Source organism: Oncorhynchus mykiss, chromosome 1 (assembly GCF_013265735.2).
Source record: "Oncorhynchus mykiss isolate Arlee chromosome 1, USDA_OmykA_1.1, whole genome shotgun sequence".
Classification (NCBI taxonomy): Eukaryota; Metazoa; Chordata; class Actinopteri; order Salmoniformes; family Salmonidae; genus Oncorhynchus; species Oncorhynchus mykiss.
Genome location: NC_048565.1, coordinates 44,576,524 through 44,845,503, shown reverse-complemented (window position 1 = coordinate 44,845,503; position 268,980 = coordinate 44,576,524). Strand labels below are relative to the sequence as shown.

Genomic DNA, 268,980 nt, shown 5'->3' with positions numbered 1-268,980 from the left:
AGTACTACCTAAGTAGTTTTTTTGGGTACCACTACTTTATATTTTTTACAACTTTTACTTCACTACTTACTATACTATTTATATTTTTACAACTTTTACTTCACTACATTTCTAAAGAAAATAATGTACTTTTCACTCCAAACATTTTCCCTGACACCCAAAAGTACTTGTTACATTTTGAATGCTTAGCAGCACATGAAAATTGTCTTATTCACACACTTATCTAAAGAACATCCCTGGTCATCCCTACCGCATCTGATCTGGCGGACTCACTAAACACATGCTTCGTTTGTAAATGATGTCTGAGTGATGGAGTGTCCCCCTTGCTATCCGTAAATAAATAAAAAACAAGAAAATGGTGCTGTATGTTTAGCCTGATATAAGGAATGTTAAATGAGTCATACTTTTACTTTTAGCAACTCCATTTACTTTCGATACTTAGTATATTTCAAAACCAAATAACTTTAAAACTTTTACTCAAGTAGTATTTTACTGGGTGACTTTCACTTTTACTCGAGTCATTTTCTATTAAGGTATCTTTACTTTTACTCAAGTATGATAATTTAGTACTTTTTCCACCACTGGGAGTTTATCGAGCACAAGTGAATATCTCGAAAGCAATCAACCCAACTGTCATCAGTAATCTCCATACCAAGGTCTTCCTCCCAGGTTTCCTTCAAATGTTGTGTGGATACCGAGTAATATGCTGTGAAGTAATCTACAAATCTGGAAATCAAACTCTTGGATTCAGGGGCGAGGTTCATGAAAATATATAGTTCGCGAGCTGGTGTAATCCGCTCAAAATGTGGTATATTTAAGCGAACGTAACTACTTATCAGAAGATATCGGAAGAAATTAGATGCGGGGAGTTTGTACGCTTCCCTTAACCGTGCGACCGTGGCAAAATTATTATTGATGTAAATGTCTGCAATGGTAGTAACGCCCTTTCTATTCCAGAATAGAAAAGTATTGTCAGTTAGTGGGAGGGCATGGTTATGGTAAAAAGGCGTACAGGCCGAAGGTTTTCCTTATTTGATACCAAATTTGTAATACATTTTTTGTCATAAAGTTATTGCCAGTAATACATGTAGGGGATTTAGTTGATGAAAAGAGGAGTGCTGGAAGAGAGGTGTTGTGTACATCGTGTTCAATAGCAAGCCATAAAGGGGTGGAGAGAGCTACATTACCACGCCAGGGAATGCATCCTGCCAATAAACCAGTGCTCCAACATTTGCTGCCCAATAATAATGCTGTAAATTTGGCAGGGTCACGCCCCTTAATTATTTGGGCCTGATTATGTTTTTTTAGAGATAAGGTGTACTTTGTATCCACACACAAAAGGCAAGATGATATAATCCAATGATGTGACAAAAGTTTTTGTGAAAAATATAGGCATATTCTGAAAGAGATTAACTCGGCCTATCATAGATAGAGGCAACACTCTCCAAATCTCAATGTTGCTCTTCAATTTCTCTATCATGTCTAGATAGTTGATTTATAAATTTAAATTAGGTTCCTTGGGGATGACAACACCAACATATTCAGTTTAGTCTCCTGAGATTTTAAAATGTATATTTTTAAGAAACTCTGGGTTTAAGTCGCCTTTAAGAGGCATGAATTCACTAAATACACACTGCTCAAAAAAATAAACGGAACACTAAAATAACACATCCTAGATCTGAATGAATAAAATATTCTTATTAAATACTTTTTTCTTTACATAGTTGAATGTGCTGACAACAAAATCACACAAAAATTATCAATGGAAATCAAATTTATCAACCCATGGAGGTCTGGATTTGGAGTCACACTCAAAATTAAAGTGGAAAACCACACTACAGGCTGATCCAACTACAGGCTGATCCTTAAAACAAGTCAAAATGAGGCTCAGTAGTGTGTGTGGCCTCCACGTGCCTGTATCACCTCCCTACAACGCCTGGGCATGCTCCTGATGAGGTGGCGGATGGTCTCCTGAGGGTTCTCCTCCCAGACCTGGACTAAAGCATCCACCAACTCCTGGACAGTCTGTGGTGCAACGCCACGTTGGTGGATGGAACGAGACATGATGTCCCAGATGTGCTCAATTGGATTCAGGTCTGGGGAACAGGCGGACCAGTCCATAGCATCAATGCCTTCCTCTTGCAGGAACTGCTGACACACTCCAGCCACATGAGGTCTAGCATTGTCTTGCATTAGGATGAACCCAGGGCCAACCGCACCAGCATATGGTCTCACAAGGGGTCTGAGGATCTCATCTGGGTACCTAATGGCAGTTAGGCTACCTCTGGCGAGCACATGGAGGGCTGTGCGGCCCCCCAAAGAAATGCCACCCCACACCATGACTGACCCACCGCCAAACCGGTCATGCTGGAGGATGTTGCAGGCAGCAGAACGTTCTCCACGGCGTCTCCAGACTCTGTCACGTCTGTCACATGTGCTCAGTGTGAACCTGCTTCCATCTGTGAAGAGCACAGGGCGCCAGTGGCGAATTTGCCAATCTTGGTGTTCTCTGGCAAATGCCAAACGTCCTGCACGGTGTTGGGCTGTAAGCACAACCCCCACCTGTGGACGTCGGGCTCTCATACCACCTTCATGGAGTCTGTTTCTGACCGTTTGAGCAGACACATGCACATTTGTGGCCTGCTGGAGGTCATTTTGCAGGGCTCTGGCAGTGCTCCTCCTGCTCCTCCTTGCACAAAGGCGAAGATAGGGGTCCTGCTGCTGGGTTGTTGCCCTCCTACAGCCTCCTCCACGTCTCCTGATGTACTGGCCTGTCTCCTGGTAGCGCCTCCATGCTCTGGACACTACGCTGACAGCCACAGCAAACCTTCTTGCCACAGCTCGCATTGATGTTCCATCCTGGATGAGCTGCACTACCTGAGCCACTTGTGTGGGTTGTAGACTCCGTCTCATGCTACCACTAGAGTGAAAGCACCGCCAGCATTCAAAAGTGACCAAAACATCAGCCAGGAAGCATAGGAACTGAGAAGTGGTCTGTGGTCATCACCTGCAGAACCACTCCTTTATTGGGGGTGTCTTGCTAATTGCCTATAATTTCCACCTGTTGTCTATTCCATTTGCACAACAGCATGTGAAATTTATTGTCAATCAGTGTTGCTTCCTAAGTGGACGGTTTGATTTCACAGAAGTGTGATTGACTTGGAGTTACATTGTGTTGTTTAAGTGTTCCCTTTATTTTTTTGAGCAGTGTATATAAATAACATAAGTGCGGTGCAATGACAGGATGGCTCCTGATACTAATAGCTTGGGGTTCCATAGAAATGGCGAATAGCAACGGACTCAAGGGGAACCCATGGCGGCAGGAACGCTAAAATGAAAACGGAGGGGATTTATTGTAATTAGTGAGAACTGATGCAGTCGGCCACACATATAGTATTTCAACCCAAGAGACAAAACTCTCAGCCTAACCAAACTCATTTACTGCTGTCAGAATGTAGTTCCATTCCACTTGGTCAAATGCTTTTTGAGCGGCAAGTGCAATAATGGCAACTTTAGAATGTCTGTCATGTTTGGAATACATGACATTCATCAGTCGCCTAATGTTGAAAAATTTGAATCTGTCTGGGATAAAAAAAAAACATTTTGGTCAGGATGAATTCTAATCTAAATGCATTTATTTAGTCTGTTTGCAAGTATTTTAGTAAACACCTTAAGGAGGGAAATAGGACGATATGAAAATGGATCGTCTTTATCTTTATTTAATATTAGGGAGATATTGGCTGAGTATAAACACTCTGGGAGTATAAACACCCTGGGAGTAATAGCTGTCTCTCAATTTCATGTCACTGGTGTTAAAATGTATGTACACCACTTTGAAAAAATGCAACATCCTTGACAAATTCTTCCTCTGTAAAATGTTTATTGGAGATGGGACTGATTTGAAAAGCACATGGTGAGTGTGTACTCTCTCTTCATATGTTAACAATTTGATGATTAACTTGGTAATTTCATACGAGGACTTAAGATGTGTCACTGGTGTTACACAGTTTATAGTAAGGGGAAAGGAAATTGGATTCAAATGATTGATTAAATTGCATGATAAGTGATTTATTTACAATTTAAAAAGTAGGGTTTGAGCTGCAGTGGCCGCCATCTTAGATATGCCATCTTGTCTGCAGAGTTGTCACTGGTGTTATCGTCACTGGTGTTATTGTTCTTGCTGGTAACACCAGTGACATGACGATAACGGCAGTGACAATCAATAACACCAGAAAACATTTTCTCAACGTAATGTTTTATAAAACCCTCAACAATTACAGTGACAAGAAAAAGCATTTGAACCCTTTGGAAATACCTGGATTTCTGCATAAATTGGTCTTAAAATGTTATCTGATCTTCATCTAGGTCACAACAATAGACAAACACAGTCTGCTTAAACTAATAACACACAAACAATTTTACGTTTTCTTGAACACACTGTGTAAACACTCACAGTGCAGGGTGGGGAAAGGATGTGAACCCTTGGATTTAATAACTGGTTGGCCCTCCTTTGGCAGCAATAACCTCAACCAAACATTTTCTGTAGTTGCGGATCAGACCTGCACAACGGTCAGGAGGAATTTTGGACCATTCCTCTTTACAAAACTGTTTCAGTTCAGCAATTTTCTTGGGATGTCTGGTGTGAACTACTCTCTTGAGGTCATGCCACAGCATCTCAGTCGGGTTGAGGTCAGGACTCTGACTGGGCCACTCCATGTGTAACAGTATACCTTTAGTCCGTCTCCTCACCCCTACCTGGGCTCAAACCAGGGACCCTCTGCACACATCAATAACAGTCACCCACGAAGCATTGTTACCCAGCGCTCCACAAAAGCCGCGGCCCTTGCAGAGCAAGGGGAACCACTACTTCAAGGTCTCAGAGCAAATGACGTCACCGATTGAAACACTATTAGCGCGCACCACCACTAACTAGCAATTTCACATCAGTTACACATGGACTGATGCACATCAAGGCTTTTAGAGATACTTTTGTAACCCTTTCCAGCTTTATGCAAGTCAACAATTCTTAATCTTAGTTCTTCTGAGATCTCTTTAGTTCGAGGCATGGTTCACATCAGGCAATGCTTCTTGTGAATAGCAAACTCAAATTTTGTGAGTGTTTTTTATAGGGCAGGGCAGCTCTAACCAACATCTCTAATCTTGTCTCATTGATTGGACTCCAGGTTAGCTGACTCCTGACTCCAATTAGCTTTTGGAGAAGTCATTAGCCTAGGGGTTCACATACTTGTTCCAACCTACACTGTGAATCTTTAAATGATGTATTCAATATAGACAAGAAAAATACAATAATTTGTGTGTTATTAGTTTAAGCACACTATGTTTGTCTATTGTTCTGACTTAGATGAAGATCAGATCAAATTTGATATCCAATTTATGCAGAAATCCAGGTAATTCCAAAGCGTTCATATATTCTTTCTTGCCACTATACTAAAAAAGACTTATTAGCATTTGATTAGTTTCAGTATTGTAATCACATAATATGACTTTCCTTTTGATAGCACCTGACTGTGTGAAAGTGGCAGATGTGAACTGGCTACTAGTGAAGAAGCCGTCAGTAGCTAGAAAGCAATGGAGATTGGCTCAAAGATGATAAGAGATGGACGCGACACAATAACATGGCAAAGAGAAGCATATCTGAAGTAAAAGTGAAGAACGCAGGAAAAATTCCATGAACATGTTTTATTGCATACAAAATGTCCGCATCAGTGTGGTTAGGAAAACAGTTTTAGTTTATGTTCTAGTGTTTCTAATGTTCTAGTGGACATCTTTTATATGTTTGTATGACAATGCTGTGTTATGAAAGACACATTTAAGTCAATAGGCTTCATCATTTGGCCTTAACCTTTGACCAATAACCCTCATTTTATTGTTCATATTAAATCAAGCCATCTTATGAAATTTGAAATGATTTCTAATTAAAAATATGACTAAGAAATGTATCAAATGTGTTTGAAATAATGTTACATTGTGTCACTGGTGTTACATTGTGTCACTGGTGTTACATTGCGTCACTGGTATTACTGTATGGCATATTGGTGTTCTGGCATCAGAGTTGCCCAATTTAATTGAATAGGGTTTTTGTATCTACCCAACTGTTGCTACATTCATTAGTAAACATTTTAAGGATATGATCATTCAATTTTGATGACTCAACCTGAATTATTTCTAATGTTACAACAACAAAAAATTTATAAATGGAAAAATGTCAGACAATAGAACTTTACACATGCATGTTTAAAGTCAATTATTACTAATCCAAACAATTTATTAGTATTATCATTAACCTTTTCTGTCTTTGATTATACAGTGCCTTGCGAAAGTATTCGGCCCCCTTGAACTTTGCGACCTTTTGCCATATTTCAGGCTTCCAACATAAAGATATAAAACTGTATTTTTTTGTGAAGAATCAACAACAAGTGGGACACAATCATGAAGTGGAACGACATTTATTGGATATTTCAAACTTTTTTAACAAATCAAAAACTTAAAAATTGGGCGTGCAAAATTATTCAGCCCCCTTAAGTTAATACTTTGTAGCGCCACCTTTTGCTGCTTGGGGTATGTCTCTATCAGTTTTGCACATCGAGAGACTGACATTTTTTCCCATTCCTCCTTGCAAAACAGCTCGAGCTCAGTGAGGTTGGATGGAGAGCATTTGTGAACAGCAGTTTTCAGTTCTTTCCACAGATTCTCGATTGGATTCAGGTCTGGACTTTGACTTGGCCATTCTAACACCTGGACATGTTTATTTTTGAACCATTCCATTGTAGATTTTGCTTTATGTTTTGGATCATTGTCTTGTTGGAAGACAAATCTCCGTCCCAGTCTCAGGTCTTTTGCAGACTCCATCAGCTTTTCTTCCAGAATGGTCCTGTATTTGGCTCCATCCATCTTCCCATCAATTTTAACCATCTTCCCTGTCCCTGCTGAAGAAAATCAGGCCCAAACCATGATGCTGCCACCACCATGTTTGACAGTGGGGATGGTGTGTTCAGGGTGATGAGCTGTGTTGCTTTTACACCAAACATAACGTTTTGCATTGTTGCCAAAAAGTTCAATTTTGGTTTCATCTGACCAGAGCACCTTCTTCCACATGTTTGGTGTGTCTCCCAGGTGGCTTGTGGCAAACTTTAAATGACACTTTTTATGGATATCTTTAAGAAATGTCTTTCTTCTTGCCACTCTTCCATAAAGGCCAGATTTGTGCAATATACGACTGATTGTTGTCCTATGGACAGAGTCTCCCACCTCAGCTGTAGATCTCTGCAGTTCATCCAGAGTGATCATGGGCCTCTTGGCTGCATCTCTGATCAGTCTTCTCCTTGTATGAGCTGAAAGTTTAGAGGGACGGCCAGGTCTTGGTAGATTTGCAGTGGTCTGATACTCCTTCCATTTCAATATTATCGCTTGCACAGTGCTCCTTGGGATGTTTAAAGCTTGGGAAATATTTTTGTATCCAAATCCGGCTTTAAACTTCTTCACAACAGTATCTTGGACCTGCCTGGTGTGTTCCTTGTTCTTCATGATGCTCTCTGCGCTTTTAACGGACCTCTGAGACTATCACAGTGCAGGTGCATTGATACGGAGACTTGATTACACACAGGTGGATTGTATTTATCATCATTAGTCATTTAGGTCAACATTGGATCATTAAGAGATCCTCAGTGAACTTCTGGAGAGAGTTTGCTGCACTGAAAGTAAAGGGGCTGAATAATTTTGCACGCCCAATTTTTCAGTTTTTGATTTGTTAAAAAAGTTTGAAATATCCAATAAATGTCGTTCCACTTCATGATTGTGTCCCACTTGTTGTTGATTCTTCACAAAAAAATACAGTTTTATATCTTTGTTTGAATTCTGAAATGTGGCAAAAGGTCGCAAAGTTCAAGGGGGCCGAATACTTTCGCAAGGCACTGTATATGCAAATTAAAGACTGAAATTGCATTCCAGAAAGCCTGAATTGTCATCTAAAATATAGGTAACACCAGTGACAAAAAGGCAGCACAAGCATTTAAAATAAATATAATGTAGTAAAAATATTAAAATATTTTAAGCTGTCATTTATGTTGATTTATAATGTTAAGGAGTTAACTATTATCTGACTAAGTTTTGTAAAAAATAGTTGAAGTTGGCTGTTCAAAAAGTCATTTTCATAGAATTACCCAACTCTCGTTTTATGGTGAAACTATTCCTTTTTAAATATTTTTTTCAAAAGAGACATTGAACATCTAATAGTCAAATCATAGTGTAAAAGCAGGTGAGCTGATTCTACTTTTTTTTGTACATTTTCTTGTGTTTTGTGGTGGAAAACTGAGTGGGTCGAGCAAAACACGTCAACCCTGTTACCCATAAATAGGCAAAAAATGTTTTAACTTTAAACAAATATCTGAAGCTTGCATTCAATTGCCCCTCCCTGAGGCACACAACACGCAGGATGAAGTCCTCAACCCTGTTACGGTCATCCCTGTTGCAGTCAACCCTGTTACTCCCCCCCCCCCCCCCCCCCCCCCCAAAAAAAACACAACAAATTCTATTACACATGGATACTAGCCTCCCACATTCTTCCTGTAGCTAAAACTAAAACTGAAACGAAATAATCACCCAAAACTAAATAAAAACAAGCAAATCAGGTCTGAAAACTAACAAACTAAACAGAATTTCAAATACAAATAGAAGACCTAATAGAAATGAAACTATAATAACCTTGATGTGCCGTTATTAAATAAAATCCATATTTTGCTCCATGAAGTAATCTAACAGTGTTTTGCATGGCATACCAAGATGTATACTATTATAGATACAATACTGGTAATCTACACCCCTCCATCCTTCCCACTGCTACAGGAGTGCAAATCTATAACCAAGAGGGTGGCAGTGCGTGGAGACCCAACTCGAGGCCTACTGTCATACGGACTAATCAGGATTGATATACCAGACAGACCCCAACCTAGTAAGGATTTCTGGTTTCTGAAGATTGCAGAAAATACACTTAATTTTGTTTTGGCTAGGGCTCATCAAATATTTCCCTCGCTCACTCCACTTACATGTGATAATATGATTGTGACATAGTCCGGGGATCATGTTGAGGCTAGGGGCGGCTGGGGCAGGGTGGTGGTATTTCGAGAGGAGTCAACTGTCGTCTTGACTTTGTTCCAGATCTGCTGATTATGATGGCTCCTGTGGCTGGCATCTGTGTCCTGGGCCTTTTCCTCCTTGTCCTCATCACCATAGCCAAGACAGGAAACCGACAAGTGTCATGGCTGGCCAACCGCTGACATCCAACAATGTGGATTTAAAAAAGTGAATCAAAGTAATAACTCTTTTTGGTTTCTATGACAATGAAATGAGTCTCTGCAGAAATTGTGTGGTTTTGACATTTGATAAACATGTCTTTACCACAGAAGTCTCCGATAATTCAGACCTGCAGTTATTCAAGAATGTGGCTGTGGGTTACTAACAAGTTTAAACAAGGAACATGAGTTGCTGGTTGAAATCTGTCTGTTATCAAGCACAGCAACTCTTTCAATGTCTCTAAAGTATATGATGGAATAGGAATTGATCATATTGGACAGTTGACTGTAACTGTACTTTATGAAATTCTATTGATTCTTAGTAATCAGCAGATGGCAATAGGAGCCTTTCTGTTGAGGTGTCAGATGGTCTATCATTCATCTCCAGAGGCAGGGGAGTTCTACCCTGACGACTCGCACTAGATTCTTCTTGGTCTGTGCTACCCGGAGTACTTGAGACATCCCTATCCCATTGAAGTTGAAATGTAACATGGTTATGGTTAGGGAAGGGTTATGGTTAGGCTACGGTTCGGATTTAGGGGGTGGACGTCCCAAGGATCCCGAGTAGCGCTTGTCCTTAAAATCTTGCCGTTCGCTCGTCCGTGGGCGTAGCGTTTTTGGCTGGATCAAGGAGTTTGGGTTGCCAGACAAGGGGAGTTACTTTCCAGAGGAAAATTGCTTTGTCCAATAGACACACCACAGTATGTACACCGCTATCCTCCCCTTCTTTCTAGCAGAACGTCACTACTCCCTTTTTGTTTTCTAGCAGATCTCAGAAGGCAGTGAGTTTATTGGACTATCAATGTCCAACACAGCCTGCAAGAGGCATGCTGTGGTTGAGGGGAAATAAGGAAATCTAACGGATGCCTTCTGGCTACTTGGGGGGAAATCATTTAAGACAATTGCATTTTTGTTCATTTTTATTAGCCTACAGGTTATCCTCCACATTGAAGTTTTTCAGCAAAGTGCATTGTGCATTGGATGGATACATAATCGTACCACAAAGAAGACAAAGCTTGTTGCAACTAAAATACTTTTTTTTCGTTCCTGTTCTTCTCCCTCCCTGAATGTGTAGAGTGGAAGGAGCACGCAGTCTGATATCTGTAATATGCCAGAGGAAATTACCGTTTAAACATTAGACCGTGTGGGACATTAGGACATGGGATTTAACAGAAAAACTGACTCCGGGCTTTGAATAACCCGTGATCACATCTTTGGGGGAAATTGCAAATGAAGTATTTCTTCCTGTGAGATTAAGCCGAACTGTTTCGGAAACTTGGATAGTTTGCAAGCGATCTGATTTGAGCGCACCGCGACCTAAATAATGGCCAGGGGTTGAAGTGCGGAGAGAACTTCTAAAACACACAGGAAAAACTGTATTTTGAATTTAACAAAAAAAAAGTGTATGTAGTCACATAGCGGTTCACTCATCACTTGACAGAACTTTGCATTGACAACCGACTCTGAAAATCCCTCGCACGGGCTAACGAGTGCGCACAAAGATGGCAATCCTTTGGAGGCGCGCTTCTCTGGGGCTGTGGAAACAAATAATGGCTCCGCTCGTCTTGCTCTTGTGCAACAGGCTTGTGACCAATGCGGACGATGACACTTTCAACGCAGAGGTGCAGTATTTTATATGAATGTGTGGATGTTTTTTTTATGGAATTGTGGCAGTCCGGCATTGCATGACCATGACCATATTATCCTGGTGGTCAGATAGTGATGATCTACATGGTCTTCACTGATCTGTTAATCTTCTAATGACTTCTCATGGTCTTGTCATCGCTGGTCAACAGGTCATGCGCAAATTAATGGAACTATTTGGTGCGCAGATTTATGACCCTTGACCTTTTCCTAACTCTCTCACTTCATATGGCAGGCATATTAGGAGTAATTATGTGTTGGGGAAAAGTTTGATCTGTAGGTTAAAACTCAATTTACATGCCTATAAATCACAGAATGTGTTCCTTACCTACTGTGCTGTTTTTCCTACAGGCATGTTGTGCAAGACATCCAGATTTATCACTTTTGATCAGTTGTCTTTATGGTGGCTGATTTCTCTCACTCTCCCGCTCGCTCACTCGCTTGTGTGTGCAATGCATGCCTGTTTACAGAGAACGCATTAACTTTCCAGCTGTGCTCAGTGGGCCCATTACGTTTTTAAATTCCCCTTTCAAGGAGTTAGCAAGGCAAGCTCTCTGTGCTATGTCTTGGTCGGGTGACTTTCTTTGTTTCCATTGGATTATTAATGGTATATTAATCTTGCATGCCAGATTTTACAGCCAGATACATTTCTGGTTCTGGCTAGAACCAGAATGAGTTATATACATACATACATACATATATATATATATATGTATGTATGTGTGTGTGTATATATATATATGTGTGTAATATGCCAGATATGTATGTATGTATGTATGTATGTATATTATATATAAAGATATATATACTGAACAAACAAAAAAGGCAACATGTAAAATGTTGAGCTGAAATATAAGATCCCAGAAAAAGTCCATACACACAAGAAGCTTATTTCTCTCAAATGTTGTGCACAAATTTGATTACATCCCTGTTAGTGAGCATTTCTCATTTGCCAAGATAGTCCACCCACCTAATAGGTGTGGCATATCTATAAGCCGATTAAACAGCATGATCAATACACAGGTGCACCTTGTGCTGGGTACAATAAAAGGCATCTCTAAAATGTCCAGTTTTGTCACACATCACAATGCCACAGATGTCTCAAGTTTTGAGGGTGAGCGTGCAATTGATATGCTGACTGCAAGAATTTCCACCAGAGCTGTTGCCAGAGAATTAAATGTTCATTTCTGTACCATAAGCCACCTCCAACATAATTTTTGAGAATTTGGCAATACGTCCAACAGGCCTCATAACCTCAGACCACATGTAACGACGCCAGCCCAGAACCTCCACATCCAGCTTCTTCACCAGCGGATCGTCTGAGACCAGCCACCCAGACAGCTGATCAAACTGTGGGTTTGCACAACCGAAGAATTTCTGTATAAACTGTCAGAAACTGCCTCAGGGAAGCTCATCTGCATGCTCATCGTCCTCACTAGGGTCCTGACCTGACTGCAATTCGTTGTCGTAACCGACTTCAGTGGGCAAATGCTCACCTTTGATGGCCACCGGAGAAGTTTGCTCTTCACGGTTGAATACCGGTTTTAATTGTACCGAGCAGATGGCAGTGTGTATAGCGTTGTGTGGGCGAGTGGCTCGCTGATGTCAACGTTGGGAATAGAGTGACCCATGGTGGTGGTGGGGTTATGGTATGGGCAGGCATAAGCTACGGTTAATGAACACAATTACATTTTATCGATGGCAATTTGAAGAGGCGACTCCGGGATGCTGGCAAAGAAAAAGCCATATCTCAGACTGGCCGTTAAAAATAAAACATTGAGAGGGGCAAAAGAACATAGACAACAGAGAACCTTTTAACAGTAGTGTATACAGTACCAGTCAAAAGTTTGGACACACCTACTAATTTAAGGGTTTTATTTATTTTTTACTATTTTCTACGTTGTAGAATAATAGTGAAGACATCACAACTATGAAGTAACACATGGAATCATGTATTAACCAAAGAAGTGTTAAACAAATCAAAATGTATTTTCTATTTGAGATTCTTCAAAGTAGCCACCCTTTGCTTTGATGACAGCTTTGCACACTCTTGGCATTCTCTCAACCAGCTTCACCTGGAAGGCATTTCAATTAACAGGTGTGCCTTGTTAAAAGTTAATTTGTGGAATTTATTTCATTCTTAATGTGTTTGAGCCAATCAGTTGTGTTGTGATAAGGTAGGGTTGATATACAGATGATAGCCCTATTTTGTAAAATACCAAGTCCATATTATGGCAAGAACAGCACAAATAGGCAAAGAGAAACGACAGTCCATCATTACTTTAAGACATGAAGGTCAGTCAATCCGGAACATTTCAAGAACTTGAATTTCTTCAAGTGCAGTCGCAAAAACCATCAAGCGCTATGATGAAACCTGCTCTCATGAGGACCGCCACAGGAAAGGAAGACCCAGAGTTACCGCTGCTGCAAGAGGATAAGTTCATTAGAGTTACCAGCCTCTGAAATCTGCAATTAACTGCACCTCAGATTGTAGGCCAAATAAATGCTACACAGACAACATCTCAACATCAACTGTTCAGAGGTGACTGCGTGACTCAGGCCTTCATGGTCGAATTGCTTCAAAGAAACCACTACTAAAGGACACCAATAAGAAGAAGATACTTGCTTGGGCCAAGAAACACGAGCGATCAACATTAAACCAGTGGAAATCTGTCCTTTGGTCTGATGAGTCCTAATTTGAGAGTTTTGGTTCCAACCACCGTGTCTTTGTGAGATGCAGAGTAGGTGAACAGATGAACTCCACATGTGTGGTTCCCACCGTGAAGCACGGAGATGGAGGTGTGATGGTGTGGGGGGTGCCTTGCTGGTGACACTGTCTGGGATTTATTTAGAACACTTAACCAACATGGCTACCACAGCATTCTGCAGTGATACGCCATCCTGTCTGGTTTGCACTTAGTTGGACTATCATTTGTTTTTCAACAGGACAATGAACCAAAACACACCTCCAGGCTGTGTACGGGCTACATTGACATTGACCCTGTATAAAGCCTCCTTATTGTTATTTTATTGTGTTCCTTTTTATTCTTTTCTACTTTAGTTTACTTGGTAAATATTTTCTTAACTCTTTCTTGAACTGCAATATTGGTTAAGGGCTTGTAAGTAAGCATTTCATGGTAAGGTTGTATTCTGTTGTATACCTGTTGTTTTCAGCAAATAACATTTGAGTTGATTTGATATATATATATATATATATAAAAAATTAAAATTAAAAAAATAGATTAAACTGTCCATATTCAACTGTACTATATATATATATATATAGTACAGTTGAATATGGAGAGTTTAATCTATTTTTTTTATTTTATTTTTTTACATTTCCTGTATATACTGTAAGTTATTTGTTTTGTGTTAAAGAGAGACTTCAGCCAAATTACAAAATTACACATTGGTTTCCTTACCCTGTAAACAGTCTATGGACAAGGTTTGACAGCAATCCATGGTTTGGTTTCTCTGGTACTGTTTCCACATTTGTGGCACAGCTCCCATTCAAGTCATGGGACTGACATTATAATTTTTCGCGCATCATGTCCAAATCATCCGAAAATATCTCAAATTGACTGTAACTTCAACAAAGTCACATAGCTGTTTTGAACATGATGCACGAACAATGCTAATATCGGTCCCAATACTTGAAAGGGATTTGTACCACAAATGCTAAAACATTAGCATGTGGAAACAGTGCCAGGGAAAGTAAATCAAGGCATGGATTTCTATCATACCTTTGTCCATAGACTTCTTACAGGGTGAGGAAACCAATGTGTCTTTTTGTCATTTGGGTGAACAGTCCCTTTAACAGCTTACATTCCAAAGCTTTTACTGTTGGACCCCGTGACTTCTGCTCTGTCGGTCCTATTAACCACAGGATCGGATCAGTAGATCTCTAAGCTGCCAATAAGGACTCGAAGGAGGAATGCCATAGAAACCATCTGTTTCTCTGGCCTCTCGGGTCTCTATTCTTCTCTTTTTTTTAACCTCCCTTTCTCTCCATTTGTTGTTTCTCTCTCATTCTCTTTTTCGCTTTCTCTATCTCTGTCTGGCTCTTTCTCTGGCTCTTTCTCTGTCACACACACACACACACACACACACACACACACACACACACACACACACACACACACACTCGCTCAATCTCTCTCCATCTGTCCGTCTCTCTATCCCTGTTGTGTAATTGTAGTCATGGTTGCGGAGTTTTGGCTACCTGTCCCAGGCCAGCAGACAGATGTCCACCATGCAGTCCTCTCAGATCCTGTCAAATGCTGTCAGCGACATGCAGCGCTTCTATGGCCTGGAGGTCACTGGAGAGATGGACGATGCCACACTGACGTATGGATGGCACTGACAGCCGAAATTATACTCTTCTCCTAGTGTCTGAAGCACTCCAGGTTGACTGTACAGCCTGATAGACTAAATTGATAATGATGCCAAGATAATCTAGGGTCATGATTACATTTATAGAGCATTTCTGAGCCAGATAAAAGTTGCACCTCCTGGTCTAGGAGTATGGAACCACTCTCTAGCCTTCAATTAACGTCAATGTATCTAATCCTATCTGTGGTTATCAGGGCTCTTTTCAATTTTGTTTTGCTCTCTTCCCTTTAGGGCCATGAGAAGGCCTCGCTGTGGAGTCCCAGACAAATCTTTTGGGCAGACTGAGAACGGTATGAGGCGGAAACGATACACTCTCACTGACCAGAAGTGGGACAAGAACCATCTGACCTACAGGTGTGTGCTAGGTCAATGTATGCTGGGGGATTCTCAGAAATCCATTTTGGGAATCTCACAGACGGCCGTGCGAAGCGTCAGTATTAACAATGTCTCAAAGAGACCTGCATTCCCATATGTGTATAAACCACTGACAACACATACATCATTTATAATGACCCTCTCTATATATACTCAACAGAAAAATAAACTCAACATGCAACAATTTCATAGATTTGACTGAGTTACAGTTCATATAAGGACATCAGTCAATTGAAAGAAATTCATTCGGCCCTAATCTATGGATTTCACATGACTGGGAATACAGATATGTATCTGTTCGTCACAGATACTTAATATAAGGTAGGGGAGTGGATCAGAAAACAAGTCCATATCTGGTGTGACCACCATTTGCCTCATAGAGTGCGACATCTCCTTCGCATAGAGTTGATCAGGCCGTTGATTGTGGCCTGTGGAATGTTGTCCCACTCCTCTGTGCGAAGTTGCTGGATATTGGCGGGAACTGGAACGCGCTGTCGTACACATCAGTCTAGAGCATCACAAACATGCTCAATGGGTGACATGTCTGGTGAGTACACAGGCCGTTGAAGAACTGGGACATTTTCAGCATCCAGGAATTGTGTACAGATCCTTGCGACATGGGGCCGTGCATTATCGTGCTGAAACATGAGGTAATGGCGGAGTATGAATGGCACGACAATGGGCCTCACGATCTCATCACGGTGTCTCTGTGCATTCAAATTGCCATCAATAAAATGCAATTGTGTTCGTTGTCCGTAGCTTATCAAATCAAATCAAATGTATTTATATAGCCCTTCGTACATCAGCTGATATCTCAAAGTGCTGTACAGAAACCCAGCCTAAAACCCCAAACAGCAAGCAATGCAGGTGTAGAAGCACGGTGGCTAGGAAAAACTCCCTAGAAAGGCCAAAACCTAGGAAGAAACCTAGAGAGGAACCAGGCTATGTGGGGTGGCCAGTCCTCTTCTGGCTGTGCCGGGTGGAGATTATAACAGAACATGGTCAAGATGTTCAAATGTTCATAAATGACCAGCATGGTCGAATAATAATAAGGCAGAGCAGTTGAAACTGGAGCAGCAGCACAGTCAGGTGGACTGGGGACAGCAAGGAGTCATCATGTCAGGTATTCCTGGGGCATGGTCCTAGGGCTCAGGTCCTCAGAGAGGGAGAAAGAAGGAGAGAATTAGAGAGAGCATATGTGGGATGGCCAGTCCTCTTCTGGCTGTGCCGGGTGGAGATTATAACAGAACATGGCCAAGATGTTCAAATGTTCATAAATGACCAGCATGGTCGAATAATAATAAGGCAGAACAGTTGAAACTGGAGCAGCAGCACGGCCAGGTGGACTGGGGACAGCAAGGAGTCATCATGTCAGGTAGTCCTGGGGCATGGTCCTAGGGCTCAGGTCCTCCGAGAGAGAGAAAGAGAGAAGGAGAGAATTAGAGAACGCACACTTAGATTCACACAGGACACCGAATAGGACAGGAGAAGTACTCCAGATATAACAAACTGACCCTAGCCCCCCGACACATAAACTACTGCAGCATAAATACTGGAGGCTGAGACAGGAGGGGTCAGGAGAGCTTATGTCTTCCCATACCATAACCCCACCACCACGATGGGGCACTCTGTTCACAACCTTGACATCAGCAAACCGCTCGCCCACACAACGCCATACAGGTGGTCTGCGGTTGTGAGGCCGGTTGGACGTACTGCCAAATGATCTAAAACTACATTGGAGGCAGCATATCTGAGAGAAATTAACAATAATTTCTCTGCCATCAGCTCTGGTGGACATTCTTGCAGTCAGCATGCCAATTGCACACTCCCTCAAAACGTGTGACATCTGTGGCATTGTGTTGTGTGACAAAACTGCACATTTTTAGAGTGGCCTTTTATTGTCCCCCGCACAAGGTGCACCTGTGTAATGATCATGCCTTTTAATCAGCTTCTTGATATGCCACACCTGTCAGGTGGATGGATTATCTTGGCAAAGGAGAAATACTCACTAACAGGGATGTAATCGAGAGAGAAATAAGCTTCTTGTGCGTATGGGAAATGTCTGGGACCTTTTTTTCATCTCATGAAACATGGGGCCAACATTTTACATGTTGCACTTCTATATTTTTTCAGTGTTGTATGTCTAAGTACTAAGAATATCTTGTCCTTTCCTCAACCCCCTCTCCCAGCATTATGAATACTACCCCAAACGTCGGTGAGGAGCGGACACGAGAAGCCATCCGCAAGGCCTTTTTGGTGTGGGAGCATGTGACACCACTGAGCTTCGAAGAAATCGCCTTCCAAGACGTCACCAACAGCAGCCAGGACGCGCTAGATATCATGCTGTTGTTTGCCTCTGGTTTCCATGGAGACATGTCTCTGTTCGACGGCGAAGGGGGATCCCTGGCTCATGCCTACTACCCAGGGCCCGGGATGGGCGGAGACACACACTTTGACGCAGACGAACCGTGGACCCTTGACAACCATAATCCATCAGGTTAGATAGACACGTTGTCCCCTTTGCCCCCATTGGCTCCTCAGTCAGTCATTACACACAGACAAATGACCGTTACTATTTCCATGTCATTTGTTTCTAAATGAATCCCTTATTGATATCTTTTGACATTCATTTTCGTTCTCCTCTTCCCATCTTTCTCTCCCCCGCTCTCCATTCCTCCCTCCTCTGCTCCCAGGTATTGACCTGTTCCTGGTTGCGGTGCATGAGCTGGGCCATGCTCTGGGCCTGGAGCACTCTGACAACCCCAGTGCCATCATGGCTCCCCTCTACCAATACATGGACACAAAGACCTTCTCACTCCCGGACGATGACAGGAGTGGAATACAGAAGATATATGGTGAGGAGCCCTTCCTCAGGCCCCTACAGTGCACGTGCACACACACACACACACACATACACAATAGACCCCCTTCAATTGAGATTCTCCCTCACAGCATGCCATACATGCTTTTGCAATGATCCTACTCTGTCCATGACTGAATAGAAGTCATTGTGCCTTTGTGTGTCGTGGAACTGGTGAATGTTTGTATGTGCACTGCAGACACACTGAAGATAGTATTTAGGGATCCTTGTCGTAGTTCACACTCATAGTTCAACAGATACTTTGGGGTTTTGGCAACGAGGCCCTTTATCTTCCTCCTCAGAGTCAGATGAACTGTTGTTAGCAGTTGCGCTAGTTAGCAACTTCCTTCAAACAGCACGCAGAGACACAAAAATGCTAACCCCCGAGTTCATCTGACTCTAGGGAAGTAGATACAGTCCTGAAGTATCCCTTTAAAGGTTGTACGTCTTGTGTAAGTACTGTATGTCTGTTTTTCCTCTCTCTGTCACTGTGCAACCAGAAGGGCTTCCTTCCAGAAAGCTCCATGGGCTTCCTGCCACAGCACGGAGTGGAAAATTAGACTCTCTCTCTCTGTGTGTGTGTGTGTGTGTGTGTGTGTGTGTGTGTGTGTGTGCACGCACGCTAATAAGCAACAGAGAGGGGGGCGCAAGCAGGGATATGTGTTAGATGAGTTAATTCAAACTAGTGGAATTTATAACGTCATCATCTTGGATTGTGCAGGGCCTCCAGACGATGCTCCCACTCAGGACCCCCCCACCACCACCAGTGATGACACCGCCCCTCACCAAGACCCCACCACCACTACTCCTCCAGATCTAAACCCCACCACCCCCCCTTATAGTTCTCTCCAGACAGACCCCCCCAGCCCCACCTATGACCCTGACACCCCAGACCAACCAGAACCTGAACCAGATCCCACCGACGCACCTCACCTCCCTCCAATACCTGACCCAGAACCCACCATCCCCTGGCCCGACCCTGTGCCGGTGACCCCCTACATCAGGAGAGATGAGCCTCGTCGCCCTGTGCAGCCAGACCACACCGCCCTGGACATCTGTGACGGGGACTTTGATACGGTCACCATGCTGCGAGGGGAGATGTTCGTCTTCAAGGTGAGAAGCAGAGCTATTCTAAGAATACAGCGGTTTTTAGTTTGTTTAGCTGTACTAATTCATACTTCATACTAATCTCCCAAAAGAGGATTTTTTTTTATTTTTTTATTTCACCTTTATTTAACCAGGTAGGCTAGTTGAGAACAAGTTCTCATTTGCAACTGCGACCTGGCCAAGATAAAGCATAGCAGTATGAGCAGACAACACAGAGTTACACATGGAGTAAACAATTAACAAGTCAATAACACAGTAGAAAACAAAGGGGGAGTCTATATACAATGTGTGCAATGAAGTTAGTCCATTTGTTCTGATGGTGTCTTCTGTCCTTTCCAGGGTCGCTGGTTCTGGAGAGTTAGAAGGAACCATGTTCTGGACAACTACCCAATGCCCATTTCTGTCTTCTGGGTTGGACTACCTGATGATATAGACTCTGGCTATGAACGGCACGACGGGAAATTTGTCTTTTTCAAAGGTCTGTATTTTCCTTGAAATGTCTTTTTTTTTGTAAAATTGTTGAAATCTACTTGGGGGCGTGTTCACTCTAGAAACACAGGGACCGAGATATCATCCTTCTCCACTGCATTCCTCATGTTTAAAACTACAGTCGGGAAGAGACTCATGGGGTGCAGCTAGCAGCAGTGGAAAGCAGCTGGCAGGCCTGGATGGATTGCATCAGTCGCTGCTCCAGATGCTGATTTCCTAGGTTTCAGTCTGAGCAGAGAATAAGACTTGGAGGGGATAGAGTAGAGCAGGGGTACGGGCTGCACCATTTCTTCATGTGTTCGGACTCTTTTAACTTTCTGTGTGTTCTCGCACAAAGGACAACCACGAGTTGCATCAGTAGTGTGTTTACAGCGGTTGAATGTGCTTCAGTGTTTTTAAGAGTGCTAAAAAAAAATGTTGGGCTCTGTTATAGTAAACTTTGTTGAATCTGAGAATGTAACAAATCACTGGCAGCAAATGTTGCAAATGGAACCTGTGCTTAACTTCTCTTTCCTCTCTTCTCACATCTTCCTCTTCTTGATGGTCCTCTACCCTCTCCTCTGTTCTCTACCCTCTCCTCTGTCCTCTGCCCTCTACCCTCTCCTCTGTCCTCTGTCCTCTCCTCTGTTCTCTACCCTCTCCTCTGTCCTCTGCCCTCTACCCTCTCCTCTGTCCTCTGTCCTCTCCTCTGTTCTCTACCCTCTCCTCTGTCCTCTGCCCTCTCCTCTGTCCTCTGCCCTCTCCTCTGTCCTCTACCCTCTCCTCTGTCCTCTGTCCTCTACCCTCTCATCTGTCCTCTACCCTCTCCTCCTCTCACTCTGTAGGGGACAAGTACTGGGTGTTCAGGGAGGCTGACGTGGTGCCTGGTTACCCCCAGCCCCTGGTAGAGTATGGTCAGGGCATCCCCTCAGACAGGATCGACACAGCTATCTGGTGGGAGCCCACCGGCTACACATACTTCTTCAGAGGAGACAGGTGACCACATGCCCCCGAATGCCTTGCCTTACTCTACCATACTCAATCTCCACTAACTGACTGATGTAGTGTGGAATGATAAATATAAAAGTGAAATGACATTCCTTTAGTCAAGGGAAAGCCGTTTCAGCCCTGACTTTTGAGAGACAGAAAGACATAAGTTGCTTGCGGTAGTAATCATCAGCCCATTTAACTGCTATGTGTTAAATCATCTGTCTTGTCACCGTCCTTTCCTGCAGATACTGGCGTTTTGATGAAGAGTCCCGCACCGGTGACAAAGACTACCCTAAACCTGTCTCCAGGTGGGGCAAGGTCCCATCCTCTCCTAAAGGAGCCTTCCTCAGCGACGATGGCGGTGAGTGAGTCACTATAAGGGAAACTGTCTGTAAAAATGGAGGGAGGCTATAGATTCTGAGCTGAGAGGGGAAAGGGTTGGGACGCATGAGATTTTAGGTTTGGAGAGGTCGTCCATGCTTCACCCAGAAATCGAGTGCCTGGCAAAAGTATTCAAAGTGGTTTCCTGTAGTGAAAAAAAAACCTAATCTGACGGCCCAAATGTCTTCCTGATAAGTCATTTTTTTCTTTTCTTTTTTTCATCAAAATGGAAAGGTACTTGTGAAGGGGAATTAAAAACAGCCTCTAGTCCAATTGAAGCTTCACCGTACTGTAAATATTACTAGCACGGCTCGGCAATGACACTATCCTGTGAAGTGTGACGAACTTGTGTCATGATGAATAAACAGTTGGATCAGAAGACGCAAAACCCCAAAAAGATTAACAATGGCTCAGCCTTTTTTTTTTTTATTATAATTTGAGAGAAAAAAAATAGCATGCTCACAATAAATTCCCACAGTGCATTTCAACAGTTGCCTCAACCGTATTTTTGTCTTCCCCATACCGAACCAGCTTACACCTACTTCTACAAGGGCTCCAAGTACTGGCGGTTTGATAACCAGAAAATGAAAGATGACCCAGGCTATCCTAGATCCATCCTGAAAGACTTTATGGGCTGTGAGGGAGCACCGGATGTGGACCCCGATACAGATGACACAGTAACGGGCGGCAAGTGGCCCACAGTCGACCAACCAAAACCTCAACCACCAATTGGCTCCGACCCGGATGATGTGGACCGTGACACAGATACGGATTACACCAACGATGTGGATTATGAACCTGATGCAGAGGACAAAGAGGTGGATGTGGTGGTGAGGATGGCTGAGAACGAGGCCAAGGTTATGACCCTGATCATGGTGACCGTGCCCCTGGTCCTGGTGCTGTGCATCCTACTATTGGTCTATGCTATTATCAACACCCTGCAGAAGAAAGAGGCGCCCAGACTTTTGGTCCATTGCAAACGATCCCTGCAAGAGTGGGTTTGATGTGCTCCAGAAATGGATTCACACACACACACACACACACACACACACACACACACACACACACACACACACACACACACACACACACACACGCACCATACACAGGCACATACAGTACACACACAAACATTGCATACAAACGCAAGCACATAATCTCCCTATCGTTCCTCCTTTACCAGTTTATAACAGGCAATTTGCACTTTTAACACCCAGTGTTTTGATTTTTTGTTGTTGTTAGTTAGTTTGTACCCTGTTGTAGTTTTATGTGTTCAAGCCAAGGATATCCACAAATGTCCTTATAAAACAGAGTGGTGGTGCCTGTCTACAACCAGCAAAGGAATGTCTAACTGTTGTGTGTGCTGAAAAGACAAAAGACCACCACCTCCCACTGTGTCTTTCCTCTAGTCTACAACAGCCCGGACTTTATCCATAAAAGGGCGGATTTAGATATTGATATTCAGACCCCCTTGGGGTGAAATTAAATACAGGGGTTCAAAAAGTGGTATATCTCATTGTACACATATTTAGGAAGGCTGAAAGTCTGCTAGAACGGAGTCTGGTTGACATTACCCAGATGTTGCTGATTTAGTCATTTTGGCTGCAGAGCCGGGGGAAGGGTTAGGATGCCTGCCAGCATTTCCTTTTCCTGAGTTAGAGTTATTTTCTCTTTGGAGGGGGGGGGGGCAAGGGGAGGGGCTGAGCGGAGCTACATTGGCATTGTGCCTCCTGACCTAGATTAGCGAGGCCCACTCCTATTTTTCAAAACTTCTTTTACTGAGCGGTTTGGCTGGTGATGTCTTCCTGTGAGACTCCCCCTCCCCTGCCGCTATGTTTCACTGTAGACATTCTCCATCTGCAGTCGCTGTTTGGATCTGAGAATCTGCTCTATACCTAGGAGAGGCTTTAGTTCTAATCTGTGATGATGGTGTCACAGGGCTTTGTGATGAGGACTGTTGGAGTATTCACGTTGAACTTAACCATAAATTATGTCTTACAACTCTTTGTTGCCATTTTTTTATTTTATTTTATTAAAATGCCCCTCTGTGGGACTTCTTCCTTCGTTGCCAACTCTTTGTGTGCCAACCTCCCTCATTCAAAGGCCAAACACTTTTTATACTACACCCAGAGTGCAATTATTTTTTTGCGCAATAGACAGATGAAGACCATTAGTCCTAGAGGTTTTTCCTCAGCAAAGCCACTATGCACAAGTAAACAAAAAATGGTTGTATATGCTTCAGGTTTGGGGTCGGTTGTGAATCACCCGTGTTTTGTCATTTATTGTTTGTGTTTTGTATTAGTCGGTTGTTGGAGAGGAACCAATACTTTTAAAAACATATTTTTTAAAAAACGTTTGAAAATTCGCACAACATTTTGTGTTGTGCTCTCTGTACATTAGCAGAGTTAAATGATGCATGCAGGACATGTAAATGTATGAAATGTATAAGGATTTCAAAATAAAACATGAATCATGGCAAACAAGTCTTTGCGTGCAATTTGGGGTGAGCATGCTATTATGAGTATGAACAGTTTCTCATTCTCTTTCATTGTATTTTCCACTGTATTCCAACAGCAGTTCATGTCTGTATTTCTAAGCATGACCAAAAGAGGGAGTCTTTGTATCTACTATTATCAATGAGTATTGCATGGAAAACTGACAGGACAGTATTATTTAGCTCTGAATGACTTCTCTACGCTACCGTGACATACTATAGATACAACCTCTGACGTCAAGTTACTTTAAACACAGCCTGATTTTAAAATGGAATAGCCTGAAATGGTTTAAAGTGTGCGTATCAGAGCACCTCACTGACGACTTGCGCCACGGTGAATCAGGATTAGCTTCAATCAACCAACTATTGCCGCCACCTTTCTCTTTCTGGATTCTACAGACTACCCATCTTTCTTACTTTCTCTCTATCGTTTTCTCCATGCTGTCCTCCTACCCTGTCTCTAAGCAGTCCCTTTCTGGCGTGCTTATTTCCTCTAATGGGACTGGCTAACACTTACCTGTCGCCACTGCGTGTTGTCCAATCAGAATCGAGGACGGTATGGCACCACCACGTTCATTCTTCCTCCTGGCTTATCCCTCCTTATCTCTTTATGGGATCGCCTGCCTTTTGGCTACTCAGCCCTATAGAACTCCACTAGAGACCGAGCCATAGAGCAGTGTTTCTCATCTTCTCCAACTTCTCCTTCTCCACATTTGTAATCTAACGCCACACATGCACACCTGATTCCACTAACCAAGGGCTTGATGATTAGTTGAGTAGTTGAACCAGGTTAGCCTGTCTGGGGATAAAAACATTTTAAGAACAAACTTGGGGGTACTCGATGACAGGGGTTCTAGTGGATCTGACAGACCCTACAAAAGAACCCTGCGGACGGGGCTTCTTCACTGATGTCTGCCGATGATACAAAACATCTGCGGATGCCTGAACAAGATGCAGCCTTTGGAGATTGCTGTAAGGGACCGATGCCCCCCCCCACCCCCCACCCCCCACCCCCACGTCATAGATGTTCTAAATTGCTATGGGTTTAACCTGGATGCTCAATCCCCTGTTCTGCTGAGGCTGACGGTTCTTTCGCGCTACACCTGTGGCTTATCACACGGTAATCTTCCTGGACACACTATTCAGATATCAGGAAACCAATGGCCGTTCATTTGCCCAAGCCAATCCTACTGTAATGCCACATGATGAGTGCATGTCCTATTTCCTAGAAGTAATTCAGTCCCTGATTGTACCTGACAGACATGGATCACAGGTAATGATCCCCTGGCGTGTGCAACAGGGTTTACACTGGCTACTACAAGGACACCTTTTTATAGCCCAAACTGTAACCACACACCACAACAAGAGTGACGTCTGTGCTATGTACATTTCACAATCGTGAGAAACAGTTATACTAGCAGCGAGCAGACAGACAGTTATAAGGCGAGAGATAGACACGTTCGGTACACAGTAGCTACAGTGTTAACCACTGAGTACCACTCCAAATGGCACTACGCTGACAGTGACCCCCGTATTCATGTTAAAGGTTTTCATTAACTCAAACAGCTACTTTTATTCAAACATCTACAGCATAGAACCTTGTGAATTGGGACCTGGGGCTTTGGGTTACATATATGGCCTGAGGTTTTCATTATTCTCATTGCTAATCTCAGCAGGATAGTGCTGTCCTTCAGGTCCATAATCCCGTTAGGCGAGTCTCATCCTAATCCAGCCAGAACATCGCTGTCCGTCCTGGGCTCTTGTGTCCCTGTCAGGTATGCTGCTGCACCACTGAACATACAGGTATGATATGTTGCTACTACCTTTTCACCTAACCTCTGCACGTTGAGTAACTTGACTGGATTTACTACGGGGTTTCTTGTCAAATGTGTTGGTGAGACGTCAGCGTTGTGGTGTGCTTCTATTGTAAAACAGATTGTGAGGCTTGTGTGTAGACATTTACAGGTATAGGTGAACATTTAAAACTAGTCGGGGGTGGTGTTGCGCAAATTGATAATCCTTGCGACAGTTCATTGCCTTGCAATAGTTCACTTGAATATAGTTCATTTTGATGATGTGCGCGCGGTTGTTTGTTACAGAGCTGGTGGCACAGACCACTCCTAGTGCTATGGTCTGCAGGGACGAAGGTGGTACAGACCACTCCTAGTGCTACGGTCTGCAGGGACGAAGGTGGTACAGACCACTCCTAGTGCTACGGTCTGCAGGGGCGAATCCTCTACTTTTGCAGAGCACTTTAGGCTGCACTGCTGCAGTGTGTTCTGTGACTTTATAATGTAGTCATTTGCTATTTGCGCCTGCTTTGATGCAAAGAAATCAAAGGTGCACAGTTTGAGCTATGATCCTCAGATTAGGCCAAATATCAAGTGGCAAGGGGATAATCTATCAGAGAAAGTCCGTCTGGGATTAAATGGCCAGCATGCACAGGTTCTCTACAGGTATACTAGTGTGGCAGAGGCCATGTTTTGTTGGTGCGACAGAGTGGGTGCAACCTGATCTCACTTGGCCTGTACATGGGATGACATGTACAGTTGGAGAATACATTTTATTTGATTTGAATTTGATTATATTCAAGATAAAATAATGACATTGTTGTTTTCGAAACCCACAAAAAGGCAGAACAGCCACACATGTTGGTTTTCAGCGTGTTCTCTAACAGTTGGATGAAATCCTTTTCCTGACTGTTGTTCCTGTCTACAATTCTGCGGTAACTCACTTGTCCTCGAAAGCAGCTTGTCAGTAGTGTGTGATGAAGGTTATGCCTTGAAACGTGCTATTCTGTTTCCTCTTTAAACGTCAGGCTTTGCCAAACAATGTGGTTGGAGCTTCATAAGACCAAAACAGCAGAGCTTCTTTAATCACAGGCTCAAGTGCTGGCAATTATTATCTTCAAGCAGGATGTGGAGAGCGATTATTGGCAATGCCAATACACAACAACGCAACAGCTGCCAGAAAAAGCCAAAGTCAAAGCTCCCCACAAGATCCCACATGACATGGCATTGCAAAAACGATTTCACGTGCATGAAAAATAGTTCACCAATGACTGTTATAATCAGCATGGTCTCTGAAGTGGCTAGATGAACCTTCAGGAGTTTCATGCTCCATTGCAGCATATACGACATTCTGACTGTCTCTGAGGTACCGGACGACATAGAAACAAACCTGGTTTATTCATATTATGGGATGCTCACTTCAGCAGATGTTGCCCTAGTTACTGAGCTGTTGTCCTGGTATTTGCCTTTGTCACAGGATGTTTAACTGGGTGGTGAAAGTGGTTCCTCAGCCCCCTGACGCCCCTGGCTCTCTGGGACAGGAGACAGTCAATCCCACACTTGCATCACCAGTAAGAACACACTAATCACACCTGCATCACCAGTAAGAACACACTAATCACACCTGCTCACAAATCAACTCACCTGTATATCTGATCCCCTCACATGATAATACCAAAAATATTTTAAAAATCACAAGAAAATGTATATTATTTATGACTTGTCCTCTTCACATTACCTGACTGTCTCTCTCCATCTTTCTCTCCAAAAGCAAAAAGTGTCTAAAGATGAAGTCAAAAAAGAAGGTGATGCTTCTGTTCTTCAAACAGTTTATCATAGCTTTGTAAAACAATGAAACAACCATGAATACGTGTGTTTTATAAATGCCTATTCAATTTGTTAACCCTCTTCTTCACTTCTGTTTTATGTACGTGAATCTCAACAGTCAATGCAAAACCAGCCAAACAGAAGGAAGAGGATATTTCAGAGGACAATGGGTATGTGTGTAAAATTTGACCTGTGAGCAGTCTGGTCTGCTTGCATACAGACTTTTTGCCAGGATGGTGATGAAGGTGGCGGTGGTGATGGTGATCTATCTCTCTCTCTCTCTCTCTCTCTCTCTCTCTCTCTCTCTCTCTCTCTCTCTCTCAGTATTCAGAGTCAGAGTGGAGTGATGACCTGGCTCTCCAATGGCTTCACCAGTGCTCTGCCTCAACCAACAGGCAGCCCTAACCTCAGCAGATCCAACTCTGTATCCAGGGTGAATGTTAGACTGTACCAAACACTACCTGTATCAATCAACCAGTCTCTAATTGAATCAGTGTGGGTCTTTTTAAGCTGTATAAAGGGTTAATATGTGATTCTATGTTTCTCTAATCCCTCCACTTTCTGCTTCCATCCATCAGTCACTGCAGGAGGTACAAAGAGAGGATGAAAGGTACAAAGAGAGGACTTTTTTAAAGTGTTGGTTTTGTGAATTCCGTTGACAATTTTGTTGTTGTATATTACTTCAAAGTATGTTGAAATGTGGAAATATATCATCTTTTTCAAAAAAGTTTGATAGCTCTATTAATTGACTGACGATTCCTACTTCCAACAGGAATGGGGTGATTAAGTGGATTGCAGAGGGACTGAGCAAGGTGGTGCCTCAGCCGGATGACAAGTACAGAGAGGATATTCGAGAGGAGGAGGAGGAAGAGACAGAGGTGAGTTGACACTATCATGTCACTATGTCACGGTTTCTGTGGAAGTAGATTGTAGATGCATTTTTTCAGGAGAGCACGTGGTGCTCCAGGTCCACTGGCTCCAGGTCATCTATAAGTCTTTGCGAGGTAAAGCCCCGCCTTATCTCAGCTCAATGGTCACCTTAGCAACACTCACCCGTAGCACACGCTCCATCAGGTATATTTCACTGGTCATCCCCAAAGCCAACACTTACTTTGGCCGCCTTTCCTTCCAGTTCTCGGCTGACAATGACTGGAATGAGTTGCAAAAATCACTGAAGCTGGATACTTATATCTCCCTAACTTTAAGCATCAGCTGTCAGAGCAGCTTACCGATCACTGTACCTGTACAATTTAAAACATCATTTTTGTCAGGTTGCCCTCATAATAGCGTTTAAACAATATAATAACTTTAATAATTACTACATGCCTAGTAATGATGCTACATTAAAATCTTAGCTCCCCACGATAGCGCAATATTCTCACTTAAAATCACTTTTGTAAAACAATTCTGCTCCCCCGGCTTGATGAATATCCGGCGATGGTCTATAATGGTGTAACAGGCTTTTGAATAACTCGCTTAATCAAAGCCAATGGTGTCACGGGGCTTTCAGAGAGCTGTGGGTGAGACGTGATAGCAACGTAATACCACGAGAGAGGTTTAGAAATGTAATAATCTGTTACGATATCCATGGTGTTAAGACGTTGCCGACTTCCTCTCGCCATTATCTCATAAGTAGCTACTCCATTTAACTGTTCCTTTTACAGTAGGCCTACTGTTCGTTTTAAAAGCATCGAGCCCTCTTAAAACGGAGTGGTCATGGCTTCCCAGGCTCTGCCGAGGTCCGCCTGCTGTAGTTTCAATTGTATTCTTGTTCAGCTTTTTTTTGGGGGGGGGGGGGGGGGGGGTGCTGATTACTCATAATGACATAACAAAAATGCCATTTTGCTGGAGTTTCTTTTTCTAATCCCCGTAACGAGTTTTTTTTTTACTTTATGTTCCTTTATGTACTTAAGACGCACGAAGAGTATATCGCAGAGCCATGTGTAAGTACAGCTAAATAACAGGCTGTTGCTGGGCAGGACACCCATCTACCCCCTGAGTAGTCTGAGTAGTCTTACAATCAGTAGTCGGCAATCAATCCACCATAGCATTTGCTCAAAAAGCTTCACATGCGTTCAAACATTCACTTGAAGGATTCAAGGATAGAATAAAAAAAATGGTGAAGTTCTGGACAAATGATATCAATGATTGATGAAATCTACTCCTTATCTTACAGACATGTGCAATGGGATACATTATAATAATAATGATTATGACACGAAAACATTGTTCTGAACATTTGAACAGCATTATTTTGCACACAATTCACATATTCCAGATCCTGTGGTGAAAGAAAGTTTCAAATTCATAGGTATAGATATGGGGACAATCATATCGGTAGATTCCTAATTCCTTTAAAACATCACCCTGTCATACATAACTGGACATCAGAGGAGCATTTTAAACTAGTATCATGTAATAACACACCATAACATGATCAAAACAGTAATGTGGTAAATATTCCATATAACCTTCATTGTAAAAATGAACGTTTGTGACTCTGGCTTCTTTTTTTCAGGTTTATAACATGAAAGATGTGCCAGGTATATGTTTACATTTGTCACACAGCAATCCCATTTTTTGTGTTGTAACTTCTTTGACTTATTATGGATGACTTATAACTAGCTATTGATGCTGTCTATTTTCTGTCTAGACGCAGAGCCCCTCCCACACATACCTGTGGTGGAGATCTTTTCAGACGATGAGGAAGAGGATCGGGTACCACAGTTCCCCCTCAAGTGAGTCACACAGAGACCCCCCCCCCCCCCCCCCCCCCCACACACCTTGCCTTCCATCCTTACCTCACTGAACAGTCACATCTCCACAGCCAAATCCACCTTTACTTGCTGACAAAGCTTGTCTTAATCCTAATCCTCTCCCACCCCCCTCTCTCTCTCTCTCTCTCTCTCTCTCTACCCCCTCTCTTTCTTCCTCTTCCTCCCTGTCTGTCTTGCGTTGCAGAGTGGTTAACTGGATTAAGAATGTTATTCCTCAGCCTGTGATGCTCCCTGCAGGTTACGTAGAGGCCCAGAGTAAGGCTCAGAGCAAGAGGTCATCTCTTGACAAAGGTACAGTCAGAGTTTAAATGTTTGAGGCCGGTTACCTGGACATACGCTGATTGTACAAACAGTAGGAACACCTTCCTAATATTGAGTTGCACCCCCTTTTGCACTCGGAACAGCCGCGATTCATTGGAGCATGGACTCTACAAGGTGTCGAAAGCGTCCGACAGGGGATCCTGGCCAATGTTGACTCCAATGTTTCCCTCAGTTGGGTCAAGTTGGCTGGATGTCCTTTGGGTGGTGGATCATTCTTGATAAACACAGGAAACGCAGTGTTGCAGTTTATGACACACTCAAACCGGTGCGCCTGGCACCTACGACCATACCCCATTTGCTCAAAGGCACTTCATTCTTTTGTCTGGCCCAATCACCCTCTGAATGGCACATGTACACAATCCATGTCTCAAGGCTTAAAAATCCTTCTTAAACCTGTCTCCTCCCCTTCATCTACACGGATTGAAGTGGATTTAACAAGTGACATCAATAAGGGATCATAGCTTACAGTCTATGTCATGGAACGAGCAGGTGTTCCTAATGTTTTGTCCACTCAGTGTAGATTAAGCCTAGTCCTGGACTAAGAAGCATACCCAGTGGAGGATATCAATTGAAATAACTTTCTAGTCCCGGACTAGGCTTTATCTGTGTCCAAGAAACTGGTCCTTATAGTCTAAATCTACTAGCTGTACATCTACGCTACTGTTGTACACCTGTCTTCTCCTTTCCTCTCAGTTTTGTCGCCACCTCCTGAGTCTCTCAAAGGTGACGAGGACTCACAAAACTCCAAGTAAGTTTAACCCGAGAGCGCTATGCGACTCCTGTCACACTGTAGGCTCAGCTGTCTATGTGTCTGTTTGTAAGTTTCTGTGTTCCTTTTGGCCCGTTAGTAAGGTGTTTCTCTGTGTGTACCACAGTGTCGTGGGCTGGTTTGTGACGGGCCTCGGCCTCAAGATGCCACAGCCTGTCGCGAGATCAAGAGATGACGTTGAAGTTGTGCAGAATAGTAAGTGTTTATTATGTATTTATTTATTTATTACATTTCTCTTCCCTTCAAACTGATGTCCCAGTTCAAAATAAAATCAGATCTTAAATCACATAATAGACTCACATTCTATTTCATTTATTTAATTGTATTTTTTATTATTTCTTCTATATTCCATAAAGTGTTAAAGAACCGGAGAGACCGTAACCCTCTCCTTCTGTTGGTCCGTTTCAGACAGACCCTAACTCAGTCCATCTTCTGTTGGTCTGTTTCAGACAGACCCTACCTAACTCAGTCCATCTTCTGTTGGTCTGTTTCAGACAGACCCTAACTCAGTCCATCTTCTGTTGGTCTGTTTCAGACAGACCCTAACTCAGTCCATCTTCTGTTGGTCTGTTTCAGACAGACCCTAACTCAGTCCATCTTCTGTTGGTCTGTTTCAGACAGACCCTAACTCAGTCCATCTTCTGTTGGTCTGTTTCAGACAGATCCTAACTCAGTCCATCTTCTGTTGGTCTGTTTCAGACAGACCCTAACTCAGTCCATCTTCTGTTGGTCTGTTTCAGACAGACCCTAACTCAGTCCATCTTCTGTTGGTCTGTTTCAGACAGAGCCTAACTCAGTCCATCTTCTGTTGGTCTGTTTCAGACAGACCTTAACTCAGTCCATCTTCTGTTGGTCTGTTTCAGACAGACCTTAACTCAGTCCATCTTCTGTTGGTCTGTTTCAGACAGACCTTAACTCAGTCCATCTTCTGTTGGTCTGTTTCAGACAGAGCCTAACTCAGTCCATCTTCTCCTACTGACATAGATGATTGTGGACATTTATACAGCTCAACTGATCAACCCGGTAGCTGTGAGACATTACTTGAAAAGAAATTGAACTCCCCTTTCTTTATGGATTTGAGATATTTTTGTTTGATTTGAAATGTATTTAGTCAGTGTATGTCAGTTTATTAAAATTAACTGTTTTGTCTGTTGATGTCAGTTATTCAACACTTGTCGATATGTAGCAAGAAATGGTGTCTTGTCTTCATTGAAGTAATCTTTGCAATAATTCGGATACATTAAGGGATTATATTAGAAAATGCGCACAGGCACATAGAGCTATCAGACAACATTGATACTCATAGTTTTTGTACATGAAAGATACAATTTTAAACTGCCATCTTGTATGGTATGCTTGTGGCATAATTTCACATCAAAAAGCCACGAGAGGTTATTTTATGACACTAAAAAAAGCGCACACACACAAAAAACACGACATGTTTTGCCCTTGTGACCTATTCTCATCGCCTTGAACTATGTGGCCTAAAGTTGTAATGTTATTTATTTTGATTTGATTGAATTTACTTTTAGTGAAATCCACCAGAGACGATTTGACAAACACTGTCAAGGCAATCAAGCTATTATAAAATAGATTATAAATGATGACATAACAGTATGGCTGACAGTATAAAAACATGTGAAATATTATTTTTTTAAAGAATAAAGATGTCATATGAAATATTATGTGTCATGTTAAGAGATTGATGATATGAAATTCAACAAAACATTTTGCACAGTATTCCTTTGGGCGTATTGCGTTTAAATGGAATATAAAATAAGAGCATGTCATATTTTAATTGTGGGATTCAAATATTTCCCTCAATTCAAATGCTACACCTCCAACCCAATTGATTCTTCACATTAACATGTTGACTCTGGGTGCCATGTCATGTCCAGACAAAGACAGTGACCTACTGTGTGGCTGCTTGTCCCACAGTCTCTAAACAACCCAAAGCAGCGGATCTGGTTCTGGAGGAAGTAGTAGAAGCAGACTTGAAGGATCTGAATCAGGAAGTGCCATCCAAGGCTATGCAGCCAGAACCACCACAGCCTTTTAAGCCCGCACAGACGACACAGCCATCACAGACGACTCAGTCACAGCCGGCACAGCCAAAACAACCAGTGAAACCAGAAGAGCCTGAACAGACTCTTCCAAATGTGCCAGAGTCTACAACACCATCGCTGGAGGATGCTGAGACTCAGACGGGCAGGTGGACTCCCTTCATAGAGAGCATCAAGAGAGAGGCTGAGGGCGTAGCTATGGCTACCATGGAGGAACGGTAAGGAAGGAGTCAGACAAGATCAAATATTTATGTAGAATATCACAGAAGCTTACACACAGTCACTAATTCACACATTCAGTCGGGTTATGGTGATCCAACCAAAGTTGCATATCTTCTCATAGAGTTAACCAGATTGTTTTTTCCCCCAGTCTGATGGAGTAATACAATTAGCTCAATAAAGTTAACTTGGGTGCTACACATGACATACTAGTGATATCCCAGAACGTGCACATCTCTGCAGGATGACCCAGGAGCGTGTGGATTTGGTGCGAATGGCGGAGGAAGTGGCCAGACACACAGCTGAGACGGCCATCAGGCAGATGCAAGAGGCACAATCAATCAAGCTTTCCATTCACAGCCAGGAAGCCATTCTGGAAGAAGACGAGGACCCAGAGTAAGTTGTCACCTCCTCAGGGTCCACTGCTTACTCCAGAGAGAATGTATAGGCTAGATCCAACCACCTGCACCCCTAGACTTATATCGAAGTAAATGTAACATTTTTTGAGGTCCTGGTTTGAGACAACTGGCCATAAACGTGTGAAGTCCCTATATGCCTGTACACGTATGTGAGGGGAGGAAGGGCTGTGTTTGTCTTATCTGTGTCCATGTCATGCCCTGAACAGGTTACACATGCTACGGGAGGAGGAGAGTGAGGTGGAGCACACTAAGAATAAGATGACAGAGTAAGATATACCTACTCATACACTCCTAGAAAAAAAAGGTGCTATCTAGAACCTAAAAGGGTTCTTTAGCTGTCCTCATAGGAGAACCCTTTGAAGAAGCCTTTTGAGGGTTCTACATGGGACCCAAAAAGGTTCTACCTGGTACCAAAAAGGGTTCTCATATGGGGACAGCCGAAGAATCCTTTTGGAACCTTTTTTTCTAAGCGTGTAGAATAAGATGGTTTACGAATAACCGGAACAAAGAGAGCGGAATATGCCGTAAAGGTTCCACATTCCCTTTGTGAAATTCACTAGCCGCCTCAATGCTTCTCAGTGTGAAAAACAACAACAGTAGGCTATGTGTTTGGACTGTAAATTGGTAACTTATTACACCAATGTAAAGCATTTTCCTCTGCAGGACCTGAGAAAGTGCTTTGTGACATATGATTTAGGTATTTGCTAGGGCAGAAACCAAAACGTGCACAGGGGGCTCATGACCCAGTTAGGGAAACCCTGCCATAATTCACTACAAACTAGCTTATCAACAACAATTTGTGTAATCACGTTCACATCGAGCATTTCTTGTCCAGGCTCGTTCCAAATCTCTCGTGGATGCCCGCTTAGCGTCATTTGTATCCTCCTCCTCATAGAAACCCCATCGCTTCCCTTGGCAAAATGGTCCCCTCTCGACGGTTGCCTTAGTAACAGAGCGCACTTCCTATTTTTCCGCTTCGACGCGGGTGAAGGATGGCGCAGGTTTTGTCTCGAGTTGAATCCATTGAGGGAGACGATTCTCTCTCTATTTCAACATTTTTAAAGCCAGCAGAACATTTGCAGACTTGACAACGTATTCGTTCATGTCGCAAAGATGCGTCTTAGGAGGGATACTATTACATAATGCACTTCGAAATATCTTGAGTGTCCAAGTGAGTACTGTAATTAGCCTGTCAATGATGCCTTGTCCATATTATGCGAAATGTTTTTGACCCAGATGTAACACTTATGTACCTGTTGCTAACCGTTTACTGGCAACAAACTAAATGTCTGAAATGTTATATGTTTTGTTTATTCCAAACTGTACATTTATTTCTTCTAGGGAATTATCTTGATTGGCTACTGAACTGGTTGCTAGGTTGATTACATAATGCAGGGTATTAGTAGGCTGTTTTGTTGTTGCTCTACCTATGCGATATGGTGTCAGGTGGTTATAGGTGGGAGGCATTATGATCATCAGGGAGAAACATTCTGTTGTGTTCATATCACTGTGTGCATATTTCTCTAATGTAGCCCTAACTGCCCATGTACTGTAGGTGTCAGGTGTGTCCTGCTAAGGAGCAACCAGTGGATGCAGCAAAGAGTGCCGCTCAGTCAGAGTGCGACTTTGCATCACCCGACATTGAACCAGAGCCCCAGGAAGAGCTAGAGTCCCAGAGGGCCTCTCCATCCCCTCCTCCCAGCCCAGAACCAGATCCAGTCAAGAGAGCAGAGCCTGAACCTAAACCAAAGGCCCAGGATGCCAAAGTAGCACCTGAACCGGTGACCCAACAACCACAGAAAGCAGAGGGGGCAGAGGACAGAACCGCACCTGACACCGCTACCAAAGTAAAGTCACAGCAATGGTTTCTCCTGGGGCCTGTGCAGCTGTGGTACCTGTCAGTAAATGCTATTCCCTGCTGTTGTTCAGTCACTCATGGCTGTTCCTGTTCCTCTTTTCTGCTTACTGTTTCTGCAGGAGGAGGGGGAGACTGCAGAGGAGGGTGGCTGTGGTGGTAAGTATTTGTTCATTATAATACGGTTGTGTTTATGTTTGTAAGGGAATATTGTAATTTATTGTGTTTCTTGGTTTGAAAGTCGCTAGTCCCATGATGGACCTGACCAATCCATTATCTGCGGAGAATGCATTGACCACCACATGTGTGTGTGCGTATGTGTGCGTGCGTGCTGCGTGCATGCCGGCATTCATTATCTCTCACAGTGTAGGGATTCATATTTTCCCGAAACTCTACCAAGCTTCAATACCGGGAATAATTCATATTTATCCAGAGTGTCCCGGGAATTACAGCAAAGTGCCTATTTAAAGTGTTTAAAACCAAGATATGGTCACTATGCCAGGGTTCTCCCGAAATAAGAGTGGCGCAGTGCCACTTTGTTGGCTTGGCTGCGCCACTATGTAAAGATTTCAGAGTAAATTAAACTGATATTTAGTAATGATAGAGTAACTATCTTTGACCAAAATTGCTAGATAACCTCCTTCAACGAATGAGATATCTCCTATATTTGGCAAAATCGAGTTGATGATTATACAGGATAGCAGATCAGCTTATGGATAACGAGGAGATGAAGAGTGGAAACTGTTTAAATATCATTATACAACAGGTGGGACTGTGAAGAGACACAGCCATTTTATATATATTGAATTGAAATGTGCACTGTACTATGTATTAGACCTAGATATTGTGTGTAGGTACTGATATGTACATTTCTTTCGATGCAAAACCCACCATTGGTGTGTGTGTCAAAGACCTCTATTTTCATAACCATCTGACCATGGTCAGCTGACATTCATGTCAGAGAGGGCTCTTTGTCCACGCCCACCAGTGGTGGGTTTTGCGTCGAAAGAAAGATGCACATGCAGAAAATAACCCCATACCTATACTGTAAAATATGGTGGTGGATCTTTGATGTTATGGAGCTATTTCGCTTCCACTGGTCCTGGCGCCCTTGTTAAGGTCAAGTTCACCCAGTAACAGGACATTTTAGACAAACATCTGGTTGCCAGTTGTTGTATTATTTATTTTGTAAATATAAATAAGGGTGACAATAATTATGGGCCTGACTGTTTATATATATTTTTTGAGGAGGGGGTCGGGGGCCCCCTAGCGGCCGGGCCCTAAGTGACCGCTTATATGGATTTTTCCCAGGGCCGGCCAGCTTAGGATGAGTGTTGTCTAGTGCTGCCTGACTGACGGTATTGTGCTCTCCTCCCAGTCCCTGCCAGCTGTGATGCAGTAAAGAGCTGTCTCATGCGTGTTCCCCACGCGCCTGCGTGCCTCGACAGCTTCAACAACCTGCTGAAAGAGCACAACATCACCCCTCCTAAACTTCCCCCCATGCCCCAGCTCCCCAGCAATCTCTCCCATCTCTCCCAGTTCACCTCCCAGGTCACCCAGCTAGTGCCCTCTCTCCCACCAGAACTCGCCCAAGAGCTCTCCCAGTACACTCGGCCATTCACCCAAATGTCCCAGCGTGTTTCCCAACTGCCACAACAGATCTCTCAACTGCCCCAAATGATGTCCCAACTGCCCCAGCAGCTCCAAGTTCAAATAACTCAGGAGTTACCCGGTCTACCCACCAACCTAACCCAGCAGTTATCGAACTTACCCCAAACCCTGGCCAATATCCCCAGCCAGATATACAACATACCTCAGCGAGCAGGACAATCCTACGCCAACGTGCAGAACCGCCTGAACAGCCTTATGCCTCAGGATGCCTAAGCAGCAGCAGCAGAATCTTGACCTGGAGATGGACCACCTGATCCGCCAGGTCCCCCTCCACCACCGCACCCCCTCCCCGTCCTCCCCCAATAGTACCCTGGAGATGCCCAACGTGCCCTCCTACCCCCAACTGCCCCCCATCAGCCTGTCCAGGCAGCTGTCAGGGCTTTCCAACCCCGCCTTCCACATCGAGGACGACCCCACGTCCGCTCGGTCCTCAGGTGATTCAGCGGCAGCCCACAGATGTCCCGCTCTGGCATGCTGCCACGTTCAGTGCTGTGCCGTGCTTAGATCTGCTGGGCTATGTTGTGTTGTCGTCCGTTGTTGACACTAGCACTGCGTTCGTTGTTGTTGTTGTTTGGATCCTGTGGTTCCAGGAAGCTCTTGCTTTAAATGGTCTACTCTGTTTGTTCTTTGTGTGTTTTGTTTTGTTTTTGTTCTTATAGATTAGTTTCAGCTGTCTGTTTTGTGATAGGTAATGTCTGTTTTGTGATAGGTAATGTCTGTTCTGTTTTGTGATAGGTAATGTCTGTTTTGTGATAGGTAAGCCTTCAAGTGGCACTTGAACAACAGAGGAAGAGTCAGAGTATAGGCCTCTTGTAGTGTCCTGTTTAGTGTCTAGCATGTGTTTACCACAGTACAAAAGCCTCATTATTAGCTGTGTTCCACTTCCCCATAACATCCCTGGAGAATAGTTGAGTCAAATTAGTGCGTTCCTGTTTCTTCCCCAGCGAGCTCCAGGCTCAGTGTGCACCCTGCTGTCAACGTGGAGGACGTGGATTCAGGCGGAGGGGGGCACCGTCGACACATTCGCCAAATCCTCACCCCCCAGGACCCCAACCTCAAGACCCTGACCGTACCCAGAGTCTCCAAAGCCAGCCGCCAGAGGTGAGCCCACACTCCCAAATTAAATTGCTTCCACTTGGAATAAGGGTATTTTATAAATGTAAAGTAGCTAAACACATAACCGCAGTCTAAGTAATGTATAATACTATACTAGTTCTACTACCATTGAATTGATTTATTTCCCAATCTATAATTGTATCTTCTAAATGTATGTTTTCTTTTTCTCTCCTATATCCTATTTCTCTCCAAAACAGCAAAGTTGCCGATAAAGAGTAAGAACGGAGCATGAATACACTATAGTAGATCTTAGACCAGGGTTCCCCAACTGGCGGCCTGCGGGTGGTTTTATTTGGCCCTCCAAGTTTTCTGAGCAAATTTTTAAAATAAAAATAATGTGTTTTCGGGGGGGGGGGGGGGGGGGGGCATAATAGACTGTAAAAATGAAATGAAAGAAATCTGTTCCCAAGTATTCCCACGCATAATAGAGAGACACGTGATCATATACAAATGTAAGGAAAGTTTGAAATGATTATGTTTTAGTCAAATATTATGTCTGTTCGGACCTCTTGTGTCCAACTTGTAGTCTACGTTCCGTCCCCCCGACCATCCGCTCAAGGAAAAAACGGCCCGCGGCTGAATCCAGTTGATGCTCCCTGTCTTAGACTGTATTTCAAAAGTGCAGTGTTCTCTGTTTTGTTTGTGGATAGCCCCATCCACATTGTGTGTAGTGTCTCTTTACCTCTCCTTCTACTGGCTGTGTCTCTCAATAGCATGTTCACCTGTGTTTGCAGTTCTTCGTTCGTCTGCTCTGCTTTGTATTGCGTTGCGCTGTTCTGTTCTGTCTCATGTTGGGATGTGTTTGTTCTCTTCCGTGTTTCTGTTGTCTGCTATGGCTGTCAGTCATGTCAGTCCTAATAGTCAATCAACAGATGAGGAGTATCTTGCACTGCATCTTCAGTGCGGCATCTGGTCGTCTGTCCTGTGACTCATTAAACAAATGCTTTTGGTGATTGTTTGTGATTAGGATTCTCTCCCTCTTCTACCTCATTCTGTTTCTCGGATTTGCTTCATCCTCCTCTCTTCCCCAACCATTGGAGTTATTCCACAAGCAAACGCACACACACTCACGCACTCTCTCACTCTCACACACTCCTCTGTCCCTGTTGATGGAACCATGGGCTGACCTAGTGAGAAGAATCCCAGGAAGATGTAAGATATGCAGTCATTGTCACGTCAAGGATCCATCCATCCATCAATCCACAAGTCACCGTTTGTCCAATCATCAACAATTCCCCCAGACTGCATCGCGCCACTCCTTCACCTCATCCTAACCTGTGTGCCTCTCTGTATAGTTTTAATAATTGTTTACAGTATACTTAAAAGAGCTGATGCTCGAGATAGTTCAGGGCCTCATTCAGGGTACATGCATGTTAAACCAACATAATGTTATCATGTTCGACCATGTTCCACATACTGTATTTCCCTTCCTGTGTAGACTGTAATGCCCATGGCAAGGCCAAGACTGCAGGGAACACTGATAACAGGGCAGGGTCCAAATGAGAGCAGCCTTGGTCTTTCCTCTCCATCTGTCTCTGGATCAGTTCTGTGCGTAGTTTCCTACTGTGCCTCAGTGTTGTTCCCTGCCTCCCCTCCACAGAAAGAACCTGCACTCTCAGAGTGAGGATGATGATGAAGAGGAGACTGAGACCGCAGTGAGGGCGTGGCCTAGCCAGTCCAGCATCCTCAGTGGAGACGATGGGTGAATAGTGATACCTCCACATTTCCACTGTTAGCTAGCTATATGTGTGTCCTGCACAAAATGTGTTGGCCAGTGGGCGTCGACAATGTGGTCAGAATGACCTTTCTCATAGCATCAGTGAATGTTTTTAGAGAGGTCGTATTGATTGAAATTCTGACACTTTTTTTTGACACTTCTGACATTTTTCCAGTTTATCGGTGCTTTTATTCACACCAACATAAGAAGAGTCCGTGTGGGACTGTGGGTTGTTCATATTTACTTCAGAAGGACAGTGATGTGTGATGTCAGGCAAAGTGTTTGGGACAGGTGTGTGTGTGTGTGTGTGTGTGCGTGTGTGTGTGCGTGCGTGTTAATTAACCCATGGATGTTTTGTGTTTGAAGGCTAAAGGAGCGGCCAGCGTCGTCCGCTAGCCAGGCCAGCTACGTGGTGAACGAGCGCCTACAGGAGCTGGTCAAGATGTTTAAGGAGAGGACAGAGAGGGCCAAAGAGAAACTCATAGACCCAGATGACTCTGATGATGACAGTCCCACTGCCTGTGTGTAACACGTTTACACTCTGGTCATGTGCTCAATATACACAACACTCGCAACACATAGACAGATACAGTTACAAACACACATGGGTTACGAACAATGAGCCTGTTTAACAATACTACCAATAGGGGCGCTAATGTCAAAAGAGAACGTAATACTCCCAAAGCAAATGGGCATTTCGAAAAGTAATTCACTCCATGGCTAATAAAAGACAGTTGTTGTGAAGGGTTACAATAGCTTTTATTTCCAAGTGTTAACACACAGCCACACACAGCACAGCTCGGGCCCTCCGGTCACACACAGGTGAGCCGCATCAGGAAATACTTCCGCAAATACTTCCTTTTTTTCCACTTCCCCAGAGTCAGACGAACTCATGGATACCATTTTTATGTATCCGAGTGCAGTTTGAAGGAAGTTGAAGGTAGCATATCGTTAGCTTAGTGTAATTGCTGGAAGTCTCCAGGAACTACCAACCAGCTCCTCTCAAAAGCAGGGAAATATACCTTCTAACTACACCAAAGCTGGGTGGTTGGTCATTTAAAGCCTTACAAAGCTACACATGGTAATCTATATTTTATCAATTCGATAATTTTACTGATAATCCTAAGAAACGAGATTCTCCACTTCCTCATTCTGTCCCGTTGTCGCATAGAGATGTATAGAGATCGTAACGTTTTGTCTATCTCAATGGCCGTGCTCTCACGGACGCCATAATGAGACAGATACAACGTTGCGATCTCTATACATCTCTGTGTCAACTGAACAGAGTGAGGAAGGGGATAAAATATAGATTACCATGTATAGCTTTGTAAGACTATAAATGACCAACCACCCAGCTTTGGGATAGATAGATAGATGGTATATTTCCCTGCTTTTGTGAGGAGCTGGTTAGTTGTTCCTGGAGATTTCCAGCAATTACACTAAGCTAACGATATGCTACTTTTAACTTCAAGTATCCCTTTAACCTGACCTTTCACCTCTGACCTGTGAGTCTCTTCTCTGTCTCACCTGCAGCCCCTGCGAGAGCTCCAACACCTCCTCCTGCGCCTCCAGAGGAGCCGGAGGAGGAAGCACAACCAGCCTCCCCTGAGAGGGAGATGGAGGAGCAGCAACCCCAGTCTAGACTGTGTTGCAAGGTGACGCCTCCTCGCTGGATCAGAGCCCTGCTTCAGTACCGCTTCCCCTCTAGCATCGACCCCTTCACCAGTGAGCTCCCCCTCCGCCGAGCATACACTACCTCCTCTTCTACTGCTTTAACCCTCCTCTCTCATCCTCCTGCTTTCCTCCTCCCTGCTCCTAATCTTGTAGTCAACCCTCTTCATCTCCTCCCTTTTCGACTCCAACTCTATTGCCATTTCCTGTGTAGACTTCCTTTTATCAGAATGTTAGTTTGGCTCCACCAAGTGGTTAATGGGTTGATCTTTCAGTGACCTAAATTGTTGATCCTGTCATTCAGTACCAGTCAAAAGTTTTAGAACTCCTACTCATTCAAGGTTTTTTTTTTCTTTCTATTTTCTACATTGTAGAATAATAGTGAAGACATCAAAACTAGGAAATAACACATATGGAATCATGTAGCAACCCAAAAAGTGTTAAACAAATCAAAATATATTTTATATTTGAGATTCTCCAAGTAGCCACCCTTTGCCTTGATGACAGCTTTGCACACTATTGGCATTCTCTCAACCAGTTGCTTTTCCAACAGTCTTGAAGGAGTTCCCGCATATGCTGAGCACTTGTTGGTTGCCTTTTCTTCATTCTGCGGTCCAACTCATCCCAAACCATCCCAGTTGGTTTGAGTTCGGGTGATTGTGGAGGCCAGGTTATCTGATGCAGCACTCCATCACTATCCTTCTTGGTCAAATAGCCCTTACACAGCCTGGAGGTGTGTTTTGGGTCATTGTCCTGTTGAAGAACAAATTATATTCCCACTAAGCGCAAACCAGATGGGATGGCATATCGCTGCAGAATGCTGTGGTAGCCATGCTGGTTAAGTGTGCCTTGAATTCTAAATAAATCACCAACAGTGTCACCAGCAAAGCACCCCCACACCATCACACCTCCTCCATGATTCAAGGTGGGAACCACACATGCAGAGATCATCTGTTCACCTACTCTGCATCTCACAATGACATGGCGGTTGGAACCAAAAATCTCAAATATGGACTCCTCAGAACAAAGGACAGATTTTCACTGGTCTAATGTCCATTGCTGTGTTTCTTGGCCCAAGCAAGTCTCTTCTTCTTATTGGTGTCCTTTAGTAGTGGTTTCTTTGAAGAAATTCGACCATGGAGGCCTGATTCATGCAGTCTCCTCTGAACAGTTGATGTTGAGATGTGTCTGTTACTTGAACTCTGTGAAGCATTTATTTGGGCTGCAATTTCTGAAGCTGATAACTCTAATGAACTTATCTTCTGCAGCAGACGTAACTCTGGGTCTTCCTTTCCTGTGGCGGTCCTCATGAGAGTCAGTTTCATCATTTAAATTGGTGGTTTTTGCAACTGCACTTGAAGAAATTTTAAAAGTTCTAGAAATGTTCTGGATTGACTGGCCTTCATGTCTTAAAGTAATGATGGATTGTCATTTCTCTTTGCTTATTTGAGCTGTTCTTGCCATAATATGGACTTGGTCTTTTACCAAATAAGGCTATCTTCTGTATACCACCCCTACCTTGTCACAACACAGCTGATTGGCTCAAATGTATTAAGAAGGAAAGAAATTCCACAAATTATCTTTGAACAAGGCACACCTGTTAATTGAAATACATTCCAGGTGACTACCTCATGAAGCTGGTTGAGAGAATGCCAAGTGTTTGCAAAGCTGTCATCTAGGCAAAGAATGGCTACTTTGAATAATCTCATAGAAAATACATTTTGATTTGTTTAACATTTTTTAGGTTACTACATGATTCCATATGTAATATTTCATAGTTTTGATGTCTTCACTATTATTCTACAATGTATAAAATTGTAAAAATAAAGAAAAACCCTTCAATGAGTAGGTGTCCAAACATTCGACTGGTACTGTACCTGCTCTTTCTTTTGAAGTGTGGGGATGGTGCTTAGGGGACTTCAGCCATTGCTGGGGGGTTGACACTGCTTCTCTCTCTCTAGATCTGGTCTATGTGCTGTGGCTATTTTTCGTCACCTTGGCGTGGAACTGGAACGTGTGGCTGATCCCGATGCGCTGGGCCTTCCCCTACCAGACCCCTAGTAACATCTACCTGTGGCTGCTAGCCGACTACCTGTGTGACCTCATCTACATCCTGGATATCATGGTCTTCCAGCCCCGCCTGCAGTTTGTCCGCAGTGGCGACATAGTGGTGATTCAGCCAGCTTAAGGCCACATATAACTGCAGTTGTTAAATGGCACCATGTTGACAGTTTCCATGGAGACCATGTTGCCAGACGAGAGTTTATGTCTCAAATAGATTTTCCAGATACAACACACAGAAATCAAAAGCATTGATGCATGTGTTTTTCTTTGTTTACTTTGCAGTTTGACAAAAAGGACATGCGAAAGAATTACATGAAAACTTTCCGGTTCAAGGTAGATCTTCAGCTGAAAATGTTACAGAATTCACTACTGAACAGCTTTGATTTTTTTCAAGCGATGTAATGAGGTGTCCGTTTATTTTCTGAGCGTATCTGTGTTGACTGCGTTTCCTTGGGTTCCAGATGGATGTGATCAGTCTTGTGCCACTGGAATTGTTCTATTTTAAAACTGGGATCAACCCACTCCTCCGCTTCCCACGGCTACTAAAGGCAAGGCTCACCTGCCACCTGTGTGGTCCACCTGGGTAGACCGTGTCGCATACAATCGTGTTATTCACACTGCGATGAAAATACGTAATCTTTCTGAATTCTCCAGGTAATGTCTTTCTTCGAGTTCAACGACCGTCTTGAGGCCATCCTGACCAAAGCCTATGTTTACAGGTGAGCACAGTCAACATGAGGTTTTGATCTGTATTGCCATGCTCAGATCACAATGAATAGGATTATATGGACAGGGGGGGGGGGGGGGGACCTGATACTAGATAAGCACTCCTATTAGTGTGAAATACTTTTAGAATGCAGGCCCTGGTCTTTCTGAGAGAAGTGAGGGGCAGCTCAATATGTATAACCCAGTCTCTTTCCTTCTGTCTTGTTTGATTAGAGTGATCCGGACCACCAGCTACCTGCTGTACTGCCTCCACTGTAACGCCTGTCTGTTCTACTGGATCTCTGCGTATGAAGGTCTGGGCTCCACAAAGTGGGTCTATGATGGAAAGGGCAACAGGTGTGTGGAATCCCCTTCGTTAACCTCATATCTTTACACTATCATCGTTTAATTGTCACTATAATCCTGTTTTTTTCTTTCTCAGTTACATCCGCTGCTACTACTTTGCTGTGAAGACTCTGATCACCATTGGTGGACTGCCGGAGCCCACAACGCTCTTTGAAATCATCTTTCAGCTCATCAACTACTTTGTAGGAGTGTTTGCCTTTTCCATCATGATAGGACAGGTTGGTTATCACATTATCAATACAGGTGTTTGAGAGTGCATTATGTAAAATATGATAGAGTGTTTATGGATGAAATATCTAGATGTTATGATATTTGCTGTTTAATAAGACTACTATTTGTTATCTAGCTCTGAATCCTTATTTGACCATTTGTGCTATTATAAGCTGATTAAACTGTTGTCAATGGCTGTTGTGATTGGTGTCGACTCCTGATTGGACAATGACCGTCTCTTGCAGATGAGAGATGTGGTTGGTGCAGCCACTTCCGGACAGACGTACTACAGAGCATGCATGGACAACACTGTCAAATACATGGCCTCCTACCGTATCCCCAAAGACGTTCAAAACCGGGTCAAAACCTGGTACAACTACACCTGGCAGTCCCAGGGCATGCTGGGTAGGGACATGTTACTTTTCATTGGGTTGTGTTGCATTGCTTTGTCTTGTGTTGTGTTGACTCTGTTAGTGTCTCTATGCAGATGAACAGGAGCTTCTGGTCCAGCTCCCAGACAAGATGAGGCTGGACATCGCTGTGGATGTCAACTATGACATTGTCAGTAAAGTCTCTCTCTTCCAGGTGCGTAAGTTTTAGGGCCTCTTCAGGCTGTCTCAGACCACAGAAGATTTAAAGATCTCTATCTCTCTATATTTCTCGATCAACGCTTTCCTCTCCCTTTCAGGGTTGCGACAGACAGATGATCTTTGACATGTTAAAGAGTCTGAGGTCTGTCGTTTACCTCCCGGGGGACTATGTCTGCAAAAAGGTAAAGGCTAAAGCTAGATCCACCTCTCTAGCGAGTCTCTTTTTCAATGTGTTTACTGTGCAGTCTGTATGCACTCTGCTCCTTGTTCTTTGTGTAAGGCAAACTGTAAAGAACAGGAGATCTGTCCAGTTGTCTGACTGCCCCTCTGTGTTTCAGGGCGAGGTTGGACGGGAGATGTACATCATCAAGGCCGGGGAGGTGCAGGTGGTGGGCGGGCCAGACGGAAAGACCGTGTTTGTCACACTGAAGTCCGGGTCAGTGTTTGGGGAAATCAGGTGAGCATCCTGATGTCAAGTCTGACGTGTGCTCTTTATTTCGCTGAAGCAAGCGCACACATTTATCCAGGAAAAAGTACTTTTCCCTCCTTAAATGTTTTCTCTTTGGGTTGAAAGCTTGCTTGCAGTGGGTGGAGGAAACAGGAGAACAGCCAACGTAGTGGCTCATGGCTTCGCCAACCTGTTCATCCTGGACAAGAAGGACCTCAATGAGATTTTAGTGCATTACCCCGAGTCTCAGAAGCTGCTCCGCAAGAAGGCCAGGTGAGAGAGAGGAAAAAGTGACTAAAACATACTTTATTTATTTATGTGAATCCACTGATATTATGGCTGCCTCGAAGTTCATCATTTTTAGAGTGTAATGTAGTACACTATAAGAATTTGATTTATTTTGCATTATTTGTAACTTGCTTCTTCCACCGTCTCTTATGACCGAAAAGAGCTTCTGGATATCAAGACAGCGATGACTCACCTCGTACTGGTCGAAGATTTTTTCTTTAACGAGTCAGACGCGAAGGATTTATTCCAGACACCCGACAAGGCCCTCATCCCCGTCATTGGCAGGAGAAAGAGACCGAGATATTGGGGATGTTGGTCGGGGTGCCTTGTAAGGATGCGACGGCGAGTGGGTAATCTGCCTCTACCATCAGTCCTATTAGCTAACGTACAATCATTGGATAACAAAAATAGACGAGCTACGATCACGAATATCCTACCAACGGGACATTACAAACTGTAATAACTTATGATTCACCGAGACGTGGCTGAACGACGACATGAATAACATACAGCTGGCAGGGTTTACGCTGCATCGGCAGATAAAACAGCCACCTGCGGTAAGACAAGGGGTGGCGGTCTGTGTATATTTGTAAACAACAGCTGGTGCACGAAATCTAATATTAAGGAAGTCTTGAGGTTTGCTCGCCTGAGGTAGAGTATCTCATGAAAAGCTGTAGACCACACTATTTACCAAGAGTTTTCATCCATATTTTTTAAAGCTGTCTATTTACCACCACAAACCGATGCTGGCACTAAAACCCACACTCAATGAGTTGTATAAGACCATAAGCAAACAGGAAAATGCTCATCCTGAGGCAGCGCTCCTAGTAGCCGGGGACTTTAATACAGGGAAACTTAAATCCATTTGACCTCATTTCTATCAGCATTTTAAAATGTACAACCAGAGGGAAAAAAACTCTAGACCACATTTACTCCACACACAAAGACACGCACAATGCTCTCCCTCGCCCTCTACATTTGGCAAATCTGATCATAATTATATCCTCCTGGGACTATGGTGGTCTGCTTGAAACATGTTGATAATACAGGCTCAGTCAGGGACAGGTTGAAAATGCCAGTGAAGACACTTGCCAGTTGGTCAGGGCATGCTCGGAGTACACTCTAACCCGGAAGCTTACAAGAAATCCTGCTATGCCCTCCGACGAACCATCAGACAGGCAAAGTGTCAATACAGGACGAAGATTAAATCGTACTACACCGGCTATGGCGCTCGTCGGATGTGGCAGGGCTTGCAAACTATTGCAGACTTCAAAGAGAAGCAGTGCCGCAAGCTGCCCAGTGACACGAGCCTACCAGACGAGCTAAATTACGTCTCTGCTTGCTTCGAGGCAAGCAACGCTGAAGCATGCATGAGAGCATCAGCTGTTCCGGACGACTGTGTGATCACGCTCTCCGTAGCCGATGTGAGTAAGACCTTTAAACAAGCCAACATTCACAAGGCCGCAGGGCCAGACGGATTACCAGGACGTGTACTCTGATCATGCCCTGACCAACTGGCAAGTGTCTTCACTGGCATTTTCAACCTGTCCCTGACTGAGTCTGTATTACCAACATGTTTCAAGCAGAACACCATAGTCCCTGTGCCCAAGAATACTAAAGTAACCTGCCTAAATGACTACCGACCCGTAGCACTCACGTCTGTAACCATGAAGTGCTATGAAAGGCTGGTCATGGCTCACATCAATACCATTATCTCAGAAACCCTAGACCCACTCCAATTTGCGTACCGCCCCAACAAATTCACAGATGATGCAATCTCTATTGCACTCCACACTGCCCTTTCCCACCTGGACAAAAGGAACACCTACGTGAGAATGCTATTCATTGACTACAGCTCAGCGTTCAACACCATAGTGTCCTCAAAGCTCATTACTAAGCTAAGGACCCTGGGACTAAACACCTCCCTCTGCAACTGGATCCTGGACTTCCTGACGGGCCGCCCCCAGGTGCTAAGGGTAGGTAACAACACACCGATCCTCAACACGGGGGCCCCTCAGGGGTGCGTGCTCAGTCCCCTCCTGTACTCCCTGTTCACTCATGACTGCATGGCCAGGCACGACTCCAACACCATCATTAAGTTTGCCGATGACACAACAGTGGTAGGCCTCATCAACGATGAGACAGCCTATAGGGAGGAGGTCAGAGACCTGGCCGTGTGGTGCCAGGATAACAACCTCTCCCTCAATGTGATTAGACAAAGGAGATGATTGTGGACTACAGGAAAAGGTGGACCGAGCACCCCCATATTCTCATCGACGGGGCTGCAATGGAGCAGGTTGAGAGCTTCAAGTTCCTTGTTATCCACATCACCAACAATCTATCATGGTCCAAGCACACCAAGACAGTCGTGAAGATGGTAAGACAAAGCCTATTCCCCCTCAAGAGACTGAAAAGATTTGGTATGGGTACTCTCAGATTCTCAAAACGTTCTACAGCTGCACCATCGAGAGCACTGGTTGCATCACTGCCTGGTATGACAACTGCTCGACCTCTGACCACAAGGCACTACAGAGGATATTGCGTACGGCTCAGTACATCACTGGGGCCAAGCTTCCTGCCACCAGGACCTCTATACCAGGCGGTGTCAGAGGAAGGCCCTAAAAATTGTCAAAGACTCCAGCCACCCTAGTCATAGACTGTTCTCTCTACTACCGCACGGCAAGTGGTACCTGAGCGCCAAGTCTAGGTCCAAAAGGCTTCTTAACATCTTCTCCCCCCGAGTCATAATACTCCTGAACAGCTAATCAAATGGCTACTCAGACTATTTTTTACTTAACACAAATTTTCCTAAAACTGCATTATTCGTTAAGGGCTTGTAGGTAACCATTTCACTGTAAGGTCTACACTTGTTTTATTCGGCGCATTTTGATTTGATTTGATTGATTTGTTTGGTGTTTCTGGCTACAGGAATATGCTGACAAAAGACAAGAAGCCTCAGGAGCCTCTGAAGGAGCCGGCCCAGGTGATCCCTCCTCGGACAGAGACACCCAAGCTACTCAAAGCTGCTCTGGAGATGGCTCATCAGAAAACAGGCCTCAAAAGGACCCTTGCAAAGATTAAGGAGAACACCAACATATCCAGTATTTCGCTACAGGTATGGTATTCACTGTACAAAAACACACACATTGTCTATACACACACAATCTACACACACACACGCACACACACTGAATGAGCTAACCTCTCCGTTTCCCCACAGCCCTCAATGTCCTCCTCCCTGACCCCCCTGTCCCCAGTCTCTCCAGTCTCCAGTCTGGACCCAGAGCGCAAGTCTAGCATCATGTCTCCAACCTCAGACAGCTCCACGTTGCTCCGCCCCGCCTCCCATTGTCACAGAGGGGAGACGCTGTCCAAGGAGCAAGACAACGTGGCGGAAGAAGAGGCAGGAGAGAGTGGGAAGAGGAAAGAAAAGAGAAAGCCATGAGTTGTCTCCAAAAGCTTTAAGAGCAGTCTTCATGTGGAGAAATGGATGCAGTTGTTTATCCCTCTGTACTCTGTTGCAGAGAGGGAGACCAGAGAGAAGAGCCATGGGTCCTAAAGATCATCCAATTATGTCTCAGGAGTCACAGAGTCACAGTTCCTGTTCCGTTATACATATAGAATCTTTTTTTGTTGTTGTTGTTTTTACCTCACTGACTGTCTTATCCCCTTGACACTTATGTATAGGGCCTAGGCTACCTAATTCCACAGGGATGACGAAACGGGTGCTAAACTGATGTCTTCGACATTGCACTATATGTTTGTGTTTACAATCCCAGGGGTAAATGTACCAATCAGCAATAATTGACACAGACATCATCTCGTTACGGAGATAACAAAGCGGTCACACAGGGTAGAGCTGTATGTATGTGTGTGTGTGTGGGGAGTGTGTGTGTTGGTGAGGGGAGGGGAGGTGTCTCTCCAGGTCTTCTGTTATGTCTGCTTTTGGAAACAAATTCCTTCTCTTAAACCCTAGTTTTGTTAATTTCCTATTTATTCAGCAAGGGGAGATTTGTGATTGGGAAATACTATAAAGATGTTGGAATGTGAGGAAAGATTTTGCTGATGTTTATAAGAAATGTTTACGTTTTGTAAAGATGACCAGTTGTTTATAGAGTTTTGTTCAATGGAATATGTTATTTTTGCCTTATTTTTCATGGCCCTTGAGGTAGTGTTTAGTGTTTCTGGGGTGAATGGGTCAAATATGTAAATGTTGAAAAGTGTACAGGCCTAGATTTTAAAAATGTAAACAAATGTCAGCATGTAAATCTAAATATTGTTTTGTATGTGCACAGGTAGCAGTGCAGCTAATTATTTAATCAAGACTGGTATGCTGTCAGTTCACCATGCCAGACAATCAAAGATTTACTTTAGAGCCAACAGCTACATCTAACAAATTCATTTGGAATTTAGCTGAATAAATTATGACAACGGTTACAACAGATTTTGACATGAGGGGTATGTTTAAAATGACTGTTTATCATTTTTTTTACTAACTTGACAGATCAGAAGAAGACTCATGTCCACAATCTATACATGTACATTACATGGTTTTAAGTTTGATATTATGATATTATTGTTTCATACTGTTAATCAAATGCTGTTTCATACGTTCTTGGCTTGTAAATACATTGTAAATGGAAAACTAAAGGGTGTGTATATTCCATTAGTTTTCACAGGGAAATTCTTAGACCCTTGCGTGTTAGTTTTTCAGAAATCAATGCAAGGTTTTACATAATTATATAGATCCTATATTCCCACTTGGAATACATAGGGTCTAAAAACCAGCTACCGAAACTGCCAGACAATCTGTAGATTGAATGTGAATATTGTTATCGTGTTGGTTGACTACGTTCTTTGTGTGTGTTTAAATGGTATGTATGGTGTAGGTCAGTGGTTCCCAACCTCTTTTGGTTATTGTACCACCAACTGAATTTTGCTCTGCCTGGAGTGCCCCATGTGCATTTTTACCAGTAGACCTATGGTCTCTTGAATCTTCTCAAGTACCCCCTGTGGATAGGCCCAGTACCCCCAGAGGTCTTAGTACTGCTCATTGGGAACCACTGGTGTAGGTGACAAAAGCTGGCAGCATGCAACACATGCTGAGAAAAATAGCATTTGTGACTCACCACGCAGCAAATCTGAATGCGTTGATATCACCATGATGAATGTTTGATGTTTTTGTGGATTCCTTTCCAAATAAATCATTATGCGATTAAAAATGAATCCCTGTCGCCTTTGTGTGGTTGTGTGATATTACTGGGGATATGAAGCTTGAGAAATGGATATAGATTTAGAATGGAAAATGGACACGCCACAGTAACAGAACTCACGAACAAATCAGTTTTAATTTATACATCTGTTTAGCTTGATCTCTACAATTAGCAGCTTAGTAAAACTGTACAGTGATGCGAGTCTGAAAATGACGCAGAAAATAAAATAATAAAGAAGCTAGCTAACAACTACCTCTTCCTGAAAGCCCCTTTTGTGTCTTGGGCTCTATTTCACTTTCTTAGAGGAACAGGACTAATTAAGATAATTTAATGTAGGTAGGCCGTGACTGGCCTCACTCTTTTGAGGTGTCAAATGGTCAAGTATGCGCTGGGAAAAGTGTAGTATGTCAGTGACCAGGAGTGGTCTTATTTTGATTAATTGTGTTTATGAAGAACAGAGGAAGATTGCAGTGAGCCTCAAAATAATCCGGACAACAGACGTTTTGTTTTGAATTTCGGAGTAGAGCACCAGTCAAAGGAGTCATCTCAGGGGTGACACCGAATGTTCATGTTGACTCCCTGAAGAGAATTCCTGGTGTGATTGGTACCCGGCATCTGACCCGTTGGGTGAATGGAGAAAAATAAAGTATTTCAGTCCTGTTGTTTTTTGATGAAGAGCAAATACATACGCGTGTGAAGCTTGTTTTTTTTCCTTCCGGATACGCTGTAAGAGCTTTCGTTCCCATACCATTGCAGTGTAAGAATTGTAAAGGATTTCGCCATGTTTCAAGTGTGTGCAGACGGACAGAGTATATTGAAGAACGGTGTGTAGAAGGAGGAAGGATGAAGAAGATTGAGGTAGTAAAAGTTAGCGAGATAAATCGAATCTCCTATGCGGAGGCGATTAAAATAATTGAGAAAACAAGTGATGGTAGTGGACGCACCTCAGCCTGTGGTAAATGTTTGATGCCAGGCAAAATATACACTGTGTGTTAAAAAGGTGGATTTTGTGGCATTCATTGCCACAGTTCTAAACTGTTACACACACGTTTCAAAGAAATTATTGTGGTAGCGGCAGAAAAGTTTTTGGGATTTAAGGATTTTACATTGGAAGACCCGCCCTCCCAGGTTCCCCTTGAGTCTGTAGGGATCAGATCTGTTTTTTTGTTTTTTTACAGAAAAGTTGTTTTGATTTATTTTAGTTCATTTATTGTGTTGTAGTTTTTGTATTTCGTTACATTTTGGGGGACTCCTGTTTCAATCCCGCACAGTAGGTGGCAGAATGCACATTCAATTGTGCGATTGCCAATCTTCCATAAAATAAGAAGAATCCTACCCCGATCCTTAAAAAGAAGCTCCTGGTTTTAGTGTTACGTCAGAGGGTTTGTTTTGATCTGCAGTCAGCTGAGGGACCATCTGTGGCGCTGGCAAAGTGAAGAGGGTGATGACATCTTCGTGCTCTAAATTAAATAACTGTTAAAGTGAGAATTAAAATGCATCAAAAGAGCTCAACTTGGCGAACCAGGTCTGATTGGGACGTGAATGAATGAATGCATGAAACTAGCACGATTGAAGATAGCTAGCTAATGTAATGATTAACTAAACTAGCCCGAGAGGACGCTAGCTAGCTGGAGAGCTACCGTTCACGTTAGTTAGCTGACAGCACTTGATGTCGTAGCTAGCTCATCAGCGAACATCGGAATTGAAAATGCTTGACAGATATTGACATTATCAATATAATGGACTACACTCCATCTTGTAATCCAAGGATGTGACTGGGGATGGGAGAAATAACCATGGAAACGCCTGAGTTACCTCTTGAGGTAAGACTAGCAAATAGGCTAGTAGCCTGCATCATAAAATAACAGTTGGTGTCACTGTGGTTGTCAATGCATTGGGTGTCCTGACTAGCACGGTTGCGTCAACAACTTGATATGTTACTACCAGCACAATAGAGGTTAACTAACTAGCTAGCAAGTTATAATGCACTGATTATTAAAAAATTTTGGCACACCTTATTTGATCCATTTCCTTATGCATGGCACTATGATAGAACTGTTGTAAAAGACCTGGTGGTCCAATCAACTTTCTGTCTAGATCGTCACCTACATCCTAAGTTTCCTCAAAGCATCAGACAGGAAGGAAGCCTCTCTGGTCTGCTGGAGCTGGTATGATGCGAGCCAAGACCTCCAATTTCAGGTACTACTCTATTCCACAATTTCCCCTTAATCTCACAAATGTCATCAATCTCACTAACAACCTAATCCTAACTCTGACTCCATTTTCCAGAGGAATGACACCTTCAAGTTCCCAGCCTCTATCTCCTCCCTGGATCTGATCCGGGGCCTGAGTAGGCGTTCCCGCTGCAGCCTGGTCATAAGCCATCTGGATGGGTCCAGTATGTCCCGGGCTGTGCTTCAGGAGATAGGGCTCCATCTAGGCCCTCGGCTGGAGAGCCTGGCCCTGCCAGGAAGCAGCGTGACCGAGTCTTCCCTCCTGGCCCTGCTGCCCCACCTGACCGCCCTGCGCAGGCTTGACCTCCGTGGCCTGGACAGCCTCTTCATGTCTGGAGCCTTCCTGTCCAAAGAAGAGCACCGCCAGCAGGTCAGACAGACCCTGTAGGCTGGAGATGATGATGATGAGTATTCCTTTTCTAATTATTTTTTAAATTGTATTTTTACACATGCCAGTTTAAAACAAATAGTTTGTCATTTTCCTAGGTGGGGGTAGCTTTAGCAGGTCTTGAGGAGCTGGATCTCTCTGACCTGCGCTATCTATCAGATCTCACCTTCAACCGACTCACAGGCTGCACTCTCAGACTTCGCCGTCTCTCCCTGGCCGGCTGCCACATCGCCTTTGAGTTTGACCCGTACCGTGGCTGCCCCGTGGGGCCTGACTCCTCTGCCCTGCTCTCCCTACGTAACCTCCGCAGGTTGCTGCAGGAGCAGGCCTCCACCGTGCGGGGGCTGGACCTGAGCAGAACTAGCATCACCCCAGAGTCGCTGCGCTCCGTGGCCCAGGTAGGGGGCCTGTCTCTAGAGGAGCTGCGTCTGCGGGGCTGCAAGGAGCTGACAGACTACTCTGTGGAGGTGCTCTGCAAGCACCAGCCTGGCCTCCGGATCCTGGACCTCAGCGCCTGTACAGAGCTCACCAGCCGGGCTGTACTGGCTGTGGCCCTGAGCCTGAAGGGCCTCCGGTTCCTCTCTCTGTCCCGGGACTGGAGGATGACGGATAAAGGGCTGGCCGACCTGATGATGCTGCCGGAGCTGAGGAACCTGGATCTGTCTGAGTGCCTGCATGTCAGTGGGGCTGAGATAGTGAAAGGGCTCTCTGCCCTGGAGCCCAGGGCACGGTTGGAGACACTCAGCTTCAAGAGCTGCACCTATATCAGAGTCAGTGTGTGTGCTGCTCTCTCCCTCACATTACTATGTCTTTACCAGAGCTGTTTTACCTGACTCTTTCAGGATTTTTCTTTTATAGAATGAAATGTTTACCAGGACATCATCCCTTATGTTCCTTTGTTTCCCATCTCTCTCCCAGGATCTGGCTGTGTTCTCTCTGGCTCGGCTGCTGGGCTCCAGTTTGCGGGAGCTGGACCTCACCTCCTGCGTCTACCTCACAGACCTGAGCGTGCGCGCTATCGCCACCTACCTGCCCGGGCTGGTGGTGCTGCGACTGGGCTGGTGCAAGGAGATCACAGACTGGGGGCTGCTGGGCATGGTGGAGCTCACCAAGGAGTGTGAGCCCAGCAAGGAAATGGTGAGAGAGGGCTGGGTGGGGAAAAGTCTAGATGTCTTGGGAATAGGATATAAGCAGACTAGCTGGTCTTGACTTCGCTTATATTCATGTTACCACCACTGTAGCTTACTACGACCATGCGCCCCTGACCTTCAACCTCTCACCCTGGCTTTGTAGGAGGACAAGGGGCCCAGCTTCACCCGTACTTTTGGAAATATGGGTTTCTTCCGGCCTCCCAGCATGCCCTTCCAGGAGAAGCCCCGGCTGGTGACGGACGAGGACCTGGGGGTGTTCAAGGAACAGGACGGGTCCTCACTGCTGGCCCTCAGGAGCCTCCAGGAGCTCGACCTGTCTGCCTGCTCCAAACTCACTGACAGCAGCATCACACAGGTTGGTCTACCATGAGAATATACAGGCTATGGTTAGGGCAAGGAGTTTTAGGTTATTTACCAGGGACCATAGTTTTTCCTGGTCCGGTTCGGAAACACTCCATTAAAGGAACATAACAATATATATTAAAAAAAACAACGTAATATTCATAATCTCCAGCACCAACCCAACATCAACATATGTGGAAATGACACTCTTCTATGTTTTGTAGCAACATCATCGGTGTGCGTTGTGTGAATTTTATTTTGTTTATTTTTCATATAAACAATTTTGAGTAGGCATTGCCTACTAATTGTTTGATGTCGTCTTTGGAAATACTTAGCTTCCTCATCTTTTTTCCCCCTACAAAACATAGAAATGTGCCATTTTCACATGTTGATGATGGAGTGGTGCTAGATATGATGAATATGAAGTTTAACAATTTCCCTATAAGTTAACCGTGCAATTGTTGTGAGCAGGTGCTGCGTTATCCAGACCTCCAGCGCCTCTCTCTCTCCATGCTGCCTGAGATCAGTGATGACAGCCTGGCGTCGGTGGCCTACCACTGCCGCAGCCTCACCAGCCTGGCACTCAGCCACTGCCCCCAGATCAGTGACCAGGGTATCGCCCGCGCCGCCCCCTACCTCGCCAGGCTGCAGCACCTCTATCTGTCCTGCTGCGACGCAGTCACGGATAGGTGAGAGACACACACACACACACACCACACACACACCCCCAGAGAGACAGACTGTGTTATCTGTGTATCAGTGTTTGACAGCAGTGAACTCATGCTCCCGCAGGTCTCTCTCCATGCTCGTCCAACACTGTAAGAGATTGCGGACGCTGGACATCTCCATGTGTAAAGACATCTCCATAACAACAGTGGACCTCCTCCAATCCCAGCTGCCCTTCCTAGAGAATGTCCACTGCCGCTTTGTGGGCGGAGCTGACCTGACCCTCACACTCTGATAGGGTTCTGACTAGGTGGAATACAACTACGACTAGAAGGTACTTTTTCGTACCAGGTTAGGAGAATGATAAGATTCGCTAAAATGTTCTCCTAACTTGCTACGAAAAGTAACTTCTGGTCGGAGCTGTACTCCATTTAGTCACAACATAAAATGATCCAGAAACGTTCTGTTTGAATTACAATTCAGTACCTGCTCTTATTATCCAGAGTTTATTTGTATTAGATCCAGTAATTATCTTAGTTTTAACCCCTGTAAACCCTAATATGGGGTGTATGTATTACTCGGTAAGGACCCATATGGCCAGTGTCTTAGACTCAAATTAAGTCTTTGATGAATTGAGAATCTGCAAATTTCCATCCCGTGTGGACTAAAAGTCCGTCTCGTCTAGGACCAAGATTAATCGGAGTCTGAGAAACCGTCCTTTAAAGTCCTCCTTCAGTGTATGCCAGGGGTGGGTAACTGTCGGCATGCAGGCCCACACAAAATAAGAACTGTCAGGTGTACTGTTGAACACAGGAGGTTGGTTAGTGGTACCTTAATTGGGGAGGACAGGCTCGTGCTAATGGAATGGTATCAAACACATGGTTTCTAGGCGTTTGATGCCATTCCAGCCATTATTATGAGCCGTTCTCCCCTCAGCAGCATCCACTGCTGTTAGAATACACAAGGTGCAATTTCAAAATGTGATTGTGCGTCAGCATTTTTTTAAATGTAATTGGTTAGTCTATGGATGTGGGTACACAGACCCGAGCCACTGTGGACCCTCTTTTTTTTATTTTTTTGTGGCCCCCCCACCCCCATCGCTGGTGTAAACTGTGCGATATAAGGTCACTGTTAATCTCGGTTTGTTTGATTAGAATGTGTCTGGTTTATGGAGCTGAGGGACCAAATCAGTAGATGCTGCACAAACCTTTAACTGGCCTAGAAGATGTGCTCGGATTTAAAAAGCACCTTGTAGTTGATCTCAGAACCAGATCTCACACTGTAGAGAAATATTGATATCTATTCATCACATTTTTTTTGTTTAGCTGGCTTAATATGTAATTTTGTATTCAACTTAATTTAAACACTGCCACTGAAGGAAGCAAAACTGTTTGTTTCTTTGAAAATGTAATATGTATCAAATGTAAGATCTAGTTTCAATAAATGTATGCTTTTCTCTTGCTTAGAATCACGAGTACAATAGGCTTGTTTCTTCTAGGATTCCGCCAGACCATAAACCAAGCTAGACAAGGACAAATTGTATAAATCACATTTATTCATGTCAACCCTGATCTTAGTAAAGCATGTTAGGGGTTACCATGGAGATTGGGTGTTTTAACATGAACCGACATGCAATGAATAGCAAAATCACCTCGAAACTCCAGCTAAATGTACGATTGTTAGCCAGCTACAGAAACCTATTATTATTCATTGGCCGATGAGATTTGGAATATGAAAAGTTGAAGGGTCATCATACTGACAGGACTTGTTTACTGTTGTACAGTATATTAGTTCAATTTGATGTCAGGATCATTCAGTCATGGAAATAAAGTACCCTACAATATCAATATTGAACTAATATTCATAATGTACCTATAATAATTGCCTTTGACAAGAAACTCTGGAGCAAAAAAAAACTTTACCAGGACAACAATTAATTGCAGCGATACATACTGTGTGACACACAACTTATCTGTACCATAAAAGCAATATGTCAGTTGGCTGTACCGTTGATCAAGTTCTTTGCGCAATAAAACCCCGTTGTCTAAGAGAACCGTTTGAGCCATCAAACTTAAAACGACCTTACATAAAAAGTACAAAAGATCAATCCATCATGACCATCATCAAAACCAGTCCTTAGGAAGCTCTCTGAGGTATTCTATTTAAAAAGTGCTCCCCGTGAGCCAATGGAACTCATTCAAATACTATCTATCTGCACACACTTAAAAAGAGGATTTAATATATTATAAATAGGGATTTGAATAGGCTTGGAGCCAGAGTATGTTTTCTTGTTTCTTCAACTCATTAAAGTACCATTTTAGAACAGGGAGTAGGGATTCTGTTTGAGTAGGTCGGTAAGTACAATGTCAGAAATCCAAGGGATTCTCTCTCCGAGCCATATACAGTATATACCCACAAATATGTATTTGGCTCTGTTCTGTCTCAGTCCTTGGGTTGAGTACCTTCAGAAGGGATGTCCATGCATCCTGCCTCACAAAGCTTTCAGTTTAAAGAAAATCACACCCGAGAAAAGTAGAAAAACAAACATGGATATGACAAATGAAACTCTCCGCCTAAAGACAATGCACAGAGGAGCGTGGAGGCCTGGAGCCATGGAGCGGGGGACTGAAGTAAAACTAAAGCCTTCCCGCTGCAGCCTGGTCATAAGCCATCTGGATGGATCCAACAACAGAAAACACACACTCACTGTACAGTTACAATACACTTGGCCACACCCAAATAGATGACCACTCCTATAGAACCCAAGGAATCAGCCTCGATTCCGCTCATACAAGATGAAACCTTTGCCTACGCATTAGATTTGTCGATCCAGTCCTCCATGTCCACTCCTGCTGTGTAGATGTCTACAGGCTTGGTCGTTACTAGGCTGCATTTAATGACATGAAACATTCCCGAACGTTGCAAATAGAAATATAATGAATAGAGCTGACACAATTGCCTATTTTACAGACGACAAGACCATATCTGTTCTAATTCATACATTTCTAGCTGAGCATTCTGTAACGTTACATCCTCCTGAACAGGCCCCACCCAGGTCTACTCCTCTGCCCTGCCATGGCCTACTGCTCAGCCTGGCTGAAGTCGTAGCAGAAGTTGAAGTTGCTGGGGGGTTTGGGCACCGGTGGGGCACTGTCTGGGATGGGCACGTTCTCCAGATCCAGGAGGCGGAGCTTGATCTCCATAGAGAGCAGGGTCTCCAGCTCGCTCCTCATGCACTCACTGCTCATGTCCCGTCCCAGGAGCACGCTCAGTCCGTCCGTCCACAGGCAGAACTGAGAGCAACACAGAGATCACCTTTGTTATTCGATCATAATGTTTACTTTGGTAATGTATGCGTTTTAACTTTCCACACTAAGTTTAATTTAAATTAAGAGGGACGAGAGAGCGATAAAGACCAAGAGAGAAACACAATGAGAGCGTGAGAGCGAGAGAGAAAGGTGTAGGATTTAACTCTGGGAAAAGAGAGAGAGAGAGAATTATCTATGTGAATGAGTACAGATACTCCTGTGACATGACATCACTACTCACGTCGGTTCTGGATGAGGCGATAAAGTTGAGGCTGTACTCCTCCACGTCATACGTGACGCTGAACGCCAGTGCCAACACTTCCTGCAGAAGGACACAGCACAATGCCGTTTATGGAGGGCCAGGTACATAGTCGGGGCGGGGTAGGGCTGAGGGAGTGTTCAGGGGCTGTTGTCAGTAGGGAAAGTGGTGCTGGTGATGATGGTGCACTAACCTTGGTCTGTTTGCCCTTGTGCTCCTTCATGTGAGGGCAGTCTTTCCCCGTCAGCAGCGCTTTGATATCTGCCACAGGAACTGCCAGAGAAAAAGAGGAAGAGCAGGTTTACCGGCACCCCTCAGCTTCGTACACAGAGCCAATGACAGAGCGTGATGTCATTTCAGTGTCGAGGCCATAGAATTAGGGGCGACAACACTCATTTAATAGAATCTCTATGGTCAAGCCTACAGTGGAAGAGTATATTGCTGTGAGTAATAACTCACTCTTCTCCTGGAGACTCTCAATGGTGGGTGTTTCTGTTTCCTCCTCCACGTCGCCAAAGTGCAGGACTTTGTGATTGGGCGATAGGCGACAGTGCCACAACTTATCTGAAATGACCAATCATTTATTTTAAAATCGGCAGCATGGTGTAAGAAAGGCCAGCTATCTCTTAGTCTCCCTATGTTTCCCCGTGTCGTGCTGTCCAGCTTCCCCCTATACTTATACCTCTCGAGTTCTAACGCGTATGCTCTTAACCTGTCCACCCCTCTCACAGAGGTGCGAGTGGTCTCACCCTGTCTGCGTCGGCTGCTGATCTTGCGGAAGAGGGTTCCCTGACACAGGCGGTTCAGTCTCTGCTGGCGAATCAGCTCCAACAGCTCTGGCCTCAGACGCTCCTTCAGCTCTCTACGGGGGGGGGGGGGGGGTAGAGAGAGTCACGCCCACCGCAAATACCATGACGCACTCAACATGATTCATTTCGATGAGCTTTATTTGTCGTATTAGAAGGTCAGACACTTGAATAGATATAGATCAGATAGGACGAGGACAAGTAGCACGAGGACAAGTAGGTAGGATCAGTGCTACTTGGTTGACTGGGAATGTGTAGAATGGGTTGTGGAACTGTGACTGGGAGGGTCACATGACATTTCCAAGCTGTTTGGTGACAAACAGGGCAGACGCAAAGGATAACAACAGCACTGATTCTGATTCCATAGGGGTGAAAAATACTCTGGACCAGAGACAAATGGTACGAATACAGGTGTAAGTATACATACACATACACTAAAAAGGGGCTGATCCCTGCCCTCTAGGGGTCATTGGAGGAAGTACAGGCTTACGAGGGTTGTGTGTGTGTGTGTGTGTGTGTGTGTGTGTGTGTGTCATAGAGAGAGCAAGAAAAAGATTCTGCTGAACAATTTAAGGACTTACAATACAGGCGGAGCGAGGGTCTCTTCTTGGTGCAGCCGCTCCGTCTGGCGTAGTTTGAGGATCTCACTGTAGTTCAGGGCATTCACCTTGTTCTTAAACAGCTCCAGAGACGTGGGCTTACTGGACAGAGTCCTGGTGATCTGTTCACGCACAACCTGCATTACCTGCAGATGGCCAGAATCAGTCAACATTTGATTATTTAAAGGGAAAACATACCAGCTATGTTATGGCTATAGACATGGTTTCTCTGGTGGGTAAACAAGACAATTCAAAAGCCCTTGGGTGGGTCAAAGCAAAAACATTTGGGAACCACTGAGCTATATTTAAGTATACAATACATCTTAGTGTATGTACTGTATGTTTTCATATATTTCAGTAGCTAGCTATCGTGTGAATGTGGGTTTGAGTTGAGAGAAAGCAGACTGTTCCCGCTCTTTGCTCTGCTGGGCACAGTGACGCTTACAAACTCAGACAAGGCTTGACCTCGGGCCCCCCAAAACATGAGTTCTCTGAGGCGAAGGCCACATGACAAAGCACAGGAAGGAGGAAATACGGTAGGGTGTGTGTGTGTGTGTGTGTGTGTGTGTGTGTGTGTGTGTGTGTGTGTGTGTGAGAGAGAGACAGGAAAATCTGGTGTTTCTCTCTACTAACTACAGCCACAGTTTCAAATTCCCTCAAAGAAATCTATGAGCACACACCAAACCAAACTCAAGTCGATCACCCCCCCACTCACTCTTTCCTCCCCTCGGTCTCTCTCCCTTTATCTCAGTGTAGCCATACTCCGAGTGTCTCTCAATGACACTAAACTTGACACCAAGCAGCCGTCGCCATGGGAATGTCATTTGTTTGTGCATCATGGTAACCCCATATGCCCACCCCCCTCCAATGTACATTAGCACCCGTTTGGAGGACTTTAATGAAATGGTACTGAACGTACAGATGTGTTGGGCACACAATAACCATGACCCGTGACGCAGGCTCCGAATTACAGTATCCATGGAGAGCCCGGTATCTATGGAGCAAGAAGTATGGAGCAAGCAATGTTCAGCAATTGCGCACTCATCCTCTATGGAGCACGTGGTATCTGCTGTGCATGCAGCACCCATGGAGGCACATAGCGGTATTTGTTCATAATCCCACCTCAAAATAAATTTGAGGTAATAGAATGCAAAACATAAAAATACAGGTAACTGCCAAAATAAAAGGAAACACTTGAGCAAATGAGGGATACAAAGTATGTTGAAAGCAGGTGCTTCCACACAGGTGTGGTTCCGGAGTTGATTAAGCCATTAAAACATCCCATCATGCTTAGGGTTATGTATAAAAATTCCCAGTTGCACATTATTTAGGCTACCATGGTTAGAAGAGAACTTAGTGACTTGAAAGAGTGGTCTCAACAGAGCATAGGGGGTTTAAAGGGTGTGAGTGTGTTCCTGTTTCAGAGTAATGGACGGCAGGTAGCCTAGTGGGGCAGCAGGTAGCCTAGTGGTCGAATCCCAGAACTGACAAGGTAAAAATCTGTCATTCTGCCCCTGAACAAGGCAGTTCCCCGGTAGGCAGTTATTGTAAGTAAGAATTTGTTCTTAACTGGCCTTCCTATAGTTAAACAAAGGTTACGTAAAAAAAACAAAAAACAAAATGGAGACCGCACCTAGCAGTGGAGGTTTCAGTGAGGAGGCAGACAAAATGGACCCAGTGCAGTGCCCAGGAGTGGCCTTTTATTTGTGGAGAAGAGACACCAAAACTATTGTACACCTATATACAAACAAAATAAACATGACGATGGACAGAACAGGAAACATAAACAAGGGGTTGACTGAAAATAAAAGGTTGAGCTCAATAAACACCAGGCCTCAATGATACCTGTCCGCAACCTGTCCCCTCTCTGCCAAGACAGGACCGACACAGCTTAAGTATAGTAGCTGGGATACTTCCACATGGACCATACCATTACAACCAATCACAAATGAATGGCATAATTACACAAATTAAATGATCTATCACCATATTCAGGAAATCACATTGGCAATTCTGAAATACACACTTCAATTAATAGTGCAGAATCCTGCATAAACCAGAAATAAACCTGGGGAACATTCATCTCCCCCTGAGATTTGGACAGCTTGGCATAACCCAACCACACAGGAAAAATTGCGCTTCAGACCACGGACCTGGTTTGCCAACCCTCCTTATGCAGCAGGAAGGAATAATTCACCTCTTCAATCAACAAGGATTAACAGGTATGTTTTTAAAACATTCTGTACATATTACTAAAAACTGTACAACCAGTGACTGCAAAAAAAAAAAAAATTGATATTAAAAAAACAGAATTCGATCATCGGTATCCTACAACAATGCAACTACATTACACCGCGCTTTATAGTATTCAAAGAGCTCTAAACCATTCTAATACGTAATAGCCAATGTAATATAACATGTATTTATCCATGTAGGCAGAGAAAAATATATTTACAACAACACATCCAAGGAGAATGGCACTAAAACTGTAACTAAAATTGAGACCGTCATATTCTTGGAACAAAACAAAGCTTTCAGTGACACCTCCCTCAAAATGCCCCCAGGTATAATCCTGTGTAACAACATTATTCACATACTGTGTAAAGACCACGTAGAAATGACTAATGAATCCAAATAGAGTATCTCACCTCCATGTTGTGTCTTTCAAGTATAACCCAGAGGCCAACAATGTTAGTTCCACAGTCGAGAGAGAGAGAGAGAGAGAAAAGAAAATGAAATATGAGAGGAGCGAAACAGAGAGGACAGCGGATAGAGGGATAAGAGTGAGTATCACCTTTATAGCATCAGCAGTCCAGAGATGAGGTTATTTTGTAAACAGACACCCTGATAGTCACTCACACCTCGTCCGCCCCCCCTCTCCCCTGCCGTCACTCCTCTGCTTTAACCAATAGAAAGAGGAGAACCCCGGTACAGGAGACGTTTACCTCAGCCATAGTGAGGAGCAGCTGTCTCTGTTCCCTCATAACCCAGCAGAGTGTTTGTGTGTGTGTGTGGAGGATGACTGTTATTGGAGGGAAAGTGCGTGATGGGGGGGGGGGGGTCGTCACACACACAAAGTCCTAGTTGGAGGCACCCAGCTGGCAGCAGCGTGTTGCCAGGAGTGATTAACGGCTGGAAATCGACAGCACAGTTAGGGGTTTATTGGAGGGAAGAGGGAGAGACAGAAAGAGAGGAAGAGACAGGGCTTGTGATCGAATGAGTAGAGAGAAACAGAGAGACTGCAACAGAGGTAGAGGAGGAGGAGAGGCTGAGGGACATGGTAGTAAAAGCCAAATATACACAAAGGGTTCTACCTGGAACCAAAAGGGGTTATTCAAAGGGTTCTCCTATGGAGACAGTCGAAGAACCCTTTATGTTCTAGAGGGCACCTGTGTCTCTAAGAGTGTAGAATCTCATTATGGGTTGTTGACAGTCTGAGGTGTGGAATCTTCTGAGACAGGCACAGTGGAGACAGATACCACTCACTCTTCAAGCTGTAAACAAATTCTCTCAGCACCAGTACTCTGCATTCATCCCCTTAACATTTCTCAGACTTAACAAGTATCTGACTTGAGGGATGAACAAATCTAAAAAGGAGATAAGAAATACCCATAGGGAGATGCCTTTGCTTTGTACCCCCCCCCCCCCCCCCCCCCCTCTCTCTTTTTAACATGGCTGACCACTGTGGCTGACCACTGTCCATCTCTCCATTGTCAGTGTCCAGAGGTTTTTCTCTTGTGTAATTACTGCTGATGGAACCAATTGATTGTGAAGGACCTTTCTCCCTCGCTCTGATTCTGCTATGGAGTGGGATTCTCTTTGTGCTTCTAATGCCCAATTGTCCCTGCTCCACGGGATTGTGGGAGGCAGCAGAGGGCGCAACACAATGACAGGGCCTGCTGGCTGGACACTCGCTCCAATCCAAAAGGTCAAAAGGTTAAGGGTTTATGACCAGAGAGCATTTTGTAAAACATGGGCCTGTTGTGTGGTTTTGGTGTTAATGAATAGTTCTGTCTGAGTGAGTCCAGTGTAGTTAACATTGGAATGGAAATAGCCTGGATTGGGCCCATCCAGCCATCTTTCCTACATTACCCTAGCACGGTATCTATACATTTAGATAGGGCAGCCAGTCGATATTCCATTGTGGTAGCCATTCTGGATGACTAATCGATGTCCCGTTCTAACGATTACAACTGACTAATTATACCCCAGCTGGTTGCCTCCCACAGCCCTCTATAGATTAAACTCTGTGTTTCCTACTCTGTGTGGCTGTGGCAGATGGATGGTATTATCCTGCATACGATGCTTTCTCACAGGACACAGAGAACATACGATGGTGGCAGACAGGACACAGAGAACGTATTGTTTTCAGTGTAGCGCATGCAGGTAAATGCCATTCCACTCCGGATGCCATGGAGTGCTTTGAAGTTACATTTTCTAAATTAGATTACCACTTTGCCGCTCCACAGTTGGCAATGTAAACAAATAGACCATCTATCAGACGATACACTGCAACACGCTTGGACATGATATACAACATATATACACAAAAGTATATGAACACCCCTTCAAATGAGTGGATTTGGTTATTTCAGCCACACCCAATGCTGTCAGGTGTATGAAATCGAGCACGCAGCCATGCAATCTCCATAGGAAAACGTTGGCAGTAGAATGGCCTTACTGAAGAGCTCAGTGACTTTCAACGTGGCACAGTCATAGGACGCCACCTTTCCAACAAGTCAGTTCGTAAAATTCCTGCCCTGCTTCAGCTTCCCTGGTCAACAGTAAGTGCTGCTATTGTGAAGTGGAAACGTCTAGGAGCCAAGTGGTAGGCCACACAAGCTCACAGAATGGGACTGCCTAGTGCTGAAGCTCGTAGCTAGTAAAAAATAGTCTGTCCTCGGTTGCAACACTCACTAGCGAGTTTCAAACTGCCTCTAAAAACGTCAGCACAAGAACAGTTCGTTGGGAGCTTCATGAAATGGGTTTCCATGGCCGAGCAGCCACACACAAGCGTAAGATCCCCATGTGCAATGCCAAGCATCGGCTGGAGTGGTGTAAAGCTCGCCGCCATTGGACTCTGGAGCAGTGGAAACGTGTTCTCACCAATGAAGAACCACGCTTCATCATCTGGCAGTCCGACGGATGAATCTGGGTTTGGCGGATGCCAGGAGAACGCTATCTGCCCCAATGCATAGTGCCAACTGTAAGGTTTGGTGGAGGAGGAATAATGGCCTTGAGCTGTTTTTCATGGTTTGGGCTTGACCCCTTAGTTCCAGTGAAGGGAAATCCTAACAAAACAGCATACAATGACATTCTTGACAATTCTGTGCTTCCAACTTTGTGGCAACAGTTTGGGGAAAGTCCTTTTCCTGTTTCAGCATGACAATGCCCCCGTGCACAAAGCAAGGTCCATACAGAAATGGTTTGTCAAGATCGGTGTGGAAGAACTTGACAGTTTGGCACAGAGCCCTGACCTCAACCCCATCGAACACCTTTGGGATGAACTGGAACGCCGACTGCGAGCCAGGCCTAATCGCCTAACATCAGTGCCCGACCTCACTAATGCTCTTGTGGTTGAACGGAAGCAAGTCCCTGCAGCAATGTTCCAACATCTAGTGGAAAGCCTTCCCAGAAGAGTGGAGGCTGTCCTAGCAGCAAAGGGGGGACCAACTCCATATTAATGGACATTATTTTGGAATGAGATGTTTGACGAGCAGGTTTCCACATACCTTTGGTCAGGTAATATACCTGCTATCTACTTGTAGACATGCTCCCTGTACCCTTCAACTACTTTGTTTCAAATAGCAAGAGGCTGTTTCTTGTACTTGTACATTAGAGTACAGTGTGGGAAAAGGGTGAGATATAGAGTGAGAGTGAGACAGATGTGATGCTGAGACATGGGGTGGGAGTGAGACATGGAGAAAGAGGGAGCTATATGGTGACATTGCAGTGTGGGTTTTGTTACCTTGTCAAAGTCCTCCTGCGTGGCTCTCATCTCCTTCCAGGTCTTATTGAGCAGCTGGATGCAGATGCAGAAGAGCTCGTCCAGCAGCTGGTCCTGAGCGAAGAAGATGGGGTGGTAGTCTGAACCTGTTTCTGAGGCTAGTGGTGAGTGAGTGAGTGAGTGAGTGAGTGAGAGATGAGCAGATGAGCTCACATTTTTCAGCATGTTTTTACAAAAATATAGATTTATATAAACTTGGATTTTTCAGCAAGGACATATACAGGATACTACCCTCCACAACATAACCTTCACTGCAAATCAGAACTCTAAACCAACAACCTGATTTTGGATTCATACTACCAAAGATTCTTATTTCCAAGCTATACAGCAAATGCTCTGGCAAACAAACAACAGAAGCCTGAAAACACCATCCAACTTGGAACGGAGTAATGTTTAGTCTGAAGCTACATTTAAAGCAAAGAAGAAAAATACATTAGAATTATATATTTTACTTTATAAGGACTGAATGATAAGATAAAGCCTTAGCTAGGACAGAACATATCTGAATGCAAATTCAATTTGCACTGAGGTGTGAAGTGAGAAGTGAGCTCAACAATGGCAGGAGAGTATCACAGCCTACCCCACCCAAATGCAGAGGCATCTGAAGCCCCCTCCCGCTGTTCAGAGTTCATTACAATGCAGTACACTCTGGATGTAAAAAAAATGACAAAGCATGAAAAAAAATAAGCTCCTTATGGAAAATCAAGAGACACCCTTTGTTGACTATTATAAAAATGGGAACATAAGCAATTTAATCTTCCACACAGACCATCCCCTGGCATGGAGCTATATTAACCAGACCATCCCCTGGCATGGAGCTATATTAACCAGACCATCCCCTGGCATGGAGCTATATTAACCAGACCATCCCCTGGCATGGAGCTATATTAACCAGACCATCCCCTGGCATGGAGCTATATTAACCAGACCATCCCCTGGCATGGAGCTATATTAACCAGACCATCCCCTGGCATGGAGCTATATTAACCAGACCATCCCCTGGCATGGCGCAGTGCTATATTAACCAGACCATCCCCTGGCATGGCACAGTGCTATATTAACCAGACTATCCCCTGGCATGGCGCAGTGCTATATTAACCAGACCATCCCCTAGCATGGTGCAGAGCTATATTAACCAGACCATCCCCTGGCATGGTGCAGAGCTATATTAACACACTATCCCTCTGTTCAGAGGGGGGGGGGGGGTGTTAGCGATGGGTGGAAACTCAGGATATTAGACATCGAGGACTCAGAGTCAGCCAACGTCAACCTGTACAAGTCTGGAACAGTAATGGTACAGGGCATTCCCAAACAGTTTCAGCTGGACTTTCACATAATCAAAGAGGTAGCTCAGCAGGATAAGCTCTCTCTTGAGAAAGATATCCCCACCCTGAGAGTGTCAGACCAGACCTCTTCATTATTCAACCCCACAGACGAGCAACCCCAAGAGGAATGTCAAACCTCCCAGCACAGAGTACTACCCCCTCATTGAAATGAAGGATAAATTCACCCAGCTGGAAGTAAGGCACGTGGAGCTGGAAAAGCAGGTGAACACACTCCAGTCAGCACAAAACAAATAGTCCAGCTCAACAACACCCCCTCAACCAGACACAGAGAGCTGGAGGTGGAGAGAAACATATCGACACTGGACTGTGGTGAGACAACATCATCAGGAGAAGAAGAGCAGGAGCAGGAGAAGAACAGAGCACTAGAGGAGAAGGTGAGTGTGCTCAAGGAGAAGGTGGAACGATGATATGTGACAGAGAACAACCCATTAGAGAGCTGGCCACCCCCACAAAGAAGCCAGCAGAACAGCCCACATCAGACCCTGACAAAAGTCTGGACACCACAGCAGAACAGTCCACCCCAGACCATAGCCTCGACATCCCAGTAAGACAGACAAATGAAGAACCCCAAGCCCAGGTGATCCCACCCCCTCTGAGCACCCCTCCTGTCAGCCACCCTGATAGCCCTCCTGACAACCCCCCCACACCCACTGAGGACATACACAAGACACAGATCGTACTCCTTATGGACTCAAACAGGACATATATACAAGAAAATGTACTTTTTCCCCAAACACAGTGTCTAAACTCTGGTGTCCAAACACCCAACGCACCCTAGATCTTCTGTCCAACAAGGTTCTCCTAGCCACATAATAATACACACAGGCACAAATGACCTGAGAGCACAGGAGAAAAGGGTGGCCACAGCACTAAAGGCAGTAATTTAAAAAGCTTCTTCTACCTTTCCCAAAGCACAAGTGGTTAACTCCACCCTGCTACCACGAAAATACTTCCACCTTGCTACCATACAGCGGGTAAACGCAAGTATTTCCTGTTGACTGTGCCTCAAAAGCAAATGTACACCTGGCCCAGCCTTACGACCAGGTCCACCTATACAAGGCAGCAGTGCAAACCTTTGTCCATACCCTAAAGGACATCGCCCTCAACTGCAGCCCCAACACCTCACACAGGAGCAACAGACACCCCGCCCAGACCAGAGAGATACCCCCTCCGACCTGCATCCAGACCAGCGAGACACCACCCCCCCCCCCAGACCAGCGAGCCCCCCCCCCCCCCCCCCCCCCCCGCCCTACATCCAGACCAGCGAGACACCACCCCCCCCGCCCTACATCCAGACACCACCCCCCTGACCTACATCCAGACCAGCGAGACACCACCCCCCTGACCTACATCCAGACCAGCGAGACACCACCCCCCTGACCTACATCCAGACCAGCGAGACACCTCCCCCCTGACCTACATCCAGACCAGCGAGACACCTCCCCCCTGACCTACATCCAGACCAGCGAGACACCTCCCCCCTGACCTACATCCAGACCAGCGAGACACCTCCCCCCTGACCTACATCCAGACCAGCGAGACACCTCCCCCCTGACCTACATCCAGACCAGCGAGACACCTCCCCCCTGACCTACATCCAGACCAGCGAGACACCTCCCCCTGACCTACATCCAGACCAGCGAGACACCTCCCCCCTGACCTACATCCAGACCACAGAACAGAGCAATACTCAATCATGAGGCATCAAAGCTAAAGGAACTGAATAATATAAAGAAATGCTATAAATGGAATGAAAGTAGTGTGGGAACCTACCAAAAAACAATTAGGCATCAACAAATTCAATCCCTTTTAGACAACTTCCTGGACAAAACGTTTCACTATAATAGTGAAGGTGTAAACTTGGCAGTAGAAAACCTAAACAACATTTGACCTCTCAGCTTCCCTATCAAATCTAAACATTTCAAACAGAAAACTGAAGAAAATGAACAACAATGACAAATGGTTTGATGAAGAATGCAAAAACCTAAGAAAGAAATTGAGAAACCTATCCAACCAAAAACAGAGACCCAGAAAACCTGAGTCTACGCCTTCACTATGGTGAATCACTAAAACAATACAGATATACACTACGTAAAAATATGGAACAGCACGTCAGAAATCAGCTCAATGTAATTGAAGAAACCATAGACTAAGAACTTCTGGGAAAATTGGAAGACACTAAACAGACAACACGAATAGTTATCTATCCAAAACGGAGACATATGGGTAAACCACTTCTCCAATCTTTTTAGCCCTATAACAGAGAACAAACAGCAAAAACTATTAAAGACTACCAGAACCCACTGGATTCTCCAATTACATTGAATGAACTACAGGACAAAATACAAACCCTTCAACCCAAAAAGGCCTGTGGTGTAGATGGTATCCTCAATGAAATAACAAAATATACAGACCACAACTTCCAATTGGCTATACTTAAACTCCTTAACGTCATCCTTAGCTCTGGCATCTTCCCCAATATTTAGAACCAAGGACTGATCGCCCCAATCCACAAAAGTGGAGACAAATTTGACCCCAATAACAACAGTGGGATATGCGTCAACACCACATGTACTAGCTCAGGTTGACTTACGGGGCTCTCCGATGCTTAGGATCTCACACAGGATGAGAGTCAGCTGGATGCTGCTGCGGGCGAATGGACACTCGTGCTTATCCTCCCTACTGCTGTTCTCCAGAACAAACTAAGAGACAGAAACAGAGAAGGGAGAGAAAGTGTCATGAAGATGACATACCTACCTAACCTGCACCCTAACAAAAGACCCATGTTAGTCCCTTTAACTTCCTCCCACACCCTCCGTTCCCTTGATTTCTCTTCCCCTTCCTATTTTCACCCTGCTGTAGGCATCGGGGTAGCGGGAGGCAAAGTGGGCCATGGTGTCTAGGGCCAGCAGGCCTGGAGGGGCCCGGAGCAAGTCCTGACCTGGGTTACTGTTGTTCTGGAGAGAGAGAGAGGACAGAACAGGGATAAGAACACACACGGTGTATGGTGGGAGACAATGAAGAACGGTATAGATAAGAATAAGACTCGGACAAGTTTAGCAACTGTGAATGATTAATAGTAAGTGATAAGAGTGGAATCCCAACGTCTGATAGCGGGGCAATTATATCAACCAGCAACGGTTGGTATAGATGAGAATACGACTCAGTTGAAAGCGACAGCTTATTGTTGACAGTAAGTGATAGACGAGGTGAGTGAAGAGACACAGAGGCCCAGTGAGTGGGACCGAATGAGGTGGTGGTAAGTGGAATCTCATGGAGTAGACTCACAGAGAAGCCCAGCTTCTTGAACTCCTTGGCGCAGAGGGAGCGTCGTCGCTCATGACTCAAGCTGTTCTCACTCTCCGTCTCAAAGGCCGCCTGCCGCAGGCCATGTAGAATCTCCCTCTGGTCCTGGAGGAGGAAGGGGGAGGACAAGGACGGGGTCGATAACAGTAGAGGGAGACAAAGAGGTAATGAGAAGGAGTGTATATATACATAGACACATAGATATATATATATACACATATACATAAAACTAACTAAGTGGATTTCAAGGATACTGATTCAGCACTTCTCATTAAACTCCTCTCTCCTGGAGTGGGTTAGAGACAGTGGTTTGCTGTGGTTGGTGGGGGGGGGGGTCATCTAACTCACCTGGTTGTAGGAGTCCAGCGGCATCCTCATGCGAGACTCCAGGTGGTTCAAAGTGACAGACTGGAGGACGTACAGGTAATGGGCCATCTCATCCCCCACGGAGGCAGAACTATGGATGATGTTCTGTGGGTCACAACAAACCACGAGGAACAGGTTCAAAACAGAGCGGCATTTACTATGGATAAAATGACTGAAAGGAGGCAAAAAATCATAATAATTCTGCTATAACGACAATTGTATTTCCTCCAATTTGATATTCGAAAGGGAGCAATGACAGTCAGGTATCATTTCACCTCAATCTAGGAACATTCAAAATGGCTTTACCTTATAGATATACTGTCGAAGATTTTTCTTCCCTAGGAAGACAAACAGCTCCTGAAAAGCAATAGTGTATGTTATTACCTGATAATTACCACTAGTACCGTCAGTTATTAATAATGAAATGCAGTGACACTACTTTCCCCACAAGGAGGCAGTAAAAGCTACTCGGTCACAAATCAGGTCAGGGGGAGGGACACAGCAGGTCTTTGCCCCCAGCTGCAGTGACATAATGGTCACATAAATCAGTCTAAACCCTTTGTTTTGAACAGACTCACTCAGCCTGGTTAAACTGATTAAAGTGACTTGCACCTCATTCTGGAAACCAGGGCAGGCAATGGGGAAAGAAAAGAGAGAGAGCAAGGATAAAGAGAGAGAGAGAAAGAGATACCATATTGTACCTGTCTGTCTGCATGTCCAGCTGTCTGTAGCAGAGCCATGAGGAGGGCCATGGCTTTGGTTTGAATCTGCTGGTCTGTCCTGGAATAAAGATAGTATGGGTGGGCGTATGAGTGTTGTTTCGACGATGAGTAGACTTCAGACACTGGGCAAGCTTAAAGTTGCATTTTTCAGAGCTAGATTTAACTGTAAAATGATTTGGAGATGGGGTCTCTATGTTTGTAAGCATTTACAGTATAAGCGCGCTCATTCATTGGAGGAACTGCGCGTCGTTCGTTCCCACCATGCTACCCATGGACGACACACACTTACACCTGCAGTTGTGAGAGCAGTCTCTCTAGAGTGACTTCCTGCTTGACCTGCTGGAAGAGGCTGCTGCTGCTCAGCACCATGCTCTCCAGGATGGCCAGGGACACCTGCTGGATGGACGCATCCAGCACCGTGGCATTGACGAAGCTGGCAATCTGAAAGGTACGATGAGTCAGACACCGGGTGAGATAGATACAGGAGGAGTAGCGTGGGAAAGAAATGGGATAACATGGGAATGGAATCGGTTGAAACTATGCATGATGACTAGTGGTCACCAGAGCTCCTACAGACATTTCTTCATGGTCAAAGATTACACACATGAACATTATGGGTCCAGTTTTCCAGACACAGATTAAGTCTAGTCCTGGCTTTAAATATCACTCTCAGAAGATTATATCTGAAAGACCCTTTTAGTCCAGTACTGGGCTTAATCTATGTACTGGAAACCGAACCTAAATGTATTGTCTAATTCCTTACACATACATACAGTGGGGCAAAAAAGTATTTAGTCAGCCACTAATTATGCAAGTTCTCCCACTTAAAAAGATGAGGCCTGTAATTTTTATCATAGGTACACTTCAACTATGACAGACAAAATGAGGATTAAAAAAATCCAGAAAATCACATTGTAGGATTTTTAATGAATTTATTTGCAAATTATGGTGGAAAATAAGTATTTGGTCAATAACAAAAGTTTATCTCAATACTTTGTCATTGCCAACAAAGGGTATATAACAGAGGTCAGTTGTTTTCTGTAAGTCTTCACAAGGTTTTCACACACTGTTGCTGGTATTTTGGCCCATTCCTTCATGCAGATCTCCTCTAGAGCAGTGATGTTTTGGGGCTGTTGCTGGGCAACACGGACTTAACTCCCTCCAAAGATTTTCTATGGGGTTGAGATCTGGAGACTGGCTTGGCTACTCCAGGACCTTGAAATGCTTCTTACGAAGCCACTCCTACGTTGCCCGGGCAGTGTGTTTGGGATCATTGTTATGCTGAAAGACCCAGCCACGTTTCATCTTCAATGCCCTTGGATGATGGAAGGAGGTTTTCACTCAAAATCTCACGATACATGGCCCCATTCATTCTTTCCTTTACACGGATCAGTCGTCCTGGTCCCTTTGCAGAAAAACAGCCCCAAAGCATGATGTTTCCACCCCCATGCTTCACAGTAGGTATGGTGTTCTTTGGATGCAACTCAGCATTCTTTGTCCTCCAAACACAACGAGTTGAGTTTTTACCAAAAAGTTATATTTTGGTTTCATCTGACCATATGACATTCTCCCAATCTTCTTGTGGATCATCCAAATGCTCTCTAGCAAACTTCAGACGGGCCTGGACATGTACTGGCTTAAGCAGGGGGACACGTCTGGCACTGCAGGATTTGAGTCCCTGGCGGCGTAGTGTGTTACTGATGGTAGGCTTTGTTACTTTGGTTCCAGCTCTCTGCAGGTCATTCACTAGGTCCCCCCGTGTGGTTCTGGGATTTTTGCTCACCGTTCTTGTGATCATTTTGACCCCACGGGGTGAGATCTTGCGTGGAGCCCCAGATCGAGGGAGATTATCAGTGGTCTTGTATGTCTTCCATTTCCTAATAATTGCTCCCACAGTTGATTTCTTCAAACCAAGTTGCTTACCTATTGTAGATTCAGTTTTCCCAGCCTGGTGCAGGTCTACAATTTTGTTTCTGGTGTCCTTAGACAGCTCTTTGGTCTTGGCCATAGTGGAGTTTGGAGTGTGACTGTTTGAGGTTGTGGACAGGTGTCTTTTATACTGACAACAAGTTCAAACAGGTGCCATTGATACAGTTAACAAGTGGAGGGCAGAGGAGCCTCTTAAAGAAGAAGTTACAGGTCTTTGAGAGCCAGAAATCTTGCTTGTTTGTAGGTGACCAAATACTTATTTTCCACCATAATTTGCAAATAAATTCATTCAAAATCCTACAATGTGATTTTCTGGATTTTTTTATCCTCGTTTTGTCTATCATAGTTGAAGTGTACCTATGATGAAAATTACAGGCCTCTCATCTTTTTAAGTGGGAGAACTTGCACAATTGGTGGCTGACTAAATACTTTTTTGCCCCACTGTATGTATGTATGTATGTATGTACAGTGCCTTGCGAAAGTATTCGGCCCCCTTGAACTTTGCGACCTTTTGCCACATTTCAGGCTTCAAACATAAAGATATAAAACTGTATTTTTTTTGTGAAGAATCAACAACAAGTGGGACACAATCATGAAGTGGAACGACATTTATTGGATATTTCAAACTTTTTTAACAAATCAAAAACTGAAAAATTGGGCGTGCAAAATTATTCAGCCCCTTTACTTTCAGTGCAGCAAACTCTCTCCAGAAGTTCAGTGAGGATCTCTGAATGATCCAATGTTGACCTAAATGACTAATGATGATAAATACAATCCACCTGTGTGTAATCAAGTCTCCGTATAAATGCACCTGCACTGTGATAGTCTCAGAGGTCTGTTAAAAGCGCAGAGAGCATCATGAAGAACAAGGAACACACCAGGCAGGTCCGAGATACTGTTGTGAAGAAGTTTAAAGCCGGATTTGGATACAAAAAGATTTCCCAAGCTTTAAACATCCCAAGGAGCACTGTGCAAGCGATAATATTGAAATGGAAGGAGTATCAGACCACTGCAAATCTACCAAGACCTGGCCGTCCCTCTAAACTTTCAGCTCATACAAGGAGAAGACTGATCAGAGATGCAGCCAAGAGGCCCATGATCACTCTGGATGAACTGCAGAGATCTACAGCTGAGGTGGGAGACTCTGTCCATAGGACAACAATCAGTCGTATATTGCACAAATCTGGCCTTTATGGAAGAGTGGCAAGAAGAAAGCAATTTCTTAAAGATATCCATAAAAAGTGTTGTTTAAAGTTTGCCACAAGCCACCTGGGAGACACACCAAACATGTGGAAGAAGGTGCTCTGGTCAGATGAAATTGAACTTTTTGGCAACAATGCAAAACGTTATGTTTGGCGTAAAAGCAACACAGCTCATCACCCTGAACACACACCATCCCCACTGTCAAACATGGTGGTGGCAACATCATGGTTTGGGCCTGCTTTTCTTCAGCAGGGACAGGGAAGATGGTTAAAATTGATGGGAAGATGGATGGAGCCAAATACAGGACCAGTCTGGAAGAAAACCTGATGGAGTCTGCAAAATACCTGAGACTGGGACAGAGATTTGTCTTCCAACAAGACAATGATCCAAAACATAAAGCAAAATCTACAATGGAATGGTTCAAAAATAAACATATCCAGGTTTTAGAATGGCCAAGTCAAAATCCAGACCTGAATCCAATCGAGAATCTGTGGAAAGAACTGAAAACTGCTGTTCACAAATGCTCTCCATCCAACCTCACTGAGCTCGAGCTGTTTTGCAAGGAGGAATGGGAAAAAATGTCAGTCAGTCAGTCAGTCAGTCAGTCCTACACTTCGTCTATAGGAGCCAATAGTTGAGGAACCTACCTTCTTGATGAAGACAGCAGAGACGTTCTCCCATGATACAATCCCATGATCCATCAGCTCCATGAAGCCTGTCAGTGTGTGGGCCATGATCAGAGGGGCCCTTACAAACAAAACACAGAACACACACACAAAACTCTTAGACCAGAACATTAGAGCATCATTGAATACAACCTTGACATAGAAAACCATAGACAACACTGAGCATTTACACTGATTGGGTTCCAGGTACAGATAAGAAGACTAAACCAGACTAAACCGTCCCAGGCTGATACCTTTCCCCCATGTTTGGTACGAAGGTAGGCCGTCATTGTAAATAAGAATTTGTTCTTAACCGACTTCCCTAGTTAAATAAAAAGATTAACAGAATGCGTTTCATCACTGGGATTCAAGTGGTATAATTGATTCGTGGGAAAGTGTGTTTTCTAAACAAGGCATGATGGTACATCGTCAAAAGCATGACATCAGGCTCATATCCACATCAGGCTCATATCCATGGCATCCCATTGGGTCTCTGATAAACATCTTAACCCCATCACTAGCTATGCAACACAAAGCTGAAAATTCTTCAGAGCCAATTCTCCATACCAACTTGATGTCCTTTTTTGACTCACATAATGCAACTAAAGAAACCAATTACAGCTTCCTTGAATTCCTCCATAGTAACTATGCTAACAGTGTGAGGAAAAGGCCAGACTCAGCCCATACTTCACCCAGGAATGTGTTCCCACATGTGTTCCCACCTCATATCTCTTCACCAGCAACTATCAAAACACAACACATATATTCACTTCCCCCCCATCCACTATAGAAGGTTAGTTGGCGAGAGAGTGGAGAGAGAGAGTGAAGGATTGTAGTGATATATGTTATTGGGGAAAATAAGACAAACTGAGACAAAGACTCAGAGACACATTGACATATATAGAGAGACATCGAGAAGGGAACTGACTCGTGAGCGTCCTCTACGATCTTCACCAGCAGAGAGTGGCCATTACGGCTGATAAACTCCTGAGCAAACGTGACATCAGTAGACACGCAGGCCAGCTGCTTCAGCGAATCACAGCGCACGTCTGAGTCGGAGCTCTGGATGCCCTTGTAGAGGTCCTCGGCACAACGGCCCTACAACACGCACACCATAAAACCCCAGACAAAAGGATGGACGAAGTAGTTAGACTGATAATGCAATTGTAATAGGCCTACATAGCGTGCAGACACACACAGCCATGAGGGGATTATCTCTGTCAGGCTGTTGTTTGCAGACTCACCGGTGCCTTGGTCAGACGGAGAATGCAGCCATTCTTTATGTCCAGACGGTTCTAGAAGACAATGACACACAGTCATACGGGCAATAAAGACCGACTTAGAAATGGCTTAGACTGATTACTGTTTTCAAACTGTACTAAGGGACATATTTATTAAATGAGAGAGGGCGAGCAAGAGATAGGAGAGAGAGAGGAGAAAAAAAGGGAGAAAAAAAAAAGAGCGAGAGAGAGAGAGGAGTCGATTTAGTTTCAGATGAATGGCCCAGGAAATAGCTCAACATCTCTCCACAGACACAGACACCCACAAACGCAAAAATAGACTTGCTTTATAATTTGACACGCTATGATGCCGTTGACGCTTGCAGCCCATCTGTTCTCTCATTAACTCTTGTGCGTTCTAATTCCAGTGTGAACACACTGGTTCACGTGCGTAAAAAACAATTTTTGTTTGAATTGAGCTTCGGGATCAATATCATGCCAAGTGTATTGTGAACTCACAGCATGCATTTTGTATATACCTGTACAAATAAGTACCAATCCACAAATGTAAATCAGTAATCCACAAACAAACACCTTTTGATTAGTATTTGTAAATCGATAAATTGCATTCAGATATTTTTATAACTGAAAATACGCAGGTCATTTCCAAGGGCCTCAAGTTAAATGACTGCCATAAAGACAAAAAGTTATCACGCGTAGAAAGCGAGTTGTAGTCGTCGTTTCCCTTGCTCTGCAAGGGCCGTGGCTTTTGTGGAGCGATGGGAAACGATGCTTTGAGGGTGACTGTTGTTGATGTGTGCAGAGGGTCCCTGGATCAAGCCCAGACTGAGGCGAGGAGAGTGACAGAAGCAATACCGTTACAAAGTCTGAGCCCATATCCTACACCTCACCTCTACCTTTTGCATGCCTCTCCTGGGGAAACGGATAGAGGCCTCAGGAATACTTATGTCTCCGTAATGCTCATCGTCTGTGCAACATGAGACAGCGGATGGATTATAATCCCTTACAATGTATGACATATCCTTCACATTTAGTGGTGCTATCATACTGGCCAGCTAATTCAACTAGTTGGGTGATTAACGGGAGTACACCGCAATAGTGTTGCAAATATAGAGTCCTCTAGGGCTTCGATTATTTACGTTGGACATACTATGGATACACATATGGTTACCATACTATCATTTCTGCAGCCTTGAAAGGCAGGCATCAACATGGCCGAACTAGAGGCTGCCAGCGATTTATAGAAACTGCTTTCTATGGGTACAAAACTGTTTTATACAAATATAAATCACTTCCTACGCGTGATAACTTTTAGTATTTTTCTTGTCGTCAAATCCCTGCCAAAAGTCAGGTGACCTAAGCGCTTCCAAATATGGAGTGGCAGGTTTGCCATATCTGTCATGTTTGCGCATATCTCTCCTATGTGCACATTTTTATGGCAGGCATTTTACTTTAGGCCCTTGGAAATTACCTGCATTGCCCCTGGTCGAGGGGTGTGTTTGACCTCTCCAAAGGTCACCAGCATAGTTTAGCTCCAACAGCTACCCACACCCAGGTCACTGGCGTTGATGACATTTCAGACATCACTGGCATGACAGTGACATCCTCTACTATCAAGTTATAGTACAGAAGCTACACACTGAACAGCCAGAGAGACCGGTTTGTTCACAGACAGCCTCCGTGATCACAGAAAGATCAATCAACTCACAGATTCAGTGATGTAGGTCTGAACACCGTCGGCATACTGGAGGGCGTAGTTATCAGGGCCCGGAAGATTCCACCTTAAAACACAGTCATCATAGCCACTGTAACTACTGCAATAGGACAAAGTAGTTGCTTGAACTCCACAAGAACAGCATTAGACCAAATAAAAAGCGCTTTTTAAACATGAACACACTTACCCGTCACAAACCTCCTTAATTACGGCAGAAAGGGGCTTTTTCTGTCAGAAGACAAGCACAGGTGTGATCAATGAGTAGCAGGAAGTAGGAAGTGATTTAGATATCATGCCTTCATTTTGTAAACCACGGTGGAACTATAGTACACCAGTCCCATGACCCGAGCCTGCTGATCCTAGATAAACTCAAAGCTTTTACTTCCTCTATGCTGCTGACTAATGTATTTGAGGCAGCATGGAAATTCAGTGCATTGAATAAATAAGAGGCAAACTACTCCAAAGTCTACACATCAATTGCCCTGTAATTTGTGGTATACATGGTGGTCAACGAATCAAATGTTTTGGTGTACTGTGGTAGACCTATCGCTGCTCTGTAATTAGTGATCTGTAGGGGGTCAACCAATCAGAGGTTTTTGGTGAGGTCTGGTAGTCCAATAGGAGTGATTTTGAGGGGCTTGCGGTTAGTTATTTTCTCCCATGAAATGTCTACAGAACCAGCCTGTTCACAAATCCTGGACATTACAACGTTTTAAGGGTCACTCTCTAACTCCAAGAACATTCTGTGGTACTGTTGAAGTGCTAAACATCTTAATATCAAGTGTTAAGTACAGTACCAGTCAAAAGTTTGGACACCAACTCATTCAAGGGTTTTTCTTTATTTGTACTATTTTCTACATTGTAGAATAATAGTGAAGACATCAAAACTATGAAATAGCACATATGAAATCATTTAGTAATAAAAACAAAACGGTTAAACAAATCCAACTACTTAAATATTTGAGATTCTTCAGCTGACTTGATGACGGCTTTGCACACTTGGCATTCTCTCAACCAGCTTCATGAGCTAGTCATCTGGATTTTTTATTTTTTTTTACCTTTACTTAACTAGGCAAGTCAGTTAAGAACAAATTCTTATTTTCAATGACGGCCTTCCGGTTACTAGTCCAACGCTCTAACCACTAGGCCACCCTGCCGACCCTGCATTTCAATTAACAGGTGTGCATTGTTAAAGGTTAATTTGTGGAATTTCTTTCTTTCTTAATGCCTTTGTACCAATCAGTTGTGTTGTGACAAGGTAGGGGTGGGATACAGACAAGTCCATATTATGGCAAGAACAGCTCAAATAAGCAAAGAGAAATGGCAGTCCATCATTACTTTAAGGCATGAAGGTCAGTCAATCTGGAAAATTATAAGAACTTTGAATATTTCTTCAAGTGCAGTCCCAAAAACCAAGCGGAATAATGAAACCGGCCCACAAAACGACCGTCACAGTAAAGGAAGACCCAAAGTTACCTCTGCTGCAGAGGTTAACAGAGGATAAGTTCATTAAGAGTTACCAGCCTCAGAAATTGAAGCCCAAATAAATGCGAGTTCAAGTAACAGACACATCTCAGCATCAACTGTTCAGAGGAGACTGCGTGAAACTGGCCTTCATGGTTGAATTGCTACAAAGAAACCACTACTAAAAGGACACCAATAATAAGAAGAGACTTGCTTGGGCCAAGAAACACGAGCAATGGACATAAGACTGGTGGAAATCTGTACTTTGGTCTGAGTCCAAATATGAGCTTATTGGTTCCAACCGCTGTCTCTGAGACACAGCGTAAGTGAACGGATGATCTCCGCATGTGTGGTTCCCACCGTGAAGCTTGGAGGAAGAGGTGTGATGGTGTGGGGGTGCTTTGCTGGTGACACTGTCGTGATTTATTAAGAATCATGACACTTAACCAGCATGGCTACCACAGTGATATGCCATCCCATATGGTGTGCGCTTAGTGGGACTATCATTTGTTTTTCCAACAGGACAATGACCCAAAACACACCTCCAGGCTGTGTAAGGGCTATTTGACCAAGAAGGAGAGTGATGGAGTGCTGCATCAGATGACCTGGCCTCCACAATCACCCAACCTCACCGTACACCTGGCGACCGTGTCAGCGTGCATGCGCCCGGCCCACCACAGGAGTCGCTAGAGCGCGATGGGACAAGGGCATCCCGGCCTGCCAAATCTCCCCCTAACCCGGACGATGCTGGGACAATTGTGCGTCACCTCATGGGTCTCCCGGTAGCGACCCCGGTATTGAACCTGGATCTGTAGTAATGCAGCTAGCACTGCGATGCAGTGCCTTAGACTGCTGCACCACTCGGGAGGCCCAAAGGGTGGCTACTTTGAAGAATCTAAAATCAAAATTATATTTGATTTGTTTAACACTTTTTTGGTTACTATGATTCCATGTGTTATTGCATAGTTTTAATGTCTTCACTATTAATGTACAATGTAGAAAATAGTAAAAAAAATAAAGAATAACCCTTGAATGAGTAGGTGTGTCCAAACTTGACTAGTACTGTATATCTTTGAATGGATAAAACATACTGTAAGTGATTGCATAAACAACTCAATGTTTGGACGCTAAATTGAGGTTTTGAATGGATATGATTTTTAAAAACTTCAATGAGGTAGTAAAGGGACACTTACAGATCCACTCGACCGAGAAGGGTAACTGGAGTAAGGTTGGTATCCTGGATCTGATCCTGGGCTGCAACGCCAAGGCGCTTATCGTGCAGCTCAAGTCCGATCTTAATTTGATCAATCTTTTATTGCAAGTGCTGAGCGATTAACCGACATTTTGGTTAAATTAGTTGAATTCAAATTGTATTTATTTATTTAATTAGGGAAGTCAGTTAAGAACAAATTCTTATTTACAATGACGGCCTACCAAAAGCCAAATGGCCTCCTGCGGGGACAGGGGCTGGGATTAAAAATATAAAGAAATATAGGACAAAACACACATCATGACAGCACTACATAAAAAGAGACCCAAGACAACATCGCAAGACACCAACAAATGACAGAGCATGGTAGCAACACAACATGGCAGCAGCACAAAACATGGTACAAACATTATTTCATTCTGGTTTCGTTTCTGTGAACTCGATGTGCAGTTTCTGTAGAGATAAATCAGATCAAGGCTGAACTGTGCAATGTAGTTGGGAGTTGTAGTTTTCCAACAGGCCAATATTCTACACTGTGCTAAACTGAGGTGGTAATTAACTACAATGACCATAATCCACTGCGGGCCCACGTAAAACTTTTCCTGTCTGTGCGGAGACTGAGAGGGATCAAAAGCAGGTGCTTCACAAGCCTGAAAAGACGTGATCTAAGCAGTCATAAAAGTATGCCTTATCTACTTTGAAGAACAAATAAAATAGTGATAGACAGCATGGGCAGCAGTTCTAGAGAAGATGGTAACTTGGAATTAAATAAAGTCATCAAATGTGTTATTAAAGTAAAGCAATGTGAATAGTAAATAAATGGTTAATAAGTGATATGCAGTAATGGGCAGTCAATACCATCATGGAACGTTTATTAATTGTTTTATTCAGTGTTGTTACAGCATTCAATCCATGATAACAATGACTGAGATTATCTCGAGGGAAGATCAAGGCGGAACTACATTATTGTGGACAGAATTGCAAAATCTCCACGAGACCTGGACGGGGTCTGAGGATAAAGTGAAGGAAATTATCTCTAAGAAATGTAAGACGAACCACAGGAAGATTGAGGTGTTGTGCGCCTACAGGATTGGGAAACCCTCCGCCGGCCCAGGTGACAGGCCCAGGCCGATAGTGGCCAAGTTCAAAGACAAGGTAGCTGTTCTGGAAAAGAGACAAGACTTTGAGAGGAACGTACATCTTCCACAACGAGGACTATCCTGAAGCTGTGCGCCAGAAGAGAAAATAACTTATCCACTATGACAGGCACATTGTCCACCCTCCCTACCAACAGCCTGGAAGGGATGACAGAGCCAAGCCTATGGGTTTGTAGCTTCAACCCCACAGCAAACATACAAACAGTTTATGGACTGCTTAATGTTTTTTTTTCTCTTGCTTTGTTTGTTCTTTTCCATATTAATGTCCATCTCTGAGAAGTACCCAGGAAAGGCCTGAAAACAGCCCATATTAATATATGTAGCCTTAGAAATAAGGTTCATGAAATCAATAACTCGCTAACATTCTTATATTAGCCATTTCTGAGACTCCCTTAGATAATTCCTTTGATGATACTGCAGTAGCAATACAAGGATAACATCTATAGATGAGACAGTAATGCTTATGGGGGAAGTCAGTATTCAGACGCTTTACTAAGTACTTTGTTGAAGCACCTTTGGCAACGATTACAGCCTCAAGTCTTCTTGGGTATAACGCTACAAGCTTTCCACACTTGTATTTGGCTGTGTGCTTAAGTTTGTTGTCCTGTTGGAAAGTGAACCTTCGCCCCCCTCTGAGATCCTGAGCACTCTCTGTACTTTGATCTGTTTATCTTTCCCTCGATCCTGACTAGACTCCCAGTCCCTGTCGCTGAAAAACATTCCCATAGCATGATGCTGCCACCATGCTTCACCGTAGGGATGGTGACAGGTTTCCTCCAGACGTGACGCTTGGCATTCAGGTCAAAGAGGCATTCAGGCCATCTTAGTTTCATCAGACCAGAGAATCTTGTTTCTTATGGTCAGAGTTCTTGAGGTACCATTGTGCAAACTCCAAGCGGGTTGTCATGTGCATTTTACTGAGGAGTGGCTTCCGCCTGGCCACTCTACCATAAAGGCATGACTGGTGGAATACTGCAGAGATGGGAGAACCTTCCAGAAGAACAACTATCTCCACAGAGGAACTCTGGAGCTCTGTCAGTCAAACCGATTGCTTAGTTTGGCCAGGCGGCCAGGTGTAGGAAGAATCTTGGTGGTTCCAAACTTCTTCAATTTAAGAATGATGGAGACCACTGTGTTCTTGGGGACCTTCAATGCTGCAGACATGTTGATACCCTTCCCCAGATCTGTGCCTCGCCACAATCCTGTCTCGGAGCTCTACGGACAATTCCTTCGATAATAATAATTTTTTTAAAAACAGGTCTGTAGGTGTAGGCAAGACCATAAGCAAATAGGGATATGAGTAAATAATTAATTAGGGTGATTTCTCCGCAAGTAGACAGGTATTTTCCTTTCCATGGTAGAAAGATTACCTATTTTTGCTAACTTTCTATTAAAATGTATTGTAGTGAGATAATTTATTTATTTCGGAATATGAATACAGAGTATGTCCACATCACCGTCAGACCATTTTATTGGTAAACTACCTGGTAATATAAAAGTTGTCTGTTTTACAGATCCAATACGTACTGTATCATACTTATCATCCTCTGGTTGTAATCCAGAGACGTTAGGAAAAGTATCTAGATCCTCTATGAGGCTGTGAAGGGAAGTTGTGGATTTAAAAGAAAACATGAATCATCAACGTACAATGATTTAGTGTTGTTTAACATTGTTCTAAATTATCAGAAAAATTATATTCATAATAATAACTCATTTTTTGTGGATCTCCTTATTGTTGTTATTACTATTATTATGATCATCATTATAATAAGAAGAAACGTCATCATCATTAGTAGGCTTAGTATAGAAGCCTTGTATAACCACCATTGAGCTGTAGGCTTAAGAGTGCATCCTGTTTAGTCTTTAATACCGTAACTTACTTAGGCCTATATTTCAATACTTATATAGGCTACCGTTGTCACACCCGGATCTGTTTCACCTGTCCTTGTTATCGTCTTCACCCCCTCCAGGTGTTACTTGTTTTCCCCAGTGTATTTATCCCTGTGTTTCCTGTCTCTCTGTGCCAGTTTGTCTTGTATATTTCAAATCAACCAGCGTTTTTTTTCTAGTCCTCCCGGGTTTTGACCCTTGCCCGTTTCTGGACTCTGTACCCACCTGCCTGACCATTCTGCCTGCCTTGACCTCAAGCCTGTCTGCCACTCTGTACCTCCTGGACTTGGAACTGGTTTTGACCTTTTGGTCACGGACAGGCATTCTCTTGCCTACTCCTTTTTGGATTATTAAACATCTTAGACTCCAACCATCTGCCTCCTGTGTCTGCATCTGGGTCTCGCCTTGTGTCATGATAACTGTATCAATCAATCATTCATTCGCTCATGCCATTACACAGCATGCATGATGTCAAATGCGATCAAGCATACTAGTTTTAAAATAAAATAAAAGCGAATCTTGGAAAATGTGTGTAAACAATAAATAAAGCGTTCACAAATAAATGTGACTGTTTAATGTTCACTGTAAAAAGGCTTTACAAAAAAAACACGTTTACAACAGACTAGCTGGTACGCTTCTAATGTTAAGTGTTGTTTCCATTGTTCAAATGGTCAGAAAAATGATATTGTAATCTAATGACATAATATGCTGTGTTTGCTCCTTACCTTCTTTTTCTTGATCTCCAGTATTTTCCACAACTAGTCACATTTATTCCACAAGTCTGACTTCCCCTTTACCTCCTGAGCAACCAGTAAACATTCCCGTTTCGAGTTTATTTGTCACGTCCAGAAAATGATGTGGCTTTATAAGCTTCTGATAGGCTAATTTACATAATTTGAGTCGATTGGCGGTGTACCTGTGGATGTATTTCAAGGCCTACCTTCAAACTCAGTGCCTCTTTGCTTGACATCATGAGGAAATCAAAAGAAAATCAGCCAAGACCTCAGATACAAAATTGAAGACCTCCACAAGTCTAGTTCATCCTTTGGAGCAATTTCCAAATGCCTGAAGATACCACGATCATCTGTACAAACAATAGTACACAAGTATAAACGCCATGGGACCATGCAGCCGTCATACCACTCAGGAAGAAGACGCATTCTGTCTCCTAGAGATGAGCGTACTGTGGTGCGAAAAAGTCCCAGAACAACAGCAAAGGACCTTGTGAAGATACTGGAGGAAATAGGTACAAAAGTATCTATATCCACAGAAAAACGAGTTCTATATTGACATAAACTGAAAGGCCGCTCAGCAAGGAAGAAGCCACTGCTCCAAAACCGCCATAAAAAAGCCAGACTACGGTTTGCAACTGCACAATTTGCCACAAATTTGGAAGTATGCCTGCGGTCATTGTCCATTTGGAAGACCCATTTGCAACCAAGCTGTAACTTCCTGCACAAGATCGTACTTTTTGGAGAAATGTCCTCTGGTCTGATGAAACAAATATGTAACTTTTTGGCCATGATGACCATTGTTATGTTTGGAGGAAAAACGGGGAGACTTGCAATACGAAGAACACCATCCCAGCCGTGAAGCATGGGGGTGGCAGCATCATATTATGGGGCTGCTTTGCTGCAGGAGCGACTGGTGCACTTCACAAAATAGATGGCATCATGAGGGAGGAAAATTACAGTGCCTTGCGAAAGTATTCGAAAGTAAGTAAAGTGAACTTTGCGACCTTTTGCCACATTTCAGGCTTCAAACATAAAGATATAAAACTGTATTTTTTTTGTGAAGAATAAACAACAAGTGGGACACAATCATGAAGTGGAACGACATTTATTGGATATTTCAAACTTTTTTAACAAATCAAAAACTGAAAAATTGGGCGTGCAAAATTATTCAGCCCCCTTAAGTTAATACTTTGTAGCGCCACCTTTTGCTGCGATTACAGCTGTAAGTCGCTTGGGGTATGTCTCTATCAGTTTTGCACATCGAGAGACTGAAATTTTTTCCCATTCCTCCTTGCAAAACAGCTCGAGCTCAGTGAGGTTGGATGGAGAGCATTTGTGAACAGCAGTTTTCAGTTCTTTCCATAGATTCTCGATTGGATTCAGGTCTGGACTTTGACTTGGCCATTCTAACACCTGGATATGTTTATTTTTGAACCATTCCATTGTAGATTTTGCTTTATGTTTTGGATCATTGTCTTGTAGGAAGACAAATCTCCGTCCCAGTCTCAGGTCTTTTGCAGACTCCATCAGGTTTTCTTCCAGAATGGTCCTGTATTTGGCTCCATCCATCTTCCCATCAATTTTAACCATCTTCCCTGTCCCTGCTGAAGAAAAGCAGGCCCAAACCATGATGCTGCCACCACCATGTTTGACAGTGGGGATGGTGTGTTCAGCTGTGTTGCTTTTACGCCAAACATAATGTTTTGCATTGTTGCCAAAAAGTTCAATTTTGGTTTCATCTGACCAGAGCACCTTCTTCCACATGTTTGGTGTGTCTCCCAGGTGGCTTGTGGCAAACTTTAAACGACACTTTTTATGGATATCTTTAAGAAATGGCCTTCTTGCCACTCTTCCATAAAGGCCAGATTTGTGCAATATACGACTGATTGTTGTCCTATGGACAGAGTCTCCCACCTCAGCTGTAGATCTCTGCAGTTCATCCAGAGTGATCATGGGCCTCTTGGCTGCATCTCTGATCAGTCTTCTCCTTGTATGAGCTGAAAGTTTAGAGGGACAGCCAGGTCTTGGTAGATTTGCAGTGGTCTGATACTCCTTCCATTTCAATATTATCGCTTGCACAGTGCTCCTTGGGATGTTTAAAGCTTGGGAAATCTTTTTGTATCCAAATCCGGCTTTAGACTTCTTCACAACAGTATCTCGGACCTGCCTGGTGTGTTCCTTGTTCTTCATGATGCTCTCTGCGCTTTTGACGGACCTCTGAGACTATCACAGTGCAGGTGCATTTATACGGAGACTTAAATACAATCCACCTGTGTGTAATCATCATCATTAGTCATTTAGGTCAACATTGGATCATTCAGAGATCCTCACTGAACTTCTTGAGAGAGTTTGCTGCACTGAAAGTAAAGGGGCTGAATAATTTTGCACGCCCAATTTTTCAGTTTTTGATTTGCTAAAAAAGTTTGAAATATCCAATAAATGTTGTTGTGTCCCACTTGTTGTTGATTCTTCACAAAAGATGTTTGAAGCCTGAAATGTGGCAAAAGGTCGCAAAGTTCAAGGGGGCCGAATACTTTCGCAAGGCACTGTATATGGATATATTGAAGCAACATCAAGACATCAGTCAGGAAGTTACAGCTTGGTCGCAAATGGGTCTTCCAAATGGACAATGACCCCAATCATACTTCCAAAGTTGTGGCAAAATGGCTTAAGGACAACAAAGTCAAGGTATTGGAGTGGCCATCACAAAGCCCTGATCTCAATCCCATAGAAAATGTGTGGGCAGAACTGAAAAAGCGTGTGCAAGTAAGGAGGCCTACAAATCTGACTCCGTTACACCAGCTTCTGTCAGAAGGAATGGGCCAAAATTCACCCAACATATTGTGGGAAGCTTGTGGAAGGCTACCAGAAACGTCTGCCCAAGTTAAAGAATTTAAAGGCAACGCTACCAAATACTAATTGAGTGTATGTAAACTTCTGACCCGCTGGGAATGTGATGAAAGAAATAAAAGCTGAAATAAATCACTCTCTACTATTATTCTGACATTTCACATTCTTAAAATAAAGTGGTGATCCTAACTGACCTAAGACAAGGGAATTTTTACTAAGATTAAATGTCAGGAATTGTGAAAAAACTGAGTTTAAATGTATTTGGTTAAGGTGTATGTAAACTTCAGACTTCAACTGTAGTCTGAAGTTTACATACATAGGATACATAGGATGTGTCTGTCTATGGAAAAATACACGTTTAAACAATCGATTGGTCGAAAGAACAGACGACTCTCGGTTTACCGAGGTTTTTTTTCCGTCGGGGACAGCCCTAAAAGAAATGCTCTTTTAGGGCTGTGTGACACCACACTCCAAAAGTCCTACAGCCTGCAGGTTTTCTTATCTTGATTATTGTCCAGTCATGTGGTCAAGTGCTTCAAAGAAAGACCCGGCATCTGGCCCAGAACAGAGCAGCACATCTTGCTCTTCATTGAAATCAGAGGGCTAATATAAATACTATACATGCAAGTCTCTATTAGCTAAGAGTTGAGGACAGACTGACTGCATCTTTGTATAACATTAATGTGTTGAAAATTCCCAATTGTTTGCATAGTCAACTTACACACAGCTCTGACACACACATTTAGCCCACCAGACATGCCACCAGGGGTCTTTTCACAGTCCCCAAATCCAAAACAAATTCAAGAAAGCATATAGTTTTAAATAGAGCCATTATGGAACTCCCATCTCATATTGCTCAAATGAACAGCAAAGCTGGTTTCAAAAACAGACAGAGCAACACCTCACAGCACATCTCTCCCCTATTCGACCTAGATATTTTGTGTGCATGTATTGATATGTAGGCTGTGTGAGACGTTTTTAAATGCTTGTAGTTCTGTCCTCTAGCTCTTCTTGTCTATTAATGTTCTTTATTATGGTAATGTTTCCTGTTTTGTGTGAACCCCAGGAAGAGTAGCTGCTGCTTTCGCAAAAGCTAATGGGGATCCTGATTTTTTTCAAACAAATAATGCATAGTGCATGTTTTAAAAAAACACTAAATTGAAAACAGCACTAATTGCTCACTATTATTTATTGCTGAAAATTGCAAACATGTAGTGTATTTTGAGTAACTTTAAAAGTTCAGACTTGATGTGCTCTAACAATTTTTTTTAAATCAAAACAAAATATATCAACCCCTGCTAAAATATATCAACCCCTGCTAAAATATATCAACCCCTGCTAAAATATATCAACCCCTGCAAAAATATATCAACCCCTGCAAAAATATATCAACCCCTGCTAAAATATATCAACCCCTGCTAAAATATATCAACCCCTGCTAAAATATATCAACCCCTGCTAAAATATATCAACCCCTGCTAAAATATATCAACCCCTGCAAAAATATATCAACCCCTGCTAAAATATATCAACCCCTGCTAAAATATATCAACCAATGGATCAACCCCTGCTAAAATATATCAACCAATGGATCAACCCCTGCTAAAATATATCAACCAATGGATCAACCCCTGCTAAAATGGATCAACCCCTGCTAAAATATATCAACCCCTGCTAAAATGGACCAACCCCTGCAAAAATATATCAACCCCTGCAAAAATATATCAACCCCTGCTAAAATATATCAACCCCTGCTAAAATATATCAACCAATGGATCAACCCCTGCTAAAATGGATCAACCCCTGCTAAAATATATCAACCCCTGCTAAAATATATCAACCCCTGCTAAAATGGATCAACCCCTGCTAAAATGGATCAACCCCTGCTAAAATGGATCAACCCCTGCTAAAATGGATCAACCCCTGCTAAAATGGATCAACCCCAACATAAATACATCAACCCCAACATAAATACATCAACCCCAACATAAATACATCAACCCCAACATAAATACATCAACCCCAACATAAATACATCAACCCCAACATAAATACATCAACCCCAACATAAATACATCAACCCCAACATAAATACATCAACCCCAACATAAATACATCAACCCCAACATAAATATATCAACCCCTGCAAAAATGGACATTAATTATTATCCACATAATAGTGAACATGTCCTGTTGCTGCAGGATTATTTTCCTGCTGTAGCAAACTGGCTCAAATTAACATTCTACATTCGAAAATACCTTGTGCCAAAACCGCCATGTTTTCTTTACAGAGCCTGTAATGATCTTACCAGAGCTCCGACAACATACTGCATGACATCAACTTCACAGGCACTCGTATCTAGCGAACACCTTTTACTCAGCTAAGGCCCTGGTCTATTAACAGTTTGACATCATAAACAACCATTACATTAGCACCCTACTTTACTATGATAACTTCTCGATTGATAGGGTGGCATGTTTCTATGGCAGCAGCTGCTTCACAACTCTGAACACACTGCATCCATGCTGAGGTGCACTACCCCTTCATAAACCACATTATTAGCCCGCCCATCTCTCTCTTGCTACATAAACCACAGCTCTAATACAACCCACAGGCTGCAGTGCTGATTTCTACAGTAACTTTCCACTCCGGATTTGATAGTTCAGTAGTTTTTTTTCCCCTTCAACTCTCTGACTCAGGCTCCTCTCCTGTGTGCTAATGCTTACCTGGTCCAGTTGAATGAGCTGAGGGTATGCCCCTGGCATCTGGATGGCAATTTTCACGATATCCTTCTGTTGCGGCATCTTGAAGTGTGTTTATAGGTGTCCTCCTAAGACTGAGACATAATAACCTTTTACTATCAAATAATTCACACAGTAAAATAGGGGTTTCTGTAGGTTTCTGACCAGACCAGATCAGATCAGCATGGTCCTCGAGTCATGAGAGCTTCCATTTTCCAAATGAAACTTTATCTTCCTCTTTTACAAGTAGTATGTCTGTATTTTCTTCAGTGTGCACAGAGAACATGGCCCTTTCTGTGTATAGGACTACACACAATTGAAGGCCAGACAGACAGACATGCATCCAGAGGAGTCCCAGAGGAAAGGAGACAGGCAAACTCTTTTCATGCTCTCTCCAGCACATATGGAAACACTAAAGTTTGTTAAACAATTTTGCACATGCTTCACCTGATGAAAAGGAAAATGTGTGTGTGTGTGTGTGTGTGTCTCCCATCCGCGGGAAATGGAAATAACCTACTTACAATGATCACCACCAGTGTTTTGGCTTCGATGGAAACTAACCTGAAACTTTTCTCACTCACTTCATATACTAATACTCTTGAAGCCTTGTGAGAGACAATGATCTCCTGACCCATAACATTCCTATGCAGTAGTCTAGTAGCCTATCCATACAAGGATAGGGTGAGGTGTTGATAGTGTAGGCCAGTGTTTCCCAAACTTGGTCCTGGGGCCCCCCTGGGTGCACATTAGCTTTTTTTCTCTAGCACTACACAGCTGATTCAAATAGTCAAAGCTTGAAGATGAGTTGGTTATTTGACTCTGCTATGTGGGCAAAAACCAAACCGTGCACCGGGGGGGGGGAGGGGAATGAGAGTTTGGGAAACCCTGGTATAGGCTACATGACAGGCTGGCAGGGAAGGAGGTGTTTGGGTTTCCAAGGCTCTCTCCCCTGCCTGTCCCAGCATGCATTGGGCTTGAGACTAAGTGGCTTTAACAAACAATTCACACCCGCTATAACACCTGCTGAAGTTGCTAAAAACTGTGTACGCGACCAATAAACTGCTGCTACTGCAAGAGACAGAGGATAGAGAGACAGACAGAGAGAGAGAATGTGTGACCTCAACCTCATCAAATCAAATGTATTTATATAGCCCTTTGTACATCAGCTGATATCTCAAAGTGCTGTACAGAAACCCAGCCTAAAACCCCAAACAGCAAGCAATGCAGGTGTTGAAGCACGTTGGCTAGGAAAAACTCCCTAGAAAGGCCAAAACCTATGAAGAAACCTAGAGAGGAACCAGGCTATGAGGGGTGGCCAGTCCTCTTCTGGCTGTGCCAGGTGGAGATTATAACAAAACATGGCCAAGATGTTCAAATGTTCATAAATGACCAGCATGGTCAAATAATAGATCTGGGACAGGTAGCACGTCCGGTGAACAGGTCAGGAATCCATAGCCGCAGGCAGAACATCGAACACCTTTGGGATAAATTAGAACACCGACTGCGAGCCAGGCCTAATCACCCAACATCAGTGCCGACCTCACTAATGCTCTTGTGGCTGAACGGAAGCAAGTCCCCGCAGCAATGTTCCAACATCTAGTGGAAAGCCTTCCCAGAAGAATGGAGGCTATTATAGCAGAAAAGGGGGGGGGGACCAACTCCGTATTAATGCCCATGATTTAGAAATGAGATGTCCGACGAGCAGGTGTCCACATACTTTTGGCCATGTCGTGTATTACTGCTGTTCACTGTAACAGTGTTCGTGATTATTATAGTGAACCACATCGTAATAGCGCCCATGACCATTTAGGGCTATGCATTAATGTGTACTTTCGTGTATCCCTTCGGTTAGCCTGCAGAACTAACTGTGTCATGCCCCTTGACCCTCCGCCGGTCCCATTAGGGTGGGGAGGACGGGGCCTTTAGCTTCTTGGAATTCCAACCCTGACAGACCTCCACCTACAACTGCCACCACACACACTTTGAAGTCTGTTGACATCGGCTCCACCAGTTGAGAAGGGCTATTACTGCCTGAGACTTTACATTCTGGGTGCTGGGCAAATGGCAGTTGTCTACACACTAGTGAAAATTGATCCATGGATCAAGAGCCAGTCGTTTTCTGGCGTGACTCATTTAAAATGTATATTGAAAGAGTCAAGCTCCCGAGTGGCGCAGCGGTCTAAGGCACTGTATCTCAGTGCTAGAGGTGTCACCGAGGTCCCTGGTTTGAATCCAGGCTGTATCACATCCGGACGTGATTGGGAGTCCCATAGGGTGGCGCACAATTGGCCCAGCGTCGTCAGGGTTTGGCCGTGGTAGGCCGTCGTTGTAAATAAGAATTTGTTCATAATTGACTTGCCTAGTTAAATCAATTTTAAAAATTTAACTGGTGGTGCCGATGACAACCGACTTCAAAGTGTGTGTGTGGTGGCAGTTGTAGGTGGAGGTCTGTCAGGGTTGGAATTCCAAGAAGCCCCCCCCCCCCCCCTCCTCCCCACCCTAATGGGACAGGCAGAGGGATTTGAGTGATCCTAGGAAATCAAATCTATCTACATACTGAATAGTTTAATTCATGGTGGATATTTTGGAAGTAGTTTTCATTGTAAGCCAGCTTCTGCTGTGAAATGGCTAATGCAGAGAAATGATTTAACATTCCATCTTTGTGAAATGTTTGGTAAGATAATATACTAATTTCTCTGCATTGGCCATTTCACAGCAGATGCTGGCATACAATGAAAACTACTTCCAAAATACCCACCATGAATTAAACTACTCATTATGTAGATTGATTCGATTTCCTAGGATCACCCATAAAAATTAGGGTGACTGATTAACGTTATATTGATAATGTCAACCCGTTTATTCTAGCTCGCTGTAGACACGGATAATGCTGTACTGGGCCCCCGGAGCTATTCGTACCAAGAATACTAAACATATTTGTTCCTTCTCGTTCGCAAAGTTTAGAGAACAATCAAAAGAAAATCTATATTTGAGTTGAACATTTATTTAGTTCTTACCTTTTTGAAAATAGAAGTTAGTGTCCTCGCGAAAGCCCAGAGTTCGAGAATGAAAGCATTTGCAATCCCTCCCTAGAAAGGACGACAATAATCCGTGAGATTTATATTTTGAATTTGCGCAATCTTGGAGAAGGCTCCCCTAGGCGGAGAAATGTCTTAACAAATTTCAAAAAGTAATTGATTATTTAAAGTTCCGGGTTGAGTCGAGTCACACCCGCCCCCCTGTAGGAAGCAGCGTGTACTGACCATAGATCGACCAGCCCCAACTTTTCCGACATAGTGGGTTTACTGTAAACGGATGTGCATTTAAGGGAAAATTCTTTGAAAAGCCTATAGAGCGCTCAAAAATGAGTACGGACAGGTTCAGAAACAACTAAAGTATTGTGCGATTTTTTTCTCCACATTGAATATTTCCAAAATGCAATTTATTTTTATTGGACTGATGTGAGATTGTTGTCCAGATTGAAAGATACTGTATATGCCATTTCAATTATATAGGCTACTAACCCTAAATTATATTAATCTGGCTTCTGATAAATATTGCCTGTTAGATTATATTATCTTGTGTTTTATACGGAACAAAAAATATAAACGCAACATGTAAAGTGTTGGTCCCATGGGCCATGAGCTGAAATGAAAGAGCCCAGAAATGTTCCATACACACAAAAAGCTTATTTCACTCAAATGTTGTGCATACATTTGTTTACATCCCTGTTAGTGAGTATTTCTCCTTTGCCGAGATAATCCATCCAACTGACAGGTGAGGCATGTCAAGAAGCTGATTAAACAGCATAATCATTACACAGGTGCACCTTGTGCCCAGGACAATAAAAAAAGTGCAGTTTTGTCCCACAACACAATGCCACAGATGTCTTATGTTTTGAGGGAGTGTACAATTGGCATGCTGACTGCAAGAATGTCCACCAGAGCTGTTGCCAGAGAATTGAATGTTTGGCAGTACGTCCAACTGGTCTCACAACCGCAGACCACGTGTAACCATTGCCAGTCCAGGACCTCCACATCCAGCTTCTTCACCTGCGGGAGTCTGAGACCAGCCCCCTGGACAGCTGATGAAACGGAAGAGTATCTCGGTCTGTAATAAAGCCATTTTGTGGGGGAAAACTAATTCTGATTGGCTGGGTCTGGTTCCCCAGTGGGTGGGCCTATGCCCCCCCCCCCAGGCCAACCCATGGTTGCACCCCTGCAGTCATGTGAAATCCATAGATTAGAGCCTAATATATTTAAATTGAATTATTTCCTAATATGAACTTTAACTCATTGTTTAATTGTTGCATTTATATTTTTGTTCAGTAAAGATAGCCTACTACATAAAGCTGTGCAGTAGCCAATATGCATGTTGGGGAATTTTTCACAATTCAATTAATGCAGTCATTCGTTTTATTTAGGGTTCCTTATCCATATTCAGTTTTAACATTGCATTACCCTCAATTTGGCCTTCTCTGCCAACAACAAGACAAGTAAAGGAAATTGACAGAACTGTTTTTTTTTACATGATGCAACTAACGTTTTAGTCATCATTATTGCAAATGCAATGATACTATAGATCCTCTGAGCCTCTTAACACATCTAATGTTACATGTAAGCAGACTCCTCTTGAATTCCCTGGGCATTGAAGGCGAACTGACAACACCACCCAAACGACAGATGCTAACTGGTTGGAGTGTTGTAAAGTGCAATGATGTGAGAGCAGTTTGATACAGATTATCGTATTTTGAGAATATATTTTATACCCCCAAATCGGTAATATATCTGACAGGTATACAAAATAAATGCTTTAGGGAAGGAAATAAAACAAAAATGAACAGAATGAAATTAAGAACAACTATTCTCTCACACTACATTTCCATAGTCACGGTGAAAGTATGTGGGGACCTTTTCTATTGAACACGGATCAGAGCAACATATACAAAGACGATAGACAACACTCAAAACGCTACCATACTTTATAGGAATTAATGATTGTTTTTCATGTATTTTTTAAACAGCTACAAACATTATTTTACATAGACTAAATAAAATATTTATATACATAATAATTGTAAGACAAACCAAGAGTGCCGCAGATAATGTTGTAAAGTGAGTGAAACAGGTAAGAAAAACAACAACGACAAAGGCAAGGGGACCCAGATGAATGATAGATGTTAATTCAATGTGCATTACACCTAAAACCCCTCAAAACCTTCTCTTATCCTGTCTTCGTCTGGAACCCTGGTTCACTATTGCGGTCTCACACATGTAGTTCATTACACATTTAACTCCACAAATGCTGGTAATACAAAATATATATATTCTCTATATACACAGAACAGTGCATATTTGATCAGCTGTGTGTGTGCACATTCACACGTACTGTACGAGTGTGTGCAGCTGCCTGGGTGTCTCTGAATCTGTTGACACTGTGTTGATGAGGATCAGAACGCGATGATGACTGCTTTTGCCAGTTTGTAACTTACTTCAAAACATAGATTGAAGGAGGGAATATAGTTCATCACAGACCAGCATGAGAAAGGAATTTCACCAGAGAGATCATCAGTTCAGTTTGGAGAGGACAATATTTCTTTATCCCCCCCTTTTCATCTAACTTAGAGCCACTACGCCCTGAAACATTTGCTGCCAATGTTAAGTGGAACGATTTGGGTAAGAGAAAGAAGAGCATCAGACTAACAACACTTGTTTTTTTTGTTTTTTTTTTACACAGAAATATCTTCTAATACATAGGGATCCAAAAATAAAATCACTCATTTGTTTTTTTCCCATATAAAAATGGTCAACATGTTTTGTACTTAGATTTCCTTACATAATACACTATTGGGAACTCAGCTCAGAGGTCAAAGATTAAGGATAGGAACATCAAAGAGGTCACAAAGGCCTTCGGTTTCGTCAAGGTTATAGATATAGTCGTGGTCACCCGGCGGGGGAGACAGACGGAGGAGTGGAGAGAACACTGGGAAAGAGAGAGACCGGTACAAAGAGATCAGGGAGGAGGAATGTATTTCTCAATTTGATATGTCATATATATCTCTACTGATCCACAAATCCAAATAAGCAGACCTGTAGGCATGGCAACTTACCTTCAGAAGACATCAACTCCTCCAACAGGTCTGCACTCATGATCTCTACTCCGAGAGACAGTGTGAGAGGGAGAGATATGGGGATGAGGGGTTAGAATTAAAAAGGTGCAAAACATTTATTCTGGAAGCTATAATCTCAAGTAATTGCCAGCATTGATAACATTTGCCATAGAAAAATAACTCCCAATAGATTTCATAATTTGTGGAGGTGATCTTTACCTTTACTTGGGTCAAACATATCAGAAAGTTCTTTGGGGAAATCCAGCACTACAAACAGAAGACAAAAAAACATCACTCACTCAATAACGTCAGAAAAGGATTGATAGAGTGCACGCACTCCCTAAATAAACCTAGACTTTGATGTATATTTTGTAGTTCTGTGGTGTCCCCCTTGTATGATTTTGTACCAGGATAGAGAAGCATTATGCTCTAAAGGAAACAGCAGGTGACAGTTACGTTCTGAGGGGTCAGTCTTGATTGATCCAAAGATTGCTGAAGATGAGGAAGAGAAGCCATCCAACGAGGCAGAGGACTGGAGAGGCTGGGTGTCCAACAGAGTTGTTGGTTGGGCAGTTGTGTTTGTAGTGGGTGTGGAAACAGTCAGTGTGCTGACGTTTTTGCTAGACACTGTAAAAGTAGGACAATGATATGAGAATTACATTTTGCTGTCCTTCCAATGCTCAGATAAAGACAAGCATACAGTAAGAAGTCTGCTCTTTTTCAGACCAAATCGTACCTGCGGTGGTGACTGCCTGGTTGGTAGTAGCTGTGGAAGCAGGTGAGAGTGTGGCAGAACTGGGGTTGGAGGAGGGGGTCAGAGGCTGGTTGGGGGCAGCAGGTGCTGGTTTTGGGTTTGCAGCAGCAGGCACTGGCAGGCTCTGGAGCATGTCCTCTGGTGGGGGGACGGGCAGTACCACTGGAGACGGGCTGGACGGGTCCTTGTTTACTAGAAGAACCTCAATGGGTCCTGCTGAGCTCTTGAGACGGATCTGATACTTCTTCTGTCCATTCAGTACCTGCCAACAGTCACTCAGAGTCAGACACATGGTAGAGGCTCAGGGAACTCCAACTCAGATTCTGTAGAGCTGCTGCATGTAGGCCTTTGTTTCATCCCAGTACTGACACTTGATTCATATAATCGTTGTCCAGACTGTGTTTAGTTGATTGCTTTTAAAAACTCTATTAGTGCTAGGCTGGAACAGAAGCCTGCACAACCAGTAGCTCGCCAGAATCAAAGTTGGAGATACATGGTCGGAGGACAGTGAGACAAAGGGGAGAGTCATTTTTATATCCCTTTCATAAACAGACCAAAATCCCACAAATTGATCACGCCTGCTTCTTTTCACCTGCTTTTGGTTTATCTGAAAGTAGTAGGGGGTAAAAAAAAGAATATGGAAAAAGAAAAGCCACCAAAACAGTGCCTAAAATGAAACCAGCTAAATTCTGGTAGATTTTGGCATTGGCGGTTAAGATTACAATTTCACCCGCCACGTTGGTGGGTGTTCAGGGCGGGAAATGAACACCTGCCAAATACAGGTAGATTGTGATTGGTGGGTAAGAATGTCTATTTCACCAGCCATGTTGGCAGGTGGTCAGAGATATTTTTTCCCCCATCCAAAGCACCAATGTAGAAGTTATCGAATTGACAAGAAAGGCTACTGAAGTGTGACTTTATCTTTATGTTCTTGGCCAGTTACATCATTTTGTTCACACGCTAGGTTGTTTTTCCAATGTTTGAGTTTGCTGCAAAGGACTGCTCCTAGGGAAGAGACCTCGCAGTCTAAGATTTTCTCCCCATCACAGACAAGTGCCCAGTTACGACAATAACAGCCCGTCCCTTAAAGGGGAAGCAGAACATTTGTGTCTCACCTAATGACTCAAATATTAGGGGAACATTCTGCTTGATTAAGCATGAATCACTCCAAAAACCTTATAAACTTTTAGTAATTTCCTATTAACCCTATGAGTCCCGAGACTAGGCTTGGGCGGGTATTTGGAAAAAGCCACGCTATGGTTTTTCAATACCAATACTTTCAAAACAATTTCTTTTAACTAAAAAAGAATAATTAAAATGTAGTTATATGCAGTGTTCCTTCAGAAAAGCAGCATCACAACTTTGTTCATTTGCAGAATTTTTCTCGTTCACTTTCGCTTGTAAATGTCCACACTCACTGAAAATGACATTCGGTAGCTATTAGCTATGCTTAACTTTGAGCTAAATTTGCCTCTCTTTGCAATTAGTTTATGTTCGTTTTTCGCTCGTTAGCAAACAGCTTCTATGTGGTTTTGCTATTAGTTTGTACTAATTTAATTAAACATTCTGGTAATAGAGGCCCAATGGGCTTTCTAATCTTTTTTAGCACCCCCTTGTGTGCTAAGGCAGTAATATGAAAATATGGAATCCTCCCAAACCTACCCAGACTTTCCTTTATCTGCATTTATCTCCCTTATATTTAGCCTCACAATGAACTGCTTAACCATTTTATTTCCAGGACAACCAGGTCTAAGTATAACACACAACAACTGGACATAAACTATTGCATTCATGAGTTATATTGAAAAATGTCAACAACAAAAAATAAGGACCGCCAAAGCAAAATCCTGATAAAAATGTATTTATATGAATGCTGTAAGTACAGAAATTTGCTAAATGGGAAATTAATATTCAACTAGTCAACGACAACTGTGTGGAGTTGAGTTTGTGACAGCAACTATGTGAGCTTATTACAGTGTTATAGGCACTATATCCTACTTCTATGTCGAGGGAACCCCTTACCTTCTAACGACTCGTGCGGTTTGTGAGCTTTATAGAGCAAAACATGTGCGTTATGAGATTCTCAGCTTTTCATAGATGGTTTGAGCTACAAACTATTTGGACTCTGCAGATGCTTTTGTATTAAAAAAAACCCGGCCCAGGCCCCTTCGGGATTCGCCCGTGTCTCACAAACGCCGCTCTAGCTCAGCCCCCATTAAATGAAACAGACTAATGGTTGATATCTAGAGAAGAAATAGACCAATCCAAATGGTACAACCAAAATCAAAAACACAAAACTTCTAAAAGGGGTTAGACGTCCAAAACGCGCCGGCATTACAGTGGGACCTATTGGGTTATAACGCACACAGCATTCAGAAAGTATTCAGACCCCTGGACTTTTCCACACTTTGATACGTTACAGCCTTATTTTAAAATTGATTAAATCAAAATTTTACCTGATCAATCTATACACAATGCCCCATTAAGACAATGCAAAACAGGTGTAGAAATGTTTGCTAATTTAGTACAAATAAAAAACTTAAGTATAACATTTACATAAGTATTCAGACCCTTTACTCTGTACTTTAATGACGCACCTTCAGCAGTGATTACAGCCTAGTCTTCTTGGGTATGACGCTACAAGCTTGGCCCACCTGTATTTGGGGAGTTTCTCCCATTCATCTCTGCAGATCCTCTCAAGCTCTGTCAGGCTGGATGGGGAGCGTCGCTGCACAGCTATTTTCAGGTCTCTCCAGTGATGTTCGATGGGGTTCAAGTCCGGATCTGGCTGGGCCACTCAAGGACATTCAGAGATTTGTCCCGAAGCCACTCCTACGTTGTCGTGGCTGTGTGCTTAGGGTTGTTGTCCTGTTGGAAGGTGAACCGTCGCCCCAGTCGGAGCTCCTGAGTGCTCTTCAGCCAGTTTTCATCAAGGATCTCTCTGTACTTTGCTCCGTTCATCTTTCCCACGATCCTGACTAGTCTCCCAGTCCCTGAACAACATTCCCACAACATGCTGCTGCCACCAACATGCTTCACCGTAGGGCTGATGCCAGGTTTCCTCCAGATGTGACGCTTGGCATTCAGGCCAAAGAGTTCAATCTTGTTTCTCATGGTCTGAGAGACCTTTAGGTGCATTTGGCAAACTCCAAGCGGGCTGTCATGTGCCTTTTACTGAGGAGTCGATTTCACTTGCCACTCCACCATAAAGGTCTGATTGGTGGAGTGCTGCAGAGATTATTGTCCTTCTGGATGGTATGTAAAGTCAGCAAAAAAATAAACGTCCTCTCACTGTCAATTACGTTTATGTTCAGCAAACTTAACATGCGTAAATATTTGTATGAACATAACAAGATTCAACAACTGAGACAAACTGAACAAGTTCCACAGACACTATTACATTTCTGTTAGTCACGTGTCCCTGAACAAAGGGGGGGGTCAAAATCAAAAGTAACAGTCAGCATCTGGTGTGGCCACCAGCTGCATTAAGTACTGCAGTGCATCTCCTCCCCATGGACTGCACCAGATTTGCCAGTTCTTGCTGTGAGATGTTACCCCACTCATCCACCAAGGCACCTGCAAGTTCCCGAACATTTCTGGGGGGGAGGGGGGGTGGCCCTAGCCCTCACCCTCTGATCCAACAGGTCCCAGACGTCCGGGCTCTTCACTGGCCATGGCAGAACACTGACATTCCTGTCTTGCAGGAAATCACGCACAGAACGAGCAGTATGGCTGGTGGCATTGTCATGCTAGAGGGTCATATCAGGATGAGCCTGCAGGAAGGGTACCACATGAGGGAGGAGGATGTCTTCCCTGTAATGCACAGTGTTGAGATTGCCTGCAATGACAACAAGCTCAGTCCGATGATGCTGTGACACACCGCCCCAGACCATGACGGACCATCCACCTCCAAATCGATCCCGCTCCAGAGTAGAGGCCTCGGTGTAACTCTCATTCCGTTGACGATAAACGCAAATCCGACCATTACCCCAGGTGAGACAAAACCGCGACTCGTCAGTGAAGAGCACTTTCTGCCAGTCCTGTCTGGTCCAGCGACGGTGGGTTTGTGCACAAAGGTGACGTTGTTTCCTGGTGATGTCTGGTGAAGAACAGGCCTACAAGCCCTCAGTCCAGCCTCTCTCAGCCTATTTCGGACACTCTCAAAACAGATGGAGGGATTGTGCGTTCCTGGTGTAACTCGGGCAGTTGTTGCCACCATCCTGTACCTGTCCCGCAGGCGAGATGATCGGATGTACCTATCCTGTGCAGGTGTTGTTACACGTGGTCTGCCACTGCGAGGACGATCAGCTGTCCGTCCTGTAGCTCTGTCTTAGGCGTCTCACAGTACGGACATTGCAATGTATTGCTCTGGCCACATCTGCAGTCCTCATGCCTCATTGCAGCACGCCTAAGGCACGTTCATGCAGATGAGCAGGGATCCTGGGCATCTTTCTTTGTGTTTTTCGGAGTCAGTGGAAAGGCCTCTTTAGTGTCCTAAGTTTTCATAACTGTGACCTTAATTGCCTACCGTCTGTAAGCTGTTAATGTCTTAACGACCGTTCCACAGGTGCATGTTCATTACTTGTTTATGGTTCATTGAACAAGCATGGGAAAAAGTGTTTAAACCCTTTACAATGAAGAACTGTAAAGTTATTTAGATTTTTACAAATTATCTTTGAAAGACAGGGTCCTGAAAAAGGGATGTTTCTTTTTTTGCTGAGTTTGTGTATAATACAGTGCCTTGCGAAAGTATTCGGCCCCCTTGAACTTTGCGAACTTTTGCCACATTTCAGGCTTCAAACATAAAAATATAAAACTGTATTTTTTTGTGAAGAATCAACAACAAGTGGGACACAATCATGAAGTGGAACGACATTTATTGGATATTTCAAACTTTTTTAACAAATCAAAAACTGAAAAATTGGGCGTGCAAAATTATTCAGCCCCTTAAGTTAATACTTTGTAGCGCCACCTTTTGCTGCGATTACAGCTGTAAGTCGCTTGGGGTATGTCTCTATCAGTTTTGCACATCGAGAGACTGAAATTTGTTCCCATTCCTCCTTGCAAAACAGCTCGAGCTCAGTGAGGTTGGATGGAGAGCATTTGTGAACAGCAGTTTTCAGTTCTTTCCACAGATTCTCGATTGGATTCAGGTCTGGACTTTGACTTGGCCATTCTAACACCTGGATATGTTTATTTTTGAACCATTCCATTGTAGATTTTGCTTTATGTTTTGGATCATTGTCTTGTTGGAAGACAAATCTCCGTCCCAGTCTCAGGTCTTTTGCAGACTCCATCAGGTTTTCTTCCAGAATGGTCCTGTATTTGGCTCCATCCATCTTCCCATCAATTTTAACCATCTTCCCTGTCCCTGCTGAAGAAAAGCAGGCCCAAACCATGATGCTGCCACCACCATGTTTGACAGTGGGGATGGTGTGTTCAGCTGTGTTGCTTTTACGCCAAACATAACGTTTTGCATTGTTGCCAAAAAGTTCAATTTTGGTTTCATCTGACCAGAGCACCTTCTTCCACATGTTTGGTGTGTCTCCCAGGTGGCTTGTGGCAAACTTTAAACAACACTTTTTATGGATATCTTTAAGAAATGGCTTTCTTCTTGCCACTCTTCCATAAAGGCCAGATTTGTGCAATATACGACTGATTGTTGTCCTATGGACAGAGTCTCCCACCTCAGCTGTAGATCTCTGCAGTTCATCCAGAGTGATCATGGGCCTCTTGGCTGCATCTCTGATCAGTCTTCTCCTTGTATGAGCTGAAAGTTTAGAGGGACGACCAGGTCTTGGTAGATTTGCAGTGGTCTGATACTCCTTCCATTTCAATATTATCGCTTGCACAGTGCTCCTTGGGATGTTTAAAGCTTGGGAAATCTTTTTGTATCCAAATCCGGCTTTAAACTTCTTCACAACAGTATCTCGGACCTGCCTGGTGTGTTCCTTGTTCTTCATGATGCTCTCTGCGCTTTTGACTGACCTCTGAGACTATCACAGTGCAGGTGCATTTATACGGAGACTTGATTACACACAGGTGGATTGTATTTATCATCATTAGTCATTTAGGTCAACATTGGATCATTCAGAGATCCTCACTGAACTTCTGGAGAGAGTTTGCTGCACTGAAAGTAAAGGGGCTGAATAATTTTGCACGCCCAATTTTTCAGTTTTTGATTTGTTAAAAAAGTTTGAAATATCCAATAAATGTCGTTCCACTTCATGATTGTGTCCCACTTGTTGTTGATTCTTCACAAAAAAATACAGTTTTATATCTTTATGTTTGAAGCCTGAAATGTGGCAAAAGGTCGCAAAGTTCAAGGGGGCCGAATACTTTCGCAAGGCACTGTATATATATACACACACACACACACACACACACACACAACCAGTCAAAGGTTTGGACACGTACTCATTCAAGGGTTCTTAATTTTTTACAATTTAACATTATTGAATAATAGTGAAGACATCAAAACTATGAAATAACACATGGAATCATGTAGTAACCAAAAATGTATTAAAAACAAATATTTTTGAGGTCATAATATTTGAATAACAAATAATATTTGAGATTCCTCAAAAGCAGCCACCCTTTGCCTTGATGGCAGCTTTCAACACTCTAGGGCATTCTCTCAACCAGCTTCACCTGGAATGCTTTTCTGACAGTCTTGAAGGAGTTCCCACATATGCTGAGCACTTGTTGGCTGCTTTTCCTTCACACTGTGGTCCAACTCATCCCAAACCATCTCAATTATGTTGAGGTTGGGTGATTGTGGAGGCCAGGTCATCTGATGCAGCACTCCATCACTCTCCTTCTTGGTCAAATAGCCCTTACACGGCCCGGAGGTGTGTTGGGTCCTTGTCCTGTTGAAAAACAAATTATAGTCCCACAAAGTGCAAACCAGATGGGATGGCGTATTGCTGCAGAATAACACAGCAAAGACACAGCGGTTGGAATAAAAAAAATCAACAATTTGGACAGATTTCCACCGAGTCTTATGTCCATTGCTCGTGTTTCTTGGCCCAAGCAAGTCTCTTCTTATTATTGGTGTCCTTTAGTAGTTGGTTGAATTGCTGCAAAGAAACATGAAGGCCTGATTCATTCAGTCTCCCCTGAACAGTTGATGTTGAGATGTGTCTGTTACTTGAACTCTAAAGCATTTATTTGGGCTGCAATCTGAGGTTCAGTTAACTCTAATGAACTTATCTTCTGCAGCAGAGGTAACTCCGGGTCTTCCTTTCCTGTGGCGGTCCTCATGAGAGCCAGTTTCATCATAGTGCTTGATGGTTTTTGCGACTGCACTTGAAGAAACATTAAAAGTTATTTTCCAGATTGACTGACCTTCATGCCTTAAAGTAATGGACTGTAATTTCTCTTTGCTTATGAGCTGTTCTTGCCATAATATGGACTTGCTCTTTTACCAAATAGAGCTATCTTCTGTATACCACCCATAGCTTGTCAAAACACAACTGGTTGGCTCAAACGCATTAAGGAGAGAAATCCCACAAATGAACTTTTACCAAGGCACACCTGTTAATTTAAATGCATTCCAGGTGACTACCTCCTTTAAGCTAGTTGAGAGAATGCCACAAGTGTGCAAAGCGGTCATCAAGGCAAAGAGTGGCTACTTTTGATTCTATAGGTGTGATTTCATAGTTGGTCTTCACTATTATTCTACAATAAAGAAAAACCATTGATTGAGCAGGTGTACAAACTTTTGACTGGTACTGTACATACACACACAAAAAGGTATATGGGCACCCTTTCAAATTAGTGGATTCAGCTATTTCAGCCACACTGTTGCTAACAGTTGTATAAATGTTTTTTTTTTTAAATCAACACAGCAATGGAATCTCCAGTAGAATGGCCTTACTGAAGAACTCAGTGACTTTAAACATGGTACCGTCATAGGATGCCACCTTTCCAACAAGTCAGTTCGTCAAGTTTCTTCCCTGCTGGAGCTTCACCGGTTAACTGTAAGTGCTGTTATTGTGAAGTGGAAATGTCTAGGAGCCACAACGACTCACCCGCAAAGTCGTAGGCCACACAAGCTCACAGAATGGGACCGCTGAAATGCGTAGCCCGTAAAAATTGTTTGTCCTCGTTTGCAACACTCACTACCGAGTTCCAAACTGCCTCTGGAAGCAACATCAGGACAAGAACTGTATGTCGGGAGCTTCATGAAATGGTTTTCCATGGCCGAGCAGCCGCACGCAAGCCTAAGATCATGCTCAGGCTTACGTCGGATGGAGTGGTGTAAAGCTTGCCACCATTGGACTCTGGGGCTGTGTAAACTAATTCTCAGGAATTAAGAATCACACTTCATCTGGGTTCAGCGGATGCCAAGAGAATGCTACCTGCACGAATGCATAGTGTGAACTGTAAAGTTTGGTAGAAGAAGAATAATGGTCTGGGGCAGTTTTTTAATGGGTTGGAAATCTTAACCCTATAGCATACAATGATTTTCTAGACGATTCTGTGCTTCCAACTTTGTGGCAACAGTTTGAGGAAGGCCCTTTCCTGTTTCAGCATGGCAAAGCGAGGTCCATACAGAAATGGTTTGTTGTGATCGGTGTGGAAGAACTTGGCTCGCCTGCACAGAGCCCTGACCTCAAACCCATTGAAAACCTTTGGGATGAATTGGAATGCCGACTGCGAGCCCGGCCTCATCACTCGTCCTTACTAATGCTCGTGGCTGAATGGAAGAAAGTCCCCGCAGCAATGTTCCAACATCTAGCGGAAAGCCTTCCCAGAAGAGTGGAGGCTGTTATAGCAGCAACGGGGGGGACCAACTCCCTATTAATGCCCATGAATTTGGAATGAGATTGATGAACAGGTGTCCACATACATTTGGTCATGTAGTGTACTTTCATTGTGCTCCTAGATGTATTTGTATGCTTCCACATTTCTATTTAGTATCTATATCTATACAGAGTGCACAAAACATAAGGAACACTTTCCTAATATTGAGTTGCAGCCCCTTTTGCCCTCAGAACAGCCTCAATTCGTCGGGGCACGGACTACAAGGTGTCGAAAGCATTCGACAGGGATCCTGGCTGATGTTGACGCCAATGCTTCCCACAGTTGTGTCAAGTTGGCTGAATGTCCTTTGGGTGGTGGACCATTCAGGTAAAAAATATTTTCTCTCTCCTCTCCTTCACTCCTGACTGCATGTGCTACCTTAAAAATAAAATGAATAGAATGGGCGTCCTCATTCAAATCAAAGATGGCATAATGGTTGGTCTGGCGGCCATTGCAATTGTACCAATAGCAACAAAAAAAAAAATTGTAGGATAGCGGGAGGGAAAGTCATTAATAGTCATGAGTTACATTGGTGATTGGCTGAGCCGTCTTGGGTGTGTGCGTCACACAGATCTGCTGCAAAGCCATCTGTAGCTTGCTCGCCGGCATGAACAGAAAGTGCCAAATGACTTGTGAAACCTAGCTTCAGCTTAATTATTTGAGAAATAAGTGAAAGCCTCAACAGCTAGCTGCCAATCTATTTACGTTTCACTGTCCGATCATTCATAAAACAAGTCCACTAATTGTTATTTTTACATTTCCACAAACTGTCTTTTGCTTAATAAAATAAATAAATAGGTAATCCACAATTCGTTGGCTAGTAGTGGCTACTGCCTGGCCAGTGAGCTAGCTAGATTTCAGTCATTTATATATCCTCCTAAATGGGGTGGCCAGTAGTAGGGTTGGGCAATATATCAAATTAATTTGATTGATTAGAATGTACGTTTTAGCGCGATATTCCAAATGCCTGTATTGCAAGTACATTTTTTATTTCTTGTTTTTATGACCGTTTATGTCCGTTCTCATATCTTTTTGGGCTGTCCCCTTTTGCTCCTTCTGTGCTGTATGCACCTTCTCATTTGCACACAAACAAAGCCCCTGCCACTCACAATAACAAAGATGAGAGAACTTCTTCTCTGACAAGCGGTTTCAACTCGCTATTTGCATTTCAGGTTTGGTCGGTCATATGGACACCGAAACGCACAGATATTATTTTTGTGTAATAGAGAAGTTAAAATATTGTATCTTTAGAAAGGTTATGTCCCATGTTGCACACAGAGCAGACACTACTAAAATGGGCATATCAATGAACCTTGATTCTGGTACAAAAAAAATACAAATACTCAGTTTGTTGCATTGCGGTACCACAAGCAGCATTTTAGACAAAGACTGTTATACTAGTGGTCTAGTCTGTTTTGTAAACGTCTTTATGAGACCTGTGTTACATTTCTATAATGCCTGCTACAAGAATAACATCTAAATGCATTAGTCACAGGCGCCGAATACAACATGTATTACCTTACCGGGAAATGTTTACTTATAAGAAGTTAGTCATTATTAGTGAATGTGGATTATGCATGGTTTGGGTTACATTTATAAAAAAAAAGGGCATTTTCATAGACTTAAAAGACCTAGCATTGATTTATTTTTTTGTAATTATAACTGATAAGTTTAACACAGATTAAACTATTTTAATACAATTATTAGTGGGTTTTATGGTTGTAGAAGGCTTATATTAAGCCACGATATCATTCCACTAGCCCTAAATTAATTTGATTATTGTTGTTTGAAATGCAGTGTAGTTGGCCTTTTATTCTACAACAAAAGGTTATTTAGAGAAAACATTTCAGATTTTTTGGGGGTTATATATTGTGAATCGCCCATAACTTTGAGGGGGGGGGAATCATGATTTTTAGGTTGTATCACATCACAGAGCCCTAGTCAGTAGATAAACTAACTACACCGAACAAAAATATTAACACAACATGGAACAATTTCAAAGATTTTACTGAGTTACAGTTCAAATAATGAAATCAGTCAATTTAAATAAAATTAGGCCCTAATCTATGGATTTCACGACTGAGAATACAGATGCTTCTATTGGTCCCAGATACCTTTAAAAAAAGGTAGGGGTGTGGAACAGAAAACCTGTCAGTATCTGGTGTGACCACCATTTGCCTCATGCAGCACGACATCTCCTTCGCATAGAGTTGATCAGGCTGTTGATTGTGGCCAGTGGAATGTTGTCCCACTCTTCTTCAATGGCTGTGCGAAGTTGCTGGATATTTGTATATATTATGGATCCCCATTACTCTTCCTGGGGTCCAGCCAAAATGAAGGCAGTAATATACATTATAATTCATTTTTTAAACATTAAGTGCGTGCCCTCCGGCACTACAACACACAGTCCAGGTGTACGTGTGTGTATACTGTGTTTGTTATGTGTGTTTGAATAAGTGCGTGTGTGAGAGAGAGAGACTTCACAGTCCCCGCTGTTTCATAAGGTGTATTTATTTATTTAAACATGATTTTACTGCTTGCGTGAGTTACTTGATGTAGACTAGAGTTCCATGTACTGTGCGCCTCCCATAGCCTGTTCTGGACTTGGGGGACTGTGAAGAGACCTCTGGTTGCATGTCTTGTGGGGTATGCATGTGTGTCCGAGCTGTGTGCTAGTAGTTCAAACAGACAGCTCGTGCATTCAACATGTCAATACTTCTTACAAAAACAAGTAGTGATGACAATCTCTCCTCTACTTTGAGCCATGAGAGATTGGTCTCTCATTAGTCATTTAGGTCACATTGGATCATTCAGAGATCCTCACTGAACTTCTGGAGAGAGTTTGCTGCACTGAAAGTAAAGGGGCTGAATAATTTTGCACGCCCAATTTTTCAGTTTTTGATTTGTTAAAAAAGTTTGAAATATCCAATAAATCTCGTTCCACTTCATGATTGTGTCCCACTTGCTGATTCTTCACAAAAAAATACAGTTTTATATCTTTATGTTTGAAGCCTGAAATGTGGCAAAAGGTCGCAAAGTTCAAGGGGGCCGAATACTTTCGCAAGGCACTGTATCATCCTAACCAACTTGCCCTCTAAATACACCTCTGCTGTTTTCAACCAAGATCTCAGCGATCACTGCCTCATTGCCTGCATCCGTAATGGGTCAGCGGTCAAACGACCTCCACTCATCACTGTCAAATGCTTCCTGAAACACTTCAGCGAGCAGGCCTTTCTAATCGACCTGGCCCGGGTATCCTGGAAGGACTGACCTCATCCCGTCAGTAGAGGATGCCTGGTTATTTAAAAAAAAAATGCCTTCCTCACCATCTTAAATAAGCATGCCCCATTCAAGAAATTTAGAACCAGGAACAGGTATGGTTCTCTCCAGACCTGACTGCCCTTAACCAACACAAAAACATCCTATGGCGTTCTGCATTAGCATCAAACAGCCCCCTTGATATGCAACTTTTCAGGGAAGCTAGAAACCAATACACACAGGCAGTTAGAAATGCCAAGGCTTTCTTCCTGCAACACAAACTCAAAAAAGTTCTGGGACACTGTAAAGTCCTTGGAGAATAAGAACACCACCTCCCAGCTGCCCACTGCACTGATGATAGGAAACACTGTCACTACCGATAAATCCACTATAATTGAGAATTTCAATTATCATTTTTCTACAGCTGGCCATGCTTTCCACCTGGCTACCCCGGTCAACAGCTCTGCACCCCCCACAGCAACTCGCCCAAGCCTTCCCCATTTCTCCTTCTCCCAAATCCAGTCAGCTGATGTTCTGAAAGAGCTGCAAAATCTGGACCCCTACAAATCAGCCGGGCTAGACAATCTGGACCCTTTCTTTCTAAAATGATCTGCCGAAATTGTTGCAACCCTTATTACTAGCCTGTTCAACCTTCGTGTCGTCTGAGATTCCCAAAGATTGGAAAGCAGCTGCGGTCATCCCCCTCTTCAAAGGGGGGGACACTCTTGACCCAAACTGCTACAGACCTATATCCTACCCTGCCTTTCTAAGGTCTTCGAAAGCCAAGTCAACAAATGGATTACCGACCATTTCGAATCTCACCATACCTTCTCTGCTATGCAATCTGGTTTCAGAGCTGGTCATGGGTGCACCTCAGCCACGCTCAAGGTCCTGAAACGATATCTTAACCGCCATCGATAAGAAACAATACTATGCAGCCGTATTCATTGACCTGGCCAAGGCTTTCGACCCTGTCAATCGCCACATCCTCATCAGCACACTCGATAGCCTTGGTTTCTCAAATGATTGCCTCGCCTGGTTCACCAACTATTTTTCTGATAGAGTTCAGTGTGTCAAATCGGAGGGCCTGTTGTCCGGGCCTCTGGCAGTCTCTATGAGGGTGCCACAGGGTTCAATTCTTGGACCGACTCTCTTCTCTGTATACATCAATGATGTCGCTCTTGCTGCTGGTGAGTCTCTGATCCACCTCTACGCAGACGACACCATTCTGTATACTTCTGGCCCTTCTTTGGACTCTGTGTTAACGAGCTTCAATGCCATACAACTCTCCATCAGTGGCCTCCAATTGCTCTTAAATACTAGTAAAACTAAATGCATGCTCTTCAACCGATTGCTGCCTGCACCTGCCCGCCCGTCCAACATTACTACTCTGGACGGTTCTGTCTTAGAATATGTGGACAACTACAAATACCTAGGTGTCTGGTTAGACTGTAAACTCTCCTTCCAGACTCACATAAAACATCTCCAATCCCAAGTTAAATCTAGACTTGGCTTCCTATTTGGCAACAAAGCCTCCTTCACTCATGCTGCCAAACATACCCTTGTAAAACGGACCATCCTACCGATCCTCGACTTCGGTGACGTCATTTACAAAATAGCCATCAATACCCTACTCAATAAATTGGATGCAGTCTATCACAGTGCCATCCATTTTGTCACCAAAGCCCCATATACTACCCACCACTGCGACCTGTACGCTCTCCTTGGCTGGCCCTCGCTTCATACTCGTCACCAAATCCACTGGCTCCAGGTCATCTACAAGACCCTGCTAGGTAATGTCCCCCTTTATCTCAGCTCGCTGGTCACCATAGCAGCCCCCACCTGTGGCACGCGCTCCAGCAGGTATCTCTCTCTGGTCACCCCCAAAACCAATTCTTCCTTTGGCCGCCTCTCCAGTTCTCCTCTGCCAATGACTGGAGCGAACTACAAAAATCTCTCAAACTGGAAACACATCTCCCTCACTAGCTTTAAGCACCAGCTGTCAGAACAGCTCACAGACTACTGCACCTGTACATAGCCCATCTATAATTTAGCCCAAACAACTCTTCCCCTACTGTATTTATTTATTTATTTTGCTCCCCATTATTTCCATTTCTACTTCGCACATTCTTCCACTGCAAATCTACCCGTGTTTTACTTGCTATATTGTATTTACTTTGCCACCATGGCATTTTTTTTGCCTTTACCTCCCTTATCTCACCTCATTTGCTCACATCATATAGACTTATTTTTTCTACTGTATTATTGACTGTATGTTTGTTTTACTCCATGTGTGTTGTTGTATCTGTCGAACTGCTTTGCTTTATCTTGGCCAGGTCGAACTTGTTCTCAACTTGCCTACCTGGTTAAATAAAGGTGAAATAAATTTGTTTTTAAATAGCAGCTCCTCACAATAATGGGCATTAGGTGAGGCAGGTGAACCTGTAGCCATATTACTTCAACAGTAATTGACATGAGATCCTCTCTAAGCTTTACTAGAATGTAGCTCTAAACATAGACAGCAACACCACCCCGGTTGGCATTTCTGTGTCTTCTGTAGATGTTATAACCATGTATTTCTACCACTATAATCAAAAGGGATAATCCAAGTGAGTTTCAGAGATAGTCTGTACATGAATGTCATCTGTTACTAGCAAGCCTTGAGCCTTTTACTTTCAGTTTTGTTCCAACAGCTTCAAAAACTATATTTTTATACATTTCACAGAGTAAAATGAAATTGAGCGAACAGTGTAGAATTTTTACAACCAGGAAATGACAGAGCAAATTGGCAGGTAGGTAATACTGCAAAACCCAATCATACCAGCACCAGATATCTTATGGACATTTTCTGAAATTACAATGCAAAAAAATCCTGTGTAGCACCTTAAAGAGTCCCTGTTACTGCAGAAACGGACTCAACCGCATGAATACCTGGCCGTCCCATCTTCAGTCAGCTGTTCATTCCGCCGCCAACCCCAATTTTTTCGTTGTTGGGACAATTAGTTTATTTTGACGTCTACAGTCAGTTAACAGTCAGTTACACCTCCCTAATTTGAAATGCAAACAGCCCCTAAGGTCTTACAACACCCCCCATTTGCCAGTTACCCAGTGATATGCATAAAAAGAGAAAATTATCACACAAAAGTGGTTAAAAAGGGGCTGTTTGAAAGGTGATCATAAACATGGTATTTTTTTTGTATAGGTAATATACCACATCTTCTGAAATGGGTATTATAATGCAAACACTTACAGACTCCGGTATGGGCACCTCCAACTGTGTGCCTGTGGGAGCGCGGATTGCTAAGAGGGTGTCACCTGTGGAGACCAAACAGAGTTGAGGTGAGTGGGAAGAAAACAAAACAAAGGAGGAAGCAGAATAAAAAAAGGGGGAAAAACGGACAAACACAAGTATGAGAGAAATGTACCTTTGAATGCACTGCATAGGTCTTCATGTTTTACATAAGCCATAGTGTGTTTGTGTTAAGGGAAAGAGTTTGTGTATATAATGTAAGAAACCTAGCAAACTCCTCGCTCCTCACTTTACCACATTTTTACAAATAGCCCCCACAAGTACTTATGTAGTGGTGTCTTTGCTAATGACACCAGTTATCACGGTTCTATTGCATGTATTAGAGATACCAAACAGAGAAACTTTGATCCTTTATAATTATGAAGTGAAATAAACTAAATTAATAATATCCCCAGCCTAAGCTTTCCTTTAAAAGATGCGTGCCGGACCTTGAATTATCTCTAGAACTTAATCTATTTTATATATCTCTGGCAGACAAACACACCCCATTTTAATGCCTTGCAGTTAAATACAGAGAAAATCATTGGTTCTCTATAGTACTTTCAGATCTAATTATAATGAGAAATCGGGCCAAGGCTAGAAAAAAAACTCACTCAGTAGCTGATTGGCAGCATTTCCGGCAATTGAGAAATAGATGCACTTCCTCAATTAAGAAAAGCTAAATTAAGCTACTTCCTAAGTTCCCTCAGAATCTGCTGGTGGTCTGTCAATTTTGGAAAACAGTTCATGCACTCAAGCGTGGAAATTCTTCTCCTTCCCTGCCTAAGCAAGTTGTCTCAGACTGACATCATTACTGAGAAAAACGAGACACGTGATGCTTTTAAATCTGCATTTTATCTCGACAGAAAGAAATGGTGGTTAAATTGACCCGTGTCAGTCAGTAAACTGTGCTTCCCTCTCCCAGCCTCCAGTTGGCTCTTTGGAAGATCAATCAACTTCTAGTGAATCTTTTTTTTAACCTTCTACTTGGGATGTGCTAGATGCCTTGCTTAAGATTAATGCAAAAAAAATCCACTGGTTTGCCGATTTGCTTGAGCCTTTCTTGCTGCAGATTTCTGCTCCCGATTGCGGAATCAGTAGCTAGGTTTCCATCCACTTGCATAAAAAGGTTGGATGGAAACGTGGTTAGTGACATTTTTAATCTGACCATTATCTCGGCGCTATCCCCAGGGTTTGGAAGGTGGCCCATGTGCTCCCTCTCAACAAAGGTGGTAACATCTCCAAGCTACAGTGCATTCGTAAAGTACTCAGACCCCTTGACTTTCCCACAGTTAAGTTACAGCCATATTCTAAAATGTCATAACAAAAAAAATCCTCAATCTAAGCACAATACGTCTTTTTGAAATTTGTATAAAGTTTTTTACATAAGTATTCAGACCCTTTACTTACTACTTTGTTGAAGCACCTTTGGCAGCAATTACAGCCTAGTCTTCTTGGGTATGACGCTATAAGCTTGGCACATCTGTATTTGGGGAGTTTCTCCCATTCTTCTCGGCAGATCCCCTCAAGCTCGGTCAGGTTGGATGGGGAGCGTTGCTGTACAGCTATTTTTCAGGTCTCTCCAGAGATGTTCGATGGGGTTCAAGTCCGGGCCCTAGCTGGGCCACTCAACTCCTGCGTTGTCTCGTCTGTGTGCTTAGTGACGTTGTCCTGTCGTAAAGTGAACCTTCGCCCCAGTCTGAGGTCCTGAGCAGGTTTTCATCAAGGATCTCTGTACTTTGCTCCATTCATCTTTGACTTGATCCTGACTCGTCTCCCAGTCCCTGGTGCTGAAAAACATCCCCACAACATGATGCTGCCACCACCATGCTTCACCGTAGGGATGGTGCCAGGTTTCCTCCAGACGTGACGCTTGGCATTCAGGCCAAAGAGTTCAATCTTGGTTTCATCAGAACAGAGAATTTTGTTTTTCATGGTCTGAGAGTCCTTTAGGCAAACTCCAAGCGGGCTTTTACGTGCCTTTTTACTAAGGAGTGGCTTTCATCTGGCCACTCTACCATAAAGGCATGACTGGTGGAGTGCTGCAGAGACGTTGTCCTTCTGGAAGGTTCTCCCATCTCCACAGAGGAACTCTGGAGCTCTGTCAGAGTGACCATCAAGTTCTTGGTCACCTCCCTGACCAAGGCCCTTCTCCCCTGATTGCTCAGTTTGGCCAGGCAGAAAGCTCTAGGAAGAGTCTTTGTGGTTCCAAACCTCTTCCATTTAAGAATGATGGAGGCAGCAGTGTTCTTGGGGACCTTCAACGCTACAGAAAATATTTGTTACCCTTCTACGGACAATTCCTTCGACCTCATAGCTTGGTTTTTGCTGTGACATGCACTGTCTTTATATAGACAGGTGTGTGCCTTTCCAAATCATGTCCAATCAATTGAATTTACCACAGGTGGACTCCGATCAAGTTGTAGAAATATCTCAAGGATGATCAATGGAAACAGGATGCACCCGAGCTCAATTTCGAGACTCATAGCAAAGGTTCTGAATAGGTATGTTTTTCATTTGTAATAGTCACAGAAATGTCTAAAAACCTGTTTTCACTTCGTCATTATGGGGTTGTGTGTAGATTGATGAGGGAAAATAATAAGTTGATAAATTATAGAATAAGGCAGTAACGTAACAAAATGTGAAAGTGGTCTGAATACTTACCGAATGCAGTGTAATTGTTTGAAACATGAACGTTTTAATTACATATGAGGCATGTCTTACCTTGCTTCAAAGTAGCCTATTAGATCACTCTTTCCACATTTCTTACGGACAGTATCATTCAAAAGTTTGGACACCTACTCATTCAAGGGTTTTTCCTTTACATTTGTACTATTTTCTACATTGTAGAATGACTGTGCGTAACCATAAACATCCATAAAAATCAATACAGAGAAGTATATATTTTTAAACCTGCATATTTTGCTAAAAGAAATCCAGGTTAGCAGGCAATATTAACCAGGTGAAATAGTGTCACTTCTCTTGCGTTCATTGCACGCAGAGTCAGGGTATATGCAACAGTTTGGGCCGCCTAATTTGCCAGAATTTTACGTAATTATGACATAACATTGAAGGTTGTGCAATGTAACAGCAATATTTAGACTTAGGGATGCCACCCGTTAGATAAAATACGGAACGGTTCCGTATTTCACTGAAAGAATAAACGTCTTGTTTGAGATGATAGTTTCCAGATTCGATCATATTAATGACCTAAGGCTCGTATTTCTGTGTGTTATTATGTTATAATTAAGTCTATGATTTGATAGAGCAGTCTGACTGAGCGATGGTAGGCACCAGCAGGCTCGTAAGCATTCATTCAAACAGCACTTTCATGCATTTTGCCAGCAGCTCGTCGCTGTGCTTCAAGCATTGAGCTGTTTATGACTTCATGCCTATCAACTCTCAAGATTAGGCTGGTGTAACCGATGTGAAATGGCTAGCTAGTTAGCGGGGTGCGCGCTAATAGCATTTAGCACTCGCTCTGAGACTTGGAGTGGTTGTTCCCCTTGCAGAGGGGCTTTTGTGGAGCGATGGGTAACGCTGCTTCGAGGGTGGCTGTTGTCGATGTGTTCCTGGTTCGAGCCCAGGTAGGGGCGAGGAGAGGGACGGAAGCTATTCTGTTACACTGGCAATACTGTGCCTATAAGAACCTCCAATAGTCAAAGGTATATGAAATACAAATCGTATAGAGAGAAATTATCCTATAATTCCTATATCCTAAAACTTCTTACCTGGGAATATTGAAGTCTCATGTTAAAAGGAACCAGCTTTCATATGTTCTCATGTTCTGAGCAAGGAACTCAAACGTTATCTTTTTTACATGGCACGTATTGCACTTTTACTTTCTTCTCCAACACTTTGTTTTTTCATTATTTAAACCATGTTTAATTTTATTTGAGGCTAAATTGATTTTATTGATGTATTATATTAAGTTAAAATAAATGTTAATTCAGTTGTTGTAATTGTCATTATTACAAATACATGTCAATTTTTTATTTTTTTATTTTAAAAATCGGCCGATTAATCGGTATCGGCTTTTTTTTGGGGTCCTCTAATAATCGGTATCGGTGTGGAAAAATCATAATCGGTCGACCTCTAGAACAAACATTTGCGCGTAGCCTACTGCTTGTACGCATTGTTGCGCTTATAATGTGAAGAAATAATAGTTGATCAACATTTTAAGCTAAATGTTCTGATCTGTTGCATCAGATTGCTTTTTTACATTGTTATTTTTATGTAGCCTAGGGCCTACCAGTTGTATGAATTTGGGATCCATCTTCCCTCAACTTATCCTGAATCTGTTTGGAATAGGCTATTTCGTTCTGAACAAGCTGACCAATACAATAGGTAAACTTTTCTACTATGGGGTGATAATAGATTAACAGAGGCTAGTGATTTTGCAGTTCGTTACTGGTTCGTCCTTGTTGGCTGAGAAAAAGTAAAATGTGGACAGTCATTCTAACATCTTCAAAGTGCACATCAGAATTTGGTAACAAAGTCCGCACACCGTTGCATCCTGGACTTGCATGTTCTGTTAATATGAACTACCATAATTGAAATGTGATTTCTGTCATCCTGAGCACCGTGGGTGGACACCCTAATCAGGTTATGCAGCCAATGTCTGGTAAATTCAAATGTTGCCGGTCAAATGTCCAGCGCCACATTTTCCTAATGGAAACCCTGCTTCCGCCGTGCCTTACTTCATTGTTAACTTATAGACGTTTGTGATACCAGACCCGATTTCAGGGATGGCCAACTCTGGAGATCCCTTTGAGCTCCACTTAGTTAGGTAAATCTGCTTTTAGTTTATTTAATTGGATGAATTGGTGCCTCTAGGACAATTCAAAGGGCTGATTGAGGACCTTTTTACTGAAGAATGGGTTTGTTTTGCTTTTAGCGTATTGATGCGAATATTGATGCCTTTTTTATGTGTATTGATGTGTATGTAGGGCTCATCTGAGAAAGAGAATCTCAGCATTTCTCCCTGTTGAAATAAAGGTTAGATTTAAAAAACAACAACTATGAATTAAGAGCTAAGCATTGAGCAAGCAATCTGATCACTACCACAAAGCAGTGGTCACCAACCTTTTGAGTCAAGATCACCTGCCAATGTTGTTCTTCTCAGACCATTTTGAAATTATATATATATATATATATATATATATATATTTTTTTTTTTTTAATTTAGGTATATGATCACACTGATAATCAATAATTTACTTGTGAGGCACAGCTAAGTGAGCATAAAAATGTGATTTTTTTTGTTACTGGCCTGACGGCCTGCATCTGATAGTCAGTCAAGAGAAGGGAGCAGTGGTGAGGCGGCCTCTCACCCGACTCACCGTCCCTCTGACGAGAAAAGAAGACACAGTCTTCCAGCTCATGCTTAAACTCAAGTTGCACTGCATTATTTCTGCCTCAAGCACCAATTCATATTGTTACTCCAATGACCAGACAAAGTGAAATATTCCTTGATATTTAAAAAAAGATATGTGGGCCCCCTCGAGTGGCGCAGAGTGTCACTACAGATCCTGGTTCGATTCCAGGCTGTGTCGCAGCTGGCCACGACCGGGAGACCCATGAGGCGGCGCACAATTGGCCCAGCGTCGTCTGGGTTAGGGGAGGGTTTGGCCGGGGGGGCTTAATTAACTTGTCTCATCGCGCTATAGCGACTCCTTCTGGCGTGCCTGCAGGCTGAATTCAGGTCATCAGTTGATGTGTTTCCTCCAACACAAGAAGCACGGTTTGGCGAGTTGTTTCGGAGGACTCATGACTCGACATTCGCCTCTCCCGAGCCCATTGGGGTAGTTGTAGCAATGAGACAAGATCGTAATATCACAAAATTGGGGAAAATATCAAAATAAATGTCTGGTTGTTTTTAATAAATATAAATATATATATATATATATATGATATCTTCAAGGGCAGAGGGTGCCACCCAAGATTTACTAACAGAACTCGCTATATATAAATTTAAAGATTCAAAAAGACAACCCGCTAATAACAACAATAATAACAGCACAAGCTTATCGGAACACTTTGCTATACTCATTCATTGCCGCTGCAGTGCTGGATGTAGCGTGTGGAAGTATGAAGAATGTGCATTTCATGGCTTATAAAAAGGTGTTGAGAAAGTGTTGACATTTCTAAATAACAATTTAAACATGACTTTACACAAAAACAGCAGCTCTTTGCTGTAGTCGATGAGTCTCTCTCTAGTCATGGTTCTAAGAGTTTTGAAATCTCACAGTATCAACATTGCTGTCCTTTCGAGGCTTCTTTTTACAGTCTACGGCTCGAAGAAACTGTGCAGACATGGTGATCTGAGCTAACTGATTGACCAGTGGTAGGCCTATAGGTACACTTCACCTGCTCTCTGGCCGGAGTTCTACCTTCAGATACATGAAAGGGTTTAAAAATGGGAACACTTTGCCTTGCCAGTACTAGGGCTGCTGAATCAAGTGCTACCACCAACAACGCTCAAAAAAACAATAGGAACACCAGGCTTTATCGGTTTTTACAGAAATGCTTTGGGGATCGACTGGTTGGTGACCACTGATCTAAAGCATTTTAAGGTGCAGTGCACCTTAACCCATTTAATAAGCTTTGTGACAACTAGATAGAGGGATTGTAGTAAAGGATATGGGCTATTCTGTGAGTCGTCTGTAACGTTCTTGATGCTCTGCTGGACCCAGACCCTCTGCTGATCCAACTCGTGTTCCCTCTTGTCCAGATCATCCAGCTCTGCCTTCAGATCAATGAGCTTATCGGCTATCTCCCGTGTGTTACAGCCAGGACCAACACCCCTGGGGACAGGAAACACAGGTATCACAAAGAGATAACACACACAACAACAACAGTCAAGGACTATGCATAGGTAGGAATGCAGACAACTCCTTATGAGGTTACTTACGTAACAGACCGCTTAAACACACTGATATCTATCTTCAAGGGGAAAGGGTACCACCCAAGTTTACTAACAGAGCTCGTAATGCCATGTTCTTCTGCATGTCCTTGACTTACTTCCACTGAATACTGTTCTTGGACTTCTTCTCGATCAATCCGATGCCTTCGAGCACATTGGTAATGTCGTAGATGCGGCGCTTCTGTCTTACAGCTAAGGTGTCTGCTGCCTGTGGGAGAGAAAGAGCGGTCAATGTTATTCAGTGTATAGAGCAATTTGAGGGTCCATTGACCAATTCCAGTGAGAAACAAATGGCATTATACATAGTAGATTCTATAACTAGCAAGGGAGCTTCACTATTTTTGAGCTGCAAAGTCACAAATAGTGGAGTGTCCTTTCATGCTTGTGTTCAACAAGGACTTACAGAAATAAACATATGGCTAGTGCTGATAACTATGATGGTTCATACCCATTGCTGCTAGGGATGACATCTATTCCATTGTGGTCTGTCACACCCAGCCTAAACAAAACAAAACAACACATCCAGGGACCTACCCTAGATAAAGAGCACGGTGTTCTCAGCATAATTGAACCTAAATTAATGGTGACTTGCGGTTTGATTTCTCTTCAACATAAAAGTCTGTGTGTGGCTGAGTCTGAAACCGGGTTGTGGTTTCAAAACCCAAGTAACAGGTTGCTGGCTGACCAAATCCAGTTCATAACAATGTGCAACCTTGCTTACTTAATTGAGTCTGCAGGGGGCAGAATAGAACAAGTAAGATGGCTAGCCAATTTTTACATGTGTGTTGTGAACAACATTAGCGTGAGCAACAATAGTGGCATGGTAGTTCGCCTTCAAAATAAAAGTCCCCAATTGAAACGGATAAAAATTGTGGATTCATGCCACAATTGGACTCGATAATGCAACAAAAAAAAATGGTTGGAACGCTATATAAAAATCGAACAATATGTTGAAATCACACTGTTTGTATTAGATTCCAGAATTGCATTGAGGGGGGGTGGCAGGTCGCCTAGTGGTTGGAGCGTTGGGCCAGTAACAAAGGTTGCTGGATCGAATCCCTGAGCTGACAAGGTAAAAATCTGGTGTTCTGCCCCTGAAAAGGGCAGTTAACGCACTGTTCCCCAGTAGGCCGTCATTGTAAATAAGAATGTATTCTTAACTGACTTGCCTAGTTAAATTAAGGTTCAATTTAAAAAGATGACAAAAATATTGCATTGCACAGCCATACCCATGGATCTTGGGTCCTTGTCACCCACAGATTCCAATTCTAAAAAGAGTGTCACACAAATATTAGTGTCGTAGCTCTTATCGCGGGACTTTAACTGTGGGAATCACCTTACTATTTAGACTATTGTGCGTATTGGAAATTCATATTGCAATGTATAGCCTATGGATCTTGGGTTCTTGAAATGGGGTATCAGCCTACCTTATGGTTCATGGACCCAAGATCCACAGGTAAGGCTATACATTGCAATATGAATGTTCAAAACACATAGGTTGACTGGTGAGCTTAATGTTACTCATTTTGCAGTGGTTTCAGAGTCCCGTACCATTTCATGGACCCAAGATCAATATGTAAGGCTGTACATTGCAATATGAATGTCCAATACACACAATAGACTGAATTGTGAGGTGATTTCTCACAGTTATAGTCCCGCAATAAGAGCTACGACGTGGATGTCACAAAGTCGGCTGACACCAAATTTCATGAACCTAAGAGCCGTAGGTAAGGCTGTACATTGGTCCACCCACACAACCACCCCAGCCACTGCCTGTTCACCCCGCTATCATCCAGAAGGCGAGGTCAGTACAGGTGCATCAAAGCAGGGACCGAGAGACAGAAAAACAGCTTCCATCTCAATGTCATCAGACTGTTAAACAGCCACCACTAACAATGAGTGGCTGCTGCCAACATACTGACTCAACTCCAGCCACTTTAATACTGGAAAATGGATGTAATAAATGTATCACTAGCCATCTTAAACCATGCCACTTAATATAATGTTTACATACCCTACATTACTCTTCTCATATGTATATACTGTACTCTATACCATCTACTGCATCTTGATGTAATACATGTATCACTAGCCACTTTAAACAATGCCACTTTTATGTTTACATACCCTACATTACTCATCTCATATGTATACACTGTTCTCGATACCATCTTGCCTATGCCGTTCTGTACCATCACTCATTCATATATCTTTATGTACATATTCTTTATCCCTTTACACTTGTGTGTATAAGGTAGTAGTTGTGGAATTGTTAGATTACTCGTTGGTTATTACTGCATTGTCGGAACTAGAAGCACAAGCATTTTGCTACACTCGCATTAACATCTGCTAACCATGTGTATGTGACATACAAATTTGATTTGACATTGCAATATAAGTATGTCCCAATGCAATTCTGAAGTCTAATGCATCCAGTGTGAAATAATTTTTTATTTTTTTTATTTAACTTATTGTCTTATTTGAATTTATATCACAGTACAGCATTCCAACTTTGTTTAGCATTATCTAGTTCAATTGTGGCATGACGACACTATTTGTATCCGTTTGCATCAGTTTCGATTGGGACTTTTATTTTGAAGGCGAACTACATTGTTGCTCACGCTAATGTTGTTCACAACACACACGTCCAACTTTTCGTAAGTTCAGAGGAAGGGCTAGGTAGCTAAAACAAGCTTTGAACTATTCAATGACCTCGTTAGACATAAATAGAATAAACACTTGACACAACGTATCACTGATGAGCTGGCAACTAGCAATGCTAGCCACACAAGGTAAATTGACATCCGCGTGTCAACAACAAAGAGTGAAGCATGCTTACTGCTTTCAGATCTAGAACTCCATCCTTGGCCTCTTGTAGCAAAGTTACAAATTTTGTTGTAAGCAATCCTAGACTCTTCTCGTGTCGACTTGGGGTTTGAGGTTGAAGCGAATCTCCCATAGCTCCAAGTTCGGTTCTTCCCGACTCCAGTTCCATCTGATTACGAAGTCTTATTCAGATCCGTAGCTAGCTGCCTCCCCGTTTAGTCCCGAACTCACTTGCTAGCCAATGCCAACGTTAGCTAGCTTCAGCAGGTAGCCTCTATCACACGCCGTGCTTTGTTTGACTATATAAAGTGCTTTGCACGGTAATGGTAGGAGAATCCAATGTGGTCCAGACTCTTGACCTGTTAATCCAGAACAGGCCTACAAAATATTTAAATGAGCATAAAGTCAGAAGCCGTTGCACACGCGAGGTATGCTGGGATGGTTTGGTTTAATTGGTTAGTGAAACTGAAGCTAAGGGGCCGTCTGCAAAATATGAGCTACTTAGAAAAACTACACTGTAAAATGTAATCGATGTACTTGACAAGAAAGAAAACTGTTTCTATGAAAACAGTTAGCAATATTTTAATATTGCCTGATCACATCTGATAAATGAGACCATAATTCTACGCCTTTTTGCGCAAATATTGATGCATTGTACAACGGGCGGGTCCGCATTCCAGCCGGTGTCTATTCCACTCTGTTCCATCAAACTGCACAATCCACTGTCTAATCACATCAGCCCAGACAGACAATTTATAAACTTGATCTCCACAGTAAAATGCATCTCGACATTATCTCCATTTTCTTTTATGGTGTGTGGGATGCGGTTAATTAGGCTAATAAATTAGGATTAACTTCACAGGGTGGTGAAAGTGCACGGTGATCTTGATGCTCCTTTCCAATGAATATAGCCGTTTGACAAAGAAAAATATTATCGCTTTTATCCATAATAATCTCATAATGTAGACTAGCCTACCAGCACAGTTTACTTGTACTGTATCAGCAAACTGTTGGCTAGAGCGCACGTGCCAAGACCAGAGTAGACACATTTGCTATTCAACACAACCGTTTTTGTGACACATATCGGTAGAGTTGAAAATGCCATGGAAACAGGTTGAATTTTAGATTTGTATTCGGTACACGAAAATTGAAGCGAAAAAGTAAATGCTGTGTGTATTACGTCATCACGCACTGATTTTTACTGGTGGGAAAACGTGTATATTTTAGAATATTCGCATGAAAATTGGATGGAAACCTAGCTAGTGACAAGGACAAGTGTGATAATTAGAGTCGTCTATACAACACAACTAGTTTTTAGTGAAAATTTATGTTTAAACTTTGGACGACTACGCGCATCCGTGTACGCGCATGTCTATAGCTTTGGAAAAGAGTAGAGCAGAGTGCAGTCACTGCTGTGGTTGTAACTGAACAACAAGTATGTTGGGGTCGTTCGTTCTGCTGTGGATATGCATCTGCCTCCTCTTCTTCTTCTTGAAGGTTAATAGACCCCCAAACTTTCCTCCTGGTCCACAACCCATTCCAATATTTGGGAATCTGCTGCATCTGAGCTTGGGGAATCCTATGAAAGACCTGGAGAAGGTATGGTATGCCTTGTATAAAACTCTATTATGCTATTTTAACTCTCCTGAAGAATCAATAAGCATTACTTGGATGTGTCAGGTTAAATTTATATTTCCTTTTTGCAATATGAACATAACATCTATCAAATAATTGTATCTAAGCAACCTTTGCACGTATGTCTATAATTGCGTAATAAGTGGTGCTCTGTATGCTGTTTGTTTCCTGTAATCTTAAATCCATACTTTGATGGCCTTGGTATGACAAAGAACTGATTTTCTAATCACAGTTTTACTCAATTCAACAATTTCATTAACAAAATAGCCTTTCACTATGCAACTTTAATATTCTTAAAGGATTGGTTCACTTTTGTTTAACCAAATCTACATTTTTCATGTAAATGGCATGATATAGAATTTTTTTACATTTAGTTATTTTATTTTACCTTTATTTTACTAGACAAGTCAGTTAAGAACAAATCATTATTTACAATGACGGCCTACCGGGGAACTGCCTTGTTCAGGGACAGAACGACAGATTTGTACCTTGTCAGCTCGGGGATTCGATCCAGCAACCTTTCGGTTACTGTCCCAACACTCAGGCTACCTTCTGCCCCAAAGGGTCTCTAGAAGAGTCCAGAGACATTAGTTTTTGCGATTTCACTTCCACATTGCTCGTTCTGCAGTATGGGAGTTATGGAAAACATCAACAAAGGCTCCAAAACCATCCAAATACGCCCTTTTAGAAATGACAAACCTCTCAGTATAGTGATGCAGATCTTTAGATGTGGTACACATGAAATTGTGTAATTCCGAACTTTATCAATTTTCACGACTTGAGCGGTTTCCCCCTACCAGCTGTGCTGCCCTGGTTACACGGAGAAGCAGCTAAGTTGCACAAATGGAGTATAACTTTACGGATAATGTTTGGAATTACACAGTTCATGTTTTCCTGTAGCTCCCATACTGCAGAATGAGCAATGATGAAAGTTTATTGTGGTTGGGGATAGTTTCTCAAAACCAAATTAACTGACTAAAAAAGTGTCTGGACCATTCCATAACATGCCATTTACATTTAAAAAAAAAAAAGATTTGGTTTAAAAATAGTGAACAAATCCTTTAATATGTCCCATTCTGTAGTTGGCGAAGCGCTATGGGAATGTTTTCAGTCTTTATATTGGTGGAAGGCCAGCTGTGATTCTCAATGGGCTTGAATCTATGAAGGAGGCCCTGGTTACCAGGGCTGCAGATTTTGCAGGAAGACCCCAAGACCTTATGATCAACCATGTCACAGAAGGAAAAGGTAATATTATCAAAAAATACAGTACAGGACATTATTGATATCAACAAGAAAACATTTGAATCTATTACTGTGAAGAGCTCTATTCTGAAGCAGCCTTTTCTTTCTATTCCATTTTTTTTGCCCTTTAGAACATAATTATAATTTGATTGATATGTCAAAAAAGACTTACCTATTGTAATAAACTATCCCAGGTGTCATTCTTGTGGATTATGGCTCCAACTGGAAAGAGCATCGCCGCTTCGCCCTAATGACCCTGAAAAACTTTGGTCTGGGGAAGCAGTCCATGGAGGAGAGGATTCTGGGGGAGATATCACACCTCATTGCACCCTTGGCGAAAAACGTTGGTATGAAAGTGGAACATATAAAATTGTGTTTTGTTTTGTAGGAACATAGCCATTTAACAGATGTCCTTATACAGATTACCCTCTTGCTCAACGTTAAAGAGAACAAAGTATCTCTTATCAAAGTAATACTGTTATTTTTCCACAGGAAAATCCATGAACCCACAGGTTCTCTTCCACAATGCTGCATCCAATATCATCTGCCTTGTCCTCTTTGGGTCGCGTTATGACTATAATGATGAGTTTCTTAAGACCTTCGTGAGGCTCTACACTGAGAACGCAAAGATCGCCAATGGACCCTGGGCTATGGTATTATACATAATTACAGCTTTTTGGTAACTGTATACTTACATAAAACAGCATAGAACAATGTTAATTACATTGCTTCCTGTAAATCACACCTTTTGGTTTGAAAGTAAATATGGATGGTAGATCGTTATGCAGGTTTCTTCTATTGACCCAGGTTTATAAAAAATGTAAAAAATGTCTCAACAACAAAAAAAATCACATTTTTACCATTCGACAGGTGGATTATTATTTTGTCTAACTTTATTTATTGCGACAAATGATGATGGAAATTGTGTTTTTCTAATAAATGATTGCCAAATCATTTTGAAGGGAACACGGGGCACAGGCTGTCACCGCGTAACTAAAGCTCCACTCCACATTTAATTCTAAATGCCTACGCCTTGCGAAATCAATGTTTTCAACTATACAAATAGCTTTTCTTTCAATAATATCTCAATTGCTTTGCCTTGCTTTTCTAGTTGGCTGGCAAGATTCACCATCCAATTATTTCAGATCTACAGGAGTGCAAGTTTCCCCATGGCATGGGCCGTGGCAATACATTGGCACATGAAAATTATTATACATGCCGGCTTTCATGGGCTAACTAAGACATTAAATAGATAGGTGGGAGGTCTTACGGGCTATTGGCAATTTATTAATGTGCAATTTGCCTAACTGGGTAATGTAACTTTAAGGTGTGTGTGTGTGTGTGTGTGTGTGTGTGTGTGTGTGTGTGTGTGTGTGTGTGTGTACAGTTGAAGTTGGAAGTTTACATACACTTAGGTTGGTGTCATTAAAACTCGTTTTTCAACCACTCCACAAATTATAGTTTTGTCAAGTCAGTTAGGACATCTACTTTGTGCCTGACACAAGTCATTTTTCCAACAATTGTTTACAGACATATTATTCACTTATAATTCACTGTATCACAATTCCAGTGGGTCAGAAGTTTACATACACTAAGTTGACTGTGCCTTTAAACAGCTTGGAAAATTCCAGAAAATGATGTAATGGCATTAGAAGCTTCTGATAGGCTAATTGACATAATTTGAGTCAATTGAAGGTGTACCTGTGGATGTAAGGCCTACCTTCAAACTCAGTGCCTCTTTGCTTGACATCATGGGAAAATCAAAAGAAATCAGCCAAGAACTCAAAAATAATTGTAGACCTCCACAAGTCTGGTTCATCCTTGGGAGCAATTTCCAAACGTCTGAAGGTACCACGTTCATCTGTACAAACAATAGTACGCAAGTATAAACACCATGGGACCACGCAGCCGTCATACCATTCAGGAAGGAGCTATACTTGGATGTGTTTGCTAATCGTTGAAGATGTGTTCCGTCTCCTAGAGATGAACGTACTTTGATGCGAAAAGTGCAAATCAATCCCAGAACAACAGCAAAGGACTTTGTGAAGATGCTGGAGGAAACAAGTACAAAAGTATCTATATCCACAGTAAAACGAGTCATATATTGACATAACCTGAAAGGCCGCTCAGCAAGGAAGAATTCAACTGCTCCTAAACCGCCATAAAAAAGCCAGACTACGGTTCACATGGTGACAAAGATCGTACTTTTTGGAGAAATGTCCTATGGTCTGATGAAACAAAAAGAGAACTGTTTGGCCATAATGAACATCGTTATGTTTGGAGGGAAAAGGGGGAGGCTTGCAAGTCGAAGAACACCATCCCAACCATGAAGCGTGGGGCTCCTTTACTGCTGGAGGGACTGGTGCACTTCACAAAATAGATGGCATCATGAGGAATTAATATTATGTTGATATATTGAAGCAACATATCAAGACATCAGTCAGGAAGTTAAAGCTTGGTCGCAAATTGGTCTTCCAAATGGACAATGACCCCAAGCATACTTCCAAAGTTGTGGCAAAATGGCTTAAGGACAACAAAGTCAAGGTATTGGAGTGGCCATCACAAAGCCCTGACCTCAATCCCATAGAAAATGTGTGGGCAGAACTGAAAAAGCGTGTGCGAGCAAGGAGGCCTACAAACCTGACTCTGTTACACCAGGAATGGGCCAAAATTCACCCAACATATTGTGGGAAGCTTGAGGAAGGCTACCCAAAACGTTTGACCCAAGTTAAACAATTTAAAGGCAATGCTACCAAATACTAATTGAGTGTATTAAACTTCTGACCCACTGGGATGAAAGAAAGAAAAGCTGAAATAAATAATTCTCTCTACTATTATTCTGACATTTCACATTCTTAAAGTAAAGTGATGATCCTAACTGACCTAAGACAAGAGATTTTTACTGGGATTAAATGTCAGGAATTGTGAAAACTGAGTTTAAATGTGTTTGGCTAAGATGTAAACTTCCGACTTCAACTATAATGTATGTGTGTGTGTGTGTGTGTGTGTATATTTGCGATATATAAGTGTATGTCTGTATGTATTTTAATCGTGACGTCATTGCGTCCAGCTGTTTTCATCGACACAAGATAGTTAAATGGAAACGCACCCTAGCAGGCAATTGTCACATCTATTTTTTTTATGCACACTTACTAAATGTCGACAAAATAAATCACAGGAAAAGTTCATGGAAGCATAGTTAATGGATGGTGCAATAGTAGTTCTGACTCACTACTTGGTCTTTCTCCACAGCTTTACGACACATTGCCCATGCTCCGACACCTTCCCTTGCCATTCCAGAAGGCCTTTCAAAATGCAATTTGTTGCAGACAGATGTCTCTTGGACTCGTCACTCAGCATAAGGAAACCAGGATTCCTGGGGCGCCAAGGGACTTCATTGACTCCTACCTGGATGAACTAGACAAAGTGTGTTCATTTTGTTTATGGGAGTTGAAGTGCTTAGATTAGCGGGTTTGACCACATCATCTATCATTATGACTAGGTTGTACAGTGCCTTCAAAATCATCACAGTTTTCGTCTGACACTGCTGTACTCTCCCCACCAGAGAGGAGAGGATGGATCTTCTTTTTCAGAGGCCCAACTCATAATGTACGTCCTGGACTTGCACTTTGCTGGAACAGACACCACCTCCAACACACTGCTCACTGCTTTCCTCTACCTCATGACCCATCCAGAGATTCAGGGTCTGTTTGCTTTATCTTCTAATGCTGACATTCAGAAATTGTCTTTCTACTAATAGAGTTGTTGTAGCTTATTCCTAAAACAAAAAGGTGTCAAGCAATTTTGATAAGCACTTTTGCCTTAAGTCCTTTTGTTGACAAAATCCCTTCCCTTTGGTCTTCTCAGAGAGGTGTCAGCAGGAAATTGACACGGTACTGGAGGGGAAAGAACACGCATCTTTTGAGGACAGGCACAGGATGCCTTACACTCAGGCAGTGACCCACGAGAGTCAGCGCATCGCCAATACTGTCCCCCTCAGTGTGTTTCATAGCACCACCAGAGACACTGAGGTGATGGGCTACAGTATCCCAAAGGTGAGAAGCAGCAATACATCTAAAATGTCTTGTCTTCTCATTTCAAAATCTCTAACATAATGTTCCTTATTTCTTCTCCACTTGGATATGTCTCATCCTCTCTCTCCATTTCTTACTTGCAGGGCACTTTGATCATTCCAAACCTTACCTCTGTGCTGTCTGAAGAGGGTCAGTGGAAGTTCCCCCATGAGTTCAACCCCTTAAACTTCCTGAACGAGCAGGGCGAGTTTGAGAAGCCCGAGGCCTTTATGCCGTTCTCTGCAGGTGAGGGATAGAGCAAACCAAAGTGCTTCACTGATGTTGTTGACATCATAATACATAAAGGGCACATACAGTTTGTTGTTGTTGCAGGGCCCCGAATGTGTCTTGGAGAAGGACTCGCTCGCATGGAGCTCTTCCTGATCATGGTCACTCTGCTGCGACGCTTCAAGTTTGTCTGGCCTGAGGATGCGGGGGAACCTGACTACACCCCTGTGTTTGGTGTAACCCTGTCCCCCAAACCCTACAGACTGGGTGTTAGACTGAGAGGGAACTAGTTAGGAGGAAGCTATTCTAGACAGAGATCAAATAGAATTGGTGTAATATAACATGTAATATTGTAATTATTCTACTTAATTCAACTATCTATATGTATTTGTGCTTAACACATTTTTGTTTTTCATTTGTCACAATTTGCTTATGTGAATATGTAATATAGGACTCATTACACACACCATTGATGGGGAATCTCTGATGTTATAGTGTTCACTCTCTACATAAACAATATCGGTGATGAGATAAGAAAGTGTCAAATTCATTTATATGCTGATGACACTGTCATGTACTCTATCGCTTCAACGGCTGACCAAGCATTATCACTATTGGAGACAGATTTTAAGATATTACAAGGGTCTTTTGTACAGCTGAAAAGAACACAGTTTATGATTTTTAATAGGTTCAAGAGACCTATGCAGAGACCTGAATAAGGTCTCTGCATATAAATATACTTAGTTTATCATCCAACCATATCCCTGTCTTTTAAAATGCATATTGACAAACTTTGTAAACGGCAAAAAATCAAGCTAGGCTTCCTCTAGAAACAGAACATGTTTGTCCTCTACAAATAGAAGAAAAATTGTGCAAGCTACTTTTATGTCTGTTATAGATTATGGGGATATTATCAACGTGCATGCTACGGCATCAACACTTAAATCGCTGGATGCTACTTATCATTGCGCATTTAGGATTATTACGGATGTTAGCTACAGAACTCACCACTGTGTTTTATATCAAAATGTGCGTTGGACTTCGCTGTCCATGAGACGAGAACAACATGCTCTCGTGTTTGTCTATAAAGCACTTCTGAATAAACTACCTTCTTATCATCACTCATCAATATTAGAATTAGAATTCCTAAAAAACAAGTCTCAAGCATGGATTACACTTGAGGCCCAATCGGTTTCCAGAGTTGGGTATGGCTGCCTTTTCCTGTTACGCTCCTTGCCTATGGAATAGCCTGCAGACTCAACTTAAACTTGAGACTCTTGTCCCACTTGCCCATTTTAAACATTTATTAGAGGATTTTTATTTTTGTATTGCCTGTAACTGTTTTGGGTAATGCAAGTTCTTGTGCTGTTAGGGGAATAACCTGTTAGGGGAATAACCTGTTAGGGGAATAACCTGTTAGGTGGATAACAAGTTAGGGGAATAACCGATGTGTAAATGTAAAAATCTGCTGCTGTATGTTTTTTGTGTTATCTGTGATGGTTTTGTTTGTCTTGTGCAATTTCTTAATCATTGTACCTGAACTGTATGTGTAAACGTGTACGCAGGGCTGTAAAAGAGACCTTGGTCTCAGTCTGTGTTCCTTGTTGAAATAAAGTTATACTAATAGGCTTTCAGTACCAGTTTTATGGGATAGTACTTTCAAAACTTATTGTGGGAATCTGTGGCTTGATGAATTCTAAATAAAAAATGTAATGTGGGATATTTTACTGCAGTGTACTTTATCAACACAGCACCTTTCACATAGTTCATGGACAGTTTATAATAGTACAACTTGCCTAGTTAAATAAAGGTAAAATAAAACCAAACTTAAAGTTGAAGTCTGAAGTTTACATACACCTTAGCCAAGTACATTTAAACTCTGTTTTTCACAATTCCTGATATTTAATCCCAGTAAAAATTGACTGTTTTAGGTCAGTTAGGATCACCACCTTATTTTAAGAATGTGAAATGTCAGAATAACAGCAGAGAGAATGATTTATTTAAGCTTTTATTTCTTTCATCACATTCAGAATATTACATACACTCAATTAGTATTTGGTCAAATTGCCTTTAAATTGTTTAACTTGGGTCAAAAGTTTCAGGTAGCCTTCCACAGGCTTCCCACAATAAGTTGGGTGAATTGTGGCCCATTCTTCCGGACAGAGCTGGTGTAACTGAGTCAGGTTTGTAGGCCTCCTTACTCGCACACGCTTTTTCAGTTCTGCACACACATTTTCTATAGGATTGAGGTCATGTGCAGTTGCAAACCGTAGTCTGGCTTTTTTATGGCGGTTTTGGAGGAGTGGCTTCTTCGTTGATGAGCGGCCTTTCAGGTTGTATCGATATACACATGTATGACTCGTTTTACTGTGGATATAGATACTTTTGTACCTGTTTCCTCCAGCATCTTCACAAGGTCTTTTGCTGTTGTTCTGGGATTGATTTGCACTTTTCACACCAAAGTGTGTTCATCTCTAGGAGACCGAACGTGTCTCCTTCCTGAGCGGTATGATGGCTGCGTGGTCCTATGGTGTTTATGCTTGCATATACAGATGAACGTGGTACCTTCAGGCGTTTGGAGATTGCTCCCAAGGATGAACCAGACCTGTGGAGGTCTACAATTTTTTTCTGAGGTCTTGGCTGATTTCTTTTGAGTTTCCCATGATGTCAAGCAGAGGCACTGAGTTTGGAGGTAGGCCTTGAAATACATCCACAGGTACACCTCCAATTGACTCAACTGATGTCAATTAGGCACAGTCAACTTGGTGTATGTAAATTTCTGACCACTGGAATTGTGATACAGTGAATTAAAAGTGAAATAATGTGTCTGTAAACAATTTTTGGAAAAATTACTTGTGTCATACACAAAGTAGATGTCCTAACCGACTTGCCAAAACTATAGTTTGTTAACAATAAATGTGTGGAGTGGTTGAAAAACAAGTTTTAATGACTCCAACCTAAGTGTATGTAAACTTCCGACTTTAACTGTAGCTGCCAATAAGCCTGATAGATTTTTTTTTATCAGACCTGTAAATATTAACATAATGACAATGTTGAAAGTAAGTTAAAACATGACATGATTTCAATATCCAGACGTTGTTCTTCTGTGCGTGACGATAGGTGTTGAAACCTTAATACAGTTGAAAATGTGTAAATGGGGTTGTGTGACAAGGACCAAGTTATGCCTTTAACTCAAAACTGGATCAAAATGGCTGCTATTTAATTAGAATCAATTTGTGAAGATCCAAATTTAATAAAACTATTTATAGAGCACATTTCTTACAAGAGATGCATTTCAACAAATAATATTAAATAAATAAAATTTAAAAAAGGTGTGAAAATGCAATAGTCCTACGTTTTCTAAATGAGACAAATTAAAATACAATAACAGTAAACATAAATCTAATGAATTCAAATAAATAAATACATAGAATGAGAAAAAATAGATCACCTTTACTCCACACACAGAGACGCATACAAAGCTCTCCCTCGTCAATTCATTTGGCAAATCTGACCATAATTCTATCCTCCTGAATCCTGCTTACAAGCAAAAATTAAAGCAGGAATCAGATTAAGCAGATGCTAAGCTACAGGACTCTTTTGCTATCAGACTGGAACATGTTCCGGGATTCTTCCGATGGCATAGAGGAGTACACCACATCAGTCATTGGCTTCATCAATAAGTGCATCGATGACGTTGTCCCCACAGTGACCGTATGTACATACCCGAACCAGAAGCCATGGATTACAGGCAACATCAGCACTGAGCTAAAGGCTAGAGCTGCCGCTTTCAAGGAGCCTCCCTCTGCAACTGGATCCTGGACTTCCTGACGGGTTGCCCCCAGGCGGTAAAGGTCGGGGGCAACACATCCTCTGATTCTCAACACAGGGGCCCCTCAGGGGTGCATGCTCAGTCCCCTCTTGTATTCCCTGTTCACTCATGACTGCACAGCCAGGTACAACTCCAACACCATCATTAAGTTTGCTGATGACACAACAGTGGTAAGCCTGATCACCAACAGCGATGACGCAGGCTATAGGGAGGAGGTCAGAGACCTGGCCGTTTGGTGCCAGGACAACAACCTGTCCCTCAACGTGATCAAGACAAAGGAGATGATTGTGGACTACAGGAAAAGGAGGACCGAGCACACCCCTATTCTCATCGACAGGGCTGTAGTGGAGCAGGTTGAGAACGTTAAGTTCTTGGTGTCCACATCACCAACAAACTAACATGGTCCAAGCACACCAAGACAGTTGTGAAGAGGACACAACAAAACCTATTCCCCCTCAGGAGACTGAAAAGATTTGGCATCGGTCCTCAGATCCTCAAAAGGTTCTACAGTCACTGCCTGGTATGGCAACTGCTCAGCCTCCGACCTCAACGCACTACAGAGGGTAGTGCGTACGGCCCAGTACATCACTGGGGCCAAGCTTCCTGCCATCCAGGACCTCTATACCAGGTGGTGTCAGAGGAAGGCCCTAAAAATTGTCAAACTCCAGCCACCCTAGTCATAGACTGTTCTCTCTGCTATCGCATGGCAAGCAGTACCGGAACGCCAAGTCCAGGTCCAAGAGGCTTCTAAACAGCTTCTACCCACAAGCCATAAGACTCCTGAACATTTAATTTAACATTTAATGGCTACCCAGACTATTTGCATTGTCCCCCCCCCACCCCCCCCCCCCCCCCCCCTGCTGCTACTCTCTGTTATTAACTATGCATAGTCACTTTAATAACTCTACCTACATGTACATATTACCTCAACTAACCGGTGCCCCCGCACATTGACTCTGTACCGGTACCCCCTGTATTTAGTCTCGCTATTGTTATTTTGCTTCTGCTCTTTAATTACTTGTTCCTTTTATTTCTTATTCTTATTCATATTTCTTATTCTTATTCATATTTGTATTGTCATTTCTTCATCAAAGGGTGATGTTATCTTGCATCGCTTGTAATCACAGTGTTACTGTGTTATATGCAATGTGTCCTCATGTGCCCTTTCCCAAGTAGTTGGCAGATCACTCTGGGAAGGTTTTCAGACTTTATATTGGTGGAAGGCCAGCTGTGATTCTCAATGTGCTTAAATCTATGAAGGAGGCCCTGGTTACCAAGGCTGTGGACTTTACAGGAAGATCCCAAAACCTTATGCTCAACCACTCCACAAGGTAATAGCAACAAAAACTCTTCTATTTTTAGAATCAACCAGAAATACATTTAATAATTTAGAAATGATGCGTTTTTTATTTACTGTGCAGAGCTCCTGAAACTACCCTCTGATTATAGTTTTTATTTTCTTCAAAATCATATAATGTAAGCTGCTCGATTTTAAAAAATCCCCTCCCCAGGTTTCATTCTTTCGAAATAGGGCTCACGCTGGTGAGAGCAACGTCTCTTCACCCTGATGACCCTGAGAAACTTTGGTCTGGTAAAGAAGTCAATGGAGGAGAGGATTCTGGAGGAGACATCATACATCATTGCACCCTTGGAGAAAAGTGTTGGTACGAAAGTAGAACATTTAAAATGGACATGAATCTGTCTTTGTGGTAAAGAAACGTATCATATTAGTAATCTAACTGATTTCATCATGAATAAATACTACTATATATTTGTATTTTGTACAGGGAAAACAATGGACGTTCACACTATCTTCCATAAATCTTCATTCAATATCCTTTATCTTGTACTATTTGGGTCCCGCTATGATTAGGGTGACAGCTTTCTTAAGTTCTTTATTCTTATCTTCACTGAGAATGCGAAGATCACTAATGGACCCTGGGCTATGGTATTATACCAATTTAATAGGTTTATCACTTCATGTTAGTCAGACCTGGACTTAAAGGGATACTTCACCCAATTTGCATAATGGTTTCCTTGCCCTGTAATTAGTCTATGGACAAGGTAAGATAGCAATCCATGCTTTGGTTTTGTTTATCTGGTCCACTGTCTCCAAAAGTAAACATTTTTGCACATGTGGTAAAAATCCAATCCAAACTGAGCATTTGGAGACAGTGGCCAGGTACACAAAACCAAAGTATGGATTCCTGTCTTAACTTGTAGAATCCAGTAAACAGATTGCCATTGACATGGTCACTGTGCGTAAGAAGATCCGAGTTCCTAGTAAACCAATGGACTTCGCTGACAGCTACCTGGAGTTTAGGTAGCTTAAAGTAGCTGTTCACTGTTTCCAGATTTGTATGAAATATGACATATAATTAATTACAATATGAGTAAACTTGTCTTCCTTCCAAAATAAAAAAAATGTATTATGTTAAAAAGCAACTTTTCTGTGTTTGAATGGTGTGGCTGTACGGAAACAACAAAATGGTGTTGGCAAATACCGGTAAACAGCTGATTGGCCAACTTAGCCAATGAGACATCTGGCCAAAGTATGTGAGGTCACCTCATACGAGGAAATCGCAAACAAGTTTTTAAAGTGTTTTTTCCCCCTGTAATTTATGCTTTGGCCACAAACACAAGAAAAGGATGAGTCACGGCCAACATTCCCTAACTAGCCATGGTAACCTAGCCAAGCTAGCATTGTCCAGCATGGCTTGTCATGTGGTTACTAGCAACAAAATAGCATGCTAGGTAGTCAGGGCCAGCTCCAGGCATAAGCCATATAAGCGGTTACTTAGGGCCCCTCTCAACTTACTATTGAGAGTAAGAATACACCAGGTGCAATTTCGAAATTTGGTTGTGCATCAACAGTTTCTCTCGTTATGTCAGTCACTCAATTAGCTGACAATAGGCCATGTCAATTTTTTAGACCGGTAGTTAGTCTAGCCAGCTATCATTTGTTTTATATTTGTGTTTGACACACAGATGTGTTTTAATTTGTCATTTGTCGGGAAACATTTTCTTAAGTAAGTATATTTGAGTTATGTAATATATACACACACAACATGAACAAAAGTATGTGGACACCTGCTCGTCGAACATCTCATTCCAAAATCATGGGCATTAATACGGAGTTGGTCCCCCCTTTGCTGCTATAACAGCCTCCACTCTTCTGGGAAGGCTTTCCACTAGATGTTGGAACATCCCTGCGTGGCTTTGTATCCATTCAGCCACAAGAGCCTTAGTGAGGACAGGCACTGATGTTGGGCGATTAGGCCTGGCTCGCAGTCGGCGTTCCAATTCATCCCAAAGGTGTTCGATGGGGTTGAGGTCAGGGCTCTGTGCAGGCCAGTCAAGTTCTTCCACACCGATCTCAAGAAACTATTTCTGTATGAACATTGCTTTGTGCACGGGGGCATTGTCATACTGAAACAGGAAAGGGCCTTCCCCAAACTGTTGCCACAAAGTTGGAAGCACAGAATCGTCTAGAATGTCATTATATGCTGTAGCGTTAAAATTTCCCTTAGCTGGAACTAAGGCGCCTAGCCCGAACCATGAAAACAGCCCCAGACCATTATTGCTCCTCCACCAGACTTTACAGTTGGCACTATGCATTGGGGCAGGTAGCGTTCTCCTGGCATCCGCCAAACCCAGATTCGTCCGTCGAGATGCCAGATGGAGAAGCGTGATTCATCACTCCAGAGAACGCGTTTCCACTGCACCAGAGTCCAATGCCAGCAAGCTTTACACCCCTCCAGCCGATGCTTGGCATTGTGCATGGTGATCTTAAGCTTGTGTGCGGCTGCTCGGCCATGGAAACCCATTTCATGAAGCTCTCGACGAACAGTTCTTGTGCTGATGTTACTTTCATAGACAGTTTGGAACTCGACAATGAGTGTTGCAACCAAGGACAGATGATTTTTACGCGCTACAGCACTCAGCGGTCCCAATCTGTGAGCTTTATGTAGACTACCACTTCCCGGCTGAGCCGTCGTTGGTCCTAGACATTTCCACTTCACAATAACAGCACTTACAGTTGACCGGGGCAGCTCTAGCAGGGTAAAAAGTTGCCGAACTGGGTTGTTGGAAAGGTGGCATACGCTTTCCAACAATCCAGTGCTCTCACAGATATGAACCTATTTTCAAAAATTCTGTCGTCCCGTCTCGGGTTTGTTAAAATACAATTATTCTCAGATAACCGGCGTCGTCTGTTATATCTTACATGCTTCATCAGAAACCAAAGCTCCTTTGGCAGTTATACATCTTGATGCAGAAAAAGCTTTTGATAGACTAGAATTGTCATATCTTTGATCGGTTTCTGAACATATGTCTCCAATTGAATTAATATGATTAAAATACTATATACCAATCCCTCAGCCATACTAATGTTGTGGAAATTACCACCAGGGACACCAGAAGTCAATCTTAAATGAATAATTTTTTTTTAACAGCAAGCTGGAGAGGCCTCAGTCAAACTTAGATGCATAAAGTACGGGTCTGAAGTGAGCTTCTATGGGGCAGTCCCGTTAGTTCTCTTATATACTGCTTACACAGACAAGCTACATAGGCATGGTTCATAGGTTGGTTCCTGCATGTGTCTAGCACCGTCTCCTATCTTAACTTATAGAACATATTCTGGGGGTTCTGCCAAAAGGTCTGAGGAGGGTTGCAGTGGCAATGTATTCGGCGAGATCAGTCATATTAGAAGAGTGATCTGGGACAAAAGTACAACATTCATCGCCAATGATTGCACAAGTGCCCCCCATTGTTCTGCCAAAAGATAGCCAAGAGCCTCTCTGTTTTGCAGAGCCAATTTACGCAATTATTTTATTTCCCCATTCAAATGTTCCCGGGCATTTCGAGTAGCATTGCCAATTTTCTCTACGTCACGAATTAGGTCATGCAACTCCATACCCAGGGAAAACACACCAAAGTACCTGGAGGTATGTGCCTAAGTGTGAGTGATGTCACTTCTCATTCCAGGAGGTTTGTCATCTCTTAAACAGATCCTTCAGATCTTCTCATTGTTAGGAACGGTTCTCATAGCTGTCACCACAAACCCAACAGAGCAAGCATTTGGTCCATTAAGATTCATAATACATTGTTGATCATAGTCTTAAAAGGCATTTTTCCTGCCAATGCTATAGTGAAGTTAACCACCTTAACTTCTGGGCCACTCCAGGCTTGCGTTTGTCCCTTTGGTTCAGGACTCCTTCTACTATTACCATCTTCTAGGCCACTACTCTGGGCCTGCGTAGGTTCCTTTGCCTCGGGACTTACCTCACCCTTATAGAAACATTCTGTCTCAGCAACAGGCCCCCTTTGTACTTTGCCTCCGGCCACATATACACTTGCTCATAAATCATTCCATCTAATCAATTAATTGGTCCACTTATATAGTTATAAACATAGTAAAAACTTGCTCAAGTCAATTAGTTAGTTACAAAAAATGTCAGTTTCCAACAATCCCTCATCTGGAACAATGGTCACTCACATGTTTCACACTACCTAGAAACCATATTGACTTTAACAGGGAAGAGAGAGAACACGTTATAACAGTTTCACACCAACCTTGATAACACTGAGATTTGGGCAAGGCTAGCACAAGCTACAATCTAGTGGCGTTCCTCACTGCACCCTGCAATTCCTCTTTTTCAATTGGCAGCGGAGGAAGAACGACAGGGGTAGAACATCAACAGGTGAAAAAGCATAAAGCCTCTCCGATTGCCCGTGTTGGTATGCCCTCTGTCACCACATTCTTCAAGAAGGTAGAGCCTTCCCATGAAGAATATGGTTTAGCTGTGCATGAGGGTGTCTTTGCATACCACGCTATGCGACACAATCATAGTTACGCCATAGTGAGTAACGTGTTAGCAACATGGGCAACTACTTTGGTAACACCCGGACCTAGACCAGGTTGAATTTCTGTCCCTGTCCATTGATGCGTCAATCATGGACATGTAAAGCTGCTGCCAATAGTAGTCAGATATTGTAAGATCATTTTTACATAATCTAAAAGATTTACATTGTCTCCTTTTAAAAATACAACATCAACGTGAAGAGATCTAGAAGGCAGCAGCCACACTGCAGGAAAAATGCCCCAATGTGACCATCAATGAGGATGCATTGTTTGACGCGGTTACCGGCCTGCAAGAGTTCCTGAAGGGGGAATCGCTTGAAGAATGGAAAACATCTGAGACACGGTGGTTACCCACTTCGAAGAGAATGACATCTCACACACTAACCTGGCTAGATTGGTGTCTGTTGTCATGTGCTTACCTAGAAGTAATGCACCAGTCAAGAGTGTTCTCCCAAATGAATGATATAAGGACAGCAGCAAGAAATAGGTTCACTGTTCCTACCATCAAGGCCATGCTTATTGTGAAGACAAACGTCACCCTCCCCTGCCAGGAGTTCATGGAGAAGCTGGCCAAAGACAGAGCAAGATTAGGTTGGTAGTATATTATGTAGTTACCAATCTCATCATCTTATTTCTTTATTATGTTAAGTATTTCACATATACTGTTGTCTCTTATTTCAATTTTGCTCATGTTTTCTTCTGCTCTTATTCTACCCAGACTACCAGGACCACTGAATGGCTGTTCAGATCGGAGAGTTCTGTCTTGTCTGTAGTGTTTCTGTGTCACGCCCCGACCATAGAGAGCTGTTTATTCTCTGTGTTGGTTGGGGCGTGATAGTGACTAGGGTGGGTCATCTAGGTGATTAATGATTTATGTTGGCCTGGTATGGTATGGTTCCCAATCAGAGACAGCTGTTTATCGTTGTCTCTGATTGGGGATCATATTTAGGTAGCCATTTTCCCCATTGTGTTTTGTGGGATCTTGTCTACAGTTAGTTGCTTGTGCACACCAGTAGCTTCATGTTCGTTTGGTAGTTTGTTGTTTTTGTTCCGTGTTCATTTATTAAAGGATAATGTACACCTACCACGCTGCACCTTGGTCCAATCATTACGACGATCATGACATTCTGTAATATGCATTGCCTTGCAAAAGTATTCATCCCCCTTGGTGTTTTTCCTATTTTGTTGCATTACAACCTGACATGTAAATGGATTTTATTTAGATTTTATGTAATAGACATACACAAAATAGTCCAAATTGGTGAAGTGAAAAATGACTTGTTTCAAAAAAAATAAAAAACAGAAAAGTGGTGCGTGCATATGTATTCACCACCTTTACTATGAAGCCCCTAAATAAGATCTGGTACAACCAATTACCTTCATAAGTCACATAATTAGTTAAATAAATTCCACCTGTGTGCAATCTAAGTGTCACATGATCTGTCACATGATCTCAGTATATACATACACACACACACCATTAAATCCATTATAAAAAATGTAAAGAATATGGCACCACATCAAACCTGCCAAGAGAGGGCCGCCCACCAAAACTCACAGACCAGGCAAGGAGGGCATTAATCAGAGAGACAACAAAGAGACCAAAGATAACCCTGAAGGAGCTGCAAAGCTCCACAGCAGAGATTGGAGTATCTGTCTATTGAACAGAGCTGGCCTTTACGGAAGACTGGCCATAAAAATCCATTGCTTGAAGAAAAAAGGCATGTGGGAGACTCCCCAAACGTATGGAAGAAGGTACTCTGGTCAGATGAGACTAAAATGTTGGCCATCAAGGAAAACACTGTCTGGTGCAAACCCAACACCTCATCATCCCGAGAATACCATCCCCACAGTGAAGCATGGTGGTGGCAGCATCATGTTGTGGGGATGTTTTTCATTGGCAGGGACTGGGCAACCAGAATTGGGACTGACCAGAATTGAAGGAATGATGGATGGCGCTAAACTGGGAAATTCTTGAGGGAAACCTGTTTCAGTCTTCCAGAGATTTTAGACTGGGACGGAGGTACACCTTCCAGCAGGACAATGACCCTAAGTATACTGCTAAAGCAACACTCGAGTGGTTTAAGGGAAAACATTTAAAATGTCTTGGAATGGCCTAATCAAAGCCCAGACCTCAATCTAATTGAGAATCTGTGGTATGACTTAAAGATTGCTGTACACCAGCGAAACCCATCCAACTTGAAGGAGCTGGAGCACTTTTGCCGTGAAGAATGGACAAAAATCCCAGCGGCTAGATGTGCCAAGCTTATAGAGGCATACCCCAAGAGACTTGCAGCTGTAATTGCTGCAAAAGGTGGCTCTACAAAGTATTGACTTTTGGGGGGTGAATAGTTATGCATGCTCAAGTAAAAAAAAAGTTCTTATTTGTTTCACAATAAATAATATTTTGCATCTAAGTGGTAGGCATGTTGTGTAAATCAAATGATACAACCCCACCAAAAATCTATTTTAATTACAGGTTGTAATTAAATAAATACATCTAAATAAATCACCAACAGTGTCACCTGCAAAGCACCCCCATACCATCACACATCCTCCATGCGTCACTGTGGGAACCACACATGCAGAGATCATCCGTTCACCTACTCTGCGTCTCACAAAGACACGGCGGTTGGAACCAATAATCTCACATTTGGACTCATCAGACCAAAAGGACAAATTTCCACCAGTCTAATGTCCATTGCTCCTGTTTCTTTGCTCAAGCAAGTGTCGTCTTCTTATTGGTGTCCTTTAGTAGTGGGTTCTTTGCAGCAATTCAACCATGAAGGCCTGATTCACAACTCCTCTGAACAGTTGATGCTGAGATGTGTCTGTTACTTGAACTCTGCATTTGTAACGATGTTCGTCTGAGGAAGGTGTGGACCAAAGTGCAGCGTGGTAAGTGTTCATGTTACTTTTATTGAAACTGAACACAAAACAAAATAACAACCAAACTAAAATCGAGACATAAAAAGGAACTAAGGTCAGGACATGACAGTACCCCCCACCCCCCAAAGGTACGGACTCCGGCCGCAAAACCCATAGGGGAGGGTCTGGGTGGGCATCTGGCTGCGGTGGTGGTTCTGGCACGGGACGTGGACCCCACTCCACCATAGTCTTGGCCCACTTAAGTGGCGCCTTTGGAGCAGCGACCCTCGCCGCCGACCCCGGACTGGGGGCCCTTACAGCGGGCCCCGAATAGGCGGGAGACTCTGGCAGCGCCGGACAGGCGGGAGACTCTGGCAGCGCCGGAGTGAAGGGCGGCAGACTCTGGCAGCGCCGGAGTGAAGGGCGGCAGACTCTGGCAGCGCCGGAGTGAAGGGCGGCAGACTCTGGCAGCGCCGGAGTGAAGGGCGGCAGACTCTGGCAGCGCCGGAGTGAAGGGAGGGAGACTCTGGCAGCGCCGGAGTGAAGGGAGGGAGACTCTGGCAGCGCCGGAGTGAAGGGAGGGAGACTCTGGCAGCGCCGGAGTGAAGGGAGGGAGACTCTGGCAGCTCCTGACAGGAGGGAGACTCTGGCAGCTCCTGACAGGAGGGAGACTCTGGCAGCTCCTGACAGGAGGGAGACTCTGGCAGCTCCTGACAGGAGGGAGACTCTGGCAGCTCCTGACAGGAGGGAGACTCTGGCAGCTCCTGACAGGAGGGAGACTCTGGCAGCTCCTGACAGGAGGGAGACTCTGGCAGCTCCTGACAGGAGGGAGACTCTGGCAGCTCCTGACAGGAGGGAGACTCTGGCAGCTCCTGACAGGAGGGAGACTCTGGCAGCTCCTGACAGGAGGGAGAACCTGGAGGGAGGAGATGGAGAGACAGCCTATTGCGTGGGGACCCACAGGACCCACCAGGCTGGGGAGACCTACAGGAGGCCTGGTGCGGTGGAGGAGGCACCGGATAGACCGGGCTGTGGGGGAGCACTAGAGCTCTGGTGCGCAGCCTTGGCACCACTCCTCCAGACTGGATGACCCCTTTAGCCCGGACCCTCCAGAGTGCAGGCACAGGTTGAACCGGGCTGTGGGTGAGCACTGGAGATCAGGTGCATACCACTCACACCTCTCCCTTAGGCTCAATGTCCACATTCTCCCTGCACGGAGACACAGCACGCAGAGCCGGCGCAGGATACCCTGGGCTGAAACGGCGTACCGGAGACCAAACACGCTGAGCCGGCACAATATGCCCTGGCTGGATGCCCACTCTCGCATGGCACTTGTGGGGGGCTGGCCTATAGCGCACCGGGCTATGAGCGCGTACTGGCGACACCGTGCCTGACCAGTACTGCGCTTCTTCCAGTGGGCATGCTTCTTCCGGTAAGGTCTATCGCCTGACTCCGCCAATCTCCCCGTGTGCACCCCCCCCCCCCCCCCCCCAAAATTTTTTTTGGGGCTGCCTCTCGTGCCTGTTGCGCTGCCTTACCTCTCGCTGCCTCCAGATCTTCCTTGGGGCGGCGATATTCCCCAGCCTGTGTCCTGGGTCCCTTGCCTTCCAGTATCTCCTCCCAAGTCCAGAACCCTCTGCTCCTGGTTACCACGCTGCTTGGTCCTTTTTTGGTGGTGGGTAGTTCTGTAACGATGTTTGTCTGAGGAAGGTGTGGAACAAAGCGCAGCTTTTATTTAAAACTGAACACAAAACAAAATAACAAAGAGAATGAACGAAAACTAAACAATCCTGTCAGGTGCAGAAACACAAAACACCTATCCACAAATCATAGTGGGAAAACAGGCTGCCTAAGTATGGTTCTCAAATCAGACACAACGATAAACAGCTGCCACTGATTGGGAACCATACCAGGCCTAACACAGAAATACAAAAACATAGAATGCCCACCCCAACTCACACCCTGACCAAACTAAAATGGAGACATAAAAAAGGAACTAACGTCAGGACGTGACAGCATTTATTTGGGCTGCAATTTCTGAGCCTGGTAACTCTAATGAACGTATCCTCTGCAGCAGAGGTAACTCTGGGTCTTCCTTTCCTGTAGCAGTCCTCATGAGAGACATCATAGTGCTTGATGGTTTTTCCAACTGCATTTGAAGAACTTTTCTTGAAATGTTCGTGATTGACTGACCTTCACGTCTTAAAGTAATGATGGACTGTCGTTTCTCTTTGCTTATTTTAACTGTTCTTGCCACAATATGGACTTGGTATTTTACCAAATAGGGCTATCTTCTGTATACCACCCCTACCTTGTCACAAAACTGACACGAGGAAATACATTTATTAGAATAAGAATTTGAAATGAATTACATCCATGCTTTTATACATGGATCAAAGCATCTTTAATCCATTTAAGCAAAGTAAATTTCTAAAATGTCACAGAGATTTCAATCAAGCTGGTGACAAGAAAGGAATATATGAGAAACTTCAGATTTCTTCTAATAAGCAACGACACTTTTACATGTGTTTTTCATCAAAACAGCAGTCAACGCGCTATGGGAAGGTGTTCAGCCTCTACTTCGAGGCAGACCTTCTGTGATCATCAATGGAACAAAGGCTATGAGGGAAGAATTGGTGATCAGGGCTGTAGATGTTGCTGGGTGACCCAATGGACTCTTCCTACTCAGCCAAATCACACGAGGCAAAGGTGTTAGTACAATAAATGTCCTCATCTAATGTTACTGTAACTAAAACATTGCAACAGTCAGGTAGCACCCCTGAATGAGATTGTCTCAAATAGGCGACTCAAATGGAAGAAGCTGTTACTTTGTAATAGACAAGCGATATGACATAACACAGCATGACAGAGCATAAACATTGCACAATATTTGCAGGTTCAGGAGTCATCATGATGAACTATGGACCTAGCTGGAGAGATCACTGTTGCTTTGCCCTGATGATCCTGAGAAATGTTGGTCTGGGAAAGCAGTCCAGGGAGGACAGGATTCTAGAGTAGATACATTACATGGCCAAATATGTGGAGACCCCTTCAAATGAGTCAATTCGGCTATTTCAGCCACACCCAATGCTGACAGGTGTATAAAATCGAGCACACAGCCATGCAATCTCTATAGACAAACATTGGCAGTAGAACGGCCTTACTGAAGAGCTCAGTGACTTTCAACATGGCACCGTCAAAGAATGCCACATTTCCAATGTGGTAGGCCACAAGCTCACAGAACAGGACCACCGATTGCTGAAGCACGTAGCGTGTCCTTGGTTGCAACACTCACTACTGAGTTACAAACTGCCTCTGGAAGCATCATCAGCACAATAACTGTTCATCGGGAGCTTCATGAAATTAGTTTCCATGGCCAAGCAGCTGCACACAAGCCTAAGATCACCATGCGCATTGTCAAGCGTTGGTTGGAGTGGTGTAAAGCTTGCCACCATTTGACTCTGGTGCAGTGGAAACGCGTTCTCTGGAGTGATGAATCACACTTCACCATTGAAGTCCGACGGATGAATCTGGGTTTGGCGGATGCCAGGAGAACGCTACCTTTCTCCATGCATAGTGCCAACTGTAAAGTTTGGTGGAGGAGAAATAATGGTCTGGGGCTGTTTTCATGGTTCGGGTTAGGCTCCTTAGTTCCAGTTAAGGGATATCTTAACCCTACAGCATACAATGACATTCTAGACGACTCTGTTCTTCCAACTTTGTAGCAACAGTTTGGCGAAGGCAGTTTCCTGTTTCAGCATGACAATGCCCCCGTGCACAAAGCAAGGTCCATACAGAAATGGTTTGTCGAGATCGGTGTGGAAGAAATTGACTGGCCTGCACAGAGCCCTGATCTCAACCCATCAAACACCTTTGGGATTAATTGGATGCCGACTGCGAGCCAGGCCTAATCGCCAAACATTAGTGCCTGACCTCACTAATGCTCTTGTTGCTGAATGGAAGCAAGTCCCCGCAGCAATGTTCCAACATCTAGTGGAAAGCCTTCCCAGAAGAGTGGAGGCTGTTATAGCAGCAAAGGGGGGACCAACTCCGTATTAATGCCCATGATTTTGGAATGAGATGTTCGACGAGCAGGTGTCCACATACCTTTTTTCATGTAGCGTACATGTCTCTTCACCCTAACAATGGGAGTCAGTGTCCACAAAGCGACATAGCAGGCTGTCTAGCTCCCGCCTATCCTTTCTTTGGATTGGTGTATACATCTCATTATTGTAATCCTTTTTTAAATATTCGATGAGGGTTGTTGATGTCAACCGCCTGTATTCAATGGAGAGATGCTATGCTACTATAGCATCATGTCATGAATATGCATAGCCATCTCGAGACCACTCCGATATATATTTTTAAAGTAAAATCGCATTTTATTGGTCACATACACATGGTTAGCAGATGTTAATACGAGTGTAGCGAAATGCTTGTGCTTCTAGTTCCGACAGTGCAGTAATATCAAAGTAATCTAACAATTCCACAACAACTACCCAATACACACAAATCTAAGTAAAGGCATAAGAATATGTACATATAAATATATGGAGGAGCGATGACCGAGCGGCATAGGCAAGATGCAATAGATGGTATTGAATACAGTATATACATACTGTATGAGGGGCGGCAGGTAGCCTAGTAGTAGCTAGATCAAATCCCTGAGCTGTTGTTCTGCCCCTGAACAAGGCAGTTAACCCACTGTTCCTAGGCTGTCATTGTAAATAAGAATTTGTTCTTAACTGACTTGCCTAGCTAAATAAATTAGTAATGCAAGATATGTACACATTATTAAAGTGACTAGTGATCCATTTATTAAGTGGCCAATGATTTTGAGTCTGTAGGCAGCAGCCTCTCTGTGTCAGTAACGTCTATTTAGCAGTCTGATGGCCTTGAGATAGAAGCTGTTTTTCAGTCTCTTGGTCTCAGCTTTGATGCACCTGTACTGGCCTCGCCTTCTGGATGGTAGCGGGGTGAACAGGCAGTGGCTGTTGTTGTCCTTGGTGATCTTTTTGGCCTTCCTGTGACATCGGGTGCTGTAGGTGTCTTGGAGGGCAGGTAGTTTTCCCCCGGTGATGCGTTGTGCTGACAGCACCACCCTCTAGAAAGCCTTGTGTTTGTGGGCGGTGCAGTTGCAGTACCAGGCGGTGATACAGCCCGACAGGATGCTCTCAATTGTGCATCTGTAAAAGTTTGTGAGGGTTTTAGGTGACAAGCCACATTTCTTCAGCCTCCTGAAGTTGAAGAGGTGCTGTTGTGCCTTCTTCACCACACTCTCTGTGTGGGTGGACCATTGCAGTTTGTTGAAATGGTCCACGTGTAACATGTCCTACTTATGTCAGTACACTCATAACAATTTAAGCATTCCGAAACTTATATTCGATCAAATAAACATCACGTAGAAAATAAGCCATTCCTTTTTTATGACCTAATTCGACACTCTCTCCGTTACCTCCATACAAAAACTCATTGCTTGATTGGAAAAACATTAAAAAACACCACCTGCTGGAGGGATTTTCCGCCGAGTAGGCCATCTCTCTTCCCCTCTGATTATGTAAAACAACTGGAAATTCAGAAATCTCCGACTTCAGTGCGTTCAAGACAACTTGGAACTCGGGGAAAAACAAGAGCTCCAACTGGGAAAATGTTTTTTGAACGGTCATCCAACTCGGAATTCCAAGTCGGAAACTCTGGCATCTTTCTAGAGCTCCGACTTTCCGACCTGAAGATCACTGACATCATGATTTGATAGAATTCAATGCAATTCAACGTCGGGTTTCCAGGCAATGATCTGACTAGCTACCGTTAGTGCTTTGGTAAATGATTTCAAGTTATGAATGCTATGTAGCTTGCAAGTTATGAATGCTATGTAGCTAGCAAGTTAATAACCCGTAACTAGCTAGATTAATAAGAATCTTTGATAGTGCGTTTTTTTTTTACATGTCAAGATATTTAATCCTACCTAACCAGCCTGCATTGTTGGTTGTTGTGGGGGTCTGATGATCCTTGTTTCCTGAAGACAGAGGGCAGCGACCCTCTCCAAAGCTTTCTGCAGTGGTGTGAAAGGCAGAAACGAAACAGCAAGTAATCACATTCATAATATCCAGAAAAAGTATAAAGACATTGTCCACAATAAGTAAAAAGCCCTCCACTTCACAGACCTAGGTGTATTGGGGGTGAATCTCAGCTGACTTCTGTGCATTCGGTGTTCATGCTTATTCATTTGTGTTCACATCAGCAAGGAGGACACAGTAGCAGAGTATGGCATGCTGGTAGGACATAGATGAGGGAGGCCCAAATACTCTGATCGCTCTGTGATTCCAGTTGCTGGTATTTTAGCTGTGTTGTATTTTGTGGATGTGGTTTGTAGGTCAAAGGATGAGAGTGATAGACTCTCGAAGTGGACTGGGATCCCAGAGGCGGTGGACACTGACCTCACCAACATCCAGAAAGTGTACAGAGACATCGTCCTACCTTTCATCACGTTACACCATAACCTGTGGGACCCAGAGAGACACACACTTTACCTCTACAGGGGCGGCAGGGTAGCCTAGTGGTTAGAGTGTTGGACTAGTAACCGGAAGGTTGCGAGTTCAAACCCCCGAGCAGAATCTGTCGTTCTGAACAGGCACTGTTCCCAGGCCGTCATTGAAAATAAGAATTTGTTCTTAACTGACTTGCCTGTTTAAATAAAGGTAAAATAAAATAAAAAGAAGCATGATGGCTTACAGGTGAGAAGTTGTAGGACTCTGTCATCAAGGAAGGGCTATAGAATAGTGGGATGATTGGCTTTCTGCAATGCTGCTTGTTCATCATCACAAAACAGTCCACCCAAATTATAGACGTTTGATATTTTCCTCCTGTCAAGTATACAATTTACGTATATTGTTAATGCAGCATAATTGACAAAGTTGATCATACATCCAAAATATAAGATACAATATATGATTCTTACGCATAGGGTTGCAAAAGAAGGGTATTGTCACGTATACTCCCTCTCTGGCTTCTAGGTCGTCAAGCTGCTGATTATCCCGCACACCTGTCACCATCGTCTTGCACACCTGCACCTCATGACACTCATCTGGACTCCATCACCTCCTTGATTATCTTCCCTATATCTGTCACTCCCCTTGGTTCTTGATTCTGTTTTCATGTTGGTGCGTTGTTTGTGTTCCGTGTTCATAGTTTATTTTATTTATTAAAACACTCACTCCCTGAACTTGTTTCCTTTATATATATTTTTGCACACTTGTATTCATTTTACCCTCTATGTCTTTGTTGTAAATGTTTTGGCACCAAACTGGTAGCAGTTGAAAAAAAGTTAATGGTTTGAACAGTTGCAGAGTTATAAATAATGCCATTGTTTTTTAATTAATTATGCAATTTTCTCTTGAACCTTATGGTCTATCCACTAGAAACTCAAACACATGGACACCAATATAAATAATGAATACTATATATGAATTTTTAAAAATGAAGTTATTCAAGTATAAGTTACCATAGATTGCCATCTGTTAATAACAAAAATTACAGAAGGTTCCAGTAACTTTGGTAAATTGCCGGTAACTTTGCAACCCTACTTAAGCACAATTAAGACCCACATTGGGATACATTTTAGACACATCAACATATTGCCAGTAAAATATAAAACTGAAGTCTAACTGGCTAGAATAGCTATTGCAATTAATATTTGCAACGTGTTTTTGGGGAAACAGGTTTGTTTCTGGCACCATACATGCAAACCAGATTCTCCATAATATTCCTTTTAAAAGCCACTCCTGTGATTGGGTGATGATTTCCGCACATCAAACCCCTCGTGTGATTGAGCGATTTGTTTCCACACACCACACCCCAGGTGAGATCATTGTCTTACTATACAGTATAAGGAAAAAGAGGTAAAGCAAATTGTTCGTGACTGCTGGCTATATCACTTGGTCCAGAGAAACTACAAGTTATAGTTCAGTGGTAACTCGTGTTTATTTTTACTGCCAGTGGAGGTCGTGTACAATATCTACAACCAGAAATAAGGGTTACAGCTGTTTAAATTTGACATATCCACCTTTTCTCTCTTTTCTGTCTTTTTAGAGGTTAAACAGTCAACATTGCTTGTGTCCCAAAACATGGCCTATCACTCTATGGAGTGGAGGTGATTTACTTGTGAAGATTTTGAAAAGGAGTGTCCTATGTATGTTGTCCATTTCGGTGGTTACTGACAGAAGTAACAACTGTTTTGACACTTGTACTGTGGTGCTGCGGAAATGCTTCAAGTGCTTTCCGTTTGGGTCTGAATACAATCCCATAATCCACTGTTTCTCATTTCCTTCCTTTCTTTCTTTTACTCTGCAGTTTCCAGGAGCCCCTGAATGAGTGCCCCAATCCCCCCATGATGGTGGCCATTCGGTACATGTTAAACCTTGTTAAACCAATCACAACGGCAATCTGGAGTACACACCTGTATGTAAGAAACTACAGTTGATATTCTGTAAACTGATCTTATGTAGTGGGTTTAAAGCAAGAATACGATATGTTATGCTGTGATGATATGTCCCTTTCTCTCCTTTCTCTCTGCATCTACAGGAGTATTTGAAGATTGTGTCCATGTAAAGTACCCGGAAAGGAGAGGAAGTCTTCAACACGTATGGTCAGATGGCCAACTGGCAGCTCCTACACATTATTTGCCGAGCCAGATCAAAGCAACAGCAACGACACTGCAGACATACCCTTGTCCAACATATACAAAGCAGATGTGCAAGATGACTGTAACAGACTGAACACACAGACAGATGAGTAGGGGTGGTTAGAGACCCTTGACACATTTTTTTCCTAATACACTACACGTAAATATCTTCACACTGAATCAACCACATTTCTAAATTATCCTGAGTTCTTCACATCTCCTTATGGTTTTCCATTGACACCTTTAAATCAGTCTGTCCTATCCTGTGCTTCCCCATCCCAGCGACTGAGTCTGAAGCTGAACAGCACCTCTTGGTGGAGAAGTGGAGTTTTTGCTTGAAATGGAAATTGTGGGAGACAAAGGAGTTTTCATCTTTGGAAAGTCAGGGTCCCTCACCTAAACAACACTCAAGGTAACCATGACCAAAACATAACCATAGTAACTCACTAGAGTGCAGGCAGACGTATATTTAAGACTGTCCAGTTTGCATTGGTGTTTGCCTCTCTCCCTAGATCCTGTGCAGGTCAGTGGAGGAGTTTGAGGACTTTAGTAATAACAAAGGCTGGGAGGAGGCAGAAGACGACGATGAGGAGAAAATGTTGCAGGCACTGTCCAATGAGGGCCTGCCAAGTCTGGACCCTCTGTGGAGGCGTCTAGTGCATGCTTCAGTCCCTTTAATACTGGACCCATTTGGGGAGGACATGCAGAAGGACAAGGTACTGCTGAAGGATAAAGATGGCCATGCTTAACTGAGTAGCCGGGAGAGGAGGGCACTGCAAGTCCGCTACGGCCAAAAGACTATCCTGCACCAGCTTCTGGAGCTCACCAAACCCTGAATTACCACTCAATCCATCCCAAAGCACTCACTGATTTGTAGAGACATCTACTCAAAGCAACCCTGAAGGAATTAATAAGACTATTTGAATAAAGCTAGCCAGTGGCTCTATTTTAACTGAACATATTTGGAAAAGAGTGATTTTACTGTATACTGTATCCTTGTGAATTTGTATGAGACTGATGAGCGTTTTCTTCTTTAAGAGCCCCCTATAGACAGTTGGGTAAGTACTGCTCCATTTCCTTCATGGGTCATTAAGTTACCCAAACCTGCAATGGACCCTCTTACAGCCCTGCTACACTATTGCCAAATGTTTTTTATAACTACCCAAGATAGACCACAGCCTGTCGTTTCCAATAGGATCAAATTAATCATAGTGGGCAGAACAAGCAACGACGTGGGCAGAGCCAAGAATGAGCTAGAAAGAGCCTATTGGCGCATTCTAGCATGTATCTGCATTTCCGATAGGGAACGCCTACTCTGAAATGCATGTGCAAGAACTCAATTAGGCCTTGCAATCCTTCTAAACCAACAACTTTTTTTTTTACTTTGGCAAAGGGTAAAGTCTACAAAACTTAGTTTACTCTGTCTGTAACAGATTCTAATACGAAACTGTATTGAAATCAAATGTATCATCGATGACAAAATTTGGGGAATGTCGGCCAAAATCCATCTCGCTCCTCTTCTTCCAAGATGGCGGGCGCAGCAGTAAGACGTGTTTTCGTCCCATGTAAATATTCAGTATTTTATTTTTTATTTTTTTGTGTATACATTTCATTATATTTCAATCTCTTTTTTCAAATTTCAAATTAAATATACCTTCCTGCAACCCGCCTCACCCAATGTGGTACAGCTCTGCTGTTTTTTTTATACCTTATAACTGGAACCTCCATCAGCCGCTAGCCAGCTAATTAGCTACTAGCTATTTAGTCATTGCTAGCCAATGCTAGTGGTCTTTACCTTTAGCTCGGACTACAGACGCTTTAAAATCAAATCAAATTTAATTTGTCACATACACATGGTTAGCAGATGTTAATGCGAGTGTAGCAAAATGCTTGTGCTTCTAGTTCCGACACTGCAGTAATAACCAACGAGTAATCTAACCTAACAATTCCACAACTACCTTATACACACAAGTGTAAAGGGATGAAGAATATGTACATAAAGATATGTGAATGAGTGATGGTACAGAACGGCATAGGCAAGATGCAGTAGATGGTATCGAGTACAGTATATACATATGAGAAGAGTAATGTAGGGTATGTAAACATATAAAAGTGGCATTGTTTAAAGTGGCTAGTGATACATGAATTACATAAAGATGGCAAGATGCAGTAGATGGTATAGAGTACAGTATATACATATGGGATGAGTAATGTAAGGTATGTAAACATTATATGAAGTGGCATTGTTTAAAGTGGCTAGTGATACATTTAATACATCAATTTTCCCAATATTAAAGTGGCTGGAGTTGAGTCAGTATGTTGGCAGCAGCCACTCAATGTTAGTGGTGGCTGTTTAACAGTCTGATGGCCTTGAGAAAGAAGCTGTTTCAGTCTCTCGGTCCCTGCTTTGCACCTGTACTGACCTCGCCTTCTGGATGGTAGCGGGGTGATAAGGCAGTGGCTTGGGTAGTTGTTGTCCTTGATGATCTTTATGGCCTTCCTGTGACATCAGGTGGTGAAGGTATCCTGGTAGTTTGCCCCCGGTGATGCATTGTGCAGACCTCACTACCCTCTGGAGAGCCTTACGGTTGTGGGCGGAGCAGTTGCCGTACCAGGCAAGTTTGTGAGTGCTTTTGGTGACAAGCCAAATTTCTTCAGCCTCCTGAGGTTGAAGAGGCGCTGCTGCGCCTTCTTCACCACGCTGTCTGTGTGGGTGGACCAATTCAGTTTGTCTGTGATGTGTACACCGAGAAATGTAAAACTTACTACCCTCTCCACTACTGTCCCGTCGATGTGGATAGGGGGGTGCTCTGCTGTTTCCTGAAGTCCACGATCATCTCCTTTGTTTTGTTGACGTTGAGTGTGAGGTTATTTTCCTGACACCACACTCCGAGGGCCCTCACCTCCTCCCTGTAGGCCGTCTCGTCGTTGTTGGTAATCAAGCCTACCAGTGTAGTGTCATCTGCAAACTTGATGATTGAGTTGGAGGCGTGCATGGCCACGCAGTCGTGGGTGAACAGGGAGTACAAGAGAGGGCTCAGAACACACCATTGTGGGGCCTCAGTGCTGAGGATCAGTGGGGTGGAGATGTTACCTACTCTGCCTTATCTCAGCTCACTGGTCACCTTAGCAGCACCCACCCGTAGCACGCTCTCCAGCAGGTATATTTCACTGGTCATCCCCAAAGCCAACACCTACTTTGGACGCCTTTCCTTCCAGTTGTGTGCTGCCAATGACTGGAACAAATTGCAAAAATCACTGAAGTTGGAGACATACTTTTGCAAGGCACTGTATTCGGCCCCCTTGAACTTTGCGACCTTTTGCCACATTTCAGGCTTCAAACATAAAGATATAAAACTGTATTTTTTTGTGAAGAATCAACAACAAGTGGGAAACAATCACGAAGTGGAACGACATTTATTGGATATTTCAAACTTTTTTAACAAACCAAAAACTGAAAAATTGGGCGTGCAAAATTATTCAGCCCCTTTACTTTCAGTGCAGCAAACTCTCTCCAGAAGTTCAGTGAGGATCTCTGAATGATCCAATGTTGACCTAAATGACTAATGATGATAAATACATTCCACCTGTGTGTAATCAAGTCTCCATATAAATGCACCTGCACTGTGATAGTCTCAGAGGTCCGTTAAAAGCGCAGAGAGCATCATGAAGAACAAGGAACACACCAGGCAGGTCCGAGATACTGTTGTGAAGAAGTTTAAAGCCAGATTTGGATACAAAAAGATTTCCCAAGCTTTAAACATCCCAAGGAGCACTGTGCAAGCAATAATATTGAAATGGAAGGAGTATCAGACCACTGCAAATCTACCAAGACCTGGCCGTCCCTCTAAACTTTCAGCTCATACAAGGAGAAGACTGATCAGAGATGAAGCCAAGAGGCCCATGATCACTCTGGATGAACTGCAGAGATCTACAGCTGAGGTGGGAGACTCTGTCCATAGGACAACAATCAGTCGTATATTGCACAAATCTGGCCTTTATGGAAGAGTGGTAAGAAGAAAGACATTTCTTAAAGATATCCATAAAAAGTGTTGTTTAAAGTTTGCCACAAGCCACCTGGGAGACACACCAAACATGTGGAAGAAGGTGCTCTGGTCAGATGAAACCAAAATTGAACTTTTTGGCAACAATGCAAAACGTTATGTTTGGCGTAAACGCAACACAGCTCATCACCCTGAACACACCATCCCCACTGTCAAACATGGTGGTGGCAGCATCATGGTTTGGGCCTGCTTTTCTTCAGCAGGGACAGGGAAGATGGTTAAAATTGATGGGAAGATGGATGGAGCCAAATACAGGACCATTCTGGAAGAAAACCTGATGGAGTCTGCAAAAGACCTGAGACTGGGACGGAGATTTGTCTTCCAACAAGACAATGATCCAAAACATAAAGCAAAATCTACAATGGAATGGTTCAAAAATAAACATATCCAGGTGTTAGAATGGCCAAGTCAAAGTCCAGACCTGAATCCAATCGAGAATCTGTGGAAAGAATTGAAAACTGCTGTTCACAAATGCTCTCCATCCAACCTCACTGAGCTCGAGCTGTTTTGCAAGGAGGAATGGGAAAAAATGTCAGTCTCTCGATGTGCAAAACTGATAGACATACCCCAAGCGACTTACAGCTGTAATCGCAGCAAAAGGTGGCGCTACAAAGTATTAACTTAAGGGGGCTGAATAATTTTGCACGCCCAATTTTTCAGTTTTTGATTTGTTAAAAAAGTTTGAAATATCCAATAAATGTTGTTCCACTTCGTGATTGTGTCCCACTTGTTGTTGATTCTTCACCAAAAAATACAGTTTTATATCTTTATGTTTGAAGCCTGAAATGTGGCAAAAGGTCGCAAAGTTCAAGGGGGTCGAATACTTTCGCAAGGCACCGTATCTCCCTCACTAACTTTAAGCGTTAGCTGTCAGAGCAGTTTACCAATCGCTGCAGCTGTACACAGCCCATCTGTAAATAGCCCATCCAACCAACTACCTACCTCATCCCATATTTGTTTTTCTGCACACCAGTATTTCTACTTGCACATCCTCATCTGCACATATATAACTCCAGTGTAAATTGCTAAATTGTAATTACTTCGACACTATTGGTCTATTTATTGCCTTACCTCCTTACTTCATTTGCACACACTGTATACAGATTTTTGTGTATTGTGTTACAGACTGTACGTTGGTTAATCCCATGTGTAACTCTGTTGTTGTTTTTGTCGCACTGCTTTGCTTTATCTTGGCCAGGTCGCAGTTGTAAATGAGAACTTGTTCTCAACTGGCCTACCTGGTTAAATAAAGGTTTTAAAAAAATGAAATGTTTTTAATTCTCCCACTGCCAGCCACTGGGCTTCCTCTCACCACCATATTTATTAGTGAGTGGAAACGCCAACTGGATGCTTCACATTTATACATCCGGTGAAATATCTATCTCATGGTTCTATCTGTGCTATAGCCATCGGGTGTCCGGTATTGCCATCACCCATCTCTGAAATCAATGAAAGCTGCTATTCTGCTTGTGTTGCGTCGCGTCCAATGGCAGCGTCCAAGCTCAAGAACTGCCAAGGCTCAAATTCGATGGCTGAAGCGTGCGTTCATTCTATCTTGTGAATTGAAATAATTACAAATAAAGTTGATTTTGGTTGCATATGGCCTGGACTACACACCGCTGCTTATTGTATTACGATTTTTAAGTCAAGAACAAACTAGCTAGCAGAAACTTGTTAGCTACATTGCATTTACTATGTCACAATGTGAACAAAAGCAACTTGCAGTGGTGTTAAGTACTTTTAGGTAGTACTTTAAAGTTTTTTGCATCAGTAGTTTTTTGTACTTTTTACATTTACTCCAGGCTGCATCACAACCGGCCGTGATTGGGAGTCCCATAGGGCCCAGCGTCATCTGGGTTTGGCCGGTGTAGTTCGTCATTGTAAATAAGAATTTGTTCTTAAAACTGACTAGCCTAGTTAAACAATTTTTATTCAACCATTATTTAACTAGGCAAGTCAAATAAGAACAAATTCTTATATATACAGTTGAAGTAAGAAGTTTACATACACTTAGGTTGGAGTCATGAAAACTTGTTTTTCAACCACTCCACAAATTTCTTGTTAACAAACTATAGTTTGGGCAAGTCGGTTAGGACATCTACTTTGTGCATGACAAGTAATTTTTCCAACAATTGTTTACAGATAGATTATTTCACTTATAATTCACCGTATCACAATTCCAGTGGGTCAGAAGTTAACATGCAGTAAGTTGACTGTGCCTTTAATCAGCTTGGAAAATTCCAGAAAATTGTCATGGCTTTAGAAGCTTCTGATAGGCTAATTGACATCATTTGAGTCAATTGGAGGTATACCTGTGGATGTATTTCAAGGCCTACCTTCAAACTCAGTGCCTCTTTGCTTGACATCATGGGAAAATCAAAAGAAATCAGTCAAGACATCAGAAAAAAAATTGTAGACCACAAGTCTAGTTCATTCTTGGGAGCAATTTCCAAACGCATGAAGGTACCACGTTCATCTGTACAAACAATAGTACGCAAGTATAAATGCCATGGGACCATGCAGCCATCATACCGCTCAGGAAAGAGACGGGTTCTATCTCCTAGAGATTAATGTACTTTGGTGCGAAAAGTGCAGTTACAAAATGATCTATATCCACAGTAAAACGACTTCTTTATCGACATAACTTGAGAGTGTAACGGCTTTCTTTAGGTGAAGTAGAGGCGGACCAAAACGCAGCATGGTGATGATTCATGTTTGTTTAATAAAGGAAAACTATACATGAATAAACTACAAAAACAATGAAACACAGAGACAGGAACAATCACCCACAAAACCCAACACCAAACAGGCTACCTAAATATGGTTCCCATTCAGAGACAATGACTAACACCTGCCTCTGATTGAGAACCATATCAGGCCAAACACAGAAATAGACAAACCAGACACACAACATAGAATGCCCACCCAGCTCACGTCCTGACCAACACTAAAAGAAGGAAAACACACACAAACGATGGTCAGAACGTGACAGAGAGGCCGCTCAGCAAGGAAGAAGCTACTGCTCCAAAACCACCATAAAAAAGCCAGACTACGGTTTGCACATGGGGACAAAGATCATACTTTTTGGAGAAATGTCCTCTGGTCTGATGAAACAAAAATGGAACTGTTAGGTCACAATTACCACCATTATGTTTGGAGGAAAAAAGTGGAGGCTTGCAAGCCGAAGAACACCATCCCAACCGTGAAGCACAGGGGTGGCAGCATCATGTTGTGGGGGTGCTTTGCTGCAGGAGGGACTGGTGCACTTCACAAAATAGATGGCTTCCTTGAGGAATTAAAATTATGTGGATATATTGAAGCAACATCTCAAGACATTAGTCAGGAAGTTAAAGCTTGGTCGCAAATGGGTCTTCCAAATGGACAATGACCCCATACTTCCAGAGTTGTGGCAAAATGGCATAAGGACAAGAAAGTCAATGTATTGGAGTGGCCATCACAAAGCCCTGACCTCAAACCTATAGAACATTTGTGGGCAGAACTACAAACTTGACTCTGTTACACCAGCTTCTGTCAGGAGGAATGGGCCAAAATTCACTCAACTTAATGTGGGAAGCTTGTGGAAGGCTACCTGAAACGTTTGACCCAAGTAAAACAATTTAAAGGCAATGCTACCAAATACTAATTGAGTGTATGTAAACTTCTGACCCACTGGGAATGTGATGAAAGAAATAAAAGCTGAAATCAATAATTATCTGTGATATTATTCTGACATTTCACATTCTTAAAATAAAGTGGTGATCCTAAATGACCTAAAACAGGGAATTTTTACTTGGATTAAATGTCAGGAATTGTGAAAAACTGAGTTTAAATGTGTTTGGCTAAACTGTATGTAAACTAATCCTTCGCACATGAATGGCCGCTCATTCGAGAATAATTGCAAGTACATACTGACGGCGTATGTCATTATTGTCTTCCCTGTTGGAATCTGTTTAATCTATGCAGTCACTTTACACCTACCTATATGAACAAATTACCTCGACTAACCTGTACCCCCGCACATTGACTCGGTATCGGTATTGTTATTTTATTGTGTTACTTTTAATTGTGTTTTACTTTAGTTTACTTGGTAACTATTTTCTTAACTCTTTCTTGAACTGCATTCTTGGTTAAGGGTTTGTTAGTAACCATTTCACGGTAAGGTTTGATTGGGTAAAGTTTGATTTGATTTCCCAATTGCTATTTTGATCATCCATGGAACCCCTGGCCCAGGCAATGGGCTAATCGAAGGAAATAACACAAATTTCCCTAAAATCTACTGATCATTTTACTATATCGAGGCAATGTATCTCAATCGCTCCCAAATGCATTGAAGATCATAGATACATTCATCTTGATCTCATATTATTAAATTAATCTGCCTCTGAAGACCCCTGATGGAGGACTCCATCTCTTCCTATAGAATCACAATTGTTTCCCATTGTAAATATTCGGGAGTATATATATTTCCTTGTTTATATAAAATCATTGCCAGAAACGTTGTCAGAAAGCTCTAATCAATTCAATCTGACCTCAGATGGACTAACATCCCAGTTCCTTTAACTGGCTAAATTAATATTTTGCCAGGGCTGAATTTCTGTAGTTCAATGCTTACCATGTCTCTCCCTTCAGGCTACTGGGATAAAATCCAGTGTGGTTTCAAAATGTTTATGGCAATGTAAGCGATCCCGGAAAAATGTACAAAGTTACAAAATGTATTTCTAAGTGCATGATTGTACGATGTTAACTCCTCGAATCTCCCAATTAAGAGAATTTCTGCTGGCAGGTAGCACTGCCGTAAACAAATGCGTTGGCTGTTAATGGCAATTATGTCACTCTCCCAATTGGCCAATGGTTCGGACACATCTACTCATTCCAGGGATTTTCATTATTTTTTAATTTTCTACATTGTAGGATAATAGTGAAGACAAAACTATCAATTAACACATATGAAATCACTGAAGTAACCAAAAAAGTATATATTTAGATTCTTCAAAGTTGCCACCTTGACAGCTTTGCACACTCTTGGCATTCTCTCAACCAACTTCATGAGGTAGTCACCTGGAATGCATTTCAATTAACAGGTGTGCCTTGTTCAAAGTTAATTTGTGGAATTTATTTCCTTCTTAATGCGTTTGAGCCAATCAGTTGCGTTGTGACAAGGTAGGGGTGGTATACATTAGATATAGCCCTATTTGGTAAAAGACCAAGTCCATGTTATGAGAAATGTAGGTCCATCATTACTTTTAGACATGAAGGTCAGTCAGTCTAGAAAATTTCAGGAATTTTGAAAGTGCAGTCGCAAAACTGGCTCTCAGGAGGATCGCCACATGAAAGGAAGACCGAGACTCTTGCCATTCTCTCAACCAGCTTCACTTGGAATGCTTTTCCAAAAGTTTTGGAAGGAGTTCCCACATATGCTGAGTACTTGTTGGCTGCTTTTCCTTCAATCTGCAGTCTAACTCATCCTAAACCATCTCAATTGGTTTGAGGTCAGGTGATTGTGGAGGTCATCTGATGCAGCACTCCATCACTCTCGTTCTTGGTAAAATAGTCCTTACACAGCCTGGTGTTTTTGGTCATTGTCCTGTTGACAAACAAATGATAGTCCCCCTAAGCGCAAACCAGATGGGATGGCGTGTCGCTGTAGAATGCTGTGGTAGCCACGTTGGTTCAGTGTGTCTTGAATTGTTAATAAATCAGTGTAACCAGCAAAGCACACCCAGTGGTAGTGGTTTCATTGCAGCAATTCAACCATGAAGGATAGATTCAGTTTCCTCTGAAAAGTTTGTTGAGATGTGTCTGTTACTTGAACTCTGAAAAAAAAAAATTGGGCTGCAATATATTGCTGATTTCTGAGGCTGGTAACTAATTAACTTATCCTATACAGCAGAGGTAACTTTGGGGCTTCCTTTCTTGTGGCATCCTCATGAGCCAGTTCAATAGTAGCTCTTGGTTTTGGCAACTGCACTTGAACATTTCTTGACATTATCCATATTGACTTACCTTCATGTCTTAAATGGACTGTCATTTCTCTTTGCTTATTTGAGCCGTCCTTGCCATAATATGGACTTGGTCTTTTACTAAATAGTGCTATCACAACAACTTAAGGAAAGAAACTCCACAAATTAACAAAGCACACCTGTTAATTGAAATACATTCCAGGTGACTACCTCATGAAGCTGGTTGAGAGAATGCAGGGTGTGCAAAGCTGTCAAGGCAAAAGGTGGCTACTTTGAAGAATCTAAAATATATTTTGATTTGTTTAACACTTTAGGTTACTACGTTATTTCATAGTTTGTAGAATAATAGTGATGAGACAATGTAGAAAATAGTCAAAATAAAAACCCTTCAATGAGTAGGTGTCTCAACTTTTGACTGGTACTGTATATTCATTTGTATTCCCCCCCAATGAAAAAACACAAACTTGGTGAAAGACTTCCATGCTCCTCCGCTCTCAAAACAATTTGCTGTGGAGTAGGTAGAACTTCACTTTGACAACGCAACACTGATAGAAACAGCACCGCAACACGTATAGTGGAGCTGAAGTGTGATGAGGCTGCAGCTGTGGAGTGAAATGCTTATCCTTTTACATATAGTAATTACTAATTTACTATGTTTTACATAATAAAATGAACAGTCTAAAGTAATTTCTCATCAGCATTAAGACAAACAAAAATGCAGTTCAATTGTTTAATGCGTTAACTACAGTATGCATACATACAGGAAATAAGTAGCAAGAACTAAAGGCAACTATAAAGGACTACAAAATACACACGGACCAATACATTTACAAAACATTCAAAATCCTTACAAAATGGGCTGTATTGGTCCTTTTGTTGTTCTGCAATTTGGATCTTTGTACAAATTTTAAGATTTAATTCGCCATCTTAAATTTTCCACAATTTTACAAGTGCCGGGGAGAACCTCTAACCCACTATTTAAAATGGAAAGACCATTGCCCCCACCACACCCCAAGTAGATCAAAGGAGTGAACCCATGAGAGAATCTAGTGCACTGCCTTTCTTTTCCCACTCAACAAATAAAAAATAAAAAAAACAGCCCTCTTTATCCACTACCTTTTTAAGCCTCTGAATGCAAATAAATCAATCATCAAATATGCAAAAATTAAATCTGTAGGAGGGAGACAGCCAGGGACCTTTGGTAGTGACTGAATGTGTGTGTACACGTCGTCTTTACACGTTAGATCATTTGTTGGACACTACATTCACATATCTGCTCGTACTATCAAGCTCTCCATCTCCCTTTTAATATTTACATCGAAGCATAAAAATATTAAACAGCATGTCCAAATAACTTCTCCATAGCCAGGGCAAAACAAACTCTTAGATCCATGAGCAGCAGTCAAACTTCAAAATCAGCATTGCCAGTTCATCCAGTGCTAACAGTAATGTAGGGGGGGCATCTGTGGGGTGGGTTCCAGGGATGGAGGGTTTGGCCCTATTATCTCTCCTGCAGGCTGGCTGACTAACTGGCACCAGTGCCCTCCATCACCTGCTGAGCCTGCTTTTGCCCCATGCAGCACTGAGCCACTGACTGGAACAACCTGAGAGAGAGAGACAGCGGAGGGTGTTTAATCCAAGTCCTTCCATTGCAGCAATTTATCTTAGAACGTGTATGATATTGATTTTATTTTATTAAAGCAGAGCATGAACACACAACGTGCTGCTAACTGGTTATCCTCCAGCTACTACTCTGCAGGTGAAGTCATCTCAGCTGAGTGAAAAGCCAACTCTGGTAGAGAGTGAATGAGCACATACTTCTCGATCTCCGGGGCACAGTGTACAAAGTCGTGGCTCCAGAACTTGAAGGCGGGATTCTTGATGAGCTCGATGAAGGTGATGAGCAGTCCCCAGGGATGAGGCCTGTTCACAATCAGCCTCTCCAGAAGAACCCTGCAAAGAGGTGCAAAATCCTGTTAACAAAGACACTTGGAAAGGAAACTGATCCATAAAAATGTAGGTAGTTCCAATGTCTTCAAATGCAATTGTTCTTTGTAGAGAAGATTTACCTGGTAATCTGCTCCTGGATTGCCTCAGTGTTGGCCTCAGCAAACAGGTACAGCATGGTGCAGCTGAAGTAATGGGTGTGGCTGTTTGGGTAGCGCAGCTGATTGGCGATGGCATTCAGGAAGAGATAACGCCCTGGGAACATAGAATGATGAGAATACCACACAACAACGAAGAGAGAAAACTGTATGCATGTGTGCGCGCATCTTACCCTCAGTGTCCAGGTCCACAGCCAGGTTCTGGAAGATGTCCATGTGGGCTGAGTGAGTGATGGTGCTCATGGAGGGGGTGCTGCCCTTGTTGTGGATGTGTGCGATGGCCTGGGTTCCCACATACAGCACCAGAGCATTGATCAGCTGGATGTTGTAACGGTTGCCTGGCTCATTTGACACCTAGAATAGGTTTGGAGGGTAAAAAGGAGAACAAAATGTAAAACCCCCAACACTTGCAATTGAAGGAGACACTCGTTTTAGTTCCAGATTGAGTTGCCTGGAACTAAATCTACAGACAGACGCACTGAAAACACCCAAGTACAATGACACTTCAGATACAACGCAAGACAAATCGACATTTGAACATTTGCGCAAAGACTCAAAACTTAACCTGTTCTAAAGATGTGTCGTTGTGCTGCAAATACTTCCAGGGACCCAGAGTGGCGCCCCCTACCTGCAGATTGCTGCGGAGCTCAGAGAGGAAGGTGACGGGGGAGCGTGTCTTCAGGTACGAGTCCAGATCCTTCTTGAACTGAGAGGGCATCACTCCGGTGAAGTTTGTGAGGATGCGCGGCGCGATGTTGATCTCGCTGAGCATGTCAACCTAGTAGACAAAAAGTGACAAATTGTAATAAACATTTACAGAAAAAGACCAAACAAATTGCAGTGTAATGAATTTAGGGTCTCTCATTCGGCTGTACCTTCAGATTGGGAGTGAAGGGGTCTGGAAGCCTCATGTTGCGTGGGAAGGCACTCAGAATCAGGTTGCGGAGCTGGATGCAGTTGGGCGGGATGACGTCGCAGAAGCCGTAGTGGTAGTCACACAGGAACTCTGGGAAGTCATGCAGTAGGACCAGAAGGACACGCAGGGTACCCTGAGGTCAGAGGAGAAACATTTCAGTCAAATCCAAGTCGTAGTCAGGTTACTAATAGTTTCAAGGGAAAGAAACATTATGAGCCGTTTCCAAACCTTGTAGAGGATTTGCATAGGTTTGTTAAGCTCAACATTCCTCAGGAAGGGCGCCAGGTACTTGAACAGATCAATGAGAAGTTGGGCATACATGGGCCAACCCTAAGAGAAGAGAAAACAGGTTATCAATGGTTGCTATTCAGTACCAAAAATATCCACCCAAACATGGCACCGTCTTGTCACACATCAGTGACTTCTCCTTGCCTTCTGCTGTGGGGTGTGAGCCAGCATCCTGGCGATGAAGATACGGTGAGAGATCAACTCCAGCCAAGCGTAAACAAAGCCAGGGGCTTTGGTAGGCCTCAGGATGTGGAAAGTGTTGCTGTGGACAAAAATAACAAAATAGAAACATGGAAAAGGTAGACAACTCAGTATAGATGAACACCACCCATTTACAGTTAAGGAAAGTGAGCTTTAAGACATCCTAACAATCAGTGATAAATACCCCCAGTGAAAACCAATCATAGAATTCTATGCTGTATTCCACAAAGAAACGTTGGATCTCCTATGGCTTTTCTAACAGGCATTTACCAGAAGGCGGTGAGGGTCTGGAAGTTGATGGTCTCCAGCACGTGCTCGGGGGCATTGAGCTCGAGCAACAGCATGATGAAGATGCGGTGGTAAGGCAACTGCTGGAACTCAGTCTGTCTCACATCATGGTCCTGGATCAACACTCCAACCACAATACCTAAAACCTGAGAACAGTCAAGGGACACATTGATGAGTCCAGTAATGTAATTTCCCAAGAGCCTTTATCGGAAATCTGTGAAGGGTTTTAAAAGAAAACAACTCAGAACTATGAACTGCGTTGTCAGTTTGCTGATTTCAAATGTACGGTTGTCTTTCCGAGATATCTTTACAAAGCAGAGCTGATTCTACAGACTCCATGGTGAGGAGCCTCCTGATATTAACCTTGTTGAGCAGGTTGATCTTGGTGACAGTGTTGGTGGCCTCTCCGGAGTGCTTGACCAGCAGGGCGATGAGGCGCACAAAGGCATCCAGGTTATGGTAACACTTGGCCCTGATGATGGCGGCGCTGGCCGCGGGGTTGTGCTGCTGCTCGGCCTGGGCGCGGTAGCTGATCTCCACACACATCTCCGTGCACAGCCGGAAGAAACGAGTGATCAGGTCATCGGTCTTCAGAATGCCCTGCTGGTGCATCTGGGGAGGACAGTAAGTACAGTAGTGAGAATGGCCATACACGTCTAGTCATCCATAATAGTTAAAATTGTGTAAATTTTACTAAGATTATCTTAGTATAAATATTGATGTCCAGTCTCATAACACTGCTGCTGGGTGCAGTGGTTTGGAAGAAAACGGAGTTGCTGCTATGTGCACTGCTCTAGCACTAAGGCCCCACTGTGTCAAGGCCGCAACTGGAGCTGTGCTCGTGTTGTGAAGGCAAACAGCGCTCTGACTGGCTTGGAGGAGACAGGCGGTCGTCATAAGGCAAAGACTTTGAAACTAAAATAAAGACAAGTGTGTGCTGTGCTGTACCTGGCCTACAAAGGCAGAGAAGGCCTTGGTGCTGTCCCGGCCGGCGGCTGCAGAGTGGTACAGGTTGACCCATTCCCTCAGCAGGTACTCAGCCTTCTCCCTCAGGCCCGGCGGGTCGTCGTACTCGGATGCCTGGGAGATGCCAGAGTGCATCATAAAGTTGGGTCCTCCGTGGGCCCGGTCGATCATGGCCTCGTAGTTGGAACGGACCACGTCCATCAGCTGAGGAAGCCTTGAGGTAAAAGGACAGATATATATCAGTTAGAAAGAACTACAAACGTATGTACACCAACCACACATCTCCAGGGTCGTATTCACAACGCACAAAATGGAAAACTGACAAGACAGCACGGGACTAACCGAACTAGTCTATTAAGAAACGCCCATTTTAGTTTTCCATTTCAAAAGGTTCTGCTAGAGTGTGCACTAAAGAACACGACCCAGACAAAAATATATTTTTTATTTCGGACAGAAAAGGACTTACCCCTCAGGTGCGTTGGCCCTGGAGTGGGCGCTGGTTCGCATCAGAGTCTCGATAGTGTGGAACAAGTCTGCCTCGGTAATGTGGCTCACACTGCGCTCATCCACCAACAGCAGCTTCACCAGCTGCATGGCAAACGCCACCGCCATGTAATGCAGCCCATTCTCCATAGACTAGACAGAAACATACAGACACACATGGTTGTAAGACACTGACACAGGTACAAAAACACACTAAGCCCATTACACAGTTTTATAGAATTGGGACGGACTATTCACAGATTGAGTTGTGCACCCGAAAACAAACATCGCAACCCTTAATAAAGGTGTGTGTAGCGGTGTTTACCTGTGCCAGGTGCAGGTCGTACTGCTGCATGTTGACCAGGTGGTTTCTGATCAGCAACTCCACAGCCTCCACGTTGTACTTGTACTCATCACGGCACTCAATCAGGCACCTGGAACAGATCAAACATACCCCAAACGTTAACAAATATCGATGAGTTGATTTAGTTTTCCATCCCCATTAAAGCCAAAAAGATTCCCATGGGTTGGTTTTATGGGGGATTACCAACCTGGTAATCTGCTTGTTGCACCACAGTGGCCCGTATGCCCGGCCGTCCTGGAGGGCTTTGAGCACCAGCAGGTGGCACTCTCTGTACCGCAGAAGCAAGTCAGCATCGGCACCACTGGTAGCATCCAGCAGACCCTCCACAGCCTGGAGCGAGAGAGACAGTTAGTAGAAAAGCTTTTCTACTGAGACCTAAGCTACTTGTCTATGCATGCATGCATTTCCAATGTGACTGTGTGAGAACTAGTCCCTGACCTTCTGCAGCAGGCCCAGAGCGGCGATGCCGTCCCGGGAGTTCCTGGCTAGGGCCACAGCCTCCAATAGGCTGCGCAAAGCCTGGGTCTGAGGGTTCATGGCCAGCGCTGGAGGGATGGCGTGGAGGTGCTGCTCCAGGTCTGCCATGCACTTGTCATAGATCTGAGCCACGTCGTCCGTGGCCCATGCCTGTTGCTGTAATAAAACACAGGAGAGACACATTCATATGGTACTTGAGTAACGTCCTTAACCTTAAAATAAGGTTGGGTTATGTCAAGATAGCAGCAAATGCAATATTGGTGAGTTCTCTTCCAGGGCCGAAGAGCCTTACCTTCATGGGCTGGGCAAGGAATCCTGTGGGCTGAGACAGGTCGTTGCTGGGTAGGAAGCCTGGAACATTCCGGGCAAACTCCTCATACACCGCCAGCTGTTTGGGGTCTACGCCTCCAACCTGTGTCAGAAATATCACTCAGTAAATAGTCCAGATGCAAAAGCAATGTTTGATATCCCATTCATGAAATATATATTTTTAAATTCATGTCTGACTATACCACTACTAGGAAAGAAACCAATGGAGTGCTATAGACCAGGTGTGCTCACCTTGAGTCTGATCTGCTCTGGCATGCGCTCAGCCTGGTAGGTCAGCACAACGGGGTCACAGTAGCGACGGCCCTCCTGACGGGCATGCTTCCTCAGCTCAAACTCCTACAGGAGAGGAAGGGTACAGGTACAACAGTCAGCCATTAGATAAAGTACTGGACAGTATACAGACAAGAGTAGCATCCCAGTGAGAACACAAACGTGCCTATAACTAAACTCACCGTCGCCAGCCTCTTGTCCATCTCTGGGCCAGCCTTCTCCACTGCAGTCTTCTGGATGAAGCAGCAGGCCAGCTCACAGTTGTCCTGGGCAACCCTGGCAGCAGCTTCCTCCATCATCTCTCTCTGCTGGGGGGTGGGGGCCTGGAGGGGGACAGGAGCAGTTATAAGCAAGAACACCACTAATAATATTTTATATAGCTCATCGTGCATGTGAAATGGCAGAGAATAAAGATGACTACCCTGAGGGCAGCGGCAAAGCTGTTCTTCAGGTTGGTGGCGATGCTCATGAGCAGGGGCTCCCGGCAGGTGATCATGGCCATGCCGGCGGTCAGGTTGCGCATCATATGATGAGCTGCCACACGCATGCGCGACTCCTCCGAGTCCAGAGCAAAGTCCTTCCTGACGATCTGCTCGCAGGTGGTCATGGCAATCTTGATGGAGCGGTCCACTACGGGGTGGACAAGCTCTTGCACAGCCCGCTCAATGGACTGTCTCACACACTGCTTGAGCTGAGGGTGGGCTTGAAGCAAGGGGATCTGCAGGGAGTGAAGTGTTAGTACCGCCACAACTCAAGACTTACCATGTGTATTCGTCACAAGGTGTTTGAGTGAAGGTGCTACTTACGTTGATGTTGATATTGATGTGAGGGGCTAGCCCTGCAAGGGCGTACACATTGATGTCATGATAGCTAAACTGCGGGGTAGGGGGCCCAGTAGCTGAGCAAGTGGTGGTTGGGGCGGGAGTGGATGGTGCAGCTGCAAATGGAAGAAAGTCTCCTGTTGGTTACAAAAACACTATTGTGATTAAAATACAGGAAGAAAAAAAAAAAAGAGCTCGAGCACAGCGGCTTGAACAAAACAAAAAAACGGGTTAAATGTTCTTGGCCAAACACTACAAATCCAGGTTGTCATTCTACATTCAAATGATGGAACTTAAGATGGGCTAAAATCTTGTTCAACAATTGTGATTAAATATTAACATTTCAATATACACGATGACATTCAGATTAAACAAACATTTGAAATAAAATTGATAGAAAGATATCCACACACCGACAAGGGGCATCCCAGTTTGAAAGTGCTGGATACCTGTGCTAACAATAGGGATCATTTCTTCAGGGGGCTTGGCCTCTTTCTTTGGTGCAGAGAGCTGCTCCTCCAGACTCTTCAACTTGTCTTTGTCTTTCAGCAGGGTGCCAGGCTTCAGGTCGTTGATGTCCAGTGATAAGTTCTTACACAGCACCTCAATCTCAAACTTTAAGTTCAGCTGTAGTGGGGAAAGAGGCACAATGACAATCAGTATGTGAAAAGTAATTAAAAAAAAACATGTTAAAAACATGTCGATGCTGGTGGATGAAAGAGAAAGGGTTCCCGGACCTTTAGATCATGTTCCGTATGCAACTCTGCCAGAACATTCATGATGGCCATGGTCCATGGATTCTGAGGTCGGAAGATCTGAGAAAACATTTAACCTGCTCTTAAAAACAATGAAATAAGGCATAACAGAGGAAAAAAAGTGTGCAAATACATAACTCCAGTGGGAATAAATAATGTACCCAGAGAGCCATTTGGTCCAAAACAATGTTAAACCAAATAGTATTTTTATGGAGCAAAAATAGCACACATACTTTGCGCCTCTTTGCTTCTTCTGGAGATGGGCTATAATACTGCCTATAATGGTCTACATCATCTAGTTCTGGCTGGCTCCCTGTCTGCTGCTGTAGGTATTCTGCCTGGAAGGACTGGCTCCCTGTCAGCTCCGGTAGGTACTCTGCCTGATGGGACTGAGTCAGTCTTAGGGCCCATAGTTTCTCTTGACCATGGGACATGACCAGGAAAAACTAGTACCTAGTTCAACTCCAGACCCAACCATATTGTCTGTTGGATTGGCTGTCTCTATTCCTGTAGGTCCTGCCTGCCGGAGCTGGCTTTGTCTGTGTTGGGCCTAAGCTCACTTTGTCATTATCACTTTGATAACATTGCTAAAGTTGTTCCCTAGAAATTAAAATGTGAATTCAGATACCTATTGATACATTTGAAAATGCTTGTGAGATGTGGTCTTACCACGCTACGCAAACTGGATTCCAGGACTTTGGCCACAAACGGGACCACATAGAGTAGCTCCTGCTGCCCCTTGACATAGGCTTCCAACAAGAGGGATTTCACCTCCAAATCCTAAAAAAAGTTTCACAAAAAAGGCAGGATAAACAAAATACCATCTAGGGGCACAGTTACAAGCGTTTGGTTATTTGTTGTGAGGAAAACAATTCTATACAGGCCAACATTTAAAAGTGAGGAAATGTACTCACCGTGTACAGGATGGGCTTGTTTTTAGCCAGAGTGATCATGCCAAGCCAGTGGCCCAAATTCTTCAGTAGGGATCGATCAGAGAAGTTTGCAGCTGCCTTATCAGAGGTAAGGAGAACCTGACACATGGAGAGAGAAAAGGCTAGTGTTAAAGTAGCTCTCTTAAACGTGATATGAGTTTACACATTTTCAATAAAATGTTGTTTAAGTGAATAATCACACACCTTGATGTTTCTGTAAGTTTCATTCAGGACCATTTTGACAAACTCAGGGTTCTTCAGGGTGTCTAGAAAGTTGGAATATAGGCTGTGGAAGTTGGGCTCGATGCTGACCCTCTTCATGACCAGATACTGGGAAACCCAGGGCATAAACTCCTCTTTCACAGTTTCCTTTAACTCCTCGACCTTGGGAGTTGGATGAAAAGACAAGCAATTTGTAAAATTACAGAAATGTATTTAAATTGACCAAAACCAAGATGTTTAATACACAGTAGCAATATACAGTAAGCAAACAAAAATGTATCTCTACGACCCACCTTCTGTGTCATGTTGGATTGTGACAGGTTATTGAAGATGAAAGCAATTTTCTCTTGAACATTCTCTGGGGGTTCCACAATCCTCTCAGTTTGGTCTGTTGCTACTAGCAGAGTGTCAATGTTTGTGGTGTTGATGGAAGGCTGAAATTAATAGATTAGAATATACATTCAGAACAAAATGTTTTACAATCTACTAACCTCCACTTTAGAAATCATAATTTTACACTACCTCAAATTCCCATAAAATTATTACTTACTGTGATTGTTTGGCAAGGATGCACTATATTAATTATTTCTTCAATGACAGCATTAGAAACAAATTCTCATTCTCTTAGACCTGCCCCATTTGCTTGAAAAAATGTGTTATTTCCTGGCTCTCTCCCCTTCTGTGCACGCAAGCGTGCACACAAAAATGAGCAGCATATCGTTGTACAAATTAGGGAACCCTCCTCACGGAACTGTTTAGTGTTGCCATTGACAATGAAACTATAGCAACGCAGTAAACAAACACTGAAGCACTAGGTCGCTGGCGTCATTTCACATGGCCAGCTAAAAGCATAGGCGCGCGCAATTGTCTCAGGTACTCACCGGCACATCCTTCTTGAAGCTGCCAGGGGTAGGTCGGGTGATGGTAGTGGTTTTGGCGACAGTGGTGGTGGCGGTAGCTGTGGTGACCAGGGTGCTGGGCTGTCCAGGCTGGGGGGCTTTGGGAGGCTGAGACTGGGCCTGAGCTTGAGCCAACGCCAGGCTTCCAGGGGTGGTGATGGATCCTTGCATCTTCACTGGAGGATCCCGTGACTGTTGGCCATACTCGATATACTGCACGCACAGGATATTCGAAAGTGCCAGAGCGAGAGACTTATTTATCGTGAAGTAGGATCCGCACCTCTGGCTACGGTGGTGCGGAGATCAGTATAAAAGACAAGATACTTGTACAGATGAATGACAAACTGTCTCACAAATACACAGGAAATCCAATTACCTCTTGCAAATGAAGGGGGAATTGCAGAAAGTGGCCGATCGAGGCCAAGTGCTGACAATATTGGGGATAGTCCTTCAGCCTAGAGAGGGAGAGATCAAATTACCCCTACAGCAGATCACAGATCATTTGAATCATACATACACAACATTCTATAGCAACAGCAAGTCCATACCTATTTTTGAATCTATCTAGAGCAGCGATTCCAAAGTAATACATTTTGGATCCAAATGGCTTCCTTAAGGCTTCAAGGACATATCTGAGGGCCAGTCCAAGGGCCATGTAGGTGACAAGACCCTTCTCAATGATCCCCCCGAACAGGCAGGCGGTGATGTGCAGCTCCTTGTCGGGGTACTGGGGGAAGAAGCGGTACTCCTCAAACAAGTTCCTCAGCATACAGTTAAAGACCTCCCGCTCTCGCTTGATGGTGGAGTCCTTGAACCTCTGCAACATCTCCAGCACCTGCAAAGAGAGGGGCACCATGGCTTAAACAGCTATCAGCTTGAGGATAAACACCATCACTGGGTCAGTGCCTGAAACAACTGCAGACTATTTTACTCAGGGACTCACCTCATCCACAGACATGGTGGGGTGCGGAGGGTGGTTGTAGATGCGCTGGAAGTAACTGTTAGCCTCATCGTCAATCTCCTTACTAAAGTGCTGGTTAGCCTCGGGCCACACCTGAGATAAGTCAGCTGGGGAAAAGGTCAGACTAAATCAAACACTGCCATAGAAAACCCTTTGGAACTATTTCAATAGTAGTTTCAATTGCAGCAAATAAAACATTTGCCAGGTAATTAAAAACAAGCTTAGGATGTTTTTCACTATCAAACCAATAAACACCACACAAAAAAACATGTACAAGGATTGTACCAAAAATCAAAATCCAATTCCTGTCAATTAGGAGCATAGGAATTTGCCAATTTGTGTTTAATGGAAGACTGACCTGTATTTCCTCTGATTCAATGTGTGAAAGACACTGTTTTTCTTCCCAGATTGTACTCAATGTTTTTAGATGAGAAATGTTAAAGCATTTGTAATTGACTCCAGTAAAACCACATTACTTCAAGAGCCCATCAGGAGATTTAAGAGAACGTTTTGGGAGGAAATACAGTTGAGGCGCCTAGCACACTCAGTCACACCACCACCACTTACAGGCCTTCATCTTACTCTGCTGAAAGGTGGTCGGATTCAGGCCCGGTGTGCTCATCTTCCTCGTCCCAAACGGATCGCTGCTCACCGCTGGCATTCCAAGACCAGAACCAATGCCTGATCCCAGCGGACCTAGACAAAAGAAAAACACACAAGTTTAGTCCTCCATTATATTGTAATCAAAACACTATGAAATTATCTCTATGGCAGTTTCTCTACTCATACCTGTGTTACCTAGCTGTGAAGAGAGGCTTCCAATCCCCCCAAACGGTGTGCTGGGGTTGGGGTTGGACAGTGGAGGGAAGGCCTTAGCTGGGGACTGGGGGTTGCTGAAGGCAGAGCCCAGCGGGGTAGGGAAGCCCTGCATGCTCTGTGTGTGAGAGGTGGCAGAGCTGCTCAGGTTCAGCGAACCCATGGCTGTCAGGGGATCCATCTAGAACACAGAATGGAACAAATGTACATTCAGGGGATGATGAAAGTACAATGTTTCTAGCCGATACACATTACCCAATAACAGTGTTAGAGAACATAGATGCAATGCCCTTCACCTGGAGAGGAGACACCGATACCTGCACAGGGGAAATGGCATCTAGGCTGCTGGTGCTGGGAGCACGTCCCTTTGGCATGACCCCCGGTGGTGGCTGACGGGCTTTGTTCATGACGTTGCTACAGTTGGCAACCATGGTCAAGATAGTCTCAGAGAGCTCTTGAGACACACTCCTGAAAAATACATCAATTATTTAACTATATGACCTTGTTTCATATTTAGAAAGATAATTAATTTCAAGTTCATGTTGTATTATGGAACCTAGACCTTTTGGCACAACCATTTAATATGATTGAAGTAATGAAAGGGAGCATACCCGTCACAAATGTGATCATAGGTCTAATGATTCAACCTCTGATGGAAACACGGAAAACTCACCCGGCACAGGACTGCAGACAGCCCAGCATGGTAGCCATTGTTTCCGGGGGGAGCTGGGCGCTTTTGGGCTGGTCCTTCTCTGGGGCCAGACCACCCATAATAGAGGGACAGCGCCTCTTCAGGAACGTTACACATGCCTGGATAAAGGGCTCCTAGAACGGCAAACAGGTAAATAACTGTCATACACTATATCCAAGTAACTTTTGTAGCAATGTGCATGTATAATTGTTGTAAATTAAAGGCTCAACTCACGCCACCCACCCCGTGCTCTCGGATTTTGTCAGTCAGCCATTTGTCAAGTTTGAGGTATTCACGGCGAGATGCAAGTGCAGCAAGGTCAATAACAAAGGCAAATGGAGTACCATTTAGCAGCATTGAAAGAGACTGAAAAACAAGAGGAACAGTTTGGATTTTGCAACATAAAAAGTTAGCAATGTGGCCTTGTACAAAATTATAAAGTTGTCATTATATTTCCTTAAGAGCATCCCTGATCTCTACCTTCAAGTCCTGGGCCACATCCAGGATGCGGGACAGCTTGGCCTGGTCGTACTGCTCTCCTCTCATGTACCACTCTGCCATCGAGTGCATGATCAGCTGGCGGATAGAGGGGGACTGGCCCTGTCCATGCCACGCGTAGTGCAAGATGATGGCGGAGTTGGGGTGGTTGCCCAGGAAGATGGGCATGAGGGTGGAGATGAGCTCGTGGCGCAGGGTGTGCCAAGAGGTGCTGATCTGCAGCAGCGCCAGCACCAGCATGTCAGGACAGTGTTTGATGGGAAAACTGAAGAGCTGCTTCACCTGCTCGTACTGGCCCACCTCAGAGAGGCGCAGGAGGCTCTCCACCAGGTCCAGGCTCTTCCTGTGCGGCAAAAAACCACGAACAAAGACCATCAGAAATGGCATGACATTTGACTAATAATTCATGTAAAGGAGTATCTGGAACTGTGGTGGTCAGGAGGGCTGTGTTTCACGCACCAGGTGGCTATCTCCCTGTTATCGTCCTCGGGTGGCGCCTTCAGTATGTCGATGGCTACGGTGTGGCAGGGGTAGTCAGCGAAGCAGAACACATCTGGGCTCATGAGGGAGTGCTGAATGAATGACAGCTGGAAAGGAGGGGAGTGAGAAAGGTCAGGAGGGCTGAGGAGGAAGTCCAGTGGTAGGACAAGAGCCCAAAGCATTAAGTGTGTGGTCATTTTTACACAACAATGATCCCCTCTTCCTTACCTGTCCCTCAGCATGTTTCCAGGGCCGGTAGATGAGGTCGACAGGGAACACCTCCATACCCAGGCCCCTCTGGATCCCATACACCACCATCTGAAGTCCCTTACTGTCCCGGATCATAAAGCCAGGGTGATCAAGCTCGTAGGTCACCTCTTTGAAGTTCAGATTGGGGTTCTTAAATATAAAAAGGAAATGTTATGAACAAAGTATAAGACGAGAATGGCCAACTGAAGGGGAATATCAAGTAATTCCACTATAACTTACAACTTCTTTGACCACGTCAATCAGAACTTCTACATTCCAAGTGTGGGCCTGAGAACCATCACTCTTGTCCTTTCCATCACTCCAAATGCCACTGCCGGGAGCAGAGATGGACTGAGGAAGATGTAAAGAATGCATTAGTATATAAAGAAAGCAGGTACAGTATTCTTTTTACAGAGCTTTGAGAAAGTTTATTAAGTTACTATCAGGTCAACCCTTACCTGTAGGGGGATTCCATCAGACAAGCCAGAGTGGGTACGAGCCATCATCCCCAGGACCCTGGCCACCTGGCTGGCAGTAACCTCTCGCACCCCATACTGCAGAATTATGTTGCGGCATTCATCAAGGCTGAGAAAGAGCAAAACGGTTCATTAACAGGGGTAACGGTCATTCAATTCCTTCTGTTGTGGTGGTCATGTATGACACCAAAAAGGACTCAATAAATTGAATTTGTAATGGGCATTTCAGTTACTAAATAATCACCTTGCACAAAAGCCATAGCCAACTTCCTGCATGAACTCTGCAAGAGAACTCTCCATCATGGTCTTGGCTAACTCTCCCGAGTCTGGCAGAATCCTGTCCATCAGAATGTCCCGTTTTTCAGGGTACAGCAGCGGTGCAAGCACCACAGGGCAGCGCGCCTGCGGGAAATCTGGAACACACACAGACAGCGTTTATCTGATAGGGCAACAATGTTGTGAATGAAGGAAGAGTATATTACCTCTTGAAATAATTTACATTTTCCGTCAAGTAGCACGCCCCTCACCTCTGCACAGTGTCTTGAGGAAAGCGTCAATCTGCTCTTGTCCGACGCCACTGGCTCCCTTCTGGCCAAACAAAAGATGGGAGAGGAGCAGGTGCAGGACCTCTATGGCAATATCTTGGAAGCCACCTTCCTGGTTAATGCCAAGGTCAGCGTCCACGTACGAGCGGAGGAGATCAGGGAGCTTTTGTTTGACGAACTGCGCGGCTAAAAACAGGTGGGAAAATATTTAAAATAAATACTTGCTTAGATACCATAATTACAGAATAACTTGAGCCCCCCCCCCCAACACACAGATAAAACATTGCACGTCTTCAAGTCAGCTGGTATAGTCAAAATATTAAATATAAAAATTTACCAAAACCACGAAGGTCTGCGTTGCACGAATTAAGCAAAGCAAGGCCAAATATCACCTTGGGGGAAAAAAGACAAGATTATTTTTTACTGCAATAAATGTTTTTATCTGATAACATACATTTCCATACAGACTTAATTCTCTAGAACATAACTACTTACTTCTTGAACCTTGCTTAGCTTGAGAACTTTACTCAACTGAGTGAACAAGTGGGCCGACGGCTTCAAACTCTGAAAATGATAAAGGTTGAGAAAACAACCAACAGTTATTCTGACGCAGACAGTAATTTTGAGACATGAAGCAAGGCATAACTTGGACCCACTCCATCACTGCAGAAAATGTACACATTGTCTTTGATTTGCAGAGATCTTTTACAAAGGTGAGTGAGAAAATAAGCACATATGCCTCCTACCTTCTGGTAGTGCAAAGGATTGTCGATGGCGTAGCAAAGTGTTGAAATAAAATTAGGCTTTGAAATCAGTGAAACACACTCCTGGATCAGAAACTGTATCACGGGCAAGTGGACAAACAAAGGTAAAAGGGAGAGGGAACATAAAATAGGTTATGGACAAAATAGGAATGCAGAGTCAATTTCTAAAACAATAAGGGAAGACAAACTGACAATATCAATGACGATTAGGAAACCTACATAGTGGTGCATTCAGAGTTCACATATTCCTAGAGCTGTGATATCTAAGCATTTTCCGGTTCATAAGAGACCATTAATCCTCAGAGCTAAATCAGTTGAAGTCTAACCACTGGTGTAATAAGTATTACTAATCAAAAATTACCTGATGAAAATCTTTGCCACTGCTTTTACCATCACCACTGAAATCCACATGGGAGAAGAGACAGCGTAATAAATGCCTGTCCGCCTCAGGGCCGTGACGATTCACAATCTGTTGGGACAGAAAACACATTCACCAAAAGAACAACAGGTTGGCTGGCACTGCCAAAATATTATTGACAAGATAACTCAGACCTAATGCAATTCTGAACCACAGAATCATATTTGTTTTACAATAATTTCTGAAATGTGATATCTAAAAAAATGTGTCTATCTACATCATCAAATCTACTTAGCTATAGCCCTGCAACGCTCTAAATTTGTGAAAAAATGTGTACTGTTTTGTAGTGTCCCAACTAGAAAACAGGAAATACAAAAGAAAAATGACAATTTGTGAGCATAATACTACATGCTACTCACATGCTGTATTTCCTGCTGGCTGGCTCTGTAGTTTTTCTTTGTTAAATTGTCCACCAGGTAGCTGATTTGAGACAAAGCCAGCGAGAGCGAGTCAAGATTCATTGCTGGTTGGGGCGGAAGCAGGCGGCCGTGCCCGGCGCAAAATCACCATTATTCCCCTTTAGTCACTTCAGTGATAAGATACTTCTGCCCCCCCCCAGGTGTGAAATGTCTGTTTTAAAACAAGCTTCTTCTGTCAATGGATCTTGATACAAGGTAAAGTCCCTCAGTGCAAAATCAAGTTCAGCATCTGAAAATAGCCAAGAGAGAAAAGTAGTTAATACAGCTGCAATCTGCAATACAGTTCTACGTATAGAAACTGTGTGGTAAAGTATTCCAAAATAATGGAGCAAATACTACACACTTATATGATCGACTGGGTTTGTTAATACCAAAAGCGCATAACGACGTACAACTGCCATGGGTAATAAACCCCGTTGGGCCTACTACTCACCTGGAGTAATCCTGATTCATACGCCTGCGCAACACTAAACAAAACAGAAACATAGCTAGCTACCTTTAAACTGACAGGTAAGAAAGTCACCATGACAGTTTGCACAAACAAATGATAAATGTTTGCCAAAACTCTTTCCCAACGTCGCTCTAGTATCAGTGTCACGAGAGTCGGGCCTTGACTTCTGCACACCCACTACTCCCAGTTCAATCAGCATCGTGTGAGCTGATATTTATGCGGATGATTAACTATCTTTATGTTCTACACTGGCAACACATGGTTAATCAATGAATAAACAAGCTAAAGTCGTTGTGAATTTGTTTACTTTATTTGGCTAGCTAATGCTAGTTATAGTAATTAAACGTTAGATATGTTTTCAGTGTCCTAGCAATAACGCAAATAGTCAGCTACTATAGCTTAGCGAGACAATACTAACGGCAACTAGCTAGCTAAATTAACAGTCGCTTGCGTGTGTGTAATCTAAAAACATTTTTTTCCCGTAACCGTCCACGTAGCCAACTTAAGGGTTAACGTTAGCTAACCTTATTTTTGCCAGTTAACAGATAACTAACGTTACCGCTAGCTATCTTGGGCAACATAACTTGGCTCACGTTAACTAATAATACCAACGGTCACGTTAGCCATGATTGCTAACTGCAGAATTGACCTGACCACACACTAGCAAGTATAATTTGTTAACGTTAACCATCTGACAGTAACAAGCTAACTTACCCACTGAGACAAAGAGCTAGCCAACTAACGGTAGCTAAGCACATTTTGCAGCTAACTTAGCTAGATGTGACCAACGTCAGCCAGGCTACAGACAGTAACGTTAACTCTCAGAAGGCCGTAATGTTAGGCTGTTTTCTGTAGCTGGCTGGTTAATATCTGGTACCGCTGCAAATCCAACAATTATATACAGTAAAACCTAACGTTAGCTCACTGATCAATTTAGTAGCGAGTGATTATGATATTGTCCATGAAAATAGTCAATAAAATATATAGTTACAGTACTAAGTTACTAGTATTACCGAGTAGTTCGTTACGTTAACTCAATGCCTAGCTAACTAATTAGCTAAATGTAGCTACCGTTAGCTAACTGGCTAGGTACATGACCTAGCCATGTATGGCTAGGTAGCGCTAACGTTAACTAGCTATAGTACTAGCAAAGATACACTAACGTTACTAGTAGTTAGCTAGATCAGACGTTGGCATGAACATGTCGTTGTCAATGTGCACCATCTACGGGATAGAAATAATTACCGTTAATGTTAGCTAACTTAAATATGACTGGACATTTTCACTAGAAAACCAACTCTGCTTTTTGACATGGGACCATCAAACATAGCTAACGTTAGCTGCAAAGACAAGTTCAGCCAACGCTAGCCAGTTTTTATTTTCTTAGCGAACGTTACAGTAGTTAGCTATGACGCCTAACGGCTAGTTGCACAATTGCTATCTTACTAATGTCTTAATTTGAATAAATATCCCCGATTGTTAAAAAACAAATATTAAACTTACCATGGTTCCTAAAATATATTTGTTATGTTCATTCCTTTTGGTTTCTGCGCCCAAACTTGATTAATTAAAAGGGTTGCTCTCCTTCCAGTTCGGTTAAATTTTTCAAAATAAAATGGCGACTGTCATCTCCGCGCGCACACAGTGCAGTCTGCACTTTAGTGCTCGAGCCCGGGCTCGCGACGCCATTGTGTTGTTCTTCTTCTTCTTCGGTGGAGTTTAACAACATCCAATATGTTGCATTACCGCCCCCAACTGAACTATAGTAAAACCCATTACACTCTTGTCATACAAAATGGAAAAAGGGGAAATGAGAAAAAATGTATATATTTTTTAAATCACCCTACACTCATTATTAAAACCCACCAACATATTCCACTACTTTAAACCTATCTGATCCTACCCCAGGCCACTGACTTGAGAGGACAGACACTACCACTCAACACATCCTGTAACTCTTCTGAAGTAAAATCTTGTACCCCCAGGTACATCTCTGCAGCTGACACCACAAAATCTATTTGTGACTTATGCCTCGATCACACCAACAGATTATTGCGTTTTGGTACACCCGAAGTACATTGATTTCTAATGGAACTCTGCGTTTTCCTTGCAGCATTGTGTTGCAGAGGCAGTTGCAGTGCGTTCTGTGTGTTGTGCATACCTTGTATTTATCGAACATATGCATCAAACTGTATGCGTAGACAGCTTGACAGAAATGGCAGCAGAAGGTAAATGTGGAACTTTTGTTGCACACAAAGATGATGCTGCGTACCATTTTGTACAATGTGATCAGTGTGATCAAGCCGTTACATCCATCTCTGCGGCATAGTTGGTAACCATTTCTATGAACACTAAGAAGCTAACCTTACTGAAACATATCACTTATTGGCCTATCCCTCTGTTCTAGCACAGACCTAATATTCACAGGGTTCCTCTCAGAATCTCTTACCCTTGAACCTCCCTCTACTTTCTTCACTGCCTCAGCGGAATCTTCTGCTCTACTCTGACCCTGGCCACCTCAACCTGCCTCTCTGACCCTGGCCACCTCACCCTGCCTCTCTGACCCTGGCCACCTCAACCTGCCTCTATGACCCTGGCCAACTACACCTGCCTCTCTGACCCTGGCCACCTCAACCTGCCTCTCTCTCAGTTGACACACACAACTTTTCCTACCGAAACTTAACATTATTCTGTCCCATGTCCTCTTGCCCACTTCCCAAATCTTGGATTCTCCCTTCTACATACTGCTGTGACATGCCCATACACATGACACCTGTAAGACTGCAGTGGATTCAGCACAAAAGCTCTAACAGCATAACTCATATATCCTAACATTACTTTATCAGGTAAATCCTCTGAATCAAGCTCAAAGAACAGACTCTGTTTCACCACGCTCCCAACTGGACCTGCGTCGCACCAAACGGTGGGAGTCACAAACACCAGGAATCTGCAACTTAAATTGCTCCACCTCCACACTTAACGCCACCCCAGTAATCACTTCTTTCAATGGTGCCCTGTACCTAAGCGCATAGTAAGATACTTTCCCCAAGTTGCGTTGCACGGTGTGCCTGTTCCCTCTGATCTGAAGAAACACAAACAAACATCACAAGTCCACTTTGGGTTACCTTCACCGACTCAACAGCACCCACCCTCTTTTCCACCTAACCTGAAACCACCCATGGATCAGACAAAAGGCCTGGTTCCACCCTCTAGAAAAATCTCACTCCCACTGGGCTAAACATATCTTTATCATAACCATGTCCATCAATGCAAGGCTTTCCAACACCAATCTTCCTCAACATACCCTCTCCCTTGTTATTGCTAGCTTCAACAGATTCAAACCTATCCTCTGCCTCCCTCAGTCTTTTCAACCTTCTCTTTCTTTCCCTCCAATCCTCCTCCCTTAACCAATTACCAGATTCCTTTTAAAAATATGTAATTCATTTTTTTAATAAAATAAAATGTATTTAGAAATCCCTTCTTACATCAGCTGATATCTCAACGTGCTGTACAAAAACCCAGCCTAAAACCCCAAACAGCAAGCAATGCAGGTGTAAAAGCACGGTGGCTCGGAAAAACTCCCTAAAACCCTTTTTAGCCTCCTCGTGATACATGCTAAGCCCTGTACTCCTTCCACTTCAAACTCAAGCCATCCCACCATAGATGTGCATGGCATGCTTCCACATGAGCACCAGCAGAGAGGAAGGGGAAGAGAGAGGCCCAACTGGTGGATAATCTGTCTCCCTCCAGTAAGTGGCGTTTTTTTCCCGCTCACCAAGTGAGGATTTTTTTTATGGAGGTCAATGAGTGTAATGGCTTATTTGCTGTGTGGCTTCATTGATCGAATATAAGTTTCTAAATGCTTAAATTGTTACAAGTGTACTGATAGAAGTAGGACACGTGACACAATGGCAACTTTATATTGGAGTTGTCTCGAGATAGCTATGCATATTCATGACATAAGGCTATTAGCATAGCGTCTCTCTCCATTGACTACAGGTGGTTGACGTCAACAACCCCATCGAATATTCAACAAAATATTACAACAACGAGATGTATCCACCAATCCAAATAAAGGATAGGCGGGAGCTAGACAGCCCGCGTTGCCTCCTTGTGGACAACGACTCCCATTGTTTGGGAGAGAGACACGTACTTGTCAGTGTGTCCATTGTCTTTGGCACCAGAGAAGAAGAGGCGAAACGAGACGGATAACTGGACCCAAAATCTGTTTTCTTCAGCAGGTGTCAGTTTCACTTACCGATCTGTGGCTTTGGCTTCACACTGCAAACGCACTACCCTCCCCTGTGCGCAATAAAAAACCACACAACCTTACCCAAAGCAAAAAAACAAGTTTGACAACCCTCCCCCCAATTTTGCACAACTCCGATATAAAGTGTTTTTTCTCAAATTTGCCGGGATGTCACGTGTCCTACTTATATCAGTACACTCATAACAACATAAGCATTACGAAACTTCTATTGGATCAATGACGCCACAAGTAGCAAATAAGCCATTCCATTTTTTGTTAACCAAATTCGACACTCATTGACCTCCATACAAAACTCCTCCCTTGGTGAGCGGGAGAAACAGTGACAGGATGTTCTAGTGCTCACTGCTCTTAGAGGCTTTTATTTTCAATGTTAACAGATGCAGGACGAGTTGGCCAATAAACGTTGTACAGAAGAAAAAAACCAGGACTTTGACAAAGATATGAACAAATAAAATATATTCTCAGTGTAAACTATTCCAGCCACAACTCTTTGAATGTAACAAAACTCAGGTATGGCTCGACTCTAGCCAACCTGTTACCTGCCCAGCCTGCTCTTTTCCCAGGCAAAGGCCAACTGAGCAGCTAAGTACTCTTTCCATGAATTTCCTTACACTAGAAATGTTCCATCATGACTGCCCCAATATACATTTTTACCATCATTTACCATGGACATACCAGTCAAAAGTTTGGAAACACCTACTCATTCCAAGGTTTTTCTTAATTTTTTGCTATTTTCTACATTGTAGAATAAAAGTGAAGACATCAACACTATGAAATCACACATATGGAATCATCTAGTAATCAAAAAAGTGTTAAACATATCAAAACATATTTTATATTTGAGATTCTTCAAAGTAGAAACCATTTGCCTTGATGACAGCTTTGCACACTCTTGGCATTCTCTCAACCAGCTTCATGAGGTAGTCACCTGGAATGCATTTCAACAACAGGCGCCACCTTCCAGTTCAAGTGAGTACAGCACAAGGTGAGTCCAAAAATGTCTTATATGCTGCTGCATAAATTATGTAATATGCCAGGGAGATATGTATATTGTAGCTAAGAAAGTAATAATAAGTGTATGTTGTGTAGTAAGCTGTTAATAGCCCATGTGCCTCACCATAATAATTTGGCAACTTTCCCCCTCATAACTAAGCCTACTGTTCTGACTTGATGGTGCAAATGTAGCCTATAGCCTGTTTTAGAGAAATGTGATCATTGAATATTGTAAGAGCTTTCATTGTCTGCTTATATGTCCCCTTTATTTATGCTACGGTTCTGACGTGGTGTACAGGGAGATTACGGCCCATGTTCTGAATTTTGTTGCTGTACATTTCAAAAGTGCTGAACAAGTAGTTATATTGATTACGTCCGTCCTAGTTCGCTCATTAGTCCTGAATTCACTCCATGGTGCTGAAAAGAAAGGTCTGCTGTTGGGACAGCTTTATGTTGGTCCTAACAGTATGTGGGCAAAGTTTGTCACCGTTGTAGTGCAATGCATGTATTGTTTAGTGTTGTGTTGTGTCATGTAGTGGCTTTGCTGCCATGCATCAAACCATTTTATTTGAGTATGCCCCACCAAGATTTACATGCTAAAATCAGCACTGGTCGAGAGTAGACCCACAACTGATCCAAATCGAATGAAACATTTCAATCACAAGACTTTTGCACCGTTATTTAAATTACATTTTCACTGTAGCCGAGAATGTTCCCTAACAAAAAAATATTGCAGTTTTGAAACTGCAGTAAAAGTTCAGTAACTGTAGTCGACTGGTATTTTGGAGGCAGTTTTTTATGTATTTATTTTATTTCACCTTTATTTAACCAGGTAGGCTAGTTGAGAACAAGTTCTCATTTACAACTGCGACCTGGCCAAGATAAAGCATAGCAGTGTGAACAACACAGAGTTACACATGGAGTAAATAATAAACAAGTCAATAACACAGTAGAAAGAAAAAAAGAGTCTATATACATTGTGTGCAAAAGGCATGAGGAGGTAGGCGAATAATTACAATTTAGCAGATTAACACTGGAGTGATAAATGATCAGATGGTCATGTGCAGGTAGAGATACTGGTGTGCAAAAGAGCAGAAAAGTAAATAAATATAAACAGTATGGGGATGAGGTAGGTAAATTGGGTGGGCTATTTACCGATGGACTATGTACAGCTGCAGCGATCGGTTAGCTGCTCAGATAGCAGATGTTTGAAGTTGGTGAGGTAGATAAAAGTCTCCAACTTCAGCGATTTTTGCAATTTGTTCCAGTCACAGGCAGCAGAGAACTGGAAGGAAATGCGGCCAAATGAGGTGTTGGCTTTAGGGATGATCAGTGAGATACACCTGCTGGAGCGCGTGCTACGGGTGGGTGTTGCTATCGTGACCAGTGAACTGAGATAAGGCGGAGCTTTACCTAGCATGGACTTGTAGATGACCTGGAGCCAGTGGGTCTGGCAACGAATATGTAGCGAGGGGCAGCCGACTAGAGCATACAGGTCACAGTGGTGGGTGGTATAAGGTGCTTTAGTAACAAAACGGATGGCACTGTGATAAACTGCATCCAGTTTGCTGAGTAGAGTATTGGAAGCTATTTTGTAGATGACATCGCCGAAGTCGAGGATCGGTAGGATAGTCAGTTTTACTAGGGTACTAGGGTTTGGCGGCGTGAGTGAAGGAGGCATTGTTGTGGAATAGAAAGCCGACTCTAGATTTGATTTTAGATTGGAGATGTTTGATATGAGTCTGGAAGGACTCAGAATAACTGCATTGTATACTACACAATAACTACAGGGGGAAAAAAATGTTATTTTGGACGCAGTATTTGCAGGATTGTCATGTGTGCTCCCTCTCCGGTGTCAAGGTCACCAGGCTGCTCGTGATGACACCTGTCACCATCGTTACGCGCACCTGCGCGTCATAACTCACCTGGACTCCATCAGTTCCCTGATTACCTTCCCTATATATATATATCACTCCCTTTGGTTCCTTCCCCAGGCGTTATTGTTTCTGTGTCATGTCTGTGCGTTGTCCATGTTCCTTATTTTGTATTATGTTGTGTTTAGTTATTAAAACACTCATTCCCTAAACTTGCTTCCCGGCATTCAGTGCACATCTTTACAAGGATACTGTAGTTATACTGCACCCTCTGACTGAAATCTTTTTTTCGTAAGGGTTGTACTCACTTGAAAACAATAAAGCAATTATTCATTGCATTGTGGTAGGGTAATTGTATTGTCCCTTAACAAGATCAATAAGGGAGATTGTGTGTCTCATGTCTTCACTGTTCCTTCATGTGCAATGATGCACCTGGCCTCTCTGCTGCCTATCAGCTATTCCTATTTGTTCTTATAGGTTCATATAAAAAAAAAGCATGTAGCTTTGAATGTCTTTGTGTGGTATGATCACTAAACTCAGCAAAAAAAGAAAAGTCCTCTCACTGTCAACTGCGTTTATTTTCAGCAAATCTGTTTTTCTGCCCCTGAACAAGGCAGAATGTGTTCTTAACTGACTTGCCTAGTTAAATAAAGGTTAAATAAAAATTATATACATCTTTGCTGACCGGTAGCGACGAATTTACGGAATCTACTTGTAGAATGGCAATGCTCATCATTGGCCAACAATTTGACTTTGAGCCAATCAGAGAGCACAAACCATCACGTGGGTGAGCCAACAAAAAAAAGGAAAAAAATAGGTTATTTTCTCCATATATCTACGGATGAGCCAGTCACAGAGTTTCTAAACCCAGATACGTAACATCGCGAGACTTTCGAAAACGCTTGCCAAGCAGACCAGGCCGATGTTTGAGGTTTGAGAAATCAATGAGAGGAGTGAAATTATTCCTTAGCTGGCAATTTTCTCGAAATCGAAAGGCACAACCTATATTCGAGACAATGTCTAAAGTATTTGAACATGTTGTTATTCCAACCTCGTGATAGTGACAAACAGACACCTTTTCATTTTCGTGAAAAACAACCATATCGAATGAGTGCCTTTAATTTGACGGCTTGCACATGCGTAGTTTGGTGCGAGACGACCGTTAGACCCAATGGCATGTTTTCCGAGTTTAGCTAGACAAGGTCGCCATGACATCGCATACATCGGTGATCGGGTATTTCTATTGGAGGAGCAGTTTCTGTCTATATTCACACTACTGTCTTTGAGTCAGTCACACGTCATATGTAATGTGGGCTATGGGATGGCAGCATGCTAAGAGCACAGAGGCAATGCACACAACACCAAATACTTCCTCCAAGCTAGCTAACTACCGTAACTAATATTGACATTAGAATTACATCACAATGGATTAACTAGTTTCCACGAAACTGTTTTCTGTGTTACCTGCCGAGTTGAGATTATGAGGAGTGAATTAAATGTTTCTTCATCATCTTGCTAGGTAGTTATCTAACGTTAGCTGTGGCCATGTGGCTAGTATCAAGAAGGGTTTTCTTCAAAATAGCAACATTTACACAGATAGCTTCGAATCTAGGCCATAAGGAATATGCATTGTCAAGCGAAGCTACTTTTTTTTGGAGTGCATTTTAACAAGGCTGAGTGTCTGAGCTTTTACAGAACGCCCCAAAGTTGAATGACATTCGGAGATTGTCAAACCAAACCTTAAATACTGGGTAGATCTACAAGGTAGGGAGATATGTATTTTCTGTCTGTCGTGATTGACATAGTCTATTTATTGTGGTGTCGAAAACGCAAACCATGATATTGAAGTGCCCGAAGTCAGTGTGCTTTGTTCGGTGCATTGGCACAAAAATCTAATTAAAATCATATTTTGCAGATGTTATCGCGGGTGTAGTGAAATAGGGCGGCGCACAATTGGTCGGGTTAGGGGAGGGTTTGGCCGGGGAAGGCCGTCATTGTAAATAAAAATGTGTTCCTAACTGACTTGCCTAGTTAAATAAAAACATTAAAACGTCCTGGAGGTCAGGCAGTGTGCCCCCAGTGATGCGTTGGGCTGACTGCGCCACCCTCTGGAGAGCCCTGCGGTTGCGGACAGTGCAGTTGCCATACTATGCAATGATACAGCCCGATAAGATGCTTGCAATGGTGCATCTGTAGAATAATTTCTTCAGCCTCCTGAGAAGAAAGAGGCACTGTTGTGCCTTCTTCACCACACTGCCAGTGGCACGCCGAGGAACTTGAAGCCTTTTAACCTCTACACTGCGGCCCTGTGGATGGGTGCGTGTTCCCTTTGCTCTCTCCTGAAGTCCACGATTAGCTCAGTCATTTTGTTGACATTGAGTGAGGTTATTTTCCTGGCATCACTCCGCCAGGGCCCTCACCACTTCCCTGTAGGCTGTCTCGTTGTTGTTGGTAATCAGGTCTACCACTGTTGTGTTGTCTGCAAACGTCATGATTGAGTTGGAGATGTGCATGGCCATGCAGTCATGGGTGAACAGGCAGTACAGGAGGGGGTGAGGACACACCCTTGTGGGGCCCCTGTGTTGAGAATCAGCGTAACGGAGGTGTTGTTGCCCACTTTCACCACCTGGGGTCAGCCCGTCAGGAAGTCCAGGACCCAGTTGAACAGGGCGGGGTGCAGACCCAGGGCCCCCGAGCTTAGTGATGAATGCTGAGCTGTAGTCAATGAACAGCATTCTTACATAGGTATTCCTCTTGTCCAGATGGGATAGGGCAGTGTGCAGTGCGATGGCAATTGCATCATCCGTGGATGTGTTGGGGCGGTACGCAAATTGTAGTGGGTCTAGGGTGTCGGGGAAGGTGATCTGATCCGTAACTAGCCTTTCAAAGGACTTCATCATGATAGAAGTGCGTGCTACCGGGTGATAGTCATTTAGTTCTGTTACCATAGCTTACTTGGGTACAGGAAGAATGGTGAACATTTTCAAGCAAGTGGGAACAACATACTGGGTTAGGGAGAGATTGAATATGTCTGGAGACACTCCAGCCAGCTGGTCTGCACATGCTCTGAGGGCTCGCCTAGGGATGCCGTCTGGGCCAGCAGACTTATGAGGGTTAACACGCTTAAATGTATTACGTCGCCCATGGAGAACGAAAGCCCACAGTCCTCGTGAGCCACGGTGGCCCACGGCAGTGGCAGTGTGTTTTCCTTGAAGAGGGTGAAGAATGTGTTTAGCTTGTCTGGGAGCAAGGTGTCAATGTCTATCACGTGGCTGGTTATTCTCAGACGCAACCCAGGAACATTAAATCTAATTTTATTGGTCACATATACAGTTGAAGTCGGAAGTTTACATACGCAACCCGGGAACATTAAATCAAATTTTATTGGTCACATATACAGTTGAAGTCAGAAGTTTACATACACAAGGTTGGAGTCATTAAAAATTGTTTTTCAACCACTCCACAAATTTCTTGTTCAACTATAGTTTTGACAAGTCGGTTAGGACATCAACTTTGTGCATCACAAGTCATTTTTCCAACAATTGTTTACAGACAGATCATTTCACTTATAATTCATTGAATCACAATTCCAGTGGGTCAGAAGTTTACATACACTAAGTTGACGGTGCCTTTAAACAGCTTGGAAAATTCCAGAATATTATGTCATGGCTTTAGAATCTTCTGATAGGCTAATTGACATAATTCGAGTCAATTGGAGGTGTATCTGTGGATTTATTTCAAGGCCTAACCTCAAAATCAGTGCCTCTTTGCTTGACATCATGGGAAAATCAAAAGAAATCAGCCAAGACCTCAGAAACAAAATTGTAGACCTCCACAAGTCTGGTTCATCCTTGGGAGCAATTTCCAAACACCTGAAGGTCATCTGTAGAAACAATAGTATGCAAGTATAAACACCATGGGACCACGCAGCTGTCATACTGCTCAGGAAGGAGAGGCGTTCTGTCTCCTAGAGATTAACATACTTTGGGGAGAAAAGTGCAAATCAATCCCAGAACAACAGCAAAGGACCTTGTGAAGATGCTGGAGGAAACAGGTACAAAAGTATCTATATCCACAGTAAAACGAGTCCTATATCGACATAACCTGAAAGGCTGCTCAGCAAGGAAGAAGCCACTGCTCCAAAACCGCCATAAAAAAAGCCAGGCTACGGTTTGCAACTGCACATGGGGACAAAGATCGTACTTTTTGGAGAAATGTCCTCTGGTCTGATGAAACAAAATTAGAAAAAAAAAGAAAGTCCAGGACCTAATTGCATAGGGCGGGGTTGAGACCCATGGCCTCCAGCTTGATGATGAGCTTGGAGGATACTATGGTGTTGAATACTGAGCTGTAGTCAATGAACAGCATTCTTACATAGGTATTTCCCTTGTCCAGATGGGATAGGGCAGTGGAATGGCGATTGCATCGTCTGTGGACCTGTTGGGGCAGTATTCAAACTGAAGTGGGCCTAGGGTGGCCAGTAAGGTGGGGGTGATATGACTCTTGGCTAGTTTCTCAAAGCACTTCACGATGACAGAAGTGAGTGCTACGGGGTGGTAGTCATTAAGTTCAGTTCTTTGCCTTCTTGGGTACAGGAACAATGGTGGCCATCTTGAAGCATGTGGGGACAACAGACTGGGCTAGGGAGCGATTGAATATGACCGTAAACACATCAGCCAGCTGGTCTGTGTATGCTCTAAGGATGAGGCTAGGGATGCCGTCTGGGCCAGCAGCCTTGCGGAGGTTTACACGTTTTACTCAAATCGGCCAGGGAGAAGGAGATGGGTGCAGTCCTTGTTAGCGGGCTGCGAAGGTGGCACTGTATTATCCTCAAAGCGGGCAAATAAGGTGCATAGTTTGTCTGGAAGCGTGACGTCGGTGTCAGTGACGTAGCTGGTTTTCTTTTTCTATTCCGTGATTTCCTGTAGACCATGCCACATACGTCTCGTGTCTGAGCCGTTGAATAGCGACTCCACTTTGTCCCTGTACCGGAATTTTGCTTGATTGATTGCCTTTCAGAGGGAATAACTATGCTGTTTATATTCAGCCATATTCCCAGACCTCTTTCCATGGTTAAATGCGGTGGTTCGCGCTTTCAGTTTTGCACGAATGCCACCATCCATCCACTGTTTCTAGTTAGGGTAGGTTTTAATAGTCACAGTGGGTACAACATCTCCAATGCACTTCTTTATAAACTCACTCACGAATCAGCGTATAGATCAATGTTGTTCTCTGAGGCTGACTGGAACATATCCCAGTCCGCGTGATCAAAACAATCTTCCAATTGGTCAGACCAGCATTGAATGGTTCTAGTCACTGGTACATCCTGTTTGAGTTTCTGCCTATAAGACGGTAAGAGCAAGATGGTGTCGTGGTCGGATTTGCCGAAGGGAGGGCGGGGGAGGGCTTTGTATGCATAGCGGAAGTTAGAGTAACAGTGGTCGAGTGTATTACTTCTGCGCTTAGTGCAATCAATATGCTGATAGAATTTAGTTAGCCCTGTTCTCAAATATGCTTTGTTAAAATCCTCAGCTACAATAAATGTAGCCTCAGGACATATGGTTTCCAGTTTACATAGAGTCCAGTGAAGTTCCTTGAGGGACGTATTGGTGTCTGCTTGAGGGGGAATGTACACAGCTGTGAGGATAGCTGACGAGAATTATCTTGGGAGGTAATATGGCCGGCATTTGATTGTAAGGAATTCAGGTGAGCAGAAGGACTTGAGTTCCTGTATGTTATGATTACACCATGAGTCGTTAATCATGAAGCATATACCCCTGCCCTTCCTCTTCCCAGAGAGGTGTTTATCTCTGTCGGCGCGATGCATGGAGAAGCCTGGTGGCTGAACAGATTCCGACATAATATGCAGAGAAAGCCAAGTTTCCGCGAAACAGAGAATGTTACAATCTCTGATGTCTCTCTGGAAGGCAACCCTTGCTCGAATTTCGTCTACCTTGTTGTCAAGAGACTGGACATTGGTGAGTAGTATACTCGTGCACATCGCCCACCGCTCCCGTCTATGGAGCATGACCTTCTCCGTCTGCCCCTTCTTCAGCGCCGTTGTTTTGGGTCAGTTTCTGGGATTAGATCCATTGTCCTGGGTGGTGGTCCAAACATATCCCAGTCTGCGTGATCAAAACAATCTTGAAGCATAGATTTCCGACTGGTCAAACCAACGTTGAACAGTCCTTACCACGGGTACTTCCTGTTTAGGTTTCTGCCTATAGGAAGGGAAGAGCAGAATGGAGGCGTGATCTGATTTGCTGAAGGGAGGGCAGGGAAGGGCCTTGTAGCTGTCCTGGGGAGCAGCAATGTTCAAGAATACTTGATGAGCAGGTCATGTGTTGATAAAACTTATGTAGCAATTTCCTCAGATTCCTCAAGTCTCCAGCTACAATAAATTCAGCCTCAGGATATGCGGTTTCCAGTTTGCACAAATCCAGTGTATTTCCTTGAGAACCGTTGAGGTACAGTGCCTTGCGAAGGTATTCGGCCCCCTTGAACTTTGCGACCTTTTGCCACATTTCAGGCTTCAAACATAAAGATATAAAACTGTATTTTTTTGTTAAGAATCAACAACAAGTGGGACACAATCATGAAGTGGAACGACATTTATTGGATATTTCAAACTTTTTTAACAAATCAAAAACTGAAAAATTGGGCGTGCAAAATTATTCAGCCCCCTTAAGTTAATACTTTGTAGCGCCACCTTTTGCTGCGATTGCGGTTGGATGGAGAGCATTTGTGAACAGCAGTTTTCAGTTCTTTCCACAGATTCTCGATTGGATGCAGGTCTGGACTTTGACTTGGCCATTCTAACACCTGGATATGTTTATTTTTGAACCATTCCATTGTAGATTTTGCTTTATGTTTTGGATCATTGTCTTGTTGGAAGACAAATCTCCGTCCCAGTCTCAGGTCTTTTGCAGACTCCATCAGGTTTTCTTCCAGAATGGTCCTGTATTTGGCTCCATCCATCTTCCCATCAATTTTAACCATCTTCCCTGTCCCTGCTGAAGAAAAGCAGGCCCAAACCATGATGCTGCCACCACCATGTTTGACAGTGGGGATGGTGTGTTCAGGGTGATGAGCTGTGTTGCTTTTACGCCAAACATAACGTTTTGCATTGTTGCCAAAAAGTTCAATTTTGGTTTCATCTGACCAGAGCACCTTCTTCCACATGTTTGGTGTGTCTCCCAGGTGGCTTGTGGCAAACTTTAAACAACACTTTTTATGGATATCTTTAAGAAATGGCTTTCTTCTTGCCACTCTTCCATAAAGGCCAGATTTGTGCAATATACGACTGATTGTTGTCCTATGGACAGAGTCTCCCACCTCAGCTGTAGATCTCTGCAGTTCATCCAGAGTGATCATGGGCCTCTTGGCTGCATCTCTGATCAGTCTTCTCCTTGTATGAGCTGAAAGTTTAGAGGGACGGCCAGGTCTTGGTAGATTTGCAGTGGTCTGATACTCCTTAAATTTCAATATTATCGCTTGCACAGTGCTCCTTGGGATGTTTAAAGCTTGGGAAATCTTTTTGTATCCAAATCCGGCTTTAAACTTCTTCACAACAGTATCTCGGACCTGCCTGGTGTGTTCCTTGTTCTTCATGATGCTCTCTGCGCTTTTAAACGGACCTCTGAGACTATCACAGTGCAGGTGCATTTATACGGAGACTTGATTACACACTGGTGGATTGTATTTATCATTAGTCATTTAGGTCAACATTGGATCATTCAGAGATCCTCACTGAACTTCTGGAGAGAGTTTGCTGCACTGAAAGTAAAGGGGCTGAATAATTTTGCACGCCCAATTTTTCAGTTTTTGATTTGTTAAAAAAGTTTGAAATATCCAATAAATGTCGTTCCACTTCATGATTGTGTCCCACTTGTTGTTGATTCTTCACAAAAAAATACAGTTTTATATCTTTATGTTTGAAGCCTGAAATGTGGCAAAAGGTCGCAAAGTTCAAGGGGGGCGAATACTTTCGCAAGGAACTGTATACACGGCCGTGTCGATGACTGAAGAGAATAGTTAAGTATTTCTTATTGTTACCACAATCACACCATGAGTAGTTAATCATGAAACATACACCTCTGACTTTCTTTTTCACGGAGAGCTCTTTCTTCATGTCTGTGCGGTGTATGGAGAACCCCGCTGGCTGTATGGACGGGGATAGTATATCCGAAGAGAGCCATGATTTTGTGAAACAGAGTATGTTACAGTCTCTGAACATTAGCGAGTAATAAACTTGGAAAGGGTGGATGGTTTGCACGCCTCCTTAGTCGGACTAAAAGCACACTCTGTATTCCTCTTCTTCATTGGCGACGTCTTGGAGCAGCCCTGGGATGAGTGGAAATGCCTCAGTGGGTACGAACAAAGGATCCAATTCAGGAAAGTCACATTTCTGGTCAAAATGCTGGTGAGAGACTGCCGATCTAATATCCACAATATATTTTCTACTGTAGGTATTTTCCACCAACAGAAACCTGATGGTGGACAATTTGTCATATACTGTTTATTTTATATGATTCTGAATATGGCATCAAAATGTTGAAAATCATATTTCCCTCCAGCTGATCATTGTCTGTAGCTGGCTCTGATCATAGTGTAGGCCTAATAAAACATGCAGGGAGAATTGGTTGGCAAACCCTCAACCTTTATGACCTGTAGCCCTGCGTAGCATTGACTGTGGCGGGGTGAATTTATGTTATGACACGTTGGTCCAGCAGTACATTACTTTTTATTTTTTTAATAAATATTTTGAATTTCACCCCCTTTTTTCTCCCCAATTTCGTGGTATCCATTTGTTAGTAGTTACTATCTTGTCTCATCGCTACAACTCCCGTACTGGCTCGGGAGAGACGAAGTTTGAAAGTCATGTGTCCTCCGAAACACAACCCAACCAAGCCGCACTGCTTCTTAACACAGCGCACATCCAACAAGGAAGCCAGCCGCACCAATGTGTCGGAGGAAACACCGTGCACCTGGCGACCTTGTTAGCGTGCACTGCGCCCGGCCCGCCACAGGAGTCCCTGGTGCGCGATGAGACAAGGATATCCCTACCGGCCAAATCCTCCCTAACCCGGACAACGCTAGGCCAATTATGTGTCGCCCCACGGACGTCACGGCCGGCTGTGAGAGAGCCTGAGCGCGAACCCAGAGTGGCACAATACATGCAAATAAAGGTGATTCTGAAAGAACTGATAGGCATATTGCTTACACCGGTCATGGACTGGCTTACAGACTGTCCAGACTCCAGTCCTTCCAGATCAGTGAGCACTGAAGAGATTGAGAGCAGGGCATGGTGGCAACAAATCAACTGGTAATACAGTAGTATTACTAGTAGTACTAGCAGTATACTGTGCACTTTACTGTACAGTGAATTTTAATCACCGCCCTCCTGTCCCACAGGAGACTTTGCCTCTTGCCAGGCATTCGTTAATAAGAAGGTATTCTTAATTGACCTGTCTGTTAAAAAAACATAAAATAAATACAAATAAAGTGAGTGTCTGAATGTGTCACCCTACTGCTGAAATATGGATCTCTATGCAGACGGACACAAGGCACATGTTACGTTTGTTGCATACTGCCCGCCCTGCATTATCTCACACTTTTAGATCCCCAAGCATGCACATTGTAGATGGAAACAAATACATAGGATGTACAATGGAAATTCTTAGTTTGAGTTACAGTACGCTATATATACACAAAAGTATGTGGACACCCCTTCAAATGAGTGGATTCGGCTATATCAGCCATACCCTTGCTGACAGATGTATAAATCGAGCACAGAGCCATGCAATCTCCATAGACAAACATTGGCAGTTGAATGGTCTTACTGAAGAGCTCAGTGACTTTCAACATGGCACCGTCATAGAATGCCACATTTCCAACAAGTCAGTTCAACTTTTTGCTCTGTTAGAGCTGCCCCGGTCTACTGGAAGTGCTATTATTGTGAAGTGGAAATGTCTAGGAGCAACAACGGCTCAGCCGAGAAGTGGTAGTCTACATAAGCTCACAGATTGGAACTGGCGAGTGCTGAAGCGCGTAAAAATCATCTATGTTTGCAACGCTCATTGTAGAGTTCCAAACTGCCTCTGGAAGTAACATAAGTACAAGAATTGTTTGTCGGGAGTTTCATGAAATGGATTTCCATGGCCGAGCAGCTGCACACAAGCCTAAGATCAATGTGCACAATGCCACGCATCGGCTGGAGTGGTGTAAAGCTCGCCACCGTTGGACTCTGGCGCAGTGGAAACGCGTCCTCTGGAGTGATGAATCGCACTTCCTCATCTGGCAGTCCAACGGACAAATTTGGGTTTGGCGGATGCCAGGAGAACGTTACCTGCCCCAGTGCCAAGTGTACAGTTTGGTGCAAGAGGAATAATGGTCTGGGGCTGTTTTTCATGGTCCAGGCTCCTTCGTTCCAGTGAAGAGAATTCTTAACACGACAACATACAATGACATTCTAGACGATTCTGTGCTTCCAACTTTGTGGCAACAGTTTGGGGAAGGCCCTTTCCTGTTTCAGCATAACAATGCTCCTGTGCACAAAGCGAGGTCCATACAGAAATGGTTTGTTGAGATTGGTGTGGAAGAACTTGACTGGCCTGTACAGAGCCCTGACCTCAACCCCATCAAACACCTTTGGGATTAATAGGAACGACGACAGAGCCAGGCCAAATCGGCCAACAGTGTCGAGCCTCACGAATGCTCGTGGCTGAATGGACGCAATTCAAGGGAGCAATGTTCCAACATCTAATGGAAAGCCTTCCCAGAAGAGTGGCGGCTGTTATAGCAGCAAAGGGGGAGGACCAACTCCATATTAATACCAATGATTTTAGAATGAGATACTCGACGAGCAGGTGTCCTTTACCTGCGTTACAGTAGCCATGGATGACTTTAGACATTCAATTCAAGTGATCTAAGAGTAGCCATCACGTCAATGGTATTTGTCAATGCACAACATCTTAGCCAGTCTTACTGATGCATGTTGAAGTTGGACTGAGAATAAATAATGAAAACATTGCTTAAAAATATTTTATTTACAGGCCACATTGGGATACAGAAATAAACGTTCAAAGATTACAGTGTCAAAAGACTTAAGCTTATTTAGTTTTGAAAGATCACAACCTATAGCCGTTGAAACAAGCAATCTGCAGAATAGAAAGACATACCATGACCAACAATACTTCACGCAAATGTAAAACTGATCTAAAATGCAGTCAAATAAATACTGTACAATTAATAGTAGCCTACTGGATAATAGGACCCTGCCAGCAGGCCAGTAATGCCATGCACGATCAAACATGTTGGATGCTGAAAAGTGAAACAGTTGAGGAACTGGAAAGCAACTCATGAGCTTTGCTTCTAAGAAGCTTTATCTTTTTGTTATTGTTGTTTATAAGGGCTGGGAGTAGGAGAAGTCAAGTTTCTCTGATTGAATCTCTACAGCATATATAGGCAACCGCAAATGGCTAAATAGCTAGACAGGAGCGCAGCACAATTAACATGAGAGTGTAGAATAAATCAGTCAAAGATGGGAACTCCGTTCTGGGTGGGTGGCACTTAAAGCTATTTGACATGCTTAAACCTGGAAGTTAGTGCAATATGTCTTGCCAGGTAGCACACGAGAATAGTGAAGATTTAGTGATGGCTTAATTTTACTTGGGGTCCCCTCTGTTGGCATGCTCTGTGCCAAATGAAATACATGTTTTTATATTCAAAAGAGATTGCTTCCTTTGGGTCGACCTAAATATTTGAAGTTTTTAGTCTAGAAACGGTCACCATCAAACAGCCCTGAGCAGTCGTAACTGTGTCCACCATTCACGGTTTGAAGTGACAACAATTAGCATGAAAAAAAAACACGATTTTGGAATGAAAGTTGGAGACAGGCTACATAATTCCATTTCTATAAAAAAAGGACTCAAGGGTACAGCTAAAAGGGTTCTTAGTGACACTTGTAATACCAACTACACATTAAAAAAAGGAAAAAAAAGAAAGAAAAGTGAATAGATCAATGATCAGAAAATGTGTCCACAATGATGTGTCATTTCATGTTGCTTATCAAAACAAACATTTCTTAAGTCAAGAGCATGGGTCCCTGAGAAAGACACAAACTGGAGCAATCTCTCACTACAAATGTAAGAGGTCTTTCAAGCCATTCATGGTGCTCACATTTTTGGCATTATCACCAAAAAAAAAGACCAATTCAAAATCCAACCTGAGGTCTTTCAAGCCAATATGAGGGTGTATATATAGTGACAGGGAAAATAAGCATACCCTTTAACAATAACTGGATCAGTAGCCTTAATTACATACAATAGCAAACTTCTGTCACTTAAAGAAAAAAATCCACTCTTTTTTAAAATTAGTCCACTGTTGATACCGTCCCGACTAATGAAAAGAAAAAGCCAAAATACAGTTGAGTGGATTTTTCCTTTGACACATTTATAAAAAAATAAATATTCTTTCAATTTCATACAAACAGCCAAATATTCTTGACCAATCTTTTTTAATCAAAGTATCATACTTAGCCCAACTAGAAGATAGGAAATGTGTATAATCTTTTGTAGATTTTTGCTGAAATCCACCCATACAAATGTAAGAGGCAAAGTATACAACCTCTTAGGGAAGAAAATCCCACATCCGTTACACTATCCATCGTAACAGGATTGTCATAGTCATTAACTTTCCCCCCCCTCAATACAGAATTCAATACCAGCAAAAGAAACAGAACAATAAACACCAAAAGAGAAAGTGAAATAAATTATGGATAACTTATTTTCTGTAAATAAATTCTGTACATTTTTTACTTTATATAAAAGCTTTTTGCAATTTCAGAAACCTTTAATAATAACAGCACTCTCAAGCTCCTGCCCTAATTTGACCAATAGATGGCACCAAAGGAACACATTTGATATGATCAACTATAGAGTGATCAACTATAGAGCAATAAGGCTCGTAACTCTTTTAGGAAACAGAAGCAGTACTCTTAATGTGGTGGGAGAGGTATTTTTTGGAATGGCTTAATGCATTAGGATTCAGATAGCTTTTTACATACTGGGAGGCTGATAAGGCAAGGTGACTAGAGTGCTGCATCAAAATATCTCCCCCCTCTCTCAAATGCAATCACTGTTGTGATCGTGACAGGAGGCTAGGCAAAAAGGATAGCATGAATATACACTATAGCACCATTTCAAATTTGTTCCAACACCATAGCACCATTCTTGCTCTTCAGTCAGACTAACACAAGACAATCTCCCAAAGAGGTGATGAAAACCAGGTAGCAGAAAGCAGCATCTTCACTTGCCATTCTCGGCTTAAGCACAACATGTTTTGCTTGTCGTGGCATAACAAGTAGTGTTGGTTGGAAGGGCTAGTGCAAGCCTTGGGTAAAGCACCAGCCAAAACAGATACAAAAGCGTGTGGCTCAGATGCAAAGTTGTTGTATCAAAAGACGTCATTTAAATTCCCACTGCCATGCATCTTTGGACAATCCTGTGTTGTTGCGGTGCTTCAACTCTGAAACAAAGCCACATTTACTGTGTCTCTCTTTTGATGACTAGAACATATACAATCCAATGTCACTGCTGAGAATCCATGCAGCTGTTTTTACAGCGGAACCATGGCAAACGGTGCGCTCGCTCGTGTCTTTGTCATCTAGCATGTGGAGTCAGTGATTCAGGGCAGTCCATCCAAGCGATGATTTTTGATAGAATGTGAGAGTCGAAGCTGAAAGAGACGCATCCTCAGTATATGGGCAGGGGTCGAGTTGTTCCTTAAAAAGTTTTTACTGGGGACATAAGGGTCTTGAGTGCTATAGCAAAAAGTGGTTGTTCCTGCTCAGCTTGAGAATCTTCCCCAGTCTCTGCTTGGTAGTGGCCATACCTTTCTTAGGACGTTTTCCTGAGAAGAAGAAACATTGCACAGAGATCAATAACAAAAGGAGGAGAGAGAAGAAGAATGCTACACTCATTTCAACTACTGTAGATTAACTAGGTCAAATAAAAATATGGAGTCAAACCTTTAGTCGCTTGATTACTGATGGGTGGGGTGTTTGGGGCGGACCTCTTCGAGGGGTGCAGGGGGGGTGACAGAGTGGTCTCACAGTACTGATAGTCAGTCCCTGGGCTGGGGTCCAGGCAGAGGGGGCTAGAGGCAGCCCGAGAGGGGCTCTGGTCCCCCCAGGCCTCGCTGCTGTTACTCCCACTGCTCTGACTGTCCATGAAGTTCTTGTTCTCCTGGATCCTCTGGCTGAGTTCAGCTCGACACTCCTTACGCACATGCTGCTGGGCCCTCCGCTCATCCTAAAGGACAGGGAGACATTGTTACTTTACATTAGATCCCAACTTGTTACCTAGAGAGGAAGATTAGTCATTCCAATACAGATTGACTGATTCTGATGTCCTCTCAAAATAGAGACGTCAGTCTTTAGAGGTGTCGGCATCAGCATGTGCAGTCATGACCCATTCAACCTTGGCTATTGTCATTACCTGAAGGCTCAGTGTGGAGTTGCTGTCTGAATCCTGGCTCTCCTCCCCTGACGCAGGCTCTCTTTCACCTACAGGACAACCACAGGGAAAGTTTACTTCATCTGAAATGGATTGAATTAGGTCCTTAGTCAAATTGAGATCTTGATGTTTATAAGAATTTCAGGACTGTAGCACACCACGGTCAGGGGAGCGATGGGCTGGGCTGGACCACCAGGGCTCCTGGGCAGTGCTACTCTCCTCTGGTCGCTGAGGGTACAGCAGCCCTGCCATGGACAGCATGCCCTCAACAGCCTCCTCTTCTGTGGTTAGCGAGGTAGGATGTTCTCTACAAAGGCCAGCAAGTAAAGGAACAACTTCATTTAATTTCTTAACTCAACTGGATAATGAATGATTCATGCATGACTCCTTAGCCACTGTGGCTAATGTAATACTAATGTCCCCCCATTGGATTCCTATTGCATTGAATTGCATTGCATACAGAATGCGTAGAACAAGAAGGCCATTTGGTCCATTTATCCATGCTTCCCCGTACCCTTTGAGTGGTTTGTGGTGGTGGCTGAGGGCCTGGCTGGCCTGCTGCAGGTCCGTCACACTGCCTGTGCCTCGCTCCGTCCTGCACAACTCCTTTTCCTCCTCATCTGAGCTCCCTGAATCCTTCCCAGAGTCCCTTTTCTGCACAAGGTCACACAGATGTGTCAGCCTTTATAACTTAAAAACTCTTCCTCTGTGTGAAGGAGAGACCGGGCCCTTTGGTGAGGAAGTGCGATTAGTTACCTGTGTAGAGCAACGCTCTTCGGACTCAGAGTCTGAGATGTCGGAGTACACCGCGGTTCCTTTCCTCAGATCGGAATTCACTCTTTCGAAAAACTCTGAGGAAAAAAAGAGAAGGATGAATTACATATCTCTGCAATTTTAACTTTTCATTTTAATTCTCTGGCATTCAAAGATGAGCCTACCTAAACCGTTGATTGACAGCCGGTGACTTGACCAGTTAGACTCACTGCTGAGAGGGCTCGGTATCTCCCCTCTCTCTGGGTCTCTGTGCTGTTCCTGCATGGTGTCATTGATTTCGGTTTTCACCAGGACCCCTCCCAACTGGTGGCCACCAGTCCTCTCACCTTCCCACACCGGACTATTCTTCACCCTGGTGTGACAACGCTCATCTCTGTGCACACATACACACACTAGTAAGAAGGGGAGAAAAAGCCTGGAGGCAAACAACAGAATTTGGCACTGAAAGCCATTTTACCTAATTTTATTTAGGCTACATTTTGATGTAAGTGGTGAGTTGAAACATGTAAAGATTGCACAGTGCAGGTGGTCCATCCGAACATGTTTAGGCTGTGCACCAGCTCTGTGTTGTAACATGTAACCACTGCAGCCAGTAACGTGAGCATTATCAAAGCCAACCGGAGGTGTTGGATGGTGAGTAGAGTGAGTCACTGCTCTACCTGTTGGGAGGTGATGCATGACTGAGGACTTAGCGTGCGAGCAGAGAGATGCCGGCTGGCAGAGGAACCATTAACCCAGGCTCCAGATCCTTGGCTCCTTCCCTGAAAAGGTCACAGGCAGCCGGGGGCCAAGGGTGCCAGGGAGGGGGTGGGGTTCTTCTGGCTCACCTGATAATCCGGCCGTGACACATCACCAGACGTAGGTTGTTGTCCAGGCTCCGCTCCACAGCTGCAGCAGATGCCACAGATGCCTTGTTGAACTTGGCCGTCACCGTGGAGCTGAACGGGGCATCCTGCGAAAAGAGCATAGAGATTTACTTTAACAAAAGTTGATAATTAACCTAGCCTCAGTGTAGGAGTTGCACATTGGGTTAGACCAAAGCAGCATTGGGGAGATGGTAGTGTGTCAGTACCCTCACCTCCTCAAAGGGTCCCACTTCCAGCCTCTTGAGCACCTGTCGCGTGTGCAGCTCCAGGATCTCCAGGTTGGAGGGCGTCTTGGGCGCGTGGTGATGATGGTGGTGGTGCCGTAGCCGTCTGGCAGTCCTGCGAGCATGATGGCTAGCCCGGTCCAGAGTCGACCGCGTCAGCGGGCATCCTCCACTTCCCTGAGATTTCATTGGCTTGCTACCTCCAGCACCACTCTGCTGCTCCTCCTGTGGTTAAGAAGAGATACTAGTCAGTACAGAACCAGAACGCTGCAATAACCAGCTTGAAAGAAACACAGTGCCTTTGACCTGGTACTTAGAAAAGAGAACAATTGAAATAAAAAAAAGAATGAGGGACAGCCTTTTACTCGGAACACAAATTGTTTAGAACCAGCTCCAAGTCGTCACATAACAGCTTGAGGCCCTCTCTCCCAGCCCCGTCACAAGGCCTTACCTCCAGGTAACGGATTTCCTTTGTGAGTTCTTTAATTAGACGGTTGGGTCTGATATGGTCCGGGACCTCGCTGGCCGGCTCTGTGACCTGAGGAGAGGCAGAGAGCGTTGGGACAATGAGGGCTCGTACAGTCTGTCTGCAGATGGTGGTTACAGTTTCCCAGCCTGGTCTTAGTCATACCACCACATTGGATACAACCTGCCCACTATTGACCTTTATAGAAGGAGCCCAATGTAGATGACATTAGAATGTATATAATGTGACCAAACGTACTATTCTGTAGTCAGATGTTACACGCACAAAAGAAGCTGATTTGGCATCTACAATACATTTTTCTTGTAGTATCTTACCTCTCGCTTCAGCCAGTTCTTCAGTGCAGTAATCAAGGCTTTCACTCCTTCTGACAGGTAGGCTGGGGGCTGGCAGTTATCCTCTCGTAACTCTGAGAAGCCAGGAATCATATGAGAAGGATGTCACAAAAAAAAAGTGCAGAAAGTTACCAAAAGGGGACATCACCGACACAGCAACAAACTCTTCCTCCAAGTAGTATTTCTCTCACCCTTTAGAGTCTCCAGTAGATTCTTTGCCACATACCAGCAGATGGCCTCAAAGTAAGGGAATTTGAATAGGTCAGGAGTCTTCAACCGCCGCTCCATCTCATAACACCTGTAGTTGAGGATGCAGCAACCGAGGTCAAACACAGACACACACAACGCTGAGACCCATCACAGTGAAACCACCACTTCATTGCTGGCCATTAAAAAGAGCAGAAGGTAAGAGCGGTGTATTTAGCCATTCATTTCAATGTTATTGCTCTACAAAAGTAAAGAAAGGCAACAGAATGAGCAGAGGACAGAGGGTTTTCCGGGTGCTCACCTGAGCTGCATGCCTATGTTGAGATTGTGGAGGAAGTTCCCTCCGAACGCCATGCAGTCCTGAGAGGTGAGAACAGCATGGATCCATCCTGGGGAACACAGAGGAGGATAGACCACATCAACAGCTGACCCACAGATGTGGAGCAAAAGGCCAGTAGCAGGCAGAAGACAAACATGCAATAAATCCAACATTTCATTTGGGATTCTTGTTCTCCAGCTGTGTTTCAGCCACATCAAAGGGTTTAGGAAATGGTTGAAAAACCTTCCACGTTGCAGCAGCGCATCCACAGAGGCGTGACGATGCTGGGCTGGGAGGCCCTAAACATTATAAATGCCCAGCCATGGAGGGTGCACAGAGAGCTGCTGTGGCCCCAGCAGAGAGGACGGGAGCCACTCAAGTGATTATATGGATGGCTGATAACGGTTGGGGTCCTCTCTCATCCGCTGCCTGTCTGCTACATATCAGCCATCAAGAGCCCAACCGTGTGACCTTCCCTACCAGGGGCCTTTGGCTTCCCGCAATAAACCATTTCAGAAATGGTATTTATGGTACAGCAGGGGGCCTGTGAATGCAGTTCATGAAATCATAATTTGTACATTAATCCAAAAGCAGGTGGGCCCACGCTGATGGATCATTGTGCCACAGTTAAAATGATCAAATACTCTTTACTAAAAAATGAACGTTCATTTTTGACATCAGGAAATAGACACAGATGTTGTATTTGTACAATTACATTTTCCTCTGTGGAATGGTGGTTTTATGTGTTTATGTACTGAGGACCTGTGTGTGTGTGTGTGTAACCCAATATGGAACTGGGCCAGGGCTCTCTCCCAGCAGGGAGCCACTAAGAATCTCACGCTCTCAGTGTCTGCTAGCATCATCAGTCCAGAGAGCTTTCACATCCCCAGCAATCCAACTGGGAAAAGCAGCCTTGAGGGAAACAACACAGCTTCCCACAAGTCAAAAAAGTGTCACTATAAATAACTTGGAAATCTGCTTCTCCACCCTGTGGCTAGAGAAACTGGATCAAATAATTAAATATTCCCTTTTACATGACGTGCATCAATTCATTTTGGCGTGTCATCACCTATTTGACTTGCCATGTAATCGTAGGACCATATATATATGGTAGGGAAGTTCTGTGAACAACAGTGGGCGTCATGTGGTGCTGTTGTCCTCGGTGACAGGAGGTCCACTCAGGCCCTTCAGAGCGCACAGTGGAAGACACAAATAACACAGGTCTTCCTGTGAGGCGCTATATCAAAGGCTAGCTGCTCCGCTCAGTGCTAAATGGAAAAGCAGCTTTACGGCTCGTGTTTTTGAATGCCCTTGTGTCTGCAGCAGAGCTTTGGAAATATAGTGCTGTACACGAGGAATGTTGCAACAGTAGAGCAACTTAAACCCTTTGAACTCAGACAAGTTCCTTTAAAAAAAAAAAAAAACCTGACTTTGTCCTGTGGTGGAAAAGGAGACCGCTGCTTCTCGTAGCTTCTCCTAACCTGTCGGGATGAGGACAGTGGTTCCCTGCGGCACCACACACTTGTAGCACTTGTCCACCTTGTCGCCGAAGAACACCTCGCTCTGGTTGGGGGAGGAACTCCACGCCTCGTATAGTGCAAGATTAGCCTGGGTCGGCTTGATCAAGTAGAAGATCTTCTCTCCCTTCAGGACAGAGAGAGAAAAAAAAAAATATATATATATATATATATATATATATATATATATATATATATATATTTTTTTTTTTTTTTTTTTTAAATCAGGAGAACATTATTCTAGTGCAATGGAATGATTAAAAATACAAAACAATTTACAGAAGTGTATCTGGAAGGGGAGATTTTCGGAGGAAGGCAAATTAACAAGACCCAGCATGTGGTGCTACAATAAAACACTTGAGGGGTGACAAACCTCAGGAGAAGCATGAGGATATTCAAGCTGGGCTGTCAGACTACATAGTCAACGCAAAACGCCCTGAAGAAGACTATAAACTCCTCTGGTGCCTAACCCTAGCACATTTTACAAAAGGGATACACTGCTGTCTGTGAAGATATAAATCATGCTGAGCATAGCAATTCCCCAGCTTACCCAGAGTACGTGGTACCACACGGATGTGCCTCCGAAGTCGATGTGGAAGTCTGTGTAGCTGTCCTTCACCCCCATCAGGCAGTACTTCTGGACAAAAGGCTTGGGGAAGAAGGAGTCATCTGGCCAGTAGTTCTCCACCCAGGACATCTTCTGAGCGATATCAGGCACCACCACCAGCTCTGCCATCCTGAGAGGATATAAAGGAGCGCTTAGGGAAGTTCTACCAGTAAGGTTGAGTCGTTTTTAACGCTACTCATCTTTCAATACACCTATTACGGCGCGCTAATAAGGCAGTATTGTTCGCCACGTTACACAGCTTCATATCTACCCATCACTGTACACCAAATTAAACCAGGCATTTACCAAGAAGATGAATTTAATATAACGAATTTCTCCCCACCTCTTTGCCAATTTAGAGTGGTTTATTCTACCAGCTGTGCTGCTTCCCTGTGTAGCCCACACAGCACAGTAGGAAGGAAACCGCACAAAATGGACTATAATGTTGGGGATAAAGTTCGGAATTACACAATTTCATGTGTACAACATCTAAAGACCTGCATCACTATACTGAGGTTTGTCGTTTATAAAATGATATATTTTGGTGTTTTTTGAGGCTTAGTTCCTGTTTTCCTGTGACTCCCATACTGCAGAACAAGCAATGAGGAAGTCTATTGCGGGTGGGGTAAGTTTCTCAAAACCAAGTGAAATCGAAAAAAAAGAAGTGTCTGGACCCTTCTATAATATCCCATTTACATAACAAATAGGATCATTTTAAATGGTTAAAATTCGGCCAATCCTAAAAATACGTAAGTGAATCCAAATTATACAATGATCAAAGCAGTAGCAGGATATACGTGTTAATAGCGAGAAGTAACCCATACTTACTTGGTGTCTGAAAACTCCAGACTGATCACGTTCAGCACCTTTGGCCGATAAGGTTTGTAGTAATACTTGACGAACTCTCGAAGCTTCATTTTGCTGTCTGCCTGTCTGGCAACATCAATGACATCCACGATTTTGTCACCACCTGCAAGAAAGTAATGCTTCAGCTTAGAATATGGTTTCTGTGATGCAGAAAGTAGTCTGAAGGAAGTTCAAGATGGGATGGGACAGGCATTAACACTTGTAGAATGTAGTATGTTAAGTAAGGACAGGGGCCAGGTGGATTTGATATGATATTACAGCATCGCCCCATTACTGCACAGTACTACTGACCAATACATGCTAAACCTGCCATCTAAAAATACTGTAATATATTGAAATCTACCAGGGATACTCACAGGTCCAATCCACCACCCTCACCCCAGCCCAGACAGAGGGCCAGCCAGAGACAGACTACAGTTCTCATGCGCAGATGTCCAATGATGGAGGGTGCAAGGAGTGAAGCTTGCTGACATTTTCAGAATCCCCATAATACTCCTGATGGACACCTCAGTGCTGCTGCAGCCTGCCCACTGGAGGAAGTGCATTGAAACATTCAAGGCAATCTCTCCGCATCCCATTACTGTCCTTCCATTGATGGAAACTGGAGGAGCCTAGTAAGGGTTGGCTAATGTCTTTCATGTGTGTCGATAACGCCACCTGTGTACAGCTGGCAAACTGCAAATCAAAAAAGTTGTGAACAGACTTGCAGTTAACACAGGGCATGACAGGACAGCTGGTGGCTGTGCAAGGACAGCCCTGTTTGGCCCTGCTGGCCACCACCTGATGAAAGGGAACAGCTGGAGGCAGAGCAGCCTCACATACAGAGAACAGCCAGAGGAGCACTAGTGTACAGATGGGAAGGGGAGCTGCCTGGGCGTAGAACCACACAAGTTGGGGCAAAAATATATTTCCAGCCACCAATGTCCTGGGTCAATATTTATGGTCCTCATTTTAGCAATTATCTTTCCATCCAGTGACACAGTCAGGGACTAGGAGCACAGGTCTCCTGGAGAATAGACAGGGAGGTGCTGGTCCCAGGTACTTGGAAAGTGTGATGTTAAAACCATGCTCCAAAAGGACAAAAGACACTTTACAACAGGTTTGCCATTAGGGTAAATGGAGAGACGGCCATGGAAAAAACATATCGTTCAATACAATTAACTTACAGGTCCCTGCTGAGCCTAGCAGGCAGAGTGCCAACTGAGGTGAATGGATGAGCTTGGGCAGCTGGCCTGTGGTGAATGCTTGGTTTAGCATGGGGCATTTAAACATTGTGAATATGAACAATGTTAAAGAATATTTTCCAACTAATAAACCCCCAAAAGAGACCCACACATGAATACATTAAACCATTTGACGGTCATTGTCAGGCTGACACCTCAACCTAGACTGATAACTCCACAGGCTTATGCCTAATACAAGGAGCTTTCAGGAGTCCAAGAGCCATGAAAACCACAACATATCACTGTGAGAATGGAAGACTGTTCTTCTGCCAGGGACAAATAATATGCTGCTCAGAAACAGAGGAGTGGGCAGAATGTCTCTGACACACATCTCTGACACAGATGTGAGATTGAATTTGGAGCCTGAGTTCCCAAAAAGGAAGACCATACCATTAATCTTTTCTAATATCTACAGTTCTAATATCACACCATGACTGTGGGGGCATGAAAGAAAAAAAACCCAGAGACACAATAAATCCCATGCTAAGAAAAACAATGGCCAGTGCTTCACTTTTAGTAGTCTTCTGGTTATGGTAATATGATACACTGGTCACAGGGACAAATTCTCAGGTTAGCAGCAATAGTGAGACGGTTTTGTCTCCACTCTTTCTGTTTGTGTAGACAGAAGGAGCAGAGTGAACGTAATTTGAACCTAAAAGAAAGTTAGCCGGACATAAACCTGAGATGTCTGATAATGTACTGGGGATGTAAGGGGATCTCATAAGTACCAGACTCTCAATAGTGGAGAGAGGTGATAAACCACGGTGCTCCGTAAGCTAAGCCACATTTAGCGACACACTTATTTCATTATTGGTGGATTAATGTAACATGTAAAAAGGTGGACCCAGTGAACCTCTCAGCTCTGTGAACTGAGATGGTCCCGAGGCGCATTAAGTTACAGTAATGTACAGACACGTTACACGGCCAAGCACTTAGGATTAATATTTAACCCTCGACAAGATGCTCAGCTAGCATCTCATTAACAAACACGTTTGATTAAACATCCCACTCAGCGGTAAACGATCCAGAAATGTCTAGGGAGCTGGTGTACATAGAAACAGAACATTAGCACACTGAAACAATTATTTTGAAAAAGGGTCTGTTTAGAAAATAAGTATGTCACAGTAAAATGTACACAAAGAAAACAAAGGCACCAAAACAGCACACTCGGTGAGAGAGGGCTCCATTTTAACAAACCTAATGTAATGGTAAATCTTAGTGCTGGTGGTAGCGTTGCAGGTTCTGGGGTGTATCAGAAATATTTGAGCTATTTTCACAGCGGGAATTATGGGCGCAATAGCTGGCGGTGGCAAAAAAGGGCTGGGTTTTGATGAATAAATTAGTTGCAGGTGTGTCGAGGCTTGGCCCTTCACTGGCCAATGAGAACATGCTTCATGGCTAAATATGTGGTTGCTTCAAGTTGTGTATTTAAGGTATTTTTTATATCAACTACAAATTGAATGTTAGTCCGTAATAAATAGCCTACAGAAACAAAATGCCGGCCTATCCCATATTAGATAATTATGTTGAACATGTTTGCAATCCACATTGTGTGGATAAGTAGGGTAATTGCATGGCTTCAATAAAAATTAAAAATAAATGTAAAACATAGCATTCAAACTGATATAGATAGGCCTACTGTAAATGGCCTTGTCTGAGCTATGCCAAACATTACACAAGATTAAATAAGACCTAAAAAAGACAGTGAATGATTCTAATAAAACAACTTGTTTTAAGTAGGCTGTGTCTAAATACAGTTACAGGCACCATAACTGCTCCCCGTGGGCATATAATATTATGACAACGTAGACTATGGATAGTTTTACCCATATCTACACTTTTAAAAAGAACTGGAAACAGATCCAATATAAAGATAAAAAGGGGGAGGGTCCACTTACTGCACCCAAATATGTTTTATAAACATCATGGAACCATGTTAGAGATCATTTTCGCACCTCTCCAAACATAGCAGACAGCTTCTAAAAATGCATTGCATGCGAACCTTGCATTCTAACAAAGCCATGGACAGTGAACCTTCTAATAAGTTTGGTTTTTAATCCAATTAAACTAAAACAAGCCATATGTTGTTTCTTTTAAACGGCAACTATATTTCTAAATAGGATGGGGTCAGAATCATGATATCAAGAATTGCATCTCTCGTTCCATGATCAGGCACACGTAGGCCTAAGGCCAAGAGCTTTTTGGCAGGAGTAGCCTATAATGCTATCCATTGAAGATATACCTAGGCTACTATTTAATAAACTATACAATAGCCTAACCCTACAACAGGCCAAGTTATAACAAACATGTAGCCTATCTAGTGTTCTACATTAAATTGGCTTCAACATGGAAGTCTTAGGCTATAGACTAGGGGTATTCACCTCTTACCCAAGGAGGTCCGCACTACTGCTGGTTTTCAATAACTAATTGCACCCACCTGGTATTCCAGGTCTAAATCAGTGGACATGGCTTCGAGTTCCAGAGTTGAGTATGAGGGCGTCTCCCGAGTGCCGCAACGGTCTAAGGCACGGCATTGCAGTGCTAGAGGGGTCACTACAGACCGGGTTCGATCCCAGGCTGTGTCGTAGCCAGCCGCGACCGGGAGACCCATGAGGCGGCGCTCAATTGGCCCAGCTTCGTCCGGGTTATGGGAGGGTTTGGCCAGCCGGGATGTCATTGTTCCATCTCACTCTAGTGAGTGGCGGGCCGGGAGCATGCACGCTGACACGGTCGCTGTACGGTGTTTCCTCCGAGACGGCTGGCTTCTGGGTTAAGCAAGCAGAGTGTCAAAAAGCAGCGTGGCTTGGTGGGGTCGTGTTTCGGCGGACGCATGGCTCTCGACCTTTGCAGTGATGGAACAAGACTAACTACCAATTGGATATCACAAAATTGGGGAGAAAAAAAAACTATTTTTTTATACCTTTGAGTGCTTTTCATAAATGCATTGCATGTTCAAACCACTAAGCCAACCATCACAGTTGATATGGACAGTAGTAACTTTGCCACGTGAAAGGTAAACAAACAGGCAAATATAGCCTACATGCGGATCCAGAACCATGGACAGTGATAGGAATTCCTGCGATTTGACAGAAATCCAACAAAGGAAAGTGGAAGAGGCATTTTTTGATAGCAGTCTTTTTTAAATAACTTGATGATCCTAAACAGGCTTCCTACAGTCACTGTCACCTTTAATGCAGAGTCCATACATTTCATAGAAATGGGGGATTTCATTAACTCTTTTGCTGATTATGATATTTTCAATAAGCCTACTGTGTGCGCCTCCGCTGATAAATTCAATAACATCAGCAAATCGCTTTACTGCTAAGACCAGCTTTTGGTCGGTGTTAAATATCTGTAGTTGCACTGGCTGAAATTGGCATATAGGTGCATGTTTTTTTAAGGACACTTCAGATTTCAACACCTCCTACCTCAGCGCAAGGCAGCTGATGGTAGACAGGTAAATTAACAACCCTTGCACAAAGGTTGGAAAAAAGCAGAGCGCTGGGTTTTACAAGTGAAAATTGCCAATGAGTGTGCGTTTCACACTAGCGCCGCCTTAACGGCAATCGAAGTGTCCAGAAAGCAGCCTATTTTTCAAATGTTCTCCTCTTACCAACGTACTCCTCCACATCCCTTACAGAGAAGCTGGAGGGGGGCAGCTTGAGACCAAGTCCATCCAGTTTGGGAACGGTGATGGGGTAGCGGAAGCCCTGCTTCTCCAGGTACTTTTGTGTTACCTGATGGCCCTGCATCTGTACCATGATTTCATCCGCACTGCAACAAAGGAAAGAGGGGCATTTATATTACATTATTGGCCATCTACCTCGACTAATTCTACAAGATCGTGGCTCCTTCAGTACCTGGGAAAGGTCCTGTTCTGCAGCTCTCGTACAAACACAGAGGTCCCTGCTTGCACCGGCCTGCTGCCATCGTCAGGCTCTGTGTAGTCATGCCGGTGCCAGTTGTTACGTTTTTTCACTGGGAAGACAAGACAGCCAGTTGTAAAACTCCTCAACCGTTAGAGTCAATGATCAAACAGAGAAGAAACTACACCAAGTTTGCAAGGGTCTGAGGAACATAGAAGTCTTGCATTATGGATTGTCTCCATAAACCATTTCAGAAGATCATAAAGCCCACATTATCTCCAGCCGAACAAGGGCCATCTTCAATCTCAATTTGATGATTACACCATCATTCAATTACCCTAATGCGCCCGTATGCTCTGTGAGGTCAGACGTCTAGTGGAGAGCCAAATATTAAATCAACCATGCTGGAGTAATACAGAGTGACAGAGTGTGTGGCGGTACTTACTCAAGGAGGGTCCGTGTTGGACATCACATTTGGGACAGTGGTAAACATCGATGTCCACGGCATGGTGCTCTTCCACTTGGACACAGCTGGAGAGGGAAGAGAACATTTTGATATTTAGACTCAGTTTTATGAAATAAGCTGGTTCTCAACACACAACATATCTGTAGTAAATATAGTTTAAATGTAGGGAGTGATCCAACATCACCCTAGAATGGTTTACCAAGAAAACCTTCCAAAAGGACTAATTCAAGGTAAAAAGGATTGATTTGTTATTGCCCATTTGAATCCATTGTACAGGATGCGAACAGGTGACTGATGTTTCGACTTCAAGCTGACATCTTCCTCAGAGTGACCTGACCAATGCACATAGCTCCTATTTATAGCCTAGTGGCCCATTGAGACAATGTAAAACAATTACAATGATAATAATAAGAGGAAGTGTGTCTCGTTAATCAACAGGCCGTCAAAATGTACATAGGTGATATTCGGGTGTCTGTGAATCCGGAGACAAAACTACTGTTCCTAAATCACTGTTGCAAAATGTAAAATACTACCCCTTCTCATTCAAGAAGGGATCCAGCCAAGTGGTCAACCAACTAGGGTACACATCAACAGCCATCTGTAGTAGGCAGGGATTGGGAGGAAAGGAAAGTCTCAAAGTTGCCTTCTTTAAACTTGTCAGCGGTTTTAAGCTTTAGGAATGCAGGGAATCCAAATCTAAGAGGGCTTTATCAAAATCACATAACGAAGTTATAAAAAGGTTTCAGCTCACTTCCTTTCACATACAAAACATCCTGCCATCCTGATCCATTTGTCAAATAAGGATATCATAATCCACAAGTCATTTTGACTACCTTAGCGCCTTTGTTTTCTCAACTTTTCTCAACGTTAACAACTTCAACCCCCTCAATAAAGAGTGAGAACTATAAATCTGTGGTAAATCTGAGGTAGCCATTTCAAGCTTCTGCCCCTGAACCCTTGGAAATTATTTTCCACCTGCTTCTCCCTCCTTAATCCCCCCCCCCCCCCCCCCGTTCCCAAACCAGGGCCAGTTGCGCTCTGAGGCGGCTGATGTTGGTGGGATTTGGAGGATGATTTAGGCAACAGGGGAAAGAGCCTCAGATATACAAAGTCCCTTCCACCAGGTGGCTGATGAGATATGTTGGCACGACTGCCATATTGCATCTTCATCCCAAAGCCCTTGCTTGGAAGTGTACTTCGTCAGACTGCCAAGAACCTTGCCCTAATCCAGGCCAAGGTGGAGAGACACGGTAGTGATGACACCATAGGCCTTGTTGATCTCTGCACCAGACAGGATGCTCTTGCCAGCATACCTGGGGTCCAACATGTACGCTGTGGCGTGTATGGACTTTAGGCAGAAGTCTTCACGCTTTTTGCTGTATTTAGAACTGCAGTTTCCTCTGCTTTGAGCAACAGTGAAGTGGGCAGGGCAGTACAGATTTCTCCTCTCACATCTGCAAGCAAAGTCTGAACATCAGACAGGATGGCATTGTCTCCCTCAATCTGTGCAATGGCTACTGCTATAGGTTTCAGGAGTTTCAAGCTGCTTACCACGCTCTCCCAAAATACATCATCCAGGAGGATCCTCTTGATGGGGCTGTCCATATCGGCAGACTCTGATATGGTCATTTCTTGGAGAGACTCCTTCCCCTCCAGGAGACTGTCAAACATGTTGACAACACCACCCTAACGGGTGTTGCTGGGGCAGCTTCAATGTGATGCTCTTATTCTTCTCACTTTGCTTGGTGAGGTAGATTGCTGCTATAACTTGATGACCCTTCACATACCTAACCATTTCCTTGGCTCTCTTGTAGAGTGTAGCCATTGTTTTCAGTGACATGATGTCCTTGAGGAGCAGATTCAATGCATGAGCAGCACAGCCAATGGGTGTGATGTGAGGGTAAGCCTCCTCCACTTTAGACCAAGCAGCCTTCATGTTCGCAGCATTGTCGGTCACCAGTGCAAATACCTTCTCTGGTCCAAGGTTATTGATGACTGCCTTCAGCTCATCTGCAATGTAGAGACCGGTGTGTCGGTTGTCCCTTGTGTCTGTGCTCTCGTAGAATACTGGTTGAGGGATGGAGATGTAGTTAATTATTCCTTGCCTATGAACATTCGACCATCCCATCAGAGATGATTGCAATACATCTGCTTTCTGTATGATTTGCTTGACCTTCACTTGAACTCTGTTGTACTCGGTATCCAGAAAATGAGTAGATAAAGCATGTCTGGTTGGAGGGGTGTATGCTGGGCAAAGAACACTCAGAAATCTCTTCCAATACACATTGCCTGTGAGCATCAGAGGTGAACCAGTTGAATACACGGCTCGAGCAAGACATTCATCAGTATTTCTCTGACTACGTTCCACCATAGAGTTAAAACAACTTCTGATTCCAGGAGGACCATGAGCTGTTGCTATCGATAAGGTGGCTGTTGCTATCGATAAGGTGTCAGATTCATCATTTTCACCTCGAATAGAAGTAGAGGGAATTTTGTCAGAGGTCACTTGTTGTGAGCGCTGAGGGAACTTTATGCACTTGGCCAGATGATTCTGCATCTTTGTTGCAGTCTTCACACATGATTTGGCACAGTATTTGCAAATGTACACAGCTTTTCCTTCTACATTAGCTACAGTGAAATGTCTCCACACATCAGATAGTGCCCGTGGCATTTTCCTGTAAAGATTATAAAAATATTCAATACAATTCCACGGCTCAGATAGTGTAGTAGTGTGGGCTCAATAGCATCTCATTCGAGTGCAAGATCTTGAGAATCAGCTGTACATGTGACGTAAAAGTGCACTGCGCATGTGATGGAAGAATGCCCTGTGCATGCAGAGGATTGTAATTCCATTGAATTGGAGATAGTTTAACCAAAATATGCCACAAGAACTAGAATTGCCTTATGTGTATCCCACAAAAAAAGTTTTATGAATTTAAGCAAGATTCCCCAAATTCCAGGGCTTAACTTCCCATTGAAAATATCAGACCCTTTTGCAACTGGTTGGAAGCATGCATAAAATGAACATTGGGTAACACAGGCAGGCCCCCCGTCCACCCCAAAAAGGTTTCTCATATGACATTGACATGTCACAAAACAAAGCTTTATTCTGTTTATGTCCAACATTCTTTGTACCGTAGAATGCTGAAGTGTGAAAAATATTGACCAGAGTTAGCCTCCTATGCCTTGGGAATGACAGGTGTTGTGGTTTAACCTCCTACACAGGCTGATTCGTGGCTCCATATGTTTGGTCTACTCTGGGACAGTGGTGGTGGGTGGCATCCATTAGGCCACAGAGTGTGGGAACCAGCCCTGCCGGAGCAGCAGTTGAGGTGCCCACATCAAAGCCTCCAGCTCTCCCCTTCCGCCAGGCTGGACGGAACACTGGTGTGAGGGGAGGGTGCCACAGGTTAAGGTGGAGGAGAGGACCGGCCGACAGCCTGAAAAACAGTTTCTGTTCAGTGCCCAGAGGCGGGCCTGGGAGCAGTTCTAGCTGATATCTGCTTTGATCTGAGCGTAATTGCAGGAAACAAGGGAAGCAGTAAACAGAGAGTAGAGGGTCTATTCACTTACACCATGTAGTGTATGCCAACTTAAATTGTCATGTGAATCCATAATAAAATCAGTTGTATTTGTTATGTTCATTACTATGTAGTACTTATGAATTATTGTTGTGTGTTCCTTTTGATACACCTTATATGTCCTACGGGAGCCTCCGTACCTGCCTGCGCTAAACAGTTATGTTAGCTCACGAACGTGAAGAGATTTGAAGCTAGAATACCCGAGCAGTTTATAAAGAATTTAGCTAGTCTCTCAGGTTTCATCTACATAATAGTATTATCTTGAAAAATCGGAGTTCCTCAAGTTTCCCAGCCATAGTCTGCCTAAACTACATGCCTATGATCGAAAACATTACAAGTAGGCTGCAATTGTTTTCAAATATGTAGCCTATTTGGCTGAAACCTTAGCTTACAGCCCAATACAATTGAAACTACAGATTTAGTCTACTTAGGAAAGATCATAACAATTCCTTCAATTCCTTTTCAACAAACGACTGACTCAATTTATTTGCTTATTTTACCAGCATTGCAGCAAGTAGACGCGAGAAAAATAGACTTGATTCTGTTAGTGTTCAAATACTGGAGAGTTGAGACCAAATCACGGACGCTGGACAGAGTGGATTTCAGTTGTAACGAAAGACAGTTTTAATGAGTCAGAGATATCTTGTCCCGCAGTTTTACGTGCACGGACCTAGTTCACATAACTCGGCAAGGAGCCAGGTGAAAAAGAGGCCTATACAATGGTTACATACATTTTTATACATAGAATAAAGTAGGTGGAGTCTTGTCGTTTCGGTCTTCTTGACTGGTCGGAGGGTTGGAGGCGGGCCTTGCTCTAGCCAGAGCGGGCCCCATTGGTGCACAGCAAAAGTTCTTTGCTCTTGGGACCGGCCAGTTAGAGGGAGATGAGATGTGTGTTTATATAAGGAAGAGGGGGTCAGTCTTCTGGCTGGGTGTATGTGTTCTTACGACGGAATGTCTTTGTTTATATGAGCTATGTGTATGAATATTTATATAACAAATCCCCCTCTTCACGTCTATTAGACGTGAAAACTATAGCAGAAAGGTGGCGGTTGCAATCGTGGGTATACATAAGGTGGTGCTCCTAACCTTGTCTGATTTGCATGGTGGGTCTGTAGGTGTAGTGCTACGTTTGGGACGGGAGTGATTGGAGGGAGTGATATCAGGAAAGGAGTTAGGGACATGTGTAGGGGTTGGTGTATGTGATGTGGCAGGGTGAAATAGTTGTTCAATTAACCATGTGAAAGTCCTAGGGTTACTCCAAATATCAGTATGAATATCACAAATAAGGGACCAGATATCCCCAGCCTCACCCAGAGAGGGAGAAATTTCCCTCTAACTGGGCGAGGTTCCCTTCTCAGGGGAGGCGGAGTTTGATGCCGCATCACCTGAGGAAGGAGTGTCTTCATTTGGAATCGAATTTAGGCCGCTCAAATCAGCTCTGACTTCAGTCAGTGTTCTAGAAGGAATTGGGGCTGGGGTGCAATGTGTAAGGCGGTGTCAAGGTGTGCCTGATTTACCTTTGACCTGGACTGAGTGTGAAGTAACCTCCTTCACTTCGTACGGTCCAGTCCACCTGGGTTCCAGCCACTTTCTCTTGTGGACTGTAACCCTCACCCCGTCACCAACCTTTACCTTCAGTAGTGTCGTGTCCCCCGGCAGCTCCCCCTCCTGGACCTTGTGAACCTGGGTAGAGAGTGCTGCAGAGAGAACCGTCAGTTTTTTCACATAATTAGACATTACAATTTGTTGTACATCAAGGGCGGGCATATGACCTCCCTCCCTTGGTGGACCATGCATGACTCTACCAGTCATTATCCCAAAGCTATCTTAGCTTTTGGTTTGACGTTCCACCAGATTTTGGGATTGGGGCCTGTACACAGATCCAAATCTGTGGGTTATGCCAAATCTTTCTTCCACCTGTCTCAGGTGTTTGTTAAATGTGAGCCATTTGTCAAATTTGATTTGTCTTGGGATGCCATACCTGGGTATTAGTTTGGTTTGTAGCCACTTAAAGACTGACCTAGCATCCTCCCCTTTTGTTATTATTGCCTCTACCCATTTGGAGAACCTATCTACTATGACTAGGAGATAGAGTTTGCCTTTAGATAAATTTTCGGGGCCCATGTCGGTGTAGTCTATACTAATATCCTGAAAACATGCATTAGGTGTTACGTATGAGCCCATTGGTGTTTGATATGGTTTCTTTGGGTTGTGTCTGTCACAACCATTGCATTCGTCACAAAATAAATCATCGTCATAAAATAAGTCAGTCATATTTTTTATGTGAGGGTGCCACCAGATGTGCGAGGCCTTTTTGGAGGGTCTTTAGTTTGCCTTCGTGTATGGGGCCATGTGTTTCTCATAAAAGTTCTGGGTCCATCAGTGTGGCCTGCTTCATGGGCATGGGCTGAGTCTGTATAGATATTCAGTCTTTCCTTTTCCTCTGATGAGGACCTGCGTCAATCCGATGATTTCAGCTAATTTGGCCGATGCTGGTTGAGGGATGATGGCTGATTGAAGGGTGACATCACGAGGTGAGCTGTTTTTTTTCAATAGCTTTTGCTACTGCAGCAACGTATCTGGAGCATGTTGACTGTCCTACCTCAATGTGGTCAAGTTTGAAGAGTAGTACATCAAGACCCTTCTCTCCCCCTCTTGTTTCTGGAATAGGACGGATGAGGTGAATCCTTCCCTTCCAGAAACATCCAAATGGAACTTGTTCTTGTAGTCAGGTGCAGTCAGAGCTGCTGCCGCTGATAGATCCGTTTTCAGGAGTGCTATGGCTGTTGATGCTTCAGCCGTCCAGGCCAGGGGTGCATGGAGGTTCCTTGATCGTAGGATGACCGGTGCTGCCACCCCCTCTGGGCCACACCCAATGGTACAACACCTGATAGGTGGGGTCAGGTGCATCATGTCTTCGTCCCAGTCTGCAGTGAAGAGGCAGTCATCAGTTTCTGTTGCATTGAGTGTGCAATGGATCTCAGCTTGGGGAGTCTTATATGGGTGCAGAGTGTAGATTTGAGCTTTCAGTTGGTTGAACTTAAACTGGATGTGAGGGGTGGCAGGCCCTGTGGGTAGGCATTTTAGCCAGTACACTTCTTGGGCTTCAGACAGTGTGGTCATCGGCAGGAGTGGCATCCTCATCATTCTTACTGGGTGATCAGGTGTTGAAGTGGGAGGGTTGGTTGTAATCTTGCTGCTCCTGCTGCATGTGGCTAGATTCTGGGTGGTTGTATGCTGGCTGTTGCTGATGCATGGGTGTGGGTCCTGGTAGCTGATGTTGCAGAGGTGGGTTTCCCCCACTTCCTCTTGCTCTCCATTGCTGTTGCTGCGGGGAGAGTGGTTTCATGCAATCTCTGGCAAAATGACCGGTAATTCCGCAGTTAAAACACTGGTAGTTTCCCCCTCTGTGTTGTCCAGTGCAGGGACCCCGTCGAGCCCATACTGGGTGTTGTTGTTGCAGGATATACTGCTGTGGGGGAGGGTATTGGGGTGGTGGGGCTGCCTGCTGTTGGATCATCTGAGAGACAGTCTGTGCCACGATTTGGGAGATGTCTGTTTTGGTTCCCGGCTCCTTCGTTTCTTCCGCCACCATCTGTTTCTTAGGTTTTTCTCCTTGTTGTGCTTCCTTCAATTGGAGTTTCAGGAGTTGTACCTGGAGGGACTGCACCTGGCTCTCAGCACCCCCTCTTTCCTTGTTGTGCTGGGTCACATGGTGGTGCACATGAGTGTTGAATTGGGTCAGAGGAAGTGCAAACAACCCTACCGTTCCTCTGAGTTTGGTTTTAACATCTCCGGGACACCCGTTGACCACCATTTCCTTCCACATGCTGAGTGTGGTATCAGTGTGATCGAATGGTTCTTCGTGGACCGATCTCCATGTGGTCTTAGCCCTGTCCAGGTATGCTGCAGGTTGCTCACCTGGGTTGATTGTAAAGGAGGATAAGGTGGCATGGTTTCTTTCTGTAGGGTATGCTCTCCGTAGAACTTCCCATAATCTGGTACGGAAGTGGTCTATGGGCAGTGTTGGGGCCCGCCATCCAAGGTCAGCTGCTGTCATGAGGGCCTCCATGGTTCCGTGGTCGGTGGCTCTTGCTAGAAGTGCTTTCATGTCTCCTAGGCAGAGTTGCAGGCCTGACGTAAGTGTCTGCAGTTGAAGTAGCCACGCTGAAGCTCCTCCATGTAGGCTAGGCATCTGTCCCATCAGTGTTGTTAAATCAGTCATTTTCCAGGGCTGGTACTCCACAGTGTGTGCATCACCTCGTGTCGGTCGCAGGGGGTACTGTCCTGCCATCTCCTGCTCTCGCTCTCTTCTATCAGCAATTCTGGAGGACCGACGGAGTGTTTCGGACCCCATTGATTCGGTAACTTTGGTTACTGTTCCTCTCATTATGCTTTCCACACGGTAGGCTCCCTCTCTGTTGTTATCTTGGTTAGCTATTAGCTCCCTGAGTTCCTTAGCTCGAGCTATTGATGATTTCAGCAGCTCCTGCATCTTAGTCACGTTTGGAGCTCCCATCGGAGCTGGGGTGAGCACCATGTCAATTTCTTCTTCGTTTTCGATATCCATGTTCTGATGACAGTCCTCCCTATCCGTCTGATAGAAGTGGTTTGAATCTAATCTTGTTTGTAAGTGTCCTCTGGTTTCAGAGGTGAGAGAGTTCACAGAGGAGCATTGCGGCCTCCGTTCCTGGGGGAGGTCTCCTGCTCCTGGAATCCCAGTTTCGAACTGTTCACATACCATATGGCCAGCCGTTATCCCCAGGGTAATGTCCCCCTTTAACTCCCCTATTCTCAGAACTGGAGCCTGTATTGTGGGAGGTGCCCTGGGCAGGAATGGGTTGTGTGACGGGCTCCGGTGATTTTGTCCCTTTGAGTATGGCGGGGGCTGAACTGCCTCCATTGTCAATTGTGGATATAGTGAGGGAGAAACGGCCACAGGGGGAGCCGTGGGCAAGTTCTCAGGCGGAGCTTTAACATCCCCCGACGCCACAATAGCCACGCCCATCATGTCTGGTGTGTTTTTGGGCAGCACCCTCCTACTCTCCTGTATGGCCCATGTACCTATCTTGAGCTCCCCCTCTGCTCTCTCTCTCTCTCTTGTACCTACTTTTTTGAACCTGTGTATGTTGTTTCTCTCCGCCTCACTCGCTTTTGCATGCTCTACTGCGTCCTCTAATTCTGTCTGCATATCTTGGAGTTTCCCCCCTGTAGGTGGTCCTCCGCTAAAATAACCTGCTTGTGTCCATCTTATCCGTAATCCTTTCCACACTTTCTCCACTTTCCCATACTGTTTTTTACCTCCCGCTCTATCAATCATACTCTGATCTAAATAATCATTGAATTTTAGTTTGGGCGTGGTAGCTGCAGACATTTTATCTAGTTCGTCTGATAATGTGTATAATGCGTTATTTAGGTATATTCAATCCTTACTATGTGGTGTTTATTTCTATCGTTGTATGCTTAGCCTGTCCCTGGTCGAGACAAAGGGGGTTATCAATATGTGACGCCCGCCACGTGTGTATTTCACCGGTATTTTATTTGAATTTGTTCAGCGATTCGTTTAGGTATTTTCTATAAATGATTCTGCGATTTCCTTTTGGAACAATATATCAGTGAATATATGCGGTTCTCTAACAATTTTCAGAGTAATTCTAGCTCTTTAGGAAATATCGATAGAATTTCTAGACAACTAAGAGTTGTTCAGTGAATTATTTAAATACTTTCTGTAAACAATTCAGTAAATTCCTTTATGAACTTATATCAGTAAATTCGAGCGATTCTATAGCAATTGTCAGAATAATTCTATATATTTAGGAAATATGGATAGAATAGAAAAACCCCAAAATCAGTGTGTAGCTTTTAGCGTCTGTAAAACAAAGTCTGTATTAAGCTCGGCGGCTTATTTAAATACTTTCTAGAAACAATTCAGTAAGTTCCTTTATGAACTTATATCAGTAAATTCCAGCGATTCTATAGCAATTGTCAGAATAATTTAAAACTTTAGGCAATATCAACAGGAATGAAAAAAAAACGAAAATCAGTATTTCGGCCCGGCTGCTGTCAATCAAAATTGCACGGCCATTCGATACTAAGGTGGCTTTGTCTACCAGCACGTGTGCATAATAGCCCAGTTACGTATCCCAACCTACTCCGCGACAAACGTTTCTTTCAATTTAATTTCCCCCATCTCCAAATCATGGAATGTCAACTCTGGTTCATCTTATGTTTATTGTTTGATGTGCAATAGCCACATCATTCCCGATCTCTGTCTAGTGGAAGGCCAAACTTACATATCCTGTATCTACTCGACTACACCTCTTACAAAACCTATTAAATAATACACAGCTTTTTTAATAGGGCATTTTTCATGCAGATTCATTCAATCCAACCACACCTCCACAAGACCTATTCGATGTTATATGTATCAACAGGAGATTTTACTTGCAGATCCGGTTCATCTATCATTCAACTATAACCACACCTCCACAAGACCTTATTCGATAGTACAGAACGTATCAAAATAGGACATTTTTACTTGCAGATTCGGTTCATCTATCATTAAACTATAACCACACCTCCACAAGACCTTACTTGCAGATTCGGTTCATCTATAACCACACCTCCACAAGACCTTACTTGCAGATTCGGTTCATCTATAACCACACCTCCACAAGACCTTACTTGCAGATTCGGTTCATCTATAACCACACCTCCACAAGACCTTACTTGCAGATTCGGTTCATCTATAATTCATTCATTCGTATGAAATTCTCATTGAATTTCCAACATCCATAATTGTGTCCATTACGTGTTAAAACACAGCCACTATTTAACGTCACCTCTATACACAACCCAATACATATATAATTAGGACAGTTTTCTATGCAGATTTCAGAACAAATAGGGTCCCTGGAGGAATTTAACACATTGGTCAATCACAATTCACACATTCCTATTAAAATAACTGAGTATAGGCCCATTAATAAGAATATGTATATATATATATATTTTTTTTTTTTTACAAAACAAGATATCTTTAATCAATGTCTTAGGTTCTTATGTAAAAAATTTGGGCACCGATTCATACTCACGCCCAGTACTTTCTGATCAAAATTTGGTTTAGACTATAATACAATATGCAGATTTCGATATAACGGGCTCTGCTCACCTTTATATAGAGCGCTCCGATCAGATTTCCTGAGGCAAGATGAATGGCTGGGGAAGTCACTCTTCCGTCTGATTTTTTAGCCGTGATCAGTCTCGTCCTCTCACACTAACTTATAATAGATCGAATTCAAGAATAACCATCCTCTGCTACCAATTCTGTTAGTGTTCAAATACTGGAGAGTTGAGACCAAATCACGGACGCTGGACAGAGTGGATTTCAGTTGTAACGAAAGACAGTTTTAATGAGTCAGAGATATCTTGTCCCGCAGTTTTACGTGCACGGACCTAGTTCACATAACTCGGCAAGGAGCCAGGTGAAAAAGAGGCCTATACAATGGTTACATACATTTTTATACATAGAATAAAGTAGGTGGAGTCTTGTCGTTTCGGTCTTCTTGACTGGTCGGAGGGTTGGAGGCGGGCCTTGCTCTAGCCAGAGCGGGCCCCATTGGTGCACAGCAAAAGTTCTTTGCTCTTGGGACCGGCCAGTTAGAGGGAGATGAGATGTGTGTTTATATAAGGAAGAGGGGGTCAGTCTTCTGGCTGGGTGTATGTGTTCTTACGACGGAATGTCTTTGTTTATATGAGCTATGTGTATGAATATTTATATAACAATTTCTAATTTGACGAGCTGATGCCGTAGACACACGCAGCCAGTCTATTCTCTCATTCATCATGTGCATTTTAATTCCAGCGTGTAACTGTCTAAACATTTTTTATATAGTACCTGTCAAAAGCTTGGAATCATTCAATGGTTTTTCTTTATTTCTACATCGTAGAATAATCGTGAAGACAAAACTATGAACACATATGGAATCATGTAGTAACCAAGAACAACAAAAAAGTGTTAAACAAATCAAAATATATTTTAAATTATTCAAAGTAGCCACCCTTTGCACTCTTGGCATTCTCTCAACCAGCTTCATGAGGTAACCAAGATGGAGTAGCAGTGGGATGTCTGTTTTGATTGTCTTGTCCCGTCCCTTGTATATATCGTTTTTCTTTGTATATATTTTTAATCTCATTTTCCACCTACGGACTGAACATACTCTCTCCTGCAACCCACCTCACCCAATGTGGTATGGATCAGCTATTTTTTACACTTTAGAACCGGAACCCCTAGCTACTAGCTAGTAGTCAGTTAGCCACTGCTAGTGGTTATCACCGTTAGCTTGGACATCTGCCAGCCTCAGCTCGGGCAACTCCTGCCAGCCTGCACAGCTCAATATCAACCCAGTGCATATCGGACTGCTTTTCTCTACCACATCTCCGGATTCCCACCCCCACATCTGAAACTTTACTCCGGATCCGAATGGCTACTCCTGGCTAACGTCTCTGTCCCAAAGCAAGCACCAGTTAGCCTGGAGCTAGCCTCGAGCTTGGCCCATCTCCCAGCTAGGTGAAGAAATCCATCAGATAATTCCTGGGCTTCAATTACCTCTTTTGCCAATTGGCCTGGACCCCTTGCAGCCGACGCGGAGCCCCGCCAATTCATCATGACTGGTCTGCCGACATAACCGTCCGAGGGGGTTTCAACAGGCTCTCCCGTTGTGACGTCCACCTGAGGCCCATCTGCTAGCAGTCTGAATCGCCGTGCTTCCAGCATGCCTAGCTACTCACTGGACCCTATGATCACTCGGCTACACATGCCTCTGCCTAATGTCAATATGCCTTGTCTATTGCTGTTTTGGTTAGTAATTTTTGTCTTATTTCACTGTAGAGCCTCTAGCCCTGCTAAATATGCCTTAGCTAGCACTTATGTTCCACCCCCAAAACATGCGGTGACAGCACCTGGCTTAAATGGTGTCTATAGAGACAAAACCTCTCTCATTGTCACTCAATGCCTAGGCTTACCTCCACTGTACTCACATCCAACCATACCCTTCCTTGTCTGTACATTATGCCTTGAATCTATACTTCCGCGCCCAGAAACCTGCTCCTTTTACTCTCTGTTCCGAAAGGACTACACAACCATTTTCTTTTTGCCTTTAGCCGTACTCTTATCCTACTCCTCCGTTCCTATGGTGATGTAGAGGTTAATCCAGGCTCTGCAGCCACCAGCATCACTCCCATTCCCCAGGCGCTCTCATTTGTTGACTTCTGTAACCGTAAAAGCATTGGTTTCATGCATGTTAACATTAGAAGCCTCCTCCCTAAGTTTGTTTTATTCACTGATTTAGCACACGCCAACCCAGATGTCCTAGCCGTATCTGAATCCTGGTTTAGGAAGACCACCAAAAATCCTGAAATTTTCATCCCTAACTATAACATTTTCGAACAAGATAGAACTGCCAAAAGGGGGCAGTGTTGCAATCTACTGCAGAGTTACCCTGCAGAGTTCTGTCATACCATCCAGTTCTGTGACCAAACAATTCGAGCTTCTACTTTTAAAAATCCACCTTCCCAGAAATAAATCTTTCACCATTGCCGCTTGTTATAGACCCCTCTGAGCCCCCAGCTGTGCCCTGGACACCATATTTGAACTGATCACCCCCCATCTATCTTCAGAGTTAATACTATTAGGAGACCTAAACTGGGACATGCTTAACACCCCGGCCGTCCTACAATCTAAGCTAGATGCCTTCAATCTCACACAAATTATCAAGGAACCTACCAGGTACAACCCTAAATCCAAAACCATGGGCAATCGCTTAAGATATCATCCTGACCAACTTGCCCTCTAAATACACCTCTCCTGTCTTCAACCAGGATCTCAACGATCACTGCCTCATTACCTGCATGCGTTATGGGTCCGCGGTCAAATGACCACCCCTCATCACTGTCAAACACTCCTTAAAACACTTCCGGGTCAGGTCGATGAGAAAGGCCTGCTCGCTTGTATCATGGAAGAATATTGACCTCATCTCATCAGTAGAGGATGTCTGGTTGCTCTTCAAAAGTGCTTTCCTCTCCATATTAAATAAGCACGCCCCATAATTTTTTTTTAAACTAAGAACAGATATAGCCCTTGGTTCACCCCAGACTTGACTGCCCTTGACCAGCACAAAAACATCCTGTGGCGTACTGCATTAGCATCAAATAGCCCCCGCGATATGCAACTTTTCAGGGAAGTCAGGAACCAATTTTCTCAGTCAGTTAGGAAAGCTAAGGCTAGCAATTCCAAAAAGTTTTGAGACACTGTAAAGTCCATGGAGAATAAAAGCACATCCTCCCAGATGCCCACTGCACTGAGGATAGGAAACAGTGTCACCACCGATAAATCTACAATAATTTCAAAGCATTTTTCCACGGCTGGCCATGCTTTCCACCTGGCTACCCCTACCCCGGCCAACATCTCAGCACCCCCTGCAGCAACTTGCCGCTCCCCCATGTCTCCTTCACCCAAATCCAGACAGCTGATGTTCTGAAAGAACTGCAAAATCTGGATCCCTACAAATCAGCTGGGCTAGACAATCTGGACCTTCTCTTTCTAAAATTATCCACCAAAATTGTTGCAACCCCTATTACTAGCCTATTCAACCTCTTTCGTATTGTCTGAGATCCCCCAAAATTGGGAAGCCGCCGCAGTCATCCTCCTCTTTAAAGTGGGAGACACTCTAGACCCAAACTGTTACAGACCTATATCCATCCTGCCCTTCTAAAATCTTCGAAAGCCAAGTTAATAAACAGATCACCGACCATTTCGAATCCCACAGTACCTTCTCCACTACGCAATCTGGTTTCCGAGCTGGTCATGGGTGCACCTCAGTCACGCTCAAAGTACTAAACGATATCATAACCGCCATCAACAAAAAACAGTACTGTGAAGCCATCTTCATCGACCTGGCCAAGGCTTCTGACTCTGTCAATGACTGCATTCTTAAAATTGGCAGACTCAATAGCCTTGGCTTCTCAAATGACTGCCTCGCCTGGTTCACCAACTACTTCTCAGATAGCGTTCAGTGTGTCAAATCGGAGGGCCTGTTGTCCAGACCTCTGGCAGTCTCTATGGGGGTGCCACAGGGTTCAATTCTCAGAACGACTGTTTAGAGATTTTTTTATATATTTTTTTAATATATATATATATATATATATATATATATATATATATATATATATATATATATATATATATATATATATATATATATATATATATATATATATATATATATATACACATATACACAGAAGGGTGTGATCTGCGTAGAGGTGGATCAGACAATCACCAGCAGCAAGAGCGACATCATTGAGATATATATATCAATGATGTCACTCTTGCTGCTGGTGATTGTCTGATCCACCTCTACGCAGATCACACCATTCTGTATACATCTGGCCCTTCTTTGGACACTGTGCTAACAAACCTCCAAACGAGCTTCAACGCCATACAACATTCCGTGGCCTCAAACTGCTCTTAAAATGCTAGTAAAACTAAGTTCATGCTCTTCAACCGATTGCTGCCCGCACCCTCCCGCACGACTAGCATCACTACTCTGGACGGTACTAACCTAGAATAATGTGGACAACTACAAATACCTAGGTGTCTGGTTAGACTGTAAACTCTCCTTCCAGACTCACATTAAGCATCTCCAATCCAAAGTTAAATCTAGAATCGGCTTCTTATTTCGCAACAAAGCCTCCTTCACTCATGCTGCCAAACATTCCCTCGTAAAACCGACTATCCTACCGATCCTTGACTTCAGCAATGTCATTTACAAAATAGCCCAACACTCTACTCAGCAAACTGGATGTAGTCTATCACAGTGCCATCCATTTATTCACCAAAGCCCCATATACTACCCACCACTGCGACTTGCTCTCGTTGGCTGGCCCTCGCTACATATCCTTCGCCAAACCCACTGGCTCCAGGTCATCTATAAGTCTTTGCTAGGTAAAGCACCGCCTTATCTCACCTCACTGGTCACCATATTAACACTCACCCGTAGGATGCGCTCCAGCAGGTATATTGCAATGGTCATCCCCAAAGCCAACACTTACTTTGGCTGCCTTTCCTTCCAGTTCTCTGCTGCCAATGACTGGAACGAATTGCAAAAAAATCACTGAAGCTGGAGTCATATCTCCCCCTCGAACTTTAAGTATCAGCTGTCAGAGCAGCTGTACCTGTACACAGCCAGCCAATCTGTAAATAGCACACGACTACCTCCTCCCCATATTATTACTTACCCTCTTGCACCCCAGTATCTCCACTTGCACATCATCATCTGCACATCTATCACTCCAGTATCAATGCTAAATTGTAATTATTTTCACCTCTAGGGCCTATATATTGCCTACCTCCCTACTCATCTACATTTGCACACACTGTACATAGAAAAATCTATTTTTCTTTTGTGTTATTGAGTGTACGTTTCTTTATGTGTAACTCTGTGTTGTTGTTTTTGGTCGCACTGCTTTGCTTTATCTTGACCAGGTCGCAGTTGTAAATAAGGACTTGTTCTCAACTGGCCTACCTGGTTAAATAAAAGGTGAAATAAAAATAAATCAAATCACCTGGAATGCATTTTAATTAACAGGTGTGCCTTGTTAAAAGTTCATTGTGGAATTTTTTTCTTCCAAGTTCAGTCGCAAAAACCAGCAAACGCTATAATGAAACTGGCTCTCATGAGGAACACTACAGGAAAGGAAGACCCAGAGTTACTTCTGCTGCAGAGGATAAGTTCATTAGAAATTGCAGCCCAAATAAATGCTTCACAGAGTTCAAGTAACAAACATCACCTGTTCAGAGGAGACTGTGTGAAAACAGGCCTTCATGGTTGGATTTCTGCAAAGAAACCACTACTAAAAGGACACCAATAAGAAGAAGAAACATTCTTAGGCCAAGAAACACGAGCAATGGACATTAGACCGGTGGAAATATGTCCATTCCTCTGATGAGTCCAAATTTGAGATTTTTTGTTCCAACCCAGTATCTTTGTGAGATGCAGAGTAGGTGAACAGATGATCTCCGCATGAGTGATTCCAACCGTGAAACATGGAGGAGGTGGTGTGATGGTGTGGGGGTGCTTTGCTGGTGACACTGTCAGTGATTTACTTAGAATTCAAGGCACACTTAATACAGCATTCTGCAGCGATACGCCACCCCATCTGGTTTGAGCTTAGTGGGACTGTCATTTGTTTTTCAACAGGACAATGACCCAAAACACACCACCAGGCTGTGTAAGGGATATTTGACCAAGGAGAGTGATGCATCAGATGACCTGGCCTCCACAATAACCAGACCTCAACTCAATTGAGATGGTTTGGGATGAGATGGACCACAAAGTGAAGGAAAAGCAGCCAACAAGTGCTCAGCATGTGGGAACTCCAAGATTGTTGGAAAAGCAATCCTCATCAAGCTGGTTGAGAGAATGCCAAGAGTGTGCAAAGGGTGGTTACTTTGAAGAATCTAAAGTATATTTTGATTTGTTTGACACTTTGTTTACTACATGATTCCATATGTGTTATTTCATAGTTTTGATGTCTTCACTATTATTCTACAATGTAGAAAATAGTAAAAACAAAGAAAAACCCTTGAATGAGTAGGTGTGTCCAAACTTTTGACTGGTATTGTAGATTTTTACAGACAGAATGATGAAACAAGTATTTATCCACAATTTGCTCTGGACAAGTCTGGTCCTGTAGTGTCTTAACAAAATGTTAATATTTAATGAGACGACATCACCTTATTTGCATATTTAGTTAAATATAAAAAAATATAAAAAATACAAGTCATTTGTGTCTACATTCAGCTGGTAAAAGTTGATTGTGATATGATTAGGGGGGGGGGGGGGGGGGGTGTAGTACCTGGCCTTGAGAGAGTCTGCCAGACTCTTGATGACAACACCACTGATTTGTCAGCTTATTTCACCTAAAGAGTCCACATCTTCAGAACATAGCCCAACTGAAAACCGGGTAACTAATCACACAGTGGCAGTGTGTGTTATTGAGAATGTCTGGCTCTGAGAGACGGTCCGGAACTGACTACAAACCACACACCCTCTCCCTACGTCATGACTGCAGTTGTGCATTGGAACAGTGGGCCCTGTATTCTCACACACTGCTACTTCCACTCACTATTACGGAGTGTGTGAAGGACACAGAGCTAATAATGACTCACAGCTCCCTTTGTTGCAGAGCAGGCTAATGATGAAACAACCACCCTCTCAGGAAACACATTAGTCACCAGGCAACCCGGTAATTATGTCAGAGTAGGCTTAGGCCTAACCTAAAAGAAGTGAAACAGAACAAATCAAAATAGTACGGGGCAGAAGAAATTAAGCGCAACTACAGACAACTGTTCTCAACACCATTTCAGGCTCACCTCCAACCCGAGCCAGTGACGTTCTTCTGTTACTAGGCTATACCATTCTGCCTTTGTTTTCATCTCCTCTTCAGACATGGAGAGAATTATGCCACTTTCTCAGTCATGCAGCTCACTCCTGTGGCTAGGAGTCTCTAGCCTAGCGGAAGGAAGCCAAACACAGCAAGATCACCAGCACCTCACTGAGAGCGACTAATCAGTGAGCTTACAGAGGCAGACGAAGAAAGGAGCATGATGAGAGCAATGAGCATGTGATGGAGATCCAGAGGTGAGCTCTGCTCTTTCCTGGTGCCGTGGTTACCCACAGTCTCTCCCGTTCATTAAAATGAAAGGTAGCAAATACATAACCACATGTAACATATGGATCTGCATTAGTATACGCATCAAAAAGCCCAACGCAAAGTTAAAACCTCACTTTTCTATTTTTCGAGTCATTACATAAAACATTTTGAGGGGAAACGTGTCAGAGGACCCAGCCAGTCAGTCTATTCCCTACAAGGTACTTTGACATATCTTCAAAATATATCACTTCAAATTAAACCTAATCGTGTGCCTTCATGACTACTGGTTTCAATTAAATTTTCAGCCAACTTTATATTTTATGAATTTACCGTTACAAATTAGCTTGCAAAGTTGCTAGCCAAATAACGTTTGCCCTACTAACCCTACTACGTTAGCATTGCATGAGTCAGCCAGCAGCTTTCAACACCTAGCTAGCTAATTTACAGCTTTAATAGTGAATTGAGCCACATTAAAGTACACCAAAGTTTTGGAGATACATAATGTCACCTAAATCAGTTGTATGCATTATCTTAGCCAACAAGCTAGCCAGCCATCTGACATCATTAACTATTTTAGTCTGCTAACTAGCCTAGCCAGCCAACCACCAAAACTTGGTTAGTCTACTTCACAGAGAACAGGCCGAAAAGTTGACGAAACAAATAGAAGGACAAAAAAAACTATGAACAGACAAGGTACTAAACAGTTGCAGCAAGCAGGAATGATTTTCCCCTTTCGTGAGACCGAGGCAAGAAGGGACAAAGAGCCTGCCTGCTGAATATGCAAGATTTCCCACATGTGGGGAATGCTCATGGATTGGTGATACCAATAATAGCTTGTTTAACATCACACTTCCTCATTATTGGTGGATTGTAGAGAGAGAGATAGACATCTATACACACACATACACATAGTAGATGACTGACAGGGGGCACTGTTTTGAAGCCACCACACCTCTATCTTGGCACTCCCACATTGTAAAAAATATTTTGGAAGCTATAGAAACGCATTTGTAAATGTCTGTGTTTGCTTTTGCCATATTTATTCTATAACAAACACCTTAATGCATACTTTAAAAATTACATGAGCTAAACATAAAAAAATATATAAAAACATTTTCCATGAAGTATACTTTTTTGAAAGTTCTAATGTTACGGCCCCCACTTCAACAACAAAAAAATACTTAAATACATGTAACTTAATTGAAATACTGTAGAATTCCATTAACTCCTATGGAGGATGGCTTCTTCTGGGGAGTGCCAGTATGGCCAACCGGTGGCCTCAAAGCCTCTCATTGGCTAATCCATAGCATCAGCAATCCAGGGTTTATATACATCATTAATTGTAGTTTATCACTGCCAACACTAGGTATGGAATGTAATTACATGCTAGCCTGTTGAGTGGTTAACGTTAGCCAGCTCGAGCTAGCAAACAAACTCTGTACCAGAGTAGGTTCCCTGAAGGACAGTAGCAATAGTGCATTGTGGGTAGTGCCGAAGGTAACCGAAAATAAGTAAATAAATATTTTGAAACCAAAAACATTATTTTTGGAATTAGAAGTAACCAGATCGTGGATTTGGATATCCATTGTAAAAACAGAGACTTCTTTCTCCCACTTCGGGCTCCCGAGTCTCAGTGCTAGAGGCGTCACCACCTGGTTCCATTTCAGGCTGGATCACAACCGGGCGTGATTGGGAGTCCCATAGGACGGCGCACAATTGGCCCAGCGTCGTTAGGATTTGGCCGAGGTAGACAGTCATTGTAAATACAAATTTGTTCTTAACCGACTTGTCTTGTTAAATAAAAGGTTAAATACATAAATTATATTCTGTTGGATTTGCACCTTGCATGGCTGCTGTTGCGTTTCCCTACATACACACATCAGGCGGTTGCAGTGGTATTGCACCACTGTTGATGTGGGAGGGAGAACGTCTTTGGAAAAAACAAACACCGGAGATGTTACAAAAACAAATCAGCTTGGCTTCGTGTATATTTGTATTATTTTGGACTTGAATGTGAAAAATGTGGTGTTCTGGTGGATACTGGTAAAATACCAAGGATACAGATTAAATGTAAAGAAACCCTCCTCAAATATGGCCAATGTTAGCCAGATAGAAAGGAGGGGGAAAAAAACAAACAAGTCCATGGCTGTTGGCCCCCGGCTGCACGCGTCATGCCTTAAAATGCTTAAATCCCTCTAGAGAGTGACTGTCTGTGCTTGAGAAGGCGACAATGGGAACTGTCTGCCAAGAGGGTGGGGGGGGGGGGGGGGTTCTAGCAGCACTAGCAGGGAACATAATGAAGCAGCACTCCAGAGATAGATAAGGAGCCAATGAGGGTGAAAATCCTCTTCCTCTGCCCAGGAACCCAGTGACTGACACGGACAATACGTCGCCTCAATGCCTTCGCTCTAAAGAGACCTGCCATCTTGTCCGAGTGGTGTTGTTCATTAGTCAGATGTGCAGTCAGTGGTTCATTGTGTTGATCAAGGGGAGAAACACATTTGAGCAGACAATGGTAGGAAATAAGACATCTGTCTTTATTAGTAGCATCCGTGAGGACATGGTGCCAACATTTGGCTACAAGAAACTGGTTCATGTTTGATGGTGCTCAAAAAAATCCTGGAGAGTACCGTTAGTGGGGGTCATCAAGGTGATATTGGACATAACTGGGTGGGTTCACTTATGAAGCACCCTACTTTCAAATTTCCAGTAATTTCCCCCTGGCCTCTGCACTGAGAAGCGATTCCAAACAAATAACAATCTATCAGAGGCTGCCCTCTGCTTCACCTAGACTGGTGGTGGCACAAAGGTGTCTCCATGGTGATGGCAGACACACTGGCAGCGTTCCCGTCTCCCTGTACAACACGTCTGCTCACACACCCATACAGGCAGAGACTGAAGCTGCAGCCCCATTCCTCTGCACCATACCGGAGTTCTAGACAAAGCTGAGTGTTGGTGAACAATGTTGGTGGACATAGGGCTGTGACAGTAATTAAATAACCGTGTAATTGACGCTTATGGATAAAGACAGTCGTGAAAATAAAATAAGTCAAAAACTTTTAAATAGGCCTACATTATTGACCAAATTAGCTAAACGTATTAACTTTATTTTCGTGTAGATACACTTTACCTAATAGCGGGGGTATTTACTAATGAATAAGCCAATGTTCTGCTAACTTAAGCTAGACTGTCTATTAAAACGGTCTGCATCTCCTCTCTCCAATTGTCGCTTGATGCTCCAGCAGCTACACCGCTAGATGCACGGGGGTGTAGAAGCGCTAGCCTATAGGCTATGGCACTTGATGTGTGGACTTTCTTTTATACAATGCATGTTTCCATTGCTTGCTTGTAAATAAATATGGACAATATCGCATAACTCTCTCTCCCCTTCATACTTTCCTTGTCAATTCATCTTATTTCCTAATTTCAGAAAGCCTAAGGTAGGCCTAGGTTTTTTTTAATATGTTTTAAGGAAAGAATAAATATTTTCTTGTGTCTGACATACGCTGGTGGCTTTGATTGACGGGTCCTTTTACATGGGTGTGTGTGTGTGGAGAGAGAGAGAGTTCGCTGATTCTCTCTATAGGCCTAGATGTCCATCGATTGACCGCAGCATCAGGGTGTGATGTTACATTTTGAAAAAAAAAACATTGGACTTCGCGCGAATGGATTTGTGTGTCGAAATAGGATCCGTATTGAATTTAAAAAAATGTTTTGCAGAAAAGCCGACAGACAAGGATAAGTTAGGCATACATCTATGTGATAGATCCTCTCCAACCTGGCATTTCTTAATTTTTAGATTAATATTTATAAGTAATAACCTGAATAATAATTCTAATAATGAAGGACCATGATAATAACAAAACTAGTTTCAAATAGGTTTTATTAAGAAGCATATCCATGTAAACAAGTGTGACCTCCCCTTTTTACATTGGGTCTTATAGGACTAAGACAACAGTAACATACATTTAAACAAAGCGAAATTGCACGTTTCTTTTGAGTATGATAGCCTATACATTAAGTTGTGTCAAAACGAAAATGTGACAATCCTCTCCAATCTGACATGTATACTGGACTAATATTTATAGGTAATAATAACTAATGGTAATAGTGAAGTTGCAGAGAAAAGCCAAGTGCTTCTTTTGAGTCTGATATGCACCAACCCCCCCCCCCCCCCCCCCAACGATTATGTAGGATGACCGTACATTGACCTGGCCAATTACCATAACCTCAAATTCCAAGGCGTCACAACCCTAAATGGACAGTTCAAGAAGAGATGTTCCCATTAAATTGTCAAATATCATTGTGACAATGTTGAAAAATTCAGAGTTTTTGGCTAATGGTTCCGTTTGTTTCCGTCTGTTTCACGCACCGTAGACGTGAATGCTTTGAATAGCTGCACGTCTTTCTCACTCGAATAGAGGAAACAAACATTTTCCGCACCTTACTAAGAGACCAGTTTACAGACAGGCCTACTATTCTCGGTTTAGGCTAAACTTTGTATGTGCCAAGCTTGTGATAGGTAGGGCAGTCCTAGCCTTTTCATTCACAAGAGCACACTGAACATTCACATAAGGTAGGCTTGATAACGGAATTATCAGAATCAGCCGTGACCAGGGTTAGTTTCCCACAATGGGCCTCAAACCTATCCCCAGACACACGTTTCCTCCTTCAGATTCTCTGGATCACATTTCCACCACATCGCATGATGAAACCATGGAATTTGAGCTGGGAGTCTAAGCTCATATGGCTATGAGTCAAGGTACCTGGCTATGACCTTGGTAGTCATCGGTCACCGATTTCACCAGACGATTAACATCCTCTTCTAGGTTAGCTTCATATTGATTAATTAACGCCATTCATAAACAAAGACTTGCCGAGGGGCAGGAATCTGTGAGAACAACTTCTCACAAATAAAGACTTCACTCACAGTCGAGAGGCAGGAAACGCAGCGAAGAGAACAGAAGAGAAACTCACTCTTCCCCCTCATTCCTGGGTTGTGTCCTTCTTTATACGAATCAGGGGGGGAACGACTGCTTCCTCTCATTGAAGCCAAGAAGTTCAAGGCCGACTGCGGTACTGCAGGCATTGTTTGCAAAACATAGGAAAATCTTTGTAGTCAATCGTTGTGTAAATACATTTAAAAAAAATTGAAGACAATCATTGTACGAATAATTAGTTCTATATCAGATGCATGTTTTTGAACTGATTGTTTAAAACAAAATCATACACAGAAGTAGGGATAATTTAGTAGCTAATGGCTGCCTGCAGTACTCCAGTTGGCCTTTTATTTAACCCTTATTTTACCAGGTAAGTTGACTGAGAACACATTCTCATTTACAGCAACAACCTAGGGAATAATTACAGGGGAGAGGGGAGGTTGAATGAGCCAATTGTAACCTGGGGAAAATTAGGTGACCGTGATGGTATGAGGGCAAGATAGGGAATTTAGCCAGGACACCAGGGTTAACACCCCAACTCTTACGATAAGTGCCATGGGATCTTTAGTGACCACAGGACGTCAGGACACCCGTTTAACGTCCCATCTGAAAGGCGGCACCCTACACAGGGCAATGTCCACAATCACTGCCCTGGGGTATTGGGATATTTTTTTAGACCAGAGGAAAGGGTGCCTCCTACTGGTCCTCCAACACCACTTCCAGTAGCATCTGGCTCCCATCCAGGGACCCACTAGGACCAACCCTGCTTAGCTTCAGAAGCAAGCCAGCAGTGGGATGCAGGGTGGTATGCTGCTGGCCAAGTTGAGAAACTCAATGATGGAGCAGCACTGAGCTAGCCTGCAACATCACTTCCTGGGAGTAGCTCAAACTGCACATACTGTGTCTACATAACTCTCCCACAAGACACCATCTTAGCAGATTTCCTGGGCTTCAAATGCACTATTGAGTCTTCACATAGGAATGAATGGTGTCATGTGATTGATGGCTTTGTGCATTCATATATGTGACACGATTCAGGAAACTAGGTGTATGTAGCAAGTCACGACTTCACAGGAGAGCATTTTGAACGTAAAAAAAATATTTATCAAAATGTGTTTTTTGGCAGAAATGCATTCTCGAACATGTGAACTTTCATGTGTCTTAATATCAAACGTATGTCATCTGTAAATACATATGAAATTGTTAAATTACAAGCCTAGTTGGTTTAGCCACAGAAAACCTTCCCGCTAGCCATGATTGGCTGAGATAATGAATGGGCTGGATATGCCGAGAGAGGAGTTTGGATGGTTTGCGATGTTGCATCTTGCGTCTATAAAATGAACTGCTCATAATGCATAGATTATCCTTTTACTGCAGTTTTTTCAAAAGATATGTTAGCCATGGAGAACTGCAAACATGTTGCTACTGCTCTCAATAACATTGCTGGCCTGAATTTATCAGGCGCTATTGGCAAAGGTCCGTTTCTGGATGACGATTGTGCCATACAATGCTGACTCTCATTTCACAACAGGTTTTGAAATCAGTGGAACACAACGGGCCAAACAAGCTGTGCAAACTAAATGGAAACACAGGATGTCTTATAAAAAGGGTTTGCAGACTGCCATGAAGCTTTCATCCATGTATACAGGTAAGAATCTAGCTACAGATTCAGATATTATAGGTTTCTAATTTTGTCCGAAAGTTGTTTTCATTGCAAGCTAAAGCTTGCTGTTAGATAGCCAGCTGGAGTTCGATGGCTGGCTTGCTAACTAACATTGAACCCAACGTTTTTTGGTTAACTTTAGCTTGCAATGATAATCGGTTTGTATTGCTAGTAACGTTACTCTACAGAGTGGGATTATAGTTCATTTTTTAGCTAGCTAGCTAATGTTAACGTGACATGTCTAAACAAAAGATACCAAGTTAAAGCTTGCTGTTAGCTCGCTAACATTAGGTGGCTGGCTTGCTAGTTAACATTAACTTGTGTATGAAGCATGTGTAACGTTAGTGATGTTTTCTCAGAATGTCATTTCGCATTGCTAGTTATAGCCTAATGTTAGCTAGCTAACATTGAACTTATTGGTTAACTTTAGCTAGCTATTGGTTAACTTTAGCTAGCTTGCTCTTAGCTAGCCAGCTGACATTAAATGGCTGGCTAGCTACAGTAGCAAACATTATCTGTATGAACTGTGTGTAGTGATGTTCTCAGGATGCCATTTCGCATCCATTGTATAATAATGCTCAAATATTTGCATCTGGAATGTGTCTTTCAGCATTAAATCAGTAGAACACGCCCGACTCTAATCCGCCAGTCATCAAAAAGAGAGCTGGCCCAAGCAAGCAAAGGCAGATGCGCAGTCATCAACTACATGCACCATTTCTTCCCCAATTACAGAGCTGGACCTGAATTGTGATAAGTGCAGTGGCCAAAACAAGAACAAGTGTGTGCTCTGGTATTGTGCCTGATGGACCAAGCTCCATCACAATCTGGACCTTCACTTCCTGATCACAGGCCACACCAAGTTCGCCCCGGACTGGTGCTTCGGCCTCATCAAGCAGCGCTTCAGAAAGACCAGAGTGAACACTGAGATTGCTGATGTTGTGAAGGACAGTTGATTGGACTGGAGGATGGTATGGTGCTTGTGGAAAACTATGGAGGGCAACAACATCTGACTCCGTACTTCAGGCCATTGCCACAGATCAAGCAGTACCAGCACTTCGGGGTAAAAAAAAAAGTTTTTATTTGTATGAGGTTATTCTTATCTAAACTTGGGAGGTGAATTAATGTTGTGCAGGGTTGTAATGTTGTCAGATTTTTTGTTATTCCCTATTTTACAGCTTCGATACTCTGGAGCCTGGTGTTGTCACCAAGGAGCGTTCCGACTGTCGGGACCAGGTTTCGGCTGATGAGCAGCCAGCGCTGACATCCTTCCTCCCATAGGTGGTCCCATTGTTCCTCAAAAAATGCAGTGTATGATATACTTTTGTAGCTCTGAGTCTCTACTTTTATCCAATATAAAAAACTGAAATTAAAATTGCGCTACATAAGACTGAATCCAGGTGGTGAGTAACATATACAGTCATTGGTTCGAACACCGCCAGGCTGCAGCCTCTCTCGGCCGAGAAATTTCTTAAGAGCTTAAAGACCATGGAGAATAATGAGCGTAGGAAGTGTCACCTCCACACCAGAGGAAGCAGCCCCTCCCTTGGCCTCTGCTGACAAAGCCACTGTCTTGCCTGCCTCTCAGAGACAACTTCCTGTGACATGGTCCAAGCTGAGAACATAGGCTTCACACAACAAACCCCTTGTATGATTAGCCTATAGGGACCTGAGTTTTTCTTGGTCAGGGTATATGGGTCAGAAATCTTGGGCCAGGAGTTACCGTCAAGTAACCGGAGCAGCACAAACTCTTGGACCCCATGTATGAAAAATGGCATAGGCCATTGTGTATATCCTATAATTTACAATGTCCATGCGTCAACTATGTTTCCTTAGTTTTCATAAAAATCTCAAGGCACGGCAAGTGGGCTACAATGCAATAACCATAGTCAGAGGCCATGCATGAAATGCATTGAATTTCTGACAGGTCAAGAGTTTCTCACATAACAACATGTGCTTCATCAGTGCTTTAGCAATGAATGAGCAGAGGGTTGACCTCGCTTTGCCATTGTGGAAAACCTAGTTAGGGAAAGGGGATACTTAGTCAATTGCACAACTAAATGCATTCAACCGCAATGCGTTTATGCATTTAACCCAACCCCTCTGAATCAGAGCGCCTTAAATCGACGTCATTGTTCAAGGGCAGAACAGCGGATATTTCCACCTTGCCGGCTTGGGGATTCGAACAAGCAACCTTTCATTTAATATCCCAACGCTTTAATCGCTAGGCTACCGGCGGAGGAACATTTTGTTACCAGTTAAGGCTGAAATAGTTTCTCTCCTGTTAAATGGCTTCCTGAAAGTTACCATGAGACTCACTGAATGAAGGCTATGAAGTCCTGAAAATGTGTTATCCAAGCACTTAATGAAATGGACTAGTCAGCGACATATTCCCAGTGCTGTACTTCATTCATAAAATGTAATTGATTTATTGTCCATGTGAATTAGGCTCATGTTCCCTATTTAATCATCATTGATCTGATCTTGATTATGATCTGGTTAACACAGACATAGCATTTCAATGGATACGGTAAAAAAAGGACTCAAAACCAATTACTGTAAATGAAGGGCAGTGCAACATTGGATGATTAGAGGTAAAGCAGTATATCTATATGAAACGTCAGCCTCTCGTATGTGGCCACACACACTTAAAATGATATCACCCATCACAAAGCAATCATAATAACATAATAGCAGCCTAAATAGAGTAGAGTAAACCACCAGACCAATCCCACTAAAAACTTAAGGGTTTAATCACATGGATCATCAATCTCTCCCCAGTATTTTCATCCTGCAAGGACATTGATAGATGGAGTGCTGAACTTGCCTAAAGCCAGTGGCAATGCAATCAGTCTTCCTCAGTCAGTCACACACGCACACTAGTGATGGGCATTTGACATTATTTTCAAATAGTCTAAATAAATAAAAAATATATATTAATACATAGAAACGCTCTCCATTACATGGCCTATGCAGAGTCACCAGAAAACGCTAACATCCTGTTCAGGGATACAGCATTTTCAACTGGCATTGCTAGTTATAGCCTAATGTTAGCTAGCTAGCTAACATTGAACCTGGTAGGTTAGCTACCTGCAGATTTGTGCAGGGTAGTAATGTTATGAGTTGGGATTATGGTTCAATGTTTAGCTAGCTAGCTGTCTAAACAAAATACTCCACTTTACAAGTGGCCATTTCACTACAACTTCTGTATCCTGTGCATGTGACAAATACTATATCAAATAAAATAAAAGTGTATGCGTTTACCAGAGACAGTAATGTGAAGAACATGACCTGCACCAAAGTGAAATTAGGATATAACGTTAGGCCAACGAGTCAGTGTCCAAGTTATGAAATTCTCTGGTAGAATACCCTGCTTTTATTGTTTCGTCGCTATTTTCTGTACTTGGCTCGCCATTAACTTGTAAATAATGATCAGGTTGTGAGTTTATTTTCCTGTAAAAATGAAGACAAATGAGCTAAAGTGAAGACGTTGTGGAGATGTTGGTCATTATTTGAACTGGCTATCTAGCTAACAAGCTAGAAACGAACCAAAACATTGTTTAGAAAGTTGCTTTAAGTTGCCGTGCTTGCAAGATTGCCATTTAGTAAATTAATTTTTAAAACAGATGAGTTTATTGGTGTTAAAATACACTAGTTATGCTATTTTGGACCACCAGGCTGCTGATGTCATGCAGCCTGTAGTTTACATATTTTGATAACAACAAGTTTGACGTCGGACGAGAATAGAATGTTCATGATGTCACTGCGACAACTGTCGATAGACGTAGTATAAACCAGTCTTTATTCTTGAAATCTTTGGTTGTTTAAGTAACAGTGCATTAGAAAAGTATTCAGACCTTGACTTTTCCATATTTTGTTACGTTGTAGCCTTATTTAAAAATATATTAAATAAAACAATTCTCAATCTACACACAATACCCCATAATGAAAAAGCGAAAACTGGTTTTTAGAAATGTATATTTCTGCATTTGATTTTTTTTACATAAATATTCAGCCCCTTTACTATGAGACCTGAAATTAAGCTCAGGTGCATCCTGTTTCCATTAATCATCCCTGAGAAGTTTCTACAACATGATTGGAGTCCACCTGTGGTAAATTCAATTGATTGGACATGATTTGGGAAGGCACACACTTGTCTATATAAAGGTCCCATAGTTGACAGTGCATGTCAGAGCAAAAACCAAGCCATGAGGTCGAAGGAATTGTCTGTAGAGCGCCGAGACAGGATTGTCGTGGCACAGATCTGGGGAAGGGTACAACAAAAAAAATGTATGCAGCATTGAAGGTCCCCCAGAACACAGTGGCCTCCATCATTCTTAAATGGAAGAAGTTTGGAACCACCAAGACTCTTCCTAGAGCTGGCCGCCCAGCCAAACTGAGCAAACGAAAGAGAAGGGCCTTGGTCAGGGTGGTGACCAAGAACCCAATGGTCACTGACAGAGCGCCAGAGTTCCTCTTCCAGAAAGATAACCATCTCTACAGCACTCTACCCATCAGGCCTTTTGTGGTAGAGTGGCCAGACAGAAGCCACTCCTCAGTATAAGGCAGAGCAGCCCGCTTGGAGTTTGCCAAATTTCGCTTAAAGACTCTCGGACCATGAGAAACAAGATTCTCTGGTCTGATGAAACTAAGTTTGAGTCACGTCTGGAGGACACCTGGCACCATACCTACAGTGTAGCATGGTGGTGGCGGCATCATGCTGTGGGGTTGTTTTTCAGCAGCATGGACTGGAAGACTAGTCAGGACCGAGGGAAAGATGAACGGAGCAAAGTACAGAGAGATCCTTGATGAAACCCTGCTCCAGAGTTCTCAGGAGCTCAGACTGGGGCGAAGGTTCACCTTTCAACAGCTTTGGGACAAGTCTCTGAATGCCCTTGAGTGGCCCAGCCAGAGCCCGGACTTGAACCCAATCAAACATCTCTGGAGAGACCTGAAAATAGCTGTGCAGCAATGCTCCCCATCCAACCCGACAGAGCTTGATAGGATCTGCAGAGAAGAATGGGAGAAACTCCCCAAATACAGGTGTGCCAAGCTTGTAGCGTCATACCCAAGAAGACTCGAGGCTTTAATCGCTTCCAATGGTGCTTCAATAAAGTACAGTGTAAAGGGATAACTTCTTTGGGATCGGTGTCCCTTCCTCTGGACGGTTGAGCTAACATAGGCTAATGTGATTAGCATGAGGTTGTAAGTAACAAGAAAATGTCCCAGGACATAGACTTATCTGATATTGGCAGAAAGCTTAAATTCATGTTAATGTAACTGCACTGTCCAATTTACAGTAGCTATTACAGTGAAATAATACCATGCTATTGTTTGAGTGTGCACAATTTTGAACATAAGGTTATTAATAAACAAATTAGGCATATTTGGGCAGTCTTGATATAACATTGAACAGAAATACAATGGTTCATTGATCAGTCAAACTTTGCACATACACAGCTAGTGGCCAAAATGTATATTGCACCTGGGCTGGAATAATACATTACGGCCTTTCTCTTGCATTTCAAAGATGATGGTACAAAAAAATACAAAAGAACAGTTGGTTTTTTCTTTGCATTATCTTCTACCAGATCTATTGTGTGTTATTCTCCTACATTCCTTTCACATTTCCACAAACCTCAAGTGTTTCCTTTCAAATGGTACCAGGAATATGCATATCCTTGCTACAGGCAGTTAGATTTGGATATGTCATTTTAGTCAAAAAATTGTAGGCTGAATGATAAAACAGCTATTTCCATGTAAAAATGTTATGGGATGCGTTTTTCTCCATAGTTTTTTTATTTTATTTTTTAAAATGGTAGGCGACTCTGGTAAGCCCACATAATGATCAAATAGCCACAGTAGCCTACTTGGACACTGTCAAATTTAACTTAAAACAGGTACAGCCTCAGTGGTCACAGTAAACACACACCGGAAGTTACAAAGAATTTTCACATCGTTCAAGTTTGTACTCAGTGCCCCAAAAAACTAGAGGGAACATTAGTAGTACTACCTTTTTATGTATAAGGTTTTTAGCAAGCACTCTTATCCAGAGCAACTTACAGGATCAATTCGCTCGACAGCACAGACACCCCCACCCACCTAGTCGGCTCTGGATTCGAACCAGCGACCTTTCGGTTACTGGCTCAACACTTCACCTCTATGTTATATGCCGATTGCTTGCTAGCACCCACATGAGGGCGAGGCTAGCGTGGCTAGGAGTGCCGCTTGTATAGTGTAAATGGCCAGTGTAACACACACACACACACACACACATATTGGAGTGTCAGAATTCTAGGCAGCCATCTAAATTCTAACATATTTGATGCCACTGATTAAAGTAGGAAAGCAACATTCTCCAGGAAAGAGACTGAAGAAAGACCCAGGCATATAAAATGTGTGAACAGCCTCCGTAAGAGTTTAATGTCTGGCATGAATAGCAAAAATGCTTCTAATAGCTTAATCCCCCCCGAACACTCTCCCCTCTGCAGCTCCCCAGCTCCCAAACTGGCCTGTGCTCAGTTCCTGATAATAACACAGCCTACCGTCTGCCTGCGGCTAGACAGCATAATCCCATTGGTGGCAGGCAGCACTGCAGACAAGAGGTTTCCCAACAACAGAAAACACAGGCTCAGGCAAGGCAACCCCACCAAAAAGGGATGTGAATGGGCCCACGTAATCTACCATGCAGGGGAGCAATCCGGGCCTTGGGGACAGAGGAATAAGGGAAGAGAGGGTGTAAGAGATAAAAGCTCCTAACTACAATCCCTTTGTTGAGAGAGCCTTCAGTAAACACATTTGTGTGTAGACAGGCACACAGTCCCAGGTGAACCTTGGCATGCCTGCACTAAGTTAGGCCATAGTGAGCTTGCTCACACTTGTTTGTTGATGAGAAAATAATGAGTTGTAGTGCAGCGTTCATGCCTCAATCTCTCTCGGCGTGCAGGCAGAAGCCATGAATTCCTTGCTCAGTTCCTGGCACCACACTTTATAGTTAAACCCAGCTGTTTCAGTGCAGAATTGTTTTTTTTCTGTAAAGCTAAACATGACAGAATGTGCCATACTGTGGACCACCTCTGACATGCATGATGAGAGGCCTCATATTGGCGTGAACCAAGCAACTGGGGTGAGATTTTATATATTTAACTAGGCAAGTCCGTTAATTACAAATTCTTATTTACAAACCTAGACGAAGCTGGGCCAATTGTGCACCGCCCTATGGGACTCCCAATGACAGCCTGTTGCGATACAGCCTGGATACGAACCCGGGTGTCTGTAGTGATAGATCATTTATTCATACCTCTTATCCTAGCCCCTTAGGAACAATGTCATGTTTTTAGGAAAACGTGATGTTCGAGGGACACGTCAAACACGTGCACTTGCTTTAAAAATGTGTTTCTGAATTCTAACGCTAGATGGCTCTCGCCATGAGTACATCTTTGTTCGGGAAGGGACATTTAAATTCCCGTCCTCGACTTGACCACCCAACACTCCCATTTGGTCCATTTCTCAATGATGAGACAAACATTTTCCAACATCAAAATGTTGTCTCTAGAATTCAGGCTACTTCCTCTTCCTGTACTGGCGTGGACGGCAGTACACCCATTGCCTTGCCTATTGTTTATTGCCCCCCAAACCCACAAAAGTCACTTATTTGAAATAAGTTAAAATCAAGTTAATATGGCATTCTCACGGCATGAATCGTGACATGACAACTAGTTAACACAGTAACAAAAACATTTAGCTACAGATGAAGGTTTAGGATTTCTGGCTGGCTGTCAGAAGGCGCAAGACAAAACTTGACAAACACTAAAACGACAACAGAGCCGAGACAAGTGTGCTTGATTCGAAGTTTCTGCTCTAAAACTGACTAGATAACGTTACATCTACTGCAAATAAAGTACAATTGGCTGACAAATCAACTGTTAATTCTACTCCTAACCAAATACTATAAAATAACTAGCAACCGCAGGGAGTTCATTTCCGTATAATTGCGTGCTGTGTTTACTTGTGCAGAGATCTGGCACTGGGATTTTTTTTAAAAATACGTTTAATGACTCCGATTTCAACTACCGCATCGTCCGTTGTATGTCTAAAAGAAAGTAGGTAAACAAACGAATATGTAGCCAAGCTGCGCAAAGGTCTGTTCGCTCGCGAGATGCTCTGCACGGTCTTGATCGAACCTCTATTCACAGAGCGAGTCTGACATCGCAATACGACTTGACTTTCCTTAACAGATTATTAGGACAGTCGTTGACGCACTCCTGTCATTTTCAGGTATGTCATTAAGGAATATGTCGGCTCCTTACCTGCCATGAAACCAGTCATTACAAATGTCGCATTCAATCATAAACCGGCTAACATCGTAAGACTGCCGGCAGACACAGTACAGCGGGGCCGCCGCCATCTTCTTAGTGTCCAAACAAACAACGCAGCCAGAAAGTTGGGCGGGGACTGTTTTCAACATACACGGAAAAAGCCGAGGGCGAAACGATAATTTACGATAACGTTGGAGGAGACCACACGACCACTCTGCGAAGCATGATATTTGTTAATCATAATAAGCAATAATTTACTATTATTCAATCCAAGCAACAATCGCAACACCATAATGTAGGCTATATTAACTCAACTTGCATGCACGCGAAATAAAATAACAAGTTGTAGAGTGTTATAAGACAGATGTCTTTGATGTGGCCTTTTGGCACCAGGTGCTCCAAATTGTTAATAAAAGAGCGTGGCCTCTGGTATAAACGTTTGGCTAAAGTGGCGATTCCGGTTGGACCAAACGGCGAAATCTTTTTTAACCCAAAGTATGGAAACTAGTGTGGGACTGGAATGTGATGTGGCATATGTATAGGACTTTTATTGTGATATCCATCCATACCTGTATTCTAATTGGCTCCTGTATTAGATCAAGGGCTTCTGGGTAGAAGATCAGTCAGCGCTGCCATGAAGTGGTGTGTGGGGGGGGGGGGGGGTTGTGCCAATCACTTTCCCATTATTATGTATTCAATATATTCCCTTATGAGTTGTACAGTCTCATCATTAACATATGAAGTCTGATGCACGGGTGCTTCTTAGCTTCTTCAATTACAAGACCTTCAACCCACGTCCTCACACTAGGAACAACATTGCAACTGGTAGTGTTTGTAGGCGTTGTAGCTGTACATTTATAACATACACTTTTCTTCTGAATCGAGAAGAGAGAAAGTATTGGCAAGAACAGGCTTTAGTTAAAAAGTTACTGAATCCTTTCTTCTAGAATTCACATATTGCAGTTTTAATGTATATGGTTGTTCCATATAAGTTCAATATCTTTCTGACTATACTCCTTTATATTTGAACGAAACCTTCCAAACATGTTTGCCCATGGTAGGTGGTCAGAAAGTGACAATTTGGACATGGATGCCAAAACATTTAGGAGACAGAGTTGCTTAAAGTTGACTCATTTTGTAGCTACAGATTGTACACCAAAGTATAACCAAAGATTTTTGGTGTCCATTGACAAATCTATGGTGGCGGTTGGTGTGAGGTGTTCCTGTAACGCCCAGTAATGGACTTAAAAAATATTTGATAATATCACATTATCTTGCGTACAATCTGTAGCTAACCCATTTTGCATACCCTACCATGAGACATCCATGTCGAGTTTGATATTTTTGAAAGCAAAAATAAAACATGTACTTTTTTTTCTTTAAAGTCAATTATCTAAAATTGTAAACACTGAATTTTCTCACGTTCACATATATTGAGACTTAGATCCTATTTTAGATCAGCTGAGGTTTTGTGTTATGCCCGCCATTGGTTGAGACACAGCATTCTCTTAAATACAGAGAGGGTGGGTGTCATTTCAATCATAGAAACAAATCATATCCATCAATCAAATGTATTTATGAAGCCATTTTTACATAGGCAGATGTCACAAAGTGCTAGACAGAAACATAGCCTAAAATCATAGAATACTTCAGACCACTACAATTTAGCTGGTACATAGAATTTTTAAGTTTCAACAAAGTTATGGATATACTGACAAGATAGATGTCTCTACAACCTAACAATGGGAGTCGTTGTCCACAAAGCGTCATTGTGGGCTGTCTAGCTCCTGCCTATCCTTTCTTTGGATTGGTGGATGCATCTCATTATTGTAATCCTTTTTTGAATATTCGATGAGGGTTGTTGACGTCAACCGCCTGTATTCAATGGAGAGAAATGCTATGCTACTAGCCTCATGCCATCAATATGGATAGCCATCTCAGTGTTTTTTCTCAAAGTTGCCGGGATTTCACGTGTCCTACTTACATCAGTGTACTCGCAACAATGTAAGCATTACAAAACTTCTATTCGGTCAAATAAACCTCATGGAGCAAATAAGCCATACATTTTGTTGTTGACCAAATTTGACACTCATTGACCTCCATACAAAAATTCCTTGCTTTTGGTGGGCAAAACAACAAAAAAAATGCCACCTGCTGCAGGGAGACAGGTTTTCCGTGGAGTTGGGCCTCTCTTGCGCATTCTCTCTGGTTTCAATTACTACCAGAAAGATGGCTCGCCAGTCCGCCCACCGTCGAATGTCAACTTGAATGCGAATGTCTATTCTATTATCTATATTTCTATGATTTCAATAGGTTTTCTATGGAAGATTGACAGTTTAATATAAGACAATGGATATTCCCACTCAAGTCAACATTCTCTGATGTGAAGGCCAACCATAATCCTGTTAATTGTGGTACCATTTAAAAGATGACATTTGAATATTATCCAGATTTTTGTTAATTTATCAGCCAAAATATGACACCCAGCCGTGATTGAAGAGCACACGGTCATAATCGATGGTGGGCACAACACCTCTGATGTAAAATACGGTCTAAGCTACAACATACAATATATGAACATGAAAAAAGTGTTGTTTAAAAAATATATATATATTTCAGTAAATTATACAAGTTTGACAACCCTGTTTGTAAGCTTTCAAATGATATCATACTCTACAATTTATCTTTTTCAGTGATGAAGTCATGGATGTGTCATGGTCAAATACCTCTTTCCCTACTGTATTTTATTTATTTATTTATTTTGCTCCTTTGCACCCCATTATTTTTATTTTGTACTTTGCACATTCTCCCATTGCAAATCTACCATTCCAGTGTTTTACTTGCTATATTGTATTTACTTTGCCACCATGGCCTTTTTGCCTTTACCTCCCTTATCTCACCTCATTTGCTCACATCGTATATAGACTTGTTTATACTGTATTATTGACTGTATGTTTGTTTTACTCCATGTGTAACTCTGTGTCGTTGTATGTGTCGAACTGCTTTGCTTTATCTTGGCCAGGTCGCAGTTGTAAATGAGAACTTGTTCTCAACTTGCCTACCTGGTTAAATAAAGGTGACATTTTTTTTTTTTTTAAATAAATAAATAAATAAAAAAACTTCGAGCACCTCTATCTCTACAAATTACACAGTTTCCTATTGAACATACTTCTTTCTGAAATAAATATTAGTTTGATTACATTTTAGTAAAGGAATAAATAGAAATGTATTTTGACTTGTTGAAACAAAGTTTATGGGTAGATTTTCAGATTCCTTTGTCTGCAAATTGAACGAGTGGATTACTCAAATCAATGGTGCCAACTAAACTGAGTTTTTGGGATATTAAGAAGGATTTTTATCTATCAAAACAACACTACATGTTATAGCTTGGACCCTTTGGATGACAAATCAGAGGAAGATTTTCAAAAAAGTAAGTGAATATTTAATCTTTTTATGTGAATGTATGAAACCTGTGCAGGTGGAAAAATATTTTGATGTGGGGCGCTGTCCTCAAACAATCGAATGGCATGTTTTTGCTCTAATAGCTACTGTAAATCAGACAGTGCAGTAACACGAATTTAAGCTTTCAGCTGATATAAGACACTTATATGTACTTTAATGTTTAAAATCCATCATATTTATCATTATTTATTTGAATTGCGCGCCCTCCCGTTTCACTGGAAGTTGTCCCGCTAGCCGGACACCGATCCTTAAGGAGTGTTAAACCTAGACTTGGACCACACATCTACTCCACTGAATAGCAGGCTAGTGATTGCTTTACAATGCTTGCAGTTAGCCACTGATTCCTTCCAAACCACTCATTGTTAAATTTGCGATTGCCAACTTGTTTTGTAATGTTTCTGTCCAATGGCCGATGAGTTTTATCTATATGAGCCGATGAGTTTTATCTATAGAATTCTAGCACCTTGGGTGTTGACATAGAGTTACAATAGAAGTGGACTTGGATTGGAACCGGTGTTATGGTCAGATGACATGGTCTAAATCCTTCAATCGTGGATAACGACCACCACCCAGCGGAGTTTTGATAAAACAGTTTATAGTAATTCTCCAACAGACTGGAGTTTGGGGCGTCGCCTTTATGTTACTGGGACCAATCAGAGATCTGGCAGAAACTTTGTAAACAAGTCTTACACGTTGTGGGAAATATATTTGATTTGATCATTTCAGTGAGCTGTATCGTTGGGAAACCCGCAGGACTGGAAGACTTCACTAAGGTAATGGAAAATGTGGTTATATTTTGTAACAAAATATTTTGCTGCTCATCGTTTATGCTGTTGCATTGAGCTCGAGCGCAAGTGAAACGTTGGCAGACATCCGGTGAGATAGCATAGCTACCTTAATAGTTAAACACATCTCAGTTAACAGCCAACACAAATAATATCCCTATTTTTCAACTGTAGCAACACAAACTTGAGTTTTGATTGGCAATTGTTATTTTTCAATAATAACCAACTAAACTGTCGTGATACTCGCCAGCCCACTATTGCGCAATTGTCTGCTTCTCGCTACTATGTAACGTAACGGCTGTTAAATGACAGTGGCTGTAGCCTGTAGCTGTCGGCTACAACTCTGGCACACACATTCATTGAAGCACCTCAGTCACGCCCCAATAGTCTTCCTTTTGTAACAATAGAAAAGTGAACTAACCATTAATCCTGCTCAGTTCAGTTTTAAATGCTTTTCGAAATTGAGAGATCGGGGGTTTGCTCCTGATGTGTTCCGATTGTGTGAACGAGCCTGCGTAGGCTAAATGATGAGTTGATACCAACTGTCTGGAATAGTTTACACATTATAAAATAATGAACAATTGGGACCTATAGGCTATTACACAGGCCAGTGGTTTTCAAACCTCTAGGACCCAAAACGATTCACAATTTCGTTGTAGCCCTGAGCTCATCTGATTCACCTATTCAAGGGCTTGATGATTAGGTGAACATTTTACAATCCCCTGTGCTAGCTGTGGAATAATTAAAATACATGGAACGGCTGGGGGTCCCCAGAGGAGAGGTTTGAAAACCCCTACCATAAGCTACTCCCTCTAGATCAGGGATTGTAAACTTTGATGGGGTTGGGGGACACAAAAAAATCTGAAATCATCATGAAGGGCGTCAGTTGCTCACATCTGTGTACCCATATCATATTAGAGCCAGAAAACAGTGAGGCGTGTCTGTGATTCTAGATATTGATTTATGGTTGACCCTGAGTTTGCAAGAACAACTGTCCTCTTCAGAACCCATCGTTTTGCCCAGGGAGTGCCAAATGGAGGTTGGGTATATAGATGGTGTCATGGAGAATACATGTTTCTATATTACAATCAATCACCAAAATAATTCACATTAGAATGCAGTTGTAATACTTGTTCAAGAGCACACACTAACGAATTCCCTTTATTCCCCTATGCATTTTCTTAAGACCATTCCCCTATGCAAATGGTCTTATTGACAAGAATCGTTTTTATTTGTTTATGAATAAATCACACTTTGCAGTGTGATGCAGTGACTTGAAAACAGAAAAGGTATTATCTGGAATATTTTGTGAATTTTCAAGAAGGAAATTACACATTTTCTCACTTTCATAAGTCACTGTCCTTCAGATATCAAACAGCTTTAGTAGAAACAGATTGACGTCACCATTTCCTGTCATATCTCAAATACAAAGAGACATCACCGCAGTGACACAAAAATAAGTAAACAAACATTACATGGTCTTGTTTTGTACATGTTGAACTTATGACAACTTGAAATGATACGTTATAGACTAAAGACTATGGTAAAATACTAATTGTTTAATTTATTGACAGCAATAAGGCAGACAGCTTTTTGAAAGAGTAGATTGTGAAGTGAAAATGTTTTTGTTTGTGTGGCAGTCACCACAGCTGTTCTAAGGAGTGGCTCATGTTTTTCTCTGTCTTCTTGTAAATTGCTATTGATGCGTATATGGTAGTGTTGAGAATTCCCCTATACAGTGCCTTCAGAAAGTATTCACACCCCTTGACTTTTTCCACATTTTGTGTTACAGCCTGCATTTAAAATGGATTAAATTGAGATTGTGTCACTGGCCTACACACACTACCCCATAATGTCAAAGTGGAATAATGTTTTAAGAAATGTTTACAAATTAATTAAAAATTAAAAGCTGAAATGTCTTGAGTCAATAAGTATGGGGGGGGGGGGGATAATGTTGCATTGATGAGATAGTAGCTGGGAGCTTGCGATGTCATACTTGTGTGATTTGTTTGCGGTGGAACACGCATGTACTTTCAACCTGTTGGAGAACCCTGATTTGGAGTTTAGTGGCTGTGATAGGATAAAACTGAGGATGGATTGTAGTTACAACAACATTGTAGTTACTCCATAATACTAACCTAAATGACAGAGTGAAAAGAAGGAAGCCTGCACAAGATAAAAAAATATCACCAAAACATGCATCCTGTTTGCAACAAGGCACTAAAGTAAAGCTGCAAAAAAAGTGGCAAAGAAATTAACCTTATGTCCTGAATAAGTTATGTTTGGGGCAATCCAACACAACACACTAAATATGAAGAGTACCACTCTTCATATTTCCAAGAATGGTGGTGGCTGCATCATGTTATGGGTACATATGCTTGTCATCAGCAATGACTATAAAAAATAAATTTAAAAAACTGCAATAGAGCTAAGCATAGGCAAAATCCTAGAGGAAAACCTTGTTCAGTCTACATTCCATCAGACACTGGGAGTCAAATTCACCTTTCATCAGAACAATAACCTAAAACACAAGGCCAAATATACACTGGAGTCGCTTACCAAGTGGCATAGTTACAGTTTTGACTTAAATTGGCTTGAAAATCTATGCAAGACTTGAAAATGGCTGTCTAGCAAAGATCAACAACCAACTTGACAGAGCTTGGATAATTTTTTAAAAGAATAATGTGCAAATATTGTACAATCCAGGTGTGCAAAACTCTTAGAGACTTACTTAGAAAGACTCACAGCTGTAACCGCTACCAAAGATGATTCTAACATTTATTGACTCATGGGGTAAAATACTTATGTAATCAAGATACTTTTGGTCATGTAGTGTATGTGGACACCTGCTCGTCGAACATCTAATTCCAAAATCATGGGCATTAATTCGGAGTTGGTCCCCCCTTTGCTGCTATAACAGACTCAACTCTTCTGGGAAGGCTTTTCACTAGATGTTGGAACATTGCTGTGGGAACTTGCTTCCATTCAGCCACAAGAGCATTAGTGAGTAGGGAAGTAGCAACCCCACACATGAATGGTCTCAGGATGCTTGCCTGTTGGCATGACACAGGACTGATGGTAGCGCTCACCTTGTCTTCTCCTGACAAGCTTTTTTTCCGGATGACCCAAACAATTGGAAAGTGACTTCTTTGCTGCCCTTCTTGACACCAGACCATCCTCCAAAAGTCTTTGCCTCATTGTGCGTGCAGATGCACTCACACCTGCCTGCTGTCATTCCTGAGAAAGTTCTGTGCTGGTGGTGCCCTGATCCTGCAGCTGAATCAACTTTAGGAGACGGTCCTGGCGCTTGCTGCACTTTCTTGGGCGCCCTGAAGCCTTCTTCACAACAATTGAACCACTCTCCTTGAAGTTCTTGATGATGGTTGATTTAGGTGCAATCTTACTGGCAGCAATATCCTTGCCTGTGAATCCCTTTTTGTGCAAAGCAATGATGACAGCACGTGTTTCCTTGCAGGTAACCATGGTTGACAGAGGAAGAACAATGATTCCAAGCACCACCCTCCTTTTGAAGCTTCCAGTCTGTTATTCAAACTCAATCAGCATGACAGGGTGATCTCCAGCCTTGTCCTCGTCAACACTCACACCTGTGCTAACGAGAGAATCACTGACATGATGTCAGCTGGTCCTTTTGTGGCAGGGCAGAAATGCAGTGGAAATGTTTTTTGGGGATTCAGTTCATTTGCATGGCAATTCATTGCAATTCATCTGATCACTCTTCATAACATTCTGGAGTATATTCAAATTGCCATCATACAAACTGAGGCAGCAGACTTTGTGAAAATGAATATTTGTGTCATTCTCAAAACCTTTGGCCACGACTGTAGATTTATGGTTGACCTTGAGCTTGCAAGAACGACTGTCCCTTTCAGAAGCAATTGTTTCGCCCAGGAATTGCCAAATGGAGGTTGGGTATATTCAGTTGAAGTCGGAAATTGACATACACTTAGGTTGGAGTCATTAAAACTCATTTTTCAACCACTTCACAAATTTCTTGTTAACAAACTATCATTTTGGCAAGTCAGTTAGGACATCTACTTTGTGCATGACACAAGTAATTTTTACAACAATTGTTTACAGACCGATTATTTCACTTATAATTGTCACGACTTCCGCCGAAGTTGGCTCCCCTGCCTGTTCGGGCGGCGCTCGGCTGTCGTCGTCACCGTCCAACTAGCCGCCACCGATCCCTTTTTCGTTTGTCTGTTTGTTTTGTCTTATTAGTTTCACCTGTGTTTCTGTTGTTTGGTTTAATTAGCTTCCCTATATTTAGTAGGTAGACCCGCCCTTGTTTTGTGCGGGATTGTCTTTATGTTACATGTGTGCATTTTAGGTAGTGGTGGATTTTATTTTCTTTAACTTGGCACCCTGTGGTTTTTGGGTTGTCTCGTTGTGTGTCCCGCGCCCTGTATTTGTTGGGCTTATTATTTTGTTGTGCCTGAGTAAAGCACTTAACCTCAGTGGAACTCTCTCTGCGTCTGATTCCTGCACCCACCTAGTCCCTCGTGACAATAATCCACTGTATCACAATTCCAGAGGGTCAGAAGTTTACATACACTAAGTTGACTGTGCCTTTAAACAGCTTGGAAAAATCCAGAAAATTATGTAATGGCTTTAGAAGCTTCGGATAGGCTAATTGACATCATTTGAGTCAATTAGAGGTGTACCTGTGGATGTATTTCAAGGCCTACCTTCATACTCAGTGTCTCTTTGATTGACATCATGGGAAAATACAAAATAAATCAGCCATGACCTCAGAAAAAAAATTGTAGACCTCCACAAGTTTGGTTCATCCTTGGGAGCAATTTCCAAATGCCTGAAGGTACCACGTTCATCTGCACAAACAATAGTATGCAAGTATAAACACCATGGGACCACGCAGCCGTCATACAGCTCAGGAACGGGACGCGTTCTGTCTCCTAGAGATGAACGTACTTTGGTGCAAAAAGTGCAAATCAATCCCAGAACAACAGCAAAGGACCTTGTGAAGATGGAGGAAACAGGTACAAAAGTATCTTTATCCACAGTAAAACGAGTCCTATATCGACATAACCTGAAAGGCCGCTCAGCAAGGAAGAAGCCACTGCTCGAAAACCGCCATAAAAAAGCCAGACTACAGTTTGCAACTGCATATGGGAACAAAGATCGTACTTTTTGGAGAAATGTTCTCTGGTCTGATGAAACAAACAGAACTGTTTGGCCATAATGACCATTGTTATATTTGGAGGAAAAAGGGGGAGGCTTGCAAGCCCGAAGAACACCATCCCAACTGTGAAGCACGGGGGTGGCAGCATCATGTTATGGGGGTGCTTTGCTGCAGGAGGGACTGGTGCACTTCACAAAATATATGGCATCATGAGGATGGAAAATGATGTGGATATATTGAAGAAACATCTCAAGACATCAGTCAGGAAGTTAAAGCTTGGTTGCAAATGGGTCTTCCAAATGTAGAATGACCAAAAGCATACTTCTAAAGTTGTGGCAAAATGGCTTAAGGACAACAAAGTCAATGTATTGGAGTGGCCATCACAAGGCCCTGACCTCAATCCTATAGAACGCTTGTGGGCAGAACTGAAAAAGTGTGTGCGAGCAAGGAGGCCTACAAACCTGACTCAGTTACACCAGCTCTGTCAGGAGGAATGGACCAAAATTCACCCAGCTTATTGTGGGAAGCTTGTGGAAGGCTTCCCAAAACATTTGACCCAAGTTAAACCATTTGAAGGAATTGCTACCAAATACTAATTGAGTGTATGTAAATGTCTGACCCACTGAGAATGTGATGAAAAATAAAAGCTGAAAGAAATAATTCTATTGTAAGGGATTTCCTCCTCTTCTTCCGAAGAGGAGAGGCGAAAAGGATCGGAGGACCAATATGCGGCGTGGTAAGTGTCCATGGTTCTTTTAATAAGAAATAGTACACATGAACAACTGAATACAAAAACAATAAACGTGGAATGAACGAAACCCAAAACAGTACCGTGTGGTGAAAGACACGGAAACAAACACACAGTGAAACCCAGGCTACCTAAGTATGATTCTCAATCAGAGACAACTAATGACACCTGCCTCTGAGAACCATTCTAGGCCGAAACATAGAAATCCCCAAATCATAGAAAAACAAACATAGACTGCCCACCCCAACTCACGCTGTGACCATACTAAATAATGACAAGACAAAGGAAATAAAGGTCAGAACGTGACATCTATCTACTATTATTCTGACATTTCACATTCTCAAAATAAAGTGGTGATCCTAACTGACCTAAAACAGGGAATTTTTACTCAGATTAAATGTAAGGAATTGTGAAAAACTGAGTTTAAATGTTTTTGGCTAAGGTGTATATAAACTTCCGACTTCAACTGTAGCTGGTGTCATGGAGAATACATGTTTCTATATTAAAATCAATCACCAAAATAATTTCCATTAGAATGCATTGGTAGTATTTTTTCAAGAGCACACACTAACGAATTCCCTTTATTCCCCTATGCATTTTCTCATTTGCACACTGCAATGTGCAAATGGTCTTATTGACAAGAATTGTTTGTATTTGTTTATGAATAAATCACACTTTGCAGTGACTTGAAAACAGAAAAGGTATTATCTGGAATATTTTGTGAATTTTCAAGAAGGAAATTACAAATTTTCTCGCTTTCATAAGTCACTGTCCTTCAGATATCAAACAGCTTTAGTAGAAACAGATTGACGTCACCATTTCCTGTCCATATCTCAAATACAAAGAAATATTACCGCAGTGACATGGAAATAAGTAAACAAACATTACATGGTCTTGTGACAACTTTAAATTATACATTATAGCCTAAAGCCTATGGTAAAATACAAATTGTTTCATTTATTGACAGCAATAAGAGACATCTTTTTGACAGAGTAGATTGTGAAGTGATCAGTGAAGTGAAAATGTTTGTTTGTGTGGCAGTCATCACAGCTGTTCTAAGGAGTGACTCATGTTTAATTCTCAGTCTTCTGGTAAATGCTATTGATGCGTATATGGTAGTGTTGAGAATTCCCCTATACAGTGCCTTCAGAAAGTATTCACACCCCTTGACTTTTTCCACATTTTGTGTTACAGCTTGAATTTAAAATGGATTAAATTGAGATTTTGTGTCACTGGCCTACACACACTACCCCGTAATGTCAAAGTGGAATAATGTTTTAAGAAATGTTTACAAATGAACTAAAACTGAAGAGGGGGATAATGCCAATGTTGCATTGATTAGATAGTAGCTGGGAGCTTGCGGTTTCATATTTGTGTGATTTGTTTATGGCAATTTGTGGTGGAACATGTGAAAAGAAATGTGGCAAAGAAATTGACTTCATGGCCTGAATACATTATGTTTGAAGTAAATGCAACACAACACATACAATATGAAGAGTACCACTCTTCATATTTCTAAGTATGGTGGTGGCTGCATCATGTTATGGGTACATATGCTTGTCATCAGCAATAACTAAAAAGTTTTTAAAAACGCTATAGAGCTAAGTATAGGCAAAATCCTAGAGGAAAACCTGGTTCAGTCTGCATTCCAACAGACACTGGGAGTCAAATTCACCGTTTAGCAGGACAATAACCTAAAACACAAGGCCAAATATACACTAGTTGCTTACCAAGTGGTCTAGTTACAGTTTTGACTTAAATTGGCTTGAAAATCTATGCAAGACTTGAAAATGGCTGTCTTTTAAAGAATAATGTGCAAATATTGTACAATCCAGGTGTGCAAAGCTCTTAGAGACTTACTTAGAAAGACTCACAGCTGTAACCGCTACCAAAGATGATTCTAACATTTATTGACTCATGGGGTAAAATACTTATGTAATCAAGATACTTTTGGTCATGTAGTGTATGTGGACACCTGCTCGTCGAACATCTAATTCCAAAATCATAGGGATTAATATGGAGTTGGTCCCCCCCTTTGCTGCCACAACAGCCTCAACTCTTCTGGGAAGGCTTTCCACTAGATGGTGAAACATTGATGCGAGGACTTGCTTCCATTCAGCCACAAGCGTTCTCCTGTTATCTGCCAAACCCAGATTAATCTGTTGGACTGCCAAATGGTGAAGTGTGATTCATCACTGCAGAGAACGTGTTTCCACTGCTCCAGTCCAATTGCGGCAAACTTTATACCACTCCAGCCAACGCTTGGCATTGCGCATGGTTATATTAGGCTTGTGTGCGACGGCTCGGCCATGACAACCCATTTCATGAAGCTCCCGACGAACAGTTATTGTGCTGACGTTGCTTCCAGAGGCAGTTTGGAAATCTATAGTGAGTGTTGCAAACGAGGACAGACAATTTGTACGCGCTTCAGCACTTGGCGGTCTCCTTCTGCGAGCCGTTGTTGCTCCTTCACAATTACAGTACATACAGTTGACCGGGGCAGCTCTAGCAGGGCATAAATTTTACTAACTGACTTGTTGGAAAGGTGGCATCCTATGACGGTGCCACGTTGAAAGTCACTGAGCTCTTCAGTAAGGCCATTCTACTGCCAATGTTTGTCTATGGAGATCGCATGGCGGTGTGCTCGATTATATACACTTGTCAGCCACGGGTGTGGCTGAAATAGATGAATCTACAAATTTGAAGGGGTCTCCACATACTTTTGCAAAACAGTATATATTAGTATTCTAGTTTTATTAATCTTCTACAAATGATACAATTCTTCTTCCACTTTGACATTAGAGTATTTTGTGTAAATCATTGACAAACAAATGACAATTAAATCAATTTTTAATCCCACCTTGCAACACCTCAAAATGTGGAAAAAGTCAAGGGGTGTGAATACTTTCAAAAGCCACTATATCTATGTGTGTAAACCCAGCCAATTCCCCTAACAATCTCTAGAGATAGTCTTGGTGATTCTGTAAAACTCATATACATCCTCTGTCCTCTGCTGAGTTTTTTTTTATGTAACAGTAGCCTTGATTATTTTGTTTAGTTAGGAGATATCGTAACCAATGTCTTCATCTACCTTGTGAAGCAGTGCTAAAACTGATTTAATTCAGTAGAAACTGGATAACAGCCTTTTGAATGCTCAAATGGTTATGGTCAAATTGTCCTTCAGTTGTTAGCGTGTAAACTTTTTTTTGTTCCTGACCACATGACTTGACATCTGTGTTGCGAATGTCCATGTAAACTTGCAAGATCAGGCGGCTTGCGAGGCTAGACTTGGCCCGGGAAAATCTCCCATATGGGCAATTTCACAGTAATGGAATTACGCTTTGACTTTAATATGAAATATCCTTCTTTTGCATATTTGGATATTATTTTACACACAGGCTATTATTGTAATGAGCTCCGCCCCAAACAAGACCACATTTGGTTGGTCCGGACCAGAATAAATCTGAAACAATCATTGACGTCTGTTTCACAAGTTTTTTTTTTGTGCACGCTGACACGGTCGCCAGGTGTACGGTGTTTCCTCCTTCCGCCGGTGCAGCTGGCTTCCGGGTTGGATGGGCATTGTGTCAAGAAGCAGTGTGGCCTGGTTGAGTTGTGTTTCGGAGGATGCATGGCTGTTGACCTTTGCCTCTCCCAAGTCCGTACGGGAGTTGCAGCGATGAGACAAGACTGTAACTACTACACATTGGATATCGTGAAATTGGGGTGAAAACATTTTTAAAAAATAAAGTATGTACAATGTATGCATCCAGACTATTTTTAGGGGGTACATTAGGAGAGGAGTCAGAGCTAAAAAGTACTAAAAAGGCATAGCGCCTCAAGTACAGATGTACTTTGTTTTTGTGTGTTTTAAAAAAAAAATACATTAACTATGTATTTATACGATGATCCTCCCATTTTATGGAATGCCCACAGCCCTCATATGTCATGTCTGTTAAAATGTTTATCTTTCTTCTTCAATGATAGACGGAACAGATAAGGTTAAGTTTGATTTTGTAGAAGTAAAGACCAACAAAAAACGTATCACAAGGAATGTCCACGGGCTCCATTATGAATAATAAAGAAAGCAGGTGGTACTCGAACACCTAAAGATAAAAAAAGAGACATTTTACATTTGAAGAGGAGCTGAGTTATAGAGACCTATGCTGCCACATACTGTAGTAACAGCAGAGGTGTAGCCATCTTGATAAATAAGAATACACAATTTCCCCTTATATCCAAGCATATGGACCAAGAATGACATTTTCTAATGTTGAGTTTTTATTTATGAACATTTGAACATCTTGGCCATGTTCTGTTATAATCTCCAGCCGGCACAGCCAGAAGAGGACTGGCCACCTCTCATAGCCTGGTTCCTCTCTAGGTTTCTTCTTAGGTTTTGGCCTTTCTAGGGAGTTTTTACTAGCCACCATGCTTCTACACCTGCATTGCTTGCTGTTTGGGGTTTTAGGCTGGGTTTCTGTACAGCACTTTGAGATATCAGGTGATGTACGAAGTCCTATATAAATAAATAGATAGCATTCAAGATATTATTTTAGCAGGTGACCTAAATCACACGTTTGATAAGATTGACAGACATAGTAATAGAAATGGCAAATTTAGGGAGCCTCGAAAGAGGCTGAAAAATGTCAACATTACAAATAATTTATAGGATACCTGGAAATGACTATTCCCACCGACAAAAGACTATTCCTTTTTTTCTAAAAGTAAGAAAAGCTATTCAAGAATTGGCTCAAATTCCTGATATACTGTAGTGATACCGGATCATGCTTAATTACAATATATAACAATAAATAATAATAGAACAATAGAATTTGGAGAATGAACAGAGCGCATCTTCTGGACCCGAATTCGATTAAATATGTAAATGAAAAAAAAAACTTTTACCATTACAAATGTAGACAGAGGAAAGCTGGTCCCCTGTACAATGTGTGATCTCTTTAAAGTGTACATTAGGGGAATGATAATCATACTCTGCAAAAGTTAAATATGATTTAGAAATCAAAATTAAGAAAAATTATTCAATATCTTAGAAAAAGGTAAAGAAAATAACATTTCTGAACTTAAGCAGGAATATGATCTTTTAGTTCCGAAACGAGCCAACAACTACAGGTGAAACTCAAATGAAGCATTCTACTTAATTACAAATAATGACCATTTTTTAAAACTTTTCTATTAACATTTATATAAATCAAAATGAAAAACAGTGGGACGGATCCTATAGCCTTCTTAGAGTCAACAACTCTGATGCAACTAAACTAAAACGTCCTTTCACTGTCAACTGCGTTTATTTTCAGCAAGCTTAACATGTGTAAATATTTGTATGAACATAAGGTTCAACAACTCAGACATAAACTAAACAAGTTCCACAGACATGTGACTAACAAAAATTGAATAATGTGTCCCTGAACAAAGGGAGGGGGTCAAAATCAATACTAACAGTCAGTATCTGGTGTGGCCAGATACTCAGTCCTCATGGACAGTCCTCATGGACTGTACCAGATTTGCCCGTTTTTGCTGTGAGATGTTACCCCACTCTTCCACCAAGGCACCTGCAAGTTCCCGGACATTTCTGAGGGGAATGGCCCTAGCCCTCACCCTCCGATCCAACAGGTCCCAGACGTGCTCAATGGGATTGCGATCCGGGCCCTTCGCTGGCCATGGCAGAACACGGACATTCCTGTTTTGCAGGAAATCACGTACAGAACGAGCAGTATGGCTGGTAGCATTGTCATGCTGGAAGGTCATGTCAGGATGAGCCTGCAGGAAGGGTACCACATGAGGGAGGAGGATGTCTTCCCTGTAACACACAGTGTTGAGATTGCCTGCAATGACAACAAGCTCAGTCCAAGGATGCTGTGACACACCGCCCCAGACCATGACGGACCCTCCACCTCCAAATCGATCCCGCTCCAGAGTACAGGCCTCGGTGTAATGCTCATTCCTTCAACGATAAACGCAAATCTGACCATCACCCCTGGTGAGACAAAACCGCGACTCGTCAGTGAAGAGCACTTTTTGCCAGTCATGTCTGATCCAGTGACGGTGGGTTTGTGCCCATAGGCGATGTTGTTGCTGGTGATGTCTGGTGAGGACCTGCCTTACAACAGGCCTACAAGCCCACAGTCCAGCCTCTCTCAGCCTATTGCGGACAGTCTGAGCACTGATGGGGGGATTGTGCGTTCCTGGTGTAACTCAGGCAGTTGTTGTTGCCATCTTGTACCTGTCCCGCAGGTGTGATGTTCGGATGTACCGGTCCTGTGCAGGTGTTGTTACACATGGTCTGCCACTGCGAGGATGATCAGCTGTCCGACCTGTCTCCCTGTAGCACTGTCTTAGGCATCTCACAGTACAGACATGGCAATTTATTGCCCTGGCCAGGAATGTACAAACAAGATTTTGGTTTACTTGTCGCGATGCGATACCATGGACATATAAAATACGCTGCATGATTTATGAATGTCAGAGAGATTGACTTTATTCAGTCAGTTCGACACCTTTTATAAAGTAGTCAACACTTGCTGTTCCGTCTTCAGTCAAAGCACAGTAAATAGCCTATGCGCCCGACTGTGGCTATATAGGCCTATGAAACACGCAAAATAAAATAAATGACTGTGCTACAAAACAACACTTAAGTGGTTTTCAACTCATCATTACCACTTACATTACATGGGATGTGTAAATCACAATCAGGAGATGACGAAGAAGCATCATACTCTCCCTCCTCCGTGAAAAGAAATTTGACTACAACTCACCAGAGGGTACAAAAATAACACAGGTACAGAGAGGTGGGACAGACCAGCAGTTTCCCTGTCATCGCTCGCTTTGTGACTGCCCTATCAATAGATTACTAGAAGATGCCTAAGCTCAATCTAACGGGAAAAAGCTGTACATACTTTTCTGACCATCGCATTGAAACTTTTAACTTAAAACAAGCCTAGGTATTTTCTGACGTGGAAAAGTAGCCAGCTTACAACGAGTCTGTTATCAGCTATTTCGTCAACAGCCGCTGCTTATGGAAAACACTGCTCCTATAAACTTCACTTTGTCTCTCATAGGTTCTTTTACATGGAAATGCCCATATGATGAGTGATTATATGTAATTTCATAGAAAAGGAAACACTGACATCTATAGGGCGCTGAACTCCCAAAACAACTAAAATACAGGACAGACAATTTAGATTACCTGGGCTCGGTTCCCAAAAGCATCGTGGCACTGAGATCTTCTTAATTCTATTGAAACTAAATGGATGAAATATTATTTTAGTGCTACGATGCTTTTGGGATATGTTCAATATCTTGACATAACTCAATTATGATTTATGATTGAAGAAAAAAATCATTCAATATATATCTTTCTGTAAGGTAAATCGTACAGAAATGCTTTAATGATATTTAATGTCCATGGACAATTGGAGGGTAGGTGATTTTTTTATTTACTGGTAATGCAGGTGACACAGCAGACAGTAACAATGGGATGTTTCACTTATCTTGCCTCAGCTTTTTTTGTTGTTGTTGCCTTCTTTAAAGGACATTAAATCAACTGGCCTTTTTTTCTTCCAGCCATGCATTGGCCTACTCATAACCACTGGGGGGCAGTGAAGTTCTACCATTACCCAACATAACGCAGTCTAAGTGAGTTGCTGGCTGTGAAAACATATAAACAACATCAAGCATGTTTGTCACCTTTGCAACTTAATAAATGTATATTATCGGGCAGTTTGATCGGCTCTGATACAGCAAAAGTAATGTGACTTCAATGTCAATGCTACCCTCTTTCTACATTGTTTTCAAATTGCGAAGAAGTGTTGCGAGGACCATTTGAGTACCATTTGACCCATAATGCGTTATAATTGCCGGTCAGTCGTTTGTCGCCTCTTTACTATTTTCAACCATGCGACATGTTGAAGTCTATTGACAGTGTGCTTCCAGGAACATGCGGCGTGTGTTGTGTTGGGATGTGTCTGTGTAGTCGACGAGCAAGAAGGTAATAAGCCACAATTGAGGGCTCAGTTGTTCCAGGCCTGTTGACCTCCTTTGAAGTTGAACCTACGTGGCCTACTAAAGTCTCCTTGACCTGCCGGATGACCCCCGTCTAGAAGCTTACACTGGAAGGAAAACCAATATAGTGTGCCTGTGGATTACCTGGGAATGTGGGAGGACTGATCCTGTAGGTGGTTGTGTGGGTAGTGCTGATAAAGCAGAGAGATGGTCAGCACTCAGCACAGAGCTCCATTCACATCTTGACATTTCATGCGAAGGATAGGATATACAGTAGGCTACTGCTTTTGACTTTCAGTGTGAAAACCATACTGTGAGAAGAACTGTGCTATATTGTTGTGTTGTTATTCTTCATTATTTGCTCCTAATCCCCCTGTGCAACTCACTGGCCCGCTTTGCTTCCTGGCTGAAACAACCCTATAGTGTGGAACTCAGGTCTGCAGCACGACGATGTACACATTCCCGGTAAAAAAAAAAAGGCCCAACAAAATACTGCTCAAGGCTTGAAATTAGTCCACAATGTCTACATAAACAGGCGCTGGAGCCGGCGGGAGCTCGTCTGAGCTGAACCAGCTCATTGAAAGGGCTCCTCCGCCAGTCTGGATAAGCAGAGCAGAGAACTCTGATTGTTTCTCCCCCATAATCCCACACACTGGCCCTCTGTGAGTGTGTATGTATGTGTGTGCGTGCGTGCCTCTGTGTTAACCCTTTCTGACAGACCAATCATCTTCCTGCATTGAGGGGATCAGTAACCTTCCTGTGGGTAATTGGCCTTTCCTTTTTGTCTTGACACGGCAAGATTAAAATCTTAATTAGGGAAGGCATTTGGGCAGACTGGGAACTTGTGGACAGTGATGGATTCCTGACCCAGGAGAACTCTCTCGCCCTCTCCCTGCTGCCCCCGGCCTGTCTGCTCCCTGGCAGCTTTGCACCGTGCTTGGACACAGGCAACACTTCAGTTTTACTGTACCTCTCTTGAACAAGCAGTAAATCTTGACATCACCTCTGCTTTTCTGCGGTGAAAAAGAATATGAAATGCCCTTGATGTTGGGTTTGCAATAAAAGGTGACCATTGAGTAGCTGGGGTTTGGTGAGGTAGCTTAGTCTAGCTTGGGTCCTAAAAGGACCCATGAGCACTAACATGTAATGCTCACAGGGGCATGTCAAATTGGGTGCCAAATTAAAGCTAAAAGTCTATATTTTGGGGAAAGGAAGGCACAAATATACATTTTTCAACCATTTTCCATCCCAAAAATTAGGAATAAGCAAAGACTTTGATTTCTGGCCAAGCAGATGTAAAGGGGTCTTAGACAACGTCTTCCAGAAACAGTCTTAAAACATGAAAACACAACGTTGAAATAAATACCCCTGCCAGCTAATATCGACACTTTTATATTTAGTTTTGGAGAAATTATTTGCCTTCTGTAAGTTTAAGAAACATTGCCTTGTAATTCCGTTAACAAAACCCTACATATCTTTAAGATATTTACTCATTTCTCTCCCTTATAAGGAGGAAGGATAATGAAAGTTCACAGAAGTAACAAGTAAAGGGAGACCTACCAATTTAGTTATAGTGTTTTTACTGATATAAAGTTTTTTAAATGAATGATTAAGTGATTAAAACTCGTAAGTCTGCTACCAAATCGGTAACGATCTTGCTGAATAATCAGTAACGGAATTACTGCAATTGAATTGGCTACAATGAGAAATCATAGTAGTCACAAACCACAGTTTGGTCTCCTGCTACTGTCCACCCTTCCACTGACCTACTGTTATGTTCAGCTCATAACTGTTTTTTCTCTTTCTGTCATCTGGTGGTCAAAGCAAGACTGTGAAAACAGTCTGGACAACCCTTCACTCTCACACCCCCCTCTCTCTCTCTCTTTCTCTGCTGCTCTCTCTTCTCTCTCTCTAGTTAATGTCACCTCTCCCAGCTCTGACTGACACCTACCGTGACACCTACCCTCTTTACGTTTACTGTAACCAGCATCCTCACCCACTGAGCACCGACCGACACCAGACGTCCATGGACGTAGAAATATTGGTCGTTACGCCATGAACAGACCAAACCGTAACCAATCATAGAATTTTACAGTTTTAAAGCTAGTTTCCTGCAATTCTACACATTTGGCCATGGCTTATGCCGTGTTATTATAACATCTGAGAAACCCAAACATTATAACAAAATCAATGGGGGCCCTATGCCATGACATATTTTTAAATAGTAGATTCTCCCTGACTGTCTAGTTATTATTTTGGTGATGGTTAGTTCTCAAAGATGATCTTATATAAAAATACAGTACCAGTCAAAAGTGTGGATACACCTACTCATTCTAGTTTTTTACTATTATCTACATTGTAGAATACTAAGGAAGACATCAAAACTATGAAATAACACATTTGAAATCATGTAGTAAACAAAAAGGTGTTGTATATTTGTCACGGTTTTCTGTATGTGAAAGAGAGTCGGACCAAAATGCGGCGTGTAGATTGCGATCCATGTTTAATAAACAAACGTAAAACACGAATCGATACAAACACTACAAAACAAAGAACGTAACGAAAACCGAAACAGCCCTATCTGGTGAAAACATAGAGACAGGAACAATCACCCACAAACACACAGTGAAACCCAGGCTACCTAAATATGGTTCCCAATCAGAGACAATGACTAACACCTGCCTCTGATTGAGAACCATATCAGGCCAGACATAGAAATAGACAAACAAGACATCCAACATAGAATGCCCACCCAGCTCACGTCCTGACCAACACTAAAACAAGGAAAACACACACGAACGATGGTCAGAACGTAACAATATTTGAGATTCTTAAAATTAGCCACCCTTTGCCTTGATGACACACTCTTGGCATTCTCTCAACCTGCTTCATGAGGTAGTCACCTGGAATGCATTTCAATTATTTATTTATTTATTTTATTTTACCTTTATTTAACCAGGTAGGCAAGTTGAGAACAAGTTCTCATTTACAATTGCGACCTGGCCAAGATAAAGCAAAGCAGTTCGACAGATACAACGACACAGAGTTACACATGGAGTAAAACAAACATACAGTCAATAATACAGTATAAACAAGTCTATATACAATGTGAGCAAATGAGGTGAGAAGGGAGGTAAAGGCAAAAAAGGCCATGGTGGCAAGGTAAATACAATATAGCAAGTAAAACACTGGAATGGTAGTTTTGCAATGGAAGAATGTGCAAAGTAGAAATAAAAATAATGGGGTGCAAAGGAGCAAAATAAATAAATAAATTAAATACAGTTGGGAAAGAGGTAGTTGTTTGGGCTAAATTATAGGTGGGCTATGTACAGGTGCAGTAATCTGTGAGCTGCTCTGACAGTTGGTGCTTAAAGCTAGTGAGGGAGATAAGTGTTTCCAGTTTCAGAGATTTTTGTAGTTCGTTCCAGTCATTGGCAGCAGAGAACTGGAAAGAGAGGCGGCCAAAGAAAGAATTGGTTTTGGGGGTGACTAGAGAGATATACCTGCTGGAGCGTGTGCTACAGGTGGGAGATGCTATGGTGACCAGCGAGCTGAGATAAGGGGGGACTTTACCTAGCAGGGTCTTGTAGATGACATGGAGCCAGTGGGTTTGGCGACGAGTATGAAGCGAGGGCCAGCCAACGAGAGCGTACAGGTCGCAATGGTGGGTAGTATATGGGGCTTTGGTGACAAAACGGATTGCACTGTGATAGACTGCATCCAATTTGTTGAGTAGGGTATTGGAGGCTATTTTGTAAATGACATCGCCAAAGTCGAGGATTGGTAGGATGGTCAGTTTTACAAGGGTATGTTTGGCAGCATGAGTGAAGGATGCTTTGTTGCGAAATAGGAAGCCAATTCTAGATTTAACTTTGGATTGGAGATGTTTGATATGGGTCTGGAAGGAGAGTTTACAGTCTAACCAGACACCTAAGTATTTGTAGTTGTCCACGTATTCACGTAAGTCAGAGCCGTCCAGAGTAGTGATGTTGGACAGGCGGGTAGGTGCAGGTAGCGATCGGTTGAAGAGCATGCATTTAGTTTTACTTGTTTTTAAGAGCAATTGGAGGCCACGGAAGGAGAGTTGTATGGCATTGAAGCTTGCCTGGAGGGTTGTTAACACAGTGTCCAAAGAAGGGCCGGAAGTATACAGAATGGTGTCGTCTGCGTAGAGGTGGATCAGAGACTCACCAGCAGCAAGAGCGACCTCATTGATGTATACAGAGAAGAGAGTCGGTCCAAGAATTGAACCCTGTGG

At 43.1% G+C, this 268,980-nt stretch overlaps 8 protein-coding genes, 1 long non-coding RNA gene and 1 pseudogene across 33 annotated transcripts; 6 read left to right on the top strand and 4 right to left on the bottom strand.

The window, feature by feature from the left end:
• The first annotated feature begins 10,017 nt into the window (after nt 1-10,017).
• Nucleotides 10,018-24,007, top strand: mmp15a (matrix metallopeptidase 15a). The gene is made up of 10 exons (XM_036978241.1): nt 10,018-10,930; nt 15,151-15,299; nt 15,576-15,698; nt 17,909-18,216; nt 18,413-18,574; nt 19,301-19,692; nt 20,026-20,164; nt 21,000-21,150; nt 21,390-21,505; nt 22,057-24,007. The coding sequence occupies exons 1-10, from the start codon at nt 10,811-10,813 to the stop codon at nt 22,527-22,529; spliced, it is 2,133 nt and encodes a 710-aa protein (XP_036834136.1). The 5' UTR covers nt 10,018-10,810; the 3' UTR covers nt 22,530-24,007.
• A 3,955-nt stretch (nt 24,008-27,962) lies between these two features.
• LOC118960022 lies at nt 27,963-28,519 on the top strand. Its single transcript, XR_005048468.1, has 3 exons — nt 27,963-28,069; nt 28,215-28,246; nt 28,409-28,519. It is a non-coding gene; the product is annotated as an uncharacterized LOC118960022 (long non-coding RNA).
• Nucleotides 28,520-35,123: 6,604 nt separating this feature from the next.
• On the top strand, nt 35,124-52,120 carry LOC110523630 (cyclic nucleotide-gated cation channel beta-1). Its single transcript, XM_021602501.2, has 22 exons — nt 35,124-35,375; nt 35,760-36,051; nt 36,182-36,218; nt 37,438-38,164; nt 38,675-38,831; nt 39,044-39,061; nt 40,447-40,548; nt 40,930-41,084; nt 42,097-42,288; nt 44,196-44,404; nt 44,581-44,631; nt 44,760-44,846; nt 44,953-45,017; nt 45,238-45,360; nt 45,446-45,587; nt 45,825-45,984; nt 46,067-46,164; nt 46,268-46,351; nt 46,508-46,626; nt 46,744-46,890; nt 49,834-50,020; nt 50,126-52,120. The coding sequence occupies exons 4-22, from the start codon at nt 37,936-37,938 to the stop codon at nt 50,348-50,350; spliced, it is 2,550 nt and encodes an 849-aa protein (XP_021458176.1). The 5' UTR covers nt 35,124-35,375; nt 35,760-36,051; nt 36,182-36,218; nt 37,438-37,935; the 3' UTR covers nt 50,351-52,120.
• A 551-nt stretch (nt 52,121-52,671) lies between these two features.
• Nucleotides 52,672-58,367, top strand: lrrc29 (leucine rich repeat containing 29). 2 transcript variants are annotated; one of them, XM_021602481.2, is made up of 8 exons: nt 52,672-53,941; nt 54,216-54,317; nt 54,408-54,722; nt 54,839-55,516; nt 55,659-55,877; nt 56,034-56,246; nt 56,705-56,922; nt 57,026-58,367. In XM_021602481.2, the coding sequence occupies exons 1-8, from the start codon at nt 53,900-53,902 to the stop codon at nt 57,192-57,194; spliced, it is 1,956 nt and encodes a 651-aa protein (XP_021458156.1). In that variant the 5' UTR covers nt 52,672-53,899; the 3' UTR covers nt 57,195-58,367. The 2 variants fall into 2 exon arrangements, with proteins under 2 accessions (XP_021458156.1, XP_021458166.1); XM_021602491.2 differs by having other exon boundaries at nt 52,677-53,941; nt 54,839-55,510.
• Nucleotides 58,368-58,436: 69 nt separating this feature from the next.
• LOC110523610 (engulfment and cell motility protein 3) lies at nt 58,437-95,746 on the bottom strand. Of its 5 annotated transcripts, XM_036978180.1 has the most exons (22): nt 95,681-95,746; nt 95,435-95,506; nt 92,403-92,512; nt 80,558-80,598; nt 80,365-80,437; nt 78,660-78,710; nt 78,344-78,513; nt 77,398-77,497; nt 73,908-74,059; nt 73,598-73,676; nt 73,203-73,253; nt 72,879-73,001; nt 72,513-72,635; nt 72,077-72,181; nt 71,818-71,926; nt 67,840-67,976; nt 61,854-62,017; nt 61,216-61,328; nt 60,926-61,030; nt 60,660-60,739; nt 60,449-60,529; nt 58,437-60,192 (listed from the first exon to the last, which is right to left on the bottom strand). In XM_036978180.1, exons 3-22 carry the CDS (start codon nt 92,478-92,480, stop codon nt 59,980-59,982), a joined length of 2,148 nt encoding a protein of 715 aa, XP_036834075.1. In that variant the 5' UTR covers nt 92,481-92,512; nt 95,435-95,506; nt 95,681-95,746; the 3' UTR covers nt 58,437-59,979. The 5 variants fall into 5 exon arrangements, with proteins under 5 accessions (XP_036834075.1, XP_036834074.1, XP_036834088.1 ...); XM_036978179.1 differs by lacking the exon at nt 95,681-95,746 and having other exon boundaries at nt 95,435-95,668; XM_036978193.1 differs by lacking the exons at nt 67,840-67,976; nt 71,818-71,926; nt 72,077-72,181; ... (11 more) ...; nt 95,435-95,506; nt 95,681-95,746 and adding exons at nt 64,520-64,532; nt 64,666-64,815.
• Nucleotides 95,747-96,934: 1,188 nt separating this feature from the next.
• Nucleotides 96,935-124,840, bottom strand: e2f4 (E2F transcription factor 4). Its single transcript, XM_021602458.2, has 10 exons — nt 124,400-124,840; nt 121,659-121,768; nt 121,280-121,441; nt 114,772-114,815; nt 114,597-114,661; nt 99,263-99,542; nt 98,983-99,153; nt 98,746-98,793; nt 98,527-98,571; nt 96,935-98,399 (listed from the first exon to the last, which is right to left on the bottom strand). Exons 1-10 carry the CDS (start codon nt 124,553-124,555, stop codon nt 98,284-98,286), a joined length of 1,197 nt encoding a protein of 398 aa, XP_021458133.1. The 5' UTR covers nt 124,556-124,840; the 3' UTR covers nt 96,935-98,283.
• Nucleotides 124,841-125,536: 696 nt separating this feature from the next.
• On the top strand, nt 125,537-133,284 carry LOC110523596 (cytochrome P450 2F2). Its single transcript, XM_021602445.2, has 9 exons — nt 125,537-125,985; nt 127,104-127,266; nt 127,458-127,610; nt 127,756-127,916; nt 130,516-130,689; nt 130,829-130,967; nt 131,131-131,318; nt 131,441-131,582; nt 131,670-133,284. The coding sequence occupies exons 1-9, from the start codon at nt 125,824-125,826 to the stop codon at nt 131,852-131,854; spliced, it is 1,467 nt and encodes a 488-aa protein (XP_021458120.1). The 5' UTR covers nt 125,537-125,823; the 3' UTR covers nt 131,855-133,284.
• A 4,361-nt stretch (nt 133,285-137,645) lies between these two features.
• LOC110532336 lies at nt 137,646-154,360 on the top strand (annotated as a pseudogene).
• Nucleotides 154,361-163,547: 9,187 nt separating this feature from the next.
• cnot1 (CCR4-NOT transcription complex, subunit 1) lies at nt 163,548-181,577 on the bottom strand. 19 transcript variants are annotated; one of them, XM_021602396.2, is made up of 48 exons: nt 181,420-181,577; nt 179,406-179,694; nt 178,990-179,097; nt 178,611-178,703; nt 178,360-178,428; nt 178,202-178,256; nt 177,847-178,050; nt 177,564-177,732; nt 177,302-177,428; nt 177,084-177,194; nt 176,823-176,993; nt 176,574-176,701; nt 176,097-176,457; nt 175,851-175,982; nt 175,599-175,750; nt 175,222-175,393; nt 174,899-175,106; nt 174,677-174,805; nt 174,092-174,216; nt 173,697-173,983; nt 173,525-173,603; nt 173,131-173,361; nt 172,543-172,683; nt 172,232-172,411; nt 172,010-172,126; nt 171,765-171,875; nt 171,078-171,155; nt 170,790-170,967; nt 170,326-170,456; nt 169,941-170,237; nt 169,702-169,842; nt 169,481-169,585; nt 169,212-169,331; nt 168,881-169,075; nt 168,630-168,772; nt 168,404-168,512; nt 168,062-168,231; nt 167,578-167,809; nt 166,993-167,241; nt 166,612-166,775; nt 166,285-166,402; nt 166,081-166,182; nt 165,812-165,985; nt 165,565-165,714; nt 165,110-165,290; nt 164,901-165,033; nt 164,650-164,784; nt 163,548-164,435 (listed from the first exon to the last, which is right to left on the bottom strand). In XM_021602396.2, exons 2-48 carry the CDS (start codon nt 179,505-179,507, stop codon nt 164,357-164,359), a joined length of 7,146 nt encoding a protein of 2,381 aa, XP_021458071.1. In that variant the 5' UTR covers nt 179,508-179,694; nt 181,420-181,577; the 3' UTR covers nt 163,548-164,356. The 19 variants fall into 19 exon arrangements, with proteins under 19 accessions (XP_021458071.1, XP_021458081.1, XP_021458091.1 ...); XM_021602406.2 differs by having other exon boundaries at nt 174,692-174,805; XM_021602416.2 differs by having other exon boundaries at nt 175,243-175,393; nt 175,860-175,982.
• A 16,505-nt stretch (nt 181,578-198,082) lies between these two features.
• Nucleotides 198,083-246,872, bottom strand: kdm7ab (lysine (K)-specific demethylase 7Ab). 2 transcript variants are annotated; one of them, XM_021602250.2, is made up of 20 exons: nt 246,533-246,872; nt 213,304-213,389; nt 212,853-212,970; nt 212,606-212,766; nt 207,731-207,872; nt 206,846-207,032; nt 206,260-206,422; nt 204,761-204,848; nt 204,444-204,550; nt 204,235-204,326; nt 203,885-203,971; nt 203,422-203,658; nt 203,171-203,295; nt 202,553-202,716; nt 202,326-202,420; nt 202,084-202,223; nt 201,728-201,876; nt 201,552-201,619; nt 201,083-201,365; nt 198,083-200,964 (listed from the first exon to the last, which is right to left on the bottom strand). In XM_021602250.2, exons 1-20 carry the CDS (start codon nt 246,688-246,690, stop codon nt 200,876-200,878), a joined length of 2,739 nt encoding a protein of 912 aa, XP_021457925.2. In that variant the 5' UTR covers nt 246,691-246,872; the 3' UTR covers nt 198,083-200,875. The 2 variants fall into 2 exon arrangements, with proteins under 2 accessions (XP_021457925.2, XP_021457917.2); XM_021602242.2 differs by having other exon boundaries at nt 202,508-202,716; nt 246,533-246,865.
• Between the last annotated feature and the right edge of the window lie 22,108 nt (nt 246,873-268,980).

What these genes read in the sequence shown, in the direction of transcription:
- mmp15a (XM_036978241.1), top strand. Translation starts at nt 10,811, where the DNA reads ATGGCAATCCTTTGGAGGCGCGCTTCTCTGGGGCTGTGGAAACAAATA. An exon ending in TGGAATACAGAAGATATATG is followed by an intron (nt 18,575 to 19,300) that starts GTGAGGAGCCCT and finishes TGGATTGTGCAG; the next exon opens with GGCCTCCAGACGATGCTCCC. An exon ending in TACTTCTTCAGAGGAGACAG is followed by an intron (nt 21,151 to 21,389) that starts GTGACCACATGC and finishes CCTTTCCTGCAG; the next exon opens with ATACTGGCGTTTTGATGAAG.
- LOC110523610 (XM_036978180.1), bottom strand. Translation starts at nt 92,480, where the DNA reads ATGCCGCAACAGAAGGATATCGTGAAAATTGCCATCCAGATGCCAGGG. An exon ending in AGCTCATTCAACTGGACCAG is followed by an intron (nt 80,599 to 92,402) that starts GTAAGCATTAGC and finishes GTCTTCTGACAG; the next exon opens with AAAAAGCCCCTTTCTGCCGT. An exon ending in CGCTGGACTCCTACAACCAG is followed by an intron (nt 72,636 to 72,878) that starts GTGAGTTAGATG and finishes TTCCTCCTCCAG; the next exon opens with GACCAGAGGGAGATTCTACA.
- lrrc29 (XM_021602481.2), top strand. Translation starts at nt 53,900, where the DNA reads ATGGGAGAAATAACCATGGAAACGCCTGAGTTACCTCTTGAG. An exon ending in GCCAAGACCTCCAATTTCAG is followed by an intron (nt 54,318 to 54,407) that starts GTACTACTCTAT and finishes TCCATTTTCCAG; the next exon opens with AGGAATGACACCTTCAAGTT. An exon ending in AAGAAGAGCACCGCCAGCAG is followed by an intron (nt 54,723 to 54,838) that starts GTCAGACAGACC and finishes TCATTTTCCTAG; the next exon opens with GTGGGGGTAGCTTTAGCAGG.
- LOC110523630 (XM_021602501.2), top strand. Translation starts at nt 37,936, where the DNA reads ATGCCTAAGCAGCAGCAGCAGAATCTTGACCTGGAGATGGACCACCTG. An exon ending in TTTCCATCATGATAGGACAG is followed by an intron (nt 45,588 to 45,824) that starts GTTGGTTATCAC and finishes CGTCTCTTGCAG; the next exon opens with ATGAGAGATGTGGTTGGTGC. An exon ending in TCAGTGTTTGGGGAAATCAG is followed by an intron (nt 46,627 to 46,743) that starts GTGAGCATCCTG and finishes TTGGGTTGAAAG; the next exon opens with CTTGCTTGCAGTGGGTGGAG.
- cnot1 (XM_021602269.2), bottom strand. Translation starts at nt 179,507, where the DNA reads ATGAATCTTGACTCGCTCTCGCTGGCTTTGTCTCAAATCAGCTACCTG. An exon ending in AATCCAACATGACACAGAAG is followed by an intron (nt 172,412 to 172,542) that starts GTGGGTCGTAGA and finishes CCAACTCCCAAG; the next exon opens with GTCGAGGAGTTAAAGGAAAC. An exon ending in TCCTTGCCCAGCCCATGAAG is followed by an intron (nt 169,076 to 169,211) that starts GTAAGGCTCTTC and finishes GTTTTATTACAG; the next exon opens with CAACAGGCATGGGCCACGGA.
- LOC110523596 (XM_021602445.2), top strand. Translation starts at nt 125,824, where the DNA reads ATGTTGGGGTCGTTCGTTCTGCTGTGGATATGCATCTGCCTCCTCTTC. An exon ending in TGGGCTACAGTATCCCAAAG is followed by an intron (nt 131,319 to 131,440) that starts GTGAGAAGCAGC and finishes TCTTACTTGCAG; the next exon opens with GGCACTTTGATCATTCCAAA. An exon ending in CTTTATGCCGTTCTCTGCAG is followed by an intron (nt 131,583 to 131,669) that starts GTGAGGGATAGA and finishes TTGTTGTTGCAG; the next exon opens with GGCCCCGAATGTGTCTTGGA.
- kdm7ab (XM_021602242.2), bottom strand. Translation starts at nt 246,690, where the DNA reads ATGTTGAAAACAGTCCCCGCCCAACTTTCTGGCTGCGTTGTTTGTTTG. An exon ending in AGGAAATCCGTTACCTGGAG is followed by an intron (nt 203,659 to 203,884) that starts GTAAGGCCTTGT and finishes TCTTAACCACAG; the next exon opens with GAGGAGCAGCAGAGTGGTGC. An exon ending in GCTGTCAATCAACGGTTTAG is followed by an intron (nt 202,421 to 202,507) that starts GTAGGCTCATCT and finishes TTTTTTCCTCAG; the next exon opens with AGTTTTTCGAAAGAGTGAAT.
- e2f4 (XM_021602458.2), bottom strand. Translation starts at nt 124,555, where the DNA reads ATGGAACTGGAGTCGGGAAGAACCGAACTTGGAGCTATGGGAGATTCG. An exon ending in CCTATGCAGTGCATTCAAAG is followed by an intron (nt 114,662 to 114,771) that starts GTACATTTCTCT and finishes TGGTCTCCACAG; the next exon opens with GTGACACCCTCTTAGCAATC. An exon ending in CCAGGCAGTCACCACCGCAG is followed by an intron (nt 99,154 to 99,262) that starts GTACGATTTGGT and finishes CTACTTTTACAG; the next exon opens with TGTCTAGCAAAAACGTCAGC.